The sequence below is a fragment of the Dama dama genome, chromosome 16 (genome assembly GCF_033118175.1).
Source record: "Dama dama isolate Ldn47 chromosome 16, ASM3311817v1, whole genome shotgun sequence".
In the NCBI taxonomy this organism is placed as follows: domain Eukaryota; kingdom Metazoa; phylum Chordata; class Mammalia; order Artiodactyla; family Cervidae; genus Dama; species Dama dama.
The window spans coordinates 15,326,994-15,615,351 of NC_083696.1; the positions used below are offsets into that span (position 1 = coordinate 15,326,994).

Below are 288,358 nucleotides of genomic sequence, written 5' to 3' on the forward strand. Positions count from 1 at the left end.
TAAAGTGTGATTAAAATCCGCAGACATCACTGCTCACCAGCAGGGCAGTGCCATCCTCTAGGCCCAATCACTACTCCAACGTTACTCCCTGGGCCCTCTTTGCCCTTCCTGGGCTCTTCTGTAAGGTTTTAGGCTGAATAGATCACCCTTGTTCTACTGTTTTGCCACAGGTCCCCAGGGACGGTACCAAAGTGGGAACGCAGTACCATTTGTGGAATGAATCGAAAACAGAGTTACTCGTCTCCCCATGGCTTTTATGTCCACCAGGACTCCACTGAGTGGGGTCTTCACTCCCCAGAGGGACCTGTTCTTTTCCTGCTGGGCATCATTTTTCCCTTGGGAGACTGACTTTGGATTCTGCAGTTTATAATCACAGAAAATCCAAAAGGATTTTTTTATTTTTTATTTTTTTTAAGAGAAGAATAAAAGCCCTCTCCTAGAGGTCACTGATGTCAGGCTCTTCTCTGGGTGGATAGACAGAGCAGGGCTCAGCCTGGCTTCCTCTGCACTTGTGGGGAGCGTGTCTAACTTTCTGGGAGCCTGGGTGGTCTTCCCAGCTCTGCCAAGCAGAAGGAAGACTGGACTTTCCCCAGGACCCATACCTGAGGCTAGAGACCACTTCTTTTCATTTCTTTTCATTCCTTCACCCTCTCAGCTTAATATGCAGTTTAAACAGAGGAGTCTAAGGAACACAGTCTCTCCAGTGGCCACAAGGATGACTCTGGAATTAGGTCACTGCTATCAATTTTATTTGGTGATCCCAGTTGGATCTCCAAATTATACCTGTAATTTGGTGCACTCCATGTATTACAGAGTCTGTCAGAGAAATCCTATAATTATTTTTCAAGTGGCAAAGTTTTAAGGAATAGCTAAATAAATGGAGCTAAATTTAGACCACTATCTCTGTACAATGGAACGAGGCAGGAGTCAGAGATGCGACCAGTGACTGGAAGAAGGAGAATTTTGTCACTATCCAAAAGGTGGCAGCAAAAATTACCTCAATTAACTTAACAAGAAGCCCGTGCTCCTCTGCCAGCCCACCCAGGAGCCCTGGCACTCACCTTGCCCCTCCTCTGCCAGGATTCTGTGCCTTCCTCACTGAGCTGTCCCGGGCTCCATCTGCTGCTCCCGTCTGGGGCTGATGCCCAGGCCCCAGTCACGTCCTGCCTCCTCCCCAAGAGCCTCCAGCTCGGCATTCCAGAAGGAACAAGGTCAGGAGTTCACGCCTCAAAGAAATCTCATCACAGATCAGTGCCTCACAGGGAGGCCAGAGGGAAAAGCAAGGGCATGTTTTCATCCTGTGCAAACTCCATGGGAAACGAGACTTTTCCACAAACCCTAAAATGGAAGATCTCAGGAGAAACTGGATACATACCTTCTCTATTTGTCCAAGCTTTTTTTTTTTTTTTTTGGCTCTGCTATGGGTCGTGTGGGACCTTAATTCCCCGACCAGGGATCAAACTGTGCCGCTTGCATTGGAGGCACAGGGTCTTAATCACTGGGCAACCAAGGAAGTCCCTAGGCTTTTATTTTTGAGACTCTCCTCTGTGCTAGATGTTCATGGATGACGGTGCATGAATAGACTGATAAAATATTTATTTAGCTCTTACTAGGTTACATATCCTTCTAGGTTCTGGGTTTCCATTTGTGAACAAAACAGAAGGCCCTGCCTGCTTGTAGCTCACATTCTAGCAGAGGTAAGATAACAAACAGGATAAGTGGGGGACGTATGTGGTTGGAAAGAGGGTAGTGAGTACTAAGGAGAAAGATAAAGCAGGATGAAGGAGGGAAGGAGTGATGAGGGCTGTGACAGCTTTACACAGGGCAGCCAGAGATGACCTCGCTGACAAAGCCTCGTTTGGGAAGGGACCTGGGGAAGAAGCCCTGTTGCTCTATGCGGGACATACATTCCAGGCCGGGGGAATAACGGGTTAAAACACCCTGCAGTGGGAAATGCTAAGAAGGCTGTTGGAGACACGGAACTACAATTATGGGATAGGAGGTATTGGAGAAGTGAAATATCTCAAACAAATATTTACTATTGAAGTTGCAGTTGTTTAGGCCAGGGATCAGCAAATGGGGTGTCTTTGTGTAGCCTGTGAGCTGGGAATGGTTTTTACATTTTTAAGTGGTTTGGAAAGAAAAATCAAGAGGAGAACATTTTGTGACACGTTGAAAACTATATGAAATTCAGATTCTGGAGTCCATAAATCAAGTTGTATTGGCACACAGCCATATCTATTCATGTACGTACTGTCTGTGGCTGCTTGCTTTTGCATACAGTGGCAGGGCTAAATAGTTATGACAGAGCATGTATAGCCCAGGAAGTTCAAAATACTGTCTATCTGTCCATATACAGAAACATTCACCAAGCGATGGTCTAGGCAGTATGGGAGAGTGGTTAAATCCTAGTTGTGGGGTCAGCAGCCCCAATTCCAGGCTTGAGGTCACCACTTGGTGATTGGATAGTTTTGGGCACTTGGAATCTGTTTTTTTTTTTTTTCATTCCTAAAATGGGGACAAAAGTACCACCCTCTTGGTATAGTGTGAGAATTAAATGAAACAAAGAATATGAAGTCTATAGCAAATGCAAGATATTCATAGCCATTATAATGATTACATAGTAAAATGTGCAGGTAGGGTAGGGGTGAGGCCCCCATGGTGGGATTAGCTCCCTTCTAAGCTAGTGGATGTGATGGATTCCAGTTGAGCTATTTCAAATCCTGAAAGATGATACTGTGAAAGTGCTGTACTCAACATGTCAGCAAATTTGGAAAACTCAGCAATGGCCACAGGACTGGAAAAGGTCAGTTTTCATTCCAATCCCTAAGAAAGGCAATGCCAAAGAATGCTCAAACTACTACACAATTGCACTCATCTCACACGCTAGTAAAGTAATGCTCAAAATTCTCCAAGCCAGGCTTCAGCAATATGTGAACCGAGAACTTCCAGATGTTCAAGCTGGTTTTAGAAAAGGCAGAGGAACCAGAGATCAAATTGCCAATATCCACTGGATCATCGAAAAAGCAAGAGAGTTCCAGAAAAACATCTATTTCTGCTTTATTGACTACGCCAAAGCCTTCAACTGTGTGGATCACAATAAACTGTGGGAAATTCTGAAGGAGATGGGAATACCAGACCACCTGACCTGCCTCTTGAGAAACCTGTATGCAGGTCAGGAAGCAACAGTTAGAACTGGACATGGAACAACAGACTGGTTCCAAATAGGAAAAGGAGTATGTCAAGGCTGCATATTGTCAACCTGCTTATTCAACGTATATGCAGAGTACATCATGAGAAACGCTGGGCTGGAAGAAGCACAGGCTGGAATCAAGATTGCTGGGAGAAATATCAATAACCTCAGATATGCAGATGACACCACCTTTATGGCAGAAAGTGAAGAGGAACTAAAGAGTCTCTTGATGAAAGTGAAAGAGGAGAGTGAAAAAGTTGGCTTAAAGCTCAACATTCAGAAAACTAAGATCATGGCATCTGGTCCCATCACTTCATGGCAAATAGATAAGGAAGCAGTGGAAACAGTGTCAGACTTTACTTGGCCAACCAAAGGTCCATCTGGTCAAGGCTATGGTTTTTTCAGTGATCATGTATGGATGTGAGAGTTGGACTGTGAAGAAAGCTGAGTGCCGAAAAATTGATGCTTTTGAACTATGGTGTTGGAGAAGACTCTTGAGATTCCCTTGGACTGCAAGGAGATCCAACCAGTCCATCCTAAAGGAGATCAGCCCTGGGTGTTCATTGGAAGGACTGATGTTGAAGCTGAAACTCCAATACTTTGGCCACCTCATGCGAAGAGTTGACTCATTGGAAAGACCCTGATGCTGGGAGGAATTGGGGGCAGGAGGAGAAGGGGACAACAGAGGATGAGATGGCTGGATGGCATCACCAACTCGATGGGCATGAGTTTGAGTAAACTCTGGGAGTTGGTGATGAACAGGGAGGCCTGGCGTGCTGCAATTCATGGGGTCACAAAGAGTTGGCATGACTGAATGACTGAACTGACTGAACTGAACTGAAGAAGAGACCTTGCTCTCTCCTCACCATGTTTGGATACAGCAAAAAGGCAAGCTAGGGAGAGGGTTCTCTCCAGAGCCTGACCATGCAGGCACCTTGATCTTTGACTTCCCAGCCTCCCAAACTGTAAGAATTAATGCTCTGCTGCTCAGGCCTCCTAGTCTATTGCATTATTTTATGGCGACCCAAGCAGACTAAGACAAGAGAGGAACAGCTGTCTTCACCTGGGAAGTCAGAGATATGGTCACTGACCATATGACTTCTCAAGGGGGAAATAGATTTCCCCAGGAAAGGAAGGGGGGAAAAGACCTTCTCGGCAGAGAAATGTAATATGAAAAGCAGTGGTGGTCTTGAATGAGTTGGGGTGTTTGAGGAACAAAGAAAATTCCTGGCACCAAGCACAGACCTGTGGTGGATGTGGGCAGAGGGTGTAGGATTTGTGGGAGCTGAGGCTGGAGAAGCACAATTGTGCGGGGCCCTATGTCCCATCCTTAGGGTGATTGGATCTGTTAAGTTTTGCCATTTGGCTTTTGAAGTGTTCCTCTCTCCATCCCTCAAGGGGTGGAAGGGGAAAGGGGTGAAAAGCCAGCTAACAGGAACACCTTCTTATTCTTTGGCGTCTCAGGTCAGTGGATAGTTCCTCAGCTCCTTCTCCGTGGTTGTGGTTGCTCAGTTGCTAGTCATGTCCATCTCTGCGTTGTTGGCAGCCTGCTAATCATGGGGTTAATCAGTGGTAAACAAGAAAGACACAGCTTCTGACATCAGGGAGTAAGGAGGGTTCTGAAGAATAAGGAATTTTTTGAAGAAGAAGAAGGAATACAAGGTGCTAAGAAAAAGGTATAACCAGGTGTAACACGATCAGTTAAGAATTTTTCCCTGAGGACACTGGAAAGTTTTCTTTCTTTATTTTGGACTTAGCGGGGTTCTTTGTTGCTGCATGGGCTTTTTCTCTAGCTGCGGTGAGCAGAGGCTACTTTCTAGTTGCAGTGTGAGGGCTTCTCACTGCGGTGGCATGTCTTGTTGCAGAGCACAGGCTCTAGGACGTGAGGGTTTCAGTAGTTGTGGCTCTGAGGCTCTAGAGCACAGGTCCAAATAGTTGTGAGACACGGGCTTAGATGCTCCTGGGCATGTGGGATCTTCTGGGACCAGCAATCGTACCCGTGTCTCCTGCATTGGCAGGCAGAGTCTTTGCCACTGAGCCACCAGGGAAGCCTCCTGGAAAGTTTTTGAAGGGTTTTCAATATGGTGGTAATGTTCTCAGGCTTGAGTTTTTAAATAGATGGCTCTGCTCCTGTGGGCTGGAGGGAGCTCAAATAGAAGAGGCTATTGCTGTATCCATGGAAGAAATAATGGAAGTTTAGACCACGAAGTGACCATGGAAATGAGGGAGCGCCCCACTGACCAAAAAAAAAAACAAAAGGAGCAGAAAGAGGAACTGATTGAGCTTAGTGATTGGGTGTAAGCATGAGGGAATTGGAGGACACATGGACGATGACCAGAGACTCTGTGTCTGCATGGATGGTGGTGTCTACTGAGATGGGGATAGGAGAGGACAGGGTTGGGGGTATGGATGCAGTAGGGATTGGAAATTCAGTATCAGGGACGTTGGTTGGAGATGCCTATGGAGCAATCCAAGCAAGGATGGCGGCTATCTTGTGGTGTTTGGCTATCTCGTTCTGAAGTTCCTGAGACATATGGGGCTGGAGCTATAAATCAGGGAGTCATTAATAAATGGATGCTGGTTCTTCCCTGGTGGTCTAGTGGATAAGACTCCACACTTCCAATGCAGGGGACATGGGTTCCATTCCTGGCCAGGGAAGTAAGGTCCCAGATGCCGTGTGGTACCATCAAAATAAATAAAAGGATGGGAATTTTGGCCTTGCAGTGACTGAGATCATGTAGATCTGTTTGCCCTGGTGCAGCCCCCGCAGCCTCAGGATTAAACTCCCTATAATATGCTGCCTTTTGCAAACACACACACATACACACAAACAAACAAACAAATGCTTCAGTTCCTGATGACTCAAGTGGCATGTGTCTGGCCCTGATTGTGCAGACAGCTTTACAGGAAGTTGCCAACACAATGAACCATCTGAAGCCTCTAATGAAGCAATTATAGTATGTGGAATGAACAATCAATCAACTGTAAACTCAGTAGTGAGAATTTTACAGGGATCGAGGGTAAATAACGGGCTCCCTGCGGTTACGTCAGAGCAAACTGATCTCTTATTGGAGATGAAATATACATAATAGGGGAACCTCTCCGATCCCTCCCACAACACAGCATGCAGCAAGAAGAAAACTTCCTGTGGAATACTTCCACTGTCCTCCCATCAGTGCTGCTCTCTCTCCACATTTTGAGAAGTGATGATTACAAAAGCTCTCTTTATCCTGGAGGGATCTCTACAGGTAATATATTTTAGGGCTCCACTCTTGCTGTTGGATTCTTGAATCTAAAACAGCTAAGAGAGATGTCCAATCTATGGCAACCATTATCATAGTATTATTTCCATTGCTCTGTGGCAGCTCTGAATATGTATTACCTCTAATTCTCACAAGCCTGCAGAATAGGTATTATTAAGATATTAATATATAATGAGGAAGGAGACAGGGAGTGTAAATCATCTGTCCTAGGTTGCAGAGCTCAGATGTGAGCAGAGTTGGACCAACCCCGGTCTGTCTGAGACCAGAACACTTCTTTCCCACGAACTGCCCCCTGGATCTGAATTCCTTAGGTCACCTCCTTGCTATTCAGCCCATTCTCTTGATCACTGGTCTTAGAAGATTCTTACTGAACTCTCCACCGCTGTCCTAAGTTTACCTCCTAAAGCAGGGGTCCCCAGCCTCCAGGATCTGAAGCCTGGTGATCTGAGGTGGAACTGGTGTAATAATAACAGAAACAAAATGCACAACAAATGTCCCACACTGGAATCATCCTGCAGCCACCCCTCACCCCCTGGTCTGGGGAAAAGTTTTCTTCCACAAAACTGGTCCCTGGCGCCAAAGAGGTTGGGGACCACTGTTCTAAAGTGCTCAAGTGAGGGACTTGGGATGTTTGGGGAAGAGTCATCATGCCCTTTCTCCCCTCAGGAGTAAATGCTTCCAGTATCGTCAGCCTTGTCCCATGTAGCCCACTGGGGCAACCTTCCAAACGGCTATGCCCTCTCTTCTTTCAGACTTCTTTGCCGAAAGGTCACCTTCCACTGTAGACGCTGAAAGAGCCAGAAACTCACTTGCCCAGAAGCAGACACTGAGGGTGGATTTGAAACTACTAGTAAGGGAATTGGAGAGGCAGAGAGGTGAGTGTGTTGGAAAGGTAACCCCTGGATTCCCATCCTGACTTCCACTAGCTGCAGGCAAATTATTTAAATGCCCTGGGGCCTCAGGTTTTTCATCTCTAGAATGGGATGACCGTAATTACCACAGGGTTGTTTCAACAACAGAATTGGGTCCAGCATATAAGTACATAGAGTAGAGCTGGACACAGAGAAGTTATGCAGTAAGTGAATATCATTCTTTTTTTTTTTTAAGTATATATACATTTATTTATTTTTTTTTCACATTTTTTTTTTTTTATTAGTTGGAGGCCAATCACTTCACAACATTTCAGTGGGTTTTGTCATACATTGATATGAATCAGCCATGGATTTACACGGAATATCATTCTTTTATTACTGTTTTACTGCTGCTGTTCCTCACTGAGTTTTACTTTTTTCAAAAAAAAAAAAACCATTTTATTTTTAGGCTGCACTATTTGACATGCGGGATCTTAGTTCCCCAACCAGGAATCAAACCCATGCCCCCTGCATTGGGAGTGCAGAGTCTTAACCACTGGACCACCAGGGAAGTCCCAAGTATTACTTTGCACAGTACAAGACATCAGGTTTACACATGAATTAGGCAAAGGGGCATTAACATCTTAATATTCATCAATGTATATAATGCTGCCCTCCCCAAAATACAGTAATATTGATATATATATGAATTCCTTACCCATTGATTCTTCATTTGTGGGTGCCAAGGAGAAACGTTATCCCAACCCAGGTGCCATCATTTGTCTAAGGAAAGGAATTCCCTTATTTTAGAAAGAATACTTAGGTAAATTGTTTAGGTCTCCTTTCAAGAAGCGTATATTGGCGTTGAAAGCCAAGGATATAGGATTAAAATTTCTTAAGCTTATTTCCATAGGATGAGTGTGATGAGTAACTGTATAAAGTTTTTGAAAAAAATCTGCTTTAATGAAGGATCAAAATTGGGATTTGTTAGATACCAATAGATGGGTACTCTTCAAAGCAGGGGTTCTTTTGCATGTTTACAATCATCTGGACCATATGATGAAAGTGCAGTTGTATCAGTTATCTCAACATTCCAAAGACAGGCCTTGTTCTTTCATGGCATTGCATGCAACATATTCTCTGGTGCACCCAGCCCTCCTATGATTCCTGTATTATTGGAAATGCCTGAAACTGACAGCAAACTAGCTTACACAAAAAGATTTATTGGACAGAGTAGCTGAAAGTTCCAGGAATCTTTTAGCTAATAATGCCATCAGATATCATATATGAATGTATGTATATATCCCTCTCTTTCTCTCCCCAGGATTCTTTGTGTATCTATTATATCCACTTATTACATTGTGTTGTATTTTGTTTACATGTCTGTTGCCCTCCCCACCTCCCACCCAAGAAAGTGAACTTCCTGAGTTCAGAAAAAAATCTCATCTCTTCCTTAGTGTCCCCGGGACCCAACACAGAGCTTGGCCCCTTCATGGGAACTTAGTAATTCTGGAGTTAATAAATAAGTAAAAGAGGATGTCTAAGAGAAGACAGGGCCAGAATGAAGAAGTAAATTTTATTTCTCATTCCCTTGAAAGATCAGGCATCAAATAACATGGAGTATATTGACCCAGAGGGCTTCCCAGGTAGTGCAGTGGTGGGAAATCCACTGCCAATGCAGGAGAGGAAAGAGACTCATGTTCTATCCCTGGGTCAGGAAGATCCCCTGGAGAAGGAAGTGGCGACCCACTCCAGTAGTCTTGCCTGGGACATCCCATGGACCGAGGAGCCTGGTGGGCCACGGGGGTTCACAAAAATTTGGACACAACTGAGCGACTGAGCACACATATTGACCCAGAACCTTTCAGGATAAGCCCGAAATTGTTGAATTCTAATTCTTCCCAGAATGCCCTGTAACAAATGCAGCCGAACATCTGGGACCAGGAAACCTGCCACTGAATCATCCATTTGATTTCAAGATAAGAAACCCTAGACAGGTTCCCTTGCCTGCAATTATCCAGGCAGAGCACAGACAAGTTAATATCAACACTCACCTCGATGCCTACACCATCCCCAGAACCCAGAGCAAGGTGTTGTTCTTCCCTCTAATCCTCTGTGGCAGGACAGATGGCACTTACAACCCAGTCGAGCACCTGGGAAATGTTTTTCACGCTACCAATTAAGACGCTTTTCCTCCTCTGTGTCCATCACTTGTACCTGCAGGAGCTTCGCCAGGAGCATATTCCATCCAGTTGCTCCCTTTGTCCATTGGGGTGTTTTGCTACAGATTCAAGAAGTGCTGCAAAGGAAGAAAGCGAGGGTTACATCTAAGCTGTAAGCTTCCTGGTATACTCATGGAGGCCCCAGCAAATTTTAATTTTTTTTTTTCAAGCAACTGACAATGACTATGAACCTACTATGTACCAGTAGACATCAGAGGAAAATAAAAGATCTAATTATTCTACCCTTGAGGAACTCATAGTCCAATGGGATAGATTAGCCAACAGCTAATTAAAATGTATTGTGGAAATGCTTTAAGCAGATATGCTTTGAGTTACTGATGAACACAGAGAAGGAAAAGGCTCACTAATTTGGAAGACGGGCCAAAATATAGCCTTTGTCATCGACAGGGCATGGGTGTTAGCCCGTATTTATATAAATGCAGTAATTCACATTTTTATAACACGATATGGTTTTCAAAGCATTTTCACATATTTATTTCATTTTACTGCCCTTCTTTCTTTATGTAAAAATTACTCTTCTCTGTTTTCAGCTTGGGCTTCCCTGGTGGCTCAGTGGTAAAGAATCTGTCTGCCAATGCAGGAGACTCAGGTTCGATCCCTGGGTCAGGAAGATGTCCCGGAGAAGGAAATGACAACTCACTCCAGTATTCTTGCCAGGAAAATTCCATGGACAAAGGAGCCTGGCGGGCTACAGTCCATGGGGTCGCAAAAGACATGATTTATCCACTAAACAACATTTTCAGTTTAAGCAATTATGGCTTGGAGAGGCTAAGAGATTTGTTCAAAGTGACTAAAAAATGAAAGAGCAGAACTCAAAGTTCGTGTTTTTGTTTTTTTTTTTTTATTTAAGAGTTTATTTGGAACATACCGTGAGTTGCAGAGGGTTCTTAACTGGGAGAAAAAGTTATAAAATAAAAACAGACAAAAAGTGCCCCCTCCACCCCATCCCTCTGACACCAGGCTGCAGCCAGCAGGCAGAGCACTGGTCTGGTGGAGGCACCAGTGCAGCCTTCCCTAGGCATTGGGTACCATGGTTCACATACCTGAAACCACCTGTATGCTTGTGAGGTTTCTTGGACTGCTGCCGCAGATGCTTCTAGAAACTCAGTGTTGTTGTCCTGCCTATTGGCAGGTGGATTCTTGGTGATGCCTGCTTCTTGGGTCCTTAACTTCTGGTGGAGTCTGAAGTTAGTGGACACAAGGACAGAGTCTCCATCAGGTCCTGTAAATGCCAGGAAGCGCCAGGAGGCAAGTGCCTGGCAGTTTCCGTCTCTTGTGGGAGCTGGACTCAAATTTATAAGTTTGGCAACTCCCAAGTATGAGAAGGAGGTTTAGAAACCAACCCTTAGCAACACTTTATAGTCCCTTCACCATCACCTCTCAGTAGCGCCAGTTTCCTCCTTTAAAAATTATTTTTATTCTGTCTGGCTCAGTTTCTAACTCCCTGAAGCCCTTTTGAACCCAGCATGAACAAGCAAAACCGCTCCTAACTGCCTCCCTCACCGGGCGGCGTGACCACGGTTTCACCATCACAATCATGCCAGGAACAGCTCATTTAATTATTGATCAAACCCATTCATTTAGGTGTGTGGTTAAACCCTCTTCCCTGGACCACTGGCCAAGCCAGCTCTCCAGCTGAATCACTAACAGCCAGTGACTTTCACTTCTGACCACTGATTGGGAAAGAAGGGCAAAGGGTCCTTACTAATCTGTGAAATGCAGAAGGTCTTCCTCTGCAAGCAGGAAGCAGAGCTGGTGTCTCCGAAAGAGAGGGCACGTGGGGAGCCATACCTGGGATCAGGGTTGTGGTTATTTTTGATCAGGGATGATTCTCAAAGTGTGGGCTCCTGAACCAAAGCAGCGGCACCTGGCTACTTGCTATATGTGGAAATTCTCAAGCCCCACCCTGGGCGCTGATTGAGAAATTCTGGAGGAGGAACGTGGCCATCTATTGCTTAACAAGCCTTCCAGGTGCCTGTGAAGCATGGTAAGCCTTGAGAACCATGGCCGCCGACCCAGGAGCTGCTTCTGACATGGGCAGCAAGCTTCATGGACTCCACCGTACTTCAGTTTTCCTCAGTAGAGCTGAATGGAACCTGAAGGAACTTCCTTTAAAGCAGTGAGTAAGCCTCTCCCAGATCATCCGCCAGGGAAGTCTGCTCTTTAAAAAAAAATCAGCCTTCAAGTAATCTGGAATGGTGGGACACTTACTTCCACCAAGTAATTAGTGACTAACCCTTGCAGGATTTCATATCCGTTGTCTCATTCTGCCCACACAACAGCCCTGGAAGGGAAGTCATTTTCAAGGTTAGGAAATAGGCTCAGGAAAGTTGATTTAAATGCCCTAGGTCACATAGCTAGGAGGGGCTGAGCTGGTGGCCCCAAAGCTATGCCAGGGCTATGGACATGACTGGGAACCATCTGGGAGAATTCTCCCACCACTGACGTATGAGAGTCATATCACAGATACCTCAAGTAGTCATCTCTCTCTTCTAAGGAAATGTGTCTTTTTCATTTGGTGAAATTCTCAATTAATCTTTCTTAAGGAGCCTGTCTTTATAAATACAATTTCATACAAATTTCCCATTATCTCTGTGGCTTTGTAACAAAAATGATCCAGCAGATGAGTGTGCAAGCTAGGCTGTCCATCCTAGGAAAGAAAGGCACCAAGTCTGAAAGGAACCAAACTGCTACCAAACCTAGCTTTGTCAAGTTTAGACGCAAATAGAATCATCAACCTTTATGAGTCCTTGGGAAATGAGAGGCTATGTTTCAGATATTCCTAAGTCCTCTCTTTACTTTTATCCCAAAGTTTCTAATTCCATCTCATTTTTGCTTCTTTCCTAACCTAGCCTGGGGCCCATGAACATTCAACCCCCTCATTCCACCCCCAGCTCCAGGCACCCATCCACAGACCCACAACCACATACTGACCCACACTCCTCCTCTCTTCTCCCTTCCCCTCCTTCCTTTTCTCCTACCTGGGATAAATTCACTGCTTTTTTCCCCCTGTGTTTCTGTTCCTGAACCCCTGATGGCTCCCAAATTAAAGTGCTTCACCAGGCTTGGGTTAGCTTCATTTCACATCCATGCCTTCACCTGTCGTAGAGCTTTCAATCCTCCATGTTAAGGTTTCCACTGTCCTGTCTCTTTCCTTCACTCTTTTCTAAAGCTTTGTGCTTTTCCTCTGGTCTCCACTATCTGCATATCCACTCGTCATCAACAGATGATCTTGTATCCTAGGTCACAGAAAATAAACAGCCACTAGGCAGGCTCAGTCATGTCTGACTCTTAGTCCATGGAATTCTCCAGGTCAGAATACTGGAGTATTCTTTCCCTTCTCCAGGGCATCTTCCCAACCCAGAGATCGAACCCAGGTCTCCCACATTGCAGGCAGATTCTTTACCAGCTGAGCCACAAGCAAAGCCCAAGAATACTGGAGTGGGTAGCCTATCCCTTCTCCAGGGGATCTTCCTGACCCAGGAATCAAACTGGGGTCTCCTGCATTGCAGATGGATTCTTTACCACCTGAGCTTGGCTGCCCTGGTAGCTCAGACGGTAAAGCGTCTGCCTACAGTGCAGGAGACCCGGGTTTGATCCCTGGGTCGGGAAGATCCCCTGGAGAAGGAAATGACAACCCACTCCAGTATTCTTGCCTGGAAAATTCCATGGACTGAGGATCCTGGTAGGCTACAGTCCATGGGGTCGCAAAGAGTCGGACACGACTGAGCGACTTCACTTCACTTCACTAGGCAGGCACTTCCTCCAGTCCCTTCCCTGTTGTTTCTAACTGATCTGTATCTTTACCCATTATTATAGGACAGGGCCTATAAGCAGACGGTTGAGGAGATTGTAAGGCAGGGCCCTGATCCAATAGGATTAGGTCCTTATGAGGAGCATCAGAGAGCATGCACTCTCTGCATGCACTCTCTCTGCACGCACACATTGAGGAAAGGTCTTGGGAGGACATAGTGAGAAGTCAGCCCTCTGCAAGCCAGGAAGAAAGTTCTCACCAGTCTCTCACTAGTGTGTTCTTTCCCTGAAGCCGGAACTGCATGGCTGGGCAGGTGCTCAGGGTCAGGGATGGGTTGGAAAGTTGTTGGGTGATCCAGGAATTAGCACAGAGGGAGGAAGGTGAATTGAATAGGTAATAACCACCACAGAACTGAGCAGCTTAAAACAGAAGTTGTTATACGTTATGTTGTTTCTCATACATCTTCAAAATGAACTGGGCTCAGCAGGACAGTTCTTCTACCAGCCTGACTGGAGGTCTCCCTTTTCAGTTGGCAGGTCATTAAGGGCTCAGCTCAGCTGGGATGACTGGGCCTCCTCCCTTTCCATATAATCTCAGGCCCTCTGTCTCCATGGCTTTTCCATACAGACTCTTCAGCAGTGTTGGCAGTCTTCTAATATGGGGGTTCAGAGCTCCCAAGAGCATAAAGGTGGGAGCAGATAGGTCTTCTTAAGCCTTATGCCTCCAAACCACACAGCATCACTTCCTCTGCAGCCTGCTGGTTAACGTGTGTCAGAGGACCAGTATGGATTCTAAGGGAGGGACTGAACAGATTGTGACTCACTGTGAGTCACCACTGGAACGGAATAAACATTTTGCATTTCTCAACCTACACAAAGGTAAGGACTTTCCAGTAGGACTGTCTGCATCAACTTCTGGGACTCTCTTCTTTTTTTAATGTTTGTTTTTATTTATTTATTTGGCTGTGCTGGGTCTTATTTGCAGCATGCAGGATCTAGTTCTTTCTGCATTGGGAAAGCAGAGTCTTAGCCACTGGATCACCAGGGAAGTCCCTTTAAAAAAAAATTATTAGAACTCTTTATTTTGATATAGCTTGAACATTTCTAAGTCCATCTTCTGAAGGATGTATCTACTGAGCTGTAAGAGAGCCCCACTCTTTATGTGCTACTCTCTTTCAGATGACTTCACATCTTTTTTTGAGGAGAAAAGTTATTTCCAAGTCCTCAATAGAACATCATTTAGCTTTTAGGTAGTGCAATTATGATTTTAGGGAACTCTCACCTCAATAGCTTCACCTCCCATGTCTGGATTTCAGAACCAGCACAGACTGGAGCTTCAACTGTTTTCAGTGGCATTTAAAAGGCTATGGGTGTTTAGCAAATAAGCTAGCATAAGATTTTGAGTTAGCTGAAGTATTTTCCATATTCCACACACAGCCACCTCCACATTTCTAATATACCTTGGGAACTTTCTATCATTCCACACAGCCGCTAGGGCAGTCTAAGCTCATTGCCTCGAGGAAGGGAGGCTACAGTCATACAAAGAGAACAAAGGCATCAGTTCTCAATCTTGAGTTTCAAAGAGCCTTTTCAAAGTCCTGGCAAAGAAAACAGGTTGATAGAAAAGGTTTCTGAGTTTCAAAAACTTGGCTTTTCTTGTGCCAAGAGCCATATGCTATGATGTTTATAATAGATTTGGGGAGACTATGTGATGATAGATAAAAAATAAAAAAATATATAAAATGTTAAAATATTTTTAAAAGTTAATGGTCTAGTTGTATAGAGTCTATTGAGATTTCACAGGCTACATGTATGGAGACCAAGGGGTCCCAGGAGAAGCAGCAGAGTATCAGTATTTCTGAGAGGGACCCCTAAACGTGGCTCAGCTCAGCAATGTTCCCGGATCGGTTCTCTGCAGGCAAACTCAGGTGAAGTTAGAAGAGCAAAATGCTGACACATAATTAGCATCGAAGAAATAAAGGATAAGAAAGCAGCACTGGGCCAAAGGGGAAGTATACTGGGACGCAAGCCTGACCGAGCCGTGGAACAAGTATCGCTTACCCACAGACTTTGGGTTCGGTGAAATGGCTGAACCTTTATATCTCCACCTTAGTCTTCAGCACAAGATGCTCTGGGAAGGGCATGACCTTGAGAGAGGTGGCTGTTTGCATCTCAGAGTTGCTGACAGCTGGAGACCATCTGCTGACTCACTCACTCCCTGCAGCTGGGCTGCAAGTCCTTCCATGACAAGGGATCTGGGCTGCAGCGTGTCTGCACGTTTAACACACTAATCCTCTCCTCTCTGAGCTTAATCCCAGGCCAGGAGCTGATCAAATGCTTGGATAGTTTTTGAAAGCCTGCAGTAAGGGCCTGGTCAGAACTCCCCAAACACAAGCCCAGAGAGGCAGTGTGGGGACTGAAGCTGAAGTGGAATGTCAGCAGGACACAGAGACCTGTCCACTGCCATGGAGAACTGTCTGCAAGTTCCTGCATCCCCAAGGATCCTCAGCGATGGCTGACCCTCTATTGAGGGTCAGACATGGGCTGCTTGGATCCACTGACATCTGGTGTTTATGGTGGGTAGGGGATATCTCAGCTGAAAAAGACTATAAAACACAAAGTTCTTCTTAGTAGATTCCAGCCAGAACAGATGACAGCTATAAACCATATCCCACTCCCCTTTTCTGTCTGGGGCCATGATTCTATAAAGTCCCTTCTATCATGCTATGTCTATCAACTTAGATAAATCTCAGGTCATGAGCTGAAGGAAAGGCTAGGCAAATTCCAAATTGACTGAGTTTAAACTAGAAGTGGTGTAGAAAACCCCTAAGTGATTGAGTGTATTTAGAATTAAATAGGTTTGCGTTCGGGGCTTCCTGGTGACTCAGTTGGTAAAGAATATGCCTGCAGTGTAGGAGACTCAGGTTCGATCCCTGGGTTGGGAAGATCCCCTGGAGAAAGGAATGGCAAGTTCAATATGCTTGCCTGAAAAATTCCAGGCGGAGGAGCCTGGCAGGCTACAGTCCATGGGGTCACAAGAGTCAGACACTTCAGTGATTAAACCACTACCATTAGACAACATGGGGGTTCCAGATAGATACTAAGTTCAATTATAAGAAAATATTGTTAATTATATTTTTTATTCATTTGTATCAAAGACTGAAAATTCATGCTGGTATATAGATATGAAAAGATCAAAGAAGGAGTCATTGCTTCAGTCAATTGCAGAGATAGGAATGTAAGCCAATGATGAAAAGATCCAGGGTTGCTCTTGGCCAAGTGTGTGGTGCAACTGGGGATGCTGTCTCAGAACTAGATGTTCAGACACAGCTGGGATGGGCTATTAGGAGATGATTTCTGGAAATCGACTTGGATACATGTACATATATAATCAAGACTTAAAATTATTTGTGTTTTGCAATTCTACTTTTGGGTATCTGGCTTAAGAAAATAGCCAGCTATCATTCTGACTGCTGTCCAAAGAAGAGAGAAAGCCAGGAAATGGGTTAGGAAATGGTCTTATGAAATTCTAGGCAACAGGGCTTCCCCGGTGGCTTAGTGGTAAAGAATCCACTTGCCAATGCGGGAGACACAGGTTCGATCCCTGGGCCGGGAAGGTCCCACGTGCCATGGAGCAACTGAGCTCTCGCATCACAGCTATTGAGCCTGTGCTCTAAAGCCCAGGACCTGCAACGACTGAGCTCACATGTCCTAGTGCCCGTGCTCCATAGCAAGAGAAGTCACTCCACCAAGAAGCCCCCAAATGCCACAGCTAGAGAAAAACCCATGCAGCAGTGAAGACCTAGCACAGCCAAAAATAAATAAAATTATTTTTAAAAATTCCAGGCAACAAGTATTGGCTTCTTGCACTTGGGGTATGGTAGTAAAGATGGAGGATGTATAGGAAACTGGAATTTTTTTGGAGGTAAAGTTAAGACTTGCTGATGGATAACATGTGGGAAGGTTAGGTCATGTTGTCTTCTAATTTTGGGTTTAGCAACTGGGTGACTAACAGTGGTGTTTATTGGGGAAGATCCAAGGGGGAAACAGTTCTGCGAGAAGAGGGTAGAGAGCAAGAGGTTTACTGTGGCCACACTGAGTTTTAGATGCTATTAAATACCCACAGGGCTTTATCCCTTGACATCTAGTCTGGAGCTTGGTGGAGAGGAGGAGGTTGGAGATATTAATTTGAGAATCATGTGCATAAAGACAACATTTAAAGCCCTGGAACTGGAAGAAAGCATTTACTGAGTGAGTTACTGACTGTAGATAGAGCGAATCAAATGGGTGATAGGATCAAGTGTGTGATAAGATTATTATAGATTTTTATTTTCTTCTTTATTGTTCTCTATACTTTCCAAGGTGTTTACAATGAAAATATATTACTTTTATAATCAGAAAATAAGTCCTAATAAACCTGCTGCTGCCACTCAAAAACATAGCCATACCACCTCCCGGCTCCTTTTCTCAGAAAAAGTATTTCACCCAGGTAGGGCCTTAAACACATTAATGTGTGTCTTTAATTGGGAATCTTAGAGACAGTGTTTGCATTAAAATCAACATCCTCATCTCTTCCGAGTGCAAATGAGCCACTCATATCCTGGCGCTCCCACCTAGCTGCATCGTGCTGCTGATTGAAACTGTGCCTAATTACGTGTCGCTGCTCAAGTTCTGGAGTATGTAATAGCAGCGTTTATTTGCCAAGGTTGACAGTGATGACTATGTCATTTCCCTCTTCATGGTTTTTCTTTTTTAATTTTTAAAAAATATTTATTTGGCTGTGTTGGGTCTTAGTTGCGGCACGTGGGCTTAGTTGCTCCGCAGCATGTGGGGTCTTAGTTCCCCAGCCAGGGATCAAACCCGAGTCTCCTGCATTGGAAGGCAGATTCTTGACCACTGGACCACCAGGGAAGTCCCCTCTCTTTCCTTTCTTAAGCAAAGGAGTCACCCTGTCGTGCTACTAATATCATGAGTTGACAGGGTTGTCTCTGGTCAGGGAGTGCTGGGGCAGAAGCCTAGACATCTCAGGATGTTTTTTCAGAAGCCTGGGGAGATGTGAGATCTTGGTTCTCCAACCAGGGATCAAACCCTAACCCCTTGCAGCGGAAGTGTGGAGTCCTAACCACTGAATGGTCAGGGAAGTCCCAGAAGAGGAAGTTTCTGTGACTCACCCGGGATGACTTCCAGGCGGTGGCAAAGGGCTTCTTGACTTGAATCTTTATTCATTTAACTAGCATTCACTATAGCCCTTCAGTGCTCCCAGCCCTACTCCGAGCACAGAGATAAATACCACCTGGGTAGGCTCTCAAGTGGACTTGCCAGGTGGCTTTAGTGGTAAAGAACCCACCTGCCAATGCAGGAGACCTAAGAGTCGAGGGTTCAATCCCTGGGTGGGAAAGACCCCCTGGAGGAGGGCATGACAACCCACTCCAGTATTCTTGTCTGGAGAATCCCATGAACAGAGGAGTCTTGTGGGCTGCAGTCCATAGGGTCACAGAGAGTCAGACATGACTGAAGTGACTTAGCACGTGTGCACAGGCTCTCAAGGAATGCAGTCTAGTGATTCCACCTGAATCCAGTATGGGAAGGGTTGTGATGAGGGAAGTGTGGGGCAGAAGAAGCACCTCATCTGGGGAGTATGGTCCAGGGTCAAATCTACCTGGAGAGGATAATAGTAACTAACATTTATCCAACTGCCAGGCACAATTTTTATTGATTTATATGGGTGAACTCATTGATTCCTTCCAACCACCTATGAGGTAGGTTGCTTATTTTATAAAACTGAGGCAGAATGGTTCCGTCTGAGCTGAGTATTTAAGGGCAAAGACAGGTTAGATGGGTTGGGGTAGAGGGAAATGTTTTGAGCAATTGGATCCACATGTAGAAAAGCATGGGGCATCCACAGGGTGTGAGGAATAATTAGGGGACTGCAGGGTGTTCTTTATTGACTGCTGTCTATGGGGCCGGGGCCTGGGAGGGTGGAACCAGAGATCCTGAGAGGCTGGAAGAAAGGGAGTGACAGAATCCAATCTGTCTCCATTCTGGCTGCCTTGCATAGCCAGGTTGGCCTGGGGGAAGCCAGATAGATAGTGATTGCAGTGGTAAGTAATGATAAGTAATGAAAGCTAAGCTATAGCACCTGGAATGAGTGTGGTCAGAGGCTGATGGACTCAGGGGTGCTGTGCTGGACCAGGCCCGAGGAGCTCGTGTGAGGGGGCAGTCAGGGCCAGTGCCCAGATTTCTCCTTGGGTGGCTGGGGATGTGGTTGTGTTTCCCTGAGACTGGGCGCCCCAGGGGAGGAGCAGGCCCAGTGTAGACAGATGGTGCCTAGGGTTTGTTCTCTGCAGTGCCTGGAACCTGGGTCTCTGGGGAATGGGAGAAAACAATACCTGAGCAAACCAACAGAAAGACAATGAGTATATGGATGGAGCCCTGAAAGCAAGAACAAGCCAACCAACAGCCTCCTCTTAATCTGCTTACCTACAGTCTGACATTCCAGCACTTTCCTGTAAACATAAGGTGGTGGGGCAGGGGGAGATGTTGAAAATGTTCTTACAAGCAAGGGATGGTAAATAGAAGTTAATTGGATAGCACTTGTTATTCATGTTTTAATATGTGTTAAATGTCATTGCCATTTTGTCCTTCTTACAAACTATTTTAGGAAAACTTTTAAATATATATTCATGAGACCTTTTATAGGCTTATTGCTGATGTTGCCCGCTCCTTTCCCTCAATTCTCTATAAGGTCTTAATTTCCTCAAACCCAGATTCTGCTACTCTGGGGACTTCCCTGGTAGTCCAGTGGTTAAGGCTCCATGTTCCCAGTGCAGGGGGCATGGGTTCAATCCCTGGCCGGGGAATAAGATGCCACATGCCACATGGCATGACCCCCAAAACAAAAGAAAAAAAAGACAAATTCTCCTACTCTGGCAGTTTGCAGAAGCTCATTCTTTAAGATAGGGGAGATAGTGCTTTATTTATAAAGACTCTGTTACACGGGAAAGGGAAAAAGGGCTCAGAGAGGGCTAAGTCATCTTCCAGTCATCCCCTTCTGGGTCGGTGGTGGAGGTGGTGTTTCAAGACAGACCCATCAGATCCCAAAGGCCCTTATTACCAGCTGCCCCCACCTTCTCCTGAGAAGTGGATTGGGTAGATTATAGGATACAGGCTGGGGAAGAAAGACTGTAACTGTTTGTCTCCAGAGAGAGATTTCTGGTCTTGAAAACTGATGAGGCCTGAAGAGGCTGGGTCATAAGAGCAGCAGGTCTGCTAAGCACCTCGCCAGAGTTAAGGAAACAGTCTAAGATGGAGAGATACGAATACTGCCTGCTAAACTCAATGCTTTTGTGTAGCTGGAAAGTTTACCAGCATTCTCTCTGAGCAAGAGGATGGCTGAGGAGTAGAAGCACCAGGCTGCAAAGGAGCCAGGAGTCAGGTGTTCCTATATCAGCAAAAGGTTCCCCAAACCAAGGACATTCCGGTGCCTCAGCCACTCGACTTTGTTCTGCATTGGAACAACTCCTAGGAGCATCAGGCCATGCTCTCATTTTTATTATATCATCCACCAAATTATTTTTTAAGCACCTGGTGGCTCAGACGGTAAAGAATTTACCTGTAATGCAGGAGACCAGGGTTCGATCCCTGGGTCGGGAAGATCTCCTGGAGAAGGAAATGGCAACCCATTCCAATATTCTTGCCTGGAAAATCCCATGGACAGGGGAGCCTGGTGGGCTACAGTCCATGGGGTTGCAAAGATTGGACGTGACTGAGTGAGTAATACTTTCACTTTTTCATGGAAGGGGTACTGCTGGTTGCAGAGCCAACATCTAACTTCCCTTTCCTCCTTCCTAACTGAGCCCAGATTTTTCCCCCACCCCACCCCTGTTCCAGATGAAAATCATGATTAACCTAAGACAATCAAATGATGGTGATGACCTGGCGGGGGTCCAGGACTGTATGTGTGAGCCAAGCTACATTGACTCAGTCAGATTACAAGAAACTTATAGACTATGCTTGGGAAGAGGCTTCCCTTCTACATGCGAACAATGAAGTCTGTGGCACTGAAAGTCATGCTGTGACTCAAGGGGAACCAGCTTTCAGGTGGAGCTGATATGAACGGTGGTCAGAGAAAAGAATTGGAGCTGGATGACGTCATTGAGCCGTTGGTCCTACTGCACCTGTTTCCCACCGTGTGTCTGGACTTCTGATTTTGGGAAATGATACATTTCCTCAGTGTTTTACTTTACACCTATTGGAGTTTGCATTGGGATTTGCTATTACTTGCAGCACAAAGCATCTTGACTGAATCAAGCTCCTTTGTTCAGACACGATGCCAAGCACTGGGGATGCAGGCAGTTGGTGAGGGGGAGAGGATCACAGTGCACAGACTTTTCCATTCTGAGTCCTTAGTGCAACGAGCTCAGTGAGTTCTGAAGGCTGTGGAGGACCTCACCTGACCTTGGGGACTGGAGAGCGCTTCCTAAAGAGACAACACATCAGCCCAGATCTGAAGGATGAGTGGGAATAGAAAAAGGAGATGTACAGTGAGCCTGAGATGTGCTCAGATTAAGATTTCAAAAAGTAAAATAAAATAAAATTACAAAAAAAAAAATAAATAAAATTTCAAAAAGTTCCAACCAGCAGGCTATGGAGTAGAAAATGTTTTGCCCTCAAATGCTGATGCTTATTGGTTCCCTAAAGACTAAGGACCAGACAGCTGAGTGTGTACTTGGTTAGTAAACTGTGAGGAGAAAGAAGCCCTTTCTCTAATTGTATTCACGTTATGAGGATTAAATACAATTATCCATGGGCAGTGTTTAACCCAGTGCCTCTCCTGTAGTCTGTGCTTAATTGATACTAACATCATTATCATCATCACTGCTGTTGCTTTCAATTCTTTAATGACCTGGAACCTTTGTTTCCAAGGGCTCTGCATGTGTGCTGTAGAAGCCAGTCAGGATCTTCCAGCATCTTCACCAGGTCCATAAGCCAGAGTCCTGTGCTGCTTATGTTTAAACCAGGACAGTGACTATACTTCTGTCTCTGGCCAAACTGAATAATTGATTTAGGATAATGAATAGAAACCAGACATCTCTTCACACCGCTTCCACCAAAGCATGACGAGCTATTGTGTGAGTTCTGGGGAAGGTGCTTTTTTTCTGGCTGTGCTGAGGGGTTTGCAGGGGGGTGAATGGGTAAAACTTTAAAAGTGCCCTCTGAACACCTGCAGAGAAGCATTTTGCAGAGCAGTACTTCTGTTTCTAGAAGACTCGAGAAGAATTATGCTAAGAAGGTATAATATTAAAGGTATTATATTAAAAGGTATCTACAAGGGTGACACCGGCTCCTCTGATATGAAGGCTTTGAAAACATGAGCATCAGCTTGACCCAGCTGAGCTGCTGGTGAAATCATGAGGTCCCTTTGGACCACGCCTCCTCTCAGAAGTTGATACTGAAGTTCTCCTGCCTCATGCATCAGGCAATCAGGTGGCAGATATTTATTGAACATTTTTATGATGAGCAGGCTTCCCAAGTGGTGCTAGTGGTAAAAAACCTGCCTGCCAATGCAGGAGATGTAAAAGACGTGGGTTCAATCCCTGGGTCAGGAAGACCCCCTGGAGAAGGGTATGGCAACCCACTCCAGTATTCTTACCTGGAGAACCCCAGGGACAGAGGAGCCTGGCAGGCTACAGTCCACAGGGTCACAAAGAGTCAGACACAACTGAAGCGTCTTAGCACATACCCATGCATGGTAGGCAGGTGTGCTCATAGGCATGCAAACATCATAGGAAGCCAAAGAGCAACCCCCCCCCCCACCCCCGCCAAGAAAGCATGCATCTCACACTCTGGCCCTCCTCTGGTCTACAACCTGCCGTATCTCACTGCATTTTCACAATAGACAGTAGATACTATTCTCCATTTTATGAAGAATCAAAAGGCTAAAAAGCTGTCTAAACTTGTGAGACAAAGAAGAGGACCTGGCACTCAAACCCAAATTTATTTGACCCCAGAGCCCATACTGGAAGCTAAATCTTTTCTGTGACTACACAGAATACTTGAAAAAGCCAAGTCCTCTCCCTTTTTGCAGGGGAGAGCAAGATCAGTAGATGTAGAAATTCAGTGACCATCTGTCAAGGACCTACCAGGGGCCAAACACATCCCATTCTCTTACCTGCTTTTATCAGAGGCCATTCTAAGAGCAACAAGGTGTTGTCTCTTCTCTGCAGATAGGAAAATGAAGGTCCTGAGCAATTAGTGAACCACTGTGATGAGGATAAGGAAGGATTACTTGAGTTGGGCACAGATCATGGAGAGGCACTGTGCTAAGTGCTTTGTATGTTTAATCCTTATACCAAGTATAAGGTGGTTGTAGGAAAGGGAATGTCATGTCCTGGAACCCAGAGAGTCCTTAGGACTAAGTGCCAGGTGAGGTCCTTGGCTTCATGCAGGAAATAATTCAAGAGCAGACAAAGGAAAGGGAGAGCGAGTCTATTTAGTGAGAGACACGCTTCATAGGCAGAATGCGGACGGGCTCAGAAAGTGACTGGCCCCAGGGCGTGGGGTTGTTGGTTTTGATGGGCTGAGTAATTTCATAGACTAACAAGTGGGAGGAATATTCATTCTATTTAGGAGAAGGGTGGGGATTTCCCAGGAATTGGGCCACTGCCCACTGGTCTTTTATGGTCCACCCCAGAACTGCTATGGCCTAAGGGGGAGTAAAATGGTGTATTATAATCAAGGCATAATGAGCTAAAGGTTGATGACGAGACTATCCTCAAAACCACCTTGGTTTCAGCCAATTCCAGCCAGTTTTTACCACAGCCCAACAGCGGTGCCCCCTCTTCACTGATCTTGCAGTTGTATTTTGTCCCTTTCCTCCTGTCTCATCCTTCGTCAGAGATTTCACTCCTACGTTCTCATGAGAAGCAGAGGGACAATGGTTAATCTTCCCTAGCTGCTTCAGGGATGGGCAGGGGTGTGGACATTGCCTATCAGGGAATAAAAATCTCTGAATGCCTGGTCTAGGGGTCCCAGGGGCAGGACAGCTTCTTGTTTTGAGTGGAGGGTGGTATGGGCTAGAATCCTCACATAGCTATCGTTTTGACATGGAACTGTTGTAACCTGTAAGTCATAAGCTTTACCAAGAAGTTAGAAGCCATGTCTAACTCCTAAGAGGAGGAGGAGCATGACCATGTCTAGGCTGAGGAGGGAAGGAGCTAAGGAAAGCCAGGGAGGCGCTCTTAATGGAGGACCAGATGGCATTAGGGTCTGAACCCTGGTTGTAGGGTGTAACCACGCGTGCCTACTCATAAATCTTTTTGATGTCCCTCTCAGTTTGGCCCGAATTATTCACATAGGTATAGTATATCAGGTTTTGTTTATGACTGCACAAATACCACTTTGCTAGGCCAACAAGTACTCCAAGGCCAATCTATTGCCCGTGATCACATTGGCCAGTGAGATTAAAGAGGTGGAAAGTCTGTCTAGGGTATTTCCAGTGGTCAGGGCTAGGGTCTCTAAAGTGTTGGTTAGATTTTCTAGGGATATGTCATGGTAGGCCAAGTGTCCCCATGGAGCTGCCAACCCCCCTGCCAGTCCTATTCCTGCCATTAATCCAATGGCCTTCCTGGGATGATACTGAGCATTATTATGTACTGTGAATATGAATGGTACCAAATGTTCTAATGAACAGGCTCTCTCCGGCCACACATTATCCACAGAAGGATAAGTATTTTTATAGGGGCTATATGACCCTGGGGTGCACTTGTCTTTGGACCATTGTTCTAGGGAGTGCCACATACCTAGACACATTCTGAGGATACAATAAGAGATCTGGGAACAGAAGAATTTAACAAGGAAGCAACCGTCCAGACACATAAAAGGAACAAATTAAGAATGCAATGCGGGGACAGGAGCCCATTAATATATGCAAAATAGTTTAAGTCCAGGAGTATTCCATGCCCTCAGCTTAGATGAAATGGTGAATTCAGAGGGTTTTTACCCACATTTTCATGTTGCTGTTCAGTTGCTAAGTTGTGTCCAACTCTTTGCAACCCCATAGACTGAAGCACGCCAGGCTTCCCTGTCCTTCATCATCTCTTGGAGTTTGCTCAAACTCATGTCCATTGAGTTGGACATGATGCTATCCAACCATCTCATCCTCTGTTTCCATAGGGCCCAACAATTTTTAGCCCAATTTTTAGTGCATTCCATCCCTGTCCTGTAGGCACCCTTAACCTGGATTTCATTCTACACACACAGAATGGAGCTCATGATGGGAATGCCAGATTCCAAAATACTATGGTGATATTACCATCAGGTGGCCAGGGATTATTCCAAAGAGGCTCACAGTAGCCAAGAGAACATTAGAGCTACAGTGGCATTGGAAGCATGACTGGTTTTCTGGATGACAAAAGTCATCTGGACTGTAGCCTGCCAGGCTACTCCATTCTTGGGATTTTCCAGGCAAGAATACTGGAGTGGGTTGCCATTTCTTTCTCCAGGGGATCTTCCTCACCCAGGGATGGACCTCAGGTCTCCTGCATTGCAGGCAGACTCTTTACTGTGAACCACCAGGGAATCTCTATGACAAAATTAGCCTTTATTAATGGAAAAGGTATAAGTTACATTTTAAAAAAGAATTAAACTTAGGCAAGACATTGGGCCTAACAGGGGTGTTGTACCTCATGATTGTATGGTGAGGAGGAGGTTCTACGTGTACCTATTTGTACCTGTAATGATTGTTGTAAGCCAGGGTTTTTGTGGCAGACCCAACAAGTAACTAGTTTTTCTCCCCAGGTGACTATTTTAGTTATGTTTACTGAAGCATTATTTTCCCATTCTCCTTGAGCTGTGACCATTGTTGGAAGTCCAACTAGAAGGATCATGACTTTGGATATCATAATACTGTATTTTTTTCTCTTAGACCAACCCGGGACAAAGAAGATTTTTACCAGGAGGAGGGGTTCTGAAAAGTGGCAGAATAAAAGCATGATAATCAGAAACACAAGGATGACTAGACCAACCCATCATAGCCACATGAAGTCACTTATCTATGGCCCTGAACAAATACCTGAGGGCTTCTGCCTCTGTAGGTCTCTTCTTGTTCTTGTTGGGACTTATAAGATACAGGTTTTAGTCTAGACAGATGGGCTTCCCAGCTGATTCAGTGGGTAAAGAATCTGACTGCAATGCAGGAGACACAGGAGATACAGGTTCAATCCCTGGGTTGGGAAGATCCCCTGGAGGAAAGCATGGCAATCCATTCCAGTATTCTTGCCTGGAGAATCCCGTGGACAGAGGAGCCTGGTGGGCTACAGTCCATGGGGTCGCAAAGATTCAGGCACGATTGAAGTGATTTTGTGCGTGCGCACACACTCACTCAACTAGTAATTCCCTACAGATGAACAGCAGTTGGATACTTGGTAACACTTGATATGTCATTTCCATTTTGGTTGTAGTTGGTCCTCAGGGGACGTGTTCTTCCAAGCTTTTAGTAGGACAGAGTCCCCTGCCTGGATGGAGACCTCGACCTTTTCTTTCCTAGGGGTGGGCAGGAATATGTTTCCACATTCCATATTCGAGGGCCCTTTGAACTTGGTTCAGGCTAGCAATGTGGGAGACCACTTCATGGGTTTCCTCATCAGGGATCTGAAGTCAAGAAGAACCTCCTGTAGTCATTTCAGATGGGCTAAGTTTAAAATCCCCTTTAGGGTCATCCTGGTCCTTAGAAGGGCTACAGGAAGGAGGGAGACCCAGCTTTCTGAAGTCTCTGGGCACAACCTAGCAACCATGCTTTTCAGAACTTGATTTGCTTCTTTTACCTTGCCTGGGGACTTGTTCCTCCAGGAAGAGTGGAGGCAGTAGTTAATACCCAGAGCTGGGGAGAGCTCTTGGGTGAGCTTGGCTGTGAGGGAAGGTCCATTATCATCCTGTAAGTTATTTGGTAATCCACATCTCTGAATTATCTCTTTAAATGTTCAACATCACTCATTATCAGAGAAATGCAAATCAAAAACACAATGAGGTAGCATCTCAAGCTGGTCAGAATGGCTGTGATCAAAAAGTCTACCAACAATAAATGCTAGAGAGGGTGTGAAGAAAAGGGAAGCCTCTTACACTGCTGGTGGGAATGCAAACTAGTACAGCCACTATGGAGAACAGTGTCAGTTCAGTTCAGTTCAGTCACTCAGTCGTGTCTGACTCTTTGTGACCCCATGGACTGCAGCACACCAGGCCTCCCTGTCCATCACCAGCTCCTGGAGTTTACTTGGACTCATGCCCATTGAGTTGGTGATGCCATCCAACCATCTCATCCTCTGTTATCCCCTTCTCCTCCCTCCTTCAATCTTTCTCAGCATCAGGGTCTTTTCTGATGAGTCAGCTCTTTGCATCAGGTGGCCAAAGTATTGGAGTTTCAGCTTCAACATCAGTCCTTCCAATGAATATTCTGGACTGATTTCCTTTAGGATGGACTGGTTGGATCTCCTTGCAGTCCAAGGGACTCTCAAGAGTCTTCTACAACACCACAGTTCAAAAGCATCAATTCTTTGGTGCTCAGCTTTCTTTATAGTCCAACTCTCACATCCATACATGACTACTGAAAAAACCATCACCTTGACTAGACAGACCTTTGTTGGCAAAGTAATGTCTCTGCTTTTTCATATGCTGTCTAGGTTGGTCATAACTTTTCTTCCAAGGAGTAAGCATCTTTTAATTTCATGGCAGAACAGTGTGGAGATTTCTTAAAGAACTGGAAATAGAATTGCCATACAACCCAGCAATCCCACTGCTGGGCATACACATCGAGGAAACCAGAATTTAAAGAGACATATGTATGCTAATGTTCATCACAGCACTGTTTACAATAGCTAGGGCATGGAAGCAACCTAGATGTCCATCGGCAGACAAATAGATAAGAAAGTTGTGGTACATACACACAATGGAGTATTACTCAGCTATTAAAAAGAATGCATTTGAATCAGTTCTAATGAGGTGGATGAAACTGGAGCCTATTATACAGAGTGAAGTAAGTCAGAAAGAAAAATACCAATACAGAATATTAACTCATATGTATGGAATTTAGAAAGATGGTAATGACAATCCTATATGTGAAACAGCAAAAGAGACACAGATATAAAGAACAGACTTTTGAACTCTGTGGGAGAAGGTGACGGTGGGAGGCTTTGAGAGAATAGCTTTGAAACATATATATTACCATATATGAAATAGATGACCAGTCCCATAAACAGGGCATTCAAAGCTGGTCCACTGGGATGACCCAGAGGGATGGGATGGGGAGGGAGGTTCGGGATGGGGGACACATGTACACCCATGGTTGATTCACATCAATGTATGGCAAAAACCACCACAATATTGTAACTAGCCTCCAATTAAAATAAATTAATTTTAAAAAAGAATTATCTCTTTAAGTAGAGATTTGGATGCTTCTATTGCCTTTTCATTCCCAGTAAGGAAAGCGTCTCTTCACCCTGTAAAGGTGTCTATGAATTTGTTGTTGTTCAGTTGCTAAGTCGTATCTGATTCTTTGCAGCCCCATGGACTGCAGCACACCAGGTTTCCCTGTCCTTCACTATCTCCCAGAGTTTGCTCAAACTCAGGTCTGTTTAGTAGGTGTTGGCAGTGGGCACTTCCCTCTGCTACACGGGGGTGTTTGTGTCAAGTACGTCTGCCCGTCTTCCCCTGGATGGGTTCCCCAGTCTTGTGTGGGCTGAGTTAGGGGCGGAGGAATGGGGTGGCTCCCTGAGTTCCTGCAGGCACAAAGCCCGTGAGCCCTGGTGACACTTTTAAGTTTGGGACAATCCCTTACACAGAACATCTGAGGAAACCAGTTTGAGTAGGGAGAGTCTGGCCCTAAGTGGGAGGATTTGTGGACGTGCTTAGTCGTTTTCCATTACTTGGCCTGGGGAGTGAGAAGCTTGTTATCTTTTATCAGCCACCCTGAGAGGCCTCTTCCAATCCCCATGGTTAGACCACTTGAGTTCTTCAGGGTGTAAGATGGCATCACTCGGGAGGGTAGGCTGTTGGGTCTGACAGCTGCAGTTTGTAAAGCTTGCTGTTTTTTGTTTTTTTATTTGGCAGCGCTGGGTCTTATTTTCAGCATATAGGATTCTTTTTTTTTCTTTAGTTGTTGCATATGGAGTCTTTAACTGCATGTGAACTCTTAGTTGTAGCATGTGGGATCTGGTTCCCTGACCAAGCATCGAACCTGGGCCCCCTGCATTGGGAGTGTGGAGTCTTAGCCTCTGGGCCAAGTCCTAAGGGAAGTCCCAGCCTGGCTGTTCTTAGACTGTTGTCTCAGCAGCCTTGTTGACCAGGGTTTTTACTCTTGTAAGGGATGTGTGGCCGCTTTGGTGACCCCTGCAGTGAATGACTGCAACCTCCTTTGGAAGCTGAACCACTTCTAAGAGTTCTAGAATTTCCACCTGGTGTTTCATAGGGGGCCCTCTGGCTATTAGTAATCCCCTTCCTTTCCATATGGCAGCATGGGCGTGAAGCACCAGGAATCCATTCTTGGGATCAGTGTATATATTGATTCATAATCTCTTTCCTAACTCGAGTGCTCAGGTCAAGGTGATCAGTTCCGTCTTTGGGGCAGAAATGTGAGAGAGTAGAACTCCAGACTGAACAGCTGTCTGCAAGCTGACTATGGCATAGCTGGTCTTTCTTACCCCTTCTTGTAAGAAACTGCTTCCCTCAATGAACCATTCTGCATTGGGATTGATCAGGGGCTCATCCTTGAAGTTGGTCTTCTGGAGTAAACTTGTTCAGTAGCCTCCACACAGGAGTGAACAAGGGACCCTGGGGGTGAGGGGGGTCAGGCATTAGAGGGGCTGGGTTCAGGTCTTGACAAAGCTTAAGAGTTAAGCCTCAGGCATCAAGTAGGAGGACTTGGTGATGTGATGACAATTACATGGACAAAGTTCTCTTTAGGTTGTGACCTTTATGATGATTAGCATAATAGAGTTGAATCAATGGAACAAAAATCAGCCGGGGACTCAGGGTAACATGGCTTGGCCAAAAAGTTCATTCTGGTTTTTCTGTACCATCTTATGGAGAAACCTCAATGAATTTTTTGGCCAACCCAGTAGAGGTCTTGATATCCTTGTACGTGAAACAGAGACGACACCTGACCTGCTGGCAAAATTGGCAGGTGGGCTTGAGGACCTATAGACAGCTGAAGAAGTGGGGATGGGGGTGAGCAAAGGAGGAAGAGACTCCACTCATAACCAGCGGTGCTCTATTTATCCACTATTTTCCATGACAAAATTCTGTGAATTTTCATGTCACAGAATGAAAATTCAGTCATGTTAATCAAGTTCCAAGTTCTATGGTCAACCTCCTGCCCGGGATGCCTCAAACATTTGGGCACCTGGATTAGCTCCGAAAGCCCATCTGGGTACAGTCCCTTCCCTGACCTGCATCTGAAAAGGCAGTAGATGGGCACAGACCTGGACCCACGCGGTTTAGATTAGGTTTCCCTCCTCTACTTTGCTCTTTGATGACCCCTTTCCTCTTCCGGCCTCTGCAACCGTTCCTTAAGCAGCATCTCCCCTTCCAAGGTGCCCCGCAGCCTTCAGGCTGATGTCCTGCAGGGGACAGAGAACGCAGAGGTAGGGCTTCCTGGCTACACGGGCCCCCGAGAGCCACAGGCCTGCAGAGTCTCGGATGGGCCCAGGCCTGCAGCTGCAGTGTTCCAAAGAGCCCCCTGGAGTAGGTTCTTTCAGCTTCAAGGAGAGGTCAGCATTTCGATCTCATGTTTTCACACGTCTTAAATGGATTTCAGAGGCACTGGCTCGGCCTCTGCTCCGCTCTTTAAACAATGTGGTGAAGCCGCTGTAGTGTAGCTAGAGGCTGCATTCCTCCTGCATTGTGATGTGGTTTTTGGAAGTCACGCATGCAGTTAGCTAAACCAAACTAAGCTGCTTCATTAATGGGAGCAAACTCAAGAAAGAAATTGTGAATAGAAACAAGGCAAGTTTGCCTTCCACCTCTAATTCAAAAAGCCAGATAATTAAGTGGGCGGAGAAAGCAAGTGTCCCTTCTGATTCCAAGAGCTGACTCTCTCTCTCTCTCCTTTTCCTTTCTTTATTGGGGAGCGGTGGTGGTTGTGTGTGTGTGTTGGGGGCAGCCGGCCTCCCTGTTGGCTCAGCTGTAAAGAATCCACCTGCCAATGCAGGAGACGCAGGTTCTATCTCCAGGTCAGGAAGATCCCCTGGAGAAGGAAATGGCAACTCACTTCAGTATTCTTGCCTTAAGAATCCCATGGATGGAGGAGCCTGGTGGGCTACCGTCCATGGGGTCACAAAGAGTTGGACACGACTTGGGGGCCGGGGGGTGGGTATTCAGGGAGGTTCTTGTAGAAGGTCTATGGATCCCCTGAGTAAGGGCCCTGGATCCACTGAGTAAGCTTTTTTAAAACTATCATACAGAGAACATAAGAACTGTTTCCAGTCCCGTTCAGCTTCCCTCCGCTCAGTTCTCTTTTATCCGGCCCTCAGGAGCAGCTCTAAATCATAACCTCTCTGTGGACCCGCACCCCGGTATTCCACCTCCGAGCCTAGGTTCTAGGTTATGAACTCAGTGGCCCCTGCACCTCCCATCTGCATGTGCCCAGATGGCACATTCCCTTTCCTTTTCCTTCTCCTCCCAGGACAGAAAGAGCCCCTCTTCTTTATAAAGTCATTTCCTCCATTGTGTCCTGGATCTCACCATGAGCTTGCTTCACAGTTCCCCTGCAGCTCATAGCTCAATGTAATGAACATGTCCCAATCACTTGAATTCCAAAAAGAAATCTTCCCTCAAATCTCCCTCGACAGCTCCCATCCCTACCCTTGCCTGCTTGCTTCCGCCCATACACATCTCAACACAGTCATCTACCTCGCTTGCCACAGCCACACGTCCCCACCGCAGCTGCCCCAACCTCTGCCAATTCTTCTGGCTTCTGCTCCCCCATTCCCCAGCTGGCCACCACGGCTGTCGAACCTTCAGACCCAGTAGACCTCCCCATCCATTTTCTATCAGCTCTGGACAAGAGAGGAGGAGGATGGTCAAAGTGAGCTCTTAAAGAGAGGGAGGGCTGGGGTTGGTTCTCTGACGCTTTCTCCGAGAGAGCCTAGAGTTTCAGACAAAGACATTTTTCATCTACCAAGCCGCATATTTCTACTTAGATATTTAAAAAAGCAATCTCAGGCTCTGAAGGAAAATGTAACATTGATGCCAAATCAGATGAGAAATAACACTTGGTATCAACAGGAATATATTTGAATTTAAAAAGGCTAGCTGCATCTGACAGCAATGTGTCTCTGAGACTTTTGTCAGAGTTGGGGGTGGGGAAGAAAGGCGAAGACTCTTCAATAAATGTTTATTAAGACAGGGGACGGGTGATGAGTAGGGTGATCATCTATGACCTGTAGGAATTCAGGGAAGGCTACACATCAGAATTTACACTTAGGCTGAGTCATAAAGGGATAGGTAATTTCCAGTAAAGTTCAGTACTGAAGGCAGAGGGAAGGCTATGTGCTGGGCAGGATATTTGGAGAAAAAAACTGACACTTCCAGGAAATGATAAGCACAGTACTTTGAAGCATCTTATAGTCCCTATCATCTAGTATTGTCCCCTATCAGACCTTTTGGCCCTGAAATTTGGATAGTTACAAAGAAACAGCAAGCATATCCTGTAGTAATCTTTGTTATGCCTAGGGATGAAGACTCACCAAATGTATGTGAGCTTAGTCACTCAGTCATATCTGACTCTGCAACCCCATGGAATGTAGCCCACCAGGCTCCACTCCATGGTTCTCCAGGCAAGAATACTGGACTGGGTTGCCATTCCCTTCTCCAGGGGATCTTTCCCGGGTTTGAACCCGGGTCTGCTGAATTTCAGGCAGATTCTTTACTGTCTGAGCCAAGTGAGTAACCAATTCCTCATATGCCTCCCTAAACCAAATTGTGTGCTTTTGAATATAGACAACGTATTCAGTAAAGGCTATCTTTCCCCTCAAGTTGCCAGCAGCCACAGAGGTGGGTGCAAAGTCTTCCCAACAGGAGCTTGACGGTCCTGCAAGTCCTAACACCTTCAGTGGTAGGCACTTCTCTCACACTGCATCTCTGTCCTCACCATTTGTGAGCTCTTGGAAGACAAGTGCCACGTCTGTTTTGTTTGTTGTTACCCAGTGGCTAGCACCAAACATGTGCTCAAAAATATTGAAGTGCATGGGACCAACATTCCATGCTTTCCTTCCTTTTTTAAAAAAATATTAAAAAAAAAATATTTGACCACCCTTGGTCTTAGTTATGGCACGTAAACTTTAGCAGCATGTGGGATCTAGTTCCCTGACCAGGGAGCAAACCCGGGGCCCCCTGCCTTGGGAGCATGGAGTCTTAGCCACTGGACAACCAGGGAAGTCCCCATTCTGTGCTTCCTATTCAATAAATAGAGGGTGTCTATCTTCCCTTCTGTTTCCAAAGGAACACTTCTGTAAGTTCCTGATTACTGGAGAGGTTGCCAGCTTGAGTCTTTCCTGGGCACGTTGGTAGACAAACCACACACTTTCTAGCCCCTTTAGGTAGGTGGGGTTGGTTGTATGACCAGGCCTAGCCCAGGAAGCAAGACTGGAAGTGTGAGCTACTTCCTGGATGAGACATTTGAGTGGGTAGACCACCTCCAAGCTCTCAGCAATGACACCAGGATTCATGGGTTGAGACGGCAGCAACATCAGATGGAGGAGCTAGGATTCCTGAGCCACTAGATGGAAAGGCATTCCCACTGACCCTCACTGGAAATTTGTGTTAAGAACTAACTTAACTAACTAGCTCTATAGAGCTAAGCAGTTGCCTTGTTACAGGTCCTACCATGATTATCAGTATATTCCACTTCCTCTACATAAAACTGAGTGGGAGTATGGATTAGGCATGAATTTAATAAAAATAATGTTCATTAAATATTTGATGGAGGCCATGAATGGGCTTCCCTCATAGCTCAGATGGTAAAGAATCTGCCTGCAATGCAGGAGACCCCGGGTTGATTCCTAGGTCAGGAAGTTCCCCTGGAGAAGGGATAGGCTACCCACTCCAGTCTTCTTGAGCTTCCCTTGTGGCTCAGCTGGTAAAGAATCCTCCCGCAATGTGGGAGCCTGGGTTTGATCCCTGGGTTGGGAAGACCCCCTGGAGAAGGGAAAGGCTACCCACTTCAGTATTCTGGCCTGGAGAAATTCCATGGACTATACAGTCTGTGGGGTCGCAGAGTCCGATGGGACTTTCACTTTCACAAAAGGAATAGCTATGTTTTACAACGAACAAGTCCATTACATCACTTTCTCTCCTGTAGGAAAACACACAGAAGAAACTTCTTTACCTGAAATCCTAGAAAAGGTTGAAAGTTTCTTGAACGTTCAATAATAAGTTACTAAAACAGTACTTCTGGATTAGCCTTTTATGCCATGCCTCCCAGGAAGCCCAGAGCCAAGTACGTAACATATGTATGGTTTCATGGAGTGCATTTTTGCCAATTCTCTACTATGGTTTTGCTATTCAGTCATTTCCCCTGTGGATCTTGATTTACCTAACTCTGTTTTCTCTAATTGGGTTTTATGCACTCTTGTAAGTCTCCTAAAATCTTTCCTTTGTGAAGATGATAAAGAAGGAAGGGTGAAAATCAAATGTTTACAATGGGCTCTGGATGTAAGCCATTCTTAACACTGATGAAGGCAGACCGTGTACAACGGTTTTGAGATTAGAAATCAGTGCTGTTGATTTTAATTTACTCTTCTAGGTTTCATGACTATTAATTTTCCCTTTGATTTATAATAGGGTAGCTCAAAGAATAAGTTAATGATGATAATTACTGGTGCGGGATGCATAGCAAGATAGTTCGTGGCAATGGTTGTGACTTGCAGTTAGATGAAAACAACCGTGCTCACAGGTTCAGGGTCCCCAGATGATGTTCAGTCACTGGCATTTCCCCCTTCTGAAGGTTCATACACCACTTTGATTCACACTTTTTTTTTTTTTTTTTGGCCATACCGTGCAGTCTGTGGGCTCTTAGCTCCCCAATCAGGGATTAAACTCATGTGCCCACACCCCCTGCATTGGGAGCTTGGAGTCTTTATCACTGGACTGCCAGGGAAGTTCCGGATTCCCATTTTTGACAGAAAACATTCCCTTCATAAAATTTCCCCAGTTGGTTATAAATATCTGATGCAGAAATGTTAACATTGAAAAACCCCAGCTCATACCTCACCTTAAAGTCACCTTTGCTTTTCATGATGGTTTAGATTCAATGGTTTGAAATAGCTTTCATGCACATGTATTGAAAAGGCAATGCTATATAATTTCTACATTTCTTATGTGTAGTCATATCTGTAAATGATTTACAACAGATGCACATAGACACATGTGAAAAAAATTCTTTATTAATTTCTCACATTTCATTACAAAATGTATGTTGCAAACAACTTGAATAACCTACTTGTGTGTTTTCTGTTGTTTTTTTTAAACCCTTGGCTTCAGGAACTCAGGATCTCCCTATCTTTTATCAAGTTTTGGGAAACACTGACTATTGGAGTCAATAGGTTATCATTTTCCTATTTATTTTCTTCTCTCAAGCTCTGAAAAAAAAAAAATGTCCTCTGTATAAATTAAACAAAAAAAAGTTGTAAATTCTATGTCATTACAGTCAACAGAATTATAATAATGCATCCAAAATGTGCGGCCACAAAATATCAGGTATATGTTTGAAAAAAGAAAAAAAAATGACATTCTAGCCTTGTTAAAAGGATAATGGTCCCATATTTTTATTAACAGGTTAGCAAAACAAAATCCCATGGATTACAATATTTACATGTTATTTGAAAAATAAAGTAGTGATAAAAGCATGTCACAATTATTTTCTTTTTTTCCTTTTTTCTTCTTTTTTTTTTTTTTTCTTTTTTGGTAACCATTACAAACACCCAATCCAGGTATGGAACTGTTTAGCACATTTGAAATGAGGCCAATTAAAAACAAATATGGACACAAAATGAATCTTTGTCTAGATAGTTCACACTTTCCCCATATTCTGGTTTCCACATGATGGCCCCCATCCCTAAAAAAAAAACTTAAACACCCACAAACAAAAATTCTTAACAGCAAGAAAATAAAAGAAGAACATGCTTTTCAAGTAAGCACTTATTCCACAAATGCAATATATTTCCATGGATTTTATTTGAAGCTGTGTGGGACACTGTCATCTCAGCAATTCCCTTCCCTTTCTCCCCCCTCCCCCAACCCTTCCAAGTTAAAAAAAAAAAAAACAAAACAAAAAAAACAAAACATGAAAACCAAAGGACTCTCGCACACACACACACACACCCACACACACATCCAAGCTCTCTCACACACAGGCTTCTAAAACCTAGGATTCAAGGAAAGTTCTACTTTTTTGGAACGAAACCCTTTGTTCACAATCAGAACGTATTATAAATGTAGACTTAGATTTCGTCTAAGCTGCTCCCTCCTGAAAAAGCTAATATGGGGAAACAGAGCAGCTGGCAGCTAGATTAAAAAAAAAAAAAAAAAGTAGTTCTCCAGGCTCCTTGTAGGATATAAGTATTTCTTGAACACTCTCACCAAAGGGATGGGATTTGAGCACATCCCCTTGTCCCGAAAAATAAATGAGAATCCTCCCCCCGCTCCAAAAAAAACCCCACAATGCAAACAAAATCAGAACACAGATTTAGAAATCACACACAAAAGCCAGCCCATCCTAACAGAGATTATTTGTGTGAGACGGATAATGTGTAAATTTGACAGCAACAAAAGGGTGAAGAGGACTTCCTCGTCTGGCCCACAAGCTGCATAGAGGTGCCGAAAAGTTTGGTTCTTTAGTTAAATTAAAAAAAAACGTTAACTTCTTTGTTATTTCCATGTTTAAAATAAAAACATTCCTATTCACAAAAAACTAAATCTCCCTTGCCCCCAAATCAAAACAACAATAACAACACACACACAAAATACAATTTATATGAAAAACTGAATTGTGCTGTGTTTGTAACACTCAAACTGATAGAAAATAAACATGTGGCAAACAAAACTCCAAAGTCACCTTAAAATTAGCTCACATGAAATCTACCAAATTCTAAATTATAGTTGAACACTAATAAACAGCTTACCTGGAATAAAGGATGACAATTCACAAACATTTATCTAATAATTAAAGTCTGTTTCTTTTTTTTTGTCTTGTTTTTTACTAAAATAATTAAAAAAATCACAGTATTTTAAGAAATAAAACCCACGTGGGGATTTTAAGCACAATTTGTGTTCCTTTCTTTAAAACTCTTTTTTTTTTCTCCATTCACCATCTTGCCCAGCAGTTCTCTCTACATTTAACCACAATGACGACAGGTAGTACTGACAAATGCAGAGAATTCCCTTGGTTAAGTTTGAGGTACTAGGAAACAGGTGACTGTTTTATGCAAAGCAGTTTTTTTTTTGTTTTCTGGTTTTTTGTTTGTTTGTTTTTTTGTTTTTTTTTTTTTTTCTGTTTGTTTTTTCCCAAAGCGGCTGCAGTTAGGTCTTGAAAAAGCTTAAGGTATTAAAACTAGAAAAACGCACCAAAAGTTGTGCGTCAAAAAGTTGTTCCCCTAAGAGAAGTCTTCTACTGTCACGGAGCTTCTCTTTCCACATACGGTCCCAGACCACCATAGTGCACAGGTGTGCAAGGGAGGTGCTTCCGTTGCTTCCGCAACAAACGAAACTTCCACGATGAAGATCCGGAAGGAAAGACGTAGTGATGGAAAAGGAGCCACATATTCCAACCATTTAAATAACTTTAATTTACATACTCACTCACACAGGTACCAGTGCTTTGAAAATAGATTGTTCAGTCCTAAAAAGCAGCTTTGTTCTGTCTTCTTTTTTCTGTCCCCCCCTTCTCAGCCCAAGCTGGCCCTCCCACTTTTCTTTTTCATCACGGTTCAAGTAAGGGGTGATTAAGAATTTCACCAAACGCTTATTCTTTTTTGGCCTCCACATTCTCCAGGAGAGATTTGTCAGCAGCTACGACACAGATGGCTACTGGTTCGTTCTTTAGGGAAAAGTCTATCCCGATTGCTTCATCATCTTCCTTTTCCTCTATAGAGGGCATCTTAATACTGTCCTCCATGTTACCCTTCAGGTGGATTTCCTCTCGGCTCACCTGCTTGGTGTCATTCAATGCCCTGGGAACACATTCATGGGAGTGACAGGTAAGTATATGTATTTTTCTCTAGTTAAAAAAAAATTCACCTCCTTATGTCTCTGATCCTAAAAAGGTCTTGGGGGTCTTAGAAGTGCCACAGACAAATTATTGACTGGACTGTGAGTAGTTTATCCCTGCTACTTGTTATACTTAGCTCATATATTTCTGGTATCTTATTAAGAATCTGAACCTATAAAAATGAAAAGAAAGTGAAAACGTTGGTCGCTTAGTCGTGTCTGACTCTCTGCTACCTCATGGACTGTAGCTTGCCAGACTCCTCTGTCCATGGGATTCTCCAGGCAAGAATACTGGAGTGGGGAGCCATTTCCTTCTCCAGGGGATGTTCTCAACCCAGGGATCAAACCTGGGTCTCCTGCATTGCAGATGGAGGATTCTTTCACATCTGAGCCAGCAGGGAAGCCCTATCCATTATTATACTGTGTTGATTACATCATTCTTTGCTTCTAGAGCAACATAATGATCTTACATTCCCTCCTATACTGGGAACAATACAGTCATAAGTGGTCATAGCAAGAACTGTCTTATGCTCAGATCCATCAGAAGAACCTAGAAAATGCAGATTTGCTATACCTATCAGGACTAAAAGTGCAACTCGGGTATTAAAGAGTTAACGGAGAGACCCACAGACAAATCATAGAAATAAACAAAAAGCAAGAACCTGAAGATGAGACCCATGTCTCATCCTAGTTATATTCTGGGAAGCTTAGTTACATTCTCTGAGGTTTAGATACTACCAATTTTCTGGGCATTTTCTGCTTAAGGGACCAGCTCCTAGGCTATCCCAGCATCTGCTGGGCTCTAAGTGCCTTGTCTAGGGGACACTGTTGTGTTCAAGGGTCTTAGGAGTGTTCTGCAGGCGTGCTCCTACCTACCTGGGAGGCAGGCAGAAGCGGGCTCTGTCCCCGAGGCAGAGCATTGAAGGCACCAAGAGGTGCGTGGGAAGGTTCAAGGCCACTCGGGGAGTGAGTCATCACAGAGGCAGGAACAGAAGCCAGATCTCTGGACCCCGGTCCACGCTCTACAGAGAACGTCATGCTAACGAAAGCTGAAGGGACACGGGCTGGAGAGAGCGCGCTACTTCTACACGAGGGCTTGAGCGGGATCTGTCATTCGTAAAGACGATCTCTCCTCCTGTGACTCGTGTCTGGGTGACCATTTTAAAAACCAGCGGAAAGGGAGAAACCCAGTTCGTGACAAACTGCCTCTCCTCCCGGACCCGGGAGTGTGACACAGAGGGGTCTACGTATTGTCAGGAGCCACCGCCACCTCGCACGATGAGCGAAGGCCTTCACGGGACTTACATGCCGTGTCTCAGCACGTGCCTTTCCCACTCAGAGCCCTGGGAAAACGCCCGTCCGCAAAATTCACACGGAAAACGCTTCTCAGTGTTGATAGCAGCCCCATGGTCAGAAAATCTCAAGAGATCTGTGAGGAGAAAGCAGGCGTGTTACCTGTGAGCTGGAGGGGCAGAAGAGAAGTCAATATTCATTAGGAGCCTCCTCCCATTTCCAGATTCCTTACTCTTTCTCCTGCTGGCCTTCACCAAAGGATTGTTTCTTGAAACTCTGGAGAACTGTTCCCAGGCCCTAGGCATCCCCACTTCTCTTCACCTCCCAACTGTTTCTGTCACAAATAACCCGGGTTTGTCTTAAGAACCCCTTCTGTTCATTCCAATGGCGTCTGAGCATTTTTTTCTATCAAATCTCTCCCTCCTGTGGTGTTCCTCTCTATTGGTGCCTCATAGTTTAGCACCTCTTCATTTCCTATTTAACAGTTTTTCTCCACTCACTAACAAGAACACGGGCTTCTGAAAGCACCAAGGCCAGGTTATGTTGTAGGAAGACCTCAAGGTTTCCACACATTCCAGGGAAAGCTGAGGGCTCACAACCTGTGGTCCTCTGCCATGGATATCTTAATTGACACCTCCCAGGGTGGCTGTGAGCACGGAATGAGACCCAAAAAGCAGAGAACCGAGCAGGAATGTGAATCCCGGACGACGGGGAGACGGGAACTTGAAAGCACGTCCTCAGCTAGTCTGGGGTTCTGGCCGGCTGCCCTCCATTGGTGTATTCTTGAACATGGGGATGTGCAGAACCTTTCTGGACAGGTCTGTTGTAATCAAGTGCTGACTATCGTTTTACTTCCTCCACGGCCCTGGGAGCATGTGCGGGGCCTGCTAAATGGGGACTGACTGGCTAATTGTTCGGAGGCCACGCCTCCTGGCAAACTCAAAGACGAGAGCTTATATGGCCTTTGTGTTATCCTGGGTCCCAAGCCCATATGTCTTTCATTATAGCACAGAGGGCCATATCTTCACGTGGGTAATAAACAGCAGGGCCTAGACGGCTCTGCAGCCACGCTGAAGAGTGAGGACAGCACACAGACAAACGCTGATCATCTCTGCCCCTCTGATCACCGTGTGCCTGGACTCACGAGATGTTACAGGAAGATGTCTCCTGGTTGAAATACTGCATCTGATTAAAAAAAAAAAATCCTCAGGATGATGTTAACAGGCTAGGTGTCTCTGAGCTGCCTTCATCTGCAGCACAAAAAGCACCGTGAATGGGGCCAGTTCTAACAAAAGATGAAACATTTTCTCACAAATTAAGAAGATCACCACATAAGCCATTAAAAATAATTGCACAGACTATCTTCCTTGATTCTTTTCATTGGAAATGAGACAGCACCATCTGCTCTGCGCATTAATTCCTTAGCAGGGATTATCTTGGGCAAGAAATCAACAGAATGCCTTCCTGACTCCTCCCAACTGCATAATGAGAGGGGGTGGGGAGGACACTGCTTGGGCGCATTTTGATTTCTTCATGCCTGGCTTCCTCCCTTTCAAAGTCCCTCCAAGCTGCCTTCTGAGGCGGGGCCTGCCGGGTGGCCATGGTCAGGCGTCTCCCAGCTTCTCATGTTGGGAAGGCACATTGGGAACGGGGTAGCTCCAAGGACGTGAGCCCCCCAAACGGAGTGCCTGACGAGGGTCTCTGCTGCCAACAAGGGGGCCTGCTCCTGGCACACTCACTTGCTTACCCAGAGGAAACATGAAACCAACCATCTATTCTTTCCAACGGCTCACGCTGTTTCATCCTCAAAGGAGGAGGCCAATCATTACCTGTCACACATCAAATGGCTTCCATTAGCCCCAGAGCTGTGCTAACGCCACCTCCCGCTCTCTCTACTCCTGGAAGACAGAACGTCTGGCAAAAACACCCCAAGGCTACTGTGTGCCGTTTCTTCTTGTTGGCAAGAATACACCTAGATGGTGGAAAATTGATTCCAAGGCGATGAGACAAAGGAGGCTGTTCTTTCAAGAATCGACGAGGGGGACGGGAAGGTTTTCCCCATTAACATGACTGGAAGTTACTCAAGTAAATCCCCCGCCCTCTGAGAGAGGAACACAGGCTTCTCCACCCCCAAGTCTTTTCTCCCCATGCGGTTAAGGCTCATGAATGTGGAGGCTGCGCTTTCTAGGGAGAAGCGATTAGACACCATGAAGTTCTTCTCAGGCAAAGTGAGCTGGCCTGATGCCACAGTGCCCGTGCAAGGGGGTGACTGGGCTGGGTGGTCAAGGAAACGTGGCTGGCGCCTTGCACATCTATCTGCCCTCTCTTCCTTCTCATCGTCTTATGCTATTATTTTGGAGGTAGCACAGGGGAGGGGAGGACTAACAGGGTTTTCTTGCCTCTGCAATGCTTATAACCTGTAAACCCATGTATGCTTGGTTCTAGAGATTAAAAAGTCATGGTCTCCAGTGAGGAATAATTCATTTCCTGGAGAGGAATGGTAGGGCACAGAGCACCGTGAAGACAAGGAGCTTGTGTGCCCACATGCATCCTCTCTGAGAGAACTCTGGTAACAGTACACAGACGACGTTAAAGAACTCATCGCTAAGGACACAGTTGTGAAATGCTTTTTAAGAAAGAAGGAAGAGAAAATTTAAAACCCATGCTTCTTGAATCACAGCCGTTGTAAGAAATAGATCACTATGCCCCCTACTAATAAAAGTCGTAACTTCACAAGGGCGATCAGTCTACATGGTGCGGATGCTCTATTTATCCATTGACCACAGGCACGGGGGTTCAGAAGCCAAACTGGATCATCACTTAGCTGTGGTCTCCTGCTATAGTAGAGATAAAAAACAGAAGGATGGGGTGGAAGTCAGGAAAAATCAAGAAAAAGGGAGAATTTTGAAAGAAAATGACCACCAAGTCGGCTTTCTGGGCTGGCAGACTGATTAAGCAAGAAAAACCAAGAAATTCCACAAAAGGACGCCTTACAATGAGGCCCCAAAGACCACTGAATTGACAGAATTCAGGGCCAGGTTCCCATCAACGAAGAACATCCACAAAGGGTAGGGGAAGTGGTATAGTATGTAAAGACGTTTTGCCTTTGGAGCCAGAAGACTTAAACCCAACCTCCAGTGTTTTTGTTTTAACTTTGAACACACTCTTAAATATTCTGGGCTTTTATTTCCCTACTTGTAAAATGCCAATAATGCCATCTACACTGCAGGGTTTTATCCTTATTATTAAGTGGTTACTCTGCTCCAGGAACTGGACTAATAATGTTTGTGTGCTATCTCATTTAAGATTTACACGACCCTAAGGAAGTGACCCTAGGAAGTTGTTATTATTAGAATGATGAATGCGCAGGAGATAAAATAATTTACCCGAAGTCATATAACTAAAAAGCAGCAGAACTGGGAGCCAAATCCATAGAGACCAACTGCAAAGCCCTCTAACAGTATATAAGATTAAATAAAAACCAGTTGACACTGGGCTTGGCCCATAATGATGTTCCCCAATGGCAACTAATACCATTCTCCTCACCAATGGGATGACATCATACTTATTTCTCAGGTTTAGGTTATCCATGTGCTTTTGATAAGTCTGCCAATAACTACAGTAAGATATCCCAACCTATATTCTTTACGTAGCATGTTGGGTTTTCTACAATATTCTATGTCGAACAATACAGAATACCAGCTCTGGATCATGTAAATGTAGGTCTACAACTAAATATACTTCAAAAAACTTCATTTTGAAAATAATTATGGAGTCACAGAAAGTTGAAAAATAGTACAAAAGTCCCTCAAAACTTTGCCTACTATCCCCTGTAAAGACAGTCAAATGCCACTGGTCTCCTCTCTCTCTCTCTTTACAAAGCAAAAGCAGTAAGCCAGGGGTTTAAGAGGAGAGTCATGCAGAAGGACACATGAAGGGGTTCGGACCTCAGGCTTAAGCCCTCTGCAGCTCCCTCCCCCCATCCCCAGCAAAATACACCCCAGCAGCAGCAATTTTAAATAAGCATTCAACTGGAAATTCATTTACATTCCTCGATAGCTTTTACAGGGCCATCCATCTTGCTGTCTGTCCTTACTCTGCAGATTCCCCAGATAACAGTTTTCCTGAATAAAAACAAATCATCGCCATGTATTTTTTAACAAATGTATATCTACAGTTAAAGAGAAAACGTCTGTTTTCCTTGGAGTTTCTCTAGCTGGTAATAGTTTACAAAGACATGGCCCCTGACGTGTTGCAGCCAGTCTGTTCTGCTACTTAACGAAGAAGGATCATTCCTTCTGTTCCTCCTCCAACAACCTTCTGCCTCCCTTCTGTCTCCCCACGGCCAGGCTGGATGCCATCTGGGGCTCAGGGGGCAGAGACGGGACCAACCTCTGTCATCAGCCTTGCTGTTCATTTCTTCTTCCTTGTCTTCATCATCACTGCTGGAACTCTCCATCTTCTCCTTCATCTGTTCCAGCTGATCCAAGTTAACCCGTCCAACCAGCTCAAAGTTTCGGCTTACCTGAAAAAAACCCAAACACACACTGGAATCACAAACCACAACTGAACACCATTCTCCCTGGATGACAGAGCTGTCCAATGTCATTTTCCTGTGGGTGTGTTTTTAGAACCAGGACCAAATTACACCAGTGCCTAAGTGGTCCTTTTCTTCCTTTTGACCCTCTTATAGGCACATCTGTCTTCTGCTCCCACATTCATTTTCACTGGAACTCTCAACACTGGACCTTCCTAACCAAATTTAGTTAGAAATGTGAGCTGTAGTTAGCAGAAAATCAAGTCTCATGAGGCCAGGGGTGTAGAGTAGATGTCCAATAAACATTTTTCAAGTTAAATTCAAGGGTATACCTTTCATGTGTGTGTGTGTGTGTGTGTGTGTTAGTCACTCAGTCGTGTCCGACGTTTTGTGACCCCATGGACTGTAGCCTGCCAGGCTCCTCTGTCCATGGAATTCTCCAGGTCAAAATACTGGAGTGGGTTGCCATTTCCTCCCCCAGGAGATCTTCCTGACCCAGGGATTGAACCCGTGTCTCCTGCATTGGCAGGCAGATTCTTTACCATCTGAGCCACCAGGGAAGCCCACATTTCAAGTATATCTGGAGGGAAAGTGGCTCTGTAAGAATCTTGAAAACTAGAAGAGAGAGTCACATTTCCACCACAGCCTATACACCCTGGAGGGCGGTGGGGCTGTCCCAGCTTTGACCAATGACAGTTGCTCAATTCCTAACTCCAGTTTAGGTGTCAGACAGTATTGTTACTGTTTAGTGTTACTACTGTTTCTGAAGCTGACCACAGCCTGTTCATCACAGCTGGGATCATCTGAGAAAAATCTAGATGACAAATCCCTAAAAACTCTTTGAAAGTGTTAACTGCGGCTGATTTGTGTTTATATAAAACGTGGTTAGAATAATGTGGGACTCTAAACTGGCTTCAAAAATATCATCCAAGAGAAATAAAAACTCACCCCATGAAAACTCCGTGAGGATATTCTATTTGGGGTTCTCATAACAATGGTAGCACACAATGCCCCCTCTTCAATTAATCTGTTTTCCGAACTTCTTCAGTTGCATGCACAGAATGATCAAGAATGACAGCATAGGAGCCAAGCCAACAAAATGACTCAAACCAGCACGGTGATGGGTTCCATGCTTTCCCTGGTGGGGGCCAAGGGAGGGGCCCATGAAGATAAACGAGACCCAGTTCTGGCCTCCAGAGGCACAGAGTTTTGAGTTGAAGAGGGAAGACAGACTTCATTAATTAGACTCCAAGGCAGATTTCCATAGCTGCTACAGTAGAGATAGCATGTAATGAGGGCGCAGGAGATGATAAGGAGAATTTACAAGACGGTTCCAAAATATTCCCTGGGACCAGCCTGGAACAAAGATGTGCTGAGCACCACCAATTCCATATGCCTGGCAGATGGAAACATCATCATCAGCTGTGACAAATGCGTGACAGAGAGCCTCCGAGTATCAGGGCCAGCAGACTGTCCTGTGAGAAAGTGTAATTGTACTTGTGTACAAGTACAAGAAAGTGTACTTGTCCCCACAGCACCATGTGTGTGCGCGTGGGGTGGGGGTTGGCAGCATTGAAAACAAGGAAGAAAACTCAAGATAAAAGCTCTCTTAGAAAAAGGCGAAACAATCCATTGATACAACTGTTAAGAATGAAATCAGTTGACTTGGAAAACAGCTCAGCATGAGGGTGGAAAAGAGGTCTTCAATGATCACAGCACAAAACCCCGAGCGAAGGTAAATTCCTGTCTGCTCATGAAAAAAAGTTTAAAAAATGATTAAGATTGGACGGCACCACTGACTCAACGGACATGAGTTTGAGCAGACTCCAGGAGATGGTCAAGGGTAGGGAAACCTGGCATGCTGCAGTTCATGGGGTCGCAAAGAGTCGGACACGACTGAGTGCATGAACAAGAGATGAAGGTGAAGAGGAGGAAGCCCAGTTAGAATCTTTCTTTCTCTTCCTTTCCTGTAAGAGTTCATGGTACCAGTCAAGCAAAGGATTTTTGCTTAAACCTACCTTCCTAATTAGGGTTTTATCTACTGTCCCCATGCCTACAGACCTATATAGATTTTTTAAATATTTATTTTTATAACAAAGAAGCAAAAAGGGAGGGCACAAGGAGCAGGAGCTTTGAAGTCAGACAGATCTGAGTTCAAGTTTAGGGTTTGCCATGAACCAAAAGGACTCTGAACATACACGGCCTCAGTGTCCTTGTCTGATCGATAAAGAGGGTCAGCACAGTACCCGAAACACAACAGCTCACCAAATTGTGGTTTCCCTTTCCCTTTCTGGGAATGTGGCCTTTTCCAATTTTGGCTTTTGGAAGTGTGTATAAGAAGCATCATAAATGCATATTTATAAAGTTATGTTTCACCACAAAGTCTACATTTTAATCAAATAGCATTTATGACAAATATCTGAATAAAAGTTTTCTGGGTTGCCAGGCTTTTTTTTTTTTTTTTTCAGGAAAAGGAGGCAAGATTCCAACTGGCCTAATTTTGAATTATGCAAAGAAAAAATATTTTGAAATGATTGGTACTTAAAGGGGCAGCCTTTCCCTATCACTTTATCCCCACTTTCAGCCAGGTCAGCTATAGGCATGTGGAATGGGCAGGAGAGGTGGGCATTGCCAGGAAACAAAAATAATGAGACTGAGAAAGGTCAAAAAACAATCCTCAAATGTCTTCTTTAATCCAGCAGTTTGCGCTCATTCATTCACTGATTCATTCATTCAGGACTCCCAGCGGCCCTGCCGTGTGCCAGGCCCTGTGCTGATCAAGGAACTCGGAGTGACAGAAGGAGATCTGTCACCAAACCAAATGTTATTTTTTCTTTTCCGCCTTCCTCTTTCTTCTCCTTTTACAGGAAAACTGTTAGCATTTTGGATTCTGCACAATTTTAGGAGTGCATGACATTTTCATGGTTTAACATTCACCCAAGGGGCTCACCCAGGATGTATTTGTCCTGAAGATTTCTAAAATCTTTGTTTAAAAATAAAAATGAATTTTTTTTTTGCTATGTAATTAGAAGATTTTAAATTAAAAAGTCTTTACAGGGTTGAGTTCTTATTATACCTTTAATCTCCAAACTAGCAATCCAGGATTCATCTTCATACAAAAGGAAGCCTTCCGGCTGCATTTCTGAGCCTCTGTCCCTTCCCTCCCTCCTGCCAGATTCCCTGTATGTGTTCTCACTACCTCTTATATCTATCCATCCAGTGCGGCTGAATGGAGGGTTTGTTTTTTTTTTTAATTAAATCTGCTCCTGTCAGTCTCTGCTTGCCCTGAGGATAAAACCCCAATTTCTTCCTGTGGTTTACGTGTCTGATTATCATCTTACATTCTGGCCCACCCCCTCCCTTAAGCTGACTCCCCTTTGCTCCCACAATCCTGAACTTATTGAGGTTCCTGGAACAGGCCAATCTCTTGACTTTGGGCCTCTTTCTGCACAGGCCGTAACCTCCATGTGAAACTCTGTCCAGCCTGCCTCCCTCATGTGGTTCCTCCTCAGACTACCATACCAGTCTCGCTCCAATGTCACTGCATCTGGGGGACTTTCCCTCAATTCCTCCTTGGTTAAATATCCTTGCTTGAGGCTTCCACAGCAGCCTCCCCTGTCCTCCCCTTTTACATAGCCCAGGGAACTGTAGTCAGTATCCTGTAATAACCTATGATAGAAAAGAATATATATATGTGTAACTGAACCACACTGCTGTACATCTGAAACTAACACAATGTTGTAAATTAACTATATTTCAATTAAAACTAAACTCAGTAATTAACATCTTCTGGCCTGCCTCCCCAACAGAACAAACTCCATGAAGACAGACACCCTACAGCTCAGCCAGATCTGCACTGGTCAGAGCAGTGTCCAGATTGCAGTGGGCACGATTCTCACCTCCTAATTACCAGGTGTCTGCATTTTCATTTAATACATTTTTCTTTCCCATAAAAATATACAATGAAAAATTAGCCAGTAGAAAAAACTCATTTAAAATCCAACAACCTGTACATAGTACCTGTGAAGCAGCTGTTATATTTCTGTATCTCTGTTCTCTATTCACAGATGATGTACAGTACACTGCTTTTTTTATGCCTGGTATGACATAAATATCAATCTCTGTATATATCTATTTAATATATGTATACATCCAATCACCATATAATACTTTGTCAAGTGAATATATTATAGTTTACTTGACTCTTCCCATGTGAGTTTATCTTTGGTTATTTCTGGCTTTTCACTATTAAAAATGCAGTAGTAAGCCTTCCTAAAAGGCTTTCATGTTTAGTTTTAGCCATGGCAATCAGAAAAGAAAAAGAAAAGGAATCAAAATTAGAAAAGAAGCAAAACTGTCACTGTTTGCAGCTGACATGATAACAATACAGGGAATATCTTAAAGATGCCACCAGAGAACTACTAGAGTTCATCAATGACTTCAGATTGCAGAATACAAAATTAATACACAGAAATCTGTTTTATACTAACAGTTGAAGAGCAGGAGGAGAAATTAAGGAAACAGTTCCATTTATTATCAAATCAGAAAGAATAAAATACCTAGGAATAAACCTACCTAAGGAGACAACAGACCTGTACTCTGAAAATTATAAGATGCTAATGAAAGAAACTGAAGATGAGACAAACAGATGGAAAGATATACCATGTTCTTGAATAGGAAGAATCAATATTGTCAAAATGACTATATCACCCAAAGCATTCTACACATTAACTGCAATCCCTATCAAATTACCAATGGCATTTTTTTTCATAGAACTGTAACAAAGAATGTTAAAACTTGTATGGAAACACGAAAGACCCTGAATAGCTAAAGCAATGCTGAGAAAGAAAAATGGAGCTGGAGGAATCAGGCTCCCTGACTTCAAATTATACTACAAAGTTAGACATCAAAGCAGTATGGCACTGGCACAAAAATAGAAATATAGACCAATGGAACAGGAAAGAAAGCTCAGAAATAATTCTTGTACCTACAGCCAATTAATCTATGATAAATGAGGCAAGAACATACAATGGAGAAAAGACAGTTTCTTTGGACAAACCACGGTGGAGAGTTCTGAGAAAATGTGGTCCACTGGTAGAGGTCAATGGCAAACCACTTCACTACTCTTGCCTTGAGAAAAGTATGAAAAGGCAAAAAGATATGATGCTGAAAGATGAACTCCCCAGGTTGGTAGGTGCCCAATGTGCTACTGGAAAAGAGTGGAGAAATAACACCAGAAAGAATGAAGCAACAGAGCCAAGTGAAAACAATGCCCAGTTGTGGATGTGACTGGTGATGGAAGTAAAGTCTGATGCGGTAAAGAACAATATTGCACAGGAACCTGGAATGCTAGGTCCATGAATCAAGGAAAACTGGAAGTGGTCAAACAGGAGATGGCAAGAGTGGACATTGGCATTTTAGTAATCAGTGAACTAAAATGGACTGGAATGGGCAAATTTAACTCAGATGACCATTATATCTACTACTGTGGGCAGGAATCCCTTAGAAGAAATGGAGTAGCCATCATAGTCAACAAAAGAGTCCGAAATGCAGTACATGTATGCAGTCTCAAAAACGACAGAATGGTCTCTGTTTGTTTCCAAGGCAAACCATTCAATATCACGGTAATCCAGGCCTATCCCCTGACCAGTAATGCTGAAGAAGCTGAAGTTGAATGGTTCTACGAAGACCTATAAGACCTTCAAGAACTAACACCCCCCAAAAGATGTCCTTTTCATTATAGGGGACTGGAATGCAAAAGTAGCAAGTCAAGAGATACCTGAACTAACAGGGAAATTTGGCCTTGGAGTACAAATGAAGCAGGGCAAAGGCTAACAGAGTTTTGCCAAGAGAATGCACTGGTCATAGCAAACACCCTCTTCCAACAACACAAGAGAAGACTCTACACATGGACATCACCAGATGGTCAATACTGAAATCAGACTGATTATATTCTTTGCAGCCAAAGATGGAGAAGCTCTAGACAGTCAGCAAAAACAAGACCGGAGCTGAATGTGGCTCAGATCATGAACTCCTTATTGCCAAATTCAGACTTAAATTGAAGAAAGTAGGGAAATCATTAGAGCATTCAGGTACGACCTAAATCAAATCCCTTACAATTATACAATGGAAGTGAAAAATAGATTAAAAGGATTAGATCTGATAAGAGTGCCTGAAGAACTATGACAGAGGTTTGCAACACTGTACAGGAGACAGTGATCAAGACCATTCCCAAGAAAAAGAAATGCAAAAAGGCACAATGGCCGCCTGAGGAGGCCTTACAAATGGCTGAGAAGAGAAGTGAAAGGCAAAGGAGGAAAGGAAAGATATACCCATCTGAATGCAGAGTTCCAAAGAATAGCAAGGAGAAATAAGAAAGCCTTCCTTGGGATCAATGCTAAGAAATAAGAGGAAAACAATAGAAGGGGAAAGACTATAAATCTCTTCAAGAAAATCAGTGATATCAAGAGAACTTTTCTTGCAAAGATGAGCACAATGAAGGACAGAAATGGTACGGACCTAACAGAAGCAAACAAAATTAAGAGGTGGCAAGAATACACAGAAGAACTATACAAAAAAATCTTCATGACCCAGATAACCACGATGGTTTGATCACTTCCCTAGAAACAGACATCCTGGAATCTGAAGTCAGGTGGGCCTTAGGAAGCATCACTACGAACAAAGCTAGTGGAGGTGATGGAATTCCAGTTGAGCTATTTCAAATCCTAAAAGATGATGCTGTGAAAGTGCTGCACTCAATATGCCAGCAAATTTGGAAAACTCAGCAGTGGCCACAGGACTGGAAATGGTCAGTTTTTATTCCAATCCCAAAGAAAGGCAATGACAAAGAATGTTCAAACTATCACACAGCAACTGCACTCATCTCACATGCTAGCAAAGCAATGCTCAAAATTCTCCAGGCTTCAACAGTATATGAACTGTGAACTTCCAGATATTCAAGCTGGATTTAGAAAAGGCAAAGGAACCAGAGATCAAATTGCCCACATCCGGTGGATCATCGAAAAAGGAAGAGAGTTCTGAAAGAAAAAGCAAGAAGTAAAGCAAGTACTTCTGCTTTATTGACTACACTAAAGCCTTTGACTGTGTAGATCACAACAAACTGGAAAATTTACCTGCCTCCTGAGAAATCTGTATGCAGGTCAAGAAGCAACAGTAAGAACGGTACATGGAACAACAGACTGGTTCCAAATTGGGAAAGGAGTACGTTAAGGTTATGTATTATCACCCTGACTATTTAACTTATATGCAGAGTGTATCATGAGAAATGCTGGGCTGGATGAAGCAGAAGCTGGAATCAAGACTGCTGGGAGAAATATCAATAACCTCAGATACGCAGACAATATCACCCTTGGGACAGAAAGTGAAGAGGAACTGAAGAGCCTCTTGATGAAAGTGAAAGAAGAGAGTGAAAAAGTTGGCTTAAAGCTCAACATTCAGAAAACTAAGTTCATGGCATCTGGTACCATCACTTCATGGCAAATAGATGGGGAAACAATGGAAACAGTAAGAGACTTTATTTGGGGTGGGAGCTCCAAAATCACTGCAGGTGGTGAGTGCAGCCGTAAAACTAAAAAATGCCAGCTCCTTGGAAGAAAAGCTATGACGAACCAAGACAGTGTATTAAAAATAAGAGACATTACTTTGCTGACAAACGTCCATCTAGTTAAAGCTATGGTTTTTCCAATAGTCATGTATGGATGTGAGAGTTGGACTATAAAGAAAGATGAATGGTGAAGAATTGATGCTTTTGAACTGTGGTGTTGGAGAAGACTCTTGAGAGTCCCTTGGACTGCAAGGAGATCAAACCAGTCAATGCAACAGAAAATCAGTCCAGAATGTTCATTGGAAGGACTGATGCTGAAGCTGAAACTCCAATAGTTTGGCCACCTGATGTGAAAAACTGACTCACTAGGAAAGACCCTGCTGCTGGGAAAGATAGAAGGCAGGAGCAGAAGGGGCTGACAGAGGATGAGATGGTTGGATGGCATCACTGACTCGATGGACTTGAGTTTGAGCAAGCTCTGGGAGCTGGTGATGGACAAGGAAGCCTGGTATGCTTGCAGTCAATGGGATCGCAAAGAGTTGGACACGACTGAGCGACTGAACTGAACTGACTCAATAAGTAGTACTGGGAAAACTGGACAGCTATAGGGAAAAGAATGAAATTAGAACATTCTCTAACATAATACACAAAAGTAAACTCAAAATGGATTAAAAACCTAAATATAAGACTGGATACTATAAAACTCTAAGAGGAAAGACTAGGCAAAATACTCCTTGACATAAATCACAGCAGTATCTTTATATCCATTTCCTAGAGTAAGGGAAATTTAAAAAAAAAATAAAGAAATGGGACCTAATGAAACTCAAAATGTTTTGTACAGCAAAGGAAATCATCAGTGAAGTAAAAAGACAACCCACAGAATGGGAGAAAATATTTGAAAATGTGACCAATGAGGGATTAATGCCTAAAATATATAAATAAACAGCTCATACAGCTCAATATCAAAAACCAAAAAACCCTAACGGACAGAAGATCTAAATAGACATTTCTCCAAGGAAGACAGATGGCCAATAAATATATTAGAAGATGCTCAACATTGCTAATTATTAGAGAAATGCAAATTGTAACAACAATTGTGTATCACTTGATACTGGTCAGAAAGGTCATCATTAAAAAGTCTACAAGTCAGGACTTCCCTGGCAGTCCTGTGGTTAAGAAGCCAAGTTTCCACAGTAGGGGGCACAGGTTTGATCTCTAGTTGGGAAACTAAGATCCCACATGCTGCATGGTGCAGGCTCCCGCAAAAACTGTCTATAAACAACACATGCTGGAGAAGGAGTGGAGAAAAGGGAAACTTCCTACGCTGTTGGTGAGAATGTAAATTGGTACAACCACTATACAGAACAGTATCAGTCAGTTCAGTTCAGTCGCTCAGTCGTGTCCAACTCTTTGCCACCCCATGGACTGCAGCACACTAGGCTCTCCTGTCCATCACCAACTCCTGAAGCTTGCTCAAACTCATGTCCATCGAGTCAGTGATGCCCATCTCATCATCTGTGGTCCCCTTCTCCTCCTGCCGTCTATCTTTCCCAGCATCAGGGTCTTTGCCAATGAGTCAGTTCTTCCCATCAGGTGGCCAAAGTATTGAAGCTTCAGCTTCAGCATCAGTCTTTCCAATGAATATTCAGAACTGATTTCCTTTCAGATGGACTGGCTGGATCTCCTTGTAGTTCAAGGGATTCAAGAGTCTTCTCCAACACCACAGTTCAAAAGCATCAATTCTTCACTGTTCAGCTTTCTTATAGTCCAACTCTCACATCCATACATGACTATTGGAAAAACCATAGCTTTGACTAGATGGACTTTTGTCAGCGAAGTAGTGTCTCTTCTTTTCAATATGCTGTCTAGATTGATCATAGCTTTCCTTCCAAGGAGCAAGTGTCTTTTAATCTCAGGGCTGCACTCACTATCTGCAGTGATTTTGGAGCCCAAGGAAATAAAGTCTGTCACTATTTCTATTGTTTCTCCATCTATTTGCCATGAAGTGATGAGACCGGATGCCATGATCTTAGTTTTTTGAATGCTGAGTTTTAAGCCAGCTTTTTCACTCTCCTCTTTTACTTTCATCAAGAGACTCTCCAGTTCCTCTTCACTTTCTGCCATAAGGGTGGTGTCATCTGCATATCTGAGGTTATTGATGTTTCTCTCAGCAATCTTGATTCCAGCCGGCATCCAGCCCAGCATTTCACATGATGCACTCTGCATATAAGTTAAACAAGCAGGGTGATACTCCTTTCCCGATTTGGAACCAGTCTGTTGTTCCATGTCCAGTTCTAACTGTTGCTTCTTGACCCGCAAACAGATTTCTCAGGAGGCAGGTAAGTATTCCCATCTCTTCCAGAATTTTCCACAGTTTGTTGTGATCTACACAGTCATAGGCTTTGGCATAGTCAATAAAGCAGAAATAGATGTTTTTCTGGAACTCTCTTGCTTTTTCTATGATCCAACGGATGTTGGCAATTTGATCTCTGGTTCCTCTGTCTTTTCTATATCCAGCTTGAACTCCTGGAAGTTCACAGTTCATGCACTGTTGAAGCCTGGCTTGGAGAATTTTGAGCATTACTTTGCTAGCATGTGAGAGTGCAATTGTTGTATGATAGTTTGAACATTCTTTGTCACTGCCCTTCTTTGGGATCGGAATGAAAACTGACCTTTTCCAGTCCTGTGGCCACTGCTGAGTTTTCCAAATTTGCTGACATATTGAGTGCAGCACTTTCACAGCATCATCTTTTAGGATTTGAAATAGCTCAACTGGAATTCCATCACCTCCACTAGCTTTGTTCATAGTGATGCTTCCTAAGGTCCACTTGACTTTGCATTCCAGGATGTCTAGTTCTAGGAAAGTGATTACACCATCATGGTTATCTGGGTCATGAAGATCTTTTTGTATAGTTCTTCTGTGTATTACTTAATATCTTCTGCTTCTGTTAGGTTCATACATTTAAATGATATGGACGTAACAGAAGAGAACAGTATAGAGGTTCCTTAAAACTAAAGATGTTTCAGCAACCCCACTCCTGGGCATCAATCTGAAGAAAATCATAATTTGAAAAGATACATGTACCTCAACGTTGAGTGCAGCACTGTTCACAATAAACAAGAAATGGAAGCAGGCTAAATGTCCATCGACAGAGAAATGAATACAGAATATGTGGTACACATATACTACTTGGGCTTCCCTCATAGCTCAGTCGGTAAAGTATTTGCCTGCAATGATGGAAACCCAGGTTCGATTCCTGGGTTGGGAAGATCCCCTGGAGAAGGAAATGGCAATCCACTCTAGTATTCTTGCCTGGAGAATCCCAGGGACAGAGGAGCCTGGCAGGCTATAGTCCATGGGGGTCACAAGAGTCAGACACGACTTAGCAACTAAGCCACCATGTACTACTTAGCCATAAAAAAATGAATGAAAATGACATTTGTAACAACATGGATGGACCCACAAATTATCACACTCAGTGAAGTAAGTCAGACAAAGACATTTATCATACGGTATCGCTTATATGTGGAATCTTAAAAAAAATGGTACAAACGAACGTATTTACAAATCAGAAACAGGGTTACAGATTATAAAGTATAAAACAAACTTAAGGTTATGGGGAGGAAGAGGGGCTGGGATAAAAGGGAGATTGGGATTGACATATACATACTACTATATATAAAACAGATAACTAATAAGGACCTACTGTATATCACAGGGGATATTCTGTAATATTCTGTAATAACCTATATGGGAAAATAATCTGAAAAATAATGGAGAGAGATATATATATATATCTGAACCACTTTGCTGTACAACTGAAATTAATACAACATTGTAATTCAACTATACTCCAATATAAATTTTTTAAAAATACATTAATTAAAAATAAACATAGTAATAAGACTTACAGTATACAAACCTTTCTTTCATGTTTAGATTTTATAAGCTAAATTCTCAGACATGAAATTAAGGGTCAAAGTCAAATGATATATAGATTTTATATTACAGTTCCAATATATTTCTAAGTTGGCTTCTAAAATGTTCATACTGGTACATGATCATTAGTTTCTGGACCCAGAAATTGGTGGGTATCTGACCAACTTCTTAATGGGCCAGAAGACCTATGGAAGGACATTCACGTTTTTTCTCTGGAGATGAGAAGCAATTTATCACCTTGTTTCCCAAAAGGGCCACAACAGAGGGAGAAAGACAGCAAGGCTGAGTGTGCGTTCTAGAACCTGGCTCTTTGGAGCCTTCTGAAGGCAGAAGCCAGCCACACTTTTAAAGGGTAGACTGTTCAGATACATTATTGCTCAGACAGTAAAATTATATGTAGATCCTCATATCCTGTGAAAGTTATTTGTGAATGTCCATGAAGTCAAAGTCACCTGTGAACACTACTCACTCAGAATTGTGTGAAAACCTCTAGTAAGGAAGTGAGATGAAGTGCCAATGAGCAGCAAAACCTGTACCCCTTCACACTGAAGTGGGGACACTACACACCCTTCCACACTCACACTGAATGCTCAAGCTGCAACACTACGTCTGTCCTTTTGTTAGTTGCTTTTTAACCAGTCAGCAAAACGGTTTTGATCTGTCCTTAGCAGAGGAAAGAATTTCCATACTAATTCTTACTTCTAAGAATTCTAAGAATTAGCATTCTTACTTCTAAGATGAGAGGAGTGTTATATGATTTACAAATATAACCAAGTTGCATATGCATTTTCATACTGTCCTGGAGGACAAACCAGTTTTACAGGAAAGACTGATATAAACTTGCTTGTAAAGGGAAGAATGAAACTGGGTGCTCTCATCTTCATGTGACCTAGCAGACATCAGGTGGAGGAGATGATGATGAAGAAAAACCTACTTAACCTTTCCAGAGTCCCCCTCCTATCGAGATAACACTTGTACATTCCAAAAGAGACACCTGATCAGGAGATGCACATCACATAAGAGCGCATGCTCATGTTAAGGAGAAAGGCCGAGTGAACTTTTTACTTCTAGAAGAAGTGACAGCAGAGAACATGGAAAAAACTGCCTCTTACATCAGAAATGCCCATCTCAGTCACAAACTGAGAATATGTAGCTACAAAGATCTTAAAGGACTTATGGCCCAGGCCAGCAAACTTTTTCTGTGAAAGGCCAGTTGAGCAAGTTTTCTTAGGTTTTCTGGACCACGAGGTCTGTCACAACTACTCAATTATCCTCTATCTTGAAAGCAGTCACAGACAATATGGAAATGGATGCACGTGACTGTGTTCCAAGAAAACTATATTTAGGGACACTGAAATTTGAATTTCATATAATTTCACATGTCACGAAATATTACTCTTTTGATTTTTGTCAACCTATTAAAAACTGTCAAAACCGTTCCTGGCTGTCAGACCATATAAATAGGCAGTGGGTCTGATCTGGTCCATGGGCAGCGTGTGCCCACCCCTGACTTACGCTCTCAGTTGGTTTCCCCAGCAGGTCTTCCTTGCCTGTCTCTGAAAGTCGGAATGGGAATGAGGGAAAGGAACCGGTGGGAGAAAGGTTCAGCAAAGTGTTGCCTCTATGAATTTTACAGGGAGATGGTCAAAGATGCAGGTAAAAGTCAGGAATTCTCAATGAGCATTTCAGTCAGAGCTCTTGGAAAAGCTTCTAGGGAAGACATGCAGCCCAGCGTATTACGGTTCTATGAAAGATAAGCCATGACACCACACCTGCTGGGCAACTATGCCGCCCCCTCCCATTTGAAAGACAGCTTTATCCATTACTTACCATGCTGGATGTGACTCTTTGTTTAAGCTCATCTCACCTGTTTGCTTATAAACTCTTCCAGGGTAGCAACCATTTCTTATTTACTTTTATAGGCTCAGTGCAGAGTATAAGGCCAGTCATCTAGTTGACACATAACACACGTTATCTGAATTTACCAGTAGCATAAAAACCCATAGGCAATCATAAAGTATAAAGGACTTCATAATATTGTATGTCAAGGTATAAATTTGCTTGCTAATAAAACTGGACATTTTCCTAAAAGATTTTGTTCTAATGCTTACCAAATAATTATATGCTAAAAATTAATCCAGTCATTTTTACACATATCACTTAACCCTTATGATCATTCTGCAAGGTATGTGTCATCTTCCATATTTGTAGATGAGGAAAATGGAACACAAAACAAGTAAGTGATAGGCCAGGTTAGAACTCACACCTTCAGGTGACACAGTTCCAGCTTTCCCCATTCAAATGCAGATCATCTGCTGAAATGCAAAACTGCTTACAAAACATGTAAAAATTATCCATGGGACACTGGCTGAACACAAGAATAAGGGAGAAAAAAGTACTGTGACAATAACGTTCATTCCAAAGTTTGATGGGATGAAGCAGGAAGAATCTTTTGAGAATATTTCCTTCAAAAGTAAAAACCATTCTAAGGACAGTGAGAATAAAGGCTGGTAAAGGACTGGAAGGGTATGGGGCACAGGAGTCAAGGAGAGTACCTACTTTCTTTTGCGATCACCGAGTTAGAATGGAAAACATGCTGCTGCCAGACCTGACTTAGCAAAAGTCCAGACGAAATCAATCATTTTGAGAATCTCAGCACAACCCCAGTCACAAGCACTCAAGAAAGCCAAGTGAAAGGCATCGTTAAAGTCAAAGAACTTTGTTGTCGGCCAACTGAGCTGCTGCCAAGCTCCAGAACTGGAAATCCAGAGGCCAAGATGCTGCTGCTGCCATGTTCTGCTTATTTGGACAAATAAGTGATTTCACTTATTGATTTATTTAGCAACTAGCTAGTGGAGACTTAATTATATGCAGGGCACCATGGCGAGATTTGAGAAGGAAAGAGAGGTTAAATATTGTGGTTTCCATTTTAAGAATGTTGCACCCAGTGGCAAGACAGAACCTTGTTAAGAGTTAAGTAGAAGCTGAGGCTGCATGAACACGTGCCTGAATAGAAGAAAAAGGAAAGTTCTACGCAAGTTTGGAAGCAGAGGCCATTCATTTTGGCTGGATACTTTATTTTTTATGTATGCACGTAAGTATGTTGTCCTCCGCTCATCCCCAATAGCATAGTGGACACCGTCCAACCTGGGAAACTCATCTTTCGGTGCATATCTTTTTGTGTTTTATACAGTTAATGAGGTTCTCATGGCAAGTATACTGGGGTGGTTTGCCATTCCTTTGAACTGTGGTGCTGGGAAAGACTCCTCAGAGTCCCTTGGACAGCAAGGAGATCAAACCAGTCAATATTAAAGGAAATGAACCCTGAATACTCATTGGGAGGACTGAAGCTGAAGCTGAAGCTCCAATATTTTGGTCATCTGATGAGAACAGCTGACTTATTGGAAAAGTCCCTGATGCTGGGAAAGATTGAGGGCAGAAGGAGAAGAGGGCGTCAGAGGATGAGATGGCTGGATGGCATCACCGAGGCAAAGGACAAGAACTTGGGCAAACTTTGGGAGATGGTGAGGGACAGGGAGGTCTGGTGTGCTGCAGTCCACGGGGTCGCACAGAATCAGACACAACGGGGAGACTGAACAGCAACAAATGTATGCATTTTAAAGATTTTTTTTTATATGCCCCATTTTTAAAGTCTTTCTTGAATTTGTTACAGTATGGTTTGTTTATATTCTGCTTTTTTTGGTCATAAGGCATGTAGTATCTTAGCTCAAGGATCAAGGATCAAACCCTCATCCCCTGCATTGGAAGGTCAAGTCTTAATCACTGGACCATTAGGGAAGTCCCACTGGCTGGAGACTTTAGTGGATTCTTCCAAAGGTTACAGGCTAAGAACATCTTCAAATACCTACTTGAGAAATACCATCTATGGTTCTGCCAGGCACATCCCTCTGAAAAATTACCATACCTTCTGCTTATCTACCTCTGATGTTTTTTTGTCTTCCAAAATACATGAAAGAAGCAGGTCTACGGTAGACAAATCCAGAAGTAACTAACACGAGGGAGAGCAGAGATGAAATGACAATCTTTTGGAAAGACTTCAGCTTGCAGGAATCCATGGAGATGATAAAGCTAGAATGCTAGTACTTAGTTCAGAAAGTAAACCCAGTTCAAAAAAGCATGGCCTAAAGTGTATTTTATGATTTGGAGTTGGCAAAGGTTCTTCTTTTATTTCTTCTCATTTCCTTTCCTGGAAACAAATATTTGATGTGACTTTTTTGCCATCATGGATTTCACTGGTCCAGAGAATGGAACAGTTTTACTGGAATAAGTAAAACATTGGCGATTCCTCCTAAGCTGAATGTTCTGCTGCTTCCTTCAAAATGACAAAAAGTAAGAGATACGAGTTCCTTAGAGTTCAGCCGCCTGAGGCTCCATTTGTATAAAAAATTAAAAACATTTCAAAGTAAATTCAATTAGTGAATGTGTATTGCCTGAATAGACTATCCTTCTAAATTTAATATAGCGAACATGACAATTTTACGAGCAAACCAAGTTAGAGATAATATATTTTTATGTTCCTTAAACTAGCAAAGAGACTTCAGAACCATAAAGAATACTAACAAGGTATTGCAGATACTTAAACTTTCTTCAAAGAAAAATATATGTGTGGTTTTCCAAATGTGAGAAGTGTGAGGTTTGGCTTTTTTCATGACTTCAAGGTTCCTAGAAATGTTACACCTTCATCTTGAACCAGCATTGCTAATAAATGGTACTACTGACATATAACTTCATTCTGTGTGTGTGAGTGCGTGTGTGTGAGAGGGAGGAACATAAAGAGAGGTTGAAAGGATAGAATAGTCCACTTTGAGAAGACCTTGTGAGATAAAAAAAAAAAGTGGGGGGTGGGGGGAGTTGAAGGATGAAAAACTAAAATTCCAAATAGCCTGTACTGTTTACTTTAGATTCCAAGAGATTACAAGTAAGATTCACTGGTGCAAAGATAAAGATGGAGGAAGACAAGATTCTGTGTCACCTAAATGAAGGTGCTAAAACAAATAAAAAGAAAAAAAATGAAAGTACTGATTGTCACTTCTTTTCTATTTCACCTTTGCATTCTGAGGATAAACATAGCAGTGTAAATCCAGGGCATTTGAGAGTTTGGTTCTTCAATGGAATGGTTTATTTGATTTCAGGGATCCTTTCTGCTGAACTAGTATTCTGTCCAGTCCATGAAATGATACAGTCTGACATCTTCAGAGACATTCCTGAGGTTTACAAACTTTGCAGGCAGAATTCAGGAGTCCAGTTTTGAATGTCCAGTTCTGTTTAAAGAACTCCTGTGACTGAAAATACATCCCATAGTGTCTTTTAGTTTCTTGTATATATTCTCTCCACCACACAAAATCACCTAAAGCAACTCGTGGAAGAATGTAATGAGCAACACACTCAACACATCATTTTACTAGAAAAGCAAGTACACCTCAGTTTAGAACCAACTGCTACGTCTTTTGCATGTTTTATTTTTGACAGTATACACATTCATCTGAATCTCTGCATCTTTATAGCTCTATCTGTTCTCAAGATCCACCTTGTAAGAAGACTGCAGACAATGAACATGTACTGAAGGCTGACCATGTGTCAGCTCATGGGGAACTTGCATATTTTAGGTACTGAGGTATAATTACCATGAAATTAACCTATTTGAAATAAACATTTCAATGAGTTTTAGTAAACGTATGCATTGGTACAACTCTCCACTAGCTTCTATTACTCTAAGAAGCACCCTCATACCATCTGCCATCGATCCCTGCTCCAAGCCTCCTGTCCCAAACATCTTCTGATCTGCTTTGTCTTCTTAATTCTGCCTTTTATAGAAATTGCACATCTAGTATTTTGTGTCGGGCTTTGGGCTTCCCTGGTGGCTCAGATGGTAAAGAATCTGCCTGCAATGCGGGAGACCCGGGTTCCTTCCCTGGGTTGGGAAGATCCCCTGGAGAAGGGAATGGCTACCCACTCCAGTATTCTGGCCTGGAGAATCCCATGGACAGAGGAGCCTGGCAGGCTACAGTTCATGGGGGTCACAAAGAGTCAGACACGACTGAATGACTGTCACTTTGTCCATTTAACATGATGATTCTGAGATTTAGCCACACTGTTAAATGTATCAGTCGCTCATTTCTTTTATTGATCAGTAGTATTCCACTGTCTGGGTATAGCACATTTTGTTTATGCAGCCACTTTATGTGACAGTAGACTTGCTGGGCCAGATGGTAAAGTGTGGGTTTCACTTTTAAACAAATTGACAAAATGCTCCAAAGCAGATGTGCCAGATAACATTCCATTCAGCCATGTGTGAGATTTCCAGTTTCTTCACATCCTCGTCAACACTTGATGCTGTCGGTCTTCTTAGTTTTAGCCATTATAGTGGATGGGTCTTATTAATGGTGAGTCTTATTAAGCATCTTTTCATGAGCTCATTTGCATATCCTTCTGCATAAAGTGCCTATTCAGAACTTTTTCTCATTTTTAATTGAACTGTTAATCTTATTACTGAGTTGCAAAAGTTCTTTATATATTTTGGTTGAAGTCTTTTGTTATTTATTTTGCAAATACTTGCCTCCAATCTGTTGCTTGCCTTCTCATTTGCTTAATGGTGTCTTCTGAAGAGCAACAATTTAATTTTGATGACACCTGATTTATTGATGTTTTAAATGATCACAGCTATTGTATCATATCTAAGAATTTTTCCCAAGAGAAATTTGAGTGACGTTGTGTTTCTTGTTCAGTCACTAAGTGGTGTATGACTCTTTGTGACCCCATAGACTGCAGCACACCAAGCTTCCCTGTCCTTCATTATCTCCTGAAGTTTGCTCAAATTCATGTCCACTGAGTGATGTAAGGGTCAACAATCTCTATTTTCCATATGGAAATCCAACTGAAACAACACCACTTGTTGAAAAACTATTGTTTCCTGATTACCTTGGCACCTCCAATAAACATCAACTGACCACATATATCAGGATTTATTTCTGAACTTTTTCTTCTGCACTACTGATCATATATCTGTCCTTATGTCAATACCATACTTTCTGGATCACTGTAGCTTTACAGTAAAAGTTGCAATCAGGAAGGAGGAGTCTTTCAATTTTGTTCTTTTTTCATACTGCTTATGCTATTCTAGGTCCTTGGCATTTCTATATACATTTCAGTGTGAGTTTATCAATTTCTACCAAAGAAAAAAGCCTACTGAGATTCTGATAGATTACATTGAATCTGCAGATCAGTCTGGGAAGCATTACCAATACTGAGTCTTCTAATCCATGAGTATGGTATATATTACATTAATTTAGTTCTTTTGTTTCTCAATAGCATTTGTAGTTTTCAGCATATAGCTTTTACAGTTTTGTTTATTCTTAAGCATTTTATTCTTTTTGACATTACAAATGAAATTGATCTTCTTAAAATTTCATTTTCAGATTGTCCATTACTAGTGTATAGAAATTTATTATTGATCGTATATCCTGCAATTCTGATAAACTCATGAATATTCCAGTAGTTTTTTAAATGAATTATTTAGGATTTTCTAACTACAAAGATCACATTGTGAACAAAAACAGTTTTATTTCTTCCTTTCCAATTCTTTGGCTTTAATTTCTAATTCTTACCTTATGGTTCTTGACTTTTGTATCTCAATCATTAGCAAACTTCTCTTTAGTACACTGTATATTGACACTTACAGCCTTTTCAGGAATGCTGAAATCAGACTTCTGTATATCCTTTATGTGAGGGAATGACCATTTCATAATGTCACTGTCTATCAGTCAAAAATTCACTTTCAGCAGCTGTCTTTGTTTATAAAACAGTGTTTGGATAATTATTTTAAAAATCCAAACTGCATTTTGTATTCATCGCTTAGAAAAGAAGGGATCATTAATAAGCACAAGTCTCATACACTTAACAATTGAGACAAAGATGAAGATCATTAGGCACGCTGAGAGTGGTGATTCTTTAGCCTCAATTAGGCGCTCATTGGACTTAATAAGCTGGTCAACCATGAGAGAGTAAGATTAAAGGACCAAGCATGGCATAGTGAAAATACAACACATCAAAGCCCATGTCTAAAATGCAAAGTATAGTCGGTGATTTTATAGTCTATTTTAGGTCTTTAGGAACCATAACTGCCTTTCTGATGGGTGGCTGTTAAACCTGAGCACAGTTCAACTCAGACAGACTGAGACATGGTTCTCAAAGTGTGGGAGATACCAGGACTTCGTTTAATGTTACAAAATTTCTGAGTCAGGTATGCGAGGATATGCAATTCCCATTTACAGATCAGGAAACAGAGACAGAAATTGAAGTAACTTGCTGAAGCAGCTACAGTAAGCGGTGAAGACGGAATTCACTCGTAGGTCTGTGTGGCTCCAGAAGTTCTTAACTGGGCTCCTAGTTAGGGTAACCCAATTGCCTGATGCTTATTCTAAAGCCCTCACATTCCTGCCTGCTTCCATATCTGGTATGGTTTCTAGTCTTCTCTGGAGTTCCCCAGTGACTCACAGCTACTATGCAACCAATGGGGAAGAATCTACCTTCCAGGTTTGCTCTGTCCCAAAATACCAGTCTGATGGCTTCAACACCATAATAAAAAGATGTGAGGTGGTAACATAAATAAGACACATGCGCATAAATGTAAACAGCTTAGCCTGACATAGATGAGTGACTTTCCTTTCAGTGTGGGGGCAGAGATGCCAAGGAAGTTTGAATATGAAAGGGCATTAAAATTTGGGGGTATTTTTGAGGTATTAAAAGCTTTTAAGTGAGGTAATTCAGGCTTTTCTCTGCTTTCATTTTGGGGAGACACATTAGAAAATGAATACATTCCAAAGCAGAAAAGTTAGCAAAAATGCTATTAAATTGTAGGTGGATGATAAAGCTCAGCCTTCTCTCAACACCCTACAGAAAAATTCTAACCCTTGGGTGTACATGACTCAGACAGGAATCTTTCTAACTTGGGTTTTAAGTCCAGAAGAGGAACTATATTTCCACTGACAGTATACAGCAAGAAAAAGAAAACAATATCAAAAGTGCTTCTCATTGTACCTTAAGTAAACACTCACTAGATGTTTGGGATTTGTTGGTTAATTACAAAACATTTGAATAGGCTCTTTTCATGGAACAAATACTATACTAATCATACTCCCTGCCGCTCCCCCCCGCCACTCTCCCCCCCCCCCCCGCCCCGACCCACGCCACACACACTCCCCAAACTCTGGACAATATACAAAACCAGAAACAATGGTCTTAATCCCTGCTATGTTATCCTCTGAGAAGCGAGGAAGCCACCTGGGATGATCTTACCCTCTGATCAGCAGACTTTTGGAAGATAATTTTTTTCATAAATCCCATATTTTATGTCCTGTACCAATCTGTTCCCTCCCGCAAATAAAACACACATCTTACAGTCCTTATAATGCTTAGACATGAACAGCAATGACTTGGAAAATTTCTGTAGTCAGCAATATGCTGGAAACAACCTACATGATTGAGGCACTTGCTGGCAGAGCCATCAGAGAGAAGGGGCCAGTAACTATAGGTCCACAGCCTGTTGCTTAATTTTGTAAATAAAGTTTTATTGAAACACAGCCATGCCCATTCATTGATGTCTTCTCTAGGGCTCCTTTCTTGCTACAAGGGCAGAGCTGAACTGTTGCCACTGAGACCATCTGGCCTGCAAAGCCTAAAATATTTACTACCTAGCCCTTTACAGAAAAAATTTATCAATCTTTGTGATAATACATTTAAAATAATATGGTGAAGTACTCCAGTTAGGGTAAGATGAAAACAAGAAAGAGAAGATCCACTCTTTCATATAAGGGATCACATATACTCAGAATGAAATAAAACCAAGGAAAGTGGGCACAGAAGAGACCCAAAAACATTAAGCAGTGAGATGTGGGTGGGGCGGGGGGGGTGGCATCATGGATGGTTTTCTTTCCCTCATCTGTGCTCCCATTTTCTAAAAGGACCTTACAGTTCATTGACAATAGAATAGACGGAACCTCGCTTTAAACCTGATTTCAGCACGTGCATCCGTCCTGCACAGAGCGGCACAGCTGGATCCGGCCCGGGCCCTCCCGCCGCCGTGCCGGGCTGGGGCGGGGAGGCCAGGCCCCTACCTTATGCTCGTCCCGGAGGTGGTGGTCCAGTTGAGGCCAGGCCCCTACCTTATGCTCGTCCCGGAGGTGGCGGTCCAGTTCGTCCGTATGCTTGGTCTCAAAGTAGCAGAGCTGGCATTTGTAAGGTTTCAGTTCATTGTGCTTTTCTATGTGCTGCTGGAGGCTCTCGTCACTGGAGCAGGTGAAGGTACACTTATCACAGCGGAAAACTACTCCCTGCAAGTATTTGGACAGTTTGGACCGGCACACTTCAATGGGGACAACCCGCTCTTCTGTGGAAACAAATTGAATACAAAGATGGGAACTTTTACTCATGGAAAGCAGATGGTCTTTCTTGGGAGTATAAGGAAAAATCCCCCCATCCACTGTTGGAACTTCTCAAGGCTGCCGGTCTGTGAACTGCACACAGACCTCCTCCCACCCTCCCACCCCCCGAGTCAACAGTCCACTGGGACACGTGGGTGCTTCTAAGGCCAACAGCTCTGCGTACTTGATACCCAGAATGACCTATAAATAGGAGTGGGCAGGCTGAAAGGTGCTGGCGGATTTCTGAATGGAGGTGATTAAAGGAGACAAGAATAGAAGTTTCACCAACATGAATGGTTATCAGCAGCAACCACCTGCGCATCTTACTTCCCCGGCAAGTGGCATTTAGGCTCACGCAGACATCCTTAACCACTCCAGTGTTCCTGCCTGGGAAATGCCATGGACAGAGGAGCCTGGAGGGTTAAATACAGTCTGTGGGGTCATAAAAGAGTTGGACATGACTTAGCAACTGAACAACAACAACAAGATGTCCGTAAGGGGGAAGGAAAACGACATTCTTGGAGCACCTATGTGGCACCACTGTATACCTCCCTGGCAGCTCTGTTAGGCCGAAGTTAGTCCCATTTCTACAAAGTAGTAAAACAGGAACTGAGCTCTCAAGTCCCTCTCCAAAGGTCACAGACTCTGTACCTGCCTAAACTGGGACCCCACCCATGTCTGTCTACCGAATTGCAAATCGATTCTCTCCCATCATTTCCAATTCCATTCCTGTTTCCCCTTCCAAGACGGTCTCAAGGAGACTGTTTGCCTGTTCTTGAAACCAAAAGAATTTCTAAGATCAAATCTGAAAGCAAAGAATCCTGGACACTTTCATTCACTGAAACTCCAACCCCACCTCGGGAAGAGTTCCCGCAGATGAAATGTCTGTAGGCAATCTTCCAGGAGAGGTGGGGTGGCGGTGGCGTGGGAGATGTGGAGGATTTGTGCCTTTTCAGACAAATCTGTAATGTGATTGTCACCAAGGGAGAAAATAAAAGAGAGGATTTGGGTGCTTTTCCTGTTGACATACCAAATGCTGTAGGGCTGGAAGAGTGTGTGTTCTTGTTTATTTCGTACTCTCTCACCCTTGTGTTTAACTGCTCAAATTAAATTTCACACCAGTCTGCCCAGAGTATCGGCACACGCGCCAGATATCCATAACTGGGATAAAATTAAAATCTGTGCTATTTATGCAAGGATCAAATATAGCATGTGTTTTCATGCTGTGTCTGGATTTCAGAAGACTCTCAAAGTTTACAAATGGACGCACACAACATACACTTATATTATTTAGAAACAGCAATGTATTATTAAGTCAGGAAGGCGCGCTATATCCTCGGTCATCAGGAACAACATTCACAGAGCATCAGGATGCTGTGCGCTGAAGTCGCTCGCTCTGGGAGCCCTCCCTCTGGGGCTGGCCTGTGTCTGGCCCTTGGGGAGTTTCTCCCACCCGAAGGCCTGCCTGCCTCTCGACCAGCACATGCTCGCTGCAGGGCAGTCCCTGCCTGCAGCGATTAATTGGCCAGCGAGAATGTGGGCAGAGGAAGCGTGGAAGGGTGGTGTCTGCACCATACTCCCGGGAGCTCTAATGCATATGTTATTTTCCCTATACAAAGAGTCAGTCGCTTATTTAGAAATATAAATATTTTTAAACCAAAGTCGCACAGACAGCTAAGAAACACATGATTATAATGGAATCCACACATTTTCTTAGAATAGCAAATGTTGTAACAGTCTTCTAACCATTCAGTTAGTTCCACGGTTTGGTGTAAATGGGAGGGAAAAAAAAATGCTTTGGTGTAAACTAATGAGCCTGAAGGAAGCCAGGGCTATGACGGTCGTTCTATGCTTCTAATCCAGGACTTCTCAATAGCAGTGCTACTGATGTTTTGATGCCAGGTAATTCTTTCCTCTGGGAGGTTTCCTATGCATTGTAGGATGTATACCAGCACCCCAGGCCCCTGCCCAGCAACACCAGCAGTGGCCCCTCCTCCCCATCGTGACAACAGAAAATGCCTCCAGACAGCTGCATCATGAGAAGGCGCGATGGACCCTGGTTCAGACACTGCTCCAAGTCAAGTGCCAGGTATCCAGTCCAACCGCCCTGGATGTGTAGACATCAGCAAGCTGGCGCCCACAGCAAGAGATGAGGGTCCAGGCTGAAGCCAGGAGACCGGCCCCCACACCCTACCCCTCAGGTGGTCATGGGGAAGTGTTGATGTGAACTTTTCTGGCACCTTCTTTGAGACTTGCACCCCCCTCCCTTGCTCTCTGTGTTTGCTCCTGATTTATAAAGTTTTGCCACTTCAACTCCTTCCCTGCTCTTTCTTTGGCTCTGGCCTATCCCACCTGCCCTGCTTCTGTCCATCTTGGTGGAGACGGAGAACAGCTAGCTGTAAGTTTCCACATAACGATGCCTCCAACATCTTGAAGACAGTCATTCAGTTGCTCTCCAGCCTTCCCTTCTCCGCTGTAAATAATTGCTTCTTTCAAACTTGTTTTTTCTTATAGGTCTCCTTTTCAATTCCTTTGGTTAGTTTTCTTTGCAGTTTCCAATTTCACTATGTGTGTCTCATTGCATTTTGCACAAAGTCGGGAGCATTCAGAATAATACCTTGGAGATGAAATTGTAACACTGAATGGAAACAGCCACTCCCACTTATTAAGAGCTCACTACGTTTCAAGCATGGTTAATGTGTTGGACTCTCTGGGCTACTTTTTATTCTCACAACACCCCGCAAAGTCAGTTTTGAGAGTCTTCAGTGAAAACTGAAAACGGCTCAGTTCAGCTACTTCCTCAAAGTCAGTCCTCTAATTCAGCACGAAGTTGTGGCCTGGGAGCCCGGGTCCACTGACCTTTGCCTGCATGCACCCTCCTCTGTCTCTCCTATAAAGAACTCTCCAGTCACATCCAATCTGTATGCCGGGCACTTCTCAGCCTTTTATTCCTAATAGTTCAAAATCGCAAAAGCTCTCAGTGTCTAAGGCAACCATTTTTATCTAAATTTCTTTCAAGTATCTCCTGGATCTCATAAAAGGTCATTTCCCTGATGACTCATTCTGAAAGGTAAGACTTCCTCATTTCCAAACTAAGACATTAACTACAATAACTCCCAAGTCTCTTAGTTACATGGGTTATGGCTGTTAATTTTAGAAAAGAAAGTTACCTTTTCCCCCGCTTTCTACAAACATGGCTAACAGGACCAAGATAAAAAAAAACAAGACAGACTTTGGAAGGCGGGCAAAGGACCGACAGCATTTTCTGAATGAGGTTATTCATGGTGGAGGCCAGTGAAGGACAGAAGCCGGGAGACTGGACTGTTTCCAGGTAGGGCCTGAGCCCTGTCTTGGCTACGGAAGCTCAGCCACTTGGGGCTTTTCCTACAGGGGGAAGCGACAACTGTGGGTCTTTTCTTGACTTCACACCTCTCAAAATTACCTTGGGTAAGAAATCAAGGCCTGAATCACACGCATTGTGACTCAGCTTCCAGCACGGGCTGCAAAAATATGATGACTTCACCAGTTTTGACTACAAGATAGATCGTGTCTCTCATCTACTCATACCTAAAAGATACTTAAAAAGTGCTGCAGCTGGACACAAAACTCAAGAGGTTCCAGCCTGGAGCAGCGCCACCTTAAAGCATGTGGGTGCTAAGGTTCATCAAGAGCCAAGAAGTATGTGCTGGGTGGGAAAATAATCTATAAAATCGCTACTACTAAGGGGGGCGGTCGGGGGAGAGGGGGTCATTTCTACTCAAAACAGTGAAAAAAACCCACATCACTGTGGAGCCCAGAATCACCAAATAACAATTCTTCCTGAAAGGCAGCCCACAACACACGTGGGTTTCCTCCCCACAATGTGCCAGGCTGGGGGCAGCGGTGGGGGGGTGCAGGGGGTGGGGGTGGGGGGGGCTGGGGGCTGGGGGCGGGGCTTCGGGGTGGGGATTTGGAAGTCACTCATTCCAACCCACTCTGAATGCAGACTGCTGTGGTAGAGGGCCAAGACCCTCGCTGGGCCAAACCAAAGATCTATCCGTTACTCTAACTCACAAACCAGTGACAAACGCTGAGGACCAGAAAGCCACCGTCCCCAAGTATAACCATAAACAGGCACATGTAAACAGAAGCACGGCAGTTCCTGTAAAAAGTTAAGTTTTGACATTAGCCAAGCTACCCTCCTCAAGCCAGACAAGAGCTGGGAACTGTACCTTTAACAGGAAGAAGTATGTGATGGGGATGAAGGGAACATGTAATTTCACTGAATAAGATGAAAGACTGTCAATCTCACTGTAGTATTTTTTTTTCTCAAGAAAAAAATGATACTGATCAGATATATGAGGGGAGATTAGCTCTGTTCCAAAAAGATAACCCACCTGCAGGGTTCAGTTATATTTAGCATTTATGTGTGTATTGAGGTTACAGGCTAAGAAACAGAAATTTTAAGTTTATAAGCCAACTGGAGACCAATCTCAGTGATTACACAGCTCCGTAATTATAAATATTTGATGAAACTGTTTCATGCCTATAATTCAATTTTTGCCCAATTTCTCAGGTTTGCTATAGGTATATAAGGGACATCCAGGCCAAGCAACACATGAGGCATTCATTGTGCTCCCAATGGTTATAAGAACTCGTAGAAATGTACTCTGGATTCCCTGAATCTGCCTATAATGCAGGAAGCCTGGGTTTGATCCCTGGGTCGCAAAGATCTCCTAGAGAAGGAAATGGCAACCCACTCCAGTATTCTTTCCTGGAGAATCACATGGACAGAAGAGCCTGGTGGGCTACAGTCCATGCGGCTGCAAAGAGTTGGACATGACTGAGCAACCAAAAACATTCATGTACTCTGAAACTATTTCTTCCCTTGTTCACTGTCTCTCTTCCTACTAAAGTTCACGCTCCTTTGGTGCCCAAACCTTGCCTGACTCTTCTGGCAGTATCCCTAGAGCTCAAAGCAATGCTAGCATGTGGTGGGTGCTCAATAAACATTTGTAACATGAATGAAAACCCTTCCAACATCATACCACTTTCTCCTTGAACCAGAAGCCTCAGGGCTTAATTTTTCCCTGGTTACACTGGTCCCATCATGGTGAACCTCATGAAATGTTGATCTGACTTAAGTTCACAGTTCCTCAAAGAGATGGGTCTATAATCCTTGGCTTTAGTCTCTGCTAAATTAGAACTCACCAGGTGTCTCATCAGTACCCCAGCTTCCCATCTGTCTACAGAGTAGCATTGTATTCCTGCGATGGGATCCAAGCCCTCTTTCATTTGACCGGAATATACCTTTCTAGCCTTGCCTCCTGGTACCTTCTAATTTCACTCTGTAAACACATCTTCCCTCTACTCACCTGGGTGGTTTGTTAAAATTTTCCTTACACTCTGTAATGAGTCAAATGGAGTCCCCAGAAATTAATGTCCACCTGGCCCCTCAGAATGTAACCTTATTGAGACCTGAGATCTTCACATGTTAGTCAAGATAATGTCGTACGGGATTAGGGTGTGCCCTAAAGTCAGGGTAAGAAGAAGAGAGAACACACACGGACACATACACACACACACGCACACACACAGAAAAAGGCCATGTGCAGAGGGAGGGAGAGACTGGAGTGATATGGCCACAAGGCAAGGGATGCCAAGCAAAGTCGGGAGCCAGGAGAAGTTGGGAAGAATCTAGGAAGGATTCTCCCCCAGAGTCTTCAGGGGTAACACAGCCCTATGAACAACTGCATTTCAGACTTCTAGGCTCCAAAACGGAAAAAGAATCCATTTCTGTTAAGTCCCCTACATAACGAATACACCCACCTCAAGTTTTCTCTGACTGCTGAAATGTTATCATGGATCAGTTTAAAAGCCACCACCCTCCACCACCTTTCTCTACTGCAAACAGAAATACATCTGCCACTGTCAATCTCCTAGATACTTATCACTCACTATCTTAAACATACTTACGCACACACTTCATCTTCTTGAGGAGGGCAGACTGGCTCAAAGAACCCAGCACGATATGGCAAGGAACAAGCAAATAATACATGTCTCCTGAATGCATGGACCAACAGAATGCTCTCTTTTGTAGCAGCCGATGTGATTCCATGGCTATTTCTCATTCAGATCACCCAGGAGTGGAATGAATTCCTTTTTCCTTCTTGCCTATTTAAATACAGCAATTTGTCTGGACAAAAAGCTAAGGAGACTCTATTCCTGCAAGCAGCAGCTTATTCTCAGGGCCGGCTCAGAAGTTGTTTTTCTTGCCATTCATTCCAAGTATTTTAATTAACCAAAGTCTCAGAAAGATCTCTTACTGCAGGCCCCAGAGACCAAAGAGTAAGGAGAGCACAGGTGCAGATTCAGCCACGTCTTGTTACTCTGAGTTCAGCCCCAACTCAAAACTGCCAGGCAGACACCCACCCAACCCTGTCTTCTTTGTCAAGACTAGCTCCCCACTGAGCCGCCATCTTGACTGAGATGGACCCCAAAGCCAGGATGCGGATGGCAGACATGCTATCCCAAAGTGCCCTGCCTCCCTGTGGCTCCGTGGTTCCCGTCTCTGACCCCCAACCTTCAGACGGCTCTATCCCCGGACCCAGATACCGCAGCCGCTGGAATGCTCGACGGAGTGACACCAACCACCTTTCCAAGAGTGAGACAGTGATGCCTGGTGGGTAAAGGCTTGGACCAGGGAGGGGGCAGGCCTGGGATCAGATCCCAGCTGGGTCGTTTATTAGTCATCTGACCTTGGGTAAGATGCTCAATCTTTCTGAACCTGTTTTCTCCCTTGTCATCAGGGATAATGGTTAATACCCACCACTTAGGGTTTTGTGAAAATTCCATGAAACGACTCACTGGCAAGCACTCAGCCCAGCACCTGCTACCTGAAAGTCCTCAGTGACAGTAACCATCACTGTCGTTGCGGGTGTTGTCGCTATTACAACAGTCCTCAAATACTCATGTTCATTCCAGATTGCGCACTTTCTGACCCCCATGAGGACAAACTCTACACATGCTGACGCTCTTCTAATATAAATTATCTCTATAAATCAACAGAAGAGACTGTAAGGAACCAGTGACAGGCAATACGATGCAAGGATCATGGGATCAGAAACCTGGGGTTGACTCACAGCTTCCCTGCTCACCGCTTGGGTGACTCTGGTTGAACTATTTGCACCCTCACAGGTCCAGCGAGTTCACCACTGTTTTCAGGTTGGGGACAGCATGCACTACTTCACACACAGCCCCCCGCTCAGGAGAACCCCCCGGAGAAACCCCTTTCAGGTTCCAGCACCTCAGCTTCTTGAACATTCAAAAGTCTAATGAACACCCCAAATCCAATTGATTCCGTTGTTGTCTCCCCCACAGTGGGCCAGAGTCCCAGGGCTGAGACGATAGCCCGCTGCTAACGAGCATGCAGTATCTTGCGGCAGACACCAAAACTCTAGGTGACTGTTCTCATACTTTCGCGTGAACTTTGAACTACTTTTTCCTTATTCTGCATTTGCCCCAATCTCCTCTTTCATTTTCAATCCTACAGTTCTGCACAACTATCTTTAACATATCTTCAATTCTTTGTGAAATGATCCTAAAACACTACACTAAAACAAAGAAAAAATAGTTTTTACCAGCTTCAAGCTTCACATACATAAAGCAGGACTACAGGTCCTGTATCGTCCCTCCCAGTGTGGCTGGATGATGAAGCGACCGTGTGTGAGAAGTACTGGGTCAGGTGTGGCGTGCTCCAGGCATTAAGTGTTTCCCTCTGCCTTCTCGTTTCCTGGACTCTCAGCTCAGGGAAGGAAAGTCAGCGAGCTTGCATTAGGCATCAAGACTCTGATCCCAGCAGGCATGTCATGTGCGAGTTTAAGTGTCTGCAGTCACGTCCAATTCCTTGTGACCCCACAGACTGTAGCCCACCAGGCTTCTCTGTCCATGGGATTCTCCAGGCAAGAATACTGGAGTGGGTTGCCATGCCCTCCTCCAGGGGATCTTTCCGACCCAGGAATCAAACTTGAGTCTCCTGCATCTCCTGCACCGGCTGACAGGTTCTTTACCACTAGTGCCACCTGGGAAGCTTGATCCCAGCAGGCAGCAAATGGAAACGAGAGAGACTCCACTGCTGAGGTGGGGTCTTACAGCTCCTGTCTGCTCCACAGCAGCACGACTCACGGCCTCGTTCCAAGCAGCGGAGGACATGGAGCCCTTGACAGACACATGGGCCCAGGGACCAGAAGCCACGTGACTAAGGCAGCACACCACAAGAGATCCCAGAAGTTCCTGCCTAAACGTTCCTGCACGGCTTGCAGGCGGATGTCCTTGCCAGCAGGCAACTCACGCCTCGAGTCTGCCTGGGGAGAAGGGAGACCTGAGGGTGCTGAAGGTTGATCTTCCCTGGGGTCTGTAGCAGATGTGGGTGACATGTCACAAAAGGCGCCGGCCAAAGGCAGTGGCTCTGGGGAAATACTGGAAACACTGGAAATGCTCCCCGAATACCCAGTATTTCAGAGTAACATCTCCGCAGGGCAGCAGAAGACACTTAATGCATTTGAGTCACAGGTGGCAAATACTGAAAAGCTTTCCCAGGTTAGAGGCAAAGGAAGCAAGATAGGCAGGAAGAGGAAGAAAAGGAGGGAGGGAGGAAGGAAGGAGAGACAGAAAGGTCAGCCGGTGGAAATAGTAACGGGTACTCTAGTCATCTTTTTCCATCCAACTCTGGCTGGAATCTCTTCCGGACAAAGTATAGTTGTTACATATTTTTCCTTCCAATGCAGAGGGCACGTGCTGTTTAATGGTTTTTAATTGGCCAGCAGTAAACTCAGTTCAAAGAAAAAACCTAAATGAAGTATCCCAATATATCAAAGGAACCAGCATTTACAAACACCCAAGATGCATTCACACGGAACACACTAGACACTCAACATGCTACCTCAGAGGCATAATCATCATCTCTTTATGGAGAAGAGGTAAAACACAAGAGGCTTTAAAGCCAGAATTTAAACCCACAGTCTATGGCATTTAATATGTATCAGGCTGGGATTTCCTGGCAGTCCAATGGTTAAGACTCTGCCCTTCCAATGCAGGGGATGTGGGTTTAGCCCCTGGCTGGGAAACTAAGATGCCACAGGCTGTGTGGCACAAAATATTAAAAAAATAAAAATTAATATATTTCAGGCTACTTCTAGTTATAGGAATTTTCTCCATCCACTTCAAGGGAAATCCCACATTCTGCTTTGGAGATCATCATTTTGCTCTTCCTTCAAAGAACTGCTTACAACCACAGGGCTCTTCACCTTTTACCATGAGTTCACCCACCCACTCTGCTTCTCATTCACTCCCTCCTTAGCAAGGTCGTGAGAGCAGAAGACTCGGGATGTAAAATCTCTCTCTCAGGGGTAAGCCCCGCAGAAGTGTTCACTGCAGACTCCATCACCTTTGCCTCCCTCCAGGTGGAGGAAATCCTCTCAGCAGGAAGATGCTCTTACCCTGTTGGCTGTCACTGGGGTGACCGCTGTGATTTATTTTGGGGAGATAAGGGGGGGAACAAGGGACCAGGGCAAAGGTGTTGCTGCCACCTTGAGACAGCCTCCCTCTAATGCCACCCGAGCCAGCCTCCTCCCACCCCTGGCATCCCAAGAAAACCAAGCCCAGAAGGTTACCTCGGTGCAGTACAATATGGTCGATCATGTTGCGCTTGTATTTGGTGTGATAGAGGCAGAGAGGACAGCGGAGATCTTTGGGGCCCTCCTCGGGGACCGCCGAATGCCCGGCTTCCACGTGCATAGTAAAAGCAGATCTGGGAGGGAGCGGGGAGAGAGGCGATGAGTGGGACCCAGATGCATCACACTCACACCCCTTGCCAGCAGTCCTTTGGAGACACCCTGCTGCGGGGGTGGGTTACCCAGAATTATAGTGGTTCATCGCGCTTGCTGAGCACAAGTTCCTCAGTCTTTCGGGCAATGACCGAGCACTCTTCTGCAGTGGTCCCTTCTTTGGGGGAAATTTTGCTACTTGGCTGGGCTCAGGGCAAGTTTGAAAAAAAAGAAATAGACTCCCCATTTTACTTTTGAAAATGAGCAGTTGCCTGTTAAAAATATAAAACAAAATCCCTACGAGAATGGATTTCTCATCACGCTTGGAAGGAGAAGCTGGGATGATTCATCAGCTGCCTCGGTGACTCTTCCCAGGGAAGGAGGGAGGGCTGGTTGGTTGGGAAAGCAGGATGGTTGATGACCACGTAAAGACGCTCAGCTGTTATACCAGCTCGAACATGGAGAGTACCTGTGCCTCCCTCGTGCCATCCGTTTCAAAATTCAAATTTTACAAAGCCTTAAATGTCTCATAAAAATGGATGAAACCCAAAGTTTAATGGGCAAGGTCCTCTTCTTATTAACCTGAGTGCCTCTCTCTGGGGAAACATGTACACCTGTCAATGGGCCCTTGTTATCTGAGTCCTTCTCGACTTCTCTCAGTTCTAAGGTCACATGCATATTTATCTATAAAACAACTGAACCACATTAACAGTCAGAGATGTTACAGTTTTTCCATCAAATCCCAGTGACTAAGATGTTGCTGGAATAGAGACTTGTTTTTCTATCAATTCAAGTTTGGAGGGCTTATGAAGCCCATCCTCGCCAGCCTCTCCATGTGGAGTATATATTGAAATACTGGAGTGACCTAAAGCCAAGGCCCTGACTGCAACAGGAGCAGATAATAATAGCTTCATATCTGTACTATAGCATCTAATCTCATTATAATAGCTTTCTATGATACAAAAACATTTTGCATTTCCTTTGTGCCAAGCACTATGCTAAGCACTTTATGGCTTCATTTATTATTTTCTTACTCCTCACAAGAGCCCTATGAGGTAGGTACTATTATTATCTTTATTTTACAGATATGGAACCAGAGACACAGACAGGTTTAGTAACTTGTCCAAAGTCACACCGTCAGTAAGTGGCAAAGTTGGGGTTCAAACCCAGGCAGTCAGGCTCCGTATTCTACACTTGTAACTATGACCCTAAGTGGAATCTCCCAGGATGAGATGAAATCACAGGAGCTTAGATTAAATGAAAGGAAACACTCCAATCTTTGTCATAAAGGAGCAAAACTGACTGTGGATTATCTTTCTCTATGTGGGAACAATCTTTCTGTGATTGTTCAAGTTTAGTCTTCCCAGTGTGAAGTCTTGGTTCTCTTTCAATAATATGATCTTAAGAAATAAGAATTCTTTACAAGGGTAGCAGAGTGTCACTATCGCTAGATATTCTCTCTTGACTTTGACTTTGCTTCTGAGAAGACTATTTTTCCCAGAGACAAAATAAAAGGTGGGGAGGTGGAGGGCATAGTTTTCCAAAAGGGAAAACACTCACTGCTTCATGCACTGGGTCAGGGAAATCATTCACACTCCTCGGGCACCCATTTGCTCTGATTTTTAAACTCACTGGTTCTCATATAGCTCTTCATCCCTTCCCCAAACCCAAAAGCAGTCTCTGGAACTAGCCTCCTTTTGTGAAGACTGGACCCCACCTGTCCATCATCCCTTGGGCAGGGCCTCCCTTGAGCTCCAGAGAGAGGAGTGTAAGGGAAGAGTGTAGTGAGGGGCGGAGCAGGCGCAGCCACCTTGTTCCTCAAGGCTGTTCTTTACACCACTTACTTAAAGCCTGTGTAAAAGGAGCAGTCTTTGCACTTGAAGAGCTTCTTCCCTCCGTGTTTGTCCCTGTAATGGCGCCTGATGCTCTGGATATAGCCAGAGGAGAATTCACAGAATTCGCAGTGAAGAATGGCTTCCGTTTTCTGCTCAGCACCCGCCGCGGCCCCAGAAAGAGGCACAGGGCTCACACGGCTGTTGTTTCTCGCCAGAGCAGCGGACTGATAGTGGTTCAACTGCTGCTGAACATCTGGAGGCTCAGAGTAGGATGAGTCTGTGGACAGATAGCAGAGAATTACAGCAGACACAGAGAACACAGGTTTGACACTTGAAAACCCCTGAAAGAAGTTTCGAGTACTTTTTTTTTAAAGGGGGCTGACTGTGATCCCAGCTTTCATCTTCATTTACATTCTACAACGCATCTCTGGGGGAAGGCAGGAAGCGTCACCTCTTTTAATCTGACTTTGAGGGTTCGTGGCATTTAAAAATAAAATTCTGAGGTTAAAGGTTTCAAAGTGAAGGAAGAAAGTAAACTGTCTTTTAAAGGAAATTGCAGTGTGGCAACAGGCTGCCACAGAATACCCGTCCCTGTAGGTGAGATAAATGAGCCCGCATAATGTACACAGGCATCCGCACGAGAAAGGAAAGTAGAAGACGCAGTATCTCCAACTTTGCAGAACAGAATTATTCAAGCCAACCGGAAAAAAAGAAAAAAAAAAAGGGTCTTCAACAGAAATGCTCAAGCACATGGCACTCACAAATATAAAAATGTTTTATGCCTTCACTGTCAAGTGATTTAAATTTTAAAATATAAAAATCCAATAGTGTTCTCCAGGAATGGATGTTTAAAGCTTAGTCAGCATTAAGATGGAGATTTATTCATAAATCCCATTAAAATGAAATTCCAAACAAGTCTCCCTGAAAGGTATTTGAAAGTTTTGCAATTCGGAGGAAAATGTCGGAAGTGACAGGCACAAATCTTAAGCCTGTGAAGCTCGACTGGCATGCGGTGGGGAAAGCTGATGTAAAAGGCAGGTGAGAAAAATCTCAGTTTCCTCTTTAAACAATTTTTTTTTTAAGTTTAAAAAAAAAAAAAGAGAGAAAGTGGGGGGGTGGGGGGAAAGGTCTTCAACCTTTACCCAACACACCGATCTGAATGTTGAGGTCAGGAATTCACCAACACTGTCATCAACATTGTCCTGTATAACCTATGGCTACCCATGAAAGACACAAATGGACTCTGTGAATCTCGTACAGATGAATTTCAGTGTAACTTTCCTTGAAAAGAAAACAAAGGGCTCTTTTCTTACGCTTTTCAAAAAAGCAGGGGTAAAACAGGACAGGAACTGAACCAGCCTCCTCCTGATTTGATGGACACTTAATTTTCCAAAGTGTGACTCCCCCAGGTGGGACACACGAGGGCTCTGTAAAAACTCACATTTGATGAAACTGGTACCATCCATCCCGTCGGCCTCTTTGAAAAGAAAAACAAAAACAGCGGCTTCCTGTATTGTGGGGCCACCTCCTGTCTTCAAAATACTAAAATACCTTCCCTTCTTGCTTTCTCCTCCCCCTCCTCAATTTGTATTCCTCAGGGTTGAGGAAAAGAAAAAAAAAAAAAAAACCCTTTGGAAATTGTAAACAAACCTGCCATACACACACACAAATAAAACAAAAGGAAACTTGAACAATATCTCCAAGCCTCCATGGGTTCATTACCAGGTGTAAACCGAAGACAAAGGAAGAAAGAAATGACACAACTGAATTCATTTCACCCGATTCTTTTTATCTCCTTTTTCTTTATTCCTCGACCTTAGCTGATGAACCCACTCAGGATCAGAATAATGCAATTGTCAACTTCTCTTTCTTTCCCTCAATAGCAGGTTTGTTTACCATTTCATGGATTGTTTGAGATGTTTTCTATTTAAGCTCTCAACACTAGTTTCTGTTTAAGACACACGCACAATGAAGCAAAAGGCACTCTCTGCCCGCCTCCCTTGTTAACAGGAACGTAAGCTCCTGGGTAAGTACCACCACCCCAGGACCCTGGTCAGCCCTAACCTCTAGGCAGCACTGGTTTTGGCTTGCCTTCCATTCTGTAGGAAAGAAATTCTGCAACTGACAAGGCCACAGTCAGGTCTAACTGCCCAGAGTTGTCGACCACTCACAAGTCTACCCAGACACCAAATCAAAGAACAGTCCGTTTCCCAGTAAGCAGCCACCACTGCCTCCATCGTGGGCTTCCAAGGTGGCTCAGTGGTAAAAATTCTGCCTACCAATGCAGGAGATGCAGGAGACTTGGGCTCTATCCCTGGGTGGGGAAGATCCCCTGGAGAAGGAAATGGCAACCCACTCCAGTATTCCTGGAGAATCCCATAGACAGAGGAGCCTGGTGAGTTCATGGGGTTGCAAAGAGTTGGATACAACTGAGCGCCAAAACAACTGCCTCCAAGACTCAGCACCCACCTCAGTGAGGCCCACAAGTTAGCACGCATGCTGGCATTCACCTCGGACACAAGACGCTGGACAGCTTCAATCCCTTTATCACAAAATCACAAAGTGGCTCCTAATGTGATGATCAGCCAGGTCAATCTGTCTCTCCTACCTTCCACCACCCCTAGTCTAGCACATGAACAACTCTCTTGGGTAAACTTCCCCAAGGGGAAGGCATTTGACAATACATTTTTTCTCGTTTCTAGGGTCTAAGGCATATTAATTACTCTATCGCAAAAAAACAAATTCTTCGATTTCCACACTGGTACTTCTGTGATATGAAACTTGAAGAAATAAAAATGCAAGAAGTCGTGGAGAAAGCATTCCAAGAGGGGAAATTCATCACCTGCCTCAGATGGCAGTGTGAAAAGAACAACTCTACGCACCTGTGTCATAAAGTTCCTTCTTTCCTGGTTAGAATCAGGTGGACAGGTTTATTTACAAAAATAAGCAGATCCCCACTTGGGATTCATTTGAAAGAATGCCAAGGTGACAATTTTGGGGGTCTCCTGACAGCTTTACTGTCCTCTCTTGTGCCAAGACACACTCTTTCTTGCTCTTACTTGGAGTTTGTGAATAATACAAACTTTAACACTTCAGGCTCTAAAGCGACGAAGACGTGAGTAGGTCTGATTTCACTTATCCCAAAAAAGTCTACCTGCCGAGCTATATAAAATCACAGTTTGTTCGCGAGGCCCGGCCAGAAGAGCAGAAGAGGGTGGTTTCATGCCCAGTTAGAAAGATAAACAGATTGTTAGCAGTGAAGGGTATGTCACATATGTTAAAAATCATCATTAAGACTATTTTCTTTCATTCCAAGCTTAAGAAAGGAAAGTAAAAAAGAGACCCTGTGCTTGCTCCGAGGGCCCGACTTGTGGTCATGGGAACATACAGAAGGTGAAGCAGAGGAGAGTGAATCCCGAGAAAAGCTCTGTACTCAACTGCAGGCCACACAAGTTCCGTCTTTACCCCTGGCATGGCCAGAAATATCTACAATGGAACCAACATCCAAGAGGGTGTCAGTCCATCCATTCTTAATCCAACCCTGAGATGAGCAGTTCAGCAGAGAATGCTGGTCTCTGACTTGTGACTATTTATACACAGAGTTTGTAACACCTCCTCAGATGACGATTTTGTCTTTTTGAGGTCTTACAAATAGCTGAGAAAAGAAAAGCAGCAAAAGGCAAAGAAGAAAAGGAACGATATATCTATTTGAATGCAGAGTTCCAAAGAATAGCAAGGAGAGATAAGAAAGCCTTCCTATGTGATCAATGCAAAGAAATAGAGGAAAGACTAGAATTCTTTTCCCAAAGAATGGGAAAGACTAGAGATCTCTTCAAAAAAATCAGAGATACCAAGGGAACATTCCATGCAAAGATGGGCACAATTAAGGACAGAAATGGTATGGATCTAACAGAAGCAGAAAATATTAAGAAGTGGCAAGAATACAGAGAAGAACTATACAAAAAAGATCTTCACGACCCAGATAACCACAATGGTGTGATCACTCACCTAGAGCCAGACATCCTGGAATGCGAAGTCAAGTGGGCCTTAGAAAGCATCACTACCAACAAAGCTTGTGGAGGTGATGGAATTCCAGTTGAGCTATTTCAAATCCTAAGAGATGATGCTGTGAAAGTGCTGCACTCAATATGCCAGCAAATTTGGAACACTCAGCAGTGGCCACAGGACTGGAAAAGGTCAGTTTTCATTCTACTCCCAAAGAAAGACAATGACAAAGAATGTTCAAACCAACACACAATTGTACTCATCTCACAAGCCAATGAAGTAACGATCAAAATTCTCCAAGCCAGGCATCATCAGTATGTCAACAGAGAACTTCCAGATGTTCAAGCTGGATTTATAAGAGGAACCAGAGATCAAATTACCAACATCCACTGAACCACAGAAAAAGCAAGAGAGTTCAAGAAAAACATCTACTTCTGCTTCATTAATTACGCCAATTAATTGACTGTGTAGATCACAACAAACTGTGGAAAATTCTGAAAGAGACAGGAATACAAACCACCTTACCTGCCTCCTGAGAAATCTGTATGCAGGTCAGGAAGCAACAGTTTGAACTGGACACGGAACAACAGATTGATTCCAAACTGGAAAAGGAGTACGTCAAGGCTGTATATTATCACCCTGCTTATTTAACTTACATGCAAAGTACATCATGCGAAATGCTGGGCTGGATGAAGCACAAGCTGGAATCAAGAATACTGGAGAAATATCAATAACCTCAGATATGCAGATAACACAACCCTTATGGCAGAAAGAGAAGAGGAACTAAAGATGAAAGTCAAATAGAAGAGTGAACAAGCTGGCTTAAAACTCAACATTTAAAAAACTAAGATCATGGCATCTGGTCCCAACACTTCACGGCAAATAGACGGGGAAACAATGGAAACAGTAAGAGACTTTATTTTGGGGGGCTCCAAAATCACTGCAGATGGTGACTGTAGCCATGAAATTAAAAGACGCTTGCTCCTTAGAAGAAAAGCCATGACCAACCTAGACAGCATATTAAAAATCAGAGACATTACTTTGCCAACAAAGGTCCATCTAGTCAAAGCTATGGTTTCTCCAGTAATCATGTATGGATGTGAGAGTTGGACTATAAAGAAAGCTGAGTGCTGAAGAATTGATGCTTTTGAACTACAGTGTTGGAGAAGACTCTTGAAAGTCCGTTGGACTGCAAAGAGATCAAACCAGTGAATCCTAAAGGAAATCAGTCCTGAATATTCATTGGAAGGACTGATGCTGAAGCTGAAGCTCCAATATTTAGGTCACCTGATGCAAAGAACTGACCCATTAGAAAAGACCATGATGGTGGGAGAGGTTGAAGGCAGGAGAAAAAGGGAACGACAGAGGATGAGATGGTTGGATGGCATCACTGACTCGATGGACATGAGTTTTAGCAAGTTCTGGGAGTTGGTGATGGACAGAGAAGCCTGGTGTGCTGCAGTCCATGGGGTCGCAAAGAGTTGGACACAACTGAGTGACTGAACTGAACTGAGACACAGAGTTTAGGAAATTAAATTATGATTTATAATTGCAGTTATAAAATAAATTTAACTAAGTTATATGGAGCTATTCATTTTGTAAGCTGTCTATAATAGGAAAATGATTTTGTAAAAGTAGGTTCACACTAGAACTTTAGCATGGACAGCTACAGTGTTTCTAGGTGTGGGTTTGGAAGTTATCAAACAACCAGCACTGGATTCCCTCAACAACTGCGTATGGCATAGATTCTCATCCCAGTTTTACCAATGAGATTGCTGGGGCTGAGAATGGTTGGTTACACAGCTACTGAGAGGCAAGAGGTAGGATTTGAACAAAGATCTGTCTGACTTTAAAATATGAGCCTTGTCTATTACGCATGTGTACTCAACAGGTTAACCTCTGGGGTCCCACGAAGCAAGTCAGAAGAACACCAAAGAACACCTGAGTGTTCCATTAGCAACACACTCACAGCAGAGAGGAGAAAGAGAAGGTGGCAGAAAGACAGAAAGTAACATCCGAATGGATAGAAATTAGAGAGAAAATAACATTCAACTGAATACCAAGAAAACACTAAAAATGAGCATTTCAGAGCACATGGGGAAGAAAAGAATCAACAAGGTAAGATTCCTGGGAAAGGAAAAGAATATCCAACATTTCAAAATGCTTTATAAAAACACACAAAAAGGGATCACTCAGCAGGCATTTGCATACACGTGCTGCGCAGGTAAGCACCACCAAGCACCCAGAACTGGAGATGTGCCGGCCCACAGGTCATGCTTTGATTAGATGCTGGATAAACTGCCCTCAAATGATAACGCTCTAACATGCCTGAGGGGGAACTTGGCTGGGAAAGAAAGGTATCCGAATACCAATGGGAGACGGGTGCTTTCTGGTGGCTCCTGGACAGCTCAGGACTTCAAACCAGAGAAAGGGCTGAGTTCCAGATGAGACCTCCTGCCCCTCTCATTCAATCAGGTTCCTGGAGAAATGGGAAAGTTTTGACTCTCATTCCAGCTCCCCAGAATTCTGGCCAAACCCAGGTTAAGTATCCATTCAAAGAGTTCTTTTTTCTTTTTTCTCCAAAAACACACCACCTCACAGAAACAACCACTGGAAATCTATTGAACTCTGGAAGAACAATAAACCCTGACAGAATGAAGCTTGCTTAAATATTCTGATTCTACAAACACTTAGTGGACACCCTCTTCATGCCAGGCCATGAGCAGGCTCTAGGGACTCAAAGTCAAAGAAGGTGTGAGGTGGGACTTCCCTGGCGGTAGAGGGATTAGGACTCCAACGCTTTTACTTCTGGAGTCCCGGGTTTGATCCCTGGTCAGGGGATCCCACAAACCACGTGGTCAAAAAAATCAAGGCACAGGGGTTGGAGGTTTGATCCCTGGTCAGGGGATCCCACCAGTTATGTGACACAGCCAAAAAGAGAAAAAAAAAAAAAAAAGGCACTAGAGGTGCATTCCACAAGCCCAAATCTAGAGACACAGAGGAGCTGGCTGTCATGAAGATACATGCTTGATCCACATCTAACACCCTTCCTCCACTGATTGAAGGAGTAAAAGAAGCAGAGAACAAATGATCGGTAACAGGGGAGTTTAACTATTGCAACATTAAGGAAGACACAGGGAAGAGTTAAGAGTCAATTGAGCAGTAAATTGTGGGAGCCACAGAGGACAGCCCCCTTACTTGCTGAGTGACCTAAAAAGGAGGCTGTACACGAGGATCAATTCTCAATTCTCTACAGCTCTGCAGAGAAGGTGTGAGTGAAGGTGAAAAAGTGGCAGAAGTACCCTGGTGCCAGCAACCACATTTTATTTGAGCTAGATTTTCATGCAGACTTAGAAGAGAGGCTCTTTCATCAGAGAGAGAGTACCAGGAGGAAATAAAAGACAAGAAGATTTCAGGCAAGCAAATTTTAGATGTGGATGTGGGGTGGGGGGGTGGTTCAATGACACCCATTCATTCAGTAAGCATTTACTGAGTATCTAAGTCCATGTAAGACCCTGTTCTGGAACAGGTGGATGAGGTCCCTGCCCTCAAGCCAACTCACCATCTTGGGCAGATGTGTAAATAACTGATGGTGACACACAGCACCCCCAAAAAAGTCTCAATGGAGCATCTATCTTCATGGTCCTAGTGGAGAAGACAAAATCAGCCATACACGGTGACTGACGGAAATGGGAGTGAGAGAGACAGAGGGAGGATGGCAAAATAACCTTGATTTCCACTAATAAATGGAATTAGTATCAGCTACTGTGTCAATCGGAGAAGGCAATGACAACCCACTCCAGTACTCTTGCCTGGAGAATCCCATGGACGGAGGAGCCTGGTAGACTGCGGTCCATGGGGTCGTGAAGAGTCAGACACGACTGAGCAACTTCATTTTCACTTTTCACTTTCATGCATTGGAGAAGGAAATGGCAACCCACTCCAGCGTTCTTGCCTGGAGAATCCCAGGGACGGGGAGCCTGGTAGACTGCAGTCCATGGGGTTGTGAAGAGTCGGACACGACTGAGCAACCTCATTTTCACTTTTCACTTTCATGCATTGGAAAAGGAAATGGCAACCCATTCCAGTGTTCTTGCCTGGAGAATCCCAGGGACGGGGGAGCCTGGTGGGCTGCCGTCTATGGGGTCGCACAGAGTCGGACTGAAGCGACTTAGCAGCAGCAAACAGCAGCAGCGTGTCAATTAATGAAAGCAACACCAAACATGGGGCTACCTAAATGTTCAATTCACCACACCTCCATCTTTAGTCATAAATAGAAATTAAACAACTACATTCTTATCACAACAGGGAAAAAAGTGACTTAATTCCTACAGGGAAAAGAAATAAAGATCAGAGGATGAGTCTGAGTGGGAAATTATGTACACTGGAGGCTGAAAGAGATTGCTTAGGGGAAGATTAAAAATCTTCAGATCCCAAAATAGCATAGTGTTCAAAATGATGAACAGATTATGATTTTCTTCAGAAAAGCAGGTGATTTGGCAACTAAAGGTTGGCAGTGTAAGAAAATGGAAACAGAATATTACCTGTTGATAACTTAACAACAAATTTTGTAAATGCCCAAAGTTAGGTGGTTGGAAAGTGTGCAAGTATCAGTTGCTCAGTCATGCCTGACTCTTTGTGACCCCATGGACTATAGTCCTCCAGGCTTCTCTGTCCATGGAATTCTCTAGGCAAGAATACTGGAGGGAGTTACCATTTCCTTCTCCAGGGGATCTTCCCAATTCAGGGATTGAACCCAAGTCCCCTTCATTGCAGGCAGATTCTTTACCATCTGAGACACTAGGGAAGCCCATGGGGGTGGGACCTAAATGTGCTGGAAATATACCCTACTGTTTCTGGAAAAAAACTGACAAAGGCATAACTTAGACATGACCCGAGTCTTCATCTAAAGCTGAAAAATGGTGTCTGGCAGGCGCCTTAAACTCAGCATGCTGCACGTAGCCACCATCTTTGCTCACACATCTCCTCTGGCTCTCTGAATGTGCATCAGTGAGTCAACGCTTCATTCAAGCCCAAAGTGTGGGACTCCTCCTTCCAACCATCAAGCATTTCCTGTGGTAGCACATTTCCCAGAGACACAGATCACTTCTCACTTCCAATCACCTTCCTCTCCAGGCCCCTGCCTTCCTTTCTCACTGTTCATTCAGGTCCACAGAACCCATACAGGCATCTCTAACACCCTATGAGCTGGTCTTCCTTCCTTATAGATCTATTCTACTTTGGCAAGTGCACATGTCACAGACATATAATGTGTATCACTTTTTACAGGAATATGATAATTATGCCCCAGGGCTCAAGGATAAAGTCTACTCCTTGGTACACACAGCTCAACAGTCTGGTCCCACCCTGTGCTTCCAGCCTCACTTTTAGCTAATTTCCAATTCCCTGCACTTTCTACATATATCATCATCGGGAATCCTTGATCAAGGGCTATCTGAGGCTCTTCCTCTTCTTTATGCCCAGCAAACCCCTACCCATCCTTCAAAGCCCAGCCCAACGCCTCCCCTCCCAAATCCAGACAGAAACCCTTTCTCTGTGCTTTGCCAGTACACACTGTGATTCTCACCTGGATCTTATTAGAATTCAGCTTACACCTGTAAGTTCTCTTAAGCAACCTCCACCAACAAACTAGGGCATATCAATGCCTTGACCTTAAAGCATCCCAGTGCAATAGGAATTGAGCTGGTTGTTGAGACTTTCTCTAGCAGGCATATCCATTTTTGCTTTCAGGAGTTGTGTTAATGCTAACAAAAATCAGTCTTATTTTCTCTTAAATTTTTTTGTACTTGTTATATTTATATTTGTTACTGAGCTTATTCAATTTAATTAATATTACCAAAAAGGATGAAAGATGGGTATAAAAATTGCCATTTCTATGAAAGCCATGTTAAATGTTTGAAAAGATTTGAGAAAGTTGCTAGAAAAAATTATTGTCAAATTACATTTTGGCAAGATAAAAGATTAAAGAGAACATAAAAATCTAGAAGGACTCTGCTCTAAGACTGTTCCATAAATGTCTAAATTATCATTCCACTTCAAAGAAACCTGAAACCAGAAGTAGTGTAGGTGACTGTGGCTTATGAAAGAGAGAAAAATGGGGAATTCAATCAAAAGACCCAGACGTAAGTTTGATCCTACAACACAATCCTGATGAACGAATTTTTTTATTTTTTGGCTGAGCCACATGTGGGACCTTAGTTCCCAACCAGAGATTGAACCCATGCCCCCTGCAGTGAAAGTGAGGAGTCTTAACGACTGGACTGCCAAAGAAGTCCCTGAATGAATGCACTTTTGAGTGAAAATAAAACACATAGGCATTTTCAAAAAGATTCCCTGCATTAAGAAATTTTCAAATATTACTGAGAAACAAGGTCTGATTATATCAAATAAGTTTCAACTGTATCTATCCATATGTTTGACCCAATGCTTAGTTGCTCAGTAATATCCAACTCTTTGCAACCCCATGGACTGTAGCCCACTAGGCTCCTCGGTCCCTGGGATTTTTCAGGCAAGAATACTGGAGTGGGTTGCTGTTTCCTTCTCCAATGTTTCACTCTATTTTATATTAATTCAGAAAATACTTATTGAGAGGCTTTTATGTACCAGGCACTTCTAAGGCACTTGGGGTACCTTTCGGTGAAAAAAACCAGCAAGGATCCTTGCCCCGATTGGACTTAAATTTTAGATGGACAGGAATAGTATCTTGTGTGCTTTTATAGCCAGAGACTGATAGTCCTTTCATTAAAAAAAATATACTTAAGAAAATGTTTGTTGGATTGAATTTATGAGCAGTTTTCTTAAATTCTACCCTATACCTCTGTCTATCTATCTAAATTACAAAAAACTGTATGTCGCATAGAGCTGTCAAGATCATTCACAGATTCAAAAGATTTGTTTAAGATTTCTTAGGTTCTATCTGAATTTGTTTGAAACTCAATTTCTTTCTCAAGATACCTGCTGTTCACTTCATCCTAACAGGGAGCAGAATGTGGTACCCACAACACGACCAACTACAAATCACCAAGGCAACTTCCCAAGTGTTTCCTTGGAGGATTCTCAAAAAGGCTCTCCAGATAGAAGACTGGGCCATCCTGAAGGACAACTATTAGAAACTAAGCTTTGGAACACAAGCCATTTCAGCTCCTCCTGGATAGTATCTAAAGGGGGAACATAAATCTCTAGAGGCAGCCATGTGACTTTATTTCCTTCTTTTGATTACGCCTTGAAAATCTCCAGGCCAAGGACTCCGGCACCTCCTTGTCTTCTGTCATCAGGAGAGTTCCCTGGCTTGGGTGCACAAGATTATGACACAATGGCCAGGAGGACAATGGGCGCTGGATGACTATATATAGGAATGCTGGGCTTGGTTGTCATGGAGGCAAACGGAAAAACAAATGCCTAATCCTGAAAATAAGGTTGAGGCCAAACTTGAAGGAAACACACACTGAAAACTTCCTGTCATTCTGATGAGTAAAAACAAAACCTTGAAATATGATCAGGGAAAAACAAAACAAAAAGTTAAGTCTTCAAAATGACAAAAACAGCAAAAAAAAAAAAAAAAAAAAAAGCCACTGCCCGTTTTTGAGATTTAGTATCTCATAATCCGTAAGGTCACTGAAAGGCTCTCTCAAAGGCCTTATTGGCAAGAAGCTTCATGTTCTCATTTTCTCTATATTTTGGCAGGGAACTCAGGCAAGTCTGATCTAAAACAGAAGATTCCTGGACTTGCAAGTCACTAGGTCCTATCGTGGGGGACAACTGTCTCTGTATCATTTTTCCCCAGTGGCATCACCCAGTGGCAGCACCACTGTGGCATCGCCCAGTGAATCAAATCAAAACGAATCCTTGATTCATTTCTCTTCCATTGAAGGAGTGAGAGAGCCCTATTGGTTCCACCTCCTGTGAAGCCCGTATCTGTGACCCACTCACGGATGCACAGCTCCTGCTTCTGCTCAAGTCCCTGCGGTTGCTTGTATAAACCTGCATTGCAGGATGTTCCTAATTGGCTTTCTATCTTCAAGAGCCTTCTCTCCCTAAGATCCTTCGTTTTCCAAAAGTAAGTATGATCAAAGTATTCATGCCTTCTTACAAGGAAAATGTCCAACCTCTGAACATCAGTGTCCTAGTCCACCTTCATCTTCCCACACCTACCTCAGTCCACACCCACCCTGCTCCCACTCAGCGCTACTTTCAGCCATGTGGAAGGTTTCTAACATTCACTCTCTGTGCTCTTTTTCACCGTTTCCTTGAATATTCCTGCAATATCCTTCTTCCACTTCTCAGCCTGGCAAATTCATCTTTCAAGACTGAATTCAGTTCAAATTTACCACCACTATGAAGATCTTCCTTGATCTTTCTAGATACACTTATTCAACTCCGCCTTCACGCTCTCCTGCTACTACTCATGCTGCATGCAGGTTAATTTATTTTGGCCTCCAGCAGACTATGATCTATTTGCAAGTAGGATATCTGTGCATGCACACATTCATCCATCCATCCATCACATTTTTTTAAAGTTCATTAACTCCCAGAACTTAGTTCAGGGCCAGAGCCAAAAGAGGTGCTCAATAAACATGGTATAAAGATCCAAAAAGAGTTCAAACTGGGAAAACTGCTCTGGAAAACCAAGATTTAACAGGAAAATCCAATTAACCAAATGTCACTCTCTCTTTGAACACTGACGTTAATAGAGCCAGCCCACTGAAACAGTGATCCACTTTTATTGAAATAAATCTGGGTCTTTTTTTTAATTACCTGAAGAATGACTTCTGGAACATTTGAAAATTTGAATGGCAGGAAATTCATGATCCATGACCATCCCAAGAAGTCACAGGCATAATTTCTGGTTTTCACCCTAAGTCAGCAGTGAGTCTAAACTCTGAAATAGACGGTATCAGGACATGTGGGAGCCACTTCAGATGAATCAGTATGCAGCTCTCTCTCCTTTTCTGTACCCACTGGCAGGCACAGATCTGTGGTAGGTACAGATGTTCGTGAAATGTGCAGGTGTAAGACGTACCATGTATTTAAATGTACCATGACTTTGCTACCACCGTCAGTTCCTAAGGCCATGACAACAGATGCCTCTGCAAGCCAGGATGTGTTCATGGATGACATTCAGCAGTGCATCCTCATTGCATGAAATATTTTACCAATTCTCCTGCACCATGGATGCACTCTCCTCCCAGATACGTGGGGTAAGGTTATTCATTTTGCGGAAGGACTTCTGGTGGCTCAGAAAAGCAGAGATGGTTTCATGTCACCCAGCCAGTAAACAGAGAGACAGGAACATAACCTGGGGCTCCTGCATGCCCCAGTTTCGAAAACATGTTCTTTTTTGCCACATCCATTAGCAAACATTGCAGGTATTCCTTTTGTACTAAATGATATTTGTAACTCAAAGTGTGTGTTCTTGAGAAACCCGCCTTGAAACTGGCTGGAAATCTGTCAGGAAGCAAATGAACGTGTGGCGAAGGAGCCTCTTTCTCCTATTTTTCGGGAGGAAGCTCTGGGTGGCATCTGCCATTGTTCACTGAGATGCTCTCACAATATCGAATGCATAATTCACCTGTGACTCTTTGGAATTGTGTGATGAGGAAGTAATGCTTCCTGCTGTTCGTTTAGATCGTATAGATGTCTTTACCACACAGAAAATCCAATGAACAACGTGGAGGACAAAAGCCTCTTTGTATCAGTGACTTGGCCGCTACCGTCCAGAGCTTGCTAGCAACTTCAGACGGATTTAGAGCTCACAGGCCCTGGGCAAGGCCACCATGCTTCCACCTCAAGGTTCAACTGGAGGGGAGATACCCACTGACTTCAAGGAGGCAGTCACAGCATATGGCTTGCAATGATCAGGCCAGGGAGAGCCTGCCCAGGGAACAAGGCAGAGACTTCTCAAAAGCTCAGCAAAATCAAGAGGAAAGAACACATCTGAGGAGACGTGTATATATTTAGATACGTGTCGAGTTCTAAGCGATGGTATGGAAATCGGGTGAGAACAACCACAGCGGATCAAGAACAAGAGGAAGCAGCCACACTTTAAAGCGCAGTTATTCTAAAATTGTCTCCCAGCAGCGGGCATCTCTGAACCAACACACCCAGTGGGTTTCTTAGCCTTTTCTTCTTTTCTTTTCACTTATTCCCAAGCAGGGGAAGAAAATCCTGGCTCTAGATAAAGTTATATATTTTAATCATCATTAAAGCAGTAAGTCCCTCTATCAGGACACACACTTCCCCACTCCGAACTCCCCCTCAGGACAAGTGCTAGTGATGCCGGGCTCAAGTGGAGGGCATGAGTCTTCCAGAAGCAGAGGGACCAGGCAGTGAGATCCAGGCTCATCTTTTACTGGCCTAGCAGCTCTAAGTCTGCAATTCTGTCAGGCGCTTCTTCACAAAGTCTCTCCTTGATCTTCACCATGACCTTGTAACATAAGCCGTGCTGTTACTTCCCACTTTACAGATGGGAAAGCCAAGGGAGCACCTGGGAACAGGCCACTTCTCAGCTCCCTGGGGGCATGCACACCTCCTCATAACCCTGGGGACTCTCCATTAAGCAGACTTCTGGATCCTCACTTGCAAACTGGAGCTGGCGACACCGACAGCTGCATAGGGTGCCACGGGCAGAGGATAGCAGTGTGTGAAGCATAATGCCTGGCATGGGTGAAGTGGGGGCTCTTCAAGGGCCTCAGTCCCACTGCAATTAAAGCTGACGTGGTATATTTTGCACTGAATGATTAATTGCCTCTCGGTGTGTATGGAGAGCTTTCGGTAGATGAAAGAATTTGATCTCCTTATCTGGACTGCGGGATGGAGTGGAACGGGCATCTCTTACACGGCTCTACACAGATGTAACTGACATTCATCCCAGCTCAGGGCACATGGCAGATGTTCAGCTGCTAGTTTCTGACTGACTGATTCCAGGCAAAGCCAACTGCACTGCCCCTCCTGCACTAAGAGCTTTATTCTGTAGGTGAGGATGGCTGCCACGGTAAGGGAACCGACCAAGGAGCCTGGATCCAGCCCAGAGGCAGGGCTCAAACCGAATAACACACCAAGTCACCCCCATTTTGTAAGACAGCTCAGCACATAGTTTGGTCACAAGTAGTATGAAGAGGCACATCAAAGTAAATTTAATTCCCAAACTTTACAGGCTTTCCTGGTAACCATTCTAGGGTCTATTTCATCCTAACATCACCTCCAGCTTTCTTTCTTTCTTTTTTTTTTTTAATATTTATTATTTATTTATTTGATTGCACCAGGTCTTAGCTGAAGCGCACAGGATCTTGAGTTGTGGCATGTGGAATCTAGTTCCCTGATCAGGGATTGAACCCAGGTTCCCCACATTGGGAGTGTGGCGCCTTAGCCACTGGACCACCAGGGAAGTCGCTCACCTCCAGCTCTGAGCAAGGTCCTTGGGTATCTGGTAGGTGTGGTGATCATGCCCACCATCAGTGACACTCTCATGCACATCTCTCCCTGACCCTGCTGCTCCTGTCCTTTTCTGCCCGTTACGGGGTTTTCTTTCTCTTGATGGCACTTTCTTCCATCTGATCAACAGTACATATGCACTGGTCGATTGGCTGGCTTACCCCACTGTCTCTTGAGGGGTTTTGTCTCTAACTTCTTCACCTGCATGGACTTTTGGATTTTACGTCATTACCCAGGAGGGCATCTGATCTTCCTTGGGAACTGCTGGCTCAGCTGGGCACAGAGTATCTGCCCAAGACCCAATATGAGAAACGCAAGGGTCTGTACCAAGAGGCAACCCTACCATTGCACCACTGCGTGCCTCAGCCTCCAGAGGGTCGTGGCCAGTGTGCAGCACCATGGACATCAATGCTTAAGACTACAGTCATTCATTTAAATAGCTCATTTCCTTCCCTGCCTACATGTGCAAGGCAATCTGCCACCCTCTGGGAACAAAAAATAAAATGATGGCCTCTGCCTTCAAGAAGCAGGTAGTCCTTATATGTGGAATCTAAAATACAATACAAATGAACTTATCTATGAAATAGAGAATGGACTTGTAGTTGCCGAGGACGCGGGGAGAGGGATGGAGTCAGGGTGTGGGATTAGCAAATGCAAACTATTACATATAGAATGGGGAAACAACAAGCTCCTACTGTATGGCACAGGGAATTATACTTATCTTGTGATAAACTATAATGGAAAAGAATATGAGAAAGAATGTACATATATGTATAACTGGATCACTTTACTGTACAGCAGAAATTAATATAACACTGCAAATCAACTGGACTTCAATAAAATAAATTGGGAAAAACACGTGGATGGTCTAAGGCGGTGGGAAGTAGAAATTTATTAACACAACAACAATATGATCAGCTCTGACACTAAAGAGTGCTCAAAGACGTGAGCAGCGAGGAGGCCCTCAGTCATATAGGAAGGGTTAGGAAGGCTTCTGGAGAAGACAAGATTCAAGTTTTCAAGGATGAGTGGGAATTAGCCAAGTGAATGAAATAAAGAGGAGGTCAGGAGAAAGTAAGTGGAGAAGGACATTCCAGGAAGGGCTAGCAAGGCCTGGAGCGTGAGAGCAGGACCCCATGCAGACAAGGCATTCAGAATGGCTGCAGTGAGGGACACAGCAGAGAGAAGGGATGAGAGTGACTCTGAGAGAAACGGGGTCCAAATACTGGCTTTCCATGCCGAGCTCGGAATCTGTTCTGAAGGCAGAGCAGCCAGCCACTGGAGGGTTTGAAGCAGGAACCAGGTGAGATAACGGCTTCGTTTTTTTTCACCTTTTCTGTGTCTATAAATTGCACCCAGAGTCCTGCCCCATCTCTCAGATGGGGAAAGCAGCTAGGCATAAATGCATTCCCACTGGGAGGGAAAACCAACCAACAGCATGTTCCTTATTGATGAAGCTGCCTATAACTCCATGGTGTTTTCAAGTAGAAAACTCAAGTAGAAAACACCAATGTGGTAACTTTTCCCCTCTGGATTTTACTAGCAGCTTGGAAGTGTTCATTTGAAATTCAGTTCCTACTGTTTCTACTGAACACATTACATTTACATCTGGAATAGATTATGGCCCTACCTATGGGAAGGAAAACTGGAAATCGAGTAGGCTACCTTTTCTGCTCTCTAACAACCCTTCACCTGTAAGAAAATAATAAGGAAGCACAGGAAACCAAGCGGTGTGTCCACATGTTGGCAAACATCAAAAATGTGTAAACATCAGCCAAGATCTTGTGGTCTGTTTTCAAATACAGTGCCTCAGGAACATCCAAAATGTTTCTATATCCATATTTTGCTCCTTAATTTTAGCACCCAGCTGTCAACCCAAGGACTCATTTAGACCCAACTCAATGGACAAAATACTATTTTGTAAAGTGTTTCAATGGACTTCCCAGGCACTAGTGGTAAAGAGCAGGCCTGCCAGTGAAGGAGACGTAAGAGACTCAGGTTCAATCCCTGGGTCAGGAAGATCCCCTGGAGAAGGGCATGGCAACCCACTCCAGTATTCTTGCCTGGAGAATCCCATGGACAGAGGAGCCTGGTGGGCCACAGTCCATAGAGTCGCAAAGAGTCAGACATGACTGATGGACTTAGCACACAGTACACAAAGTGATTTAATATTCTTCTGGGTTCATTAGCATTTTATAAATGGTTTGTTTCATCACAACAAATATTGTATCTACTATGTGTTAGGTATTTGACAGATACCAAGACCATCAGAGCTCACATTTCAAGAGCTCTCCAGTTGTCAGGGAAGATTACTGAAACACACAAAAATGAGTGCGTACTCAAAGAACAGGGCCAACACCCATGGGCATTGCTATCTATTGTGAGCGGAGAGGCCAGAAGACCTCGGTGTCTCGGGTGTCAGACAAAAAATCCAGATCTTGACTTACCACTTTAAACTACTGTCAGGACTATTTACAGGACACAACTAACTTTCACCTTATGAGTATAGGACCTCTACTCTAGAAAGTTAGGTTTAGAATATACTGCATGCTTCAAATAGAAAGATGGGTAGGACACAAATGGTGCTCCTGATGAGCTCCCTTTCCTGTGCTGTCATGGAGGTGGCACAGCCCTGTGCCACCTGTCTGCAGGAGAGAGTGGCCACATCCCCGAGGGGTTTCACAGGAGGGAGAGCAGACTCATGTCAGGTGTCGTAGGAAACACCGTGAAAGGTACATGCACCTGGCTTTGAAGGACAAGCAGGGTCTGGACTTGTGGAGGCGGAGGGCAGGGCAGCCGGGAGATGAGCATGGAGAATGTTGAATGGGAATTTTTTTTTTTTTGATAGGCCAGGTAGAGCTGTTGGAGAATCTTGCATAGGAGAAGGATACGATTGATCTGATCCTTGCTAAGAGTAGATTGAAGAGAGGTGTCTGTTGGTTAGGTGGCTATGCTAATTGCTTAGGTAAGAGACAGGGGGGAGGGGTGGGTGTGAGAGGAGGTAAGGAGATGGAACTAAAGGACTGACTAGCCAACAGACGGGAGGTGGGTCCAAGGAGATGCAATAGATTCTAGCTGGGTGCCAAGAGCCCTGGCAGAGGGACAGGTTTGGGAGGAAGCTCATGAATTCCCAGAGGCTGAGTGAGACATCCAAGTGGATAAAGTGAGGAGCGGATAGAAAAAGACAGTCTGGGGCTTAACCTGATGATGGCTGGATGCAGAGATTTTAGTGGCATCCTCAGAGAAGTGAGAGTCGATCACAAGTGTCTGTGAAGAGGGAGAGAGCAGACCAAAGGGCTGAGGACCAGACCAGGGTCCACGTGATGGCAGCTGTCGACGTAAACAGGGGAAAGAGACAGTATCATCAGAGAGGCCAGTGGAGAGCCTGAAACATACAGGAGGACCCAAACTCTGGGAGGAGTCTCCCGGGGAGGAAGGTCAGCAGTTCTAAATGCCACGGACAAAAAAAGAAGGATGAGGCAGGGGCAGAGGCTGGGGACTTGTTTGTCTGAAGTCGCTGCCCATCCTTGTAAAAGCCATTTCATTAACGAGTTAGGGCCAAAGTCACATGGCAAGGGATTCCGGAGAGGCCAGGGGAGGATGAGGGAGGGGGCGGGGTTAGCGGGTGTAAACAAGGGAAGAATGACTCTTTCCCAGAGGGCCAGTCTCGGGAGCCAGCCAGCAGGAGGTCACTTCATGAGTGGCTTCAATAAAATGCTGAAGGCACAGATTCTAGTCGTTCGAGAAAAGAAGGCATGGAGAGGAAGACTAAGTTGGGAGTAGTTGGTTCTTTCAAGAGATTTGGAAGCTAAGATTGCAACTGTGGGAATAAAACTGCAGAAGGTCTTATCCAAGAATGGTTTTAGTATGTAAAACAGCCCCAGCACTTTTCCTGGGGCTCAAGGGGCTCCTCGTTTTAGTCTCCCAGGGAAAAATAACACATCTGAGAACTGAGGTTAGGGAGAGCTGTGGAGTCAGGCTGATCCTAACCCTTCCCCAACCCCGCCAGGTAGAAACTGGGACCATGCTTAAGATGATTTTCCTCCTTCCAAAAACAGCAAAGAGGTGGTTACGGAAGTTCCTGTTTAATGGAAATGCTGTGTGGATTAAACCAATGTTCATAAAGTATTTAATAGACATGTAATAAAGGATAGTCATCATTAACTTAAAAAATATATATTAATGCCAATAATAATAATAATAATAATGTCTAACTTAGGGTCTTCTCAATGCATTACATCTACCTATTAGGACATCAAGTGCTAAAGAGGTTCTTGTGTGGCTGGTTTCAGTTAAACCCCAAAGTTCAAAAACTTCAAATCAACAGGACTCTCGTTTAAGCACCACTTTCCAAACTCTGAATTATTTTAAACTCCCAAGAAACAGTTCATGATGTTAAGAGATTTCATTCAGCTTCCAAGGCAAGATGTGAAAGTTTTTTTTCCTTTGCTATTAAAAAAAAACAAAAAAAACCCCTCATTAGTCCCTGGTTGCTGACAAATGATCATAAATTGACAAGGAATTTATTTCTACTATGCTACTTTAATAGTGTCTAAGATTTCTATGGTAATTTAGAATGTGAAAGCATTTTCATATGTTATCTCATTTGAGCCACAAAATAACCCCATCAAATAGGCATCATTATCTTATGTATAAGAAATAAGAGAAGGTCAGTTATTTATCTCAGCCACACACGTGAGACGGAGGCAGTCAGGCCCTCTGCCCCAGGCTGCACTTGTTGGGTGATCCCTCCCTCCAACTCCAGTGGTACTTTCTGGATTTGGACTTTAAACTCAGGGGTCCAACAACCCCATACAGGTTACTACAGAGAGATGATCTATATGGAGAACTGGCTTTGAAAACACCATTTGCCCCTCATTTTCAAGAGCTCCAGTTGGGTCAAAATAGGTCCTCCCCGGCATCGACTCAATCAAAATGCACTTAGCGACACACAGGATGAGTCGTACTCCACACCAGCACTGCAGCGTGACTCCAAAATTACCCCGGACAAAAAACCCTTCTGAGTTGTTGAAGAGGTTCAGTGGAACCCTTGGATGCTTCCCCTGAGTGGGGGTGCCCAAGGCGGGGGCCACAGCTACCAGACTCCCTAGAGCAGGATCTCTCCTGTCTCACATGCTGCTGACATGTTGCTTTCAATCACATTTTACCCCTTCCAGATATAGGAAGCCCAGAGGCCAGATGAGAGATGCTCCACCTGGTCCACAAGGAGAGTTGGAGCTGTGGATGGAGCTGGCCTCAGCATCGCTTAACTTTCCATGGCTTTATGTCACCATCACTCCCCTTACTGAGTGATGATGATTAGTATAAAACCCACCAATTTATTCAGTATATTAGGAAAGCTGCTTTCTCACACACTGTTGTTGCCTTCTCTCCATTTAGAAAATGGTAAATAAGTAAATAAAATATTAAACCTGCCCTTGACTTAACACAGAGCCACCATCCCTTCCTCCTGTAGTTCTCAAACACTCCTTTCTGCTCTGGCCACATACAATGGGTGGATATCTATGCACCCAACATTCTTCCCTAGGGATACTGTGATTTAGATAATATCCCAGAAAGTTAGAAGAGGGAGAAATGTGGTGAAAAGGACTATAAACCTACTTGCTAAGCTACAGGGATAGAGGCACATAAGAGTGAAACCACTGGGGGAAAAAACAAAACTGGAAAAAATAAATCTCTCGAGCCTACATTTTATTTATTTATGTTTGGCCACACCACACAGCATGCAGGATCACAGCTCTCCATCAAGAGACAGGACCTGTTCCCCCTGCAGTGGAAGCACTGGTCTGCCAAGAAGTCCCTCCATTTTGTATTTTAACACGGAACTTAATTTTTTAGGGAGTTTTCCCCCCAGTCTTTCATTGTGTAGATAACATAACCAAGAAGCAAGAGTATACTATAGATATATTAGCAAAACTGGCCTTACTTTATTGTTAACAATATACAGAACTTACCGATTTTAATGTATTAGTTGGGAAGCTTATGTGCATGCCCAGCACTAACCTGTGTCTGACTCTGTGTCCCCATGGACTGCAGCCCACCAGGCTTCTCTATCCTTGGGATTCTCCAGACAAAAACACTGGTGCAGGCTGCTATTTCCTCCTCCAGGGGATCTTCCCAACCCAGGGATCAAACCTGTGTCTCCTGCATTGGCAGGCGGATTCTCTACCACTGAGCCACCTGGGAAGCCTCAGTCTGGAAGCTTACTTACACTTTACTATGTGCCTTTAATTGAGTTATCACAACTGTTCCTTCTAATAGACATGTTGGTAGCATTATTTTTGCTTGCATGCAAGTTAGATGTGGATTTCTCCATCTTTCTTTCTCTGTATTCCTAATTAAAAACATACCCATGGTCAACATTTAAAAATACTATTAAATCAGAGTAACAGGAAAATCACAACTCACAAGCACAATGTAAAAATTTGTGATACCACAGCTACTAACTCTCTAGCTGCTCACTCCATTTATTCCTGTTCACTTTGGGGCAGGCAAGGTAAACAACTTCTGTCACCTTGCTTGTGAGCACCTGGCTGTCTCTTTCATTCAAGTAAAGTACTTTGAAAAACTTACAAGTAAACTGATGTTATACAGGAATAAATCTCAAACATTTTTTAAAGTAAAACAATAACTCAAAAAGATACATGCACCCCTACATTCAAAGCAGCTCTATTTACAACAGCCAAGACATGGAAGCAACCTAAATGTCCATCAACAGATGAATAAAGGATATGGTACATACAACAGTGGAACAGACTGGTTCCAAATAGGAAAAGGAGTGCGTCAAGGCTGTATATTGCCATCCTGCTTATTTAACTTATATGCAGAGCACATCATGAGAAATGCTGGGCTGGAGGAAGCACAAGTTGGAATCAAGATTGCCGGGAGAAATATCAATAACCTCAGATATGCAGATGACACCACTCTTATGGCAGAAAGTGAAGAACTAAAGAGCCTCTTGATGAAAGTGAAAGAGGAGAGTGAAAAAGTTGACTTCAAGCTCAACATTCAGAAAACTAAGATCATGGCATCCAGTCCCATCACTTCATGGCAAATAGAAGGGGAAACAGTAGAAACAGTGGCTGATTTTATTTTGGGGGGGGCCAAAATCACTACAGATGGTGACTGCAGCCATGAAATTAAAAGACGCTTACCCCTTGGAAGTTATGACCAACCTAGACAGCATATTAAAAAGCAGAAACATTACTTTGCCAACAAAGGTCCATCTAGTCAAGGCTATGGTTTTTCCAGTAGTCATGTATGGATGTGAGTGTTGGACTATAAAGAAAGCTGAGCGCCAAAGAATTGATGCTTTTGAACTGTGGTGTTGGAGAAGACTCTTGAGAGTCCCTTGGACAGCAAGGAGATCCAACCAGTCCATCCTAAAGATTAGTCCTGAGTGTTCACTGGAAGGACTTATGTTGAAGCTGAAACTTCAATACTTTGGCCACCTGATGCAAAGAACTGACTCATTTGAAAAGACCCTGATGCTGGGAAAGATTGAAGGTGGGAGGAGAAGGGGATGACAGAGGATGAGATGGTTGGATGGCATTGCTGACTCAATGGACATGAGTTTGGATAAACTCTGGGAGTTGTTGATGGACAGGGAGGCCTGGCATGCTGCAGTCCATGGGGTCGCAAAGAGTCGGACACGGCTGAGCACCTGAACTGAACTGAACGGATTACCACTCATAAAGAAGAATGGAAAAATGCCATTTGCAGCAACATGGATGCAACTGTAAATTACCATACTCAGTCAGAAAGAGAAAAACAAATACTGTATGATATCACTTATATGTGAAATCTAAGATAGGACACAAATGAACTTATTTACAAAACAGACTCACAAACATAGAGAACAAACCTATGGTTGCCAAGGGGAAGAGGGTTGGGGGAGGGATGCAGTGGGAGGCTGGGGTTAGTGGGTGTAAACCATGATACCCAGAATGAATAAACAAGGTCATACTGCATAGCGCAGGGAACTAGATTCACTATCTTGTGATAAACCATAATAAAAAGAACATTAAAAAAGAATGTATATATATGTGTATGTGAGTCAATTTGCTGTACAGTATAGTTGTAAATCAACTATACTTCAATTTAAAAAAAGGTAAGCCAGATTTGTGGTTAACAAAGATAACCCTGAAAACTGATTTGGAAAGTGTGAGATGAGAACCCTGAGGACTGGCAGAAATCAGAGGAAGAACAGGAGTGAGAGGGTTATTCAGGGTTGGGGTCTGACAGGCTGGAAGCCAGACAAGAACAAAGGAGGTCGAGCCACAAGGATACAGGACAAAGTCCTTTTGAAATGGCTAAGCCTAGGGTCTGGGTTGAGCAGACAAGGGATGGGTAGCGGCCAGAGAGAATCTAAGAGTCTGGGATGCTGGAGGCAGAGTGTTCATGGTGAGTCCAGCCACAGGTGAAGGGTGGTGGAATACAGGTGGGAAGGAGGTGAATCTCCCTATCTGAAGAGGCCAAATATTCACTGGGCCATATCTTTGAGTCTATTATATTGAAATTCCAAAGCGCGATGGTCATAGCTAGGATATACAGGCAGGTTGTGATCCTGGAGCTGAGTTCACTGAGGAAGATGAAGGAACATTCCCGAAGATAAGGAAATAAGGCGAGAGCAGACATCAAAATGTGAAGGAAGTAAAAATGTTCTGAACAGGTAGCAGATTGTAAGGATTGCACTTACTCTCCCTCTTGGCTGCTGGAAGGAAAGGGATTAGTGACTTTGGCTGCAGAGAACTGAAAGGCAGATGAGGCTGCCATTATGGGGGGTGGGCACAAAGCTAGTTAACCAGAGGAAAGGAGTGTGCCCAAGGAAACCAAGTGAGACGCAGCATCACGATACTCACGCAGCCCAATACCACTGGATTTTTCCAAACATCATGTGACGCAGGTGAGCTCCAAGTCACTGAAATTCCCAGGCTTTTTCACACATAAACTCTTGTTTCGTCCATTCTCCTTTTAGCTGCACTAATTCAAATCAAGAAATTCTTATTAAATGGCCTGCCAAGTGCTAAGACTCTGAAATAGTCCTTGACCTCAGAGAGCACACAGCTTAGCTGGGGGGACAGATATGATAACTGACAATTATAAGAATATCTGGCAAGTCTCGTAATGGAACTGAATACAAAGGTCAGAAGCTACCCAACATGTTTTATATTTATATCCTAACAGAATCTCATTTTCAGCTCATTACTCTGAACAGTCTAGACAGTCTGTAATCTTGATATTGTCATTTAACTTATGGATCATTTGCCAATATTTCAAATGTATTAAGTCTTAAGCAGTAGGAAAAGAGGCTTAAATAATTTTTTAGAAGATGAGTGAAACTTAAACTAGATGAATGAAGTTCTGATTGGCTAAACCTCAGAGGCTTTATGTAATTCTGAGACTCCCGTGTTAAACACACATATCACATACATGGGAAAATACTTGAAGCCTTTAGGTACTCAGGATTTATTATCTGAAGGGGAATCATTTTTGTTGGTTTGTTTTGAGATATGGCTGCTCACATTTTAAAACTACAGTGAGTCAAATTGTGAATCTTTCAAGTAAAGACAAAAACATAAATAAAAGTAGTTTGTATACTGTGGTATCAGTTTTGAAAAGAATTAAAATAACAAAACAGAGCGTGTTTGTATATGCAAAGAACCTATGTCTAAGTGATTCTACAGCAGACTGTTATTAGACTCTTTCGGGTGCAGAGAGTCTAGCATTATTGGTGACCCTCACGTCTCATGTTATACATTGCCATAAGGCTGTTCTTTAATCTAGTAGGTATTACTCTTGTAATCAGAAGGAAAAAAATCTATGTAGGCATCTTAAAAAGGGATAACTTGACTTAAAAAGGGAAAAACTGCCTAGTTTTAATGCACACTCATTTTTGAAGACACCTACAGGTATCAGCATGACACACCCATAGTTTAAAAGTACCTTCCACTTTCGAAGGGGACAAGGACCTTGATGCTGGTCTTCCTTGGTTAGCCTGTCCCTTAACAATTCAAAGGCCTCTTCCTGGTGTTAATTACCCTTACAGTTTGGTTCTACCTCTCATCACCTTGCCAATTATCCACCCAACAACTTCCCTACAAACCCCTACTCTAGCCAGACTGATCTCCCGGCTGTCCCAGGACCCCTTCTTTTGTAAGTTTGCTTGCTTTCTGATACTCCTCCTACCAGAATGGACTTCCATTCGGCTGTAAAATTCCTACTCGCCCTTCAAGGCCCAGCCTGAGCCCCTACATCTGTCAAGAGGCTCTCCAGGACTTATCAATTCCTCCTCTTCTCCGTGGCTACAGTCAATAAAATCTGCAAGCAGAATATCTCATTCATTATATTCTGCTCTTTTAACTTACCTCTGTGTGTCTATTAACTTAGGCTCTAACAATAAAATTTGGCCTCACCTTCCTTTGGAAACTTCCAGCTCCCCCAGACACATAAGAAGAGGTTGTGTCTTCATCACTCTGGCTCATTTACGGCTACGTGTTTCTGCTGCAAGTCTTTGATAAAGTGGCACAAAGGTTAAGGGCATGAGCTTTGGATTCAGACAAGGTCCACCACATATGGGTTTTGTGACTTTGGGACTCATCATTTCAGCCCTCAAGGTCTCAGTTTCCATCTCTATAAAATAAGGCTAATAATTTGTACCTCTGACTCATTAGACATATTAAATCTGATGGCAAATTTAAGGCAATCAGCAGAATAAAAATTGTAATAATTTTATCACTTCAAAACAAAGTGACAGGCAGAATCCTTATAAAAAACCAGAAGGGTTGACTTTAAAACTAGTTGGGGGGGGGGGGGGGGGTGGGTGGAAAGTGGAAAACCAGCAGTGCTAAGAATCAAGGACTACAGAGAAGGTTTAGAAGGAAGGTCCCGCCTTGCTCATTGTGGTGATCACGGAGCTTTGCTGGAGGGCTTACAGAACATGAACATAAAAGATGACATAAGGAGGGTGGCTTACACAAGGCATGTAAGAATATTCTTTGTTCCTAAGGAGCTGGAGAGCCTCACCCTGGAATGACTTCTCCAAGAGCAGTGAACAGGTAAATAATACCTTAGCTGGGCCCTGCCCTCTTAGCCAAACACCTGCTTTGGGTTGAGCCTGATGACTCTGAAACTAGTTACAAAGTAGAAGAGCCCTCTGGCAGGAACATGGCCCTTCCTGGGCAAAAACAGCAAGGGACTGACTTCAGTAAAAGGCAAGCAGAATTGTTCACACCTGAACCTCTCCCATCATTTTGGCCATTCTTTATCTCACTATTTCTAAGTACCATCACTGGGATTTTTCTATTGGATATTATTATTTAGGATTATGAATGAATGAAAAAACATGTGCATCATTTGGACATGCTGGGCCATATAATCAAAACTCACATAGTTTAGAAGATAAATAATAGTTGTTTGGAAAAGGTTATTTCTGGCATCTTCTCATCTCAGCTCCGAGAAACCATTCTTTTTCACATGCCCATGTTGGTCAGGACATACCCTCTGTTCCAGCAAAGCTGTCCCAGGATTTCTACTGCTTGAATCATGGCTCACACATACTCGTCCTCCCAAATCCGATACTTGTGTAAAATCCTCTAGCGCAGAACAGAATTTGGAAGAGAGAAGAGGATCTATGAATCACAAGAAGTCTCAAAAGAGTTTGAGGGATTTTATATTCAATATAATTGCACTAAAACATTTAGCTCTGGTTCCAGGGGGAAAAAAAATCGAAGTGGGCAATGATAAGACAAAGAAAAATTCTTTCTTTCAAAAAAGAACTGAGATTAATAATTTAAGATGATTTGACTAACAACTGAATGTATTTTCTGCCAAAGAATAAATTTTTCTTTCTTTTAGATGCTTCCCGCACTGAGGTTCTGGAGGACCGTAAGGTAATCTCCAACCAACAGTAAGCTGTGGAATTATGCAGCAAATTCTAGAGATGCTGGGAACTAGCTCTGAATGAGTTGGGTAGTATATGCTTGTATTTCTGATGAACAAATGTTTTTCTTGGCATGGGAAGAGGGAGATGGGCAAGTTGACTGAGTTCCCAGGACATGGAAAGCTTTCATTTGAAATGTTTTTTCCATCCTTGGCACATGAAACTGTGGCTAATTCAAAAAGTCACAGAAATCTCAGGCAGGTGGGTTTCTTGGGAAGGGTCTATCACATGATATTCAACTTTAGGGCAGTGATAATTTTGGAGGCTTTCTATTTGCTGACAGGTGCAAGGTCTAATAATTTAACCACCAAAGACTTCTGGATGTCAAACGGAAGATGCGGAATCACCTATACCGCTCTGCACGCCTGGACTTACAGATGTCTTAGGTCTTTATAGGAGAAATGCCACTCTTCATAATAAGCATTAAAGTAAACTCGAGATCACATTTTAATGTAGAAATTCAGATGTCAAAAATGGAAGGTTAGTGTTCTCTGGCCAGATAATTTTGAGACCAGCAGAATCTATTAAAAATTATGGCCAAGCAATTAAAATTATGTCTCGTATCCCACGTGCTAAAAACGATGTAAATCTTGGTACTTCACAATTATTCACTGGAGAGTCTCTGTTCCTTTCTTGTCATTTTTAAAGAAACCACCTCTTCCTTCTTTCACTCCACGAGAAATCTGATTACAACTGGAACCTGTGTGGAAGGTTCTGATGCCCTAGCAGCTAATTGGATCCTCTTAAAGGTTGAATTTTATGTCTTACCTATTTAGAAATCTGAAAAGCTTCTCTTCAAAAAGCAGGCATCTCAGATCTTAATTTTTAAGTGTCAAGTATTGCTGCAGTCAAGGTTAAATGAATTGATGGTTTGGCGCTAGACTCAATACAATTCTTAGAGAAGATTTTCTTTTAAGCTTAAGTGTAATTCACACACTAATATTGTAAAGCTCTACTTAATGTCATACATATCATATATGAAACAAAGAATGTATTTAGGTCAAGTTATATTTTAAGTGACCTCTAAGAATAGCCTATATGTTAAATATAAAGGTCTATAATGGCATTTATTAAAGATGGGATTAATTTCATGGGTTCTGCTATAATTTTTTCCACTCACCATTGTAGGGGTGAGTGACAAACTGCACACAGGGCAAATCCATGTCCATGCTCATGCCTTTGCATATAAAGTTTTATTGGAACACAGCCATGTCCATTTGTTTACATATTATCTATGGCTGCTTTCCCATTACAATGGCACTGTTGAATGGTTTTAACAGAGACTCTGTGGCCCACAAACTTGAAAGTATTTTCTATCTGGCCCTTTACAGAAAAAGTCTGCCAAATCCTTGATTTATAGCTTGTAGAAATCAAGCAAAACAAGCCTCCTCTAACTCATATTATGTTAAAAGACTGGCAGGCAAAATTTTTAAGGAGAATAAAAATTTTTCACTAATCTATGAGTTTTGTTGGTTAGTTTCACTCTATAGCTTCTCTGAATTGGATTTAACTGCAACCACTGTATGCTTTTGGACAAAGACACAGAAAAAAAGCTACTCCATTCCAGGGTCAAATGATTATGTGCACTTGCTCTAAGGGGCTTAGCAGGGGACTACGCTGGTAAATGTCTCCAGCGCCACCACTCTTTCTGTCTCCTCCTGAGGACTGGAAAGGCTTACAATTTGTCTCAACGTGCAGTTTCCCAGTTCTACAGAAGGTCTTGTTATCCAGTGAACAACAACAAAGTCGAAAATACTCTTTGTCGAGGAAGATTGTTTCCTCTTGGCAGACTGATGCGTCAAAGTTTCTGTTAGAGCAATCCCTACGGTTACATCTTTGGATCATTTATCTTTTGAACTTGCCTCTTAAATGCAAATGAAATAAACTTACCCTTGTACAGCTTGGTTCTGTGGAGTTTGTCAGACATGTTAGGAGACTCAGTACAACTAGCTGAATTGCAAACTGTGATGCCTCCAAGAAATCGTTGGCCAGTTAAAAGAAGTCAGTATAATCATCTACCTAACTATTTCCACTGGAAAATTAGTGGAGAGAACCAAAAGCATATCCACAGGTACAAATGAACACCAAGAAGATCATCAGTGGATGAGTAATCAGAGTATCCAATGGCTGGTAAATGTCAGTCTTTAGCAGAAGTTAAAGTCAGAGACTGGCAGACGGAAGCACACAGGAAATTCTTCCAAGCTCCCAGCAGAGCTGCTTCAAATGCACAGAAATGGAAATGACGACCTCAGGTGCTGGGGGCAGTTAGTACAGAGATGGTTGCAAACATAAGGATTTGTTGGCGAGAACATGCAGGATGGAGAACGTGTGACCAAGTGGTAAACTTTGTTATGCTATGCAGACAACTTGGACTTTGATACGACATGAGAAGTGCCTGTGGTTTTTTGAGGAGAGATGCCCTGATAAAAAATGCTGCTGATCAAATATCATTCTAGAGTTTACAACCGAAATGCCAACTGAAAAGTTGTAACAGAAAACCCTTCACTTTATAAAAAAAATAAATAAATAAATCACGAAGCTCCTTATGGTTTGCTACCAATTCATACTAGCAAAGACGTCTCTTGTTGGGTGGGCTATATGGAGATCTGTCTTACAAGGAGGTTTTCATGGCCAAAAGTTCTGGGTGTTTCCCCTAAGTTGCCATTAGGGCACAGGCTAAAAAACTATCTTAATTCTCATATACCTTATGTATTTTGTACATGGTCTTAGGGTCTGATTTTTGTTTCAAGTGCACCACAGTAGCTGCTTCCTAAAGCAGGCCATTCTGTGCAGCATAACCGGAGAGAGCGAAGAAAGAAACTGAACGGAAGAAAACAATGGAATGTCACCATTGGCCTGACCTCTTACAAAGGATAGAGCTGAATTTCAAAGTATGTATCCACCACCCAGGCCCCGGGGGACTCCTCAGACCTAAACAAATCTCATCATGAAACTACACTGTTCTAAGTTTCTCTCTTGTTTTATATGTATACGGGTATGTGTGTTTTTCTGTACTGAAAGCAATCTAAGAAAAAGCCTGATACAACCCAGTCCTCTATTTTATATGGCAGAAGGAACCCAGTAAACACAAACACAGCAGAACACTTCCTCTTGTTGACAACCTTACGATTTCAACTTAATGCATTGTTTAGAATAGCAATTATGTGTCATTTCCCATTATCTTACACACAGAATCAGCACTGCTTTTCTTTCCAACCACAGATCATGGAGAATACAGAGAGACCACATGCTGGTGAGACATGTCAAGACTGACATCCCAGAGTCTAAGAGTTCTGTTTATGTCCAGAGCAAGTGTGTGGCCAGGCAGTGGGAAGGAAATCAGCCCCCCTCTCCCATACCCCATCTTCTCCCGTCTGCCTTCTTGGCTTCCCTCGCTCTCTTGGAGGGCTCCCTTCTCTCCCTTGTAGGGCTCCTCTCTGGATTGGGAGGCAAAGCAGCTTAGGAAGAACCTTCTTGTTCAGCCAGTTTCCTTCTGCTGGAAAAGACTGGCTCACTCTCAAGACTGCAAACATTTGACCACTGCAAACAGCAGTGAGCATGTCAAGTCGTTTTATTCACATGTCTCACTAGAGGATCAGAAAGCCAAGGACACACTGGTGATTTCCCTGGTTTTATGGATCTCTACTCCCCCCAGGCCTGCAACACATTTTTGGTTCTTGTGTTCAGAGCGACCTGGCATCTGCAGTGTGGGAAACCTTAACTGAGAGCCAGCGGCCCCGCAGCTTCTCCCTATTAAAATGTGCAATTGGATTTCACATGCGAGTTTCAAACACCATTCAAGGCGTGATTTACAGGCTACTGTCTGGCCCCACAGCTGTTTTTTTGTCCCCCAGATGTAACCATTTCTAGGAATCCACCAATCGGTTCCCCAGCAAATAGCCTGTCCATTTTCAACCTCTTCTATCATTCTTGGGCATTTTGAATCACACAACACCTACATAGAAAGGATTCAAGAAAATATTGATTGAATGGACAAACTGTTAATTTTTCTTTCCATATTATCCATTAATGAGAAAAGCCCATTTGAAACCTTTTTTCTGTTTACCCCACCTTAAACCTTTAGGTTCACCCCACTTAAACAATCACTCCTGACCCACTGATCCAGATTATTTACATACATTGAAATCAGCACAGATCCAATGAGTTCTGTGTAAGCCTCACTAGAGTGGCCACCCAGAGTGTTCACATTCATTATCCTTTCTTCTGTAGAAAGAGAAAAACACTTTTAAATACTGCAACTTATATCCCTGTAGCTAATAGACTACCTGTGTTACACAGAGAGTTAGCCAACATCATTTCATCATATTTCTGCAACCACCCTTCTCCCAGGGTCCTAACCTTGTCTAGCTTCCAAGAATCAGAAATCACCCCTGAAAAAGTTGAGGCTTCAGGCTAAGAGCTGCGGTTAGTTCAACACCATGCTGATAACATCTTCTAAACATTTGATTCTGAACTGGGCAGTCAGAATAGCACTGTATTAATTTATGATTCTTCTATGCATCACACAGCTCCTGGCAGAGAGTACAGGCTCAGAAAGTTGACTGAACTTGACTCTTTTTTAGCCTATGTAGAGGAAGGTAGGGCTTCCCAGGTGGCACTAGTGGTAAAGAACCTGCCTGCCAACGCAGGAAACATAATGAGACACGGGTTTGATCCCTGAGTCGGGAAGATCCCCTGAGGAGGCATGGTAACCCATTCCAGTACTCTTGCCTGAAGAATCCAATGGACAAAGGAGCCTGGTGGGCTACAGTCCGTAGGGTCACCAAGAGTCAGACACGACTGAAGTGACTTAGCCAGCACGCTCACAGAGGAAGGTGAGCCATGCACTGAGTGGTCTGCAGGATGTCCATGTGCTGGGGACTAAGACCCACCTTCCAAGGGAGGAGGACAAAGGGAAAAGAAGGTAAAACATGAAGACAAATGTGCCAGGAAAAGCCTTTGCTAGGAATGGTGCTTGGATAGATCTATTTCACCCAAGTGTGAAAGTGCTAGTTGCTTAGTCATGTCTGACTCTTTGTGATGCCATGGATTGTAGCCCACCAGGCTCCAAAGCCCATGGAATTCTCCAGGCAAGAATACTGGAGTGGGTAGCTTTTCCTTTTTTCAGGGCATCTTCTCAACCCAGGGATCGAACCCAGGTCTCCCGCATTACAGACAGATTCTTTACCACCTGAGCCACCAGGGAAGCCCCATTTCACCCAAATGGCTCCATAAACGTAGCTTCCATTTCAGATAAAAGCAACTCATTAAAAATCATGTGAATGCTTGTTATCATGTGAAGACCTTACAATGTACATAAAATTCTGTTTTTCCCTTTGTTGCAATATACCAATATCTTCCAAGGAACAGAAGCTCAAGGTGCAAAGGGGATATTTTCTGTAGTGTTTCACATGTGTTCCCCGCCCCTATCTCCCAAGCCCGCTGCCCTTAGCTTTGAGACTCCAAGTTTTCCTGGAAAACAACAACAACAAACAACACAGGCTAAACTGCCACACATCAGCGGAAGAGACAAGTGTGCTCACTTCATTACGAGCCACCATCGTAATAAAAAGCCTTTACTGTTAAACAGAAGCCCTTCAAGATAGGAATACCAGCAAGGAGCTACTATGTTTAACCTGGTGTTTACTGATTGGCAAAGAAAAGGCCACTAAATTCTGCAACTCAACAAAGGGAACTTTTAGTCCCAGGACTTACCTTTCCTTTTCCTCCCAGCTTTCTCTGCTCAGACCTTGTGAATGAAGGTTCATCACTTACTCTTTTGCTAATCAGAGAGTCAGACCACGTGGGCATGCTGGGGCTGTCAGATCGTCAGGTAACCTAAGAAGTCTATCTTTTTAAACTCTTACATTAAATATAAGCCCAAATTCATGCTTCGGCCTCAAAGACCAAAACTGCAATCCAAGGATGTAAACTGCTGCATAAAATGACCATTTATTAAATGTATATCTTTTCTCATTAATCTCTCAAGGCCATCAAGGGATAGGTATCATCATCCAATTTGACCTTTGAGCGTAGGAAGCTAAGATTGCCCAGGAAAACACAACTGGCATTGAGAGAAGTAAGACTCAAAGCCAAGCCTTTGTTCCCAAGAGCCCATGAACTTTCTTGCCAGCCCACTAAGCTCCTACCAAGGACGTAACGACAGACCTTGCTTGGGAAACAGTCCGTTCCCTGACCTGGGAAGGTTTCAGGCTGGCGGTCGATAACTGGTTACCAGAGATGCTGAAGAAGGCATTCAACACCAGGTCAGGGAAGAGAGCAGCTCCTAGCTCTCCCACCTCAACAAGACTCTACAGACTTCTTCCTCTCCTAAGCCTGTGACTCTGCAGTCATCTGAGGTGAGCAATTAACACCATTCCGTTTCTTGGGTTGATCAAAACCAACCATGCTTTGCTGGGCTCTCCCACACGGGCCATCTCGCTCTCATTCTCTCTGGCCTACATCTTTGATTACACAGCCCATGAGAAGACTCCCTCCAGGGCTTCCCGGATGTAGCCTGAAGCTCCGAAAGTGGGCAGTTACTCCCTCCCTTCAACTGATGCTTCCTCATCAGTCTTCAGCCATAAAAAATAAAAAAAGTCACAAGGTGACTCCGAAATGACACGTCCCCACCATTCACCCTTTGCATTCCCGCTCTGAATTGTGTTAACGTATACATCTGGTACCCCCAAACACTTCACAGCATACATACCAATAAATAATACCAATAAGTAAACGAAGGGACACGCCCAGTATTCCTTACGGTCCTGCGCTCAGCCACCGCGGAAGAACTCAACACGAACCCAGCACACACGCGCTCTCCACAAGCTGCACACACATCCGTGCAAACACGTCTTGTCTCGGAACCAGAGAGATGCTCACCGAGTTCACTTCGCCCTCCACCTCCAACGTCTATACTGTTCCAACCTTTTCACGTTTCTTCCTTCACCTGAACCATCAGGTTTTCATACACGATTTTCTTCTAAAAAGAAGGCCTGGCTGTTAATCCCCGTCCACCCCCGCCCCGATGGTGGATGCCCGCGTCGAAGCCCGGTTTTACCATTGGAATCTTCCACTTCTTCGGCCGGGGTGGCTTTTTGGGAGGCGTGGTGGGCGTGTGAGGAGAGGAGGCTGACAATCCGCGGCCTGGGGAGGGTCAGGGCTTTTCCGTGGCCCTTGAGCGAGTGTTCCTTCAGCTGGCTGATTGTCATGGTGGAAAAGGAGCACCACGAACACTTGTAGGCGTGCTCACCTGGAGGAAGACAGTGGGGGCGCCAGAGGAGGAGGAGGGGAGACGGGAGGAAATAACGCGGTGAGTTCACTCAGAGAGCACGCCTCAAGCTGCCTGCTCTGAGGACCCTCTCAGACCAACCCCTTGGCAACAGCATCCCCCCAACCCTCCAGCATCAAGTGACCTGGTCCCTCTTCACCCCATGCTCAGTTCACGGGAAGGAGCCTACGGTGGATTCCCCAGCAGAGCCTGAAATCAAATGTCTAGCTAGCTCCCTCAGAAAGTCTTCCCATCTCTCTCCCTCTGTCTGTATAACAGAAATGACTGTGTCCGTTTTCATTTCAGCCTTTGCATCATCCACAGAAAATAATACACTTCATTCTTAGTCCAAGGGTTGATGGGTGGCTTTCCCAGCACCAAGTCCCTCGGTGCAAACTATTGTGCCATCCTCGTAACTCACTTCCTTGATGACTGACTCTAGGCCTCCTGGATTTCACACATCCTATATGTGGGGTTTTCTTTGGACCTGTTCACAAACTTGAGAACAAAACTCTATTTCCCTATCTGATCAACAGTACAGAAATGGGTCAAAGTGATTTCTTAAACGACAGAGGTGTATACATATATAAAAATGTGTGCATCTGTGTGTAGCTCATATATTTTTAAATTTTTAATTTTATATTTTTATAAAATAAATATTTTATATTTTCAATATAAAGGGCATTTAAATAGAAATAGCTCAGTTGGTGAAGAATCCACCTGCCATGCAGGAGACCCCGGTTTGATTCCTGGGTCAGGAAGATCCACTGGAGAAGGGATAGGCTACCCACCACAATATTCTTGGGCTTCCCCTGTGGCTCAACTGGTAAAGAATCTGCCTGTAATAAGGGAAATCTGGGTTTGACCCCTGGGTTGAGAAGATCCCCTGGAGAAAGGAAATGCTACCCACTCCAGTATTCTGGCCTGGAGAATTCCATGGACTGTACAGTCCTTGGGGTCGCAAAGAGTCAGACACAACTGAGCGACTTTCACTTCCCTATGTAGAAATAAGTATTTTTTTTATTCAAAATAATTTTCATTGGAATATAGTTGATTTACAATGTTGTGTTTCTGTTAGTACAGCAGAGTGAATCAGTTATACATATATCCACTCTTTTATAGACTCTTTTCCCACAAAGGTCATTACAGAGTACTTGAATGGAGTTCCCTGCGCTAAACACCAGGAGGTTCTTATATGTAGCGTGTCTATGTCAGTCCCAATCTCCAATTTATTCCCCCTCTTTCCTTGGTAACCATAAGTTTGCTTTCTAAAAGTACTTTCCTTTTAACTGTTTTTATACCACTGAAATACAGCACAGATCACTATGATCAAGTTAAATGAGAGTATGATTTACTTTTGCCCTAAGCCAGCTTTTAAATGAACTGCAGGGTGTAAAATGGGCATGCATACCTCATTGGACAGACAAACACTGGTACAATCAACTCAGAAAGCAATTCTGCTTTTAACAACAATAAGTTTAGAAAGCTCAGGACTGAAATTCAGTAATTCCAGTTCTGAGAGTTTATATTAAGGAAATATCCTTTAGTACTTAGAAATCTCTATTTAGAAATATATATTATTTATGCTTAGAAAAGGGATGAAACAATCTAAGTCTCCAACCCTAGGGAAATGATTAAGTAAATGTGGGTATATCTTCTTGATAAATTACTATTCATTAAAATAAATTCTTAAAGAGTTGGTCATACACAGGAAAATAAACTTCTGATACTCAGAAAAATAGAAAGGCATAATACATTAAATTATAATCACAACTAGGAGAAAAAATTACAGAGGAAATGGTTGAAAGGAAATATTATCAAATATTAATAACAGTGGTCTTTAGATAATAAGGTTGTGAATGGCTACTACATTTCTTCTTTTATTTTCAAATTTTCTCTAACGAACATGTATTTTTTACATTTATTTTTAAGGTAAAATGTAAAATCCAGAGGAGAGGACCAGTGAATGTGAACTGAGGACGATGCTGCTAATGTGCTACAGACAAATTGCTCACTATAGCAAAGCAAGGAAGAGCAAGTAAACCTCCATCCTTGCTTTTACCCTGTTGTGATGGTTACCTTCCTGCCACCTAATTACTAAGTGGAAAATTACTAAGTGGTTTCATGTGAGGCGAGGCCAGCATCCAAAGTCCTGCATTCAGCCTCCTTTTTACAACTGATGACCCCCACAGCGTGCATTTCCAAGAAAGCCTTGAAGAGACCCACACAAAACCTTGAATGATGCAACATGCTATAGCCCAAAGCAGAAGGGAAGCTCAAAGAAGTCAGAGGACCCAAACAAGAAATCAGTCAATTCCATGCTCCTCAAACCATGACCTGGGAGCTACAGGATAATGCTGGGCATGAACAATGATATTTACTAACATAATAAATACAGGGACCTCCCTGGTGGGGCCCAAGTTTGATCCCCGGTCAGAGAACTAGATCCCACATGCTGCAACTAAAGATCCCTCATGCTGCAACTAAGACCAGGTACCGCCAAATAAATAAACACTTTAAGAAACAATTAAAATAATAAGCATATATGTCATTTTATATACTACTGTTCTTCTTATTTCACTTCTTGATTTTTCAGTGCAAAGATGGCTATGTGAACCCTGGTGGGTGGTCCTAAGTGGCATAACTTGAGAGAGAATTCCAATCCAGGTATCTGGTTAGTACACACTACTTTTTGCCCTTTAAAATAAAATACTCTGTGGAGTAGAACAGACAAGTCAAGAGTCTTTTTGGAAAATGATTTGACTTGAGCCATGTCATAGATACCAAGGTTGCAAGATACCAAGATGTCCAAGGTGTGCAGAGGACTAGATAACATGGCTCCCACTCTCTCTGGACGCTTTCTTCTTGCCAACCAGTCAGCACAGAAGGCCAGTCTGCTTGGTCAGCTCCAAGAATATATGCTTCAGCTCAATGCCCTAGAGTCAGTGTGTAGCCTGTGGCATTTTATTTTAAAGTCCTTCCCACAGGCCAAATCACTTACCCAACTCCCACTGGTAAAGTGTTTTTGACAAGGCTGAGATCTATAGGAGAAACTTCTGAGGATGGTGTCCCAGCTGAATAATTTACAATATACACCAGTTAGAGAAGAATGGCTTGATCCCCAAAACTTCTTACTCCTTGGACTTTAGTAAAATGTTCTGGGAGATTTAAAAATACTAACAGAAAAGAGCCTATACAGCTAATCTGCCGACCACCCCCCGCACCCCGACACCTGCTGTGAACTTAAAGCTTCAGTAGTTTTACTCCATTAAGACAGTTCAACAGAACCCAACATTCAGGAAATAACAAAGAGATGGTCTTATTTCCACAGGGATGCTGTTGCTGCTGCTAAGTCGCTTCAGTAGTGTCCGACTGTGCGACCCCAGAGACGGCAGCCCACCAGGCTCCCCCGTCCCTGGGATTCTCCAGGCAAGAACACTGGAGTGGGTTGCCATTTCCTTCTCCAATGCATCAAAGTGAAAAGTAAAAGTGAAGTCGCTCAGTTGTGTCTGACTCTTAGCGACCCCATGGACTGCAGCCTACCAGGCTCCTCTGTCCATGGGATTTTCCAGGCAAGAGTACTGGAGTGGGGTGCCATTGCCTTCTCCGCCACAGGGGATGAAGAGATGACCAAAGTGAAGGACTTGTGTTCTGGGCAGTTTTCATAACCATACAACAGAAGTTAATAAATGAGACGGAAAAGTTCTAGCTGACTGAAAAATTTAAAGCTAGAATTCATGGTGGGGAGGGGTGGAAGGGAGGTTCAAAAGGGAAGAGATATTATGTTTATATAGGGCTGATTCACTTCATTGTATAGCAGAAACTAACGCAACACTATAATGCAATTATACACCAATAAAAAAGTAAAAAATAAACTAGAATTCAACTAGTATTCTAAATACCTTAGCTGAGGAAACTCATGGAGGAGACTTGATCTCTAGAAGAATCTCTGATAGTATCAGTAGCTATTCTAAAGTTGTCTGTTTCCCCAACATCCCCCTGCGTTTGAAGCAAGTTCCTCAAGGGCTGTGGACACCTCTGAGAGGGCACCAGAGGCAGCGGTACAGTCGGGCTTCTCAGAGGACTGAGGAATCATGGGAAATGCCCCCAGACCCCACCCCGCACTGCCTTTCCTACTCAGGCTTCTTTCCTCTCTTGGCCGAGTTCTGATTAGCTATCTGTGGGCATCTCTATCATACGCCAAGTAGAAAAGAGCAAAACAGAGAGAGGTAGCAACATGTGAGTGCAAGGATGTTTGGTTTTTGTTCTGGAGTCAGATTCTCAGTGAATGGGTTCTGTGGCTGAGAAAGTGTTCAGTGTCAGTTGCTCAGCTGTGTCCAACTCTTGCAACCCCATGGACTGTATAGCCCGCCAGGTTCCTCTGTCCGTGGAATTCTCCAGGCAAGAATACTGGAGTGGCTAACCATTCCCTTCTCCAGGGAATCTTCCTGACCCAGGGATCAAACCCGGGGCTCCTGCATTGCAGGTGGATTCTTTACCATCTGAGTCACGAGGGTGGCCATGAGCAGGACACTTAATTTTGAATGTCTGTAGCTTCACCTGAAGAGTGAAGAGTGACAACAGCATCCACCCTTTAGGGCTGTTTTGAAGATTAAATGAGATGATGACTATCACACCTTCTTAGGGCAGAGCCTAGTCGTTAAGGGATGTACATGAGACCAGCCCGATGAGAAGACAGAGTAACAGAGGTCAGCACAGCTCCTGGACACTCAGGACCCAAGGTCTCTTCTTATCTGGGACATGGAAATGCATCTAAGGGCATCTCAGGAGAAATCTCAGATATCCTGATTTCTCTCTGCCCCTTTCAACATTTCTAAGATTATAACTTTATTTTAGTTGGAAATTACTTTTAGTAGATGTACCAATTCTTGCACTTCCATTAGAAAGTCTATGTAATTTAGATATTTCTCTTAAAAAAACAGAACCCATGAGTAGCAAAAATCTGTTGGTGGATACATATTAGTTGAATGAACCAACTATGACATGGGTGACATGGGGCTTGGTATTATTTTGCCTTTGGGGCCATTCTTTTTCTTTATTAGATTGAGATAAAACTGAATTCATGACGATTTCAAAGAAAACTTATTCTCATGTGTATGGAGCAAGAGACTTAAAATTTCACTCACTAAAGACCACTGGATTTCAAATTCAGAGAACTAGTGTACAACGAACAACAACTCACCAGCATGAGCTTTGAGGATGTGTGTCTTCAGCCGGCTGTTGTAGGAGGACTTGAAGGAGCAGAGTTTGCATCGGAATGGTTTATGGTGTCCGTGGTGGGTTTGCATATGGCGATCCAAACTGGATGTAGAAGAGAAAAAAAAAAAAAAGGAAATGACAGGATTAAAAACAGCATCCAACATTTTCTCATTGCCCTTTTCCAGAACTCCCATTTCTAAGCTGTTCAAAGTAATTTTGTTACTTTCCAAGGATGGCACTTAACCGGAAAAAAAAGATTGGCAAGAGCTGGGGAAGCTAAAGGAAGGAAGAAATCAAAAATGTTTTTGGATTGAGAGACATGGCAATGGAAACAGGTCTTGGTAGACTTATTTTCCCTCCTCTAAAGCATTGCAAAGTAGAAGAGGACATCCAAAAACAAAAGGTAAAATACGGACAAATTAAAGTTTTCTGCAAAGTCAGTGAGGAGTGTCTATCAAAGAGGCCTTGAACTTATTCCCCATCTTCCCCCACAAAATGAGATTTAGAGAAACTTTGTATGTAAAAAGGGCTGACTTTCTTCTTAAATCTTAATTCCACCATGAACACCTGTGCAGGGCAGGGAGCTTTCAAAGTGGCTGAACTATCTGCGATGGGCTGTCTGTTTCCACAGTCTTTATATATATGGAGGCCCAGGGCAGGCATGTTTATGGGAAGCTGTATGATCCACAGGCTGGCCTTGCCTTCTGATAAAACCATGTTTGCTGTATACCAGTCTTTCAGAAGCAACTTATACAGAAATTATTATAATGAACTCCCAGTATTTCATAATAATTACTACTGTTAAAAAAATAATAAATCTACCAAACAAGGTGTGGGAAGATGTTCTAATTTGTATCAGTGCCCCAGAGAACTAGATTCCATTCTAAATGACTCATATGGGAACGGTACTTCTTAGCATTTAAATATATAATATTCTCCCAAGCTCCCAAGCAGCACTTTCCATTGCCTCAGGACACCTCCTTCTGGACGTCCTTCAGCTATCTTAAACTCAACCAACCCGAAACAAAAGAGTCAGTTTTTTTTTTTTTTAATCCAAAACAAATTCTCTTCATTTCCTTGTTTTTAGAAAGAGCACTTCCATGCTGTCAGTCAACTGGACTAGAAACCTCCATGTCATTTGCACTGTACTCTGTCCAGTCTCCCCTCCAAGAAGTCAATTTTTCCAAGCCATGAAGATCGTCCTTCCCTTAACTGTTTCCCAAGTTCCCTTCTAACCCATTGGCTCAGCTATCTATCATGAGGCTCCTACTTGGTCTCCCCCATTTTTTTCCCCCCAACTCAAAAGCGCAAGCGATGCAGTCAGACTGCCTGGGATCAAACACCAGCTATTAGTCATAAGCCAAGTGGCCTTGGGCAAGTTACACAACTTCTCTACGATAAAAGACCTGACTTCTCTTTATCCATAAATGGAGATAATAATGGGACCATACTTCATAGGGCTGTTCTGAGAATGAAATGAGATAATGCTTGAAGGTGCGTAGCACACTGGCACACAGTGAGGCTTGACAAATGTCAGTGATTAAGATGTCTACTCATTACAGTCTTCCTTTTACCAGTAACGTAAATTACAAAGCATGCATTCCCCATTCAAAGACCCCAAATAGGGTCTCAAGTATTCAGACTTTACCTTCTACTATATCACTTAAAAATTAGTCCAACCAAGGACTTCCCTGGCGATCCAGTGGTTAAGACTCCATGCTTCCACTGCAGGAGGCATGGGTTTGATCCCTGGTCAGAGAACAAAGATCCCACATATCTTGTGCCCCGCCACCCCAAAAAGTCCAACAGGACCACCAGCTGAGTGCCTCTGAGCATTACCTTCTTCCTCAGGACCCTCGTCTCTCATCTTTCTTTCATACTATATGTTCTTTCCAAACTCTTCAAGTCCTACCTTCCTACTTGAAGACTTGACTCAAAAACTCCCTGGTTCCATAAAATCCTGATTCTTCAAAAGTGGATGTACCATCTCTCTTCTTTGAAACTTCGTAGCATTTTATTGATACATTTTTTAAAGACATGTGCGTTATTTTGCCAAGTCATTTGTATACTTCCTTTACTTATAACTCAACTAGACCCTGAGTTCCTTTAGACCACCAACCATGTCCTATTCATGTTTATATTCCCCCCAAAGCATTTACAACAGAGCATATTCATTTATTCACAACAACTTACTGAGGTTCTGTGTGTCAGAAAAGAGAGTCGCTGTCCAACAAACATTTATTGAACAGGTGAGAACTACACTAGTTTGAGGCCAGAGCATGAATCTGATGACGAAGATTAGATACTAGGTCCTGTATAATCATAAAAGCCATTGCAACCCTCCCTAACCTCGGTAGAAGCATCGCCTCTTCTTGCCTTTCAACAACCACTAACTAGCACTTTATCTTTTTGAAGAAGCAAACAGCCCATCATTTATTCTCAATTATGATAAAAATAAACAGCATGTCAGCCTCACAATCAGCCCCCTTCATCCAAGACTATAGAACATGTTATTGAATATTTCTCGCTCATACAGTTGTGAGAGAAAGGCAACAAAAGGTTGTTGCATCTCAGAACCATCCCTCTTCCCATCACTCTGAACGGCCTCACACAAAAACCCAATGTGCAATTTCAAAGCTGTGCCAAGTAGTGGAAAGCTCCCTCTGCCAACCCCCCTACATTTCAAACATCTCTCCAGCATCGATAAACTTCTTTACCATTCCAGGTCTTTTTTTTTAAAAAAGGCAAGCAATGACTCTTTGGTCACATGGGTTAACAGTCCTAATTTCACCTCCTTAGCCACTTAAATTTCCCAAATGGAAACTTACTTCCTCATATGATGACTAGGCTCTGGATGAATGTTTGACAGATGCACCAGTAAACTCATGTACTCTCTGATCTTTCCTGGTGTAGATCATAGCAATTCCTCCAAAACCGTCATTTTTTAAAAATGCCCAATTTAGAAAACTCCGATTAGAAAAGATACATGCACCCCAATGATCACAACAGCACTATTCACAACAGCCAAGACACGGAAGCAACCTAGATTTCCACTGTTAGATAAATGAATAAAGAAAATGTGGCATATATATACAACGGACTGTTCCTCAGTTATAAAAAAGACATTAGCAGATGATCATACTAAGTGAAGTCAGACAAAAACATCATATGATATTCCTCATATGTGGAGTATTAAAAAATGATATAAATGAATGTACTTACAAAACAGAAATAGATTCATGGACACAGAAAGCAAACACATGGTTACTAAAGGGGATAGTTGGGGGGGGTGGGTAGGGAGATTAACAAGTATACACTATTATATATAAAATATGTAAACAAGGACCTATTGTTTAGCACAAGGAACTATACTCAATATCTTATATTAATAACCTATACTGGAAAAGAATCTGAAAAAGAATATGTGTACGTATTTGTGTGTGTGTGTGTGTGTGTGTGTGTGTAACTGAATCATTTTGCTATATACTTGAAACTAACACAAACTTGTAAATTAACTGCACTCTAGTTTTTTTGAAAGATGCTTGATTTTGCCAAGTCTGGTATCAAGTGACCAGTCTCCTGTTCTCAGCCCCATTTGACAGATGGGGTGACTGAGGCTCAAGGTAACACAGCCAGCTCAACAGTGGGCGTGGGCCAGGAGAGGGGTCTCGAGACTCCTGCAGCCGCTCGGGCCCGCCACGGCCCTGCCCGGGTACCACGGGGGCCCTCGGCGAGCACTTACTTGTGCCTGAAAGCGGAAACAAAGGAGCAGTACTGGCAGCTGTACTTGTCCTCGCGGGTAAACATGGCCAGGGCCAGGTGGCTCCTCTCGTGAGAACGCAGCCCCTGCATGGACATCAGGACTCTGTCACATTGACTACAATGGTATCCCCCCGGCCGGGTCTCATCCTCCAACATTCCATCAAGCAAGCAGTGTTCACCATCCACCCGGTCCACCAGGGCGCCAGGGGCATCTTTGGCTGCTTCCAGTCCATCCAGGAACAAGTGGGAAGGGTCTTCAGCCTCCTGCTAAGAGAACCACACACACACACATGCCCCACCAACAAAATAAATATCCATCATCATTGCCCCCAGCTCTCCTCCTCTCCCTTCATTCTCCCAAACTCATCAGCATTTCCTGTTAAGGCATCCTCCCCTGCCTCTCTGGCTCCCCCTAGAGGAAGGGCACACCCGAATGCCATCCTCATGCAGTGGTGGTGGTGGAGGGCACCATCTGGACATAGGCTGCTACTGTCTGAGAAATGTGAGGGACGGGCTCTCCCACTTTTGTAGATAGTTCACTCCCTTATCTCCCATCATACAGAGAAAATTCTAATTGGGACCCTACTGAAACTGGTACAAAGCAGATTAGGGTTGTGGCTCTGAGAAAGGAAGAAAGGCAGGAAGAAGGAAAAACAGAATGGTTTGGGCATTTAGGAGCCTTGGAACACCCTCAGGAGAGGAAGGAAACTGAAAGATCCAGCTGTTTGCCACCATGCTCATCTCCAGCCCACAGATGGTGATGTCACCCCTTGACCGAAGGCTGCTATATAGTCAATACAAAAAATTAAGGAGAAGCCTGGGTTTAAGTTGCTTGTGCTTCGAGGTGGTTCCTTGGATTACTGATTACACAGGAAGAGCTGCTCTGTCTCCCTCGAGCAATTCGGGGACGCAAGGCTGGGACACACCACGATGGCGGGCAAGGACCTGGCCGCTGCTGTCCCAACACCACTGACGGCTATGTCGCCAGCAGGAAGGCTCCAGTCTTCAATGGGAAAAGCAGAAGCTTTACCTCCAGGCCACGACGGCAAAACAGGACGCGAGATCGAGAAGGGCCCATGACAAAAGCACATTCATGTATCCAAAGAGACAGGGCAGAGCCCTGAACTAACTTCTCTGCTCAAAACTGATCAGTGGCTAACAATATCCTAGGAAGCAGGGATGGCGGCTTGGTTATTAAAACAGTGACTAATAAGATTGTGATGTTCAAAACAGGTGGCCAGATAACACGTCGGAGGCAGAGGGGAGGTGCTTGTCAGCAACATATAGGGAAAGGGGATGGGGGAGACAAATCAGGTCAAAGGGCTCACAGGGCCAACTGTGACTTGAAGGCTTTCAGTTTTAGATTTAACGTTTCTTAATGCTGCTCCGAGGACCCAGAATAAGAAGTTAAAAGACAGATTCTCCTGGGCTCTCTGCACCATTACCAGATGAGAAAGACAGACAAGAAGTCAAGCAGCAGGAGGAGCAGAAGAGGATGGGGAGAGAAGCCACAGGGCTCCTCTCAAGAGCTTGAAACACTTGGAAGCGCAAACACAGCACAGGAAGGTGACCCAAAGCCTCCTGTGTCCAGAGGCCCGGATCTTCTGTTTCCACCGAACTATCCGCGTGGAAGGGAACCAGATCGAAATGCAACCGGGTGGAGACACGGAAGATGAGGAGGATCCAACCTGTAAAGAAATCAAAACAAGCCAGACCGATCCCAGTGTAACTCAGGAATGCCCACGTCTGGGACGCCCTTTCCTGAGTGGCTCTGAGCAGCGGCGTGAATTAGGAACGCGAATAGCTCACACACAAGACTTCTCATCCAGACCTTCCCAGTGCTCACCTTCACGGCGGCGGACACGGAGGGGACGCTGCCGTACTGGACGTGCTTGCGGAGGTGGTTGCAGATGGCTCGGAGCGTCGGATGCACTTCCACACAGAATTTACACTTGTAGCCCACCACCTTCCTCTCCTTGATCTTTGGCACCTCTTCTAAGTGACCAAAAGGCTGGTAAAATACAGTGGTAGCCATCAGTACTCCGAGCCCTCCCTCAATGGCCGGCATTTATTCTTGCAGCTTACTAGATTTTACGTTACAGCAGATTAGCAGGTTAAGAACCAAGGGAGATATATGCGAGCATTTTTACATAATGAATTCATCAGAGGCGAGGCGCGCTGCCGACTACGCAAAGTCTCCGGAACCCCAATAGGTGACGACTTGTGAGGAGAGAAGTTCTCGGTGCAGAAGCCTCATCATCACTGCCACCCAGTTATCTGGCTTTCAAACCCATCGTTCAACTACGCAGGTGAAACGTTGCATGAGCTATGCCATGAGTGAACTTCTTGACCAAAAAGAAAAGAAAAACAAAAATCTACTCCTGGAGATGTCTGGTTCGTGGAGCCGACACTGCAAACCAAGGCATGGCTGAGAAGTGCTAAGGACAGGAGAGATGGCCCACAACTGCCTTGGTTAAGAGAGCGAGCGGTTGTCGTGAACTAGGCCTCAGATAATACAGGAAAACCACCCGACCCTCCCCTGGGGAACCTTGGGAGGGACCACAGGGAGGGGGACCGGGGCGGTGGAGAAGGGTGAGCAGAGAATGGGGGAGATAATCAAGCTCGAAATGTTTAATTGACTTATTGAGCTCTCTGGCAAGCTAAGTCACTAGGAAGCCCGGAGCGGTTTGGCTGGCAGCGAAGAAGTGCATGTGGGCACCAGTGATGAGAGGCCTCCTGGGGGAAGGGAAATCAAAACATATCCTTACCCTCTCTTGTTTGAAATCTGCAAAAGCACCATCTGCATATTTCTGCTTGCTCAAAAGCTGTTTCCTCCTCTCCTGACGTTTGGCACGCTTCTGGAATTCCTCATTGTGAATGTTCAAGTGCGAGGTCAGCTCGGCGGTGCTCTGCAGTTTGCTCTCGCAATGCTTGCATTGGTAGGCGGAGCCCTGCAGCCGGGGGCCGCCGCCCAGGATGACGAAGTCCCTCTTGAGGTCCCGGCTATGGTGGTCCGTGTAGTGCATGCTCAGCAGCTCGGCCGTGCTGAAGGACAGCTTGAAGCACTTGATGCAGCGGAACGGGAGCCACTCGATGTCCTGCCCTTCGTTTCCTTCCACCTCGGCTTTCTCGAAGGCGCCTCTCTCTTCCGAATCTTCCATCAGCATTGGCTTCTCGTGCTCGTCGGCATAGACCGCGGTGAAGTAGCCCCCTAGCTTGCTGGCATGCTGCTTCTTGGGGAAGACCCCCGGGTGGCGCTTCATGTAATGGGACACGATGCCCTTCTTGCTGAAGGACTGGAAGGCGCAGAGAGAGCACTTCTTCTTCTCCACGGCGCGCCGCAGCTCTTCGCTGAGTGGCGGGGAGTCATCCTTGGGCGGCGACGGGATGATCACCTTGTTGGGCTTGTCGCTGATGGTTCTGGAGGCCGCCAGGCAGTGGGTGTAGTAGGCGTCGATGTCGTGGCGCTTCTGGTAGTGGGCAGCCAGCCCTTTGCGGATGGGGTTGGTGTAGGCACACAGGGCGCACTTGAAGAGGTTGTTCTTGCCCTCGGGCTGGGCGCGCACGTTGTTGTGTTTGATGCGGTAGTGCCGGGCGATGCCCTTCCGCGTGGAGCAGAAGTACTTGCAGAGCTGGCACCGGAACACAGTGTGGGACACGAGGTGCGAGGTAGCGAAGTGAGACGTGGACACGGGCTCCTCTCCCGCCTCGTCCTCGGTCACCGATACCTGGGAGGGGCTCACTTCAGTGGTTATCTCCGGCTCGAGGGACATGGGCAGCTTCGGGGGCGACTGGGAAAAGACATCGAATTCCGGCTGGTTGTGGTACTTCTCATAGTGGATCTTGAGTTTCTCCAAAGTGCCGTGTGTGTAGGGACACAGTTTGCAGCGGTAGGCGCCGTACCCTTGCTTGAAGATCCTGCTCGTTTCCTCTACGTCGTTCTGGGCTATGTCGGTGGACTGCTCCACGTCGTGCACGAAGTCCTCGGCGGTCACCTTGATGGACGGATGTCGCTTCTGGTAATGGGTCAGGACCCCGTGGATGCGGGTGTTGATATAAGGGCAGTGCCTGCATTTGTAGACAGCGCCGGGGTTGATATCGATGTCCTGGGCAAAGTCGGCAGCCTTCACCTTCATGCCTGGGTGCTTCTTCCCATAGTGGGTCAGGAGGCCATGCAGGTTGTTATATTCAGACTGACACACGGTACACTGGTATGGGGTCGAGGAGATGGCGGGGTTAACTGAGGCAAGCTGGATGGTCTTTTCAGGGGAAAGCCTGGCATCCTCGGGGCATTCGCCTTCCTGCTCAGGGAGCGGGCCGGGCAGACTGTTTTCACAACTCACAGGGCCCACCAGGTCTTCAGAGGAAGGCATGGGATTCTCCACGGCATCTTTCTCCTTGATGATATCCAGCAGCACCGACTCGTCCCCGTTCATGGCCCAAGGGTGGAATGCTTGGTAGTGATTGGTGATGTCCCAGATGGAGAGGGCTTCGAAAACACAGTCTCTGCATCTGTACGTTTTGGCTTCAGCTGGCATAGTGAGAGAGGGAGGGGACGGGTCTGGCCCCGCCCAGAGCTTGGTGGCCATGTAGGTATAATCCACGTAATGCTCGGGGTGCCTCCTTTGGTAATGTAGGAGCAAACCACTTGGCTCTGTGTGGGAATAGATGCACCACTCGCAGTGGTAGCCAGCTTCTATCAAGCCATCTAGAAATGCCCATCGCATGATGGACGTGACCGTGGCCTTCAGGGCTGGGTGGTCTTTCTTGATGTGCTTCCTCAGGGCATAAAAGTAGGGGGAGGTGTACGAGCACTGCCTACACTTGAGCGCTCGCAATTTTGTTTTGTCCCGCTCCACACCCGAGGGGGAGACCAGCACGCAGCTGGCAGGCTTCTTCTGGTTGCGGTCGCAGAGGCTTCGGATGGTGGCCGTGTGCTGCCGGATCACGTCCGCGTTGGCCTTGAAGTCTCGGTGCTTCTTCTGATAATGAATGAGGACACCTTTGACCGTCCGGTTCCCGTAATCACAGTGCTGGCAAAAAAACATCTCATTCTCCACGGGAGGGCCATCTCTCTCGGAGCTGCTCCGGTTGAGCTGTTGCATAGGGGCGGATGACCGGGGGGAGCCATGGGGCCCCTCCAGCCCTCTCATCATTGCAGCTGTGGGAGGAGCCTGTCTGATATATTTGGCAGTAACCTTTATTTCTGGGTGTCTTTTCTGGTAGTGGACAAGGACTCCCACAACTGACCGATTGCTGTAGGAACAGTGTTTGCAGTAGTAAAGCTCAGTACTGAGGTCTGGTGGCGGGGGTTGTGGGGGGGGTGGGGAACCCATGGTGGACATTTTGGGAGACATTGGAGCACCCACCTCAAATGATAACTGAGAAAGGGCAGAGCCCCTGTCCACAGACACCATTCGCATGGTTTTCTGGATCCTAAAGTAGGAAGCCTTTTCTTCTGGGTGTTTCTTCTGATAATGAACCAACACAGAGTGCATGTTCGGACTCGCGAAGGAGCAAACGTCACAGTCGTACACGACCACGGTGTTGACCGAGGGGTCCTTCTGATTTTCACATTCTGGAGGAAAGGTCTTGGAAGGAGTGTTTTTGGGGAACGGAGCTGGCATACCGCCACCCCGGGCCACGGGAGTGGATGTGGCCATGTTCTTCGGAGCTGAATTCAGGATCTCCCGCAGCGTCTGGGATTCCGTGCCTAGCCCCTCCTGCTGCTCCACCACGTAGCTCGAAAAGATCATGGCATTGTTAATCTTCACGGTGGGATGCATTCTTTGGTAATGTGGCATCAGGCTTCGGACGTTCGGGCTCGTGTAGGAACAAAACCGACACCGGTAGATCAGGTCCGAATGGTCAAAGTTGAGGACATTCATGGCTTCTGGGTGGTGTTCGCCGTAATGCTGCTGCAGGTCTTCGAAGTTGGTGTAATCGATGTAGCATTCCAGACACCGGTACACTGCACTGTGATCGTTGGGGTCCAAGATGTACCTGAAGCTGAACTTAATGTACGGGTGCATGCGCTGGTAGTGGGTGCTGACGCTCCGGGCAGATTTGTTGTTAAAGTCACAGTGTTTGCAATAATAAAGCCTTCCCGAGTCACTAAAGTCGGTATTTTCATTATTGTGCTCAGTTGCGTAGATGGGAGTCTGGGTGTTGAGCAGAGTAGTATTGGAAACCTGGTGATCTTTCATGTTGGTGGAGGAGCCGTAATAATCCTCTTCATCTTCAGAAAGGGTGAGCTCTATTTCAGCCCCATTGGTGGCATTGTAATCATGGGCGACAGTTCTGAAGTTGGGCTCCTTCGGGGGCTCAGGGGCCTCTCTCGCCCAGATCTGCTGGGCAGAGAAGGGCGTGGGCACCTCCAGGACGGGCTCCGGCGGCTCTTCCTCCCTGTCCAGCTCCACCTCGATCTCCACTTCATTGTCCTCTTCTTCCTCCTCGTCATCCTCCACGTTGATCACCGCATCTTCCTGCTGTTTTGTTTGGTTAATTTTGCTCTGCAGGTTGCTTGCTATCTCGTCAATCCTGGTCCTCTTCTTCACGGGCGACAAGTCGAGCGGAAAGTCGTTAGCGAGCTTCCTAGAGGCCTTGGCGACAAAATTGTTCTTGGAGGACAACCCAAGAATTGAGGTCTGACTTTTCTTCACAGTGTTGCTGGAAGAGGGGTGGCTGTCTGTCTCGCTGTCCAACGGCAGGCTTGAGGGCTGCCCCTCGAATTTTGGCAAGTTGTCGCAGAAAGAGTGTTTGTGCTGCTGATGAACTCGCAGCCCTTTCAGAGTCGTGGTGGAGTAATTACACATGGTGCACTTGTAGGGGTGCAGGGGTGGGGCTTGTGCGGGCGGCGGGGGAGGCGGCGGGGGCAGCTGGGGCTGGGGTGGCACCTGATGGGGCGACTGTAGCTGCGGCGGCTGAGGCTGTGATGGAGGAGGTGGTGGTGGGGGGGGCGGCGGCGGAGGCGGCTGTTGCTGCTGCAAGGGATCCAACAGGACCCCCGACTTCCTGCCATTGATGCTTGAGCTCTCGTAAGACATGACACCTTCATTCAGTGAGGAGGAGATGCCTTCACTCTGGGAATTCACAGCATCCCAATCTGACGTGGTACCCGTGTGACACTGTTTGTGAGCCCCAAGTTTTAACGAGCTCTTGCAAGTAAACGGACATTCATCACATTTGTAGACGGCTGTCTTTCCAGATAAGTGGATGTTTTCTATGTGACGGGAAATACTACGTCGATGCATGGTGAGGAAAGGGCAAAAGGGGCACTGGAACCTATTCATGAATCTTCTAAACGGGATCCCCTTGGTCTCCAATAATTTGTTGCCATCTGAACCCATCAGCTGCTCTGCAGACATGCCTGCTGTCTGGTGATCCATAGCATTTAAGCCATTTTCACTGTCTATTTCATTTAACTCTTCATCGGAACTGGAGTCATTCAGCATGCTATTAGTTTCCAGGTCAGCAGAATTGGTGATCTCAGGCATTCCGTAACGGGATCTCTCTGCCAAGTTAACAAGGCCAGAATTGTGAGGTGACTTCGGCTTCATCTGAGGGTAAGACATGGGCGAAAACTTGGAAGTGGAAGAAGAATTGGGTCTCATGATGGAGTTGCCGATGGAGCCCCTGAAGTTGGAGACGTTAGTGCTGGGTAACTCCCGGCTGGCAGCATTCATGGACAGATAGGTGGAGTTAGAAGTGGGGCTGAGGTCGTTCTTGTTCTGCGCCTCAGGCACATTCGTCCCTTCTTGCTGCTGCCTGAGACTGGACAGGATCTTGACCATGCTGCGGTGCTTCTTCATCATGTGGTCACACCAGCGTTCTCGGCGGGGGGTCTGATAGCTGCACCACTCACAGCAAAAGTTGCCTCGAGACTTGGTCAGCGGCTTGACCATGGATTCTAAGATGCTGCGCTCCACGACCTCCGCTGGCAGTTCCTTGCAGGGGTCCTGCAGGGACATGGGTGGGACCACCGGGTCTGGCATTGGAGCAGGGGCAGGGGGGGGAGCAGTGGTCTCCTTCAAATTGTTTTTGTGATACATCTTCTGATGCTTAATTATTCTTGCCCTCCTTGGTGACTTGTATGTGCAAAACTGGCAAGAGAAGACCTTTCCAAATCCCTCATGCATCATGATATTATAATTTAAGGATCCTGGAACAGGTGGTCCGGCTGAACTCCCTTCAGCTTGAGCTCCGTGGACCTTTCTAGTGTGTTCAATGAGGAGGTTTTTTGACCTGAAGTAGCGCACACAGAACTTGCATTGAAAAAACTTGTTTGTTGGTTTGGGATTAGGGGCAATATGCTGACTGTAATATCCTGGACTATGGCCATAGTAACTTCCAGTCCCCAAGGCGGCTGCATTTTGACCTAAAGAGAAAGCATAAGGTAAGTGGGAAGAGAAGAGTGAAGCAAAAGCAAATCAAGAAACTCAATCATGCAAATCCAGTTTGCTTTTCAATTATTCTTCATTAATAAACATCACATTCAAAAGGCCTAACATCTCAAGATGAGGCCCTGAAGAGTATTAACGAAGTGTTAATGAACATACACATGTTGCCTCTCATGGATGGAAGGTAGTGCTTGGCTTCAGGCGCAAGACTCCCCTCATCTCTATCTATGTGCCACAGAGCTGTGCAAGTTTCATAAATGGTGATATTCATTCCAGAACTTTCCAAGATACTACCTCATGCTCCAAATTGAAAGGAAGCTAAGAGACATAAGGAAGCTGGAAGGACTATTATCTGGGCTACTAAACAAGAGAAACGTGACACCCAAATCACAAAAATGGCTCATAAAGGGGAATTCCAGGGGTTAGGACTCTGTGCTCTCCCTGCCGTGGCCCAGGTTCAATCTCTGGTCAGGGAACCAAGATCCCTCAAGTTGCATTCATGGTGCAGCCAAATAAAAAAGAAAAAGGGCTCACAGAGAGCAAGCAGCTCTGTAGGAGCTGTGCATGTCGAGAACCATGGCTACAGCTGCCTCAGTAGGGTCCACAGCCTTTACCTGTACAGGCTGCTCTAAGCAACTTGAAGACAGTCCCCTCCAGGGGACACTGACTGGCATGCCATCCCCAATCCAGGCTCCAGACAGGGTATGTGCTGTGACTTTAGAAAGCCCCCGGACATAGTGGCCAGGGTTCACGTTGGCCACGTCATAATGTCCATCCATACCAAGTTGTAGAACAAGGAGTGTGTGACTGAGGCCCTCCACAGGGCCAAGTTCAAGTTCCCAGGCCACTAGAAGAGCTGCTCCTCCAGGAAATGGGGATGTGCTAAGCTTCCTGCAGATGAATCTGGAAACACAGTGTAGAAAAGTGGCTCATCCCAGATGGCTGCGGGGTCAAATACACCCCTTATCGTGGTCCTCTGGACAAATGGTGGGCTCTGCATTCACTAGTCTTGGTGCTGTCACCTCCTTACTCATACCCACCAGTAAATCCTACTTTCCTGTCAAAAAATTTACAAAAAGAACTACAGCTATAGGCTCAAGATAGATGAGCGTAGTGAAATACACCAGACGTGTCGATCTTAGTTAAGTTGATCCTAGTTAAGATACCTGTTAAGTCCTCTGCAATTGCAAATTCATCCTTTATAGATGAAAACTCCACCTCTGTCTGGTTACTGGCATTCATGGACCCAGATCGTGACTCATTCGCATTGTCTTCAGCAACGTCCGTCGGCTGCAGAAATGCCGTGTGGACATCCTGGATGTGCGCCTTGAGATCTTCATAAGACGGGGCTCTGAAGTCACAGCCATCACACTGAAGCACCTCCATCATCTGGGTCTACTCTCTCACATTAGGAACCTGGGGCAGAAGGAAGAACAAAACGTCTTAAGGCCTGTACTCATTGCATACCCCCCAAGCTGGTGGGGCTACGAGTCCACTAATGGAAGAATTCCATTATCAGCCAATTTCTCTCACTGGACTTTGCCAGATGGAACAGTGGTCAAAGAAAGGAAATCAGACATAATAGGAATGGTGTCCTTGACATCATAACTTCAAAGAAAGGAGGGGAAAAAAAGATAAACTTTTTCTAGCTTGATATATCTTCAAATGCCATTTGTCAAGAAAACCCTTAATACTTCAAAAGTTTTTGTAATTTCTGAGTGTCTTGACTGATTTCAGATTTCTTGGTAAGTTAATACTGACTTTGATTCTGGCTGAGACGTATTTTTTTTTTTTTTTTGAACTGGAATCTTCTCAGAAGTAAAGAGACTGCCCATATAGAAGAAAGAGTAAACTTCAATCTTCATTAGCTGTTTTCATACGAGAACATCAATGTTTTATCACCAAATGGTGAAACAGTGTGGAACCTCAGAGTAGCAGTGGAAAAAGCTTTTACTGTACTTTTTATTCTTCTACTATCTTAACTGATATTAAGAGACACCTCCTTCTTCCTTCCCTTTCTTACACAATGTATTTTTTTTCTTTCATGAGCTAAATGGTTATTTGCTTTTTACTACCTACCAATTATAATCTAACAGCTTCTCCAATCTAATTAGGTCATAAAATATTTCTCATGAGATTCTCAACAACCGACTCTAGATGACAATCCAGTTTCTAGTTTCAAGTTGCACCTTGGTACCTCGATTCACACTAAGGCAACAGAAACACATGTGGTTTGGAAGAAGGGCTTCTAATGCAGGACCCTCTCTTTTTCCACTTTTCCCCTTTACGAATGTGAAGTGCGTACTTGGGCAAAAAAAGCTGGGAAGCTGATTTCAAATCAGGCAAAACTTGCCCTGGCCACCTTTGCCCTGCTATTTATTGTGTGACTGAAAGATACACATAGCTTCCCATAAACTCAACGGAGAGACTCACCATTAAGAAGTTAAAAATGTATTAGAAGGCATGCCCTTCCTATCTTCATGTATATCCTGAATTGAGATACCCAGTTATTATCCTAATGACGGAGTTACTTCACTGAGCTCATGGCAGACTCTACGAAGCCACTGTAATCTAGAACCAGATGTCCAAGCACAAAAGCCACAAGCCAAACCTTTCACTACTGTGATCATATTTAGCACCTTCCTATACTTTCATTGTAAAAGATCAATTATTCCTGCAGGGGGAATAAAGTCGAGGAATCTGTCAATGTAGTGAAAGGAGCTATGACAGGAGGATTTTCTCTGAAAGAATGCTCCTGCTGATAGCCTGTGAAAATAACTCCTGGCAAGTCCAGCTCTGGACAGCCTGAGCTCGCAGGGCGAGAGGCACTTATTTACCTTCTCTCCTTTCACCCAGCAGTTTCTCCTTTTTCAATAAACCCTGAACTGTGCACTAGACTTCTTTTCAGCTAACTCAGCCTCCATGTTCCGGGCCACACCAGCTTTTTTCTATCTCAGCACCAACCCAAATTGTGTGGAAGAGGTTGCTATCAGCTCTGGATCAAATTACAGCCGACACGGACGCCCCACCCCACGTCTCCTTTTCGCACAGCCCATTAGACCTGAAAACAATTTTTTCCATAGTGCAGACGACTCCTGCATTTAGAACACTTCACAGCAAAAAGGCGGATCATCCAGGGTGCGCTCCCCATCCCCCCAGCTTAGTCCTTTCATCTCAGCCAAACAAGCCACAGCTCTGCTGAATGTGTTTATCACACTTTCAAGAGATAGGAGCTCCTGCGTCACTGAAGCTCTAAGTCTCACTAAGCTGCCCTAGTCCTCTGAGCTTTAGGAGCGGCCATTTTAGCTCAGAGATTCCCCTCCGAGCACAACATGGCTTCTCTGGGATGGATGCTGCCAGGCTGACAGGCAGAGGAAACAGGAGAGGAGCAGTCTGGGCCCCTCCTCTGCCCTCCTCCTCTCAACAAAGAAGGAACTGTTTTCACTCCTTCCCGAAAAAGCAGCACCTTTCTCCTCCTCACATGTCATTCACCAAGGATCTCCCGAAGGTTCTTTTATCCCATGATTGATGGGCTGGTACGTTCATCCCAGCACAGCCCTGGTTACTGCAGGACGTTCCTGGACATGACCCTATTCTCCAGCAGCCTTTGGGGGTGTGCTGGAGGTGGGGGGGGAACCTCCAGAATGCCTTGGCTTCTTGGGAGTCGTCTTTCCACACACAGAAGACATACCATCCGACTCTGCTTGCCGGATTCCAAAGTCTAATGACCTTTGTTAATCACCAGCCAGTCTGTCTGCCTCAGCAGACCCTGCCAACAGGCACACCCTTCAACACAAAGGCTGTAGCTATTCCTTTTAAAAGAGGTTCTCTGAAAGCTCCATTGTGTAGCCGAGAGGAAAACAAAATCTCTTCCCTTCAAAACTTCAAGCTTTCAGAAATAATGTAACAGAAGGCTTTCTGCTGTGTGTCTTCTGGAAAGTTTGAGCCTCATTCTCACTATATCCACCCAAAAAATGACAGTTCTGCCCAAGGAAAGCAGGACACCTTTGGCATTAAGTCATCCAGCCCAAGATGAAATTCATCTCTCCACACGGGTCTCTAGTATCTTGGTGTCTTCCAAAGCTGTTATCAAGGATTCAGACTTCACTGGATGCAAACGCAAACCAACAGCCTTCTTGTTCTGCTACGAAGGAGATTAAAGGGTTAGCAGATCAGGAAAAAAAAAAGGCCCTGATTTGGAAAAAGAAGAGATGATGAAAGTGATTTCCTAATGGGTTCTAGCTTTAATGTTGTTGCAGACTCTACCTCAAAAATAGCGCAGAGCCTTAGAAGAGGTTAATCTCCAGGCTGCCGAGAGAACCAGCGTCAGGTACGGCTGAACGGCCTTCAATTTGATGTCCTGAAATGAGGATGTAGCCTCCTCTGAAAGGCATTTTGTCTTTGTGCACACATTGCTCCTGGAGACGCTGACAGAAGAAGAAAACAGAAATTGCCAGCATGGCCTCAACAATCAAAGACTCAGAGACTTGATGTTTTTATGAGACTGAGGACAGACACATGGGCAAGAAGCAAGAGGAGGAGGAGACGGAAGAGGGGAGGAGAGAGACAAAGAAAGCTGGACCTGAGGATGACCCATTCATCAACCCAAGGATGTTTTTGCAGCAGATGGTAATCCTCTGAGAAACCAACAACAAAGATGGGAACAAAGATGAGAAATACGCTCTTGCATATTTGACTGTTTCATCAACCGAGAAAGAACAGCAACCCTAAAAGGCTAAACCAGACACTGATAGCTACCAAATGATGATTTAAAGTTAACAGCCTTGGTCTCCTATCTACTTACTTTATTTAAAAATACTGCTGCGATAATGAGATTATTAGCAATATTTTTTTTTTCCCACTGACCAAATCAGCTAAATCAAAAGCAGAAGAGAAAGCTTCTGAACTAACTAGAAAGAAATGCTATTTCAAAAGATTATGAGATCAATCTACAAATCAAACTAGCACCCCCTAACCCCCATCTCCTACTCCCAATGCAGTATCTCCAGACCATTCAAGGTCAAACAGGCATCGGAAGACTAGACTCTCAACACCATCCATGATGATGCCTTAGCAGGCAGATGAATATGGGTTTGTTCCCAAATAAGCTAACACCTAATGTGATTAGTCCTCCTAATGTGAAACCTCTAGACTATTCCAATTCTCCATGACTCTGCAGTACTACTGATTACCACTGGTTGGTTTGTTCATTTTACATTTTATAGGCTGGGTGTTTCAAGAGGTGGGGTTTTGTTGGAAAACCCAAAACCCAACTTTCATGTTGGACAAACTCTTGAAGACATTTTTAAAGAAAATCCAGAGATCTTGTGAAAGGCTGGGAATATACACTTGAGAACAGGGAAATGGAAAGAATGGCCACTGGCTGCTCTTTCTCAATCTTAAAAACAGCAACTGTTAACTTATTTACAAAACAAACTGACTCAAAGACATAGTAAATAAACTTATGGTTACCAAAAGGGAAAGGGGAGTCGGGGGAAGGATAAATTAGGAGTTTGAGATTAGCAGATTACTATATATGAAATTACAAGGTCCTACTGTACAGCACAGGGAAATATGTCCACTATCTTATAATAAACTCTAACAGAAAAGAATCTGAAAAGGAATATATCATATATGTATGTATAACTGAATCACTTTTTGTATATCAGAAAGTAACACAACATTGTAAATCAACTATACTTAAATTTTTAAAAATCACCAATTTTAATTTCTACCATCTGCCCACCACGTTCTGTGTTTAGAATTCCCAGGGGCCCATTATGCCTCTGTTTTCCTCCTGTGAAAGTGAAAGGTTACATTCCAGGGGTTCATCCTGTGTCCTCCCCACTCACTGCCCAGACCCAACAGGAGAAGGGAGGCACCCTGGCTTGCTGGAGGGTGCTTCCACAATCCTGCCACCACCAACCTGCACCCGGGTCAGTCTGGGGAGCACTGTTCTCCAAGCTTGCATGGAGCATGAGTATTTTCAAGTCAAAATCCCAGCTGTCTCCAGGAAGTGTCCATGTGAAAACGTGCAGGCCTTGTCTGGACCTACACTGTTCCCTGACTGAAGGACTGCAGACCAGAAATAAAACCATGAAGCACTACAGCCACAGGGATTCAGGAGCAACTAATTATATGCTTCAAAGCCTTTGAGAAATAGAACCAGAAACACTGTAAGATGCCTTTCCTCTGTCGTCCACTCCAGAAACCCAGTTTCATTTATAAGACACTGAACTTCCCAGTTCTCCTGAATCATAACTCTAAGAAAAGGCTTTAGTGAGCACCTGTTGTCTGTGCTTTTACTTCCTCCTTTCCTATGAATGGAAAAACCAATCACCCAAGGTCAGGTAGTGGAATGCATAAACTTCGGAACTGTTCAGCTGGAAAGACAGAAAAATCAGAAACTTAAAAGATCGTTCTACAATGCAAATGTATTTGACTTCGGAAACTGTTGTTATGATGAGGTCAAAGAGCTGCAGGATGTTCTGGGAGGTTAACACCTTTCATTTCAAGCCCCAGGAACGTGGTTTGGGAAGAAAGAAGAATTTTCATGCTTAAGCTGAAGAGTGAGGGGAAAAAAATCAGTAATCCACTTGTGTGTGTGGGTTGCTACTTTCAGCAACAAGGTGTGTTGTGTATCACTACTTATCATTTACACTTGTCATAGTCCAAGTGGAAGTGCTAATAATTTAAAAATCATTTAAAGCATCTTTCCAACCAGGACTGTTCTAAGAAATGGAGGTAAAATCTCCTTTCAGGAAAAGGAACAGTAGTTATAGAATCATACTTACAAATGCAAATATAGAATATGTATACACACACACACACACACAAACACACACACACACACACCAGTGCCCATGCATGCCCATGTACACACACATATATCATAGGGTGCTTGTTCTCTACACATACATATATACATATGTGTATATGTATATATAAAATAACTATTGATTTACTTGAACTCAGACATGGGCATGTGCCCTCCAAATTTAACAGGAGTTCTGTTATAACACTTCTGAATAATTACCAATGACATACATATTCTTCCTATGGTACAGTGATTTAAAAAAATAATAAGCCAGCAAAATAAACCAACAAAGAACTTTCAACAAGCTACCTCCATCAATCCCACATTTGGTACAACTATAGATCCTGGCTCAGCATGTGGTGTCTTCAAATGTCCTATCCAATGTTTACACTGCTTGCTACATGATCTAAGCAGTTCTGTGTACTCTTGGCAATTCACCACACTAATGAAAGGTTTAACATATCAGGAAGGATAAATAATTAAGGAATTCAGAAGGGAGACACAGCTGTTCCTCAAAACCAAATTTTCAGAAGAGAAAGGATTAATTTGCAATCACATATGTAACCCTCAAGATGAGACAGAATTTAAATAGCAGCAGAGAAATACTAGGCGACCCTGAGTGCTGCCAATGCCCATGGATGGCCTCTGTTTCATGTGGTTGGGCTGGTGCATCTCCAGCACAGAGTCTGAAGCAGACAGTCTGCAGGTTATTAACCCCAGCCCCCTTCCCACCAAGGATGCTAGTCTTCAGGTTCTCTCTTATTTTAGCTTTGTTCTCCTGAATCAAGTTTTCAAGTTTTACAGAGCATGTTGGAGTAATATTTCGTAACAGATACCCTGGAGATCATTATTCAAATGAGATGATTTAATCCAAGTGACCCCCCCCAAAAGTATCAGATATGTAAACAAGAAGCCATTCTGAGTGATCTGTTATGAAAGCAGGTAGTGAGTGTCTAATACGGAAAGAGATAGTACATACCTTCTGGAGAATTCATGCATTCCTTTGCAATGATATAAGGCTAATTGAGGCCAACAGGCCAATAGGCAGCCTGCCAGCCCTCCTGTCCTTAAAAAAGGAAGCGTGTGATTTGAACAAGGAGATAAAAGAGGAGAGAAGGGACTAGAAAAGAAAGGGAGGAAGCAGGGTGGTATCTCAGGAGCTTTAGACTTCATTGTCTGTGAAGGGGAACCTGCAGTTCGCCAGATAAATCCTGTTCTGAGAAGCGTCTCAACAATATTCTCCTTGAGAAACAAAACAAATGAAGACGCCTCCACATGCTAAAATTCTCAAAAGGCAACCATGACAAATGAGATCCCAGCTCATTTTGTTCTTCCAAATGACAGAAAGCTATTCTCTGGATTGAATGAATTCTCTGAAATGTCATGGGTCCATCTGGAAGTTCCTTGGAAACTCAGAAGCCATTCTTTTCTGAGCCTGGAGACCAAGAGAGACCCGATTTCTCTACTTTAGAGCCAAACCTCGCCCCAATGGCGGAGACAGAGAATCGTGGTGTTCCTTCATAGACTCTTCAGCATGCTGGCTGCATTTCCACAGGCATTTTGCACACTACAAGGACTCTCATTATAAAAATTGTAAAATTAAAGGGAAGTTGCAGATACGCTGCTGGGTCTTCATTACAGAACTGATTAAGACGCAGAGTAAGCACAAGCCGCAGTCAAAGACATCTTCCACAACATGAAAGACCAAACCACGTTCTGAGCAGCTCCTCTGTGGGGTTGAAGGTCTCCGTGACCGCAGGTCTTGGGCTTGTCTTCAGGGCCAGATCTGTGCCTGGCCCAGGAAGTCTGGCCAACTCCACCAAGTCTAAATTCTACAGTTTCAGTGAGTGAATGGAGAAGGAAATGGCAACCCATTCCAGTATTCTTGCTGGGAAAATTCCATGGACAGAGGAGTCTGGCGGGTTACAGTCCATGGGGTCACAAAGAGTCAGACAGGACTGAGAGGAGAGCACACACAGAGTCAATGAATCCAGAAACCATTTGAACAACTTACCTTGCTCCCTATTACCTTTGGAGAAAACCAAAACAAAACGAAAGGATCTATGGCTTTTGAAAGTACAAGGAAGTATGAGGAAGAACCTCTTGTATTTGAGGAAAAGCCCACAAAAATCGCAGTTTAATCCCTGCAAGACTTGTTCATGGCTTTGTGCTCATGGTTCGCTCAGAAAATTCAGAGAAGTCACTTCCTTTAAATGAGAATTGCCCCCAAGTCTGCCTCTATCTGTGGTACACCAAGCCCTGACTCAGGCAATGCAATGACCTTTCCAGTCTTTCTTATATTTGACAAAATATAATCACACCATAGTTCCTGATCTAACTACCCTGTCAGAATGAAAGCCCTAAGCAGATTGCTTTCTAGAAAGGTAAACAGTGGCTGGGCTTGTGTGAATCGTGAATTGTGAACACTCTGAAGTCCTCCTATTCATGAAGATTGTGACTTTTTTTTTCTCCTCTTGGTCTCCACCTCAATCAGAAGTCATTAGAAGGTTGTCTTCCCTCTTATTAAACTAACCAACTAGCCCATTCAGATCCACTGGTTCTCCCATCCCTATTCCAGGAAAATAGGAAAAACACACTATGTGTTTATGTATGGAATTGGCAGATACCCAAGAATTAGGAATATTTTTTTTTTAATGATAGCTAAGGGATTTAAATAGATGGGGAAACAATGGAAACAGTGAGACATTTTATATTTTTGGGCTCCAAAATCACTGCAGATGGTGACTGTAGCCATGAAATTAAAAGACACTTACTCCATGGAAGGAAAGCTATGATCAACCTAGATAGCATATTAAAAAGCAGAGACAGACCTTTACCAACTAAGGTCCGTCTACTCAAGGCTATGGTTTTTCCAGTAGTCATGTATGGATGTGAGAGTTGGACTATAAAGAAAGCTGAGCACCAAAGAATTGATGCTTTTGGACTGTGGTGTTGCAAAAAACTCGAGAGTACCTTGAACTGAAAGGAGATCCAACCAGTCCATCCTAAAGGAAATCAGTCCTGAATATTCATTGGAAGGACTGATGCTGAACCTGAAACTCTAATACTTTGGCCACCTGATGTGAAGAACTGTCTCTTTTGAAAATACCCTGATGCTGGGAAAGACTGAAGGTGGGAGGAGAAGGGGACAACAGAGGATGAGATGGTTGGATGGCATCACCAACTCAATGGACATGAGTTTGAGTAGGCTCCAGGAGTTGGTGATAGACAGGGAAGCCTGGTGTGCTGCAGTCCATGGGGTTGCAGAGTCGGACACAACTGAGCAACTGAACTGAACTGATGGAATTTCTTTTCTCTTGCAATCTTCAATTAACTCTCAGCAAGTAAGTTTACTTGCTGCACCTCAAGAAGTTCTAAGCAGAAAGTTAAGACATTTGTCTGCCAACACAACAGAATTTTCTTTTTTATCACCATGTGAAAACACTAAGTGGCTCAGGTACTTGACCAAGCCCCACATTCCATAAATCCTTAATGATAATCTCACTTTGCCCAACAAACTTTTCAGCTTATTCACTACTGAGTTGCTCAAAAAAAAAAAAAAAATGACAAGGATACAGAAATGCCTCTCCAACAAGTAACAGAATTTGTTCTCAGCAGGTGTGACAACCTCTCTTGCCACCTTCACCTTGAACAAGTCTTTGGAAGCCTTTACCTGGACTATTTCTCTGAATGAAGAGATTAGATTATGATAGTCAACCTTTTTGTACAATGGGAGGGTTTTATAAAATTTTCTTCTCACAGTTTGAAAGATTTTTTTTCTGATTTAACTCATCCTTCACTTTTTATTATGCTCAGAGACAAATAAATGCCCTGTTTTATATGGCTGACTCCTCATGCGGTTCTGGGCTCAAAGTTTCTATCGTTCAAGGAGCTTCCTCACAACTCCATCTAACTAGCCTGCTCTCCCTACTCCCATGAAACTGAGTCCCCATCCACAGCTCTGACCGTACTCACATCCTCTTTACCACGGTATGCCGCCTTGTAAGTTGCTTCACTGTTGCTATGACACCCGTGGGGTCTCCCTTTTCAAGAACAGAGGCATCCTGAGACCAGGCCCACACCTGTCTATTTACATGGGTATTTTCAGCACTGGAGACAATTCACACCACGGGTACTCAGCAAATGTGTTGAATGAATGAACAAATGAATGAATGAATCAGACCTTATGAATGACTGGATTCCAACCGAACGTAGAAAGATTGGTCATGAAAGTTAGATTCTTCTACTGTCCTATGCTGTCATAGAGCAGTGGTCCCAAGAAGGGTCAATCTTGCCCCCACAGACTCCAGCCCAGGAATATTTCAAGACATTTTTGGTCCTCACAACTGGTTGAGGAGGTGGTGTTATTGGCATCTAACGGGGAAAAGCCAGGGATGTTGCTAAGCATCCTACAATGTGCAGGACAAACCCCATAAGAAAGAATGATCAGGTCCAAAATGACAAAAATGGGGAGCCTGGAAACCCTGTCACGAGTGGTCTCGAGGTATTTTCAGTTTCTGAATAGAAGCCACCTGGCTTCATAAGCCTTTCATGTGGTCCTGGCCGAGGAAACTCTGGACTAGACGATCAGCAAGCTCAAAGATTCTATGATTCTATGATTCAAGATGATCTTACCAGCCTTCCTGTCCTATGATATCATGAGTTTTTTAGTTTTATTTTTCTGATTTGGGCATTTTACTATAAATGTTTTAAGAAAAATCCAACATTAAGGCATGTTACTGGTCCATCTTTCTCTAGTGATAAGCCCCTTGCACTGATGATGACCCTACGGGCTTTGTGGGTAAGGGCTTAACATCATTAAAAATTGTCAAGTCCTACAGTTAGCACATGGCCTCCAACTAAAATTTCTATGAAAAATATCATGCACACTTTCTCTTCTCCAACATAAAAAAATATCTTCTCTCAAAGTGATGGGGCCCCAGGCTAATCAAAATCACTCTTCAAAGGATGAGTACTGTGTTCCTTCTGGTTCTTATATCCTCAGGGTCCAGCATAGATCTGGCCCTCCCTGACAAGACCCGTGGGATGAATGAGTGTACGCATGCCTGCATTCCAGGAGAAAATTAAACCAGTGGTACCAACAGAAACTAAACACTTAGGAACCTAAGCAATTCCAGAAAGGTTCCATGATCAGCAAAGCAAAATAAAACTTAGCACCATATGATCCTGCCCCTAGTCAACTAGTAAAGTTCATGAAGCCACATCACAGGGCTTGGCTGACTACTGAGATAGTAAGAATTCTGAGTTCCCACTTGTCCGTGATATGTGAAGTGGCCATCTTACTTTTCCTCACTATCCGAGGGGAAAGGGACTTCCCTGGTTGTCCAGGGGTTAAGAATCCACCTGCCAATGCAGGGGACACAGGTTCTATCCCTGGTTTGGAAAGATTCCACCTGCCTTAGGGCAGCTAAGCCCATGTGCTCACGCTCTAGAGCCCGTGTTCTGCAACAAGAGAGGCCACTGGAATGAGAAGCCTGCCCACCACAACTAGAGAGTAGCCCCCACTCACCACAACTAGAGAAAGCCCGCATGCAGCAACGAAGACCCAGCGCAGCCAAATAAGGAAATAAAAAGGATCGAAAGGGAGAAGATACTCTGGTGACACCATTCCACCACATATTTCTAACACTGCTCAGCTCCCCTGAACTGATGTGACACTTGGAGTCATCACCTAGGCCTTCACTAGACTGTCTGGTTGCCTACACTCCACCAAAAAAACCTTTCAATTCTTGTTTGCAAAGATTCTGGAAACCCGGAGGAACGACTCTCCCCTGTAGCTCAAAACTGTATAAACCTTTTTAGTAGAGGGAACTATCGTGTTGGTCAAAAGAGACATTCAGGATTTTTCTGGAAGGTGAAAACAGAAAAATCCGAATGAAGTTTTCGGCCAACACAATATAACAACATTAGACAGAAGCAGAGTTTTCTCAAGCTCTTCCCTGGTGGCTCAGAGGGTAAAGAATCTGCCTGCCAATGCAGGAGACCCAGGTTTGATCCCTGGTTCAGGAAGATCCCCTGGGAGGAAGGAAATGGCAACCCACTCCAGTATTCTTGCCTGGATAATTTCATGAACAGAGGAGCCTGGTGGGCTATAGTCCATGGGGTCCCAAAGAGCTGGACATGACTGAGTAGACTAACACTTTAAAGTTTTCTCTCCTTGGCTTCTGTAAAAATGTTGAAACAATAAATTATGAGAGGAGATCTCAAAGACCATTTAGTCCAACATGGCCCAATATTTTCATTTTTCAGACTGTGAAATTAAGGTCTCAGGAAAATTAGTCTGCCCAACGTTTCTGGAACATATTCTCTGGAGCAGGGGGACAAAAAATCTGTTGAATTCCATAATTTGGGAAAGGAAATCAGCAGTGAAAACACTCTATAAATGTTATTCAGTTCATTAATAGCTATTCACACTTGAAGTCCATGCTCCATATATTCTCACTAACAGGAGTGTTTCTTCACTGAGGAGGCAGATTCCAGCATAACCCCCAGTGTCTCCTCCACTCTGCATTCTGTACTCAGGAGCTTAACTGAAAAGGTACAAAATCCATCGTCTGCAGTTTGACTGTTCAAAGATCTTCTTAGGCATGCAAGCAGTGTGCCCCTGCTTTGGAAACACATTTGGAAGACTGAAAGTTGCTGACAAAGGTATACACAGAAGGACGAGAGCTATAACACTGAATTATCTTCCCTCAGAATCCAACCTCGTGGAATCAGAACAAGGTTATGTAGTAGCTTTATGCCCGCCAAATCTACCCCATGAGGAACATCGTCTTATTTCTTATGGAAAATGTGCTCTGCCAACAAAGCCGCTGAAGAGGCTGGCTGAATGAGTCTTAGGGGTATCTGGAAATATCAGGGTCAGTTCATTTAAACAAAGGGGAAGAGTAGTCAGTCCTCCAAACGCCTGGCAGGAAAGCTTTCTCCTTGTGGCACAACTAGTAAGTGGCTCAGACCAGTAATTCCAGAATATTGGTGATGCCATCACTTCAAATTACGTATCATGTCCTAGAACCAACCACAACTTAGAATATTTCACCATGTTTACTATACTATATATATTAAGTATATATATATTTATCTATATTCCTAATAGATCTCTCTATCCATTTGTTGGATATAAAAACCTAAATGTGGACTTCCCTGCTGGCTCAGTGGTAAAGAATCTGCCTGCCAATGCAGGAGACACAGATTCGATCTCTGGTCCAGTAAGATCCCACATGCCACTAAACAACTAAGCCCAGAAGCCACAACAACAGAAGCCCGTGCTCTCTAGAGCCACTGCAATTAGAAGTCCGCGCACCACAGCTAGAGAGTGGCCTGCATTCGCCGCAAACAGAGAAAGCCCATGTGCAGCAACGGAGACTCAGAACAGCCAAAAGTAAATACATTTTTTAAATTTTTATTTATTTAGCTTTATCCAAAAGGCCAGAAATCATCTATAACTTTTCAAATATTCCCTGTAAAATCTCTTAGGAAAGGGTCCCTTATCATAATGAAAAGAAGGACTTAGAAATCAGGAAGATGCTGAGATCTCCATGTTTGTCCATGTTTTTCTTCCCATAGAATACTTGCACTGACATTTTGAAGATCCACGTAATTTTCGTCTTTGAAGTAAATGATTCTCAAAGAGAGGTCCCTAGACCAGCAATATCATCATCAGCAAAGAATTCATTAAGACGGGAATTTCTCATGTTCCACTCCAGACTCTGAATCAGAAACTCTGGGGTAGGGCCCCACAATCTATATTTTTAACAAGCCCTCAGGGTGATTTTGATGTTCACTCCAGTTTTAAGATCAAGCTCAACTATTCCTTCCACTCCCTGAGACCACCAGCTAAAATCATGAGTTTCATTCTCTTCGCACTGGGAATCCTACTTAGAAGGGCTGTTGATTGAATGAATATGATAATAGCTATGCAGTCTTTAAAGAGCCTAGAAGAGGACTAATGTTTGCAAATATTTCACTTCTTATTTAGCAATTACTGGGAAAATACTAAGTTGCAGAATCTAGCATCAGAAGTTAGTAAGAGCGCACCCACAAAAGACAGAGTTAATATCTGTGAAAGAATGAACACTGTGGCCAAGACAATGCTGATACTGATATTCATCTCGCTTAATAATTTCAAATCATTCATGACACGGTGTCCTTGATATTTCTAAAGTGGAATGTGGCAATCCACAAAGGAAAGAATTGGAGTGTTTCATCCAAAAAATACAAAGAGTTGGGTAAATCCTGAGGACCCTAGACTCTTCCATGACAGGAAGCTTTGTTAGTAAACAAAATCTTATTAGAAAACACTTTCAAACTTGGAGTGGTTATTTGATTATCACACTAAAGCTGCAGTTCTGAGTTAAATCCGTTGTGAGAATCAACATTTGAAAACATAAATGTGTTTGGAAATCCCTCAAAAGAAGGGTTTGTGCTTTAAGCTAACCAAGGGACTTCAGAAAAAAAATGGTGGCTAAATGTCTCAAATTACGAACAAAGACTCAAGTAAAGGAAAAGAAAGAAGAAAATATAAACAACAACAACAAAAAACCTGCCCACCCCAAACCAGTAGATCTATGGGACCCTCAACTCAAAAGCAGTATTTAAAATTGAATCACAGAGTTCATCAACTGTGTCGTACCAGCGCATCTAACCAGGACCTTTGTAAATTGCTGAAGGCTACAGAAGAAAGACAGTCCATCAACACCCAGATTCAGGTTGTGAAAGCAGAATTAAGCAGGACTTAAGGAGGAAATTTAAGGTATTACCCTCCTTACTTGCAAGGCAAAAGAAAGTTCTCAGAGGTATATCCTAATTAAAGATAAGTTAGGGAAAAATGAACGGAGGTCAAGAAAAGTGAAAGAAATACGGCAGGGAAAAGACCAATGAACAATCTATTTTGAAAGAACAGGGCACAGAAGAATATTATATAAAACAACAGATAATATAAAAGAAGATATCAAAGATAAGGTGATAAAACATCAGAATGAGATAAAAGAGAAGCTGGCAGTTGAAGAAAGAAACTGACAACAAAAATAATATCACTGCAGAACCAATAAATACATTAAAGTAATAAGAGGCAAGATCCACAAACCAAAAACAGAGTTGATGATATGGAAAACAGTCTTCAAAACACTGCACAAAATGCAGAGGAAAAGGACAAGTAGATGAAAGCCAACAGAGAAGATGACAGATAAGAGGGCTTGAAAACAGAGATCCAACACACAGATAAAAGGTATTCTCGAAGTAGACAGCAAAACAAAATATGCTCAAATCCATGATGGAAGCTAACTTCCTTGAAATAAAGGAATATCTGATGCTCCAAAGAAAATAACAAAGAATCATAAAAACTGAGACATTCTGGTAAAGTTACAGTTTTCTAGGATAAACACTGATTTCCATAAAGTCAAGATTTTTAGTCAGTTGCAGGGAGAAAAGTCAAGACAGCCACAGAGTTCTTCCCAGTAACTTTCAATGATGGAAAGAAGTGAATGGATGTCTACAAAGAAAGAGAATGAATGATCAGAGAATCATTTCCCAGCTGAATTCGCAACCATGTATAAAAGTAATAATAATTAAAAAAAACACACACATTTTCCAATCAACATGGTAAGAGAATGCAGCACTTAGTGAGTTTTCTTCAGAATCTATTCAATGATGTAATATATCCAACGGAAAGTTCAAAATCAAGATCTCAAGAATGGGGAATTTAGAGGTAAGGAAAGGATGAATCCACTTACATTTAGAACAAAGACTGATCCATTTATAATAATTACAAAACAAAACCACAATCCCTTCAGGGGAACAATTATAATAATAATAAATTATTCCATATAATAATAACAATAAAATTATATAGAATTTGGAATCCTCAAGCATAACAACAAAAATAAAGATGTAGGGGTGAAGTGGCATTAGAAGATAAACAGAAGTGGGAGAATATTCTCAAGTCTCACAGAAGGATATATATATGTGATAGTATTCTTTCTAGAGTTTATAAACAGAGCTATTAAAGTTAAAAATTTAATTAATAATAAAAATAAACAGTGACTACATAGCTTTTAATTTCTTTTTGATCAAAGAAAACACAGCCCGTGGAGTAAAAAACAGAACAAAGGAAAGTGCATAGAAATACACAAGTACGTGCAAAAAATTAATTAGAATCAAGTATAGAAGATAAACCATAAATGTGAACTGGACAGCTACTATGGAAAATATTCCAAGACTAGATTCAAAAGCAAACTCCAAATGTATTTTGTCTACAAGAGACACACATACAGCAAAATGACACAAATGCTTTAAAATTATGGTTCAAGTATATCAAGAAAAGAAAAGTAGGGATACTGATATATCAAGAAAAGAAAAGTAGGGATATTGATAAATATGAATCAAGTTTAAATTAAATTTAAATCAATTAAAATTAAATCATGATTCAAATTAAATCATGTTTAAGATAAAAAAAGCCTATAAGCTTAGCTTCAAATTTTTGTAAAAGTAGAAAGAGAAAATAACAACAGGAAAATAAATTCTATTTTTCAAAGTTTAAAAGTGAACATTTAGGGAATTCCCTGGCGGTTCCGTGGTTAGGACTTCACCCTTTCACTGTAGGGGGTACAAGTTTGATCCCTGGTCAGGGAACTAAGATCCAACATGCCACATGGCGTGGCCAAAAAAAAAAAAACCAAACACGAATATTTAATAGTGTAAAAAATTATGTAAAAAACCTCACAATGAAGATTGATCATGAATATTTATGCCTCCAACAACACCAGCTGGAGAAAGAAAAAAAGTGATACAAGAAGAAACAGATATAAGTTCTTAATATGTTAAATGGAGAAAGAAAACTAAGGATAGAATTAACAATTAATAAAATTGAATTGAGATACATTTCAAATTCTGTATCATGTAAACAGGAAGCACATCTTCATTTCAAGCAAGTATGACACATTTACAAAGGTTTTCAAATGCCCGTGGAGGCTTACAAGTGTCTATAATGCCACAATTAAGAGATAATAAATTACAAATAGAAAAAAAGTAGTCTATCATTTCTTTTTACACTGCAGCAACACCTGGGGAAAAATGAAAACTAGAAATTCCAAACACTTGGAAAAAAAATCTTTAACATTCTTTTAAACAATCAGGATAACCAGAAACAAAAACTCAACTACAGAATGTGACTTTAAAAATCTTATTATGTAAAATGTGGAATTTAGAAAAGCTGTACTTGGAGGAAATTTCATAGCTCTATGAAAATTATGAAGAAATAATAATACTTCTTGTAAGTCAAGAAATAAGGCTAAATGAATTAAACATCTAACTCAAGAAAAAGAGCAAGAAAGGATTTAATTAAGATAAAGACAAAAAATCAGGAGTCAAAAAAAAAAATAAAACTGACAGTAATCACTTATTTTTTAAAAATGCAATTCTGTGCAAAATTAAATAAAAACCACTATCTAGCCTAATAAGAGAAGGGAAGGCAAAACACTTCCCTTTTTTAATTATAAAAAATTAATAATAAGCAGAAAACATCCATGAATGTAAATGAAAATAAAATATAGTTTAAAAATTACTATGTACAACTCATAATAATATTTGTAAACCTAAGTGTCAGAGAGGATTGTCTAGAAACACATATACTATCAAAATTAATCCAAGAAAAGAAACCCAATCAGAGAAGGGTTTTCAAAAATTCAGTATATCAAATGATTTTTAAACTGGTCCAAAGTCTAAAGCATAAGAGTGTTACCAATTTATTTCCAAACACACTGCAGTGTAGCATAAATATCAAAGCTCACTGTCAAAACAATAAACAGCAATATAAAAATAATAAAAGTAGACCAATGCACTTATAAACATCGGGGCAAAAATTCACAATAAAATCCAGGTGCACATTAGAGGAATATCACTCCATGATCAAGTGGGGTTCACTGCAGGAAGGCAGTATTTCGGTACAAGAAAATCTAGGGAACTCTGGTGGTTCCAGTGGTTAGGACTGTCACTGCTGAGGGCCCAGTTCAACCCCTGGTTGGGGAAATAAGATCCAGAAGCCACGCACAGCCAAAAAAGAAAATCTATATTCCACCATATTAGGAAGTCAAAGAAGAAAAAAATGATTTCATCAACATAGAAAGACTGGACAGCATTTGATGAAAATCCAGAACTATTGATCATTAAAATGTTTTAATAAGATATATATAAACACTTTAATGTGTATATATATATATATATATACACATAAAACTCAGCAGCATGCTTAATAATAATACATTATAAAAATACAAATAAAAAATCAGACAAGGATCATCACTATTACTTAGCATTGTGGAAATCCTAGCCAATGCACTTGTACAAGAAAATAGACACAACAATTGGAAAAGATGAAAGAAAGTCTCTAATATTTACCAGATAATTCACCTGAGTGTGGGCCCAGGTGAACAACACTTTCTACTTAATAATTTAACTTTTTTTTTTTTTCAACAAGACATTATTACTTTAACATTTTAAAACCCACCATGAAATGTCAAGCACAAGAGTGAGGTGGCAAGGTATTGTTAGTTATCAGTGGTTTGTACCTCAGTTCACCAAGAATATTGACTCTTCTGCCAACCCTGGCATTCCATTTTCTACCCAATTTGACTCTTTAATGACTCTTTAAGTCAATAATCTCAGATGATCCCTATGCAGTAATTTCAGGAACTCCAGTCTTAAGGTCAGGAAGATAATTTTTCATCAATTATATCTGCATATAATCAAGTCTGAATCAACAGGTTGCTCCACCCATGTATTGATGCTATACTCTATCTCTTCCTTAAAGGAATTTTAAGCAAATGGGTGGCAACCTATGAGAATGACCTCCTGAAATCACATTAAGAGGCCCAAACCAGCGTCTCTCCCTCATAACCAACTAGAAGAATCCCAGCCTTGGATCTGTCTTAATCACTGTTGTCTCCCTACTCTGCAGTGGTATCCCTGCAAATTCATGGTTTCAAACTTACCCATAGTCTGCAGTCTGAGAAGTGGAAGAGGTTTCCAGTTTCTGTCTCTGTTTCCCTTTCTCTCGTCCATGGGTACCTATCCTCTCCCTCCTCTCTTGCCCCAGTGGAAGGCAGGCTCCAGCCCTTTCTAAGACCTGGGCTCTGATCAGCCCTTTCCTGCCTCACCTGGGAGCCCACCTGGTCTGCAATTTCAATTTCTCTCTGACTACAGCTAAGTCATTCCCATCTTAAAGTCTCCTATCCAGGAGGAACTCACCCCTCCTCAAAACACACACAAACACACTCACACACTAACTCCATGTCCCTCTGACCTATATTCTCCCCTGGGAAAACAATACAAGTACAGTCAAAACCACCTAGAGTTGAATCTCAACTCTATGCCTTATGAGCTATATGAATTCTTGACAAATATATTAATTCTCCAAACCTTTATTTCCTCAGCCACACACAGAAATCCACATTTCATAGGGACTAATCTGGATAATGACTGCAAAGCATTTGGCATAGTAGCTGGCATATAGGAAGATGTAACTATAATTGCCATAATTACCAAGAATTCCCCCTTTTCACAGACAAGCTGCTTTCATGCTCCTTACTTCTCCCTCGGTCCACTCCATCTGGCATTTGTAACTACCATTCTGCAGAAACAAACACACCATGGTCAGGAATGACCTTCTTTGGACCAATGAAAGAATACTTCTACTCCTTATGTAACTTAACCACGACTTCTGCACCATTCTCCACCATAACCCGCTTTCTCCTTTAAAATAACTCTTTTCCCTGGATACAGAAGAACCGTCTCCCTCAGAACTACCTGTCCCCTCCAGAACTGCATTCATCTTTCAGTCTCACTTGGGACCAGGGTCTCTCAACCTCAGCATCACTGACCTTGGGGGCCAGGTTTTGTTGTTGGAGGGCTGTCCTGGGCACTGAAGGATGCCTGGCATCACCCCTGGTCTGCACCCAATAGATTCCAGTAGCATCTCCCTCCCTTGCCCCACTCACCCCCAGTACTGACAACCAAAGTGTTTCTGCTGGTCTCACTGGAGACACTTGGGGGAAATCATCCCCAGTGAGAACCACTCTCTCCAGAGAGCCCCGTCCAGCACTGCAGGGCTGAGCTGAGACCCCTCCTAGGTGTTCCTAACCCTCCCAAGCATTTCCCACACAGCACTGTCTGCCTACTTGCCTATCTCCTCACACTGCAGTGTAAATTCCTTGGGAGCCGGGACTGTTTGGTTCAACCTCAGCCCGTGCCAGTTTCCGGAACCCACGTACTCTTCTTCCTCCCGCTGAAAACAAATTTATTATAAGACATACTCTAATAGGCTTCCCTGGTGGCTCAGTGGTAAAGAATCTGCCTATCAACACAGAAGACATGGGTTTGAACCCTGGGTTGGAAAGATCCCCTGGAGAAGGAAATGGCAACCCACTCCAGTGTTTTTGCCTGGAGAATTCCATGGACAGAGGAGCCTGGCAGGCTACAGTCCATGGGGTCGCAAAAGAACTGGACGTGATTTAGTGACTAAACAACACCCCAACACTATAATATAGTTTTCAAGGTTAGAAAACCCCATGCACAAAATGTAAGCTTGGATTATAACATGCATCCTTTTTGTACAAAATGTGGCGGCTAGTGTCTCAGTAGCTAGAAAAATAAGGAATCAGGCTGGACTGAAGAACGGCATGTGTCTGGCGGGGGCAGGGGGAATGTTAATGCATGAGCTGAGCATCAGAATGAGAGATGGGCTTTAGCCTCAGTCCTCCATGGACAGGAATTAGGGGCCTGTTCTACCAGGAGATCAGCAGGACCCTTCTGCTGGTTTCCCTCTGGATTCTCAAGTTTAAGTCATCTCCTTCCTAATCTTAATGCTGTCCTTGTCTTAAGACTTCCTGGCTGATTTGGAAATTCTGAAACTTAATGATATGTTTCTACCTTCATCCTCCTCCCTTCACATCCTTGTGCGCATTACGTTCCTTAAACTGTCCCTGCCTCTGGCAATGAAATTTCAGACAAAGAAGAGTGTCCTTACAAAATACCATTTTCACTTATAAAACACTGCTGTATCCCAGGAAGCTGATGTATCGGAGGGATGGGAAATTTCAGGATTGAAAAGAACGAACTGGTCTCCAAACAGTTTATTTCTATGGAATTTCTGGGAAAAAAAAAAAAAAGTCTTTGAAGACCCACATATTAAACAGAAATGAGGTCATTGATGGTCAAGGTTCAGTACAGCTAGGCAAAGCTCTCTTGTCTCCAAAGCTAAGCACCCCAGGCATCCAGCTCCTTGGCCTCCATTACAAAGCCTGTGCTTCTCCTTAAGGAATTCTTAGGGGAAAATTCTAAGGAATTTTCACAGGTATAAATCAGTGAAAAAATTAGCTGCACAACATAACGCATTGTCTCCTGCTAGTTAAATAATAACGGTAATAACAATGATGTTAGTATATAAACACAGGAAAACAATGAGAAAATATATTCCCCAAACACTCCACAGTGAAGTTCTCTCTGGGAGTGGAGTTAAAAAGGACTTTCACTTTCCCTGAATTCCAGCTTCTAGAATGTTTGTATATTTGTTATTAGTATGTCGGTTTTACAAGCTGCAGATGATTTTTAAAAGTTTGAGTGTTTTCAGAGAAATAAACAAGCAAAACGGTCCCCCTTTAAAAAAAAAAAAATCCCCAGGTCCAACAAGTCAGCCCACATATTAGGGAACATGTGGGTGTGTGATCACTTTGGTGTGTAAATACTTAATATGTGTCCACATAATAATGTGGACACAAAAGCAGCAGAGCCAAGACTGACCACAGAACACTAACTGCCTATTAGCAAATAGGCCCAATGGCAATGCTTTGCTAGCTCTCTACAGGAACTTCATACGGGAGCAGGTGCATCCCAACTACTTGAGAAAGTAAGGTTCAGCTGGAACACAAACTTCAATCAGTCAATCAGCGAACCCAGTTAACAAACCGTTCCATCTAATGTTCAGTTTTGTTCCATGAGGCCCAAGAAAGACAAAGACTGTTCACCAGGGACTGCACCCTTTACCTTATACCTCAAAACAGGTACATCTTAAATATCCCTCCAGGAAATACTAGAGGCAACATAATCCATTAGCCCCCTGGAGACACATGGGACACCAGTCATGACCACTTCATCCCACAACTGAGATAAGGTGAGAAATCTGAGACTCAATGAGGTAAAGTCTGGCTTCGAAGTATCTTCTCATTGCCAAAACCATTACATCACACATCTAGGCGGGTGAAAATGGAATCGTTGACCTGGAGCTCTCTGCCCTCATTTAAAAGAAAAATCATTTTCAACTGAGTCCAAAACACATTTATTGACCAGCGACCATGTGCCAACACCAAGCATTTATTGAACACTTGAGTGCCTACTAGATAGCTAGTATGGTTCTAGACCTAGGGGGAAAAAAAGAAAGAAACATGGGCAGGGGGTGTACAAAAGGTGGTATATGGGGAGTCAAAAGGTAGGTGTAAGCAATGCTCCTCATGGAAGTTAAAATATAGTTGGGACAAGACTAACAGAAAAGAAATTAGACAATAAAGAATTCTAAACACTTGATAATGAAGTGTGGACTGTTAAGGTACAGTTTCCAAGTACAAAGATGATGAGAACAGCTGGGAAAGCAAAGGACACAGTGGGTCCACGGGTTTGATAATGAATGTTCTTGAAAGCTAAGCAGCCAGCTGGGTCAGTAGAACTCACCCAGGTATGAGCAAAGAGAGATAAAAGGATCTCACCCTAGAAGTTGGGATCTAGCTTTATCGCCTACCACCTGACCTCAAGCAAGATAGTCAACTGCTTCCTCGCCTGTATAAATGGGACTAAAAATATCCATCTCACAGGGATGAAATAAGATAATATCGATGGAGTCTCAAATGTCAGGCCCCTTCCTCCCTCCCTCCCTTCAATGAGAGAGCATCAGGGAACTCTTACTATCCTTAATCAGGGGAGTGTGATATAATGAAAGCTACATCCTCTCAAGATTATTTTGGCAGCACTAGGAAGGACTTCTAGGGGAGGGAGGAGGGGAGGAAGAGAGGATGGTGAGACACACGCTGCTAAGACAGCTTCTGAGATGGTCCAGGGATGAGACAAAGTAGGACTGGCCAGGAAGATGTACTGGAGGTGAGGAGGTGGTCAAACCTACACAGTATTGAGAAGGAAGAGATGACAAAAGCTAACGCTCTGAGGGCTGATCTAACCACCTGGTCAACACTTTCTGACCCAGCTGGAGTAACTATCGAGATGTGGTCCAAGTTTATTTTAATTCAACACTGTCAAGAAGTGTTAGTTCTTCAATGATTGATGAAAAATTGTATTTTTTAATTGCATTTTTAAAAAGAACAGTGCCAATGAAGGTGTAGACTATCACCCAAGAACTTTAAGAAGCAAAAGTCTTTAGGGTGGAATATTTAACTGGATGGTACTCAGAGATACTCCATCAAGCTATAATACTTCCATCAACATATGATAATGGCATTTTCATGTATTTTCCAAGATAGCAAGGAAATTACCTAACTAGCACTGGCAGAAAGAAAGAAATGCAAGCCACGGATATAGAAATTTTAAATTTTTTGGCAGCCAGGAACAGGTGTCATTAGTTTCAGTAATATAGTCTATTTAGCCTAATATATCCAAAAGTATTATTTCAACATATAACAAAAACACATTCATGAGATATTTTACATTTTTTTCCCATTAAGTCTCAAAAATTTAGTCTATTTGAGACTTACAGCAACATCTCCATTCAGACCAGGCACATTTCAAATGCTCAGAATAGCTCAGGGCTACTGTATTGGACAATGTAAACTTAGACAACCTTCAAGGAGGGTCTGAACACAAAGCACTTATTCAATTGAGTTTTCACTGTAACTCACCTTGAGGAAGCCTCTACTGCAGCTGAACATCTGGACTAAAAGATTTTTAAATGCTAATCTAATCACATCACTTCCTTGACTTACAGCTCTACATATCTTTACATTCTCCTTAAGACTAACCAGTTAGGGATCTCTTCCATTCAAGGAGAGTCTGTCACATTAAGTTTTATGGATTACCGAAATAACATCTTGATATCATCTATAAGGATAGAGATACAAAGATATGCCTTAAAGCACACTCTCTCTACCTATATATTGTCAAGCTGGCTTTGTAATGCACCAACCCCAGAGCTAGAATACCTTGGGCCAACAAGGGCTATTTTGAACCTGGCAATTGGTCTGTCTAGCAGCATCCAGCATGGGCTCAGAGACACTTGCCTGAGTTTATACCCACTTACTTATTGTTTGGTCTTAGTAAATTGTATAACCTCTCTATGCCTCCATTTTCTCACCTGCAAAAAGAAATGTTTTAAATAAGATAGTACTGTTTGTAGAATTATAGTATTAAATGAGGATCAGTGAGGTAATACATAAAAACTACTTGGGCACGTGGTCTGTCACCAGTAATTCTTAGCCATTATTTTCAAGGACTTCTTGGTCCTCCAGAAACACCAGAACCGTGTTTTTCAACCATCTCAGAGAAGTCTGTACCAGCACTGCCCAAGGCAAAGAGCAAAGCTGACCTGCGTTCACATCCCTGCATTGACACCTAACACAGATGTGACCACATGACAATTACTTAACCTGTCTGAGCCTCCGTTTTCTCATCTGCTAAATAGGATCCACTGAATAATAACGGTGAAAATTAGACAACAGGGTGGGTCATCTGGCCCTTAGAAACTATAGGGCCTGCCCTCTCTTGAGTACCACATACATTTCCCTTCCCCTTCTCCATCAGAGCCTAACTAACAAAACACAATAGTTCGGGAATGAATTGGTGTGCATCTCTTCTGAGTGAAGGCAAACAGAAACCATTATGACAGGACTGTTTACTATTTCAGTGGGCATCTGCTGTCTTATCAAATCTTTACCGTGTCTTTAATCATCACCAAAATCCATTCCATATAAGCCACAGCAAGCCAACAGGGTCACTGGCTCCAAGATGGACTATTCTATGAAGAGCATGGCAATTTCCTTCCACAATGATACATTCTCACAAGGTTAGAGGATGTCTCCTGAATATCCTCAACTTCCTTTAAAAGCCTACAAAGCATTTGTCATTCATGGGTGAGTCATTCATGGTGTCCTGGAAAGGACTGGTCAGAAGGCAAGGTTTAGGACTTTGTCCTGGCTTTCCACCAACTGTGACTTTGGGGAAGTCACTTGACCTTTGTGGGTAAGAGAGCACATGTGCTTCATAGCATTGTGGTGGAGAACAAATGCTACATAGTGTGTGCTGAAAGCCCTCAGGTCTCACTTATGAAGAGTTCAGCAAATCAACACACAAGGCAACATGAACTTGACTTCCATACTTTACTGCCTTAGTAGCGTATTTTGGAAATTTGTTCTAAGATAAGGAATAGACTATGTCAGCTGTATCACCTTCTGCCTCTTTTCCCAGTTCCAGAGTTAAGAACTGGAGATCCAGACCTCTGACTCTGAAAGCAGGAATAGGACGAGGCAAAGAGGCAAGAACCCTGAGGCCAGGGTGACTCACGGCTGTGGAATTCCTAAGCGGGTGGAATGCTCTGTATTTCTCTTCCCTGTCAAGTCTCTGGGTTAGCAAGGTACAGATGACACAGGGAGGAAACAGGCGTTATTTCTCTGCAGACCAAAATTTTTATACAGGCACACATACATGAATGCATGTGTATGCACCTGCATCCAGCTACGAAGGTCAAGATCTATTAGGTTGTATAAAACCAGAAATCAACACTGTGTTTTAAGAAAAGGGTTGTAGAAAGTATAGCGTCATCTCTTCAGGTGTCTTCTTCACTGCCTTGGAGTTTGGCAAATTAAACGCCATAAATCCTTTGATACAAATTAAATATTCTTAATAAAAAATGTTAGGTAGAAAGAGAACTCCTTTAGCAAGCCATTAAAATTCTTAAATGTTGTGAGCCTCTGAAGTCATGGTTTAGTGTGTGGGACACAGGGATATGTTGCGTGAGAGGCTTAATAATGCCAGAAATTTTTTTAAGTTAAAATTTTAAAAATACAAAGATGGTCCAAAATCCAAAGCAAATAAAGCCTGTATTACATGCTCATGCATAAAGCTACTTAATCTTCTATTGAAGCTGCGCTTTTGTTAAATGGATGCCAGGATCATTCTAGAACAATAGGAAAGGACCTCAAAGGGGACATTCCAAATATCTTGTGCGTGGATTTTCTCACACAGCTGTAGTTATTACAACTCTATTAAACCAGCTGCTAATAATTTTCAAATGGTCCATTTGTTCTACCAGTGACCTTGGGCCACCACCAATTTCAGACCTTATCTTCATGTCTTAATCAACAGCCTCAAATGGAATCCCCTCCTCTTTCAACAGAGAGATGCATTTTGAAGAAAGACTGTTGATCCCATGGCTTCTTTGTCATCAGGGAATTTGTGTAATGTGGAATTTAACCTACAAACCCCAATCTTCCTGAAAGGAAAATGATTCCTCTGAGATTCCCTTCTCTACAGCAAGGTGAAAATGAAACTCTCCCCCCCCCCCCCCCCCCCCGCCTTTTTCTTCCTTGTTTAACAGAACAAAATTCACGGATGGGTCTCTCAGGGCTCTGGAAAACTCTGAATGTGCTTGATCAACAATGGGAACTGATCCAGGGTTTAAAAAAAAAAAAGCCAGGAAAATATATCTTAAGCAACTTCAGATAAATCTAAGAAAACATCACCTTGTCTATAATCAAGGGTGTGGTGAGGAAAAGAACTTACACAAGTGATTTCATTTTCAGATGTGATGTATTAACGGGACCAAAGATGATTCGCAGAGAAATCAACACCATGAAAACAAGAGTGCCAAGACGGAAAGGAATGTCCTTTTCTTAGGCTTGGAACCGAAAATATTTTTCTCTCTCGTGACCATCTTAACTTCAAAAGCAGAAGCAAGGAATGTCAATCCGTATGGAGCTCCGCTGGCGGCTGACTCTGTTTCCATTCTTTCCACAGAGAAGGGGAAAGGCAGCCCATTGTGTGTCTCCGCCAAGAGAGAAGAGAAAGAAAAAAAAAAAAAAAAAATACCACTTGTTTTTAAACTTTCCAAGGACACAGATAACTCAGGGAGAATGAAAACACAGAGATGAAGAAAGATGACTTGGGAATTCAATGTTGGAATTAAAAAATCAAGAAAGTGGAAGAAGTCAAGAAATGTCAGAATTTCCAGTACCAAAAAGGATGGGCTTCATAGTTTGTGTGCTAGAAAAAACATGCTTCCTTTTGCCTCTTTTTGTTACTTCTTCAGTATTCTTATTCCAGCAAGAACTTTTCTTCAATACGATAATTATCTCCATCTCCCATTTCCTAGAAATTCATCATCTCCTTTTCGAGCCAGTTTATTCTCTGTTCCACCTTTTTTACTTTTTAAACTAATTCTCATCAAATTAGCTTTAAAAATATCTGGATTTCCTGCACTAGCCACATTCTTTGTCCCCCCCCCCCCCCCCCAAAAAAAAAAGGCCTCATCCTTTTACTTAACTAGAAAGGTACAGAGGATATTAGGAATGCCATGTAGTCTTCAGGAATAAAGATGAGAAAGTGGCTTGGGGCATCTCTCTGTTCACTTTTGCTGGCAAGTTTCCAAGCAAAAGTACTTGGTAATCTCATGATAATTGGACAACACAGCCCCATTATGCATTCCCTACGACGCAATATTGTTTCATGTCACAGCATGATGCAAGTGACATGAGCTTTGGTGTCGAGGACAAAGGCAGAGTGACCTCTGGAATTCCATAGCAAAGCACATGCCCTCTGACCTGGACACATTGGGCCAGCCTGAGACACTCACCCATACAATGAAGGTAAGCCAAAATGTAGCCCCGTGAGTGGAGACAAGCCTTGACTATTTCTCATCACAAACAGCATTAAGCCTTATCACATAATAAAACAATGTATACCCATTGTGGTTGTGGACACAGACAACTGTGGAATATAGATACGATATTTAACTGAATTGTTTCATGTGCTATATAGTGTGCTAGCTTTTTATATCGGAGAAGGCAATGGCACCCCACTCCAGCACTCTTGCTTGGAAAATCCCATGGACGGAGGAGCCTGGTAGGTTACAGTCCATGGGGTCGTGAAGAGTCGGACAAGACTGAGCGACTTCACTTTCACTTTCACGCGTTGCAGAAGGAAATGGCAACCCACTCCAGTGTTCTTGCCTGGAGAATCCCAGGGACGGGAGCCTGGTGGGCTGGCGTCTATGGGGTCGCAAAGAGTCGAACACGACTGACATGACTTAGCAGCAGCAGCTTTTTACATGCCTGAAAAGGGACTCTAGAAGTAGATGAACATATTTTTCTAAAGATGTTTGGGAAACTCTTCCAAACCAAGAAACCAGAAGATCTCCACTATTCCTGAAAGAGGTACTTCAGGGGTTGCTGGGGTGATGACTGGAATTTCTGAGGTACATATGTGCAAATAAGGGTGGAATACAGACTGACAACAAACTTGAAGTAGGTCATCCACAGCCTACTCAGCGCCAGGGAAGCCTTATATATGGTTTTAATTGCCCAAAGAACTGCATGCCGTCACCAGATTTTTATCAACTTTTAGCAGAATGTCAAGCAATGACACATACATAGATTGCCCTAGCCTAGCCTAAGATTACTGGTGGGCTACAAATCCATGGGTGGCAAAAGATTCAGACACAACTCACCAACTTAACAACAACAAAGAATCCTATAGGCATATTAGAAGGAGGGCAGAAGGAACACAGTCAATGCAGAAACCAGTCTAGAGCATAAAGCATTCAAGGAGAGGGTGATGTCCATTCACTGGTATGAATATACCTCTACATCAATGCCACATGCAGCTTCTTAAGAAAGTGATCCTGCATTCTGATCACCTGGCTATCCTGACATGTCTGAAAGAATAGATCACAAGAAAGACATCCAATCTCTTTATTGAAGGGGCTTATCTTCAGCAAGGAGAGAGAGCACAGAAGTCAAAGAAAATTCATGACAGCACACCCTACGAGGTGTGGCGACGCGTTACACCTGCTGACTATGGGAGATAGAAACACTAGATTATGAGCTTCTGCAAGACAGGAGCTGGTCTTTCTGTCCATCTCCAACATTTAGCACAAACGTTCAGTAAAGGCTTGAAACAATGACAAAATGAATGAGTAACATACAAGTCAGTCTGGTGTCTAGCCTTCAAAGTCGGGTTACCAGGCTTTCTTTCTTGAACGAACCAAGAGTCTGAGCCAGGAAAGACTATGCTAGCACCAAGGGCCAACCCCAAATCAAAGAGCAGGGCAGGGGCTGCACAGCCTGACAAAGAAGAGCTCACCAGCCCTGTTCCCTTTTAACCAGACTGTCCGCTCCATATACCATATCCCATCATGGGCATGACTTTCAAACCCAAAAGACAGCAGCAGAGATGGCAACAACCTGAGCTTGTTAACAATCCGAACAGGGGAGCAAAGAGACAGGCAAGTTTTAAAAGACAAATGGCAGGAAGGCTCAATTTCTGAGCCTTCTCTTTTAAAAGGGGGTGCAGAGGAAGGGTGTGTATGGAGAGAGGGGAAGTACTGACTTCCACCTAGGTGCCCCATTAGGCCAATATTTTGCAAAACCAGGTGTGTGCAATTTGCTTATTAAAGTTCTCACCCTGGGGCAACTGACAAGACTCATCAGTCCTGGAAGACATGTGCTATGACCCCAAGGCAAGTTAAAGCATATCCGGAATATTTTAAGCTAGAAAGGGAATCTTTTTGTTAAAGTGAAAGGGGATCATTTTGCTGAAACAACTGACTGGGAGGGAAAGAAATTAAGAGTGGTTTGTTTCCCGGGTTTGTGCAGAAATTAGACCATTATCTTCCAAAACAAAGGCTCAAGGTTAGATGGCTGTTCCAGAAGAAGCTAAAGAAACGTTTTTTTATTGATGATTCTAAAAGCGGCAATGCTTCTAAAGGAAATGTTCCAGCAGAGGGCAAAAGCACCAAGGTGGGCCACCTCACCTACTTGCCAAGAGGTCTGGGAGTCAACATTCTTTTGAATACCAAGATCTGGATGACTTTCCCTATTCACTGGCTAACACGGTGGGAACAGGGATAGTTGTGAGATGGCCAGTGGGAACAGCCGGCTGCAGCATTGCTTAAGAGGAGCTACCAGCTGCTGAAGATGCTAAAATATAGGAAAGCCTCAATACTGTTTTCCAGACCAGCCAAGAGGGGCCAATGGAGGCACCTGCATGAGAAATCAGAGCCCTTGCTATTCTGTTATCAATAGTGGTGATCTCAAATTACATGTTAACAGATTGCTCTGCCCGCCAAATGCTGACCTGGTTCCGGGCAAAGTATTATCACACTTTGTTCATACACAGGAAAACGATGGTGGTCGATGATCCACACCCTGCAGATAAACAAAGCTGCATCTATACACCACCACTCCCCTGCCTGCCTAGCGTTGTGCTTGATAGCCACAAACTCACAATGCTCTTGAAATTCCTAGGCACATTTATACCTACCACTGGTCCTAATGGCAGCTAATCTTTGGCAGCAGAAAGGGTTCTAAACTTATATTTAAAACCTCGTGAGGGGTCACATCACAAGATTTATGACCAAAGTTTTTCCTTCCAAATTTACTACATCAACTACTAAAGAATAACTTCCAAAAGTCCTCTTTAACCACAGTTTGGTCATTCTAACAGTATGACACCTACAGGTTCCAATATGAGGCAAGGCAATCATACCCCCGGTGGATTCTGTGATAAACAGTTAATTTTTCTCATTAAAATAAAGAGAGAGAAACAAAATGTACACTGTGGGTTTGTCTTTGTTCCTCAAGATCTAGAGGGTTTTTGTGCTTCTTAACAACTTAGTTACATTGGACAAGTGCTCGATCTTGGATTCCATTTCTCTGGGATAAAATGAGATTAAATAAATGATCTCCATGGTTCCATCTACTTTCAAAATCTCATGTAACAGGTAGGAAGACTATCAGGTAATATCTTGGAACCATAATGGTCAGGACCCAGGGATCTTAGCTTGGCTGTCTTCTGCAACTTAACTGTTTGACCCTGGACAAGTTAACAACCTTTCTGAACCATCTACAGAGGGAAGGGATTTAATGTCGATATTCTGGGCAGTCCCTTCCAGCAGGTTGGCAATGAAAGGCAAACTGTGGACAACATGTGAGAAAAAAGAAGAAGACCGCATTGATGCACAGATATATGGAATCTGGGGCTTTTCTGGTGGCGTGATGGTAAAGAATCCACCTGCCAATTCAACAGATACAAGAGACTCAAGTTTCACCCCTGGGTTGGAAGATCCCCTGCAGTAGGAAATGGCAACCCATTCTAATATTCCTGCCTGGAAAATTCCATGGACAGAGGAGCCTGGCGGGCTACAGTTCATGGGGTCACAAAGACTCAGACAAGACTGAACACAAGTACGATATGGAATCTAGAAAAATGGGACTGATGAACCTATTTGCTGGGGCAGGAATAGGGACACAGACACAGAGAAAGGACTTGTGGACACAGTGGGGAAAGGGGAGGGTAGGATGAATTGAGAGAGTAGGCGTTTGGGAGGGAGTGAGTCTGTGACTTTAAAACACATACTTGCAACTATGGGGAAGTGCCCCCACCAAGGAGGTCCCCTCTCTTGCAGGCTTCTCCTTCTCGGCTTCATCTCCACACTCTTTCCCAACAAGCCTAGACAAGGCACAGACTCCTCCAAGTGGGGCTCCAGGCGGTCTCCACCAATCAATCAAAATTGGCACAAGAACTAAAAGCTCTTTGCCAGCACTATGGTAGGGGAATATGCATAGATGATCTAGACAGCAAACTGAAATTCCATCTCAGGCTTCTTAACTAACTCCTTACATCATGGACTTTGGACAAATCACCAGAGCCTTTCCAGAAATGCACAATAAAGGGGTTGGCCACGATGATTTCATAGGCCCCTTCTAGCCTGAGATGTTGTCCCTTTGAATAAAACCAGTAACTTGACATTCAAGGCAGAAAGACAGGAACTCCTTTTCCCTTTTGGACCCTATCTCCTCCTGTTTTTTGTAGTTGACACCTGCTGTGTACCCATGGGTCAAGATTTAGAATGTGCTCATAGACTATGTCTGGATCCGGCAGGCGGCACCCCAGCATTTTATTTATAAAACTGGGATCCAGTGTCACTGCCAACATGCAGTGGCTTGAATCCTGAGAGCTGGAAACCCTTGAGTCATTATCAACTTTCGAAACAGGCACACATTTACTCGGCTCAACAGAAAGATGTTTCAAGCTTCAAAATAATTTCAGATTTACACAAACATACTGGAGTCATGAAAAGGCAGAGAAAGTTTCAAGGGTGGTCTGGTGAGAAAACCAACTCAGCTACCTTCTTGCCACCCCACCCCCCATTCTGTCTTTTGTACAAAATCAAAGACGTTCCATGAGTCATCTCTCCTGAGAAGACCAACACGCCAGCGCCTTGGGTATGAGTTGATTAGTATTTAGTAAAAGCCAAACGGTTCAAGGCTGTTATCTGATTCCAAACAGGCATCGCACATTTGTCAGGCGACCTTGAACATACTTTACCTTCTCCGGGGGCAAACACAAGCCTCCATCTATCTAGATGAGAAGGCATCCAAAAAGCAAAGCACTGTGAGGACTCCTGACTCTATCTGGCATCTCCCCTGTGTCTTCAGGTGTGTCTTCAGAGGGGGCCAGGGATGGGGGAAGGAACTGGAACCACTGATGAATCAGATGGGTCCCAAGCACGAAGCGGTCCTCAACAGCAGTCCCTCGTGCAGAAGAGCCAAATCAGGTTGTCCTGGTTCTAAAGTCCTGATGGGGGCATGAGCTTTGTACCATATGCCTGAAGGGTGACCTCATGCTGAGTTCTGCTGGGGCAGCTGGAATGGGCCAGGATCGCTTGCCACAGTGATCTGAGTCACTGCTCAGCAACATCTCGGGGTTAACAAGATCACATGTTCAGCTGCTACTTAAAGCCTTGGAGGCACTTCAACCTCTTAACTTGGGTAAGCGTTAGAAGCCTGGTAGGTAGTGTCCAACTCCTCAAAATAACTTTGAAGAGACTCTCTTCCATTCTTGGAGCTTCTAAGCATGCCAAGGACATGACCATGAGCTCTGAGGCCATGACCACTGTTCTCGGTTCCTAACAAATGACCGTCAAGAAGAGACATTCAACTTTCTTCATTCTACTCAACTGTTTCTTCTCTGCTGCTTCTAAAACAACCTGCTTCAAGTGTGAAACAGATCGCCAGTCCAGGTTGGATGCATGAGACAAGTGCTCGGGGCTGGTGCCTGACCCAGAAGGATGGGATGGGGAGGGAGGTGGGAGGGGGGTTCAGGATGGGAAAACATGTAAATCCATGGCTGATTCATGTCAATGTATGGCAAAAACCACTACAGTATTGTAAAGTAATTAGCCTCCAACTAATAAAAATAATTGGGGAAGAAATAAAATAAAACAACCTGCTTCTCACTCCCTATGAGAAGACCTTCAAAGTGCAGAGGAAGAATGGAGAAAGAACATCAAACATCTTTAAAATATTTGTTCTGTAGCCACTCTTTTATGTGTGGGGGGCTTTTCTGCCATAGTGGTGATGGTTATTTTGGGGACAAACACCATAAGGAAAAAAAATAATTTTCCTGAACAATAAAGGTCCTACTATTTAGCACAGGGAACTATATTCAATAGCTTGTTCTAAACCATGATGAAAAAGAATATGCGTATATATATAATTTAATCACTTTGCTGTACAGCAGAAATTAACACAACATTGTAAATCAACTACTCTCCAATAAAATTTTGAAAAAGAAAAATAATTGCCTTGCTTTTTCTCAGGAAGCCAAAGTGTCCGATTGGTCAAATTCTGCAACAAGAGCATCTTCCTTTTTGTTGAGATTAATGCAGAAACAGTCTGAAAAGGTTATGTTGACCAAACACATTGCTTTGAAGCAGATTCTTCTCTCCAACCTACCTCTTCTCTGTCTGGGACAATGTTTACTTAACTGGTTCATTCATTCATTCGTCCACCAACCAAGCACTGAAGATCTATCACTTATCAGGCACATTACTAGACCCCAGATCAGGGTGATCCTGTAGTCAAGGTCATTCTGATTCACAAATGGGTCAGTGAGCTGTGGCCCAAGATCAGAGGGAACAGGACAGGCAGACAGTCATATGGAGCAAATCCCTGGCCAACAGGTGCATCTCTTTTTTGCTAACAGAAAACACACACACACAGCTAATTGGACGGCTCAGCAGCAATCTCTTTGTATACAGAAATCAGCACAGTGTAACTTCCGTTTGTTTCTGCCAAAGGCACTGATATGAAAAAAAAACTGCATCCAATTTAATTGATGAATGACAGATATTCTGCTAACATGGCCTCCATGGCGGGAGGGAGGGGAAGGGGGATGGGGGATGATAGTGGTGGTGAAGCACAGTAAGTAGCCTGCCACTAAGATGACATTTCCCCAAACCTAAAGCACTTGGTATACTGTACCCTTAAGATGCCCTGGAGGTACTGAAATCCTGGGGAAGGAAAGACGAAAGCCTATTCCATAGCTCAAATTATCAGCAGCTACAAATACCAAGTTCTGACAGCATCTCTTTTCCTCTTCCTACCTCCTGCATGTGAGACAGTGAAGCACCAGCGGCTGCTTCTCCTCCGTGCCAACCTAATGATACTGAATTTCCGACACCAGTGGTTCCTAAACCTGACTTCAAAGATCACACATTCTGGGGTCCCACCCCGGACCTACTAAATCCCTCTCCGATGGTGGAAACTGAAAACCTATTTTTAATAATCTTCTTTTTTGTTTCCAAGTTCTCCAAACGATTCTGAAGATCAGCCCAGGTTTTAGTAATCACCGCTCTATACAATTAATGGTGATTCAAAAACCAAAAAACAAATTTAAAAGGACCTGTGCACCCCCTCCCACCTGATTCCCCACGTTTGTGGTTCCTCAAACATTTGCTTTCTGAGCAACGAAGAACAGCAGTCGCCTCCACCACCACCCAAATATCCAGCACTCAGCACATGAGACCCACAGATTCTTCACATTCTGAAGCTGTTAAAACAAACACTGTGTCTGGTGCAAAGTTTGCTCAGCAGCCCCCGGGGTTGTGTGGGCTCCCTTATCCATCTAAATGAACCGACTAAGGCTGCTGAGTCCAGGTAAAATGAAAAAAAAAAATCAAAGGAGTCTCAGAGTTAGACTGGATTTCAACCAAATTTCAGACCAAAAGATGGATTAATCCCTTGCTGGCCATACAGAAACAGAAATAAGAATACAAGAATAAAATCAACTGTCCTTAGCCACATCAAATCACATCTTCCCTTGAAGTAACAACTTTTCTCAGGGTACTTCAACATCAAACTTAGCCTCACGTGCATGGGAAATAACTAAGGACACAGATGCAGGGCTTCTGTATGAGGTACCCTGGGAAAATGCAACTCCTGAGAATAGACCGGGATGCAATAGGAGGATTGAAGTCAGAACCAGAAAACAAGACCATGAAGAGAAGTCTTTTCATTTTCTGTTCATACACTCCTCTGCCTTCACTGGGCCAACATTCACATGGTCTCTGCTTCAGAAAGGCTTTGACTTTCCTGCTATTATCCTAGTCTTGCTTTAACACATACTTTATATTAGAATGCGTTCCAGGAAGCATATGGCAATAGAACTAGGTCAACCATTAACCAAATAACAGGAAACTGCTCTGCAGTGCACACCCTTCAAAAGCTTGCTTAATGAGCTGGCTCTTCAGAATATGTCCTTCAGTGAGGTTGGAACTAACAGGATCCATGGGTTTCTCTAATGGTGCAAGGTCACCTCATACCTAGAAGGCTTCTGCACACCCCAGACTTTCAGTGGTTTAAATATTTGGGAACCAAAGACCAAGGTGAGGAAACATGTTTTCTGAAGCTACTTGACCATCTTCAAAGGGCATGACTACTATCCTGGTTCCCCTGCTTCATTCTTCCAATTCTGTTAAACAATAGGGAACACTGCATACTCAGCTTTTCTCTCTATAACTTTTCCATATTCCCTGAGCTTCCATGAAATACATGCCGTGATCCACTTAGGCTTGATAAGCCAAATAAAGTCTTGGGAAAATATGTCTTCTTTTTGCATATAAAACTACAAATGAATTTCCTCTAGAACCATCGGCCTTGAATCGTTGAGTACTCCCAAGTTTGAACGTTTCCTCTCCAATGTGTCAGACTCACTTCTATGAAATCTAACTTTACAATGGCCTGAAGAGTCATTTAGGATCCTACCAGTAAACCGTCATGCTCAAATTAGTAGCCTTCAGAAACTACCAACAATCAAACTCTCTTTTGACCTAGACTGCAGTCTACACATTCTTACTTCCAAAACATATTTAATATAGATCATAGAGTTGGGCAGTTTCCCTTGATTAAGCATTTATATTAATTCTCATTTTTCAATTAAAATGTCAGTGCCAAATCTCCATTTAAAAAAACTCCACTTACTAAAATTGAATGCTGGATGTCTAGGAGGTTTTCAGTAGCCACCACAGTTTAAAAGCAACTAAGAGAAAATGATTATTTTCAGAAAGCTAGATGTGTTTGGAGAATAAGACATTTAGGAGCAATACAACCTTTTGAAAAGTGCTAGACTTGGTTAACAAACTCAACCCATACTTACTGATTACATACATCTGCCCAGGCCCTCTGCAAGGTACTGACATACAGAGATGAAACCCTGCACCTGCCCTTCTGCAGCTTCTAGCTGGTTCCGTTCAGTAACTGACCATGAGACAAACCAGTGGTTGGCCTTCCGAGTTGATACAGCTAAATTTTAACTAAGTAAGGTCTTTTCCCTGGGAAACAGTCAACAAGGCTTCCTTGAGCACCAACCTAAGGAACGACACTCTAGGCTGCAGATCAAAGAAAAGAAGCCCGTAAGAGTCGCCCGTGTTGGGCCATCTTTTGAATTCTGGATACCCAAATCTCTTCCATCAGTGCTCTTCTTAGGAAACACCAGGTTTCTCTTTTCAGGAAGTTAGTCAAAACGAAAACACCAGAACCTCATCGAAGGAATTTAATAAATAATCTATTACATAGAATGCTCAAAATAGTTAGTGCAAACAGAGGTTAAGGTTACTTTTCTTGCCTTTTACCAGATTTTGGAGTCCTGTTTCACTGAGGAGCACACTGGCTCTTAAAAGTCACGATGTCATAAAAGATACTTCTCAGCTCCTAAAGCCAAGAAGCTAAATGTGTATCAGTCCCACCAGGACAAGCTTCAAGGAGCCCCTTCACAGGAATCTCATGTGGATTCAAGTGTGTTCTGACTCCTAATCAAATAGTCACTGTTTAACAGTGCCCTACCTACAACGAGTGTTCTATAAAAACTTAAGGGTAAGAGAAGAGGGAATTCGTATTTTTCATGTGCCCACAATGTATCAGGCTGTGCACCAGAGGCTGACATTTATGATCTTATTTATTCCCCACAAAAAGCTTACAAAGTGAGTTTTTCTTTCTAGATCAGGAAGCTGAGGATCAGAGATTAAATCATTCACTCAAGGTCACAGAGCTACTCACTGGCTCTGTGGCCTAAGTTCTTCCCACTACATATCATGGCCCTCACTGCCAAGGTCTTCAGGGGCCTCCAAACACTGATAGCAAAGGGTTCCCTTCTGCTGGATCTCTGCATTAGAGTCAGATGTTCCTTCCCAGTATGAGGGCACACTGCTCCCAACACAATCTCCAGGACCCTTCAAAGAGGCTCCAGTGTTTCTCAAAGTGCCCAAACACTGATGATGGAGCAAGGTCAGGCCAGTTCCTGAGATATGAAGCAAGATGAACTCAGCAGGTCCTCTTGCCAATTGCCCTCGTCCTTACTCATCTGCCGGAGCATGCCAAGGCCTGCCTGGAATGACGCAGACGAGGGTCACCATGGGTGATCCTATACCCTTCCAGACTGCTACAAAATAAAAGCTCAGTGCTGCAACAGGCTGGCTCCTTGAAAACCCACTAGCATCATTTCACAGCGTTCAAACCTCTGAGAGAGACTCTTTGCATCCGTCAACCTCAGCATTCAACCCGGGGGGTACAGAGTCAAGCAGCAGTCTAAAGGTAAAAGGTCTAGGAATCTATGGACCTAAACCATGCTGGAAGTCCAAATCCTTATACTGCTTGCTGGCTATTCTTCCTTAATTCACAAAGGAGTCGCAATGTACAATTATCCCTTACACTGAAGTTCTAACTATAAACACACTGAAATAGAACACTATAGATGAGTATCATAGTTACGAAAGGCCTAGCTTCTGCCATTAATAAAAATGTGCCCCAACAACCACTCTTTCTACTCTACCAGCCCCACAAAACCGACCCCAGAAAGGCGGGTTTGGTGAAATTTAGAGCTACTTAACATAAATAAACATGAAACCCACACTTGGGTTAGGAGGTGTGGCTAATTTTAGGTGACTGCTCCATGTATCTGATGAAATCTGGAGCCTGAGCTTCTGACTGGTTTAACGCAACCCTCAAGCCTACATCTAAGCAACTCCACCTCAGGATTTTCTCCACAGGGGAAAACAAGTGGTAAGGTGGCTGAAAGAAGGAATTCATTTCTGACTGTGAGGTCTTCCCAGGCAAACTGTCGGGTCTGCTCCAGCCCCCGGGGCTGCCGAGCGCAGTCCCAGGAGTTGACACCTAAGAGGGCCGCAGTATTTAGGAACAGCTGATGAGAGGCAGGTCTCACAGGGCTTCTGCTGATCTGCATCCGGGAGTATTCATTCAAGAGAGGCTGTGAGGTCCTTCCGAGGAGCAGGCAGCAGAAATTGAGAGGGCTCTTGGTGATCAAGCGCAACTGTGCTGGTCCCATTCCTAGGAACGGGAGCTTGGAATACTCTATACTTCAAATGCATACAGAAGGGAGTCCCGGGTATGAGAGGCGAGTTCAGCTGATATAAGAATCCACTTTTCAAAGCGTCAGTGACTTCACCCCCACTCTCTCCCCCTTAACACAGCTGCGAAGTCCACCGAGTGTCCAGCCAAGTGTACTTGTGCATTCCGTGCCCTCTCATGCCCATGAGAGGACCCCGTTCCAGCCTGGTGGCTTGCTGCACTTGCTCATCAGCTTTCAGGTTTCACAAGGCAAAACAATCTCCCCCTCAAACTGTAGAAGCTTTCTTTTCCAGAAGAACTAGACAACCCTGATGGCTCTCTCCAGTTACATAGCAATTATGTAATTGCCGAGCTTCTGCAGAATCATTCTGGAACCATTCTGCAGCCTTCTTCTGACTACAGCTGCTCCGAGATGACTGCAGCCTTTGAATGGATGGCAGGTCTCAAAGCTGAACACAAAGGAATGTACAATGGGATCCCATCTCAAGCGCAAAGATGCTCCGGCCACATGAAGTCCTTTCTCCTTCTCCCGGGCTGTGTGGTGAACTCCTGCGTCTGCCCGCCCTACATGTGTGTGGAATGTGCTTCACTCCGTTTATGCTGACAGATTCCAAAAGAGGCAGAAAATCAGCTGAAGTTGTGCCATGGACCATACACAAGGTAGTCATTTAACACATCATAGGAAAGCTCCAGAAGAGGACAAGATGCAAAGGGGAGGTGGGGGAGCGGGAAGCATCTCTCTAGGCTTCCTGCACTGGCATGAAATGAGTGCTTCCCTTCCTTCTGCCAGCTCCAATCCTTCATGTTGACATTACACATCCTGTACTGTAGATCCACCCCCATGCTGCCGCTTGCCCAGCTGAATTATCTCCTGCGTCACAGCGGTGGTAACAGAACTGCTGGCTCGGCAGACTTGAAAGCACCATTTCAATGCTTTATGCGTTCAGCAACTGGACATATTACCAGTGCGTCGGTCAGGGCTGCTTTGTGGCCCTCTCAGCAGCCATGCAATACTCAACCTAACCCTTCTGCTAACCAGATGGTCTGTTTGCCTCTTGGGACCAAACCATTCAACTTTACTTTATTAAATTCGACCAAAATGTGGGGACAGTTTACAGCAGTGTGTCTGGTTCATCTCCAACAGGGTTGCTAAGATGAAAATGACCTAAAAATAACTGGAAACTCGACTTCACACCAACAGAGAACAAGATATTTTGGAGTAAATATTTAAATGATCTGCCAGATTCCGCACCCCAGCAGCATTAACGACAAGGTTAGCAAATTATATTGTAAATACATACACACAAAGATTCAGAAATACACACATCTAAATAGGAATCCAGCTTCCAGCCAAAGGTTCACCACCCTCTGGCGCAGTTAAATGTGGTTAAGGACAGCCATCTCCACCATAATCACTCCAATTACCAAAACAAAGAAGCTAACACAACTGGTAAAGAGATCCCACCTCCCCTGGGTTTGACCACCTAGGCACTCTTGCAGGCGAGCCAGGTACTCCCAGGGCCCTCAGTAAATGGTTGATGAATGAATAGAGATGAATGGGCACATAGTTCTTAAATATAACAGCATCAATAAAACACATTTTATGAGAGTGAAGACACTAAATTCTTTCCAGCTCTATCATCATCCCACAACTACTAACTAGGAGCGCAAAGCCAGGCAGCGGATAAATGGCAAGAAGCAAGCCATCTGTGCCAGAGGCAGTGGATGGCCAGTAATTGATCACTGCAAATGAACTGCAGAGGTGGCTGGCCGTCAGTTGAGTACCTGGCAGGGTGCTGGGTATTTTACATACATAATACCTCTGAGCTTTCACCAGAGAGGGAATTCCACTCTAAAGATAAACTAGAGGCTGGGAGCAAATGAGGAATCTGACCCAAGTGAAGTCAATCACTTTTCTACAACTTGGTTGTCACAGATGAGTAAGGATCTTACAACCTGGAAAGAACTGGACACAGATGAAGGTGGCAAACTGCAACCCCCCCCCCCCGCCCCCACCACCCCTCCAAACTATCCCTGCCTGAAGTCTCCAGGAAAATGGAAAGATCTTTCCAGTCCCAGAGCTTTTCTGCCAGCCCAGAGGCCTAGTTACAACCCCTCCTGTGTCTCCCCACATTTCTTACCTTCCTGAGAGCATTCCACATTATTACAACCAAAGATTACACCCAGAGAGTCACCGCTACTTCTTTAATTTTGGGGTCCACACTTTTGAGACCAAAAAGCTCTCATTTGAGATCATCCTAAAGATCTGAACACCAGTAAATAAAGTAATGAATGGTTACTTTTTTTCCCTCCTCCTCAAAAGTCTCTGCACACAATTTTAAAGCAGCAACTATAATTTTTTTTTAAAGAATTAAACATTTCTTTATGTCTCTGTAAATGTTCAAAATGTAAAACTAAATACATAAGGCTCCATGGGTAATCCACTTTGAAAGGTGAAGAATCACAACTGACCTACCCAAGAAGCATTCACATGTTCTCCATCTCTGCCACCATCACCACCATGCTGCCACCAAAGAGCCACCAATGAATGTTCTTGTGACTTGGAGCAGACCAGGTTAGGGAACTCTTGTTAGGCCCTACCAACACCCTTCCACATTTTGAAATATCATCTACCCTGAAGGCACTCTAAAATTAGCCTCCTTACCCCTGAGATCTCTAAGCATCTGATATTACAGGACATAAGTAAGTGGACATGGACTATTAAAATAAACATTTGCACAGAGAGGACCAAAGCAATTCAAAGCAAGGCCACAGGACAGCCCTCCAGCTGGCTCAGAGCTACCTACCTTAGTGAAGCCATATAGAAGCAATCAACATTTATAAAAGACGGCACAGCCCAGTATTCTCACCGAACAAATACAGTATTCTCACCGAACAAATACAGTATTCTTATATCATTTTTGCCAGAATGATGCCAAACAAGAGCAACAATAATGACAGCTTTCTCCTAAAAAGCTCGAAGAAGTTCACATTGATTAAAAATTGTTCCCACAACTCTGAAAAGAAGGCACAACCCAGTATTCTCACTGAACAAATATGGTATTCTTAGATCATTTTTGCCAGAATGATGCCAAACAAGAGCAACAATAATGACACCTTTCTCCTAAAAAGCTCGAAGTCCACACTGATTAAAAATTGTTCCCACAACTCTGCAGGGAATATTTCTGTAAGGTGAGATAGTAAGTACACTTTTCCAAGAGGACGTGGCATCATCCTCGGGTGGTTTACAAAATCCCTACTAAGTACACGGGCACATATGGTGTGTGGCGGGGTCCACAGCCAGCCAGACCAGAGGTTCACAATCTGGAAAAGTCTACCTGTGAATGGACCATGACAACGAGGACCACTCATCACATAAGACAGAAATGGTGCAAAATTAATCCAAACATGGAGTCTAAGACCAAGGACAAAACAATTCACACCTGAAAAATCCCTGACAGCAGACCTCTACCTCAGTTTCTCTATCCATGAGGAAGACACTATCATTTTCCTAGGGCCCATTATAAACCCAAATCCTTACACACAGAATACTTTTTAGCCCTTATGTCAGTTCTACAGATTCATAATATTATCCTCATTTTATTGGATAGGCAATCATGGGAACAGAGAGGTTAACTGATTATTCAAGGCCACACAGCTAGGAAGGAACATAGACAAATTTTATCCTGCGATTGTGCAAGATTCAGAGTATGCTCCACCCACTACACACCACTTTTCATAACGAAAGACGCCAGCACAAAGAACTGCATGTTCACACAGAAAACCTGAGAAATTTGCATTCCTGATGCTTCAGCAAAAAATAAGCACTTTATCCCAAAAAGAATATCCTTTCTATCTATGTAAAATATATTTACATACTTACACATATTTATATATTAATACACACACACACACACCCATATACCCATAGACATGGTAGCCAAGTTCCTAGTTGTTCTTCACACAGTTCAATGCAATGAAGTTCAGCCATAGTGTGCAAATTTTAATTGCATGACTTCCCCATAAAACTGCATGTCAGAAAGGGAAGGCTGCCAAGTGACAATCTGGCCCAGTGATTCAGAGTGTCACACTGACATACCCACTTCAGATACAGGTTGTTGTTTGTATTTCCTAGAAATCATTGACTTCATATAAGAGGTAACAGTAAAGAATGTCCCCTAGCAATGACATGTTCTTTTTCTCCTGGAATATACTGGCAGCGAATGGCATGAATTTGCAAAAAAGGAGGCGGAGGATCCTGTAAAGTTAAAAGCCCTTGCTCTATACTCCTCAGACCTTCATGATCATGTGGATAAGGCAGCAACTTAAACACAGATAACTCTCTTTTTCACTTTAAGACTATGCACTATTAAATAAAAGATCTATTCAAATGAATCACTTTAAATCTACTGTAAAGGTATCATGGCCTGAGGGAAAAATCTAGCCAGTTTTTTATTTTTTTTATGCTTCAAGATTCCCATGCACTGATTTATTAATGTTTCTCAGCCATATTTGACTCTTAAAAACTGAACAATTTATTTTTCTGTAGACATCAGTTCAAGCCATATAATATATGCGTGGGCACACAGACAAGATGATGTTGCCACCAACTTCTTTACTAAAGCAGGGGAAAAGATGATGGGAAGTTGGCAAGAAGGCGAAAAGGACCAGGAGGAAAATACTGGAAACATCCGAAATTCACCCTTCAGAGGCTGCTTCAGAGAAGACTGCTAACACTTACCTGAGCTGGGGTCAATTTTGATAATTGTAGTTGACGTCTAGAAACGGGGTTATGAATATAATTATCATGAAGCAGCAATTGGGCAATCACAACCTAATTAAGCCCACTGACTAGATTATCTTGTTTTTCCCCTAATAATCACATAACATTTAACACTTGCTCATTTTAGGACCTATGGGTTATGTTCCTTCACTATTAACAAGCAACAGCCACTGGTCAGAAAGACTGGATGAGGGATTCAAACCTGAGACGCTACCAAGGGGTGGGGACAAAATTCAGGGACAGCTGAAATCTGTTCTTCAATTCCACTTCGCTGCTCAGCACACCCAAAATTACCAATGAGAGGCAAGACCACGGGAGAAGATGGAAAAAATGATGGGAACTTCACACCAGTGGAAGGATACAGGTCTGTTCTCTTAAGCACGTGCTATTTTATGTGATCTATACAACGTGCTTTTTCACATTATAATGCAATCTGTCTTGAGATGAGTGATTCTTGTCTTTTTTTTTTTTTTTTTTTTTCAGGATAATAGAAGATTTCTCCACCAGCCCTAGATACATATACTTTATACATTTACCTCCTCAAACACACTCTAAAGCTCCCTCTCCTCCCTAGCTCTTGGGTATTCTCAAACTCAATGTCCTGTTCCCAAGTGGATGTCACTGCACCCATAAAGAGACCTTGACTCAATTTACCTATACTTTCTGCAATGCTGCTGAGGGTAGCCTAGGGAGATGACTCTTCAAAGAATTAAGAGGAAGATTGAAGAAATATTTGAAGGTCTGGTCCTTGAGACAGGCTGGTGTGAGGGAGCATCTTACATGTCTAGGCACTATGGTGAAGGCTGAAGAGAGTCTTTGTGGTTCTTAACATTAGAAATTCCACCCAAAGAACCCCATGATTTAGTACAGGTCAATTTTACTCTCCTCAACTATGTAATCTGTTGGGTTTTTTTTGGGGTTTTTTGTTGTTGTTGTTTTTGAGCCTTTTTCCCATTACAAGCTTTCATCTAAGAAAACAATGGTACTGATAAGTTTGGTAGATAATGATAGAGATGACAGGTTACAGCCCCAGAGTGGCTCCGTGACTCCTCTAGGACACTTTATAAACAGGACACATACTTATCCTCCTAGCCAGGTTTTGGGTCGGAGTCTGTCTAAGGACAGACGATCACCTGAAAAGATCCATGGCAAAGTTAAAAAGGTTTTAGAAAACCACCACGAGTTGCCTGGAGGTTAAAGAGTCTACTCAGCAATTAACGCCCAACTGTCTGTCCTACAGAAAAGCTACTGTCCTAGATATCTGAGGGATTTTTGGACCTGCTCCATGCCCCTTAGTACAGCTTGTTACTCTATTAAGGGCATTTGTGGTCATCCCTGAACAACAGCTTCCTTACTGTACTGTGATGTTTCAGGGAGAGGCAAATAAAACCAAAACATCCATCATGTCTCCAGGATCTAAATAGAGCACATGGTGATCACTAAAGGCTTGGAGGATACTAGCACCCATGCTTTGAAGAGTATTGGCACTATTTTCAAAAAATCACTCTTAGACAGTGGAACTAATTTTCAAATATGTCTGTGTGGCTTTTGAAAAACATTTCTTGTGCTTCCAGTAACCAGAGCCAACATAGGGCACTGAGACTGTCAAAAGGGGCCCTCACAAGGAAAATAACCATCATCTCTTCTTAAAAAAAAAAAAAAAAAAAAAAGTCACACAGCATTATCTTTCCGCTTATAACAGGGAGGGGTACCTTTTAAATAGCCAGGTGTATAATTACAAAATACTGAGTTATAATACTGAGTTCAATACAGTACAATTTTAAAATATTTATTCTCTAAATTTCCACCCACATGGTCTCTTGGGTTTTTTTTTTCACCATCTCCTCTGTAACTCAGAAGAACAAAGAGAGGGCACTCCAGTTAAACACACTTTGTCAAGCTATTACAATAAGTTATATCTCTCATATCAACTAATATATTACAATTAATTTTCCATTAAGCTCAGATTTCCTTCCAGAACACCAGGATATACTCCTGGCATAAGCAACTGGAAGAGATAAACCATCAGGAACATAAGCTATTAGCATACTAAGTAATAACCAAGGCCAGTTCCCAGCAGCTGAGAGTCAGGAGGTGGTCCCCCTATGTGTGCATCCTGGCTCCCCCATCAAACATCTCCATGAAACTTGCGTAAATTACTTTACTTCCCCAAATCTCAGCCTTCTCTAACATTCAAACAGCCCCTGGTTCATATTCAATGTTACACAAATGTTACCTCGTATTAAATATTAACTGTGAGCACTTTGTTAACGGTGTATGCGATATTCCCACTCTACACAGAAATTGGCAGAAATTTTTGATGAAGCAATCATATTTAATCTCCTTTTGGAAGGTCTTCTTGCCCAACATCAGAAGGAACAATACTCAGTCGACAGCAGAAGGGGAGAAATTTTTTTCCCCCCCAATGGAAGTATAGTATTGTATTAATTTCTGCTTTAGAGCAAAGTGACTCAGTTATACACACATTTGCTTTCTTTTTTTATATTCTTTTCCATTATGGTTTATCCCAAGAGATTGGGTATAGTTCCCCATGCTATACAGTAGGACCTTGTTGTTTATCCATTCTAAATAGAATAGTTTGCATCTGCTAACCCGACTGCCTGTCCACCTCTGCCCACCCCCGCCCTATAAGTTCTTGTAGCTGAACTCTGACATTAATATGAAAATGGTCTCTTCCATCCAGACCCCTTCCCCAGTTATCATTATGAAATACTAATAGTCTTCAAAGAAGACCATTTAAGATAGAAACCATTGAAGAGCAAAATTTCTGGGTGATAAGCACTTTATTATAGAAATCTTTACATAATCTCTAGCTGGTATCTACATTTTGGCTATCTTCAGCCTATAACTCAGTGTTCAATTTTTACCCCACAGGTAGGACCCCCAGATCGGGTACAGTCTGGGTTGGGTGATCTGATGCTTGGCTGCAGACTTACTGGTCATGACACAGAGGATGATGTAATTAAGGATTAGAATAGCTGAACATTCTGGACCATGGTGGCCTTATTTTGGACATTAAAATACCAGGATTGGATTGACAGACCAGCCTGTGATGCCTGGCTCCAGCAAACAGCTTAATCCCAAGCTGGACACAGGTAGTCATCATGCTCTATGCCTTTCCCCTCTGAAATAAGCACTTCTTTGTTCCTCACTTCTTCTAACACCCAGAATGCAGGTAGAGAAGCTCTATGGATAACCTTAGCGAGGACTATCACATGTTCTGCCCATTAATAATGCAGCTACTTTCTGCTGAGCTCTATTCTTTACTTCGCTCCTTTTCCAGGAAAATCTCCACCAAGATCTACTTAATCAGCTCCATCAACCTTCCTTCTGTCCTTAACCAGCAACGCTGTATTTTTAACCCAGAAGTCACATAAATTGTCTCCCAAGACCAATTCTACTTAACAATAAGGACTGACCAAAGAATGTGGATCTGAGCCCTGGTCTTCATATTTCACGTGCAATAGGTACCAAATTACAAGGTCTTTTTCCACTTGCTTTATTGTGTTCTTAAAAGCAATGCCTTTCTTCCTGTAAGCTCTTCCCCGTGGACAGCCCTCTCTCCTCTGACTTGTCAATCATTCTCCCACCCCTCTTCTCCTTCTTCCCCTCCTCTTATCCAAGCAGTCTCTCCTCCCCAGCAAATTTCCACCACGTAATTACGGCAATGCTTTAGCCTACTTTTCTGTTAGCTTAACAACCCTGTCTATTTTCTACTTGTGCTGATGCCACTGTTTGCTTTTCTGACGGGCTAATCCGTGTATCCTTTCAAGGCCTAACTTCCCCTACCATGAAAGCAGCTGGAGTTCTGATTCACAGGTGCTTTCCAAAGCTTTTCATTAGCAAGAGAAATGAGATGGTTTAGAAACCCATTTCTTAATCTGCAGGTGAGTATGGGAACCTTTGTGCAGCAAACATCTTTCAAGTATCCCACATTGTGCCACCGCACAATTATTGTCTGACTAATAAGTACAACGTTAGAGGCACATTTGTCACGTTAAAAAGGGAGAATGTTCCCTCAGAGAAGATCGCCACCACCCCCTCCCCCTCCCAGCCTCTGGTATTTCCCCGTTCAAGAGAAGAGCACTCAGCTGACGGGGAGCAAAACTGAAGACTTTCCCAGTCTTAAATCTGAACGGGGAAGAGAAGAATTCCAAAATACGAAGGTTTTAGCTCGTGTTCTGGTTCAACTGGCCAGACGAGGGCTTAGGGAGCGAGTTTGGCCTTCCCCAGCAGGGCTCTGTGGCAGCTAAGCCTCTCCACAGATCCTGGGCTTAATTACTTCTGACACAGTTGTCTCGCCTGGGCTTCCAGCTCCTTTTGTGTTCAAACCAATCTCAATCCAAAGTTAAGTCTTGGCCTCCTCATCTTAGACAAATGCTTCATTTACCACTAAGTGATCCTACAACATTTTCATCAGGACCCATGGGTTTGCTAGTGGAATGTTCCTCATCTTTCCTTGCACGGTCTTGGTGAAAAACCTACTTAAGAAGCCTTCAAGGATTTTTTTTTTTTTTTTTTGGACAAATAAGTACCCTCCCTCCCCCCATCTTCCTGTTACCCTCTGGAGCAGGCTCTGCTCTCTGAATGAAGTAGGGGGGTTAAGTTGGGGGGTTAAGTTGTGGTCAGACCCGACAGAAGTGCTTTCTTAACATTCAGAAGCAACATGCAGTGAACCACACAAGCAAATACATGAAAGCAAGGAAATCAATACCAAAATACCCATGACCTGGCACAAAAAGAAACCTTCTCTCCAAGAATAACCCAAGAAGAAAAAAAGTGTCTCCAGCTAGGAATTAGGCAAGAATGCTTTGAAGACACCAAGTCATCTGCTCATCAGAATTAAAAAACACAATGCTTTTTGCAGGTGAACCATATGGGGAACCTCTCACCCCAAACTACTCTACCTCTTATCCTTCCAAGCCCTGAAAACTCCAACCTGGCGTTGGAGCCACACATCCCAAGGCTACAAATCCTAGGCGTGGGTCAACTGATAAGGACAGGACCCCTTAGAAAGCAGATACATTTGACAACAGCATTTCAGAGCAGAAAACGTAAATCCAGATTCCCAGTGGGTGCAGTTCTCCTGATACAAAGTTCAAGGGGACAAAAGATTCCAAAGAGCTTCCTAATAAACTGTCAATGCAACCTAAATTCATAAAAATGCCTTTTCCCCTCACTTGGAAACTTCTCATCCTTTTATAAATCCCAGAGACAGTTCCACCTAGAATTATCTACTCTCCAATCCACCCCCTCCCCAACGCAACCCCACACTTTTTTTCTTCCTTCAGTACTGGCATGCAAACCATGCTGTTTTAACTTCTTTCCTGTTCTCCCAGTTCTTCTGGAACATTTTATTTTCGACAGTCAACTCATCTGGAGGAGTGCCACAGTGAGGTCCAACTGTTTATAGCGTTAACTGTGTTTCTGCCAGAAGTCCACATACAGCCCTACCTTCTCCAGACTGCCTCCTGGATTAAGAATTTATGCTTTCGTTTGGAAGAAGCTTAGAAAACGTGGAAACTTCCAAACATCCCTCTTCTTCTTTACAAAGTTACTCTCACTTGTCCAAGTGGAATGGGGAATGGAAACCCAGGGTCACCCTTCAAGTACTATCCCATCCCTCTCTCGTGGTTAAATGTGGCACGTGCCTTTCAAATAGCATTTTAAGGAAGACAGCGTGTCTACTGGGGCACGGGAAATAGCTAGTCACAGTTCTGCAGGAGATAACTGGGTCTCAACAAGATACATGGAGGACACATTTTTAGATGAGCCTGGAACACTGGGAAGCCACCAGTCATCGCTGAAGACCGGATTTCACTCTCTTGGCCATTCATCAGTATTACAAAATGGCATCTCTGCCAGAAGCCAGTTGAAATCTCTACCAGGTTGCAAAACAGATCCTCAGAGTCCAATTGTGGGCACTTCGGGAAGCTGCAATAGACCCAGACAAACTTCCAAAGAAGGGCGTTTGAAAGGACTCCCCATCCCTGGATGACAGAAGTACTGGGGGGGAGGACAATCAGAAGAAAAGCATAGCTTCAAACCCAAGAGCTACAAGTCCCACGAACAAAACGGGCCTCTGGAGCCTATTACTCCTGTGAATGACCACACTTGGCCCCAGGCTCCCCAACATGCTAGACCAACTTAAAAAAAAAATCAATACTCCTGCCCCACTAGCGTATGGTTTCAGGGTTTCTGAGACAGCCTTGCACTCAGGAGAGCTGGTATTTCACAAACTGCTACACTCACAGGCAGTAGAAAGGGCACTGGGGTGGGAGTCAGCAGACCTGAGTTCTAGGCCTGGCTTTGCTACACATGAACTTTCTGACCTGTGCAAGGCCTCTGCGCCAGTTTCCTCCTCCTTACAATGCAGGGGGAGGGGCAGAGGTGAAGGAGAAGATCTCTCTAAGGCACAAAGCAACTCAATGAGACGTTCTGACTTCATATTCATTGTTCAGGGTGTTATCAAGCAGTCAGCTTTGACATGATTTTTAGTGTTAATTTCTACTTGGGAAATAATGCATTTGTCCACCACCCCCAAAATCTCAGTTTAATCCCCATGTTCCCCAGCCTTCTTTTATCTTACAATAAATGCTTCTTTTCCTTTCTTTTTTTAAGCAACCTTCCCCAAACTAAGACTTGTGCTATTAAAAGAGCTTAGAACTTCCCATTTCCTTGCTAGCGCTAAAATTAAACTGTCCGTTCCTTAGGGTCCAACATAACATCTGCCAGATGTCTTGGCATATCACACAAAAAGAGGAATTTTCTTCTAACATTATCTACTTTCCTCTCTGTTTTCTCATAATCAATTAACAGGTCACCAACACCCACCTAATGTTTCTCTCAAAGCCACCAACTTTCTAAGTATGTGCCCTTCACAAGATACTTGCTTTCACACTCACACACTCATGGATAATGACTTTTTTTTTTCAGTTGACTAGATTTTAGTAATAGACACTGGAAATATTTCCCCCCACTTCCTCTGAATTTCCTTAGTTTCCATATACCAACCATCCAATCATCCACCCATGTCAGATCCTTTGCAATCTGAGTTCATTATTATTTCCTAACTTATGAGTATGGCATTGAGAAATAGCTTGTTTCCTAAGCCATCAACTCGAAACACTCAATGCAGTTTTGTCAATGTTCTGTCCCAAGAGGCAGTGAACTATAAGACTGATAAAGGAACATACCAAAGAAGATAAGTAAGGTTACCTTAACCAAGAAATCTCAACACTAGGAAGGAATCCAAGACAGACTAGACCTTATTAAACTCCATCACACAGAAAAGGGGACTCTTTCCCAAGGCAACTTTACCATTCTTTCCTTTCAGGAAAACTAACTCAAGTACTTTCAAGTCCACTAGTAGAGTTGGATTTCTTTTTCCCCTATTGTCTTACAGAAGACTCGCTAGAAAAAAAGAATATATGTACACATATATATGTATATAATGTTTTCATCTAAAAGTTATAAACCAACTTCTGGGAGAATGTGATCAATGAATTAGGTGGACATAAATTGAATATGAGAAAGATTATGGAAACTGAACACCCAGCAAGAAAATTTTTTATGGCAGGGTACATCACAATTCACATAGTCTCCAGAATGATTTCTCTCTGTGATTATATCAGAGCAAATTAGGTAAAAGCTTGCCTACCAAGCCTCATCAACTTGGTGTCTCAAAAACAAAAAGGATCTCTGAGTTTTGACATCAAATGAGAAGGTTCCATTGGACACTTTTTTTATTTCTCTCATGGTGGTTTATCCAAAGTAACTGTCCTATTTCAAATGCACATATCTAGAAAAAAGCAAGAAACCATGTCTTGAATATAATGATGCTTCTCTTGGTGATGAACACCCGAGATGGATGAGTCTCAGGTTGGAACACATTTGCAAACTCCAAAATGCCTGTTAGATACCTAATTTATTTCCCTCCAGAAAAGCTCAGCTCTGAGGCTGTCTACATACAAAAACACCAAAAGTAAAAAATATGAGTCAAACTGCTAGACTGGCAACCAGTTTGTCAGATTCTTCCCCCCACTGAGAGAAGTAATTAACCAGTTGTCCTGGTATCAACAACAACAACAAAGATATCATAGAAGTTTACTTTAAGATCAACAAATAATTTATTTATGTTTACATAAACATATATGGTTAATTAGGTGCAAAATTATCTGGCAATTACTTCCCCAAATAACTCTTTTTATCCCATTGCATTTGAACTTCTGAGTTTGAACATGTAGCATGCATATATATGCACATATACATTAGCAAATTTAAATATAACATTGATGACATTCTACTTAAGAGCAAAAGTTATGATATCAAAAATAACATTCAAAAATGAGTAATTAAAAGTATGATTGCAAGTAAGATTTTTTTTTTAAGTGCTCTTGGAGAGCCCTAGATTATTAATAAAGAAGCAGAGCTCTGAAGAGAAGTATTTTTAAATGAGGATACACATCAACTGAGAATCCTGAAAACCATACATCTATGTCTACAAAAGCAGGGTTTTACTTCATTGACTATGGACAATTATCAGCTAAAGAACCATGTATTTCTCCTCTCCTTTCACACCTCTCAGAAGAACAATAACCCTCAATTAATGACACAACAGTTTGGTTCGAAAAATGTGATGTTGTCATATACAGCACGGTGCATTTACTGAATGACACTGCTCCCAGTTACTCAACAGAATATAATTACATCTGGAATCTAAAACCACCTCGATCTGTACAAAAATACTGTAGACATAAAGAACTTCATACACACACAAATCTGACATATAATGAGAAAGCAAAGCCAGAAAAAAGCTGGTATAAGTCGCTCACCAATGTGTTCCTTATTTCTGTTGAAGCTGGTACCTTTCTATATTCCTCCTTAGTTGAAAACAAAGTCCAATCAGCCTCCTTACAATAAATTAACTGGTTCTGAATCTCCTCCATTCCACTGTGGAGCATTCCTCACCTATCTTCAAGAGTCCATCTAATATTCTTCCAACATCTTCCCTCATCCTCAAGATGGCTACCTTATCTAATGGAAAAGCAACATCTTCATGGTTGGCTTTTATAAATTCCTCAAGCATTTCAGGCTTTAGTTCTTTACTGGGATTGATTACATACATTCTCTAGAACTAATCCGTGAAGAACTCCAATCAGTGTGTGTGTGGACTGGGTAGATTTGGGTCCTTTCTTCAAATCATCCTCACAAAATGTCTTCCTCTAAGACTAATAAATTCCTCCCAATTAGAAAGGTGAAGCTATCTGGACAGAAGGTTTTCTCAACTGACATAATATTTTAAAATTTTGTTTCCATAGTGACATTGTTAAGAAGACATCTGATATTCCTGAAGACTTACAGTACTTGAGAACACAGAAAAGGGGAAAAAAAAAAAAAGCAGCAGAATGGAAGGGAAAAGGGAAAACAAAGGAACTCAAAGAAGGCCTAATACACAAATGAAGCCTCCTGAAAAGAAATGTAGACCTTCCAGAAACTGGTGTCAGCCAGTCTTAAAGAGTTCCTCTGAGGTCTTGCCAGATTTGCTGTTGCTGCTGTTGTTTTGCAGAAATCAACCACAACCAGACAATAAAGTCTTGCAGCGCATCAAAACATGATGATAATCAAGCCCCAGAACTCCAAAAATCTCAGCTCAGGGCCACCACCATCTTCACAAGGAGGAAATCACATTTCCTGGTGACTTGCAGGAGACCTGGAGCAGCTTAAAAGTTCTGTGAAGGACCCTCAGTGGAAAAATGTTTAAGGTTTTGCCTTGCCTTTCCCAAAGGAGGTCAAAACCCTACAGGTCCACTCAAAAGGAGAGAAAAAAATTCCAAAAGTTTACTTTAAAATGGAAACAAATGCCTCCATAACTTGTGAAAGTACTCCCTGGGTGGGAGAAATATCTGAGAAGCCCTCCCAAGCCCCTCATTTCTTTGCATAATGAACAGATAGTGAGGAACCACCACAAGATTCGCCCCCTAGAAAGGGAGAAGGAGAAGGCAGGCAAGCCTCCTCTTCCAGGCATCACCAACAGAGCTTCAAAATGGAGACATCCATAATTTTATAAACACTTCTCAGCTTTGTCTCCTGGAAACCCGCTCTCCTCCATTTTCTGGTGGAGTTACAACATGACATGGGCTTACCTGACTCAGTTCCCAGCTCTCAACCAAACTAGTTACTTCCTCAAAAATCCTCCAGCCACCTCCAGAAACAAAACCAAAGCAAACCAAACAGCCAACACAGAGACTCAGACACAGCCCCCGGGAGCCCTGGGAGAAAGCCCCAACTGGTTGGTCTTTTCCCATCCCAGACGCGTGCTTAAAAATGAAACTTTTTTTTTTTTTTTTTAAAGTAGGGGAGGAATATAAAAGGAACTCCAGGCAGCCTCCCTCCCTCTCTGTAGGTTAGAAGCTACAATGAAAAGAAAATGAGGGTTCCTCCAGGAATGGTGAAAAGCCTGGAGAATGAACGTGAGAAGAAGCTTTGTGTTTTGGAGTCTGGACTGGAACCAAAGCAGACAGCTTGCAAATGGAGGACAGGGAGATAAAGGGAAAGAGAGGGGCTGCTCCAATGGGGGGAAGCTGCGGCTTCCCCTCGCGCCTGGAAGGAGGGCAGACCCCTGGGAACTGCACCAGGACTCAGGCGACCCCCGGGCCTCTGCCTGGGGGTCTTTTCTCCCTTCCTCAGAGGAGAGCCAAGCGTGTGTAATGGCTTCTCCTCTCCTGAAACCGTTGTCTCCTCCACCAGACGCTTCTGAACCCCCAGCCTGGAGACAGCTCCTCAGCGGCTCCTGAACCTGCGCCCGCCCCGCCGCCAACTCCCACCGCCCCGCCACCCGGCCGGCGCCCCCCGCTCCTCGCCTCTCTGCTCACCGCCGCCGCCGCCACCCCCCGACACATCCCGACCCCGCATCCCAACTTCGGGGAGAGCGAGAGAGCGAGAGAGAGAGAGAGAGAGAGAGAGTCAAATACCTGAGGAAGAGGGGGGGTGCCGATCCGCACGGCTTTGCCATCGGGCTGGGGACGGGCAGACAGAGAGGGGGAAAGAAGGAGAGGGACAGAAAGAAAGAGGTCAACCCGCTCAGGTCGGGGCGGCCGGGAGCGCTCCCTCCTCTGCCCCTCGCTTGCTCCCTCCGGCTCTCTCTCGGCTCAGGTCTCCTCGACTCCCGCCCTCCGCCCCCCTCTCTGTCCCTACTCCTGTCCCCACACCCGGAGCATCCGTCCTAAGCCTCCGGCTCTCTTCTCACTCATCTTTCATTTTCTCTTCTCTCCCTAGAACTACACGAAATTAATTAAGCCACAGCGCTCCGCTCCCCCCCGCCCCCCAGCAGAAGGAGCAGCCAGCAGGAAAAGCACAGCCACCTCCACCACCTTCTCCTCCTCTTCCTCCCTCGCTTCTCCTCCTCCTCCTCTTCCTCCTCCCCCTCCAGCTCGCTCTCCCTCCTCCTCCTCCTCCTCCTCCCCCCCTCTTCTCTCGCTTCTTCTCCTCTTCCAACAGCCAGTCCATGCAGGGGACTTCCTCTCCTCCCGGCTCCACCAGCCCTCCTCGGCCGAATGAATGAGCGCGTTTGTGCCTCCACCACCCCGCGCTCTCCTCCCCGCGGCACTCGGACCACCCCGAGGTGCCGGTTAATTGCAGTAACTTACAGAAGAAGCGTCCCGGCGCCGGGAGGTGTTTCGGGTTCTCCAGCCCCAGCGCCTCCTTATCCTCTTTCTCTTTCTCCTCTTCCTGCTCGGGTTATTGTTGTGGAAGTTGTTTGGGAGTCTCATGTGCTTCTGCCGGGTCTCAGCAATGGAGGATCGCCATCTTCCCTGCCTTCCTCGGCTCCTCAGACTCGCTGCAGCTGCAGATGACCTGAGATATCCGTCTGTCTCCCTCCCTCCCTCTCCCTCTCCCTCTCTCCCTCTCTCTCTCCTCTTCTCTCTCCTCTCCCTTTCCCTCGCGCGCTCTCTCTCTCTCTCTCTCCCTCCCTCTGTGTCTCTCTCTGAATAATGAGCAACCAGAGGGAGAGAGAAAGCAAGACAGAAAGAGAGAAGGCAGGCAATCTTCTGCCACACAAAACGCCGTAGCACCAGGGGGTGCGCGAAGCCTTTCTAATAACAACAACAACGTGCGGGAGAGAAGAAGAAAAAAAAAAAGAAAGAAAGAAATGAGGAAAGGGCTGGAGGTGGGGGGGGGGGGGGCGGGAAGAATTATCCAAGAGCTGGAGAAGAGCAGGAGAAGGTGGAGGAGATGCTGAGGCTGCGGTTGCTGTCCCCCCTCCCCCGCGCTGAACCCCAGAAGGAGGCAAGGTGGTTGCAAAGTTAAGGCTGGGACATTGTCTTTGTCACTCCGAGCAACACAGAGCCAGGCCAGTGAGATGTAAGAGGAGGCGGCGGCGGAGGAGGAGGTGGTGGAGGAGGAGGAGGAAGAGGAGGAGAAGGAGGCAGAGGAGGAGGAGAAGGGGAAGAGGCAGACGAGATGAATAAAGACCTGCGGAGAAGGCGGTGCGAGGAGCGCTGCGGCCGGACTGAGGCGTGCGCGCTCGCGTCCCGGAGGCACCCGGCCGCTCCGGCCGGCAGAGGAAGCCCCCAGTGAGGACCCTGCCCGGCCGCTCATAGCGCTCCCACCATCAGCCCTGCCCGAGGCGCCGAGCCTTGGCCCCAGAGAGTCCCTCACACGCATCCATCTAGAGGCCAATCTTTGCAAAAGAACATACATGGGGAACTAGAGGTTGCAAGTCTAAACCCAGATCAACCACGTGGGGCTTTCTAATCCCTTTCCAGCTTGCGGTGTGAGTATCTCCAGTGAAAAGCTCAAATTGTCCATTACTGGCACGTATTTTGAAGTCTTCTCCTCCGAAATAAAGACTCATTGTGCATTTTATTTCTTTTCTGATATGGGAGGGGGGACTGGGGGAGCGAAAGAACCCATCATTCTGAGCCTCGGAACCACCACTTTCTTTTCCTAACTTGTGAAGTGTTTTGACGGCGCACCAAAAGGGGGAAAAAAGCCTACTTAAATAACTTTACACCCTCCAGCCCGGCGTTGTTTGCACTTTCTGGCTGATCATCTAAAGGCTCAGAAAGTAACAATCAGAGCTCCTAATGATAAGGTGTCATGGTGTTGAAGACAAGAGAACCAAGATGAAGCTTTCACACCTTGAATTTTTATTTGGTGTAATTTCCCACAAATCGTTCTGAACTACTTATTTTGCAAAGGAGTGCGTTTACCCTCCTCTCTAAGTCCAATGTCTCCTAAGGCTTTAATTTGATGGGGGGAGGGGGCGGGAGGTGGTGCCTACAGTATAAAAAAATCAATACAGCAAGTCAGAAGCAATTGAAGTTCAAGGGCATGGGCTGCTTGTACCATTTCTATTTCTCTCATCCTCGAGTTGGACATCAACAGTCTCGAGAGAGAGTGAAACACGCAGCGCGCGGGGCAGAGACCTTAATTAAAGTTTCTTTTGTCCGCGTCTGAATTGGGGGATGTTGCTGGATTCCTTTGCATTGGGGCGCGCGCATCCGGTGGAGAAGGCGCGGTGTAGAGGATGCAAGGCAAGATTGTCCTCTAATATTCACTATCTCCCCCCACCCCACCCACCCCCAACAACAGTCCGGGGAGACATCCCCATAAGCCCATACAATAAAGGGGAGGAGGAGACGCGCGCGGAGTTGGTTCCCACCAGATAGCGGGGTTTTATAAACAGATCGGACTCCCTTTTCCCAGCTTTTCCCCAATCGTTTATTCCGGGGCAGAATCTCTCACCCAGAGGTACGACTTCAGCCCCTTCCAGTCAACACTTCCTGCCCTTTTCTCCTCCCACTCACACTGAAAAGCTTGGGAGCCCTAAAAGGGTGTTGATGGCGGGGGTGATAAATAAATAAATAAATGACACTCTACGCGTGCGGTGGAGAAGAAAGGAGGGGGAGGGAGAGGGAAGAGAAAAAGTAGGCAGAGGAAAACCTGGAGGAGAAAGCTCTGAGGCGAAAGGGAAACGGGAATCCGAGAAAGAAGAAAGGAGAGAGGAGGACGGGAAGACTCGGCAGGACTGAAATGACCCTGGCTTTGTACAGACTTGGGAGGACTCCCCCTTCCAGCTGCCTGGAGGGACCTGGGAAAGTCCTTCTGCCCCGAGCTCCTCCCCCACAGGACCCCAGGGATGTCTGAGCGCTGGCCGCCGCTCCCCCATAAATTCCTCGTGGCACCGAGAGGAAGCGCGCCAGGTCTCCATCGTCCCTCCACTGCCCCGGCTGATAATTTACCTCTTTGTCTTTAATAAAAAGCTGACTTTTTCTGTCAAGCTCTGCAACGGGAAAATAACACTCGTATTTCAGGTTGAAAGCTCCTATCACTGTCGGGTTTTGGAGGCTGTGATAAAATCTTCATCGACGTGAAGGTACCTTCTGGGATGGCTTGGGTCGGAAGTCCTAAGATGGGGACCGCCCTTCCCTGGGGGCAGGGGGGCAGGGGCGCGGGGAGCCCGGCGGTGCGGAGAGAGGAGGAAGCGCCGAGGTCAGAGGAAACGCAGGGCTCCTGGGGCACCAAAGGGCTTCCCGCAGTCGGGGAATGAGCCCTGGGGAGGAGCCTTTCGCGAGAACGTGAGCGCGCCCCAACACGCCTCAAACCTCATAAACCCACTTGGCAAAGACCGGGCAAGCGGCTGGCGGACCGACTGCGGTGAACTCAAGAAATTAACCTGCGCTGCAATTAAACGGGCTGCCGCCCTTTCAGACTCACCTCGAGCGACCGAGATAGCTCCCGAACCGGCCGCGGGGGGACCTGGCTCCTCCCTCCCGTCCCAGGAGAAGAGGACAAAAAGGGGAGATGGACTTGGAGATGGCCCCGCCCTTCAAACGCTCCAATCCTTGAAAACTAAACCTCTCCAAGCCTCCACGTCTAGAAGGGACAAAGGCAGCGAGGAGATCCAGAGACCGATGGAGAGATAGGTGGCTTTCGGGCTTCTCAAATGGGCGCTTTGGGCGGAAGGGACAATGGCTCAGTTTCCATTCCAAATACAGGATACTCTTGAGAAGACCATCTTCTGGTTTAGAAGCAAATTGACTTCCCAAAGTTGTGAAGCAAGCTACTGGAAAACTCCCGCTTAGCCCTGGGTTTTGAATGTGAGAAGGCTAAAAATTCAATTCATGACACCATACACAAATTTTTCGACATTTTTTGAAGTCATGAGTGCCTGAACTATCCATCTAAAAATAATCGACAGAAATTAACATGAAAGAAATAAACATGGTGGGGGAATGTTCTTTTTGTTGCTTGCTTGCTTTTATTGGGGGTGGTTTTCTTTCAAATGATAAGAAAGTTATTTGGATAAATAAAAGCTAGGTCACTCAAGTAAAGTGTTGAAGCTGAGGGTTTTAATGAAAACCTTGACAGACTTGGCGCTTAAGTAACTGTAATTATGCTTTGCCATTAGCGGACCATTAAGATAAACAGGAGAAAGTTCACACCTCCTGCTATTTCATTCCCTAAGAAAATTCACAAAGATAATACAAGCCTCATTGGTGGGTTCTCTCCTCCACCAGGAGGGTTAATTTCTAAAATTCTTAATTAAAATGGAAAAGCTTAGATTTTGTACACAGGCAACAATGTGAAGCAAGTCTCCTGAGGACATGTTGACTCCGTGAAATTTGCCTTTTGTTAATGTACCCTATGCCATTATTCCCCTGGAGTCATATGGTATTTCAGGACTCTGTTTATGTTCCAGGAAATAGGAATATGTGGGAAGCCCGGACCTTCTTCTCCCTTATCATGGGTGACTAGCATACACACTCCTCATAAAGGGAAATTGTGGCTCATCAGAAGAGTGCCTTTATGAGCATTAATAGAATAATAAATCTTGCAATTTTAGTTCAAAAAATAGTGGAGTCCTATAATCAGAGTGACCCATGCAAATATGATCCACTTACTTGCCCAACCCTAGCAGGATAGGGATAATCTAGAAATCATTTTGGTTTTTAAAGATTAGAAAAGGAAAGCACCCAAACCTATCAAAGAAAAGTGTTTATGAAGGGAAAGGGGATGTCTATCCCCTGTAGAAGGGAATCATGGAAAGAAGGAAGACTTGGTCCAGAAGCTCCATTAAAAAGATAGAATTTCCACCGAAACAAGAGTGAATAAATGTTTTAATGTCATTGGTTCAATACTGACATTATATCATGTAAAAAAAAAAAAGTCCTGCTTCCTGAAAACTATGCAAAAAAAAAAAAATCCAGTTTATAAATCCCACTTTCTAAATTTCAGATGGAAAACTGTTCAAGCTGATGATTTTAGCAAAACAATATTTCATCTTTAAACGTTTGACCACACACCTCTTGAACTTGGAGGTATTTTCCTTCCTGCCCTATGTAAAACTACTTTTCCATTCAATTCAATGTAGTCATTTTACTATTTGCATTTATTATTTTCAATGGGCTATTTATTTTGAATTTTCAAGATCTTTTACTCTTGTTGAAAATTAGTCTTTAAAAAGTTTTTTTTAAGACTTCAGATTGGATAACTATGGACTTCAGATATCAAATAAGTGAAGTCACAAACACATCTTTCTGATCCCTTACGGAAGAATCAGTATTTTCTCATAAACCCAAATCTAAACACATGTAACTAGTTGACTGGTGTCCATGCCTAGCAAGAAGTGACTGGAAGAAGACAAACACAGATAATTCATGATTCTGAATATCTCTCAAAGGAAGAGAAATTGCAATAACTAATATTAAACTTACCCTACATGAATCTTTGCATATATACCTGTGAATAAAAAAGATGTTTCAATACCAATGTTCTAATTTTTCTTTTTTTTTAAGTCTTATCCCCAAATGGTAGAAGTTAAATTTACGGTTCTACCAAACCAGGTTCTGTAGTATGGAACGTTCAGTGGAATACCCATCAACAATTGAATATTTGTTAAGCGTCTACGATATGCCATACTCAGCTGAATACTAGTGGTACAAAGATGAATAAGAGACAATAAGTCAAAGTCTAAATGCATGATGTTCTTCAGAAACCATTGGCTTTAAAATCCCATTATGTGGACTTATACAGAACTTTAGATTTTTTACTCACTCGAAAACAATACAGGACATCAGCCAATAAGGAAACATTAATTTAAACATTTTTGTTTATACTACAGAGTTATTAGGCAGCAATAGTCTGTTAAAATTTTGGGATTTTATTTTAAAGCCAATGTCTTGCCTTAACTTATAATTTAACATGAAATTCTAACTAGAGAAGATCTTTTTAGGAAGAAGAAGCTGTGTTAGACCATCTATGTTAACTGAAATTCATAAGAAAAAGACACAGCTGAAAGATTGGCCATTTTTTGAGGCATCCCATCCAACAGACACACAGTATTTCCAGATTCCTACCACTCACACTCAAACTGAAGCTCAGAGAAGAGATGTAACCTGTTCCTAAAAGTTATTCTGATTTCTTTCTTTCTTTTGTTTTGACATGCTTCCATACTATTTGTACTGTTATTTACTTAATATATATTATTTTTAAATAAACTTAAAAAAAAATCTTATCTCCATCAAAAATAATAATACTCATGAAATCACAGATATGGTGGGCTATTTATATATAAATTTTCAATACACACCAAAAGAAATTTATTATTAAAACTAGAATAAAGAAAAAAAGATTTTGGATTAAAAAATTAGTCTGAAAGTATACCTGCCGAACTCTTAATGATGAGGAGTGAGAAAGGTGTAAAAGAAAGTGTTTGAATTACTTTTTGGTGTACAAACAAGAATCATTTTTATAATTTAAAAAATAAGAAAAAGGTTGCATGGTCTAGTGGTCGCTAGTATAACCCCAAAGTAAGCCTTTACATTATACATTCTCAGAGGAGTTAAACATTAGCACAAGGCTTTTTAGTGCAATTTAACAATACATATTTAAAGTCTTAAAATGTTCACACTTTTTGTTCCCTTAATTCCACCTCTTAGAACCTACCCTAAGGAAACAGTCAAAAATGTAGAATAGATTTATATTACAAAAATGATAGAGATAAAATAAACAATTGAGAATAACTTGTGATTAAGAGAAGAGGAATCGTTAGTCAATAAATCCTCACTATGACATATTAAGCAGCTTAAAATTACTTATGAAGATTTTGTAATTAAACAGAAAAATGGCCTCATACTATGTTAAAAACCTTGGTATAAAATTAAGATCACTGAACATCTTTTCATAAGGCATACACTCAGAAATCACCTTGAAAGGATGTCAATAGTAAATTATCTTATAAAAATTTTAGGAAATGTAGAACTTCTAAATGATGTCTATAAGTTCTATAAATATACAAACCATATATACATATATATGTGTATATATACATGTACATACTATGGTATTGACTGCTTTGTTCAAACTGAATTGTCAATTATCTGTTCAAGTATTTCAAAACATTTTAAAGTTAAATGGTGGAACCCAGTTTCTTGTATCTAGTAATTATTAATGTGTCTTATTAACACTGCTAATAGAACAGTGTCACCATATCTGGTTTTCACAAAGATAATTTAATATGCTTTTTATAGGGACAATAGGAATATTTGAGTGAGTATTATGAATACATTGTATATATAAAAGGAAATTTAGGACCAGTGATTTAACTTAAGATCTTCCAACCCTAATAATGTAAAGAAGACTAAAATCCAGTTCTCCCAATTTCTACTCTTATATTTTGAAATCTAGACTTCCATATAATCTCAAAAACATTACCAAATATTATCAAAGGAAATTTTCTAACGACCTATATGAAAAAAGGTTATCTTTATCAGTTGTGTGAATGAAAGCTCTGATGCTCCTTTATACCTAAAGTTAGAATATATACTGTATAAATATATATGTGTATATATATATGTATATTTACATTTTCCATTTGTTAAGCATATATATAATTCCCAGTACTTGAAGATATGGAAAAGTAGATCCTCTAGTTCTCTGTTACTGGGAATATGAAAAATTTCAATCTTTCTCAATGTACTAGAGGTCTTTAACCCAGGAATTTAACTTTTAAAAATTGACTTAGGAAAACTCATAGCTATCATCAAAATTTTTTATACAAAGGAGTTAATTATGGCATTAATACCCAACGACAAGTGATTGTTAAATTATGTTCATCTATGTAACAGGAATATTTATTTATTTATTTATTGGCTGTACCCCAAAGCATGTGGGATCTTAGTTCCCTGTTTAGGGATCAAACCTGTGCCCCCTGCATCAGAAGTGCTGAGTCCCAACCACTGGACTGCCAGGGAAGTCCCAGTAAGAAGTTATATATCTATAAATTCTGTAAGAAAAATTAAATGATAGTGAAATAGTTACATGATTTTTGATAAGGAGAAAAATAGATTTTGAAACAATATAATAACACTGTCCCATATTTGTAAATATATGTGTATATCTAGGCATTGAAGAATTATTAGAAAAGTGTAATCAAAATGTTAACTAGTTTTTTCCAGGTGATGTAATTGTTTCTAGGTGATGTAATTTTTTTCCAGGTGATATAATTATGGGTAAATTATATATCATTTTCTGCTGTGGCTTTTTAGATTTTTAAACATTTGTACAATGAATCTCTTTTTCAATTAGAAAGATAAAACTTTAGAACTTCCAAATAAAGTTTGCTAGCACAAGATTTCTCTCCCTCTCTCTCTTTTTTAAAAATATTTATTTATTTGGCTGAGTCAGGTCTTAGTTGCAGCACTTGGTATCTTTAGTTTTCATATGTGAGATCTAATTCCCCAACCAGGGATTATACCTGAGCCCCCTGCACTGGGAGCACAGAATCTGCACTGGGAGCGCAGTCTTAGCTACTGGATCACCAGGGAAGTCCCACAAGATTTCTCTTCTATCATAAAGACTGACAAAACCAAATGTTTGTCTAATTTGTAAATATACATATACATGATTTTATTAATCATTAATTAAAATGCACACACCTAGAAAATTTTGCATCCATTTATTTAGCTTCGCAAACAGCCTTTACCCAGAGTTCCATGCTTCTAGAACAGATTTTAGGTAATAATTGTCAGCACCAAGGTAACTTGACCTTGCATCAACCACCCACCACCTGGTGACTGACCCTTGTAGATTTCATACGTGTTGCTGTTTCAGGATAAAATGGAATCTACACATATTCTCTCCTGTCCACTATGTTGAGGTTTAATTTCCCAGCAAACGCTAAAACAGTATTTCACAAAAGTTAGTCATTGGATACATGTTCTTTTAAGTGTCTGGAATGCAGAACAAGTTTATTTTTTAGTATCTTTCTGATGTTTTTCAAGGTGCAAATTTTAAGTGAGTGTTTATTGATTTAATGTTTATACTATAGACAGATCCAGCTCTAATAATGAATATCTACTCACTAGTTTCCAACTCCTGCTCTTACAAGCAATAACCCTGGGCTCTGTGTGTCAGTTTCCACATCTGTAAAAGAAGTCTAATTAAATACTTATAGAATTGCTATGAGGACTTTTTAAAATTAATTCTCATTGGTGTGTAGTTGATTTACAATGTCGTAGTTATGAGGATTTTTTTTTAATGCATATAAAGAATATGAAGATCTATCTGTAACTGCAAGCTAATATGAACTGTGTTCTCAAAGTTTTAATGTGAGATGGCATAGGTGAAGAGCCTTAAATTTGGAGTCAAGAGTTAGGTATCTAGCCCAGGAAATCAAAAGCAGAATATGCACACATAACGAAAGCAATTCATTACTATGTAAATAAATCTTAAAAATCAATAGCAATCATTTGAAATAAAAAGCTTAACTATGATTAATTGTATCTAAGTTCTTCTATTACTCTTTATTTCTCTTCGTTAGTTTACTTTGTCATTTGCTAAAGCTCAGCCACCAGACATGTGGCAGTAGGACCACAGGTTTTTTGAAAGTGAAAAAGAAAAATCTTAAAATCAAGAAAAATATTTTTTATTGATATCTCAAATCCAAGAAATGGTTGTGTATGCTCAGAAAAGTCCACACAATGCAGGAATTGTTATAATAAATGTAAATAAGTAAACTATAGCAGATAGGGAGTATGCTCTTTTGCTTCATTTTTCTGTGAGTTGTATAGAGATCATCATCGTTCATTAGTCTAGCTTCTGGATCAGCACTGTTCTGTGGGAGCACAATTTGAAAACCACTGATCTATTGCAGATGAGAAAATGGTCTCAAGGAAAAGTGATTTGCCCATGATTACAGACCAAGTTATTAAAGATCCAGACCTACCCAGATCCTCTTTATGGCAATTTCCATCACATCTAATTTATCTCTTCTAGCAAAAGAGACTTCCTTGAGCTGGTATTGAACTTTTCCATCCCTCCTTCCCACCCTCCTCCTTCTCTCTCTTTCTTTCTAAGATTTCCCAGACATGAGAAACTGTACTTTACATAACCAGCAGTAATTAACAGCTTAGTCAACCAGTAAATAATTGTTAAACTTTCTCTAAATTATTTTGATGACTTTCAATTCATTTCATCCTTTTTTTCTAACCTCACAGGATTAGCAGAACAGCTCATTGTGTTCTCCATAGATCCACCTCTGCTGTTGCTTGGGGATGTTTAGGGATTTCCCTTCACCTTTTCTTTTCATCTTTCACTCTAAAAGGGTGCTTATAGGCTTCTGACCAAGAGGGGGGAAAAAAAAGACAAAGGGGGTGTAAGGTTTTTCACCAGGACAATTATAATTCTGCTTTTATTTCTCGTAGAGATATAAATGTAGAAACATAGCACTATTCTGCTTATCGGGGATCATGTGAAAGAAGAAAAGTTGATTGTTCTGGCCGTTTTGTGCTCACTCGATATCACGCAGCATTCACAAAGGAATTATTTCTACCATTGGAAAAGGAGATCGGCCGGTGGTCTCATTTGACTTACAACAGTGCCCTGAATTGGAAATTAGTATGGACTTTTTAAAGGTCATGAACTTGGAATTATAGTATCAGCTTGGTTGTCAGATTAATTCTGTGGAAACTAGAACTGAATGGTAAAGCATATAACATGGAAGAAGAAAAGCAACAGTGATTGTTATTACAGCTTCATTTGACTATAGTGAAGATCTAGGGGATGCTCCTGTCCCATCCACTGAGATGACCACAGAATCCAAGACATCTCAAGTAAACTGTTACCTGAACAACTCAGAAACATAAACCCTCATCCAGCAAAGGGACATGGTGTTTGTGAGAAGATGCACAGAGTTTGCCCAAAGCTGGGAAAAGCCCCAGTGCACTAGATCAGAAATAGAAATCACTGACATCTCTAAACGATCTCACAAAGCATTCCCCACATACATTTTAAAAATCTATTCTTCACAACAATTTATGACATGAAGATTATTTCTTCTATTTTCTGTTTGGAGAAACCAAGGCTCAAATCAGTCCAGTGACTTTGCCCAAGCTCATTCAACAAACACTTGGACTTGAACTCAGGACTTCTGATTCCAAATAGCATCATCTTTCCACACTGTCAAGTGTTAAACTCCCAACTTGACATAGTAATATTTTTTTTTCTATTTATAGATGTATCTTCTGATTATAAAAGTAGCATGTATTTTAGCAAATGTAGGAAACACAGAAAAAATGTTAAAATCTAGTTCCAAAACCTAGAGAGAATTATTATTATTTTCTGATATGAAATATTATAATATTATAATATTTCTCATCTATATTTCTCCCATTGCTATTAGATAGTTTCTGTTCTTGCTCTTTTTTAATGTGTATTTTTTTTGTTTAAATATATTTTGTGTATGTATCTTTCATTGACTTGTGATACTTGTGATGTTCACTTTATAGATTAAGAATGTTAACTTGTTCTAATATGTAGTAAAATATTTTTCTTAGTTTTTATTTACTTTTAACTTTAATAATGCTTTTAGATACCTAAAAGTTTAAAATTGTGTGTTTAAATTTATTGATCACTTTCTTTATGCTGTTTCTTGTTGGTATAGTATAAGAAAGGCTTTCACTCCCCATAATAGGACAACAGTTCATTTACATGATTTGTTGTGTTTTCACTAATTCCAAGATTTTTATTTTCCCATTTAATTCTACAATTGATAAAGAATTTAATTTTTAATATGTTATATGAGGTAGATATTAAAGATGATTGTTTTACAAATCATTAACTAAATTATCTCAGAATTATTTCAAAAAACATTCTTTCTTTACCCAATTAATTGGAAGGTCACCTTTGTTGCACACTATAATTTTGTATATAGTGACATTAGGTTTTAGATTATGCATCTATTTCCATTTATCCATCTACTTTAGGAGATGTGTGTCAGTTTTATTCTTGGCCTTTATTTACTCTTTATTATCAAGATTCATCCCTTAAAACTGAAAAAGATCACAGTATTCTTTAGATATTATTAATTCTTTGAGCAAAATTTCCCTCTGTATAATTCAGTCTGAATTCCCTCAAGAAGAACATAGGTTATTGTTTAGCTCATGCCCCTAAATGGTGGCTTTATCATTTCACAAAATTATAGGCACATTAGTGGATTAAAAATTCTTTCAAACTTTACATCAGTTTTTTTTTTCTTTTTCTTTTTTTTGGCTGTGTCCCAAAGCATGTGGAATCTTAGTTTCCCAACCAGGAATCGAACCTGTGCTTGTTGCAGTTAAAAATCATAGAGTCCCAACTACTGGACCACCAGAGAATTTTCAGCTTTTTTCTTAATATAGTTAGGTTCAGGACTCTGAATCTAATACCTTGCACTGCCCTTCACTGTTCAACTTTATTTCATCTCAATACTAAGTCAGTTAAAGTAATAGAGAATCCAAATTCATAAAGGAAAAAGGAATAAGAAAATTCAATCAAAGCAGTAAAAGAAAAAAATATGTAAACAAGAGGAAATTAAAAGAGAAAACACAACTACAATGTCAGAATAAGAATAAGATGTCAGAAATAAAACTGATTGGTTAATACGCTCATGTCAATTTTCAGAATAAATCTTAATGGATGAAATTTCTATATTAAGATATAGAAACTCTCATACCAATAAATCAAAGTAGCCATGAACTTTAATCAAATTTATTAAATGGATTGTATAATTTTTCTATATCCTTTTTTAAATCTGAAGTTCACATAATCTGTCAATTTCTAGAAGATGTTAAACATGATAGTCCTAGAAATAGAAAGGGTAAACAGCTATTTAAATAGGTCATAAATAAAAGTAAATGACCAGAAATTTTTGAAGATAAAAGGTAGTAATGAGAAACCAGGTAAGTATTACCATAAAGAAAGCAGGAGAAAATATGATAACAGACAAAATTCAAAACCAAAAACATCAGACTAAAAAAACATTTTAGTTGATAAAAGGAATAATTGCCATTTTTTAATCTAATAATATAACTTTAAAATACATGCAGTCTGTTATGTCCACCAAAAAGTTTACAAAACAATAACAATAATTGTGGATCTTTGACATGCCTCAACAAGTGGCCCCGAAATATGAAAAGATATAGAAGAATTGAATAACAAAATCATTAAAATTCATCATAGATATATGTATAGAACAATGTACCTGATACTTTTTCTAATACTCATGGAACCTTTACAAAAATTGGCTATTCATTCAGCCGCAAAAATAAAAGCTCTAAAAACTCAATAAATATTGAAATCAGGAGTTGCCTGGTTTCCCAGTGGTTAGGACTCTACACTTCCAGTGCCAGAGGCCTGGGTTCCATCCTTGGTTGGGGAACTAAAATCTCACAAGCTGAGTGGTGTAGCAAAAAAAAAAAACTATTGAAAGAAGAAAACATCAGAGTGCAATAAAACTAAACAACTGCCAAAGGATGGAAACATAACATACACAAACTATATAGTAGGAAATTTTATAATAACCTTTAGTCAAAGAGAAAACCAAACTGAAACATAAACTATTTAAATATGAAAAATAGAGAGAATACTAAATACTGAAGCTTATGTGATACTACCTGCTGCTGCTGCTAAGTCGCATCAGTCGTGTCCGACTCTGTGCGACCCCATAGACGGCAGCCCACCAGGCTCCCCCGTCCCTGGGATTCTCCAGGCAAGAACACTGGAGTGGGTTGCCGTTTCCTTCTCCAGAGATACTACCTAGATGTAGTCAAATAAAAGTTAATATCATTAACTGTATTAGTTGGAAAGCAAAATATTTAAAATATACCCCTTTCAAGTGAAGGAGTTAAAAATAATTTTAATAAGTAGAAAACTTTGATGTTAAAGCAGAATTCTATGAAAATTAACAAGTAACCCTCAATTAAACTATCAACAAAAATCAGATGAGTCAAAAAAAGAAAACACAAATATATAATATTAAGAGAAGTAAGGAGACATAACTACTGATATAGAGGAGATTTTAAAGCTATAAGAGTATTGTATCAATAAAATTAAAATTCTCAAGTGAAAGGATAATTTCCCAAATACCTACAAAATAATGAAAATTGACTCAAGAGGAAGAAGAAAAATGAACCAATTACTAAAGGAAAAGAGAAAACATAAATAAATCCCCAAACCCCACACCAGAGCTGCTGCTGCTGCTAAGTCACTTCAGTCGTGTCCGACTCTGTGCGAACCCATAGACGGCAGCCCACCAGGCTCCCCCGTCCCTGGGATTCTCCAGGCAAGAACACTGGAGTGGGTTGCCATTTCCTTCTCTAATGTATGAAAGTGAAAAGTGAAAGTGAAGTCACTCAGTCTTGTCCGAATCTTAGCGACCCCATGGACTGCAGCCCACCAGGTTCCTCTGTCCATGGGATTTTCCAGACTAGAGTATGGGAGTGGCGTGCCATTGCTTTCTCCACCACACCAGAAGGTACTAGGTAAATTCTAGTATACATTATAGAAACTGATAATTCCTCTTTATAAATATATGCATATATTTATGTATTTATTTTTATTTTATTTTTTATGTATTTATTTTTAAACTCTTATTATAAAGTAATAGATATTCACAGAAATGTTTTTAAAATAGAGACTTTTAAATATAAGTCCTATACTATTGAAAGAGCTTATGCTCATTCTTTATGTTGTTATTCTGTCATCCCACCATCCAAAAAAGAAAACCAAATACATCAAACTTTATAAGAATGTGACTTATAAATATAGATACAAAAGTCACTATGAAATATTTTATTTAAAAATCCAACAGTGTATGAATGAAAATAAATAAGGTTATTCCCAGAAAGCAAGGATGTTCAAAACCAGGATATCTGTAGTTCATCACATTAACTGAATACAGTAGAATTACTATGTGATAAACTTGATAGACATCAAACAAGTAGTTGATAAAATTTAATGCCCGTTTCTGATTTTAAAAAAGCAAAATTGAATTTTTAGTGCTCCATGACTTGAAGGATATTTTTTAAAATTATTATCAGAATATTTTTCAAAAATAATAGCAATATCTTATTACTGAAGTAGGAGAAACATTCCCATTAAGGTTAGGAACTGAAAAGGAAAATATCTGTTATCCACAGATACAATTCAACATTTCAGTAAGGTCTCAACCTTCGAAATAATTCAAGAAATGTAAGAATAAGTATCAGAAATATTGGGGCCAAACTGTCATTATTTGCAAAAGCAAATTAGAAACTCTCAAACAAACCCCTTAAAAATTAGTAGAACTCAGAATTTTGAAAGGACACTGAAGACGAGGGAAACTCACAAAAATCAGTAATTTTCCCAAGTTCCAGTAATATTTAAATAGGTTTGGATGCATTCAGCTTCATTTAGATGATGCTGAATTACTTGAGGTTTAACCTTTGTTTCCAAAAGAGTCAGACATGACTTAGCAACTAAACAACTACTAGAACTGAAAAGGGAAATGTGGAAGAAGGCGGTTGACTGGTATGTTCAGTGACCCCATAACGTCTTGAAGAGCCTCGGCAGTTTGCATCATTCTGCCCATCATCTCAATTTGTTGCCTTTCTTTCTTCATATTTGTGGCCTCATGGTCACATTATGGCTATCCCAGTCAGGTGTCATGCCTGCTCATTGGCAGTGAGAGTAGGAAGACAGGAGGGCAGGAGCAAAGGGATTTTACTTAGGTCAAGGAGGAATAAGTATCATAATTTGCATAATCCTACGTAATATGGCCAGCCTTGGTAGCAAGTGTGCCGGGAAATGTGAGCAAGTAGCCGAAGTCACAATCATTTGGATTGCCATGACTGGCTTAGACCAAAAATGGATGACTCATCCTCTGGGAATGGGCCCATTGCTGACCTCAAATAAAATTAGGATTTTGTTAGCAATGGACAAGTAATCAGAGAACTACTTGATAGATGACTCCCACAGTATGTCACTATACCAAGTAGAAAATATGATAAGAATAGACGATCCCAATCACTTATATGAAAATCGTAACAGGAGGCAGACTGGGAGTTTAGGATTAGCAAATGAAAACTATTGTATACAGAATGGATAAACAACAAGGTCCTACTGTACAGCACAGGGGAAAATATTCAATATCCTGTGATAAAGCATAATAAAAAAGAGTTTGAGAGAAGAACATATATATATATATATGTATAACTGACTCATTTTGCTGCATAGTAGAAATTAACACAACATTATAAAGCAACAGTAAGTACTTCAATAAAGTTTTAAAATTCATAACATTTGTAGAATAAATAAGCAATGAAATATGCAAAACTTATGTGATGATATAAAGAAATTTTACTGAAATACTTTATAAGACTTGGAAAAAATGGAGACACATCTCATTCTCATACGAAAATCCTCAATATGGTAAAATTTTATTCTCTACATAATAATATACAAGTTAATAGTGGTCCAGATCAAAATGGCCTTTTCTTTTTTAACTGGATAACTGATTCTACAGTTTATTTATAAGAGGAAACTTTTTCAAAATAAGAATAGCATGAAGCCTAACTCCTCATCATATATCAAAACAATTATACAGATACAGTGACAAATACAGTGTGGTCCTGGCACAAGAATAGAATATAAATAGCAGAGTAAGAATGGAGCACAATGAAGAATGCAAACTCAAAACCACCTATGTACACACGAGGATTAGTGTATAATGAATTTAGTATTTCAAATCAGTTGGAAATAATTGATTATTTTAGATTTAATTTTGGAAAAATGTCTCCACTTGGGAAGAAATAATTATATTCCTTTCTCACACCATGTACAAAAATAAATTCCAGATGGATTAAAATTATAAGAACAGAAAAACAAAACTGTAGCATACCTGAGTCATTGAGAAATATTTTTATAATGTTTGGTGTGAAAAGATGTTCTAAAATGACATAGATTGACCAATTAATCTACATAATAAATTTTATAGGTGAAGAAAGTTAAAAGCCAGATGATAGACCTGGAGAAGATATTTACCACACATATAAGAAAGGGTAAATATTATTATTCTTATTCAATAAGAAAAAGACAATCTACAATTTTTAAATGAACATAGGTATCATCAAGCCCAGGAGGCCTTCCTATGCCCAGGAGGGCAAAATATGTATTAGGAAGAAATCTTATCTATAATAATTGTGGAAGTGAAAGTTATAATAAAGGTAAAATATGATGATAAAATAATATAAATAAAATAATGTAATAAAATATAATGAAATAATATAAAGTGAATAAAATCATTCATCAGGTCATCAATATTTTTTGAAAATTGATACTATTTAGTATTGATGTGGATATACAAATTTTAGGTTTGTGGAAATGTAAACCTGTGTAGTGGTTTGGTGGACGATAGGATGGTATCTATCAAAATTAAAAATATTCAGGGACTTCCCTGATGGTCTGGTGGTCGGGACTCCACAGGGTTATGATCTTTGGTTAGGGAACTAGAATCGTGCTTGTTGCATGACTAATAAGCAAGTTAAAAAATGCTTTTAAAAATTTAAAATATTCATTGCTTTCTGACCCAAAAACTATACTTCTAAGAATCCAACTTATAGAAATATTTACATTTGTGCACAAAATTATTTATTGTAGTATTGTTTCTAGTAGAAGAAAATCTGAAGCAACTTAAATACCCAACAATAGTAGAACTATTTCATAAATGATAGCATGTAAATTTATGCTATTAACAAATTTTTATGTTTCCATTACAATTTAGATGGATCTATTTGTATTGACATGGCAAGATCTTCAAGATATATCATGAAATGAAAAAAATTGCCATATATATTTTTAAAGCTACATTTTAATATTATATTATACTATACTTATTATTATATTATAAATTTAATATTAGGTTTATCTTACAAATTTTATGTTTATATATTATATCATATAAGTATTCAAATGCATACAATAGCATCTAATAGGATGCCTTCACAAATGATTTCTTATAGATTGGAGGATATTAATATTAATGCATAGGGTTGGGGAAAATTATCTATAAGGGGGCTTTAATATTGTAGTCTGTGTATTTCTAACTGCTCCAATTTTTCAAAATAAGCATGTATCATGTTGCCTTTGCAATTAAAAATATTTAAAAAGGGACAGCTGATTATTTGGATTAAACAGACTGCGGGTCAAATTCCGTATTTATCACCTCATAGTTGTGTGACTTGAGTATTTTTAAGTTCTCAGAGACTCACCTTCTTTATCTACAGATTAGGTAAAATAATATTCCCTTCATAACTGCATGAACAGATTAAATGAGACTACATATGAAAAACACCTGGTTCGTAGTGGGTGCTCAACAAGTACGTGTTGGTTTCTTAAATGGCTGAGGTTAGAGTTGGAAAAGTCCCTGATGCTGAGAAAGATTGAAGGCAGGAGAAGGGGATGACAGAGGATAAGATGGTTGGATGAAGATGAACAAGAGAGAGCCTTTTCTATTGAGGAGCTTGAGGTTAGCTTTAATTTAGTGCTTTCAGTTTAGTGAGATGAGTGCAATTCTAGAGACATTTGTAAAATGCTAAGGATGTAATAAAGAATAGTGAGAGGGTGGGATGTTTCGAGAGAACAGCATGTATATTATAACAGCATGTATATAGGGAAACAGATCTCCAGCCCAGGTGGGATGCATGAGACAAGTGCTCGGGCCTGGTGCACTGGGAAGACCCAGAGGAATCGGGTGGAGAGGGAGGTGGGAGGGGGGATCGGGATGGGGAACACGTGTAACCCCATGGCTGATTCATGTCAATGTATGACAAAACCCACTGAAATGTTGTGAAGTAATTAGCCTCCAACTAATAAAAATAAATGAAAAATAAAAAATAAAAACAAACAAACAAACAAAAAGAATAGTGGGATTTCCCTGGCAGTTCAGTCGCTAAGACTCTGCGCTCTCAAAGCAGGGGGCTCAAGATCGATCCTTGGTCAGAGAACTAGTTCCCGTATGCCACAGCTAAGTGTTCACATGCTGCAACTAAAAATCCCACATCCTTAGTGCTGTAACTAAGACCTGGAACAGCCAAATAAATAAATATTAAAAGAAGAAGAATGGTGCTGAGAAATCACAGAACTAGAGAATCTCTGAATTGAGCAAGACCAAGACGTTATTTATTCAACTTCCCATCCAGTGCAAGAATCCCTTCCACAACATTCTTGGAAGACTATAAAATAGTTTCTGCCAGCATAATAATTATGATTTATTAAATGTTTACTACTGTTGCTGACACTGCCTGACTTTTCACATAGATTTTCTCAACTTAAGCATCACCACAAAACTGAAAGCTAGTTACCACTATTTATGATTTATGGGCAGAAACCAAGACTCTGAGAGGTTAAGTAATTTGTCTGAGGTCACACAACTAATTCACAGGGCTAAAATTCAAACTCACTTCGGCCTCATCCCAGAGCCTATGTTCTTAACTTGAACTCACCTTTCTGACGATATGAAACTCAATATATTGAAAGACTGTTGCTTCACGTCTTGCACGGGTGTTTCCTATACAGTGCAGGCATCGGTGTTTTTGGAGCGTCAGTTCCATACCTCAGTGAGCATCAGAAAACACCTCCAAGGTAACTGTTCTTACCACGAATACAACAATGTTGAAGACATGGCTTCTACTCTCAAATAGTTTATACTCTTGCTTTTTCTCTTTGGAGGAGTGAAGAATGTCACCTGCTTTTCTACCAGAGAGCTCTCCAATAATCTGAAGAAAAAAAAAAAAAATCTATCCTCCACTCTTTTCAAAACACCCTCCAACTCTGGCTGAAATTTTTGTTGTTTCACATTGGCTATCCTCAGTTCTTTCATCTGGTGCTATATTTCCAGAGGTCCACAACCTCAGTTTTCTTTTTCCAGATGTGTACCTGATACTGTCCTTAAAAGACAGGGTTTTGAACTAAAACAATGAAGTTAATGCTATAGTAGTACAGGAGAGGTTTAACTGACTTTCATTTAAATGTCAGCTTCAATTAATATTTGCACTAGTGGCTCTAGCTTTTGATTGCAGTCATGTTATTTGCTTATAGTAAGTCAACATAATACCACTCAGAGCCGCCTCATTTTTTTTTTCAGCTCCCCAACCAGGAATCCATCCCATATCCCCTGCAGTTGAAGCACGGTGTCCTAACCACTGGGCCACCAGGGAGTCCCCCTCACTTTTTCTTTCTTTTTTTTTTTTTAACAAATATTAGTCTATTTCATATGTCTTGATTTTCTCCTTCACTTTACTTGGGAGACCAAGTTTTTAACTCTTAAATTGAGACTATATTATTATCTTTATTAAATACAATCTTTTAAATTGGCTTAGCATTTCAGACTGCCCATCATTTTATCAGTCTTGATATTGTTTTCCATTTTATTAAGTATCTCTCCCAGCTTTACAGAAGCCTCAATCCACAAAGCCCAATGTTTTTGTGACTCTTCAAAAGACCAAGGCAAAGGAGGAGTTTTGAACTGTGCTATCAGTGACCTCTTCCACATTGGAATAGATTCATTAATCAATCCTCCTTTGTTCCTATTGTTCAATCAGAGATGCAGTCACGTAGCTAAGTTAGTATCTGACCTACATAGTAGGAAAAACAGACGGTTATATATGCTCAGATAGCATACAGACATGCCTGGTATAGGCTCCTACGTCTGGGAAAGGTCCATACTGGTAAGACACATGATTAGTGACATGGTGTTCAGCAGATAAAGGTAAAACAAGCTTTTGTTTGTTTTTATTTTCAAAACACTTAAGTGAACCATTACATCTGTGGATTCATCTGCAGCCTCTGAATAGGCTGGTGGGACAATGCCAAATCTAGGTTAGTTGACAGTAGTTCTAGAAAAGCAAAAGCAATTTCCCCTATGTGGACATGTTTCTCACCATCTGACCTCCTCCAGGACGACCCAGAGAACAGGATATAATGCTTGTGCTTCAGTTAACCCCTTACTAATATCATTGCTTGCCACTATGGGATTTTTTTTTTTTTTTTTTTTGGCTGTGCCTTGCGGTGTGTGGGCTCTTAGTTCCCCAACCAAGGATTGAACCCAGGGCCACAGCACTGAGGACTCCAAGTCCTAATCACTGGACTGGCAGGGAATTCTGCCACCATGCTTTTTGTTTGTCTGGAATAGCTGAGCTCTTGAATGAGAACCTGAACTTTAGATGGTCTGTGTTGCCAACTACAGGAATATCTGTGGGGATCAGCTCCCTGTAGAAAGTAAAGAAACATTACTAAGACTTGTATCTAGCACGTATTTAATAAAGACACATTGGTTGTCAGGGGGAAAAGATAGCTCCTTGAGATAATGGTAGTAGTTCACTGGACAAACATGAATAATTTCACTTTAGTGACACTCACATAGACATGCACACCATAAAAACATTAAAAAGTATTAATATTTTTTAATTGGACCATAGAGAAGGCTGAGCACCGAAGAACTGATGCTTTCAAATTGTGGTGCTGGAGAAGACTCTTGAGAGTCCCTTGGACTGCAAGGAGATCAAACCAGTCCATCCTAAAGGGAATCAGTCCTGAATATTCATTGGAAGGACTGATGCTGAAGCTGAAGCTCCAATGGTTTGGCCACCTCATGCAAAGAGCCGATTCATTGAAAAAGACCCCAATGCTAGGAAAGATTGAAGGCGAAAGGAGAAGGGGACAGCAGAGAATGAGACGGTTAGATAGCATCACCAACTCAATGGACATGAATTTGAGCAAACTCAGGGAGATGGTGAAGCCCAGGGAAGTCTGGCATACTGCAGTCCATGGGGTTGCAAAGAGTTGGACACAACTGAGCGACTGAGCAACAACATTTATTTTAGCTGGATGAAATCTTTTTTGGTACTAGGTGGAATGAAATAATAAATTTTAAAATGAAAAGAAGAAAAGAATGCTATTTATAGTATTTATATTTTAGCAATTTTCTGTCATTTTCTACACAGCAGAAACCTGAAGATTTTCCAGATATTTCTAGATACAAAAATGTGAGCAGAATGTTATACCTTCTTATATTAATCAAGCCATATTTTATTACTCAAAAGATGTGTTACATATTGTTGAATAATAATCTCCTACCCAGTGTATATTTGTGGGATCTTAGTTCAGTGACTAGGGCTAGAATCTCTGCCCCCTGCAGTGAAAGCATGGAGTCCTAACCACAGGACGACCAGAGAAGTCCCTTGAGTGGCTCTTTTAAAACATTGTCAGATCTAGTGACTGATAAGCTAAGGAATCCCAGCTCATACAAAATAAAATCCAAAGTGCATTGGATTATCTTGGACTCTAGGGTCTGACCTGACCTTGTCTCCACTACCCTTTCAGCTGTATTTTTACTGCTTCAGCCACACTGGCCTACTTTCTCTTACTTGATTCTTGGTACTTGCTATCGCCTCTCCCTGGAATTTTCTGCAATCATGTATCCTCAGGGACACTCTCTTCACCACAACCTCTACTAAAATGTCCCCTTGTTGAGATGCTTTCCGTCACCTCACTATCACATCTACGTCACACACAAATACACGCCTGCAATCACACACACACACACACACACACACACACACACACACACTGTCCATCTCCATTAGTGCCGTCTGACCTATTACACATCTCTTTATTTGTACGTTACCCTCCTCTCCCAACTAGAACATGAGTTCTTTGAGATCAGGGATTCCGATTTGCTCCCTGTTGAATCCCCAGCACCCACCACAGTTTTGGAGGCACAAACTAGGCACCCAAACCATGCACTGTGAATGATTTAACAGGCCAGCTAGAAATCAGGGAATTTCGTCTACAAGATCTCCTGTCTCCCTGTCAGTCAAATACTACATGATCTTAGCTGACGATGAAGTATAGAATATGTGCTATAACTTACTTAATCAGTCAAAAGACTTGGTTTTCATTCTCATTATTAATCTCTAAAAGTTGCCTGTTACATTTTCCCATTCATTGGGGAATGTAGAATATTTAAATGAAGTTGATTTTATAAGTTTATATATGTATCTTTTTAAAAAAATATTTATTTATTTGGCTCTTCTCAGTCTTAGTTTTGGCTTATGGGATCTAGTTCACTGACCAGGGATTAAACCTGGGCCCCATGCGTTGGGAACTTGGATTCTTAGCCACTGGACCACCAGGGAAGTCCCAATATATACGTATCTAAAAGGACTTTAGGCCAACACAGTGGGGTTTTTTCCTTCCCACTTTTATTATATTTTCTATAAGCATCCCAATTTCCCCCAGGAGTATTGTATTTCCAATAAGATTTGGATTTCAAAGCAAAAAGGACTAAGAATTCCCCTTCCAATCGTGAACTGGCCCTCTTCCTAAACACTTTCACTCACCCATATACTATGTTTAGAAAATCAAGAGAAAAAGAAGAAAGGACAATAATACCAAATTTTGCATTTATACAATTAGTCCAAGACATGGAATCTTCTTTTCTATCTAAATTGATATGTGTTCATTGCCTTGTATTTTCTCCACTTATTTTAACTAATAATTGCATCATCTCTGAGAAACTGTTTAGAAAATTACAGAACATCTATCTAAAGATTATAGACATGTAGTTGTCTTCTTTTAATTCTTTGCCTAAAGCTGAAATCCAGTTGTTATTTTTTGCATATTTATCAAATCAGTGAAATCTGATATTTCTTTGCAATCTGCCAGGATTAAGACTGGATTTCTGGGAATTCCCTAGCAGTCCAGATTTAGGAGTTTGTGCAGGGGGCACGGGTTTGATCCCTGGTCAGGGAACTAAGATCCTGCATGTTTTGAGGCCAAAAGAAAGGGGGTAGGGGGACTGGATTTAAACCTTCTACAAACCCTAGTTAGTCTTAAGTACAACTGGTGACTGATAAATCTTACTTTTTAGATTCTTCCCTTCCTCAGTGTGATTTTGACCTAGTCATTTCTCTTGCAAATCTTCCTCATCCCTTTTTTGTTAGTTCAGAAATGCTTTAAAATTATTTGCCAAACTAGACTGAAAACTTCATCTTTTTTTTTTTTTTTGGCCATGCTTCGGGGCATGAGGGATCTTAGTTCCCCACCCAGGGGTTGAACCCATGCCCCTGTAGTGGAAACGTGGAATCCTAACCACTGGACCACCAGGGAAATTCATCCTTACATTTTCTAAATATTTCTCTCTCTGTTGACCATTTAAAATGCAGATAGGTGAAAGACAGGTAAGCCTGGCACGTTGCAGTCCATGGGGTCACAGAGAGTTGGACCCTACTGAGCAACTGAACAAAAACAACAATGAAAATTAAATATGTGTTAAAAATGATGAAACGCTGAATAATGATAATGCATGTGCTGGATCTCTTGTGGAAATGGTGGTTTCCTTCGTTTTGTGTGTGTGTGTGTGTGTGTGTGTGTATTTTGAGGATCTTAAGTGATTCCTATTCCCAGTGTAATTTTGGTGTAAAAAGTCACTTTTGGAGCCTTCTTGGTAGGTTTAAGTGGTCTTTGTGTGTGGACTATCAGCAGTGGAAAGGGTGAGAGAATAATAACAATGACAAAAAGGAAGATTAGATTCCTTCATTGATTTGTAAATACCTATTGAGTGGTTGTTCTGGGCTACGCACTGTGTGAGACAGTGGGAATACAATGGTAAGCAAATCCAGACAAGGTCACTGACTTTCTGGAACTTACAGATTCTAGTGAGTAGACTAGGAGAGGCTGGGCCAGTACAAGGAAAAGTGACTTTTACTGGGCCAGTAAAAATGAAAACTGTGATACTTGTTAAATGAGGACAGAACTGCCACAGCTATTCAGGTTGGGCCTCACCTGGAAGCTGCAGACCAATGGGTGGGTGATGCCTGAATGTCAGCCAGAGCTCTCTCTGCTATTTCCAGCTATCATCTGGAAGAGGAACAAATTCTGAATTCCCACAAAGGTGGGACAGCAGGGGCCCTGACAGAAAGGTTAGGACAGCCTGAAATATTTGGAGCTGTCATGGAAGGTTTCTTTAAGGAGAAAACAACAGCGAAGTGAGATTTGAAATGAAAGATTAAAAAAAAATGTGAGGAGGAGGGAGATGATGGTGGGTAGGGAGGACAGTGAGAAGTCCATTCACTGCGCTGGGAGCAGCTTCTGGAAACAGCATGTGCCTCGTGAGCTGGAGGAGCTGAAAAGGGTGCCAGACTGGAGCTAGAGATGGGCAAACTCACAGAGGTGTTGAGCGACCAACCTTGTACACTTGAACATGGAGGCTGTATTAAGGGCTGAGTATTGAAGAGTGCTGAGTGTCTGGTGCTGCACCGAGGAGGGGCAAGGGAAACAGAACAATTAGAAGGCTACTGAAGTGATGGACAAGAGATAAAATAGTACAATCTGGGATCATAGCAATATCTATAGAAACTTCCAACAAAAAACACATTAAAAGGGTGACGAACTTTTTATTGGAAATGTACAAGGAAAGACTGTATATGGTGTGAAGAAATAGAATTCAAAATCAAAGAGCATGATTTGAGGCCTGAGTAAACAGAGCAACACTATTATAACTTGCTTTGTTTTTGATAATGAAGGCTGTTAGTTCTATGGTCATGCCACTCAAGACGACTGTTCTTGGGGACTTCCGTGGTGGTCCAGTGGCTAAGAATCTGCCTTGCAATGCAGCAGATGCAGGTTTCACCCTTCGTTGGGGAACCAAGATCCCACCTGCCACAGAGCAACTAAGCCAGAGCAACACTACGACTGAACGGGAGTGACTGCTCTGGAGCCCCAGAGCCCTGCGCCGCAAGGAAAGAGCTCTCCAATGGCAACTAAGATCCAACGCAGCCAAATAAATAAATATTTAAAACCAACAACAACAAAAAAAGGATGACTGTTCTCTTGCTCTTTGTGCATCCCCTGCCAGACCAGTGTCTGCTCCACCTACATCCTACTGACTTCACAGACCTGTCAATGATTGTCCTTTTCGAGTGGGGCTGTGAGGGGCATGCCCCTCAGCTGGTTTCCCTGGTAACTGAGTCCACCTAATATTAATTACCCTACAACTGGCGACCCCTCCCCCCACACCCCCCAGGGAAGAATAGCCGGCGCCAAATTCTGTCCTGACTGCCACTGACCCTGGAGTGTCGCTTTAGGACATTGCTTCAGACCTGTAAGCACCCCGAAACCCCTGATGTCTCTTTTGCTGACTCTGAGTTCTTTCTGTGGTTTTCAAACTGGGCAAGAACAGGCCTTGTAGGCTTTCGGGGTGCAGCCCAATGACAGTTAAGATGCATAATATTAATTTTTAGCTGTATGAGGATTTCAGCCGTGCCCCTAACTTTGTTCCCTAAAAGTCTTGCCATCAGACTTATTACTTGACCTTTACCTTGTTTGGTTAAATGTGAAATGCTGTATGAAACGTCCAATGCAACATAGCTGTTATTAACAGAAAATTAATAATCTAATTTACTTTAGCAATCTAATACTGTTGAATAATTAGTTTTTTTTCAAAACTCTGGTTATTCTCTTAGGATAAAGTACTGGAGAGAGAATTTCTGAGGGTTTCGATACTCTGCTAATTTCTCCAGAAAATTTTAAGTTCTCACTAACAATGTAGGAATGTTTGTTTCTCTGTACTTGCACCAACATTGGATGTTTTTATTAAGCAATTAAGCTTTGCCAATCTTATAGATAAAAGAAATCTTAGTTTTTAAAATATTTGCCTATCATGACATGTACATTTTTTTTCAAAATTAGTATTTGTTTATATTACTTTATGAAGTTTTCTTACTGATTTTCAAGGATTCTTTACATTGTAAATCTCCTTTAAACTTTTTCTGTTAAGTTAGAATTTAAAAACAATTTATTTGTTTGGTTGCACCTGGTCTTAGTTTGCAGCAGGAGAGGTCTTTGTTGCTGCTCCTGGGATCTTTAGCTGCAGCATGGGAACTCTTAGAGCTGAGTCATGCGAGATCTAGTTTCCTGACAAGAGGTGGAACCCAGGCCCCTGAACTGGGAGTGTGGAGTTTTAGCCATTGGACCACCAGCCAAGTACCACCTTTAATCTTTTCAATAGCATTTAAACATTGTCGTTTCAGCATGTAGAATTGTTTTGCTCACATTTAGTGAGAAAACTTTTTTGTTTTCAAATTTTAGAAAATGGTTATTAATGATAATTAATGGGGCTACCAGGCAGCTCAGTGGTAAAGAATCCGCTTGCCAATGCAGGAAAAAAAGGAGACTCAGGCTCCATCCCTAGGTCAGGAAGATCCCCTGGAGAAGGAAATGGCAACCTACTCCAGTACTGTTGCCTGGAAAATTTCATGGACAGGGGAGCTTGGCAGATTGTTGTCCAGGGGGTCTGCAGAGTCAGACAAGACTGAATGAGCATGCAATGCTAATTAAAATCAAGCTACCTTTTGGCAACTTTCAGCATAAGCAAAACTTGCAGACTTTGGTTATTTATTTAGTCTCTATTTATTCTGTTTTTTTTGCAGCACAGTTGAAGGTATAGATTTTGAATTAGAATTTTATAAGTATTTGGTCATTATATTTGTTACAGTGACCGAGAAGCCCAATGGTACACTACTAAATATTTAACAACTGGGTCTTTCTGTAGAATTTACTGCTTACTGTGATGTAAATACTCCCATCAAGATTGATTTCAGGTTACAAACATAAAGTTACATAATGGGCTCTCAAAAACTGTTTTTGAAGTAATTTAGAATTTGTAAATGCCATCTGAATCATGAGAGTGGTTAAATTCTGTTGTACATAATTTTAATATTAGGTGTATTTCAACATTTTTGAATATTGATACATGGAGAATATTTGATTAATCAAAAAAACCCATTCACAAAATTAGTCCACCAAATTAAATTTATTTGTCATTTCTCCATTTAAACCAACATATCATGGGAAATTCTGGGAGTCTTTGAATTAATTAAGAAGTAATAAAATATTTTAGTTCAAAGTTATTTCCTAACATATCAAGCAAGATAGGCGGGAGGGTGAAGTTATCAGAATTTGGAATAAATCATCTAGAAAAGAAGAAGTTAAGGATTGTATGAATAGTTGTCTTCAAATGCCTGAATGATGATGGCTAAAATAAAACCGACACACACACACACACATACACACACCCCTCTGCAGAAAAGAAGAGGTTAAGGGTTGTATGAATAGTTGTCTTCAAATGCCTGAGTGATGATGGTTAAAATAAAATTGCCACACACACACACACACCTCTGCACATGTGCACACATGTCCTTTCTCTCTCTCTCTTCCCTATTTCCATTGAGTTAAGAACAAGAGAATTTAAACTCCCAAAGAAGAAGGATTTAGCTTCAGGAAAGAAGACTTACTTCGTTGCAAAGATTATCAGGAATGACCTAGTTTTGTATTCTCTTTTTCTATATATCTATTGAAATAATTTTTTTTGTCTCTCAAATCATTTTAGTGTGATTTTAGAAAAGCTCTAATGAGTTTTCTACACTGATTATACTACTTTTGTTTTTTTTCAGTAAGATAAAGGGAAAATATTAAGCAGAAGCAACTTAGAATCTTGAGCAACATGGAGCTCAAGAAATCCAAAAGTTTCCAGTGATTCTGAACCGTGATCACCCTTGTAAGGGGGAGAACTCTGATTCAGGGAAGAAAGCCTCCAGATTGGGGGGTGGGGCAGATAGTAACTGGAAAATTCACTCGGTTGCTTTAAAAGATCAGCTTTACTCTGGCTCAAGATTCACATTTCCCACTTGTGTCTTGTCTTCAAAAATAAAAAAGAGGAAACCACCAATGAGAACATGTGGTGTTATAAATCATCCTGGCTGTTGTTAGAAAAATGAGTAAGGGTTCTCAACAGTTTCAAAAGGTCCTGGCTAGCCCTTTTCACTCACCTTGAGAAGAACCATAAAAGTAAGGAAACAAAAGTAATTCTTTTTCTTTCCATACACCAGTCACCAGCAGTGTTCTCTTTGGGCTCCTGGCATCTGGGTCCAGTTGCCGGGTTACAGGCAAATATAATCAAAACAAACACTAAAAGGTACTCTTTTGGCTCTTCACATGTTGGAAAGGTCTTCTGCCTTCCATCCTCCAGGCTGGCCAGTTCTCAATGCAAAAGTGACTTTCCCCTGTGCTGTTGTCCTTTCCTTTTCTTCCTGTGGGACAATTCCTGATTATAAACTTGTTGTGGACTAGAAGTCCTTAATTAGGAGGCCATTAGACCCTTAGACCTTTTCTCCAACTTCCTGTTCAATAGCCCCAGGAATTCCAGTCCCTACCACCCTTCCCTGCCCTCTGAGAGCGAGTAGGCTGGAGAGACTCTTCCAATGGCAGCGTTAACCCTTTGCTCCCCAATTGGCCAGTTACCAAGGATAGATTTTCAAGGAAACAAATGGTATTTTCCACTCAGGACTACAGTGCCAGATCCAGTGATGGGCTTCCTGCTTCTCAGCACTTGTGATGTGTTATACTATATTTGAACTTGGACAGGAAAGCTACAGGCATGTTTAGAAGTTTGGGAAATAAGATCTATGGCAAAAGTCAACCCGTTAGCCAGTTTGTCCAGAGTGATTTTATTAAGGCTTATGGGGTGCCATGCACTTGAATAGAATCAGGGCATTCCAGCAAGCACTGCAGAGGTTAAAGACACTCAGATGACTCGTCCTGGAGAAGAGTGAGAGGAAGCTATTATAAATTCTCCAATATTTAAAGAGAGATTCTTGAGAAGGTGGCAACCAATTGTACATGAAGTCTGCTAAGGCTTGAACCTTATGAAATACATTTGAGGCATAGACATTTTGTTCATTTTCAAGGAAAATTTTCCCAATAGTGTAAATTGATAAATATCTTAATGGGTTCCCTAGGAAGGAAATAATAGCCACATTTCCTTTCTGAAAACCTAGACCCGAAAGGCTTATCTGTCTGAAATGGTTTCGTTTTGTATACCTGATGATGAATGCGAATGTGTTTCTCTGAACACAAGAGCTGGACTGACTTCTTTTAGAGGAAACTTCTAACCCTGTCTGATCTTTCAAAAGCAAATATTCACTATGTTTCTGGAAAGGTCAGAAGTAAGTGGTTTTATCCTGGTGTTTTGCAAAATCAGCCAAAGAAGACAAGGTGTCTTTTTCATGCTTACCCAAAATATGAGTGTTAGAACCAAACATATATTCACAAGTATTGGTTGTGTTTTATTAAAAGATTGAAACTTCTAGCAAGAATTTTGTTGTAGTGACCTAAAAATTACTACTTTTTTTTTTTTTAATTTTAAAGCTGGTGTATACGGTTGTTTTTTTCTTCATTCTTTTTCATCATCATAGTGACTGTTCCTTGAGCTTCTGGTATGTCAGGCATTGGACTCAGGGCTTTATATACATTTATATCACTTTTAATCCTTACATCCATATGTAAGGTGGGTATTGTTATTTTTATTTGCCAGATGATGAAAATGAGGCCCAGATAAATTCTGCTACAACTTGTCCAACTGCAGTCAGCAAGCTAGTAGGCGGTAGAACCAGAATTAAAATCCTAGCTTCCCTGAATCCAAAGTTCTTCTTTCTCTACAGCACTGGTTACCAGGAAAGTCTGACTCAGCTGTTTTTACATCAAAAGGATTAAGCAAATAGTTAATAAAAACATCATTCATACATATTAACCTTTCTGAAATGGCTAAAACATATATGGCTTAGATCAATTAGCATGCTTCCAAAATGGTTGAAAACTTTTTTCTGCCTAAGAAAATACAAGAGTATTCAAAGCAAAAAAAAAAAAAAAATTAATTCCCTTTCTAGTCTCTTTCTGAAATGATTTTTCTGAGTGATTGTAAAGCTGTAAGGTGGATTTCATTGGGTCTGAATTTCATAACATAACTAGCATCAAATTATGAAGATGTTTTCTAATGGCCTAGATTTTATGTTCAACAATTTTATTCTATCTTTCAATCTGAGTAAGGCATGTCTTTTAATCCTGACTTCTGGAATATTCCAAATTCCTTCTAGAGATGACTTTTGCACTTGGACCTCTTTAGCTGGTACTCCCCCCTCTCTTCTCATGGTCAAATTTACGTACTCACTGTTTAATAAGAGGGGACTGCTGGATAGAACAGGCAGTGGTAAAAAGTGCCAGAACTAAATGTGATTTCAGGCAAGCCTCTTAAAATCTTTGTGTCTAGGCTTTTCATCTACAAATTGCAAGTAATAACCCCTGAATTTCCCAGTTGTTGGGAGCTTTGTAAGTGAACAGATAACAAGAAAACTTGGTTAAGTGTCAAAGTATTGCTGTTTGCATCTGATATGTGCAGTAGGTGATATTTTAGCTTACTCTAAGTCCAGAAATGTGTAATAATAATAAATTGATTTGTTATCTGCCTCCTTCCATAAAAAATTGGGATACTTCAAGAGAGAACATAATACCTTTGTCCCTTTGCTTTGAATTTTCCTTGACATGAAACTCTACCAAAAACAACTTATTACTTTCTCCATAAAGCCTCCACCTCTTCCCATATTTCTATCCTTGTTAATGTTAGAATACACCCAGTTTCCATCCCAGTCTCCCAAACTGAAAACCTTGGAGCTAATCCCTGCCAAGTCTATCCCCTCACCACCACTTTCTCTTCCCTCTCTTCTGTCATTTCCCCTCCCTCGATCCAACTGGCCTTACAATCTAGCCGATTCTTTTACAGAGTTTTGATTTTCCTTCTACTTGCCATTCCCACAAACTCTGTTCCTGGGTAAGGCCTGAATCACCTTTCACTAAGACAGTTGAATCCTCTTTCAGGATAGATGAAAACACAACTTCTATCCATAGTCACTGAATTTGTGTCCAAAGGAAAGTGATACCAACAGCAGCCTACCGACTTGCCGTATTTTTCTGGTGGCTTGGGCTTTTGTTCCAAATTCCTATGTTAGAAATTGGGTTGGATGACAGGCCAGCTGGAAAGATTGCTTGTGTCTGTGTTTGATGCTCATTTGCCAGGCTCCTTTCTTCTGGGCTAAGCTGAGTTTGCTGATGGACTTCTGTGGTTGGAGTAGGTTGGCAGAAGGTGAAGACAAGGACCAAGTCTTCTTAATCTCACTGGCTATAGGGGAAATGATTTATAGACCAGAGCAGCATTTCAAAGAAGAAGGGGAGGCCAAAGAGCAAGATCCCTTTGAGTATTTCTCAACATGGGGTCAAAAACTGTTTCTCCCTTGGCTGTTTCTCTGGAAAGCTCCAGCTCCTGTATCATGGCCCGACAATGGGTTCTTGGTCTTAACCCATGATTGGAGCTTGCTCTGCTCCCCAGGAGTGGAACTGGGGAGAAGGGAGGGGGACTTGGATTTCTCCCAGAGTAGTATTGTCACCTTGTAAGTCATGAAAGCATTTTTGGGTGTTATGACCAGCATTTAAAAAAAAATAAAATGCAGTGGTATAGAGTAGAAAGGAATAATGCACAACAGAAGAGAAAGCAGTAGAATAGACTTCACAAGATAAGGGTATGACTTTTTCATAAAATTTCTGTTTTAGTCATATTTAAGGATAATTGTGTGTGTGTGTGTGTGTGTGTGTGTGTGTGTATGAATGTACTGGTCTCAGGATGAAACATAATGCTTACTGTGTGGGTTATGGTCTAAAAAGTTTGGAAGCCACTGCTAGGTTAGAATAGAAACAATCTCTTTGACTCTAGTTTTCCCCCATTGATCCATCCTGTATCCCCCAATTTATCATTTAAATAACCTCCCTACAAACTAACATGTTTGTAACTTAACTCTGTTTAAGTATCTTCACTACATATAGGCCTAATTCATGAGCACAGCAGTCAAGGTCTTAGTAATCCAATTCCGACTGTTTTTCCAGTGTCACTTTACTGCTGTATTCCTTTTTGGTCTATTTTTAAATAGCATTATTTTTCTGATTAAAACTTTGGATTATTATGGAAGTTATTAAGTATAAAATCAAATCACATAATTTCATAATCCAGAAGTAGAATTATATCTTTGTATATACCTTCTAGTCTTTAGTTAAAAGCATACGTATATTTTTATACATACATATTTATTTAGAACTCTTTCTTTTTTACTTACTGTATATGGAAAAGTTTCTAATGTCATTAAATGTACTTCTAAAATATACTTAATGGATGCATCATATTATACAAATGTTATTGAACATTTAAGTGTTTTCTAATAATTTCTTTTTATAAATAATGCCTTGATACATGTCTTTACATATCTCACTGATTTCTTTTGCCCCTCTGAATATTAGATTTGGATTTACTGGTTTAAATTGTATTTATACATTTAAGGACTTTGATATACATTGCTTGATGTCTCATAGAAATTACACACATCCTATCCCTATTTGTGCCAATACTGAGTATTATCATTTATGAAATGTTTACCAATTTGATAGATGAAAAATAATTTGGCATTATTTTCCTGTGCATTTCTGAACATAAGTGAGATTAATCTTTTTTTTTTTTTATGTTTATTGGTCATTTACATTGCATTTTGGAGAAAATTGCTTGTCCCTGGCCTTTGTCCTTCTTTTTTTTTTTTTTTAAATTAGGGAGGTTATTTTTGTGTTTTTCTTCCTTATTATAAATCCTGCTTATTCTTCAAAACTTAAAACTCACTTTCTCCATGGAACTGTCTTCTAGTTTCTTAGTTTGGATCTTCGTTTTCCCACAGCATGTTATTTGTACCTCTGTTTAGTGATCAGTTTACTCTGCCATGTTGGTTGCTATCTTCCTCCACTTGGTTACAAAATATTTGGGGGTAGAAACCTTTTCTTATTTGTTTTTGTATCTCTCTAGTAAAAGACACAGATCAGATATTCAGCATGCTGCTAATGTTCTTTGCCAGGGTAGAGAGCAGAGCCTTCTCTTTTCGATGTGAAATTTGATAGATTATTTTTCCTGTATGCTTTTAGTCTATCTGAGGCTGTACTCACATGTATTTAGGGACACTCAGTGAGCCCAGAAAGCCTTCTTGGGGTGCTGGGGAGAGGGAGAGCACAGTGCCCTTTCTGAAGTCGGTTTGGCTGTGTTTCCTAATTCCTTTCAAAAGAACTTAATCAGCTTTAGAGCTTCTGCACTCTGGGTGATGTAAATTTTCTCTTTTTGTCTCTTTCCCTCAACACCAGGGTGTTCTGCCTTGATACACTTATAAGCCATTTGAGATCACTTAAATTACTTTTGCAAATTGGTCAGAAGTTAGAATATGTAACTGCAGGATTGAATCTCAAAGCTGACCAGTCCCATGGTACCCTCTACCAGCTTCTGCTCCAAAGACTTCCCCTACCAGAGATGACACTGACCACTGACCACAGGCCTCAGGCTCTGTGTCAGGGGGCAATTCTCCCTTTCCACGCTTCATACTGAAGGACCATCCCTCTGAGCATCTTTCCTGGAGAAGAGTATACATTCGTGGTTATTGTTCAGTCATTCAGTCATGTCTGACTCTGAGATCCCATGGGCTGCAGCATGCCAGGCTTCCCTGTCCTTCACTGTCTCCTGGAGTTTGCTCAGACTCATGTCCATTGAGTAAGCGGCGCCATCCAACCATCTCATCCTCTGTCACCCCCTTCTCCTCCCGCCTTCAGTCTTTCCCAGCATCAGGGTCTTTTCATTTGACTATCACTAAACCAGGGCCTGCAACAGAGTTGCCCAGGCTAACTCTCCTGCCTGCCTCCTTGGTGTTGTTCTCCAGAAGGGGTGTAACCACTACACACCAGTGTTTTCTATCTGCTCCTGGTTGTTCCAGTAGTTTGTATCCTTTTAACGTGTCCTTTGAAGGAATCTGATATTTATTGAGTGTCTCATATGTCATACTGTACTAGGAACTTGGCAGATACTCTTATCACTATTTCCTCTAATTGTTCCCATTTTAGGTTTGAAGAGTTGAGCCTTACATAGTCAAACTAAGAAGGTCACGCAGCTGGTAAAGTAATGGGGTGAGGAGGACTTGAGCCCAGATTGGTCTTACTGGGTGCTTGAGTTACTTTTACTACATCAGATTTCAATACACAGAGGAGTGATTTGAGTTACTGAAAACATATGTGCATCCCTGTGGGGCTCTCTGCTTTTGGGGGATGCAAATGTTGAATTTGGGGGTGGAAGGGAGAAGACTTGTTTTAAGACACATTTGTTTTGAAAGTTAATTATAAGTGCTCTGAATAAAGTCTGAATTAGTGTTTATAGAGGTATGGGATGAAAAAAGTGAGAACCATAGTAGGTAATCAAATCGATTTATCAAATGAAAGAGAATTGTATGCCTATTTCAATCAAGAGTTTGTTTAAATTTCCTTGGAAGGAAAACTCTGACAAACCTAGACAGCATATTAAAAAGCAGAGACATCACTTTGCCAACAAAGGTCCATATAGTCAAGACTATGGTTTTTTCTAGTAGTCATGTATGGATGTGAGAGGTGGACCATAAATAAAGTTGAACATTGAAGAATTGATGCTTCAGAATTGTGGTGCTGGAGAAGACTCTTGAGAGTCCCTTGGACTGTAAGGAGATCAAACCAGTCCATCCTAAAGGAGATCAGTCCTGGGTGTTCACTGGAAGCACTAATGCTGAAGCTCCAATACTTTGGCCAACTGATGCAAAAAGCCAGCTCATTGGAAAAGACCCTGATGCTGGGAAAGATTGAAGGCAAAAGGAGAAGGGGGTGACAGGGGATGAGATGGTTAGATAGCACCACTGACTCGATGGACAAGAATTTGAGCAAACTCCGGGAGATAGTAAGGACAGGAAAACCTGGAGTTTTATAGTCCATAGGGTCACAAAGAGTCGTACAGAACTTAGTGACTGAACAATAACAAAATGTTTAATTCAGTGAAAAAATGAGAATTAGGACCCATAATACCAGGAGACATTCTGCATAGTAGTTATGATCATAGACCTTGGAGTCCCTCAGAAGTGGAGTTAAGAGATTTCCCTGGCAGTCCAGTGGTTAAGACTCTGGGCTTTCAATTCAGGGGGCACGGGTTCAATTCCTGGGCAGGGAACCAAGATCCCACATGCTGCACATCACTGCCAAGACAAAACACCCGAGGAACTGGAGTTAAATTCTAATTTTCCATGCATACTTCATCTCTGTCATGTGTACCTAAGTTTACTCATCTGTAAAGATAGGTAATAATACCTATCGCTCAGGCATTTAATGAAGTAATAGATTCATTCATTCATCTATTCACTCTTTTGACAAAAGTACTTTTTGAATATTTACAATTTGCCTGACAGTGGAGATGTAGCCATGAACAAAACACATATTTCCTGCCCTAAGAGAACTGACTGTCTAGTGGTTAAACGTAAAGTGTTTGTCATGGTGTCAAGCACGTGTGAAGCACTAATAAGTGGTAGATGTTACTTTTATTATCATATTATTCCTATCATTATTATTAGGAGTGTGCATTTCTACAACTACTTGTAATTTTGACATATCTTACATTTGATAATAGGTGCGAGACCTAGTTAACATTTTCCTGTATTGGCATTTCTAATTAAAGGATAGCGTTGTAAGGTAACAAGCAATTATTGTTAACAAAGGAGGTACTGTATAATCAGTGCCTTGCTTCGAGAATGAAGGATTTCTTCTGTGTTCCTTACTTGACTGTTATTCTGTCTTTAGCCACATGAAACACTCAGAACAGTGTCTGGCACAATGAATACCTATTAGCTGAAAAGAGAATATATGAATGAATGAGGGTTGCACAAGCTCTGAACACGGCATCTGACTGGTACCTTACAGAAAAGGATGCTATCTGTTTATAAACTGTACGATGAGAGTCTCCATGTCATAGGACCCTAGGACTTTCTTTTTGTAAATGCAAGAACCTAGGGGGAAGAATCCAAGGTGGGAGACTTTAAGCAAGAAAATTATTTTTTGTGTCCCTAGACTACAAAGGGAGAAGGAAAAAACAAAACAACCAAATAGGCAATACTCATCTTCTGCAACTGAAGGATTCTAAGCTTAATTTGAGTGAAATGCAGAAATAGTCATTCAGGGATTTTTCCATGCACCCATATATTTCATAATGACTGTCTATAAACATAATAGTTTGAGTTAGTATTTTATGATTTATCACCTTTTGAGATTCATATAGTATTTAATGCTTTATTTAATGGAAATAACTTTTACATGCACTTAGAATATATCCTTAAAGGTCTTTAACAATGGAAAGAACATGTGACATGGAACTCTGAAAAGGTTTCTGCCATATCGGATTCACATCCATAAAGATAAGTTTGTTCATGTGGGTCACATTCCATTTCAACAAATACCTGTTTGCAGAAGATAAAGCCTCAGGTAATAATCTATTCATTTTATATCATAAAATCTGTTCATTTAATAGTATATTTAATCTATTCATGTAATAAAAGAAATAGCATAACAAAAAATACACTTTTACTGAATTTAAGATCATGGAATTTGACCCATATGTTATTTAACTTTGATTTAACGGGCATAATTTCTAGACCATCTGGAGAAATCTTCTATTCTTAATAACCTTGCGAGAGTATTAGTGGTTATTTAGTTTCAGTATTTTTACCTTGTCATTCAAACTGATTACCACCATAAGAAAATTAATATGATCAGTATAAGCCTACTTTTACCTTTTAAAGACATAATCATCATAATTTTAATAGGTAGACCAAGTGATGTTGATAATAAAATCTCAAGAAAGTTATGACTTTCTCTTCCTGCTGGCCTCTTTTCCCCAACAGACACTATCCTTTTTGATAAACATTGCACATTACAAGTATAATACTCATTTACTGAAATATTCAGGGAATTAATATTTGACCCATAAATTCTGAACTACATCAGCTACCTTTTTTTTATTTCCGTTCTAAAAGAAATATGCTTTCATTCTGTATATATTGAATGTAAAAACAGAGAAGCAAGGCATCAGGGATGAACATTACCTTTCAAAATCTATCTGTACACAAATGCTCATGTGTCCAAAGCTATAATTGTATGCATGTGTGCATGAGGATTGCACACAGTGTGTGAAAACATGGTTATGGTGGGTGAGCACTTATGAAAATAGCAATCAGTCAGCACTAGTTAAAACCAGACATGGTGTGGGTTGGTAATATAAAAGTTTCTTTCTGCAGACCTGAGTTGGCTATAGCATTCCAATTTTGAGCTAACACCTTCATTGCTATTCTAGTCACTGAATTCAAAGATGGAAAACACCTATTAGGTTACTTAGTTTATCCTCCCAGGGCCAGTGCCGAAGATGACTTTGATTGCATATTTTATTTTTGCTTCTCCTTCTTTAGTGTTTGGTCCATTCTCTTTCTCTAATGTCTGTATTAAGAGACATTCAGTTTGTTTCCTTGGGTAAGTATATTCTCTTGGCTTTCCTTACATTTCTTCAACATTTAGAACACATTTTCTAGTTTGCAAATACTCTTGTGTGCTGATAACCGGATCTAAGCAAATGCTTTTTCCCTTTTCAGAGCATCAATCATCTGCTCACGGATCATAGCCTCCAAAGCCATGTGGGGATAATAATAATAATAGTTGTGATGCATTTTTTACTTCTATGCATATATGTATGTATGTACCTCATTGGTTACCAATTTCTTTCTCAGATTGCTCATCAATAGAGGCTGCAGAAAAGACAAGCAGATCATCTGAGTTATGTAAAACTCTGCAGGCTGAATGAACCACAAAATAGAATCACTCCAAATCTCATTATTGGAGCAAATAGGGTTTGCAAGGAGTCCTTGATTCAGTTCAACTGAAGATATCTGGACCTTGAGAGCTTTCTAAGTTGCTAGTACTTCTCAAACCTAGGAATCCCAATGGAATATACCATGACAATGGTGCAGCATTTAAGTTGTATTAGGGATTTTTCTAAGCACTTTACATATTTAAACTCACTTAATCCTTCTAATTCTTTAGAGATAGTTAGATAGCAGCACTGTCTCAGTGGATGAATTTGAGCAAATGCTGGGAGATAGTAAAGAATGGGGAAGCCTGGCATGCTGCAGTCCATGGGGTCTCAAAGATTTGGGCATGACTTAGCCACTGAACAACAATGACAGAATCCTTTTAACAGCCTTTGGAATAGGTTCTAAATAACTCATTTTACTGAGGAATCTGAAGCACAGGTTCACTTGCCTCCATCAGGGGACCCACCAAGGATGGATGGAGGTGGGTAGGAGTTTAGCAGTTTAGTTTCAGAGTTCATGTCCATTACCACTATGCTGATTCAAGTGAAGGAGGGAAATGAATGAGCATGTCCTTTGAAGTCAGATGGATCCCGATTTGAGTATTGGCTCTCCAAAGCTTTTGGACTTCTTGTGATTTGGTTGTCCTCTCTGAGTCTCAGTTCCTTTGTCTGGATAGTGGGGTTAATAATACCCTCCTCTTAGGATTTTTTGTGATTAAATAAGAAAATGCCTGTCCAGCCCTTGGTCCTTGGTACAGTTCCTGGTATATGATTAACAGCAAACAAAGGTTAGTTTCCTTCTTTTGAAGTTCTCACTAATGTCTTGGAGGAAGCATGGCCATCTTACCTTCTCAGCACTCATCTACTATTCAAAAGTAATTTCTTTTTTTTTTAAGTAAATTCTTTTCTAAGTGATTAGTTTTTGTTCTCCACATAAAGGCAGAGGTTTCTGCTCCAGAGTGTTAAAGATTTTATGGTATGAAGGAATGTCTTTGTTGAATCAAGTTGAAACACAGTCTGACCAATGCCTTCATTTCATATGCCATGCCATTGTATAGAAATGGCCCCCAAATTAAAAATATATTTCCCCAAAACACTGTTGCAATTTGGAACTTGAGCATATTTTCTTTAAAACATTATGTTATAGATGATAAGTAATTAGGTTAGTCCACATAATCTTCTTTAGCCCATAAGATGTCTAAGTTATAGTAAGAGCTGGTAGCAAAGATAGTAATTGATTTGCTTGTCATAGCTAAATTTTTCTTCTGGCTTAACTTATTCCACTCATAGCCATGGAAGAGCCAGAATTGGATATTCCATGTTTTATTGACCTCTGATAATTGGAGGAGAACTTATGAATTGATCAGCTGGCCAGTGGTCAATCAGAGGCTCTCCTTAAAATTTGAAATGAGTCTTCAAAGCTGTATCCTAAGTGTTGGACACTGAGATGCTACACTGATCAGTTAGAGACAGCCCATGCTACGGTCCTGGGGTGAATGGGACAAGAATGACGAAGGTGGTGTGCAGAAAGAGGAGAGTGAAGTTGATGCACAGCAGAGAAAGAAACCATATGTCTCAGAGAGTGAGAAGGAATAAGCAGATGCCTGACGACATTCTAGATCATGTAACACCTGATTATTAAGTTCTACAGTTAGATCCCATAGCATCCTTCTCTATTATTTTAATAAATCCTTCCCTACTTAAACTAGTTTGAACTAGTTTCTGTCATAAGCAACAGAATGGTTCCGACAAAGCTAAAGTCCTCAGAACAGAGCCCTTCTGAACTCTACCTTTTGCCTGTCTAGATGGCTGTCTAGGTATGGCTGGGTTCTTATTTCTAGGTCTGCTAGTATTAAGGGGCTTCCCTGGTGGCTCAGACGGTAAAGAATCTGCCTGCAGTGCGGGAGACTTAGATTCGATCCCTGGATCAGGAAGACACTCCTGGAGGAGGGAATGGTTACCCACTCCAGTATTCTTGCCTGGAGAATCCCATGGACAGAGGAGCCTGGCGGGCTACAGTTCATGGGGTCACAGAGAGTTGGACCTGGCTGAGAGACTAACACACTGGCTTGGGAGAGGAGAGCAAACGGGAGGCCTGGCCTGACAATAGTCTATTTTTGTTTACTCTCAATCCAGAAGGCACCATTGCCGTAGGGTCTTCCCTGCTATACAGAATCCATCCCTCTCTTGGATTACATTGTTCCCATCCTGAATGCCCTTTTGTTCCCGTCTACTTATACAATGTTTATTTCACCTTCATTGTAACTCAAGATGAGTCATGGAGAGTTATAGAGTTTTATGGCAGGAAAAGGACAAAACCATCTAGTTCTAAAGCTCAGCCAGCTTGCCCAAGGTCACTCAACTAGAAAGAAGTGCTGCCAGGACTTGAACTTAGGTTCTGACTTCAGTATGTTTTCCATTGAATGGCTCTGCCTATAGCCCTCAGGGTCTTATCTTCCTCTAGTACATCAATGCAACCACCTCACCACACAGTGTTTAGTTGTATATTCCTCTGACATATATCTGGCTCTTGTGTTATTTATATCTATCTTAACAGGCTGCAAGCTTGTCCAGAGCAGAAAGAAAAAACTTTAAGTTTGTTGTTCCTCCTAGCACTTCACATGAAGCTTGGTGTATATGGGATTGATACATTTCTGCATATTCCTTAAGTAACTGAAAATACCACGCAGGGATAAATGACAATCCTCAGAGATTTCCAAAGCTGACATCACAAAAGATGAACACTATTCCCAACACAAAAAATCCCATGAAAAATAGTTTTTTGATTTTATAACCACTGGTGAGAGAGAAGTTTAGCTGTGAAGTGTAGAGATTGGATCCTTTACTCATTATGAATGGTAACAAGATCCTGGAGCTGAAAGCTTCATTAACTGCAAAAGTGATGCCTAGTGGTAGCGAAAGTACAGAGATGGGGCATGTGTAATAATCCTTTCCATCCAGGCATAATGGGGGGCATTGTATTTCCAGCTGGGGTGGCTGAGATGATTCATGGTTAACTTGTTTATTTCAAGTGGTAATCATGTTCTTTTCAGAACGTTATTTTGGGTGATCCTTGCTTAAGGTTTTGTCTTCTACAGGAAGCACAGATGAGGAGGCAAGTTAGCTTTTCTCTTTTCTGATCCTAAGAATGTTCTTCTGGTTTCTGACTTCCCTACTGGCCACTATCTTAGGGCTGAGAACCAGCTTCACAGTTCTAGAGCTCATTGTTCACGTTCGTATCTTAACATGTTTTGACCCTCTGTTTTTGACAATGTAGGTTAGCATTCAGATTAGGACATGGGGACCAGCAAGTAGTAGCAATGCCTTTTGAGTCTTAGATTCATGAAATAAGTCCATCCTTTCTGGACCCACAGAGCTGTGATTTCCTATTAGAACATATCTCAAAGTGACATCCTTTCTATTCACTCTGGTATGTCCAATTGGGATTTCTGGGTTTGAACAATATAATTATGTTCTCAAGGTTCAGATATCTTCTATTGAACTAGGTCAACACTTTCTTGCTATATTCTTGTATTTGCTCCAATAGTGAGACTTAGAGAAATCCTGGCAATCCTATTTTGGGACTTGTTCAGCATGAAGTGTTTTACATAATTCAGATAGTCTGCTTGTCTTCTCTTCCACCTCTATGGATGAGCAATCTGAGAAATAAACTGGTGGCCCATGAGCAAACATCAATACACAGAAACAAAAAATGCTTCAAAATATTAACAGATGATTTGATTAAAGTGAGATATTCTTCCTCAGATTTTAAAAAATGAATATAAATTACTTTGTAGTCAAGAAAACAATACTCCTAAATATAAAATGAGCAATTTGAAATTTAGAGAAATGTTATCATTTCCATTGAAAGTGTACTCACAATGTTTCTATTTTTTTTTTTTTTTTTTTTTGGAAAAGTGTAATTTTGGAGAATATAAGCTAGAAAAAAGAAAAAATTATATTGTCCCAATTTCTTGATTTACTCAGTAATTGTCTTTTTTTCATTGGCATCAGCATAAACATGCATGTTAATTTCCCCATGATGGTTAGTTTATGAGATGCTCAAGGGGAGATCGGAGAAGGCAATGGCACCCCACTCCAGTACTCTTACCTGGAAAATCGCATGGATGGAGGAACCTGGTAGGCTGCAGTCCATGGGGTCGCTAAGAGTCAGACACGACTGAGCGACTTCACTTTCACTTTTCACTTCCACGCACTGGAGAAGGAAATGGCAACCCACTCCAGTGTTCTTGCCTGGAGAATCCCAGGGACGGGGAGAGTGGTGGGCCCCCGTGTATGGGGTCACGCAGCTGGACACGACTGAAGTGACTTAGCAGCAGCAGCAGCAAGGGGAGATGTTCTGCTTTTGCTAAAGGAGAGATGGAAAGAGCATTTTATGTAAAGTTTAAGCTGAGTATTTGCTGTGTGGTTATCAGCAAGACATCTAACCTTTCTGAAGTATAGAATAAATAATGAGTCATTGTAAATGCCAACTTAGATAATATATGCAAAATTTCTTTTGAAGTATGGCATGTATTATGTATCTCAGGATAATAATTATTATTTCTATCTTAAAGTTCATAGATAATCTTACAAGGCTCTCTTCCCCTTGTTGGGCATGGTCTGGCTGACACTCCGTCTTAGTACAAGCAGTGCTCACGTTCACAGGTCTGTCCCCTCTTCTATGACTGCAAAAGGAAATGTCATGCCACCATGACTGCCCAGTTTATTCCCTTCACTTCTGCTCCACATTCCTCCAAACTTGCCTTCTCAGGTAGGCATAACTCTACTCATCTTTCAAGGTCCAGCTGAAAATTTCACATCTCTGTGAAGCCTTCTCTGGTAACCCCTTAAGAAGACTGAATTGTTCCATCCTCTGCATTGATCTCTCTTTCTGGAATTCCTTAGACTATGTTGTAATTAGTTGTTTACAAATCTGTCTCTTGAAACAGGTCAGTGATTCTTGGCTGTTGTGTTAAGATTGACAGCTAGGTCCTGAATCTTCCCCTGATGTACTACTAACATTGGGTACAAGCGTGAGGCTAATTTTTGCTACAACTGAGTACACATATTTATTATAGTGACTTTTGTCAGAAAGCATGATGAGCTGAGCAAACTGTGCAATGTGGTATAAAACAGGGTGCTGTTTGCTGCAGGGAAAGGTAAGAATTGTCCATGGAAGGCCAGGAATGAATAGAGATCACAAATTTATATGAAGCCAGTCCACGGTTCTACTCCAACCATGAAACAGTGCTTTATGATTGATGAGGGAAAGTTAAACCCTTCAAATTCACACCCAAATTCTAGTATTTAAAAGTGTATTACAGAGAATTTCTTGGTGGGCTAGTGGTTAGGACCCCATGGTTCCAGTGCTGTGGGTTCGGGTTCAATCACTGGCTGGGGAACTAAGATCCCATAGGCCATGCAACGTGGTTTACAAATACAAAAAGACTCGGGCACCATTGAACTCAATATTGAGTTCCTTGTGGATATGAATCTGCGTTTGAATGAAAAAAAATAAGAGTAATAATAAGAAACAGAACCGGAAGTTCTAAAAAAGAACTTGGTCGAGTAATTTATTGATAACTGTTAGGTAAGCCACTTTTCTAATGTGAAGTAAAGAGATTTTTGGTAAAGTGATTGTCAGTGCCCAAGTCACTTGAGCAAATGAGTCCAGTTTGTTTTGTGGTTAAGGTCTTGAGCTTTGACATCAGATGGTTATATGTTCAAACCCCAAGTTTGCTACTTATTATCTGTGTGATTTGATTGCTTAACATCTCCAAGTCCCAGTCTTCTTGCTTTTAAACGAGGCTAATAGATTACATCAGTTGGGATAATTTTGGCTACAAGTAATGGACATTTTAATAGTAAGATAATTGACTATTTCACATTTCCGGAAGTTCAAAGGCACAGTGGATTCCATTGTGAGGTTCAGTGACTCAGTAATGTTCTTCCATCTTTCAGCAGCATCATCTTCAGGTGCGCTGCCTTCCAAGGAGAACTAGAGGCTACATATTCCAATGTCTCTGGCTTAAGAGCAAGGGGAATTTTATCTAAAGATGACTGTGTTAGCAGCTTATTCCCAAAGTAATGACTGGTAGCAAGGATGGAATTATCATGACTGGCACAGACCAATCATCTCAGGACAAATAATACTGCAGAGTCAATTGCAGTCACTACAAAATGGACATTTTTTTTTAAAAAGCAAGCTGTTTGCAAAATTCTTAGCTCATTGTTTGGATTATGGTAATAGGGTAGCACTACTTACCAACCAGCCACAAATTCAGACCTAAAATCATTAACTCAAATTTTAGATTTGTAACAACATTTCTTGCCCCTTTATTCTTCCTATTACTTAAAAGTCTTTTTTTTTTTTTTTTGCCTGAATCTCTCTCCTTAACACTCATCAAAATTTGCCAGGGACGTGTCCCACATACAATGGACTCAACAGTGAGTATCTTAATATCTTGGTGCTTCTTTGCTCACCTGCCAGTTAGATATTGGAGTCTGAAAATTCTCTTTTGGCCTGTTGAGTTTGGATTTTCTTGTGTGTATGTGTTTTCAAGGAAGGCAGGATGCAGTTCCTAAGACCAAGAGTCAGACCTTGGGTTAGGTGCTTTCATATAGGATATGGCTGAAGGAAACCTGGGCTGCCCTTTCTCTTCTACTCACAAGCTGAGTAACCTTGTGCAGACCACCCTCTGTTGTGAATCTCAGTTGTCTCCTCTGCAAAATGAGGATGATCTAGTGATTAAGGTGGAGAAGGCAATGGTACCCCACTCCAGTACTCTTGCCTGGAAAATCCCATGGACAGAGGAGCCTGGTAGGCTGCAGTCCATGGGGTTGCTAACAGTCAGACACAACTGGGTGACTTCACTTTCACTTTTCACTTTCATGCATTGGAGAAGGAAATGGCAACCCACTCCAGTATTCTTGCCTGGAGAATCCCAGGGAAGGGGGAGCCTGGTGGGCTGCCATCTATGGGGTCGCACAGAGTCAGACACGACTGAAGTGACTTAGCAGCAGCAGCAGTGATTAAGGAAATAAAGGTTTAGAAAGCTTTCCTAAATAAATTTACTCTATGAAGATATTAGTTATTTTTCCTCCACTTGGTAACTTTTGTGTAACACATAACTGTAATAGTCAATGGGGATAGCCTCCTCAAGGGGAAAGTAGAAAACAAACAATGCAAATGACTTGATCTGGGAGCAGCTTCCTATGTTTAAAGAAAAAAAGAAAACATGTTTCTTCTTGTTCTTCTGCAGGAACTTCCCCACCCTTGATATTTTTAGTGACCTCTATAGACTCTATGGGGAGACTCTCCCAGTGTTCAGAAAATGTCTGTGACAGAACCGGAACAAGGTGGGCTGGCTTGTTTCCTCTCAGTTTGAATCTATAGTCTAGATGGGGAGTTCCTCACCTCACCAATGAGAAGCAAAGTCATCTACCTTTCTAGATTGATGGACAAAGTGCTACAAACATTTACGTATTTGGTAAATCAGTGAAATACACTCTAGGATAAGTGTCATCTTCTGACGTGTTCTTTTCTAGTATTTAAGATTGAATTCGTCAGAGTTTTCCTTCAGATAATGAAAGCTATCGTTTCTTGGGAAGTAGCATCAAATAAAGTGACTTTTAGGGATATTCCTTGGCCTAATCTAAACTGAAGCAGACACGGCATATGGCTTTATTTAGGAGTCTGGAAGTTGGACATGGAAGAAGATCTTAGCTCAACACTCTTCCAGATTGTAGAAACTAGTTGATATTTCCTGACAAGGCCTTTTGCCAATCTAACCTCTCCTAGCTAAGCTATTTTAACTCTGGTCTTAGGCCGATGTATCTCCTAGCAACACATCTTCTCCTAAATAAAAACAGATCTCCCAGATGGTCTCATTCACTCTTTCTTTCTGTTGACCAACGTTGTTATTCATTCACATCACTTTCTCAACCTTCATCATTATCTTTCTCTTCTTTTTTTCCCACCTCATTCTTTTATTGCTTTCTCTTCATCCTTCTAAGATGATGATCTAGATTAGCACTGTCCAATGTGAGAGCCATTAGTCACATGTATCTATTTTAATTTAAGTTAGTTAGAGTTAAAGAAAATTTTAAAAATTCAGTTTCTCTTCAGTTGCATTAGCCACATTGCAAGTCCATAGTAACCAGGTGTGGCTTGTGGCCACCATATTGATTGGACAGTGCAGATACAGAAGATTTCCATCCTCATGGAAGATCTGTAGATAGTACTGATCTAGGTTTTCAATCTTCTACTTCCTTTAGTGCTCTTCCCCCCTACTTTTGGCTAATTTCTACCAATTTTTACCCTAATTCCTACAAAACAGTCAAAGATACTCATTTGAAGCAAAAGAATACTTTTTTTTTGCCATGAGACATGTGGGATCTTAGTTCCTCCACTCGCTATCAAACTTGCATCCCTTACATTAGAAGACAGATTCTTGATCACTGGACCACCAGGGAAGCCCCTTGCCCTTTGCTTTTTATCAGTCTTTTGATTAGGGTTATCTTTTTCACTGGAGTCAGATTCTGATCTCAGCCTATTCTCTTTCTTTCTTTTTTTTTTTTTTGGCTAATCTTGCTAAGTTTGATGACCCATCTGCACTGTTGCCCATATGTAATCTCCCCGCACCCAGATTTTGCCTTGCCCTTTAAAATTTGAGGGCACACTTGAAGCCTGAGGACACTCTATGTAGTTCTTCATTAACAAGTATGAGTTTTGACTTCTATTTGCCTTGCACTCAGCTTGGAGATACTGAAAAAAAGAGTAAGAATTGTTTAGCTTCAAGGAGTGCACATGCTTGCTGAGAATGAGACAAGGAATTAAGAGCAGATGATTAGCAGAGCTCATGAGTGGTGTAGACCCAAGAGCTGTTAGAATTAAGCTTAGATCATTTTATTAATTAAACTTAGATCATTTTATTAAAGAGGTAGAACCTAGCTGTCCAAGGAAGTCTGGGCAAGATTTGGATTGGCCAAAGGATGACATCACAGTTGGTGGACTAGGGCAGATGACATGGGGTGAGAATCACTAAGGACTTGACTTTCCTCTACCTCATTTGCTTTCCTTCTTCATTTTCTGTTAACATCCACGTCCACATCTGGGCACTTGGTGTCACCATCCTTCATTCTGATGCTTTCTTTTATGTGGCTTCCTCTGACGGCCTGTGGGAGCGGCTATCCCAAGGAGCTTAAAATTCATTTTCTTTTCATTCTTACTTGTGGGCCACGTATTGAGACAGTTTAGATATTTCACAGGGGATAATAGTCACTCATTCTAAGAGCTAAGAGTTAGTCTGTGGTGACTGTGCCTGCATCTTCCACCAAGATGAGAAAAAGAAAAATTGTTTTTTTTTTTTCTTTTCTGAGGGTTTCTGAGATCTTAATTATTTGAAGCCCTTCTACTGAACTCATACTTTCATGCATCTTTTTGGGCATAGGTAGGTAACAAGGGTTTATAAACCTTCTTTTTCAGATGGGAAATCTGAATAACCATGATAGGAAATGATGAACTCAAGGTGTGAGCTCCTCTAGGGGTTCGGGCTGTTCCTTTTGAGTCTCCAGTGCCTGTTGTTGTTTCTGGAACATATCAAGTTCTCAGTAAGTGTTTTCTGGGTGAATATTTAATGAATGTCTCAAAAAAAAAAAAAAATCCAACAACAATAATGCAGGGTGTGAGCAGAGCACAGCTAAGCTGAGTGTGCAGAACTTCATCCTTTTGCAATGATTTCAAGTTCTTTTACTTTTTAAAAATTTTCTCTTGTTTGTGTTTTTCCATTTTATTTATTTATTTTTGGCCGCCCTGGGTCTTTGTTGCTCTGTGTGGGCTTTTTCAAGTTGCGGCGAGTAGGAGCTGCTCTTTGTTGTGGGCCGTGGCCTTCTCGTTGCAGAGCCTTCTCTTGTCGCAGAGCACAGGTTCTAGGTGTGTGGCGCCCAGGCTCAGCAGTTGCGGCTCACAGGTCCTAGAGGGCTTCAGCAGTTGCAGCACACTGGCTCATTAGTTGCAACACGTAGGCCCAAGAGCATGGGTTCAGTAGTTGTGGTTCATGGGCTTAGTTGCTCCTTGGCATGTGAGATCTTCCCAGACCAGGAATTGAACCCATATCTCCTGTGATGGCAGGTGGATTCTTATCCACTGGGTCACCAGGGAGGTCCTCAAGTTCTTCTACTTGTTTGAAATGTTTAAAATTACGTCCTCCCTGAAGTTTTGCAGTGAGATCCCCCTTGGCTGTTAGGCACTGATTATGGTTTCATAGCACTTTTATCCTTGAAAGCCCCAAGCACATGATACTTTGTGACCTCTTCCCCTGCCCATTCCTCTAGCTGTTGAACTTTCTCAGGAGATCACTTCTTCTTTATGTTTCTAAGTCCAGTACCTAGCACGCTGAGGGCACTCAGTGATTGCTTTGAGAATAAATAAATGGTGCCCTTGGATACCATCCTTGAGCTACTGTATGTTTTGCTCCTTCCAGTTCCACACCATCAACCTCCTTGAGCGGGACTAGCCTTGGGCCGTTGGACACTGTGTGCTCTGACCTCCTGAGATCCATAAGTGCTTGGCAGTTTACATTCCTCAGGGACATCCTGGAGCTAATGGTTTACTGGCTCAGGAGTCTGAAATTCCAGTTGCCTTGCCTCAATGTGGAAAAACCTCTGTAGCATTACTTATCCTCCAGAGCTCCCCGTAGGTTCAGATCAACGTTGGAACTTCACTGGAGCCCACACCATGCCTGGCTTCTTTCCCTGTATTGTCCTGATTTCCCTGCCCTTCCCAGTTTCTTCTGAGCTCACGTCTTCAGTAAGCCTCCCCTGCAAGAATCCTCGTCTCAGGTTTTTGCTTTGGAGAACCTCAAACTAAGACCTATGCTGATTTTTGAATGTTGGGATTATGCATGCAAGTTTCTCTGCAACTGATCCCAAAATACTAAACACATTTCAAACACTCCAGTAACTTCAAGGAATATTTGAGATAGACTTCATGTAATAATTTCCAATATAATTTTTATGATGTAAAATACTTTTCACAGGGAAGCAGGGCCATTGATAAACCTATTGCTAAAGAGGATTGACTTTCTTCCTCATAGATAATGCGTTTCTAAGAAGAAAAAATAACCAGGAAGCCGGCACTGATGTTAATTGGACCACTCACGTATTAGAGCTGGAGAGATGAGACCCTATTGTATGAGTCACAGAGAAAACACAGCTGGATTGAAGCAAGGAGTACCAGCACATTCAAGAATGTCACTAATTCATTGCTGAATATTGTGGGGGGAGGGTGGTGAGGGGGCGGTGAGAAATGTAGTCAACTGTGTAACACATACCTTTCTGTTTGCTATTCCCCACTGAACCTCTTCGTGTCTCCTTTTCTACAGCTTTCCAGGTCTGTTTCACTCACTGTGCCCACATAGCTGGTCAATTTTCCTGCCATCATCTGGTGAGTTGTCACCGTAGGACCCCAGGTGCCAATGGAAAGAGTAATGTGGCTGAAAACTCTGGCTTTCTTAATGGTTGTGTGTATATTTCCAAGAAGAGTAGATCACTGGGATTTTAAAGGCATCATAAATATACCATTAATGAAACTGGAAGCCATCACTTCAGCAGGCAGATTAGTGTCAGGAGTTGACACTGTTCCTAGGAGGGGAAAGCACTAGAATGAAATTCCCCGAGTCCAAATGCCTCCGCACTGCATGGGTGTTGGGTGAATGACACTTGGAGAAACATGTGCATCAGTATCTTTTAAGTGCGAACTGCCCCTCCTTAAACCCTTGGGCTGGTGACAAGTTGACATACAGGATGTGTCACTCTGCATAGGCTATTTACCCAAGGAAAGATGACTGTCAGTTTTCTCCAGCCTTCTTTTGTTAATAGTCTATAAACAGGGATGCTCCTATTAGGTACAGCTCCTTTTCTTTATTTGAAATCGCCATTAAATTACTCTCCAAAAATACTGTAGCACAGCCACAGACCTCACTGAACATAAACTTTATAAGCTCGTCCTCTCTCTCTTGAGATTTTCCCTGCTTAGCTGCTCGTCCTCCGGCTCCAATTGTGTCATCAGCCCCGTTTTCCTGCTGAGCATCGTCAGTAAAACGGCAGCTCCCACGGAGAGACAGCAGAACCATCCACAGTCATGGTGCTATTGAAACATTGACAGATATGACAGACATTTCCAAAGCTGTGCGAAGCATTAATTTTAATGTATGCTGTGTGTCCTTACTTAGTAAATATTTATTTGGCTGTGAAAGATAGGAGAGGTAATCACTGCTTTCCTTCAAATGCCATTCCTGGAGGAGTGCCGTCCCCCTTTTCTTGAGGGGGCTCAGAACTCAGTGGTGGAGTCTGGAGACAGAATATTGCTCAAGGAAAGTTCTCCAGAGTCAGGCTTGAACAGTCTTCTGTGTTTTGTCCTGAGTGTTTCTTTTGGCCACATGGACAAAGCCTAACCATGTTGTTTTCCAACCAACCAGAATCTTGTTTAGCTAGAAAATAATTTCTAGGAGGTCTCAGTTGCCAATGAGATCATATCTGAAGACACTCCAAGCTACCTCACACTCTTTCACTCCACTTTCCCCACCTTAATCTCCTACTACAGACTTTTCAGTTAAGCTCTATAGTCATTGGTTGTCATATCTACACAGATGTCTGTCTGGGGTCCATCTCTTCAGAGGCGCAGTGGACCATTTAAGCTAAATGGATGGAGAAGCTGGAAGGCAGTAAATTGGGTTATAATGATAGTCACTGAGCACCTGCAAAGGCATATTTACTTTCACATGTTAATGCAAACAACTTCCCACCATGAGGCATTTCATCGTAGAGGAAACAGACACAGAGACGACAGAAAGCTTCTCCCAATGTCACCTCGTGGCCGAATTGTAGTTTAGACTTGGGGCTTCCAAACCCAAGGTCTGGTGCTCTGTCAGCTCTATTGCCACAGAGAACACTGCATACATAAAAGCATTTTGTAAACCATGAATCTTTATGGAAATGCTAGTTACTGCTACTGTGGATGGTTAGCAAAATGTGCTTGTTAGTTTTGTCTGACTGGTCAGCCATCTAGGGCTTTTCTAATGAGGCAATGAAGGCAACAGGGGTGAGGGGATGAGCTGCCAAGCCTTTCACATCAACTTTGAGTGCTTTAATTAAACATCATGCCTGGATAAATGGCCCAGGATGACAAAGTCCACAGCTTCTCAAAGATAGTTCCAGGAAGTTGCATGGTTGGCTGGAGAGAATTTGGTCATGAATAAGATGCAACTTCAAACCTCCTCCACTGGCCCTGTATGAACAAAAACATAAATCTTCCCTTGTATCAGTAGCAAGCTATGGGGTGAATGGCAGGTGGGTTCCAGAAGTCAATTTCCTGTTGATGAGTATCTGCTAAGTATATGCTGATTTTCATTATAATATATAAGGAGAGTGACAAATACTGGGCTTCGAGATTGAGCTCTAAAATACTAATTCATTATAAGTGCTTTGTTTTCTTTGAGCCCATGTTGTTTATCTTGGCAACTTTCCTTAAATGTCCTTTCACCTTTTACAAGCTGGTTTATTTGTCAAGTTTGCTGTCTTCATTTCTTTGGATTCAGTAGAACTTCTTTGGAATTTTCCTCCAACAAAAATTTACATAGGAGAGGGAAATACAGATAGTCTAATTCCCTAGGGAACAGACACAAATTTACAACTTATGCAAGATACTAGTTATGCATGCCATATTTTAAAACATATTAAGACAACTCTGCTTTGGAGTCTCAGGGGCAGCTAGCTATCTGAAACTTTACTGAATCTGGGGTATGCTCTGCCTTTTCTGTTTCAAGCTCTATAAGCAGAGACAAAAGTTTTTCTTCACTTCAGTAGTTGTGTGACCAGTTGATTATAGCTTTTGTGTGTGTGTGTTGTGGGAAAGATAGGTTTTCTTGTGGAGTACCCGAAAGATCAGTCAGAGAAGCTACTTAAGAGTCTTAAATCTTTTTGTCATAAATTTGATGGGCATAAATTTGCTGATGGTTAATATAAAGATGGGTCATCTACACCCTCCATCTAATGTTATCCAAGATCTGTGACTTCAATAGTTCCACCCCACTGAGTCACTGAAGCAGAGATTCAATGCTTGATAGAAGCAGACCATAATCTTATTTAGACCCCAAGCCTCTTATCTAGATCCAGTATTGATATTTGGGGCAAGTTTGACACCATGCTTTTTTTTTTTTTTTTAAGTATTTATTTATTTTTTGGCTGAATCAGGTCTTAGTTGTGGCATGCAAGCTTAGTTGCTCCATAGCATGTGGGATCTTCAGTTTCCTGACTGGGGATCAAATCTATCATCCCAACATTGAAGGTGGATTCTTAATCACTGGTCCACCACCAGGGAAGTCCCTGATTTTTAAAAAATACTTATTATTATGCTTAAAAAATACTCCAAAGATGGTTCATTTGTTTTCGAAATAGCAACACTGACCTGCTAGAAAATTTAATTGATTTGTTTGAGATGGGAGTTGGGATGTGAATCCATCATTTCTAAATTTTAATTCTATGTTCTTTCATTGGTGATTTGGTATAACAGCCTCTTATTGCTAACAAGATGTGGTCTATTGAGCAATGAGGAAACCACCAAGCCATTCTGGTTGATCTTACCCATCAGTCAGCTTGCAGGCATCCTTGGTAGTCTGCACCCTGTTTTTTGCCCAACATTTAGCTTGAGGGTGATGAGGCATGATGGTTCTCTAATAATTCTCCTGCCTATAAATTCTCTACCCTCAACCAAGGTTAATGGTGAACTATTTTACAAAATGATAGTGTTTGGTCATTGATTTGCTTCAAATAACTGGCCTGGGGCTGTTGCCTGAGGTGGAACTAGGCACCACTCCAGTTTGTAAGCCCTTTAGAGACATCTATAATCAAAATTTCTTGTCTTAGAGTAGTCATACAAAGTCATATGGGACTAGAACACGACAAAGAATTTAGATTTATCCTTAGAGAAGAATCTCCCCCAAAGCCTTTAGAAGAAGACGAAGGTAAAGGGGTGGTAACCTTGATTTCTGTAATAAAAAGATGAGCTTTCTGGTCAATGTGTATTCAGTTAATTTCTGAAGATTAGGTTTTTCTTGCCTTGTAAAAAAAACTGAGCAATTTACTTTTCCTGACATTTTGTAGCTGAGCAAAGTTGAGGTGAATTATTCATGGTAAGCAGCCAGTTTCTGTCCATCATCAAGAGGTAAGAAAGCCTCAAAAATCCAAGATGTGTAATTTTTTGGTTAATTCAGTGCCATCCAACACTTCCTCTGCATTAGAAAGGGAGGTGTTCTTACCATGGTTGCATTTTGGAAATAAAAATGTGGTAGAAGTTGAATAGCTCTAGGATGGCTTGAAGACCTTGCTTTTGGAGACCATGTGGCCTAGATTATGCTTCACTTCATTTCAGAAGAGTGAATACCAAGGAAGGTAACACAATAGGCTAAGAAGATAGCATGTTGAACTCCTCTTCCTGGAATCATTCCCAGAGCTTTCACTGCTTACTATTTTCTGATGATTCCCAAATTTATATCTTTAGCTCAAGTCTCTGCAATGAACTCCAGACCCAGTTTTCAACTGCCTGTTCAGCACTCTACTAGCACATCTTGCATACACATATTAATTTCTCTGACCAACACAATCACTGTGCCTCTGTCTTCTTGTCTTCCTTAATTCTAGCAAGAGTCGTCATAGACTTTTTCTTTTCTCTTGTTCCCCACATTTGATGAATCACTATGTTATGTTAATCCTACATTAATAATAGCCCTCAAATTCAATTCTACTTTATTTACCATTCATTCCCACCATCCTGAATTTTTCTTGCCAGTATTATTGCAGACATTTTCTACCCATATCCCTGCCTCCATCTCTCCTCTTTCCGATCTCTTACATGCTTTGCTGCCAGTTTTCATCCTTAAAAAAAAAAAAAAAATGCCATCGTGTTGCTTCCTTGCTTAAAGCTCTCCATTGTCTTCTCCTTGGCAGCAGGATAAAGTTCAAACTCGTTCATATGGTTTACAAGGTCTTTCACAATCTGGACCCAACTTATCTGTCCAATCTCATCACTTGACACTCCCTTCAATCACACCCGCTCGCTTCATAATCACCAAACTGAACTGTCTTGTTCCCTTAACACATGGTATGCTTTCTTCATTGTGTTTGTTTGCATAAGTTTTTCCTTTGGCTTCAAATCCCCTCTACTTTTTCCCAGAGAGCCCCTAGTCATCTTTAAAAACAGCACAGTCACTGATAACAGGCATATTTATGGACCATATATTCTGATCTAGGGCCTATGTTAAGGACTTTTCATGTATCATCTCAATTAACTTTTAAGAAAAGATCCCAAGATGTGGGGACTATTCACATTTTAAAGAGGAGGTAATGAGACTTAGAGAACTTGGGTAATTGCCAAGTCTGTACATAATATCCAGGCTGAGAGACTTCAAAACCGGCCTTCTAATTTCTGCAGCATAGTGCTTGAAAATTTAAGTGATTAAATATGTGAACAGATGAACTAATAGTAGGGAGATTGCAAACTTTGTTTTGGGAGAAAACATGGCATGAATAATATATTCTTTTATCTTTAGAGTAGGAGTTACAAACCCCACTTTTTGCACTGAGAATTGTAAATTTATCATCAATGAGCCTCTTTTCTGAAGCTCCTATGATATCATAACTCATTCCAGGCAAAGTTCCTAAGGCTTCCCACTACACTCCCATAAATTCATACTGCTGTTTTATTATCAGAAGTGGTAAATGGTCAGTTTTTATCAAAACTGACCAGTTATCAATATCAGCTCAAGTGTCTGTCTCTCACCAGACAATGAGCTCCTAGAGAATCAAGAAAATGTGTCTTTCCTCTGTTAACTGCTTTGGTACCCAACATGATAATTGGTACAGAGTAGGCATATGGTATGTGTTTCAGGAATAAGTGAATGAATGAATATTTTAGGACTTAACACTGAAGACTTATACCTAAGTCTAGGAGTAGATATAACCACTCTGATGCATAGATATTTCTGTTTATATTTCCACTCAGTGATCTTATATCTCAGAATGACTGTGAATTGGAAGCTATAATTCTGGTGTTCCTAAGTGTTTCTCTAAGTTGTCATGTGCTTCTTCTGGTGGAAGCATCTTGCCGCGCTGATTCTATGTCTAGAATTTAAGACATAGTTTATGGTTTTTCTGTAAGCTGGTCTCTAAACACATGCTAACAATTTTCTTTGGTGCTCAACTGAAACATCGGTGATCCATTCTTATCCTAGAACAAAAAGTGAGTATTTTTGGCTTCTAAATTGGCTTCTACAATAAAGCCCATACTAGGAAGAATTATATGAAACAATGGGAAAAAAAAACCTTAACAGATGATTTAAGGAGTTTTCAAGAGTAGTATTTACTTTTTTCTATATTGAATTTTTACCTAAAATGAACATTAGAACCTAACCCTCAAATAAGATGTGACTTTACTCCTATTGAGTGGCAGGTATAATATTAATGTAAAACTTAAGAAGATGATATTGAGGTTCCAACTTGGCTTCTAGATTTCTGCCTCTGATGTGTAATTTGTCAAAATGATATATGACAACTAGAAGTCTTTTCATGAATTTATCTTCCCTTGTTTGTGTGGTTGGTCAGCTATTCTTGCTGTGTAGGCTATTGATAGCTGCCTAGGCCAAGGGAAACTATGGAGTTAAATACTAGCAATCAGGCTAGGGGGGAAATGCCATGGGAATGCGTGTAGGGTAGATAGGATAGTAAAGCTCATACTAAGAAGAAACATGAAAATGGGAGTGAAAGTTGGGAGCTGTGGTCAAGGCTGAAATCAACAGCAGGAGAGTGAAAGAGAGATGATAAGTTTCACAAGTGAAATTCATAACGGGGTTAATGATGGAAAGAGAGAGGTGCATGTTGACAGGAGTAAATCCGCTTATAAAGTATTAACATGTGAACTTTGGTGAAGGCCTAGCTCATACAGAGTGGTTTTCTTGAGAAACAGCCATTTAACTTAAATACAGGTGAGTCACCAGGAGACCTGCTCTTGCCAGGTAACACATAAAAACAGCCCAATAAATTCAACTCACTGCCAACACCTAAGTTCAGTTCAGTTCAGTCACTCAGTCATGTTTGACTCTTTGTGACCCCATGGACTGCAGCACTCCAGGCCTCCTGTCCATCACCAACTCCTGGAGTTTACTCAAACTCTTGTCCATTGAGTCGGTGATGCCATCCAACCATCTCATCCTCTGTCATCCCCTTCTCCCAACTTCAGTCTTTCCAAGCTTCAGGGTCTTTTCAGATAAATCAGTTTTTCACATCAGGTGGCCAAAATATTGGAGTTTCAGCTTCAACATCAGTCCTCCCAATGAACACCCAGGACTGATCTCCTTTAGGATGGACTGGTTGAATCTCCCTGCAGTCCAAGGGACTCTCGAGTCTTCTCCAACACCACAGTTCAAAAGCATCAATTCTTCTGTGCTCAGCTTTCTTTATAGTCCAACTCTAACATCCATGCCTGACTACTGGAAAAACCATAATCTTGACTGGACAGACCTTTGTTGGCAAGGTAATATCTCTGCTTTTTAATATGCTGTCTAGGTTGGTCATAACTTTCCTTCCAAGGAGCAAGCATCTTTTAATTTCATGGCTGCAGTCACCATCTGCAGTGAGTTTGGAGCCCCCCAAAATAAATTCTGTCACTGTTTCCACTGTTTCCCCACCTATTTGCCGTGAAGTAATGGGACCAGTTGCTATGAACTTAGTTTTCTGAATGTTGAGTTTTAAGCCAACTTTTTCACTCTTCTCTTTCACTTTCATCAAAAGACTCTTTAGTTCTTCACTTTCTGCCATAAGGGTGGTGTCATCTGCCAGCAATCTTGATTCTAGTCTATGCTTCATCCAGTCCAGCATTTCTCATGATGTACTACTCCGCATATAAGTTAAATAAGCAGGGTGACAATATACAGCCTTGACGTGCTCCTTTTCCTATTTGGAACCAGTCTGTTGTTCCATGTCCAGTTCTAACTGTTGCTTCCTGACCTGCATACAGGTTTCTCAAGAGGCAGGTCAGGTGGTCTGGTATTCCCATCTCTTTCAGAATTTTCCACAGTTTGTTGTGATCCACACAGTCAAAGGCTTTGGCATAGTCAATAAAGCAGCAGTAGATGTTTTTCTGGAACTCTCTTGCTTTTTCGATGATCCAATGGATGTTGGCAATTTGATCTCTGGTTCCTCTGCCTTTTCTAAATCCAGTTTGAACATCTGGAAGTTCACGGTTCATGTACTGTTGAAGCCTGGCTTGGAGAATTTTGAGCATTACTTTGCTAGTATGTGAGATGAGTGCAATTTGCAGTAGTTTGAGCATTCTTTGGCATTGCCTTTCTTTGGGATTGGAATGAAAACTGACCTTTTCCAGTCCTGTGGCCACTGCTGAGTTTTCCAAATTTGATGGCATATGGAGTGCAGCAGTTTCACAGCATCATCTTTTAGGATTTGGAGCAGCTCAACTGGAATTCTATCACCTCCACTAGCTTTGTTTGTAGTGATGCTTCCTAAGGCCACTTGACTTCGCATTCCAGGGTATGATCACTTATTTCAGGTGAGTGATCACACCATCAGGATTATCTGGGTCGTGAAGATCTTTTTTGTATAGTTCTCCTGTGTATTCTTGCCACCTCTTCTTAATATCTTCTGCTTCTGTTAAGTCCATACCATTTCTGTCCTTTATTGTGCCCATCTTTGCATGAAAAGTTCTGTTATCTCTAATTTTCTTGAAGAGATCTCTAGTCTTTCCCCTTCTGTTGTTTTCCTCTATTTCTTTGCACAGATCACTGAGGAATGCTTTCTTATCTCTTCTTGCTATTCTTTGGAACTCTGCATTCAAATGGGTATATCTTTCCTTTTCTCCTTTGCCTTTCCCGTCTCTTCTTTTCACAGCTATTTGTAAGGCCTCCTCAGACAACCATTTTGCCTTTTTGCATTTCTTTTTCACCACCCCAAACCACTATCAACTTAACTCTAAAGACTGGAAAGTGATGTGGATCTTTAATATCTTTTCTTGAAGGATTACCCCAGGGGTTTACACTATATATCATTTAGCAAAATATGTTATTTTTTTTCTTCATTCATCATCCAGTAATATAAAAAGTTTCCCTTCTTTCCATTTCCAATTCAATCTATGATTCTCAGTCTCTGACCCTCACTCTGTATTCCTTGCCCCTTCATCTTTTCATTCCTGTTTCTGTGTCCTGGGGTTATTCCTCCAACTCCCCAGCCCAGAGCAGGATTCTGGCGAATAAAGTTCTCTATCCTTTCAGAGATCAGTCCTCCTTTTTGAAGACTCACTGAAGCCCTGACTCATTTCTTTTAAGGTATAATTCTTCCAAGATATCCTGACATTGGAAAATTTTATGGGGAAAAGAATTTCCAAAGTGAAGTCTTGTAACCTGAAATGACCTTTCCTGAGTGACAGGCGCTTCATGGAAGATCAGGTGTTGACCCACTTGGACAAGGCAAGGCTTTGCAATGTCCCCACCACCAGCAAGAACATCCAGAACCAGAATGTCAAAAAATGTTATATCTGGGTTTCTGCTTAAGAGTTTGTGGTTATAGGTGCATTCTCCACAGTGCCCAAATATTGGGCAATAATGAAGGGAAGGGTGTGGCCAAAAGGGTAGCACTGCTTTGAGGACACATTATCTGTTGGAAAGTCTTCAGTTTTTTTCTTTGGGGCCATAGATGATTTCTAGTGTAAGAATTAATTGGTACAATGGCTAAATTCATAATGAGTGAGATAAGCTCATAGTTTTGCAGAGAATATATTGGGAAATTTTCTGTCAACCTGTTTAAATTGGGTTATTGCAAGTGGGAAATACATTTAGAGAAATATTTTTTTTTCTCTTTTTTATTTTTTAAATTATAAAAATATGATAATACATTAATGGGAGGCTTGGAAAATACAGAACAAAGTTACATATTGTTCTATTATATATTATACTTATTTTCTAAGTAGATAAATTAAGATTTTTAGTTGGAGTTTCAATATCAAACCCTCGAAAATTAATAGAATAAATACACAGAGAAGTAGAAGGATATAGTAGACTTGAAAAGCTCTATGAACTGATTCAACATAATTAAGATTTATGCAATTTTCACACACCATTAGGATACAAATTCTATTCAAGTTCCCATAAACTATAAACTAGGAAACATATCCATGGACATAAGACCAGGTGTAAACATTTCCTGGCCTAAAGGTACTGAAATCATACAAGGTGTTCATTTAGAGAAATGATTTGACAGTGTGTACTAAGAGTCTTAAAACTGATCGTTAATTCCATTTTTCTGAGTTTGCAATGAAATACGCCTAAATATTGAAAAAATAAAACTCTGTGCATAAAGATGCCCATTGCAATGTCCTCTTTTTATTTTTCAGTTTTAATATTTTTATTGAAGAATAGTTGATTTACAATGTTTTGTTAATTTATACTGAACAGCAAAGTGATTCATTTATACATATATGTACTTATCTACATTCTTTTAAATAATCTTTTCTATTAAGTTTTATCACAGGATATTGAATATAGTTCTCTGTGCTTTACAGTGGGACCTTGTAGTTTGTTCATTCTGTATATAAAAGCTTACATCTGTTAACCTCAGCCTTCCACTTAATGTCCCCCCGCCAAGCTCCTTCCCTTTCGCAGTCGCCAGTCACCTGTCCTCTGAGTTCATGATTTTGTTTCCGTTTCATAGATTCATTTGGGTCACTTTTTAGATTCCACATATAACTTATATATAGTATTTATTTTTTGGACTTACTTCCCTTAGTATGATAATCTCTAGCTGCATCCATTTTGCTGCCAATGGCATTGTTCTGTTCTTTTCTATGGCTGAGTAGAATTTCATTGTATATGTGTACCACATCTTTCTTATCCATTCATCTGTTGATGGACATTTATGTTATTTCCATGTCTTGGTTATTTTGGGTAGTACTGCTAGAACAGAGGGATACATGTATCTTTTTGAATTACATTTTTATCTGGATTAGAGAAGGGAATGGCAATCCACTCCAGTATTTTTGCCTGGAGAATTCCATGGACAAAGAAGCCTGGTGGGCTACAGTCCGTGGGGTCGTAAAAAGTTGGACATGACTGAGCGACTCACACACACACACACACACACACACACACACTCACACACACACACTCACACAGACACACACACACACACACTCATACACACACTCACACACACTCTCTCTCTCACACACACACACACATTTGTCTGGATACATGTCCGGGAGCGGGCTTGCCGTATCATATGGTAATTCTGGTTTTAGTTTTCTGAGGAACCTCCATGTAGCTTTCCACAGTGATTGCACCTACTTAAATTCCCATAAACAGTACAGGAGGGTTCCCTTTTCTCCACACTCGCTACAGCATTTGTTATTTGTAGTTTTTAATGATGGACATTCTGACCAGTGTGAGGTGGTACCTCCGTGTAGTTTTGATTTGCATTTCTCTAAAAATTAGCACTGTTGAGCATCTTTTCATGTTCCTATTGGCCATTTGTATTTCTTCTTTGGAGAAACGTCTACTTAGGTCTTCTGCCCAGTGTTTGACTGAGTGCTTTGTTTTTTGTTGTTGAGTTTGTATAAGCTATTTGTATATTTTGGAGATTAAGCCCTTGTCAGTGGAATTGTTTGCAAAAATTTTCTCCTGTTCTAGAGGTTGTCATTTCATTTTGATTATGGTTTCCTTTGCTGTGCAAAACTTGTAAGTTTGATTAAGCTGTGATATGTTTTAAAATCACTCCAGAGTCATAGCTAATGGCAGCAATAGGAGTTGTCCAAAATGTTCTTTATAACAGAGATCAGTTGGTAAAAGCTGAAGACTGTTCTGTTGAGAAAAATATTACACAAATCATGGTAACCATGCTCAATGGATAATTAAGCACCCATTAACCTGGCATTGTTTATGCCCATGTTATAATGTAAGATGTCAAGTTATAAGTCCAGTATAATCACAAGTTTATAAGATATATAAAACTATATATACATATTAAAAAGAGCATAAAAAAAGGAAACCCAACCCTAAATTGATATTATAGTTGACTTGGGATGCTGGAACTATGAGCTTCTTGCATTTTTTCTACTATTTTATATTTGATATTTGTATAAAGACCACGCACTTTTAAAATAATAATAATAATAATAAAGGTTGGTAAAAATATTTGTTTTTTAAATTTATTTTTATTGATGTACAGCTTATTTATTATAATATAATACAATGCTGTGTTAGTTTAAGGTGTACAGTAAAGTGATTCAGTTATATATATGTGTATCTATCTATTTATATTATCTTTTTCAAATTCTTTTCCCATATAGGTTATTATAAAAGGTAAAAACATTTAAATACAATTCCAAATGGAACAGTGGCCTTGGGTGCTAAAGCTTATTGCTGTAAACTAAATTTTCTTTTTCTTTTTTTTTTTGGTTTCACTCCCCGTGTAATGACACCTCACAATGCAATTTCTAGCATCGTCAGCTGTGAGATTGTTGTAATCTCAAGGAATGCATGCTGGTCTTAACAACCATGGCAACAGACTTTGAAAAAAGTTAAATGGAATGTGTCTGATTAAGGATCTACCACAACTCAGCTCTATTTGAATGTTACTCTCTTGGTTGGTGATGGAGTTTTGATGGTAATTCTAGCACAGGTACACTGTGGTACCATTGGAAGAGAATTGCCACTTACTATCTGTGTGACATTTAGCTGTCCTTCATCTTCTTGAATCTTAGCTTCCCTCTCTTTGAAGCAAAGACATTAGTATTTATATCAGAGAACTGTTGACTGAAGTCAAGGAGGCGATTACTATACAGACAAACACCATGCAAGCATTGGGGAAGCAGTTCAATAGGTAGGAAAGCAAGCACAGTTTGGCATGGAACTCACCTGAGTTTTCCTGGTTCTGCCAGTTGCTATATCTTAGGCCTTCAGAGGATGACCCAATACCCCTAACCTTTACTTGTTCCACTTGGGGATAATAGCACTCACTTTGCAAAGTTATCATGAGGTTGGATATAATATCTGTTTTTAAAAATGCCTGATACAAAGCCTTTAGAATTAGTAACCACTATTTTTAAGTATTTATCGAAAGCAACTTGACCTATATTCCCTGAGTGTCTTCCAACCTCACACATTCACTGTTTCTGATAATCGAGAACTCTTGATGACAGGTTATGGGCACTGGATTCCAGTCTAATGGATTCTGAAAAGCATGTTTGGCTAATAATGTCCTTTCTTTTGGAGAACTTGCACTTCACGTTGTTAGATTTGTGAGCACAGTTTTAATGTGAGTCTCTGCAGTTTGCTTGGGTTTGCTATATCTGAAATTAATTATGGAGATCCTCGTCCCAGTACTTTTCTTGATCTGGTAAGTCAGTTATTTAAAAGTTTTTGTCTGTGCATTGTAGGAAGTACTGCTTGTGAAGGCTATGCCCTTGTTTTCTGGGATACTTAATCATGTAGCCATATTGATGATGTAGAGATTTTTGCCTTGGGCCATCAAAAATGACCCCACTGTTTCCATTCAGTGAGACCTTACAGAAGTTGGTTCACTGCAATCTTTTGCAACAGGAGAATCTTGAAATGTAAACATCATGTGTGTGCTAAGTTGCTTCATTAGTGTCCGACTCTTTGAGACCCTATAGACCTTAGCCTGCCAGGCTCCTCTGTCCATGGCATTCTCCAGGCAAGAATACTGGAGTGGGTTGCCATTCCCTCCTCCAGAGGATCTTCCCGACCCAGGGATCAAACCAATGTCTCTTATGTCTCTTGCATTGACAGGCAGGTTCTTTACCACTAGTGCCACCACAGAAGCCCAAAATATATATATCAGTAAATCCCCAAATCTGCAGTCATGAGGCAAAAGAGATACCTCTGCGGTGCAAATAGCTATGCCCTCAGCAGGGTATTGACTGGATTTGCAATATGTCAGTCTCTAAACAAGGACTCATAATCAGAAGGTAAGTGCTGCTTTAATAATTTGGCCATTTAATTTCATACCCTTGCCTTAGGTAAAAGAGAATCTGTGAGAATTCTTACCATCTGGTTGGTGGAGGATTGACTGAAAGCCTCCTAGCACATGAGTTCTCCGAAGAAGCATGATGGTTAAGGACTTTTAAGTATCATCCAGAGTAATCATTTAAGCACAGAATGTACTCAGTTTCAGAGTGATGTCAGGATTAATTTGCTTACTGAGAGAATCTTTAAATGGAATTGCAATGCATCTTGTTCCATTTTCTCCATTTTAATAAAAACTCATGAGGAGTGACAGGATTCAAAGCCATAGAAAGAAGCTCTGACCATGATTCCAACATTAAAATATATTACTTTGGAGAACTACGTAACTATACAGAATTGCACCCTTGTCTGAAACAAATGCATAAAGGGACCCCAAATAGCAGCAATAGTAGAAAATCTTAAGCATTTTCCTCTAAGGTTTCTCCTCCTTATCTAGCATACACTGGAACAGTCCATGAGTTCTGGATGCCTTGCTGGCTTCAAAACAGGGATTTTCATCCAACTAGAAGCAAATGTTCTATTTTGAAATGTGGATGAAAAGTTGCTGGTATGAAAGTGTACGGAAAGGAAGAATGACATCAGCCTCCTTGATGAGCAATGCAAGGCTTCTAAATGTTTCTAAGGTGGCAGAGAACATGACAGTTATGGAGATTGTTTCAGAACACTATAGAATAATGCTGCCTTTCTTTCCATTATCCGCATTAGGAACAACTCTATAATAAAACAACACCGCCACTAATGATGATGATGATAGTAATTGTTATTGTTGTTTAGCTGCTAATTTGTGTCCAGCTCTTTGCAAACCTATGGACTGTAGTCAGCCAGGTTCTTCTATCCATGGAATTTTTTTTTCAGTTAAGAATACTGGAGTGGGTTGCCATTTCCTGCTCCAGGAGATCTTCGCGACCCAGGGATTGAACCCAAGTCCTCTGCATTGTGGGTGGATTCTTTATCACTGAGTTACCAGGGAGGCCCAATAATAATAATAGCTAACATTTATTAATAAATTAGTTAGTGCCTGACAATGCCTGATGTGGACTTTCCTGGTGGCTCAGTGATAAAGAAACTGCCTGCCAGTGCAGGAGACGTGGATTTGATCCCTGGGTTGGGAGGATCCCCTGGAGAAGAAAATGGCAACCTACTCTTGTATTCCTGCCTGGGAAATCCCGTGGACAGAGGAGTCTGGTGGGCTATCGTCCATGGAGTTGCAAGAGTCGGATGAGATGTAGTGACTAAGCAACAACAACAACAATGCCTGATATATACTGAAAGTAGAAGTGAAGGAAAGCGTTAGTCGCTCAATCGTGTCCAGCTCTTTGACCCCTATGGACTGTAGCCCGCCAGGCTCCTCTGTCAGTGGAATTCTCCAGGCACGAATACTGCAGTGGGTAGCCATTCCGTTCTCACAGGCATCTTCCCAACCAAGGGATTGAACCTGGGTCTCCTGCACTGCAGGCAGATTCTTTTACTGTCTGAGCTACTAGGGAAGCATGTTAGCTATTATTAGTATTAGTATTATTTCATTGTCATAAATGTTCCTGATGGTAGAGCTATTCCTAATACTTCTATAATACATTTATTTGTGTGTGTATATGTATTCATTTAATTCTCAAATCCAACCCCATGAAATCGTGTTATAAGCATCCCAGTTTTACAGGTGGCAAAACTCAGGTACTAAGAGGTTAAATAACTTTCCCAAGGAAGAACACAGTTTATGGGTGGTGAAGCAGAAGTGTGAACCCAAGCAAAATGGCTCCAAAGCCTGAATTCCTACCTCCATGACTACTTGTTCATGAAAGAACAAATGCAAACAAAGAAAAGCTAAGTGCAGACTATTGCTTACTTTCTCTATTAACATTTACCTGCAACTTATAATTTTGTTGTTAATATTTGAGTGGATACTTGAGTAAAAGGGCTAAAATGTAGAGAAGAAAAACTCAAAATGGAAAGAGTTTATTCATTAATATTTTTCCTCAACAATTAGAAAAAGACCAGGCTTTAGATGCAGAACTCATTAGTTCCACTCATGATAGATTATCATTTTGTGGGGTCACCATTTGAGAATTACTGGGGTATGATAAAGACTCTTGAGCTTGAGGTAGAAACATGGGGTCTGATCCATGTTTTCTGAGATTTTCTAGGGTTCTCAGCATGGGGCACTAGAAAGACGCAGGAGAATGAGGTGAAGTGTCACCAGTGTGAAGCAATATTTCTTCCAGCAGCTTGTCTTGACTTAGATGCTCTGTCACTTACATGCTCCCCACTGCCTGATGGAAGCTTCCATCTTGTGTATCTTTCAACCCTTGTACATCCTCAAGTCCCAACTTCAGATCTTGAGACCTTGCTTGACCATATCAGCTCCTCACTGAACTCACCTGACCTTCAGAAACACTGCCTTTCCAGTGACAACATGGGAGGCTTTTAAGATGTTCTGTGTGATAATTACCATAGATCTTCAACTTGAAAGTACACATCTTGAAGTCAGGGGCTGGGTGTTTTTCGTGTCTTACCTTCCCTGGGATAGATCTCAAGACATGTCTGCTGGTGGATGGTGTTGAGTGAGGGAATTGAATAGCATCGCCTTAAAGCTGTTCTACCTTGGTATCTGAAAGGGCTATCCACAACATCAAGAAAGATAGAAAACAAGGACTTTTAAAGTTCGTATAGTAGAAAAAGTACTTTTAAAAATAGCCACAGTAGACTGTTGGAGAGGGGAGTTTCTGTCAGATGGAATCCTGAAAGTCTTGCTGATTTTGACCATCCAAGTTGGGAAATGAAAACAAGGGGAAGCTGACTTGTTCTGAAGGGCAGAGGGAGAGGAAGGTGGGAAGAGGGGGAGAAAAAAGGAGCCAGGAGCAGGTGGGGGCACAGGCCACAAAAGGAACTCTCCTGGAGGTGGGGTGGCCTGAAAGGACTCTTGAAGACCAGAAACATCTAATATGAGATATTCAATTTTCTGATCTGAGTATGCTGTCAGGCCTCTTTACCCGGTCTTTATGTGTGTGTGTGTGTGTGTGTGTGTGTGTGTGTGTGTGTGTGTGTGTGTGTGTGTGCTGTTGGTAGATTTTTTCTTTTCTTAGAAATTGGCAAAGGGGCTTGGTTTCACATTTTGTAAATGTGGAATAAGGAGTCAGGATTGTAGGAAGCTGACCCAGGTTTGGGCTCAGAGTACCTCTGAGAATTTGTAAAACTCTCAGAGAAGGATTTGACTTTCTATAAAGCATTGAAATGGGATTCAAGTCAAGCATCTAGATCTTGAGGTCCAAGCCTCAGGTTGAGTTACACTTGGCAGGAAAACATCTTGCCCTAGAAATAAATAATAGAGGTGATAGTGAAAGTGTTAGTTGTTCAGTTGTGTCCAACTCTTTTCGACCCCAGAGGAGACCACCAGGCTCCTCTGTCCATGGGGTTCTCCAAGCAAGAATACTAGAGTGGGTAGCCATTCCCTTCTCCAGGGGATCTTCCTGACCCCTGGAGTCTTGGGTCCCTTCTCTTGGGATCTTCCTGATCCCTGGTCAATGGGTCTTCTGCATTGCAGACAGGTTCATTACCGTCTGAGCCACCAGGGAAGCCTGAAGTGTAGTGAAAGGGAGGTCAAACTTGGAATAGGAGAACAGAGTTTGTATTGTGACTCTGTGACTTACTGTTTGGAGCCTCAATTTCATCATTTACAAAAGACACCCACCTAGGTTAAAGGTAGACAAGGCTAGATTATACCTAGTAACAAACAATCCCCAATTTTTATTGGTTTTGAACCATGAAGTTTATTTCTCACTTGCTGTGTACATATGTCACAAAGTGGCTCAAGATCTGCTTCTGGATATTCCATTCCAGAACCAGGCTGATGAAACAGTTATGATCATTGGCCATCATGAGAAAGGAAAAAAGGTTTGGAAAATCTACAGTAAGCTCTTTTTCGAAAAAAAAAAAGCATTACATTTTATGTTGGAGAATAGTTGATTCACAATGTTGTGTTAGTTCAGGCGTGCAGCACAGTGATTCAGTTATACTTGTATCTATTGTCTTCAGATTCTTTTCACATTTAGGTTGTTATAGCGTGTTGAGTAGAGTTCTCTGTGCTATACAGTGAGTCTTTGTTGGTTATCTATTTATATGTATATAGTAGTGTATATATGTCAGGCTTCCCCAGTTTCTCAGCAATAATAACACGCTTGCATTGCAGGAGATGCCTCTTGTGTAGGAGACGTGGGTTCGATCCCTGGGTTGGGAAGATCCACTGGAGAAGGAAATGGCAATCGACTCCAGAATTCTTCCCTGGGAAATTCCATGAACAGAGAAGCCTGGCGGGCTTCAGTTCACGGGGTCGAAAGAGAGTCAGACATGACTTAGCTACTAAGCAACAACAACAACACTGTGTGTATGTTAATCCCAAACTCGTGATATATCCTTCTTCCCAACCTCTCTCCTCTGGTAACCTTAAATTCACTCTCTAAGTCTATGAGTCTGTTTCTGTTTTGTAAATCAGTCCATTTGTATCTTTTTTTTTTTTTAATATTCCATGTGTAAACAAAATGTGACATAATATTTGCCTTTCTCTTTCTGATTTACCTCACTAAGTATGATAATCTCTAGTTCTATCCATGATGCTCTAAGTGGTATTATTTCATTCTTTTTTATAGCTGAGTAATATTCCGTTGTCTATACATGTACCATATCTTTTTTTTATCCATTCTTCTGTTCATGGGTATTTAATTTGCTTCCATGTTTTGACTATTGTAAACAATAAACTGTGGAAAATTCTGAAAGAGATGGGAATACCAGACCACCTGACCTGCTTCTGAGAAACCTGTATGCGGGTCAGGAAGCAACAGTTAGAACTGGACATGGAACAATGGACTGGTTCCAAATAGGAAAAGGAGTACGTCAAGGCTGTATACTGTCACCCTGCTTATTTAACTTATATACAGAGTACATCATGAGAAACGCTGGGCTGGAGGAAGCACAAGCTGGAATCAAGATTGCTGGGAGAAATATCAATAACCTTAGATATGCAGATGACACCACCCTTATTGCAGAAAGTGAAGAAGAACTAAAGCGCCTCTTGATGCAAGTGAAAGAGGAGAGTGAAAAAGTTGGCTTAAAGCTTAACATTCAAAAAAAACCTCAACATTCAGAAAACTGAGATCATGGCATCTGGTCCCATTATTTCATGGCAAACAGATGGGAAAACAGTGGAAACAGTGGCTGACTTTATTTTTCTAGACTCCAAAAATCACTGCAGATGGTGATTGCAGCCATGAAATTAAAAGATGCTTACTCCTTGGAAGGAAAGTTATGACCAATCTAGACAGCATATCAAAAAGCAAAGACATTACTTTGTCAGTGAAGGTCTGTCTAGTCAATGCTATGGTTTTTCCAGTGGTCATGTATGGTTGTGAGAGTTGGACTATAAAGAAAGCTGAGCACCGAAGAATTGATGCTTTTGAACTGTGGTGTTGGAGAAGACTCTTGAGAGTCCCTTGGACTGCAGGGAGATTCAACCAGTCCATCCTAAAGGAGATCAGTCCTGGGTGTTCATTGGAAGGACTGATGTTGAAGCTGAAACTCCAATATTTTGGCCACCTCATGCGAAGAGCTGACTCATTTGAAAAGACCCTGATGCTGGGAAAGATTGAAGGCCGGAGGAGAAGGAGATGACAGAGGATGAGATGGTTGGATGGCATCACCGACTCAATGGACATGGGTTTGGGTGAACTCCGGGAGTTGGTGATGGACCGGGAGGCCTGGCGTGCTGTGGTTCATGGGGTCGCAAAGAGTCAGACACGACTGAGCGACTGAACTGAGCTGAAACAGTGCTGCAGTGAACAGAGGAGTACACGTATCTTTTCAAAGTATGGTCCTCTCCAGATGGACGCCCAGGAGTGGGATTGCAGTGTCATAAGGTAGCTCTGTTTTTAGTTTTTTAAGGAATACAGTAAACTCATGAAGAAAATGTAACATTCCCATGCCTGGAAGGTAGAAATTTGCAACTATGTAACAAATAGCACTAAGGCTGACACAACAATATGTTTATGCTTTACTGTTTCTACAATATCTTCATGAAGGCTGGGTCATAGTGCTGTTGGGCAGCAGTTTTCTGAGTGAGTGGCAGGAAGTTTCCTTGCAGAACTGTTCCCTCTCAGAGTCCATTACCCTCTGGCTAACGGCAGAGGATTGCTTTTAATCTATCATAATGATTTTGAAGCAGTAGATTTTAAACATCATTTAGTTGAGTCAAAGATTTTGACAGTGCATGTACAGGATTTCCTGATGTAAGTTCTGATATCCTCAATTTTATGGCATTGGAGGCTAATTCTTCTGTCTCAATAGGTGGTAAAGATACTTTATATTCCAAGTCAAATTTGAATAATTATTGGTAACATCATATCATCCAAATGTTGAGTATGAAGCATCTCAGTACTGTTATATCTCATTATGATATATTTACAGGCTAATATATACTAAGTCACTTCAGTCGTGTCCGACTCTTAGCGACCCCATAGACAGCAGCCCACCAGGCTCCCCCGTCCCTGGGATTCTCCGGGCAAGAACACTGGAGTGGGGTGCCATTGCCTTCTCTGGCTTATATATATACACATATATAAATATAATATATATTGGTATACATGTCTCCTTGCACATATACTCTGAGAATAGAAGCATTTATAGAGGTAGATTTTATGTGTTGTTCTCCAATTGTGCCACTAAAATATGAGGATGTGGGAACGGTTAGAGTTGGGTTTCTAAAATAATCACAGAAATGGAGACAAATCTCTGGCTAATTTGTGTTCTTGATACTTTTTCCCACCTGCCTAAAATCATCGTCAGCTATGCTGATTTTTTGCCCAATTTTCCCTAAGTGCTGTGTACTTTTATGCACCTTGAAAAATAGACCCACCTCAGTTTCTTTACCTAGAAGATTCTTGCTCCTTAATTACTTAGCTCAAATATTTAATTTCTTCTGTGAAGTGGTCTATATTTTACTCTGAGATCAAACTGCTCCCGCCTCTATAATTCCAAAGCACTTTGACGGTGATTCTTTTATAGCACTTAGCACATTGCATTGTAATGGTCTGTCTCTCCCCCCTGGTCATTTCTATATCGTTAGCACCAAGCATAATTCCTGGTACATAGTGGATGTTACCTGAATAAATAAAAGACATGAAGCTAGGGCTCGAAACCAGGTCTTTTAATCATGACTGCAAATCATGTTTGATTTTTTTTTTTTACACTGATCGTGATTGGCTTAGCAGTGGCAATGTTCTCCTTAAGATAAAGGTTAAGAACCTCATCATAGTATAAGTTCCCTACTAGAACGTGTGTGCTTTGAGGACAAGGATCTTTTCTGTCTTATTCTATCTTATAATTCTGGTGCCTAGGGTATTATCTGATCTATGATAGGGAGGCAACAAACATCTGTTGAATGAATCAGTGAAACACAAATAGAAGACATTTTAGCCATTATGACCACTGGGCATTTAAAAAATTATTTCCCCATAGCATACCAGGTAGAGGGAAGTGGATGCCAGACAAATACATTGAGATGTCAGGGGAAAAAAGGAAAGGTTGGGAGCATGGGGTCACCCAGGATGGCTGGGTCTCTTTGTGATTCCATAGCTTATTTGATATTTCTCTGTGTTGAAAGAAATGATGATTTTGGACCACAGGCTGCCCGCTTTGCCACTAGAAATGCCAAACTTAGTGACTCCAGAGTCTAGACTATAATATTTCTTCTTTATTGGAAGTGTGTAGGTGAAATTGTCATCTCGTATTAAAACTCAGACCTAGAACCTCCACGTTTGGCAATGGAAGGTGAAGCCCTGCTGGGGAGAGTGGTCAGAACCTGCTTGCCATGAATTAATCCATTCTCCATAAGATTTCCCTTCTCCTGTAAATTTCTCTGCCACCACCCAGCCTGCTCCCACAGACATATGCTGGCCAAAGTGTCCACACACTAATTAATTAAGTGTCCACACACATTAATTCACTACAGTGGGATTGATGAAGGGGGTAAAGGTGTGTTTCTTTCATTGAATATCTTGGGTTCAGGACTTGGCTTTTTGACTCTGACAGAGCTACTTTCTTCCGGTAAGCCTCAACGTTCTCAAGTGCAAAATAGGGAAAATAATAGTGTGATGAACTGAATTGTGTCTCTCCTAAATTCCTATGTTGAAGTTCTAACCCTAACTGTATTTGGAGAAGCCTTTAGGGATGTTGCTGTTTAGTTGCTAAGTTATGTCTTAGCATAGGACTCTTTTGTGTCCCCATGGACTATAGCCCATCAGGCTCTTCTGTCCATGGGGATTCTACCGGCAAGAATACTGGAGTGGGTTGCCACTTCCTTCACCAGGGGATCTCCCCAACCCAGGGACTGAACCTGTGTCTCCTGCGTTGGCAGGCAGATTCTTTCCCAATGAGCCACCTGGGAAGCCCCACTTTATGGATGTAATTAAGGTTAAATGAAGTTATAAGTACAGGGCCTTAATTTGATAGGATTGGTGTCCTTATAAGAACAGGAAGAGACACCAGACGTCTCTGTCTCTCTCTCTCCCCCTCTGCATAGGCACAGAGGGGAGACCACGTGAGGACATGTGAAAAGGCAGTGGTCTGTAAGTCAGGAAGAGAACCTTCATCAGAAACTGAATCTACCTAAGCCTTGATCATGGACTTCTGGTCTCTAGGAATGTGGACCAATAAGTGTCTGTTGTTGAAGCCACCCAGTCTGTGGTATTTTGTGAAGGTAGCTCAAACAGACTAATACAAACAGTACTTCATAAAGCTCCTGTGGAAAACAGGGGGGGGACTCAACAAATGTAACTTAAATTTGTTGTCGTGGTGATTCAACCAGCTGAGAGGAGGATGATTCACAAATAAGACTTCACTGGAAGTTCGGGATAACCCAGGGAGCACAGTCACATACAAATGGGCACCGGGAACCTTCTGCTGATCTTCTCTTCTTTGCAAGTAGGTAGGACAGAATGGCATAAATGACTCTGGACACAGAATGGGTGGGACATTTGGATGGAAATTATGATGCCACTACTTATAAGCTGAGTGGTTTGGAAAAACAAACCTTTCTGAGGCTTGTTTTCTTGCTAACACAATGGGAGTGATAACAGCTATGAGACAGGGTGATTGTGAGCTTTAAGTTCATGTAAATGGAGTTAGAAGCCTGACCGTCCAGCACCATCCAACAAAGCCCGGGTCCCTTTGTAAAGGTCTGCGTTGTAGCCTTACATGGACCGAATAGTAGAAGGCGGGGTTTTGTTTTTAAGAGAGAAGTTTATAGCAGTTGAATATTTGTTCCCAAGAGTCAAACATAAACGGTGTCAACATTATCCCCTGTCCTCTTGTCTAGGGCTTAGTGGGGGAAGACGTCTGAAGGTCTTGGTTTTGGTGAGAAGTTTTGTCACTGTGGTGGTTTTTTTTAATTTCATGACATAATCATGAGATGCCGTATCATCCATTTTCACCTGGGAAGTGGTGGACTGGGACATCTTGTAGTGAAAAAACCTTTAGCTCCTGTCCTTGGGCCGCCCCGCACCTCCCTGACCGTGCTGACCACTGTTGTATTTGATTGCTCTGCTTAGAACAGCCTCTGCGGGTGTCTGGCCAGGCATCAGTTTGTCTCTGAGGTCCTCTCTGGCCACCTTGTATAAAGTCGTGGCCCTTCCTCTCCTGACACTCCTGTCTCATGTGCTCTGTTAGATATTTACTTCCTTATATTGTCTCCCTGCATTCTTGAGGGTGAGGACTTGGACTACTCTATTTCCTGCTATGTCCTTAACACTCAGAACACTGTCAGGAACATTGTGGAGACTCAAGACAGGAGCATGAAAAGGGGGAGTGAGTATTGTTCTTAGTATTAGCATCGTCAGTATTAGGAAAGTGAATGCATTTCTGGAAAAGGTTGGACTATTTCTACCCCCTTTGAAGCTCACCCTGAACTTGGTCATCTCTGGTTTACCTAACCAACACTGCCCCCATGAAAGACTTGGCCTGGTCACATTTCTCATTTCTCCATGGTCACCACCCCCCCCAAGCCTTCTCCAGTAGGAGTCAGTTTTATAACCCCATGAACTGCTTGTTGACTTCATGTTCCTTGTTGTAAACAGGGGGCAGGAATGCACCGAGAAAGGTGAAGCTCAGAGTTTAAGGCAGTAATTCATTCTTATTTAACACATTTATATAGTGCTCAGTGCAGACCAGGATCTGTTAGCATCTGTTAAGTGGAGCAGATTAGCAGACAGTCTCAATACAGGGTGTGTGACACAGTACGGGGGTAGGGTGAATTCAGGGATCTCAGAGAGTACAGAGGAAATGACCCCACTTCACCTGGGTCCCAGTCTGTTTGTTAGAACTGGGCTTACCGTGCGACATGTGGTTATAGAGGTGAGTCACCCATGCTGCTGAAATAAACAGGCAACACCAGACTGCTGAAGTCAGTTAAATGTAATGGATTTTTCATCAGACGTATTGGAGGTATACCACTGTTGTAGCTTCCAGTGGCTTCCAGAGGTTATTCAAGGTTTCTTCATGTCTTGTAGAAGCAACAGAAGTTGTTTTTTTCTTTTCTTCATGGTCACGTGACCCTTTAAAGCCCACATTGGACATGGGGGTGAGACTTCTCTTTTGCACATTATATCCAGTGTTATATTCAAGAACAGGATGGCCTCCCTGAATCTGGGTGTGATCTTCACACAACCTATATGAGAACACATGCTGTATCTAGAGAGACCAGGTCATGTGAGTGTCTTCAGAAGGCCAAGGACTGAAATACTAACCCTGATTTTAGTGCCAAAGCCTAAAAATAATCCAAGCCCAGAGTACAGCACATCGCAGAGGTCTCCTCCTCAGCTGCAAAATTGACTTCTTTTCCTTCACTCTCCAGTGTTTTTCCACCAGCCTCCTTTATTTCAGCTCCTTGGTTTGTACTTCATGCAGGCAAGATCAGATGCGAAATTTCTTAGTTTTCAAACTGGAGAAATTACTTGACTAAACCGCTCCTCCTCATTCATGTAAGGACAGCATTTGTTCTTGGAGAACTTTAACTTCGGGTGTTACGAAAACTTTGGAAGTTAATTGATAGGTTTTGATGTCATGCCTGAGACAAGTTTGGGGTTGAGCTTGTACCTCATCATATTTCAGAGGCTGTTTGGTAGTGAGAGATTGAAGGTTACAGCCAGGAGTTTCCTTAAAAACATTCAACCCTACATATGGTTCTAACTATAGTCAGGTCTTCTAGGGCCTAGGAGACAGAGCTCTCCAAGAACGCTTCTTACGTCCGGGTTGGAAATTGGCTGTAGCTAGCTTGGCTTGAGGACAAATTCAATACTTTGAAACTTTTCCCCCAAAACCTCCCTGCTTCTCCTCCCTGCTCTCCTGGCTTGTCTTCCAGCCCGGGATTCTGAGCTGGGTGTGAATTCATCTGAGGGAGGTGTCTTGATGCATTATCTCTGCCAGTGGCATTCAAGGGAAAGATGCACGGTGTTATGCGGTGCCTACATGTTGCTCAGTCACTCACTTGTGTCTGACTTTGTGATCCATGAACTGCAGCATGCCATGCTTCCCTGTCCTTCACCATTTGCCAGAGTTTGCTCAAACTCATGTCCGTTGAGTTGGTGATGCTGTCCAACCATCTTATCCTCTGTCGCCTACTTCTCCTCCTGCCCTCAATCTTTCCAAGCATCAGGGTCATTTCCATTGAGTCAGTTTTTCATATCAGATGGCCAGTGTATTGGACCAGCTTCAGCCTCAGTCCTTCCAATGAATATTCAGGACTGATTTTCTTTAGGATTGACTGGTTGGACTTCCTTTCTGTCCAAGGGACTCTTAAGAGTCTTCTCCAGCACTACATTTGGAAAACATCAATTCTTTGATGCTCAGCCTTCGTCATGGTCCAACTCTCACATCCGTATATGACTACTGGAAAAACCATAGCTTTGACTATACAGACTTTTGTTGGAAAAGTGATGTCTCTGCTTTTTAATACACTGCCTAGGTTTGTCATAGCTTTCTTCCAAGGACCAAGTGTCTTTTAATTTTGTGGCTGCAGTCAGCGTCTGTAGTGATTTTGGAGTGCAATAAAATAAAGTCTGTTACTCTTTCCATTTTCCCCCCATCTATTTGTCATGAAGTGACGGCCCTGCCTGTTACCAGATTTATGAACAATCCCAAATATGATAACTCTCTGCCCAGTGCAGGTCCTGAAACTCATGGCTCTGTCTCACTCAGGCACAGAGCCAGCCCTGTGCAGAGTTGGCCCTTTGACAGAGTCTTCTTCCCCTTCAGGAGATGGTCTGATACATGTCTTACTGTCATCATCATCATCTCTTTGAACAGTGGAGCTGGGTCTGGCCTGTGTGTTGGCTCAGACCCTGCCTGCCTTGGTTTCCCAGTGATGCTCCGTTTCCCCTAATACTGGAGTTGGATCCCTGAGTCCAACCCATTGTCTAGAACACTTGTTCAATAGAAAGCTAATGTGAGCCGTGCACGCAAGTCACATTGGAAAAAGTAAAAAGGTGGGAATTTTCTGGTGGTCCAGTGGTCCACACTTCCACAGCAGAGGGCATGGGTTCAATCCCTGGTTGGGGAACTAGGATCCTGCATGCCATGTGGTGTAACCAAAAGGAAAAAAAGCAAAACAAAGGAAAAAAGCCGAACAACAACAAAAAGAAAAAGGTAAGAAAGAAATAGATGAAATTAATCTTAATGATATATTTTATTTAACTCAATATAACCAAAGTATTATCATGTCAACATGAAGGCAATATAATAAAGAGTATTAATGAGCTATTCAACTAATTTTTTTCATACTAAACCTTTCAAATCCCAAGCAAATTGGACACTTATAGCACACCTATGACTTGTACGATCATGACTTATCTTGACAGTCCAGTCACACTTCACTTGTTCAATAGCTGCATGTAGCTGTGGCCACCATGTTAGACAATACACAGTCTGACCCCACACTGGTTAATTTGGACGTTGTTGCAGCCTAGAAAGAGAACCCGGAGTGGGGGAGAGTCCAGTCTCTGGGCATTTCTGATGGGTGGTCACTGTTCACCAGCCCAGTGCCCACCTTCCCCTGGAGACTGGAATCAACCTGCAAAGAGCATTAATTATAGTTTATCCTGGGCCAGACTGCTGTGTGCTAAGAGCTTTGCAAGCATTATCTCATTCTCTCCTCAGGACAATCTGGAGGTTCTTTTTATTACCTCTGGGGAATAAGAGGTTATGTAAGTTGCCTAAGGTCAGAGAGTTGCTAAGTGGCAGTGCCAGGATTCAAAACCAGTTCTGTCTGACTCTGGAGTTTGCGCTCTTACTTGATGTACTGTATCCCCTTTCTTCCTCGGCGCCCCCCACCATCGGCCCCCACCCCGTGGGCCTCAGGACTGGATGGCTTTCCTCCCTCTCTCAGAACCCGTCCAGCAGCCCAGTCCGTGCCTCTCCTCCATGGCCTTTCCTGCTTATTCACCTGGCCCGGCTGACTCAGCATGATTATCCAGGCATGTTCTGTAGACAAGCTTCTCTGGCATGGGGTCCCAGGAAAAACAGACCTATAGGGCAATCCGTGTGACACATTTCTCTCTCTCCTCCGTTTGGAAAGCTGGTGAGCCCTGAGTTCCTGGCAGGCTTGCTTGCAGCTAATGAACTCAGGAATATGGAATTAGAAAACACCCTGAGCGGGTTGCTTGGCTAATGGAGACATATTGCACGTCTCAGGAGCTTGTCTCAGGTCCCCGGGGACCCGGAGCCTCTCGTGTTAAACAGCTGCTTTAGCACATTGTCTGCCCTGGGAGCGGGTGCAGTGAAGAGCTCTTATGAGGAATCCTTGGGGACTGGAGGAATGTTTGCTATGAGATGGATTTTTCTGGGTGCAAACACTCCCTACTGGTCTGGTTTTCTCCTGGGAGGAAAGAGGGATTGGACTGAGTGCACTGAGGATGCAGACAGCAATGAGTGGCTTACTGACCCTCATGACCTCTGTGGGCATTCAGCCTGATGGGACATACAGCTGTGTCCTAAGGGTGTTTTGTCCACACCAGGGGTATAAAATACAATCTCCATTCTGAGCTAGCTCACTCTGTCCTGGGGGAGCAGAAGGGGCCTAGGACTGTACCAAGTCCCTGAATACAGGAAACACATGCATCAAATCATCACGCTTGACCTTTGGGGCCAGACTGACAAGACGCTGTGTGTTCTGAGTCAGCTAATCCACTTCTAACATCAGGATTCCACTTTTGAGGAATTTCTGGGTACGTGAAGGTAACTAGCACATTCCTGGTTCATAGAAGACCCTCGATGTATGCTAGTGTTCATTCTCTTAATAAGGTGAAGCCAGGGAAATGCAGAGAAAGGCATGATTAATCCCAAGCAAGAGAAATCAGAAAAAGTTTCATGGAAGAGGTAGATTTGGGGCTTGACTTTGATGAATGAGGAGTTAGAGATATGGAAAGAGGAATTTTAGGTGGGTGTATTTGGAGAGAAGCATCCAGGTTGTCCCACTAGACGTGAACTCTGGGTTTACACATTCACCATCTCACCATCTTCGTGGTTTCTGATCTTCTCTTGATTTGCTTGAGTCTGAATTAGATCTTAATCCATGTGCTTCCATAACCACAATGTGCTTCTCTATCTGGCACTTGCTGAGTTTTATTGATTGTGGGTGTCCTGGATTGAATAATGTTCCTTCCAAATTTGTGTCCACTCAGATTCTCAGAATATGACTTTATTAGGAAATAGGGTTTGGTAGATCTAATTAAGGTCATACTGGATTAGGATGGGCCTGAAGTCCATTGACTGGTGTCCTTTTAAGAAAGGCATAGGAAGACCCAGAGAGAAGAAGGAAAGAAGCCAGGTGAGGCGAGAGGCAGAGTTTGGAGTGATAGAGCAACAAGGGACACCAAAGATTGCTGGTAGCCACTGAAAGCTAGGAAAAAGCAAGGAAGGAGTCTTTCTTTAGTGCCTTCAGAGATAGCATGACTTGATTTTGGATGTCTAGCACCCAGAACTACAAGAGAATGCATTTCTGTTGTCTTAAGCCATCTAGTATGTGGAAATTTCTTGTGGCAGTTCTCGGAAATTAAGAATACAGTGGCAATAATTCTTTCTCTATTAGGCTGTGAGTTTCCTTTTATGGTTGTGATTTCAGTGTCCAGTACAGTTCCTCTCCTGGAGTAGGTGTTCAATTTCTGCTTGTTGAGTGAATGAATGAATAGCACTTGGCCATTTAAAGCCTGACCACTTTGTGTGGCATAATTTTCACTCTCCCTGACCCCCAGCATATCTTCAGTACTCTGTGTATCTATTATGGGACATTTTAATAGTTTGATTTGTATCTAGGTTCCATTTCTCTCTCTACGATTGCACTTTCTCGAGGGTACGTTTGGATCCTGCCATATGGTCTAATGTGTCCAGCACTGGGTTGGGATAGACCCGGCACAGTCCAGGCTTCCACAGCCTCAGAGAAGAGCTCCAGAGATGATCAGGAATGGACAAGCTTCAGCTGTCACCTTCAAAGTGGACAAAATAATATTCTACTTCCAGGACTATTGTATTAAATGAGGGAACTAGCACAAGTATGTGAAGGTGCTTGTTAAGCGGTGTGTATTGTAATGACAGTTTGAGTCAAATCTGATTCCCCCTAAGATCCAGACATGGCTGGTTTGTTTGGAAGTTTGATGGGATAGACTCATCTTTGTTTTATGAACCAGCATAAGCACCTTCATTCTACAGTTACACATGGTTATTTCTGTACCAAAGCTTTGAATTTATAGATAAAGACGGGTCCACCCACCTTCACCCATGGTGTCTGCCATTCAGAATTCTCCCCTGGTCTAGCCCTTTGTAGATTCCGATTTGAACTCCAGAGAAAGAGGGAGCTACAAATAAGCATAAGTGCATCACTACACTTGTCACAATACCTTTCCTTACAGTGGAACTTGTAAGACTTTCCCTCCACTTCTGCACAAAGATAGGTTGACTTCAGCACATTAGAGACAGAAGGAAACACAGTGATGCTTTGGCATCTTCAGAACTGTAGCACATTAGTTGTATTTTTGGAGGGTCCATGAGAGACTGTTTCAAAGGTGTGCCCTAGCAACTGTGTTGGGATGCCTTTAAACAGCACTGAAGGTGATGGACATTGGGAATGAGTTCTGGACCAGGAAGGGAAGACAAATTAGGTGATGAGAGCAGGCAGAGGGAGGAAGTGAGCACACGTGAGACAGCCATTAGAGGCCTCCTGGGAATCAGTGGGGGAATGATGAGGATGATGCTAGAATCCAAATAAAATCAGACCTGCTGAAATACTGTTTTAACGAGAATCAGTATCTATCTCCCAGGCTAGCTTGTCCTGGAAACACATAGGCTACACTGAAAACAGGAGCCTGGCAATCCCACTGAGCCTGAATTTATTTGTAGGAATGAATGGAATGAAGAAAAGGATACATATGAGGAGGAAGTTTTGAGTAGATGGTTCAAAATAAAGTAAGAGAGATCACATTGGGTCTTGTCATTAGTACATCCATATGCACGGGGTCTGGACTCTATGAGAGAGGCCTGTTCTTCCCGTTTGTGCATAGAATTCAGCAGGGTCTTAATGCATTAAAGACTAAAGGAGAACTTTTGGCACCTCTCAGGATGACAGCTTTGGATGTCATCCCTTGGTGTCACCACCCTGGAATGACCATTATTCACCCAGAGAACAGCAGAAAAGTACTAGAAGGACCTGATGCCCAGTGACAGCTCCAGAGTTTCCATCTTTTATATATAATCTCCAGCGTGGCTTAGTCACGTCAGCATCTTGGTACTGTGACCCAGTGAAATGTCATAGTACTTGGACAATGCTTCTTGAGACAAAAATGGAGGTGGGTACATGCGTTCTCAGTCACCTCCAACTCCTTGCGACCCCATGGACTGCAGCTTGCTAGGCTCCTCTGTCCATGAGATATCCTAGGCAAGACTAGAGTGGGTTGCCCTTTCCTCCTCCAGGAGATCTTGCTGACCCCGGGATCGAACCTGCATCTCCCACATCCCCTGCATTGGAAGTGAATTCTTTACCACTTGAGCCAGTGGGGAAGTCTGAAGCGGGTTCAGGGAGAAGCAATTTCAACATCTTTCATTTAGAGTTAACATTTGACAGATGAGATCGTTTTGTTATCATAGATCAGGAGTGGATTTAAGAGACAGTTGCTTCTAAGAGAAAGAATAACTGCCAATCAATCCTTCCAAAACCAATGTCACTGTTTAGAAAGATAAGTCAATTTTAAATTTATTTATGGTGAATAATCCTATTTAAAAACTGGCGTCAGTCATTAGGTTGTGGACATTTTGCGGTTAGTTTCTCTTGGTGAGTGTGCCAGGAAGTTGTTTAAAACTCTTAATAGATTTCATGTATACCAGTGTATGTGTGTGTGTGTGTATGTGCCTATGTATACATGACTAGTGGGAGCATTCCATGTGCTTTGGATTTTTCCTTGTATGTAGGTCTCATTGTTTTGATGCTCCTCCTCCTGTCCCTGTTAATTTATTTTTATTCAAATTGGTTTTGGGGTGATAAAATTGATCTTCATTGAAGGGCAGAGATTCTACTCATTGCTGACCTGTTACATTTTAAGAATAGTCCTGAGGATACATTTTAAGAGTAGTCCTAATGTAAACTACTCATTATATTATGTAGTTTCTTCTTTATGTAGATTAGAGTGTGAAAGTATTCCCTGGTTTCAGCAGCAGGAATAGATGAGGTTCCTTACTTATTTTGGGGGTGTATCTGATTTGATTCTGCTTTGTGAACAAAGCGAATATTCTAACTTGCTAATCTTGTTTCCTCTTTAGTGTTGGTTGCTAGGAAGCTCAGAGTCAAAATTTGTTTTTATTTCTATTGTGTTATATAGGATTTACTGTCTTGCATTTGATAAACTAGCTTTACCCTTGAGTCTACTATCCTTATTTCTTTGATGTCTTCTCAAATAATTTATCTTTAGTTCAGTTTATCTGACAATCCTATATTCATCTTTATAAGTTACCATAGGAACCTTTTTGGAGTTAGACAGAGCTATAAATAGACACATATTATAATATTGTTTTTTAACTTATGGATGGAGGAAAAGGTAAGGATTTAGAATCTTGACATAACTCACCTCATTTCTCTGATTCTCAGCTTCCTTATCTATAATATAGGGTGAACAGTAAATTCTAGACCAGTGGACTCTTGTGAAAATCAAATGAGACAGTGGGCGCAAAAGTCCTTTGTAATATGACTTGTAATAGCAAAAGTATAAGACTTCTTTTCCTTTCTATTAAAAATTATGGGTGTAGTACACATAGTTTGAACATAAAGTAGTACCAAAAGCTTACGTCAGTCAGTTCAGTCGCTCAGTCGTGTCTGACTCTTTGCAACCCCATGGACTGTAGCACGCCAGGCTTCCCTGTCCAACACAAACTCCCAGAGCTTGCTCAAACTCATGTCCATTGAGTCAGTGATGCCATCCAACCATCTCATCCTCTGTCGTCCCCTTCTCCTCTTGCCTTCAATCTTTCCCAGAATCAGGGTCTTTTCTAATGAGTCAGTTCTTCCCAGCAGGTGGCCAAAGTATTGAAGCTTCAGCTTCAGCATTAGTCCTTCCAGTGAATATTCAGGACTGATTTCCTTTAGAATTGACTGGTTTGATTTCCTTGCAGTCTTCTCCAACAAGAGTCTTCTCTAACACCACAGTTCAAAAGCATCAATTCTTCAGTGCTCAGCTCTCTTTATGGTCCAGCTCTCTTATCCTTACATGACTACTGGAAAAACCATACTTTGATTAGATGGACCTTGGTCAGTCAAGTAATGTCTCTGCTTTTTAATATGCTATCTAGGTTGGTCATAGCTTTTCTTCCAAGGAGCAAGCATCTTTTAATTTCATGGCTGCAGTCACCATCTGTAATGATTTTGGAACCCAAGAAAATAAAGTCTGTCACTATTCCCGTTGTTTCCTCACCTATTTGCCATGAAGTGATGGGGCCAGATGCCATGATCTTCACTTTTTAAATGTTGAATTTTAAGCCAGCTTTTTCACTCTCCTCTTTCATCAAGAGGCTCTTTAGTTCTTCTTTGCTTTCTGCCATAAGGGTGGTGTCACCTGCATATCTAAGGTTATTGATATTTCTCCCAGCTGTCTTGATTCCAGCTTGTGCTTCATCCAGCCCGGCATTTCACATGATGTACTCTGCATGTAAGTTAAATAAGCAGGGTGACAATATATAGCCTTGATGTACTCCTTTCCCAATTTGGAACCAGTCCATTGTTCCATGTCCAGTTCTAACTGTTGCTTCTTGACATACATACAGATTTCTCAGGAGGCAGTCCAGGTGGTCTGGTATTCCCATCTCTTGAAGAATTTTCCACAGTTTGTCGTGATTCACATAGTCAAAGGCTTTGGCATAGTCAATAAAGCAGAAGTAGATGTTTTTCTGGAACTCTCTTGCTTTTTTGATGATCCAGCGGATGTTGGCAATTTGATCTCTGGTTCAATAATTCCTTGTGCCAACTTTTTTTCATCTCTGGTCTATATTTCAGAGGAGGCTACTTTAAACTCTTCTGTTTCTTTGTTATTTATCTTCAAATGTCTAAATAATATAATTTAAATGGTTTTTTTAAATATTATGTATTGGATTCCTATTATGTTTCTTGAGGATTTATCTCCCTTATAAACCCATTTATTCCCTTCCAATTCTCCAGATTCCCAGTGTAATTATATAATATTTTTTTTACCTATTTATAGATAGGGTATTACTGTCACAACTACTTAAATAGTTCACTACCTGGCTAAGTAGTATGGATTCTTTATTATATAATTTTTGGATTTTTGTGTGTTTCATAATCACCTCAATTTTTTTCTTTTTATTTAATTTTCCATTTATGTATGACACTAATTTTCCCCCTAAATATAGCAATAGACATATTGAACACAAAGTGGTAATTTTTCCAAATGCTTAAATACATAAGGTAAAATCTATCAATTCTATGTTTTTTTTTCCTGGGAAATTCTTTCCTGTAGTTTTCAGTACCCCTTATCTGAACTGGGTTGGGTTTTCTTTAGGCTTGACACACATTATAAATTCTGTTAGCTACTTTCCTTTATTCCTAAATCTTTTAACTTCCATTTTCTCAACCCAGCCCTCCTTTGCTGAATTAAATCCTTTAGTAGTTTCTAAGGAAAGGTGTAAGAGGTGAACATTTTTGAGGCTTGGTATACAAAACATTGCTGTAATTTTCCTTCTTACCTGAATGGTAGTTTAGCTTGATATAAAATTCTAAGTTAAAAAATGTCTCACAAACTTAAAGGCGATGTTTCACTGTCTAAAAATCAGTGTTGATACCGAGAAGACTAATACCTTCTTATATGTATTCCATGTCTGTAACTTGCATTTCGCTTCCAGAAGCTTTTTGCATTTTCTATTTATCTCTGGTATCTTAAAATTTCACAATGATTTGCATTTATATGAGTATGTTTGTTTTTGTGTATGTACACATAAGCCCCTTGAATTAAAGATTTGTGTAAAGCAACTATACTCCAATAAAAAAAAATTAAAATGATTTGTATCCTTCATTTTTTGATAATTTCTTTTCATTTTTTCTTCATTCTGGTTTTCTTTAATTTTTATTATTGAGATGTAATTAGTCCTGGTTGATTCTCTTATTCATCTCTGTGTCTTTTTGTTCCTGCTGTATATTAAGATTTTTTCTACTTTAGTATTTCTGATGAATTTTACTTAGATTAACATACTTTAATATCTGAGAGCTCTCTCTTGTTCTCTAATTATTTCCTTTTTATAGTACCCATTTCTTGTTTTATGGATGCAGTAGTATCTCTTATTACTTTAAAGACATGTTTCTTTTTTCAAAAGCTTTCTTATGCTCCCTATGTTGTTTCTATTTCTTCCAAATTTCTTTTTTAAAAATATTTATTTCAACTCTTTAAAAAAATCATGTTGATGATATTTCTTAAATGACAAATTATGCTCCACACTCTGTTCTCCTTTAAAACTTAGTCATTATATGGAAGCTGTGTTTGTGTGTGTGTGTAAGTGAGTATATTTGTGTGTGTTTATTGAATGTTGATGAACTGGTAGGCTTCAGTCTAGGCAGATCATGAACTGAGAATATCTCACCATTGGTAAAGTCCTGGAAGGTCTATGCATGGCCTTTTCTCTCGAACTGTTTGATTTTTCTAGAGACATATCTTCAAAATGTCTGCTTTGAACTTTTTAGATTACTGCAACCTCTCGGGACTGCAGTTCATAGGTCAACTTACTTGTAAAAGTCTTGTTTTAGTTTTGCCCGCGCTCCCCGCCCCGCCCCAGCATTGGACCCAATGCTTTCCACTGGGCCTGGTGCCTCTGAGCCTATCTAGATTCTGTCTGAAATATACCTCTGTCATACCACCATGGAGGCTGAGAAAGGGGTAATGATCTGGCTGCCTACAGTGAAGGAGGAGTTGGGGACGGGCCATTCCTCTCCATACAGACCTTCAGCTAATATCTCTTTTATTTTTATGTTTCAACCCCCTCCCTCTGGTTCTAAGAGTCCCTCTCTTTTTCCTCCAGGGCTCCCGCAGGGAAAATTGCCCATTAAATTCTCATGATTTTATTCATCCATCTGTAGGCACTGAGTTTGTAACTTACTCTGCTCTGCTAAGTTCTGAAATCTGTTGAATTTTCATCTTCTGAAGACAATTTCTCTGTTCTCCATGTCCTTGGATGTCTTGAATCTCTTCCTTTACTATCATTTTAGTGAGGTTATGAGAAGGGGAAAAGTAAAATAAATCTAGTGTATTTGACCTGGAGCCTTATTTGGATTTCATAATGAATATATCATTATTTAAACTTTATTGAAGTATAATTTATATACAATAAAATGTACTCAGTTTGAATATACCAGATAATGACTTTTAACAAATGACTATAGCCATGTAACCACCACAATCAAGATAAAATTTTTTTTAAAAGAAATACTTCCATTTGCAAAATCACAGATGAAACTTGAGGGCACTATACTAAGTGAAATAAGTCAGACAGAGATACATAAATATACTATGATCTTACTTATATGTAGAATCTAAAAATGCCCTCAAATTTGTAGAAAGAGTAGATTGGTGGTTCCAGGGGTGAGAGGGTAGGGGAAACAGATGAAAGTGGTCAAAGGGTGTAAGATGAATAAATTCTGGGGATTTGATGTATAACACATGTGCTATGCTCAGTCATTTTGGTTGTGTCCGACTCTTTGCGACCCCATGGACTGTAGCCCGCCAGGCTCCTCTGTCCATGGGATTTTCCAGGCAAGAATGTTGGAGTGGGTTGCCATTTCTTTCTCCAGGGGCTCTTCCTGCCCAGGGATTAACCCTCATCTCCTGTATCTCCTGCATTGGCAGGCAGATTCTTTACCACTAGCTCCACCTGGAAAGTCCATGTATAACATGGTGACTAAGTCAAAACTTTGTATTGCATACATAAAAGTTCTCACCCCATACACAAAATGGTAACTATGTTAGTGATAGCTATGTCAACTTATTGTAGTAATCATTTCACTATATATATATATATATATACACACACACACGCACACATATCAAAACATCACACTGTATACATCAAACTCACACTATGTTATATGACAATTATATTTCAAAAGAGCTGGGAAAAATATGCTGTTATTACCCTGCAAAATTCCTTATTGCCCCTTACAGTTAGTCCCCCTACTCCTGCCCCCAGACAATTGTTGTCGGTTTCCATCACTGTGGATTATAAATATATTATTTTGTTTAAGAAATGATAAGAGGGGTTATGTAGTTTGTGAGATTGTGAAAAATTTTGAAAAATTTTCTTTGTATTGAAGAACTAATACATTTTAGAAAAACACAAAACACAAATCTAATTTAAGAAAGTGTACTATCAACTGTAAAGTGCTTGCCAAACATTAACATATTTTTAAATCAACATACACCTTACTGGAAGCTGTTGGGAGGAGAGGGATTTTGCTAGGGGAAGGTGGCTCGAGGCTGGGCTGGGGAGTAGGAGCTGAGAGTGACAATGGGACCAGCTGGAATCCCAAGTAGAAATTTACCCCATGTTTCCCTTTGGAGAAACCAGTAATTGGAGAAAAATTATTATTGGATTCTGTGAAGTGAGTGGTCAGTTAAATGTCTGTGAACCCCTTTGTCTTTGGAGCTGAAAAGAAGAATTGTGCTGTCAAAGAATATAGGAGATAGAGTCTGCAGAGTAACTTGTTCAGATGGTGTTTCTCTCATTTGTGAGCATCGAAAGCCCAGGGAACGTAGTCATTCAACAGGAAGACAGAAGGAAGAAAATACAGATCCAAATAAGAACTTAAGAGCCAGTGTTTCTCTCAGATATAAACAGAGTAGAGGGTTGAAATGGCCCTGGAGTCAGGAAGAATTTTCTTCCTTTTTTAAAAAATTTATTGGAATATAGTTGATTTATAATGATGTGTTATTTTCAAGTGATATATATACGTATTGTTGTTGCTCGGTTGTGTCTGACTCTTTATGACCCCACGGACTGCACACGCCAGGCTTCCCTGTCCTTTACCATCTCCTGGAGTTTGCTCAAACTCATGTTGTATGGTGATGCCATCCAGCCATCTCATCCTCTGTCATGCCCTTCTCCTCCTGCCTTCAATCTTTCCCAGAATCAGGGTCTTTTCCAATGAGTCAGCTTTTCGCATCAGGTGGCCAAATTATTGGAGCTTCAGCTTCAGCATCAGTTCTTCCAGTGAATATTCAGGACTAATTTTCTTTAGGATTGACTGGTTGGATCTCCTTGCAGTCCAAGGGACTCTCAAGAGTCTTCTCCAACATCACAGTTCAAAAGCATCAATTCTTCTCCACTCAGCCTTCTTTGTGGTCCAACTCTCACATCCATACATGACTACTGGAAAAACCATAGCTTTGACTAGACGGACCTTTGTTGGCAAAGTAATGTCTCTGCTTTTTAATACACTGTCTATGTTTGTCATAGATTTTCTTCCAAGGGGCAAGCATCTTTTAATTTCATGGCTGTTGTCACCATCTGCAGTGATTTTGGAACCCAAGAAAATAAAGTCTGTCATTGTTTCCATTGTTTCCCCATCTATTTGCCCTGAAGTGATGGGGCCAGATGCCATGATCTTTGTTTTTTGAATGTTGAGTTTTAAGTCGGCGTTTTCATGCTCTTCTTTTACCTTCATCAAGATATTTTCATTCTTTTTCAGATTCTTTTCTCATACAAGTTATTACAGAGTATTGAGTAGAGTTCCTTGTGTTATACAGTAGGTCCTGTTGGTTATCTATCTTATATATAGTAGTGTGTATATGTTAATCAACCAAGATCCTGATTTATCTCCCCCTGCCTCTGATGTTTCTTTTTGGTAGTCGTAAGTTTGTTTTCAATATCTGTAAGTCTGTTTCTGTTTTGTAATTATGTTCATTTGCGGCATTCTAAAAAAATTAGATTCCCTATATGAGTGATACCGGAAGATATCCATCTTTATCTAACTTACTTCATACTTAGTATGATTATCTCTAGGTCAAAGGAGGAATTTTCAAGTCCTTGAACTTCAATGTATTAAAAGGGCAGAAAAGCACACATCTTTAGGATGAAGCTGATTAATAGCTGGTTGGAACTGTATGATATATAGAAGTTTTTTTTTTTCTTTTCAGTTCCAATCAAAAAACCTTGAACTTAAAAAAATCAAGGTGGTTTTTAAAAAAATTTGAACTTCAATACCATAAATGTTCTTCATAGTTAACATGGGTTCTTAATGGACAAAAAGGATTAAAAGACTAAGTGGGAAGGGGAGGGAAGGAACAATTCTGTCACTTGGAACACTTAAACCCAGTTGAAGAAAAATCAATAACCACATTCAAGTTGTTGTGGAAAAATGGCATAATTAAAATTCCCTTTACTCATGAGGCTATGTCTGAGTTCTTCGTTGTTATTGTTTTAGGTTGAAAGGGAAATGTAACTGGGAATTTAATATATAAATTTATTGAAAGTATGTCTGCCAGAGCTGGGATTTCTATTAACTCTGGACATTAATATGGAGACAAATCCATTGTAACAGCAAGGGTTTTGCTGAAAGCACTACTTGATGGCATAGGGCAAAAGAATATATGTTCTTTTAAAATTATCTGATTGGAGTTAGTGATCTAATTTTTCCTGTCATCCTACTCAACAGCCCTTAGCATTTTTCTTGCTCTTTTCTCTTTCCTAACCCTTGAGTAAGAGAAGTAAGTCCTGGCTGAGTGGTCAAAGAGCTGTGACAAATGACATCCAGAAGAGTCTTATTGGCCTTGGAAGGACAGATTCTAGTGTGACATCAACAGTTTCTTCAATTGCCTAAGAAAAGTCAACCTGACAGTAGGGAGAAAAAAAGAAGAGAAGAAAAAGGAGGCCAACTCAGCTTCAGCTCAGAAATTTTAAAGGTTTTCAGGTAGTTTTTTGATCTCCCTGTGTTATACATTTTCATAAAGAGACCTTAAGAGTAAAACCACGATTAACTGGGAGATTAGTGAGTTTCTGATTCACTGAGTTTCTGCAGTGTCCTTTCTTACTAAGCTGAAAATAAAGCCCAAGTGTGTTGAGGAAGGGTCTTGGAATGTTTTCATAGTTAGAGTATAGGATTCAGGGAGTTGGAGTTAAATGCACATTGCCCAGGCCTCAGGGCATGGAGGATTTGTTTGAATCACCATCCCCACCAGTTACATGTTCTCGTTCTCAGTTTCATCTTTTGTTTGGAGAATCTGGGGAAAATAATATGTGAGGAGTTTGGTTCATTTTGTTCAAGTTATTTGATGTTTAACTGTGTTTGCAAATGCTCTGTAATTGTAAGTCCTATTTTTGTTTAAAGCAAAGATAAGAATAGCACAGGACTTCCCTGGTGGTCCAGTGGTTAAGAATCCACCTGCTAATGCAGGGGACCTGGGTTTGATCCTTGGTCCAGGGATCAAGTCCCTGGTCCAGGCATCCACATGCCATGGAGTCACTAAACTCTTGCACCACAACTATGAGCCCCCACTCTGGAGCCTGCAAGCCACAACTACTGAGCTCACATGCTGAGAGCCCGTGCTCTTCAGTAAGAGAAGCCACTGCAATGAGAAACCTTCTCACCACAACTAGAAAGTAGCCCCCACTGGTCACAACTAGAGAAAACCCATGTGTAGCAACCAAGACCCAGTACAGCCAAGAAAAAAGAATAGAGCAACTTGGGCTTTGGGAAACTGGGAATTCTAGTGTATTCTGTGCTCACTGTATGATCTTGGCAAGTCTTCTCATCTTGGTTTCATATTTTTCTATGTGGTAAAATATATACAACATAAAACTGACCAATTTGGCCCTTTTTTGAAGTGTAAATTTCAGTGACACTAAATACATTTCCCGTGTTGTGCCACCATCACCATTATCCATATCCACAACTTTTTCATCCTCCCAAACTAAAACTCTGCATCCTGCAAGCAGTAACTTCCCCTTCTCCTCTCCCCTCTATCCCTGACAATAGCATTATACTTTCTGTCTTTATGAATTTGACTATACTAGGTACCTCATATCAGAGGAGGCAATGGCAACCCACTTCAGTACTCTTGCCTGGAAAATCCCATGGACGGAGGATCCTGGTAGGCTGCAGTCCATGGGGTTGCGAAGAGTCAGACACGACTGAGCGACTTCACTTTCACTTTTGACTTTCATGCATTGGAGAAGGAAATGGCAACCCACTCCAGTGTTCTTGCCTGGAAAATCCCAGGGACAGCGGAGCCTGGTGGGCTGCCATTCATGGGGTCACACAGAGTTGGACATAACTGAGGTGACTTAGCAGCAGCAGCAGCAGCAGCAGGTACCTCAAATAAGTAAAATCATACGAGATTTATCTTTTGTGTCTGGGGTATTTCATTTAGTATACTGTCTTCAAGTTTCATCCATATTGTAGTATGTATCAGAATTCCATGGCATTTGAAATCTGAATAATCTTCCATTGTAGATATTCTACATATTGTTTATCCATTCATCTGCTGATGGACATTTGGGTTGTTTCCACCTTTTAACTATTGAAATAATGCTGCTATGAACATAGGTATACAAATATCTGTTTGAGTCCCTGCCTTCCGTTCTTTGGGGTTTATATCAAGAAGTGGAATTGCTGGATCATATGATAATTCTGGATTGAGTGTTTGACTAACCACCATATTGTTTTTCATGGCTACTGTGCCCGTCTAGAGTCTTTCACCATTGAGTGTAATGTTAGCTGTGGGCTCTTCATATGTGGCCTTTAGTATGTTGAGATAGTTGCTTTATATGCCTAGTTTCTTGAGTGTTTTTATTGGTTTCAGTTTTTTAGTTATAAAAGTAGCAGGTTGAATGAGGTGACTCACTCAGCATGATAAACATGGAAGTGTATCATTAGGTGACCTTTGATACTCGACTCAAACTTTTTGAATCTTGATTTTCATTCATAAAATAGAGATAATAGTTTTATCAGAAAGATTACATGAAATGATGTATGTCAATGGCATAGAACACATAGCCGTTGCTTAACAATTGTTCATTTACCTGTCCATTCCGTTTTGTCATTCAACAAGCATTCATTTAACACCTACCTCTGGGCAAGTTTCTGGGAATATACAACTGACCAACATACAGAACTAGTTCTCAATATACTTACAGTTTATGGGCCTCTGTACTCTTTTTCCAGTTCCAATAATCTTTTCTCATTCACTGACAGTAAATACTTTGTATGTCTACCATAGACCAGATGCAGAGCTAAGCACAAAGCTAGGTGCTAGTCAGTGGTGATCCCCTCCTCTTTCCCCAACAAATACACACAAAACAGAGGGGGTCTTTTGTCTTCACAAGCTTACAACCTTGTGGGGGACGATAGAGCATAAATAAAAAAGGAAATACATAATTTTGAATTGTGCCTGGTAAGAGCTATGGAAGTAATAAAATTCTATGAGAGAGAGTGAGCAATGGAAAATGAAGTTGACGGAAAGATCAGAGGAAAAAACCTTGGTCAGGAGGTGATATAAAGTTGAGGCCAGAAGAAGGAAGAAGGAATCAGGAATGGGAGGAGCTGGGGGAGGAGAACCCAGCCAGAGAAGATTGTAGGTACAAGGTCCTAGGCAGGGGAGGACATAGTTTGTTAGACACTAAGTAGTGAGGAAGTGGTTCAAAATGGTGGTAGTGGAAAGAAGAGGCCAAAGTGAGAAGTTCGTATTTCACTCAAATTTCAATGGGGAGCCAGGGAAGTTTTTCCAGTAGGGCCTATGGCATGATCTGATTTCTAGTTCAGGAGGCATGCCCTCATTGTTGGATGAAGGATGTGTTATAGAAGTCAAAATTAGAAGCAAGGAGTTAAGATGGGAAGAACTGGTATTGTTTCAGGGGAGAGATGATGGTGACTTGGTTAAGGTGTGGGAATAGGGTTTCAGGTTTTGGTTTGACCAACTGGAAAGATGGTAGCCCATTGAGTTCTGTTCTTGTAAATAAACATTTAGGTCAGATGGACACGTCTGTGGTACTTATGATTGGAAAAGCTACTTCTTATTACTTTGGATTAGTTGTTGCCTGCTATTGGATTTGTTCTTAGAAGTGTCATAAATCTCTCCCCCTGAAAACTACTCAAGCTTCCTAACATGTTTCCTTCACAACCTAAAGTAAATTCAGCTGTTCATTCATTCAATAAATATCTACCAAGATTGTTCTAGGTTTTGGGGATACAGGAGAAGATGAAAAGCCAAAAATCCCTATTCACAGGGACTTGATGTTCTACAGATGTGTGGCAAAGATGTTGTTACATGTGACTTTCTCTAGGGCACCGAAAAGATTTCAGATACTAACATATCACTTTCTTTTTCTCCCTTTTTCTTCCTTTCTTTTCTTTTTTTGCTTTAAGAGAAAAGGACAATCAACAAGCACTTGTACTTAGGAACCAGAACAACTTCGGCTTACACTTAAGTGTCGTTGACCTTGGTCAAGTCACTTCATTTCTCTGAGCCTCAGTTTTCCTTTTAGATTCATAGGGGAAATGAAGAAAAATCTGACTTACAGGGGTTTGTGAGGATTAAACTCATGTCTAAGGGAGGGGTTCTCAAATGCAAGTGCTCAGTAAATGGTAACTGTTAATAATAATCTTATTGTTATTGACTCATTTGTTATTGGCACTCTGAGCTAGAGCCCCACTGAGAAAGCATAGCCCAGATCACGATGAAGGATCAGGCTGCCGTAAAAAGTGGGTTAATCTACTCACATTTCTTATCCTCGAGACCTTGAACATATTACTTCATAACTCTCAGCTACAGCTGGCCCATGTGAAAATTGGGGACAATAATGTCCAATTCATAGCATTTCCATATGGATCAGGATAAAAGTGTGTTGTGACAAATCCAGCACAGTGAGGCAATTATTACCATAGGTTGTGATGAAGATCAGGGACCCTGCAGCTAGACTTGCCAGGCTTAAACCTTGACTCTTACACTTACCCACTGGTGAATTCAGGCAAGTTGCTTATCTCCAATGTACTTCAATTTCTCCATCTGTATAGAGGAGATTATAGTACTGTCTACCTTGCAGTGTTGTTTGAGAATTAAATGGTATAAGGGCTCAGGGCTGGCATATAGAAGTATTACCCAATGGCCATTGTTATGATCATTATAACGACTATAATCATCTTGGCTGCCCTCTTTCAGAGTCTATAGAATGCCTTATAAAACATTTATAATCTCTCTCCCCATCCTGTCCTCACATCAAGTGAATGAGGTCTTAAAGAAAAAAAACAGCCTCCACCCACAAACTGAAATTCCCCTGTTGGGAGTGCGTCCCTATCTCCTACTTGCCGCGACGCCACCTGGAGGGGACCCCTTCCCACCCCCGTGGATTCAGCAGTAGGCCTGCCGGAGATCTGAGCAGATGTTTCTGCTTTCCAGACCCAGGCATTTCCTCTCTTTTAGGAGCACATGCCAGCACAGTCAATATCTGGAAACCCGCTGCTTCACAGTAGGGCTGAGAACTAAACTGGTACTTTACTAGAAAATGGTAATAAAGCAATTTAAATTGCTTTTCATCCTCCTTGCTCTTAACGGCTTTTAGGTTCATACGAGACCAATCAATTAATCCTGCTTCAGAGCGGCAGGAATGGGGTGTTTTCCAGCCCCTGAATAAAAGATGGGCCCATAACAGAGATTTCCTAGAGCTGTCCCATGGATCCTGAGACTGGTGTCTGGAGCAGTGGGTGGGTGAAGGTGCCCAACTGGGTGATGCCATGTTCCTACAACCTGGGCAGCTCTCTAGGTCCTCATGAATCGCCTCTGCCCCAAAGGCAGACCATGACTGTGATTCTGCTTTGCACACTCTGCTCCTCACCCCGCTCACCTCCTTCAATCCCCAGTTTCTGTCTGGGAGGATGAAGAAGATAGGATGATTGATCTGGATGGAAAGGGATGCACAAATATAAAAAGGAGTTGTCTTTTCTTTCCTAACCAAGTACGAGATAGTTTGTTTGAAAGCTTCTTTCCTTACCTTGAGGAAATTCTCATGATTCCCAGCATCCCCAGGGCTGTGCCTGGCATACCGTAACTCTCCAAAAATAATGGATGACGTGAGTTAAAACAGAAACGAAGTGAAAATTTTGAAAGAAGGGAGGTTAGGGCAGGAATTTTTCCCTTCTCTTCATGACCAAGTATTGAACAGTCTACTTTTAGGAATTTAATTTCTTTAAAAAAATCCTTAGGCCCAAAAGATAAATGATTAATCCGTAAGTGGAAGGTAATAGATTGAAAGTGATCAGTGCAAGGAGACCATCTCATTGGTTCTCCTGCAGACAAATTGGTGACGGGATGAATTGATGTTTTTCCCTTGATGAGGAATCAGTGTGGGGTATTGCTCCATCGCAGCACAGATTTTGCCAGAAGTTATCTTAAGACCTCAAGCACAACTTGTTTAGACACTTTCCAGTGGTAATTTTTTTCTAGGCTGTTAAAAATATTGACTTTGACAGCTTTAAAATGATGGCCTCAAAATTGGAATAATTTACATTCTGGAATTAAGATAATTCAGGCATTTCTGCTGGCAATGACAGAGGGTAGGTAGGAGCCAGTTATATAAATCCCAGATTGGAGGGAGACTGAGCCATTAGCATAGATTGGTCTGCCTTGGGTATTCAGAGCAGTCACCTTCCCATGTAAATGGATCTTTCTGTCTCTCCCAGGCAGGCCCAGATTCTGAGCTATTTTCGGAGCTCCTTTTGGATCAGGTGATGTAGACAAGGGTGGGAGAAGGCTGCCGACTCAGGCCGCATGCCTGTTGCTGGCCTCTTGGTGTTCTGCAAGAGACTCGGAAAGCCTGAGGAAAAATTCTAGCCACTGTCTGGCCGTTGCGTGTTTACCCTAGACGTTCTCCCCTTTAAACCCTGGGTCTCAGTCCCAGGGAGTCAACATAGAAAGCATTCAGAGCAGCTCAGTGGTCCTGGCCCAGGCCCAGAGCTCTCTGCCAGATTCCAGACACACCTGCTAAACAGATTCCTCTCTCCCAGCACTCTGCTGACATTTTCAGCGGGAACCGAAGTCCCTCTCCTGGTCCATAGCATTCTTCTGACTGCTGGCTGGATCATCCGCCTGCTCCTTCCCCCAGAAGCTGCTCCTCCATTCTGGCTGAAAACACCTACATCAAAAGTAAACTTGGTTCCAACCCCGAGGCTATGGCTGGGAAATGGTCAAGTGGTGATTAGTTTCTGTAGGAAAAAATGAAAGCAAAGTTTTCCCATTTGGAGTTCTTCCTTCTCTTTTGTACCAGATACATCTGCTCCAAATTGCTCTGAGATGTCATCCACATTTGACATATGAAAAAAAAAAAGAAAAGCTAAATTGGCCCAGGGACACTTGACTAGTGACTGGGTCAGATGGACCCCAAGCCTGTGGTTGGGATATTGTAGCTGCCATCTCTAGCAAAGATGCTGGGAACTGAATCAGTCTTCTCCACAGCATTCACCTGGTGAAAGAGACATTAGAGATGACAAGGACGTCTTTCAAATATGTGGTTTGTAGGAGGGTTTAAGTTCAAACCAGTCACAGCATCATTGGCCTGTGGAATTTTATGATTGGAAGGGATATTCAAAGGCACTTTAACATTCGATGCCTGAAACCCCTAAGTATACAGTAAGGAGTTCTCAATCAGACAGGATGATTTTGACCTTCAGGGGGTGTTCGGCAATGTCTAAAGATATTTATAGTTCTCCCAACTTGGGTGGGGGTGCCCCCTGGTAGCAGAGGCCAAGGGAACCTCTAAACATCCGCCAGTGCTCAGGCCAGTCACCCCTCCTCAGCAAAACAAAAAATTACCTGGCTCAAAGTATCAGTAGTGCCATGGTTGACAGATCCTGATGTATGAGAAGGCAAGATGATAGAATCATAGCTATTGGAGATAATCTGGACTAAGGTCCTTATTGTCACAAATAGGAAAAAGAGGCCCAGAATGGTGAAGTCACTTACCCTTGTTGTTATTTTTCAGCCGTTCAGGCGTATCTGACTCTGTGACCGCATGGACTGCAGCATGCCAGGCTTCCTTGTCCACCTCCCGGAGCTTGCTCAAACTCATGTCCATTGAGTTGGTGATGCCATCGAACCATCTTGTCCTCTTTCGTCCATTTCTCCTCCTGCCTTAGATTTTTTCCAGCATCAGGGTCTTTTCTAATGAGTCGGCTCTTTGCATCAGGTGGCCAAAGTATTGGAGCTTCAGCTTCAGCATCAGTCCTTCCAATGAATATTCAGGGTTGATTTCCTCTAGAATGGACTGGTTTGATCTCCTTTCAGTCCAAGGAACTCTCAAGAGTCTTCACCAACAGCGCAGCTCAAAAGCATCAATTCTTCAGCACTCAGCTTTCTTTATGGTCCAGTTCTCACATCCGTACATGACTACTGATTTCACAACAAATTTCGGTAGATCTGGGTCTACACTCCATTTGATACTGGCACACACAATATCCAAATTAAAAAAGTGAAAAATTTGGCACACACAATATCTATATAATATTAAAGTGAAAAATTATTTGTAAATATGAGTCACTTATAGAAAAAAGTACAAAAAATTATCACTATTATCACCAGGCATATTACTCTGCATATGAAATTACAACAAATATGAGTGAAATATACTACTTAGGTATAATTTCTATTAAAAAAAAAATGTTGAAAAGCTAAGGCACCGAAAAGGAAATAAACTAGTTTAAAATCTCACAGCCAGTCAGTGGCAGAGGTTGGAATTTAGCCCATTTTCTCTAACTCTTAAATCAAAGGCCTTTGGGATGATCAGTCTGGGCCTTGGTTATTCCCATGGTTATAAAGGATCGAAAAAAGAGAAAGTTTATGTCCTTATATGTGAGAACTGAAGGATGTTCAGACATCTTTTATTGTATCACAGTCATCTGCATTTGATATATCTTTTGAGTCCACTGCTATGAAGGATGCTGCATTTACTTCTGTTGGGTGTATAAATTACCCTGAAACTTCTGGAAGATAATTAAGCACTATGCATGAAGAGCCACCCTTTGATATAGTGATTTTACTCATTGGAACCAGTCCTAAGAAAACAATCAGAGTGCAGATAGATTTATGCACCAAGATATTATGATAATAATAATGGCTGGGATTTATCCAGCTCACGCCATATGCCAGACTCCGTGTTAAGTGCTTTACATGCTTCATCTTATTTACTCCGTGTAACAATGTAGTGAGGTGAGTATTATTCTCATCCCCATTTAAACACAGGAAGCTGAGGCTTAGAGGACTTCAGTCATTTGGCCAAAGTTACTTGGCTATGACGTGATAAAAGGGATTCAAAGCCAGGCATCCTGATACACAGGTTTCTTTATTTTCGTGACACTGTGATACTGATAGCAGTAAATCACAACTTTATTGGGAAAAATTGGAAAGAACCTGAACGTCTAACATTGGAGCTCTTGGTTAGGTGAATTATGATCTGTTTACCTCTTTTTGTACCTTGGCCTGAAGTAACCTTTACTGTGTCTTCCTTGGTAACAAAGACACCAGGTGTAGACACCCGTTACACTTGGGTGTAATGTTATTTAGAGCTGAACTCTGGCCACAGGAAGGAGAACGGAGTTGACTGGAAATCAGACCAACCTCAGGTTGAATCCCAGTTTGGCATCTCCTAGAAATTCAGTCTGTGATGAGTCACCTTTCCTTTCCCAAACCTCACATGAAAATAGGGTTGTTGGGTCCACCTTGTGGGGTTGTTGCGTGGAGTCCTTGACTTGGGGAAGTGCATGGGGGCAATATAAAAAGCGCTCCTTGAGACTCAGGCAGCTGGCACTAGGCAGAGGTGGCGCCCTCTACTGGTTTGGGCGCTGAGAAGCCGTGTCTGCTCTTGTCCAGAGAAGTGGATTCCTGACTGTGCTGCTGGAACAGGAAGTGAGGAAGGCCACCTGAGAACCCCCGCATTCTTGTGGCAAAGTGCTGGGAGCAGATTTAGAACAATGTAAACAGGATAATTGGCTGTGGGAACTGACCCAAGCAGAAAAAACCGATTAGGAGAAATCCAGACACCTGAAACAGAGGGCTCTTTCTTCTGCGGAAGCCCTAGCAGGTTTCTTGGATCATTGGAAGGGGAGAAGCTGGGACAGGCTTGGGTGATTAGGGAGTTGCCTCTGACATGTGCCTTGGACCTGACCTGCTGGGCCTCGACTTCTAAGAATTGACCGTGAGGAGTTACTGCAGTGACTGAACCCACATTTCCTGGTTAAGCCCAGAACAGTCTTTGTCTTAGAGATGACTCAACTTGGAAAGGCCAGGACTGGGGTGGCCCTTATCACAAGGGTTTGACTCACAGAGTGTGACGGCAAGAGAAGGCCTGGGAGAGAAATCATCGCAGTAACCTCCTTCATTTGGGACATAAGAGTGGCTCGGAGAGACAAAGGCACTTGTCTACCATCTAGCCAGTGACAGGGCCAGAATACCATCCCAAGCACTACCAACTCAGACCACAGAGAAGCTGTTTTCCTCTAGCACCTTTATCTTTTTTTAGAAAATGAGACATTGTTTTTGTAATTTTTATTTGCTTATTTTTGGCTGTGCTGGGTCTTCATTGCCATGCAGACTTTTCTCTAGCTAAGGTGTGCGGGGGCTCTAGGGCATACAGGCTTCGGTAGTTGCGGCCTGTGAATACAGCAGTTGCAGTCCCCAGACTCCAGACCACAGGCTCAATTACTCCATGGCGTGTGGGAACTTCCAGGATCAGGTATCAAACCTGTTATCTCTTGCGTTGGGAGGTAGCTCCTTTACCACTGAGCCACCAGGGAAGCCCTCCCCTAGCACCTTAAGTTTGTTTTGTGATCTTAGAGGGTCTATTTATTGGATTTGTGATCTTAGAGGGTCTATTTATTGGATTATGGATCTTCCCTCAAGCATTTAAGGAACTCACATTCTTTTGTAAACTCAAAATGTATATGGTGAACATAAAGAAGTAAATATCTCTCCTGTCCACAAGTGCTTGCAATTTTAATCCAAAAATCTCTCTTGACTCTCTTTCCATCTCTCTAATGCAGACCTCTTTTCCAAATTTTTGTAAGTATCTAACTTGTCCTATTTTATTAACTGCTTCTCTCCTTGAGCCTTTTTATCAATCCAGCCACCAGAATCATTTTGCAAGGAAGTCTTTCCATGGTTTTGTTGTTTACTGGACAAACTAAACATCTTTTGGAGGGCATATTCAAGGCCTTTTGTAATCTGAGCACAACCTCCATCATCAGGTTCTTGCCTAACACTGCTGCCCACCCAGACATAATATACTCCTGCCACACTGAACAATTCGCAGTAGCTGCTTCATGTCTTCCTGGCTTCTTCTTCCTGGCTGCTTCATGTATTCGCTCCACCTAGAAGGCCCATCTTCTGTGCCCTAGCTCAGAAAGCTTTTTCTCTTCCTTTTAGCAGAGACCAGACATCATCATATTCATAAAGCCCCCCCATCTTAGTTCTCCAGGCCAAACCCATTGCCCCTGCTCTCTTTTTCCAGGGCTCTGCACACACTTGCATCACAGCTCTTGTATCATATTGAGAGGGCTTAATTATTTGCCTGATTCTTCAAGGAGGCTGTGAGTGAGCATTTTCATTCAACCTCATCCACTTCCAGGTTGTAGTATGTAAGGCCTAACAGAATATGTTCAATAGTGTTTTCTGATTTAATGAATAAATTATTGAATTCACTTAAATAATTGTTTGTTGCTGATTTGTTATCTTGTTAGGCAAAATATCTAGATAGATGGCCACCAAACTTGAGGGTCAGTTTGAGATGGTTCAAATTAAATTATAGCCTATGTAGGACAGAGAGATTTACTGGGATAGAGAAAACAACATTGATTTTAAATGTACACCCCAAATAAAAATGACAAGGAAAGATGCTTTGAAATGTAGATGTGGAAGAGAATTGGAGGTGCTTCATCTCTGGGCAACTCTATGCTGCATACATGGGGTGCTGACGTGTGTTTACGTAGATAATGAAGATGTGATGTTTCCTAAATGCAGTACCAGGGAGGCCAGCTGAAATGCAGTGAAGTGTTTGAGTCTGATGAATGCCAAAGTCCTGGTTGCAACATTAAGTGCTTTAGGCAGTCACCATGGGAGAGTTTGTCCCATATTAAGGACAGCTCCTTGGAGGAGATAAGCCTTGAGAAAGGCTCCTCTTCACCCCTACCCCCACCAAACATGGACGTACTATTTTAATCCCTCGTGGCTTCAGATACAATCTTCTGAGTTATGTGTGGTGGATCTGACTGCCTGTGTTCTGAGCTTTTATGTTTAAGACAGTACCTTATAGAGGGATTTGAAGTTCTCGAGTCAGACTATATTCAGAGAAGAATTGAAAAGCTAGAAACTTTCAACCAGCATTTTCTTAGACCTTAACTGACCCTCAGGTGACTTAATTGATAATGAAGTCTTTCAACTTTTTATCCTTGTCATCTACTAATATTTTATATTTACCCATAAGATATGTAGAAATGGGTTTAGAAGACACAGATGAGAAATGACTCCTTCAAATTAAAAAATCTATAATTAAAAAAATTATGATACTGTGTTGTGAGAGTGACATCCTTTGCTAAAAAGATTTGGATTAATCATGATTTTTATCTGACCAGTTAACTTATTTGTCATTTGCATGCATAAGCAAAAGCTTATTGTTGTGTTGAAAGATACTTCCTCATAGTAATAGGATATTTCTGCATTTGCCATCTTCCTGTACTTTCCCAGCAGTCTGGGATGGGGGCCTTAATATACCTATTTTACAAATGAGGACTCTGAACTGCTGAGATGTTCAGCAGTTTTCTAACAGAAGCAAGTGGCCCGAATGAAACTTAAACCTAGATTTTGTGACTCCTATTTTAATGCCCTTGAGTGGCATCAGTTCAGCTCAGTTATTCAGTTGTGTCCAACTCTGAGATACCATGGACTGCAGTACACCATGCTTCCCTGTCCATCACCAACTCCCAGAGCATGCTCAAACGCATATCCATAGCTCCTGGATTTTCATCCAGCCTCCATCATATGTACGTACAAATATGATTGGGAGTAGTAAGTTGCTACCCTCTGAGCTTCAGGTTTTTTTTTTTAGCAGTAAGATGGGCATGATGGTATCTCTCTCTCTGGATGCTCTTAACTTCATTCAGGAAACACAGAATGTAAGGAAGTAAGTAAAACTAGCAAATATAAATAAATGTAATCAATTCCCTTTATGCGGCTGGAATGTAGGGTGGGGAGCTGGAATGCTGGAACTTGACAAACGTACTTGAGATCTCATGGAATTTTCATTTAATCCCGAGGGCAACGGAGACCACTGAAGATTTAAGATTATTTAAGAAAATGAAAAGTTGTGTATTTCTATTTTCTTTTATATTTTCTTGATCTTACCACACAGCATGTGGGATCCTAGTTCCCCTACCAGGATTTGAACCTGTGCCCCTTGCATTGGAAGCATGGAGTCTTAACCATTGGACTGCCAGGGAAGTCCCAAGAGATATGTATTTTCTAGCAATGTCTCTTTGGCATGGGCTCCTACAGGAGTGTCATAACTAGTCTACTCCCTATACTCTTTCCCTCTCCAGTCCACTTCCCAATGATACTTCTGTACCACATCCCAGCATCTCAATTGCCTACAAACCATCACCAGCTCTGCATATCTTGTTGGATGAAAGTACACAGCGTGTATGCTGGCATTCAAGGCTCTTCACCTTTTGCCTCTGCCAACCCTTCCGACTGCGTGTTGCTCCTTCTGCTCCCAGCAGTAGCTCATCTTCATGGAAACCCACCAGCTGTCACAGCTGTTTCTTGCTTTTGTACACAACACTCCTGGAGGTGCGATGCTACATTCTGGTATCCAGCACGGGATACAATCCTAATCAGTATCAAAACCCAGCTCAGCTAGCACTGTCCTGCCTTGCTGGAATTAGGTGTCTGCCTCTACCATCAGACTGTGACCTCTTCAAGAGCAGAGTCCTCAGTCAGTGGCTTAGTCATCTCAGAGGCTTCGACATGCAGCACAGCGCTCAGCCCAGCCTGGGCACAGCAGATGTGCAATGAGTCAGCATGGGCTCTGCAGTCAGACTGCCTGAGTCCTAATTTGAGCTTTGCTATTCTCTAGCTGTTCAGGCAACACAACCTCACTGTGCCTT

General features: G+C 42.2%; 1 protein-coding gene across 8 annotated transcripts; it reads right to left on the reverse strand.

The window, feature by feature from the left end:
- Window positions 1-36,507: 36,507 nt before the first annotated feature.
- On the reverse strand, window positions 36,508-189,362 carry ZNF462 (zinc finger protein 462). 8 transcript variants are annotated; one of them, XM_061163478.1, is made up of 14 exons: window positions 189,307-189,327; window positions 186,234-186,430; window positions 131,204-131,453; window positions 124,407-130,015; window positions 123,485-123,649; window positions 121,619-121,722; window positions 117,860-117,978; window positions 112,447-112,638; window positions 77,978-78,245; window positions 75,981-76,117; window positions 66,073-66,296; window positions 44,243-44,375; window positions 39,863-39,986; window positions 36,508-38,520 (listed from the first exon to the last, which is right to left on the reverse strand). In XM_061163478.1, the coding sequence occupies exons 3-14, from the start codon at window positions 131,424-131,426 to the stop codon at window positions 38,313-38,315; spliced, it is 7,506 nt and encodes a 2,501-aa protein (XP_061019461.1). In that variant the 5' UTR covers window positions 131,427-131,453; window positions 186,234-186,430; window positions 189,307-189,327; the 3' UTR covers window positions 36,508-38,312. The 8 variants fall into 8 exon arrangements, with proteins under 8 accessions (XP_061019461.1, XP_061019462.1, XP_061019464.1 ...); XM_061163479.1 differs by lacking the exon at window positions 189,307-189,327 and adding an exon at window positions 134,304-134,464 and having other exon boundaries at window positions 186,234-186,734; XM_061163481.1 differs by lacking the exon at window positions 186,234-186,430 and having other exon boundaries at window positions 189,307-189,362.
- Between the last annotated feature and the right edge of the window lie 98,996 nt (window positions 189,363-288,358).

Coding starts and splice junctions, on each gene's coding strand:
- ZNF462 (XM_061163481.1), bottom strand. CDS start 131,426: ATGATGGAGGTGCTTCAGTGTGATGGCTGTGACTTCAGAGCCCCGTCT. Junction 123,650..124,406: donor CAGATTTCAAACAAGAGAGG/GTAAGGATATGT, acceptor GTATTTTACCAG/CCTTTTGGTCACTTAGAAGA. Junction 38,521..39,862: donor CACGTGCTGAGACACGGCAT/GTAAGTCCCGTG, acceptor ATGTGTTCCCAG/GGCATTGAATGACACCAAGC.